Consider the following 221,072-nt stretch of genomic DNA (forward strand, 5'->3'; position numbering starts at 1 on the left):
ACTACCCACTATTTTAGGAGGTTTTCTTAGGATTCTTAGAGGTTCTACAGAGGCACTCAGAACCGAAGGCTTAGTATAGAGACCCCGTCTCCACCCCTCTATTAAACAAAAAGGGGGAATTGTGAGGGACTGTCTGATGTTGGCAACTACCAGGTGGGTGCTGTGGCAAGTTTAGGGCAAGATCTGGGTATATTTGGAAGTCGAGGCAGGGGCTGTGGTAGGCGGAGTCATGGTGAACTGGGATGGGCTGGGTACGGAGAAGCCCTGAGGCAGTGGGCAGTGCTATGTTAGATAAGCTGGGTGCAAGGAAGTAGCTGGAGCTTGTGCTCCTGAGGCAAGGGGCGGTGCCACATGGGAGTGGGATGGCAGAGGACTGAGTTCCCTTTGCTTAGTCCCCTCCCTATATGCAACGTCAACCCCAGAAGCCTCCTTCCTGCGACCTTCCTGACTTCCTGGGTCCCTTTGTGTAGCACTGACCCCAGACGCCTCCTTCCTGACTTCCTAGGTCATGTACTCTGTCTATGCACTAATCCCAGTCGCCTCCTTCCTGTATCCGGTCCTAGCCTCCTACGTCATTCCCTCCCCCTTGGTGTGCTAAACTCATACAGCCCCTTCCGGTATCTGACCCTACAATCATTGGCTAGTAAGCAGGCTGGGGAGGAGGGGCTAAGTAGGTACTTAAGGACAAGCGTGGTCAGATCACGCTCTCTCTCTTGGCTCCTGCTCTGTTGCTCTGGCCTTGCTGCTTGGGCTTGCTGTGATGGCTTGCTGTGATGGCCTCTGAATAAAGCTCTGGTGTTGGCGCCTCCCGATGGCTCATCTCTGTGTGTTTATCCGGCTGAGGACCGAAGACTCGAGAGTGAGTATGACCCTGGCAGCCTGCTCCTTATAGGAGGAGAGGGTACGGCGCTGCCGGCATAAGGTCGGCACGGAGGGTACAGTGATGGTTTGAGGTTGTTGGTGGTGGTGATGGTGGTGGTGGTGATGGTAGCTGCTGCTGTTACTTCTGCAGGTTGCTTGCTTGTTGCTGCCACCACAGTGGATAGAGTACTGGATGAACTCTAGTCCTGCCTCAGATATTTATTCACTGTGTAATCCTGGGTAAATCACTAAACCTCTCTCAATCTGTTTTATCATTTGTAAAATGGAGATACTAATAGTATCTATTTCACAGGGTTGTTTTGAGGTTCAAACCAAATTAGATAATATTTGTAAAGCACTTTGGAAACCTTCAGGTGTGCTATCAATATTAGCAATTATTCTCACTTTATAGATGGATAAAAACTTGGCTACACTGCTGAATTTTTTACTAAAATTTTATTTTTTTAATTAACAGAAATCTATTTTCTCTCCATCCCACCTTTTACCCCATTGGAAAAAAAAAGACAAATTTCTTGTAACAAATATGCATATTTAAGCAAACAAATTCCCTAACTGGTTATATTCAAAAATAGATGTCTCAGTGTGCACTCTGAATCCATCAACTCTCAGCCAAGAAGTAGATAACATGCTTCGTAATAAATCCTCTGGAATCATAGATGGGTTACTTTGTTGATCATAGGTTTTTTTGGGGGGGGCCAAGGCAATTGGGGTTAAGTGACTTGCCCAGAGTCAAACAGCTAGTAAATGTTATGTGTCTGAGGCCAGATTTGAACTCAGGTCCTCTTGACTCCAGGGCCAGGGCTCTATCCACCACACCACCTAGCTACCCTGATCATAGTTCTTTCAACCTTCAAAGTTGTTTGCTTTTATACTTATTATATAAATTGTTTATTAATGTCTTCAAATTTGCTCATATTTATAATATTAATGTTGCTGCTTCCTTTAACCTAGCAATACCACTACTAGAACTGTAGCCCAAAGGGATTTTTTTTACCAAGGAAAAGGACCTATATATACAAAAATATTTATAGCAATTCTTTGTGGTGGCAAATAATTGGAGATTGAGGGAATGCCCATCAATAGGTGAATGGCTGAACAAGTTATAGTATATGATTGTGATGAAATATTATTGTGTTATAAGAAATGATGAGCAGGATGCTTTCAGAGAAACCTGGAAAGACTTACATGAACTGATGTAAAGTGGAGTGAACAGAACCAGGAGAACATTGTACACAGTAACAGCAATATTATATGATTATCAGCTATGAATGATTTAGATATTCTCAGCAACACAATGATCCAAGACAATTCTGAAAGACATGATGAAAAATCCACCTCAAGCAAAATAATTGATGGAGTCTGAATACAGATCAAAGCATGCTTTTAAAAAAATTTTTGTTTTCTTTTTTGGTCTGCATTTTCTTTCACAACATTACTAATATGAAAATATGTTTTGTATGACTACACATGTATAACCTATATCAAATTGTTTGCCTTCTCAATGAGGGGCCAGGGAGGGAAAGAATTTGGAAATCAAATTTTTTTAAAAAACAAATGTTAAAAATTGTTTTCACACGTAATTGAAAAAAAATATTTTTTAAAAATGTTACTGCTATTAAGTGTAAGAGATGGGATTCAAAGTTAACTCTGCTGATTCCAAGCCCTAGGTGCTTTCCAATCCACTCTGTAACTTCTCTTCTAATGCATGCAAATTGCAGAGAGATTTTTGGGCTTGAAATTGAGAAAGAATTCCTAACAATTAGAGTGGTATAAAAGTACAGTGAGCTGCCTCTGGAAGTATAGAGTTTCTATCACCTGAGGTCTTCAGGCATAAACTAGATGGTTTCTTTTAGTGATGTCATAAGAGGAGAGCCAGAGGAGACAATTAGTATCTGACTATAAGTCAGGGTCAAAGTCTTTTCCTGTATGGGTTAAATTGAATGACTTCTGAGATATCTTCCAGCTCTCAGACTCTAGTAATCTATGAATCTGGTTGTCGTGGCATATTTATAGATTGGATGAGAAAGAGAGTCTTCCCTGAGTATTCTCATTTCCAGAGAGTTCATGAGAAAGCCCAGAACCCAAAACATACACAAACATATACACCCATCACTATCAGCACTACCACCATCAGACATACATAAAAAGACTGTCTTAGTAGGTAATCATTTTGAGAAAAACTCACCCCCCTGGTACTGAAGAGCCAGCCAGTCAGTACATGTTTATTAAGTGTCCATTATGTACCAGGTACTATGCCAAGCACTGGGAATACAATAAGAAGGAAGACAGTCCCTGCCCTTGAGGAGTTCACAATCTCATGGGGAGACTACAAGCAAACAAATATGTACAAACAAACTATATACAGCATACATTTTTGTTGTTCAGTCATGTCTGATTTTTGTAAACTTATTGGGGGTTTTCTTGGCAGAAATACTGGAGCAGTTTGCCATTTCCTTCTCTAGTTCATTTTACAGATGAGGAAACTGAGGCAAATAGGATTAAGTGACTTGCCCAAGATCCCACAGCTAGTCAGTGTATGAGGCCAGATTTGGACTCAAGAAGATGAGTTTTCCTGACTACAGGCCTGGCACTCTATCCACTATGCCACCTAGCTGCCCCATAGCATAAATATTGAAAAATTAACAGAGGGACTGCACTAGAATTAAGAGGAATTGGGAAAAGCTTCCTGTAGAAGATGAAATTTAAGTTGGGACTTGAAGGAACGCAGGGAAGCCAGGAGGCAGAGATGAGGAAGGAGAGCATTCCAGGCATGGGAGACAGCCAGAAAAAATGCCCAGAGACAAGAGATGCCTTGTTCATGGTATGGCAAAGAGGCTAGTGTTGCTGAATCATATGTGAATCCTTGTACGTGGCATAGAGTAAAGTGTAAGAAGAATGGAAAGGTAGGTGAGAAGGGCTGGATTACGAATGACTTTGAACACCAAAGAAAGTATTTTATATCCGATCCTGGAGGTGATAAGGAGCCACCGGAGTTTATTGATAAGGTAGATGACATGGTCTGACGTTTGCTTTGGGAAAATCATTTTGGCAGCTAAATGGAGGGTGGGATGGGGGAGGGAGAGACTTGAGGCAGGCAGACCCACCAGAAGGAGATGATAAGGGCCTGCACCAGGATGGTGGCAGTATAAGAGGAGAAAAAGAAGAGTATTCAAGAGATGTGAAATTGATAAATCTTGGTAACCAATTGAATGGCAATAGCGGGGTGGGTGGGAGGAGTGGGAAGAGCAGTGAGAGACAATGAGGAGTAGAGGACAACACCTGAGTTTCAAGCCAGGGGCACTGGGAAGATAGTGGTGCCCTTGAGAGTAGTAGAAAAGTCTGGAGGGGGCGGAGGGAGGTTTGGAATTTTAATGTCCTTTCTGTTCTTATGCTGTCCTCAGTGCATCCCCCGGGGTGCAATGTCTCTCCTGGGTAGGTTGCTCAGCTGTGCTCTTTGCACCTGTTCCTCTCCACAACTTGGCTCTTAACTACCAGTGCAAGTTCTCTTTTGAATCCATAATTGGTTTTTCTATGTGACACCAGAGATGGTACTCCTCAAATAGGCTTCTGCCTCTTACTCTCTATCTCCACTCTATCTCTGTTTCTGTTTTTCTGTCTTCTATCTATCTTTTCCTATCCCTTTCACTGTCTCTTTCTGTTTCTCTCTTTTATCCATCTTTCTATCTCTGTCTGTCTCTATCTCTTTCTATCTCTGTCTCCCTCCCTACCTGTCTCACATATACGTGTGTATACATATACACATATATGCATGTATATATGTGTGTATATATATGCATATATACACACATAGATACATATACACATATACATACACACACACATATATGTAAGTTCATTCCTGGGTCCTAGATTTCTGCTTTACATATGAATCCCACTGATTCGACTCCATCTCTCCAAAACCAAGATCGCTCAGTGGGGAATTCCACAAAATGATGTGCATATTTTTACATTTCACAGTTCTAATATATCTTTGCTTCTTTATGGGATTTTTAAACTCTCTGTCTGTTAAACACAGTAAGAACCACTCTCTGAAGGCTTAGTCAGATCAGTTAAAGAGGTATGAATGATTATTTGCTAAAAGTAAAAAGTACAACTGCTCAACCCTTCTTCAATTACTCTTATCAAGTGTTTGGAGTCTCTGTCAGAGGAGAAATCACACTTCAGGTTGTAGCTAAGAGCCTCTGATATTCAGCCTTTTAACTAAGGCAACTGGAAATAATTTCCATAATTCTCTCTACACCCATCCTTTCTAACTATAAATATTTGTTTTAAAAAAGATGAGAGGAAGGTATTACATAAGTAGAGTAATATGTCAAGCAGGCAAAATACTAAAATATTCAAGTGAATTTGTGTTCTCATCATAGAATATGGATATTGCCTCCAGAGATTCAGATTGCAACCCATCCATGCCTATGCTTTCTTTGTGACTCTTATCCAGATCCTCCATAAATTTGTAGCTGATATAATGTGAGCCTTCCTCAAACTCTTCTTACACTATGAGAATAACATGGGCTACTCATTCAGTTTCCCTCATTCTTACCACATGATGAACCCATCCTTTTTCAACCATACATTTCTTTCAGGATATCTATTACTTCAGTCCTTCTGAGTATTTCCTTATTTGTTTTGTTTCACAATCTGTTCATATATACCATGAACATCTCCATTAGCTTGGAGGAGAATAACTTTTAATTCTTCGGAGAAGGCAGCATTCCATGACTCAAAGCCATGAGTACAATGATTGGGTTTCAATACAGGTTTTAAAAAGATAGTCTTTGTTTAAGGAAAAATTTTGAGGTCATTAAAGGAGTTTGCAATTTCCCGGAGGCAATCCAGTCTTCTCTTCTCCTGTTTAATTCTGTGTTCCACTTACTGTCCTTTTAAACTATCTGCCAAGAATTGTGTACTGGTGGATGCATTCTATAGGTTGTTCATCTAATTGAATGTTATAATCTGGACAGTGAGTACTCTTCATCCACTTGTTTTTTCCCATGTGGATGGTTAGGCCAATCTCTTTTAAGTAGCTATGTTAGCTTGTCCAGGAAGCTCCACAATATTTAGAGACTTGATGCAATTAGTGTGATGTCATTCATAAACATAAGGATCTAGAGGATACCATTCATAAGGAATCCCTCTTCAACTTGGTTCCAAACTGAATCTTCTCAATTGCAGTGAACGCACTTGGCAAACATAGATCTTCCTGCTTTATAACTTGACTAATATTAATTATCAGAGGGTCATCAAGCAAGGTTATTCTATTGTTATATCTTTCAAGGATAGATATGAGAGACATCTTATTGGCAGAGGTCATTCAAGGTGGCATTTTGCTCTGTTGAATCAAAAACTTTTTATAGTCAACAGATAACAAGCACAGTGGGATCTTGTATTTCCTACATGTTTCAGTCGATTGTATAATGGCAAAGATGTAGTCTCCTGTGGGATATTGCTTGCAAAAGTCTTCCTATTACCGACTAATAGTTTCCTCAAAGTATATATTATTCTCATAAAAAAGTATATATAGTATATATTAGAAAATAAGTATATAAGCCAATGGTTTTTGATGTTTACTTGGGGTCCTTATTTTGGCATTAATAGGATTGGAGAATTGTCTTGGTGTCTTTAGTATCTTTTCTCTCTTCATATTCCTTATGGAAGGATCCCTCAATGCCCTCATAACTATGTTGCCTCCAGCCTAGCCCTCCTCTGTGTACACTTGGTCTAACATAGTTGCTTTTCCCAATCTTGTTTTCTTAATGTTATTTCTTTCTCTGCTCTAAAAGCCAAAAGGGACATCACAAAATGCATGCTCTATAATTCATGTGCTTTATTTGGAAGAACACTCCAGGCATTCAGTAAGCACTCACTATCGATTCTAGCAAATCTAACCAGATTAATGATCTGGTAACCAAGTCTATAGCAGATATCCCTATGCCACTGTTTCAATTAAGGGTACGGCAAGATGAGCTGGACACTCAGTTATTCAATAAGTTCATATGAAGCAATTGCTGTGTGTATGTCCCAACTGGGCACTCAAGGTGACATAAAAGAAATGTTAGGCATAGTCCTCCCTTCTGGGGGCTCCCAGTTGAACTGAGGAGCCAAAACTGAGGACACACATGAAACAAAGAAAATTAATGTAAAGTAGGATAGCATTGTTTCCAAAGGCAGATAGATGGCTCAGTGGACTGAGCACTAGTCTAGGAATCAGGAAGACCTGAGTTCAAATTTAGCCTCAGACATTTACTAGCTTTATGATCCTAGGTAAGTCACTTAACCTCTGTTTGCTTCAGTCATAAAGTGGGTATAAGCACCTGCTTTGCAGGGTTGTTGGGAGGATCAAATGAGATGTTATTCATGAAATGCTTAGCATAGTGCCTGGCACATAGTAGGCATTATATAAATGCTTATTCCCTCCTCCTTCCCTTCCCATTCAAAGGAATGATTCAGACAATAAACAGAATGGAGAATGAAGAAGATCAGAGTGAGGTTTGGTCACCTGATGAAGCTTTTTGGAAGACATGAGATTTGAACTGAACCTTAAAGGGTAGACAGGACTTTAGTAGGTTGAGGGGAAGGAAGGCCTTTCTAGGTAGGGAGATCAGTATTAGGAATGAGTATTTTGGAGACAGTAAAAAGAATGCTAGACTTCAAATGAGGAAGACCTGGGTCTGAGCCCTATTTCCAATATATATAGATCATGTGACCCTGAGAAAATCATCTGGTTTCTCAGTGGCCTGAGAAGCTAAGACTATAAATTGTCAAATAAGTACTCATCTACATTGGTAGAGAGCTTCCCATTCCAATAAAATTAAAGATCTGGTCCATAGAAACCTTATCCCCAAAACCAAGCAGAGTAGAAGAGAAGGTTTGAGTTAACTCAGCAAACATTTATTAAGCCCTTTCTGTGTGCTCAACATCTACCCTGTACTTAGACACTATGGAAACAGGTATATACAAGGTATACATGGAGCTCATGTTCAAGAGTACAATAGAAAGTTTCACTCTGTGACATTATCCCCACTGTCTTCTCTTTCCCCAAGCTAATCTCCTTGGGGATACAGGTGATAATGCAAGTGCTTAGCTTTCTCCTCAGATTTCTTATCCATATGGCTCTGAGACTATTTTACATGCGTTAATGCCATTTTCTTCCATTTCCAAACTGATCTAACTGTTGATCTCTAGCAAAGAGGCAATGGTCTTGGGTCCAAACTGCATGGGTAAGGTTATGAGTCTGGACCGAAATTGCAGGCAGAAGAAACAGAAAAATACTAAGGAAGGTTAAGTTCATCAGACTGCATGTGAATTTGGGCACATTACTTTTTCTCACTCAATGTTTCACTCTGTATAAAAAATTCTAATTTTATACACTTTCCTGACATACTGTCTTCTTTCCTCTGATTCATTTGTATCATATTCTTTTTCTTATATTATCTGCTCTACAGTATCTTATATGTACAACATGCATGTACAGTCATAGTGCTATAAATATGTGTAGACATGTCTTTCCAGGAGTTTAAATAGCTTGAAAACCATTCCTGATAGCACCTGATACTCTGGTTACCAACCCCCAGGTTCTCTCAGTATTAAGTAGGAAAATATCTTGTTTCACTCAAGTCTAATGAAGACTGAGAAACCGTTGGCCTCCAGAAATGGAGAAATGAGTTTCATTTGGATCAGGGTTAGAGGGTTGGGGTTTTTTGTAGGTGGGAGGAAGAACCATCATCCTGCATCCTACTTGCCTGATTGCCTGTTCATTTCATTTGTTCAGGGAATGGTTTTTTATTCTATATTTCCCCCCAGTTCAAGTTCATTTAACAAGCTGATTTTACACAGTTGGCTAAGTTCTGATTTCCTACTTAAAAAAAAAAGTAAAAATAAACACCACCCAAACAACAAAAAAAAGAAAGCACTCTCATTTACCTACTAGGTTAGAAATAAGAGAAATACCTCTATCCCTCTCCTTTACCTGGTCAGCAGTTTAGACACAAGGATGGGCAGGGGTAATGATAGATAATGGTTTTAACCTACTTAGGTATATGATGGTCCAAGGATAGTATCAATGCATTCAAAACAGAATTAGCACATTTCCAAATTGGAGGACCAGATGGTTGATGCTGTCACGGTAGTTTGGGGGCCCTGAATATCCCAAACCAAGTCATTTGGCCCTGCTTAGCACCCATATTGGTATTCTCAGAAGAGGCAGCAATTGAGGAAAAGAATCATGTCTTCTTCCTTTGTAAATCCCTTACAGGTCACAGCCCAGTGCTCTTGGCACAGTGAACTGTTAGTTCAACATTGGTGACTTGCTGCCTAGACCTAAGTTCTTGCCTCACAGAATCCTTATATGAGAGAAGAGAGAGATGGAAGTGTGTCTCATGGTTCAAGAAGCCCTGACTCCTCACCTTCTGCCAGGGAATTAGGAAAACCTGGATGCTTAGAGACAGAAGGGCCAGGGGAAAGGACACAGATTGGGAAGGAAAGGAAGTGGGAGATAACAAAGTCATAGGTTGCCAAGTGCTTTAAAGCACCCCTTTCTTGGGACAGAGATAGGGAAGCAAACTCAACTGATCCAGCTGACATAGTTTAGGCTGTTTTTGACTCTAATTTTCATAACTGCTTGATTCTCCAGGACTGGTGTATACTCTCTATGGGCGCTGAAGCAATATAAACTATGAATCTGGTCTTGACACAAGAACCCACTAACCATAATAGAACATAAACTCCTTGAGGACAAGAACTATTTTGGGTTGGCCTTTGCATTCCCAGTACCTGACACACCACAGGAACTTAATAGGTGCTTGCTGATTAATTGGCCCCACAAACACATCACAATAATCACACATACACACCCCAACCCCTCTTAATTCTGGTGCCTTCCCTCTGTTAATTATTTCCTATTTATCCTATTTATAGCTTGCTTTATATGTATTTGTTGCATATTGTCTCCCCTATTATTGTGAGCTCCTTGAGAGCAGGGACCACCTTTTGCCTCTTTTTGTGAGCCCAGAGCTTAGCACAGTGCCGGGCACAAAGCAGGCACTTAGTAAATGTTGATTGATGATGCTGAGAGAATAGAGCTGAGACTGAAAGTTGAAACCCCCAAGCCTCGACCTTTCTCAAGCAATCTTTTTCCTGCCTTACCAAGTCCTCTAAATTGGTACACACTCTCACCACAAAGTCCAGCCTCTGCCAGCACTAAATAGCCTATGTATGAGAATTCTTCTTATTTTCTGGCACTTGAAAATGTCTTTGCATAATGCTATTGCAATTATGGTACAGTGGAAGGCATAAGGTCTCTGTATTCAGATAACCTCAAACCCCACTTCTGATACTTCCTACCTGTGCGACCATGGGAAAAATCAAACTTCTTGGATCTTAGCTTCCTTATCTGTAAAATGAGGGCTATAGACCAGATGACCTCTAAGATCATTTCCAGTTCTAGATCTATGATTCTATAGGTCTATAAGCCACTCTTCAAGCCAGCTAATCTCATAAAACCATAGAACATTAGAGAAGGGGAAGGGAATAAGCATGTATATAGTACCTACTGTGCGCCAGACACTGTCCTGAGTGCTTTACCCATATTATCTTATTTGATCCTCATAACAACCCTGGGAGGCAGGTGGTGATTGTTTCCATTTTACAGTGGAGAAAACAGAGGCAAATAGATTTTTAAGTGACTTACCCAGGGTCACACATGTAGGAAGTATCTGAGGCCAAATCGGAACTCAGATCTTCCTGACTCCAGGCTCAGTGTTCTGTCCACTGTGCCACCTAGTCATGGAAGACACTTGAAAAACCATCTAGCCCATTCCCCCTCAATTTACAATAAAACTGAGGCACAGAGCTTTGAAATGATTTACTCCAAGGCACAGGTAAGGAAGATACGAGACTTCTGATTCCAAGTTGAATGCTTTTTCCGTTATCCCACACTGCCTCTCCTTTCCATTCCCATGGTTACTCCACCTAGTTCAGTCCCTCATTAGCCTCCAGGACCTACCCCATCTAATCCACCCTGCTAACTTCTGCCAAAGGCATCTTCTTTTTATGGTTAAAAAAAAAGTTTAACTTTATTTTACTTTGAATCAGCCATCCATGGTGTCATTATCATAGGTACTTCCTCTATTGATGCAGATTGCAACCCATTCCTTTTTTAAAATTTTTTTTATTTTTAGGCAATTGGGGTGAAGTGACTTGCCCAGGGTCACACAGCTAGTGTGAAGTGTTTGGTCTGAGGCGGGATTTGAACTCAGGTCCTCCTGACTTCAGGGTCAGGGCTCTACCCACTGCGCCACCTAGCTGCCCCAACCCCTCCTCCTATGTAATTCCTGTACATATTTTTTTGGTTTGATTTCCAAATAAATTTTCTTCAGGCACAGTTCTAATATGTTCCATTGCAAGAACGTCAGCTAAGGAACCTCCCTCTTCCCCTCAGTTATGCCACACAGTTACCTATACTATATACCTGTAACCTCTATCTCCCAGTCATGTAGCACTCTAATCCCCTTAAAGCAGACAAATTCTTGTGCCTCTTCGCACCCACCTCTATGTCATCCCTATACTGACTCCCCAGCTCTATAGCCCCATACTCCCTTATAAAAGGCAAATTTAGCATCTTTACACTTGAGGCCACTTCGGTCATGGTCCACTCTCAGAAAGAAAAATGGTTCTCTCCCACGGATTCCCTCAGCCCTAGCCACTTCCACTCCTACCCAGGAGCCGAGCCCATCTGTCATCATGACTTAGGAGAGATCACTGCTATTTTGTCTCTGGAGTTTAAATCCGTCAGAATGTCTTAGGACCACAGATCTAGAGACATTGGTTAGTATTGGATTTCAGGAAAAGAAACAAAAAAATCCCCACAATCTTTGGCCCCCTTTTCCTTTTACTGTTAAAAATCAATCTCAAAGACCCCAAGTGATTTGAAATTTCTCTAGATACAGATCTGAAAGTCAAGGAGTCTGCACTATCACCACATTCCAATGAGAAAATGTTCAAAATATTCAGTAAAAGTACATAAAATGACTAGAGTCTCATGTGTCAATGAGGGAGTTATTCTAAAATTAGCCAGAAATTTTATTCCACTATTAAATTTCCATTCCATAGTATTGGAAGGGCACAGGAAACATTAAGTTAATTGCAAATGAGCAAAAGGAAGAATGAGGACAGATATAGAAACTAAATTCTTTATCACACAATAATGGCTTGTATTTATATAGTACTTTACTTATATTGTCTCATCTAAGCTTCATAACAACTTTGTGAGGTAGATAATACAGGGCATTATTAATCCTCATTTTTTGGATAAGTAAACTCAGGTTCAGAAAGATTAGGTGGTATACCAATGATCACACAGCTAATAAGCATTGGAGGTGAGACTTGAATGAAGGTCTTTCTAATTCCAAAGCCAAGGTTCTACCCAAAAGACCGTACAATGTACTTCATGAGAGTATGTATTCAGAGAAATGTTTTAAGGCAAGCATTTGTTGAATATTGAATCATAAAGGATATTATTTTTATTCATCAAACGAAAAAATAAAGACTAAATTTAATTTTTAAAAACGAACAACCACATTTAACAACTTAAAAATGAAACACAAAATAACATTTTTGAGACATTATAGTGTGCCTGGACATACATGGCACATCCTGTATGCACATCTATCATTCTACCCTTTATGCTACAAGCTGTTTCTTTGGCATTTTAGAATTGAGTATTTGAAAATACATTATCATAGATGGCAGAGTAGCAGGAAGACATATAGTCAATGTTCCCCCACCACTGCACCAAACTAATCTGGAAAATGCACCAGGCTGAGTCCTGATTGGGAAATAAATAATAATAATAATAATAATAACAACAGTCATTTTCTCCTGTCTAGGTTGCCTTAGGGAAACAGAGATGTCTGCAGACACTGGGATCTAGCCAGGAGTGAGCATGCTGTGTAAGCATTATAGCACAGAGAAAAATATGTGCATAAGGGCAAGAAGGGATTCCAAATCCAACACAGAAGGGCCTAAACTTGTGCAGGGCATGGGAATAGCTGCCACATGGCAGGACTGTTGCTCACTACCCAGTTCTAGGTCACAGATCCAGGGCAGACTGAGGAGGAGACCTGAACCTAGAAGTAGAATTCTAGGGTAAAGAGTGGTCATGGGTCATAGGCTGTGTACCAAGTAAAGAACAAGTTCTGAAGCAAGCAGTTAACAATGTCGTTCTGATTGTAGGAGTCTGATTCTGACTTCTAACACAGTCTGAAACCTATAAGGAAATAACCAGTTCAGTAAGACCAGACTAAAAGGGAGTCTGCATTTCTGTCACCCTGAACCAGTAGAGCTTTTCGGTTAACTGATAATAACGCAGCTCAGTAGCAGCCTACTGGAACTCCATCCAGGTGCAATCCTATAGACATGTTGCTCAGACTCAAACCCAAGCCAGGAAGGAATTTGCAGAGCTCATAATAGGAGAGCAACAATCAGACAATTTCCTGGATCAAACCACTTTGAGGGTACTGAAATCTTGTAGGTACCCAGCCTGAGTTGTCCCTGAGACCCTGAAATAATATAACATTCACTATTCCAAGAAAGCAGCAGCAAGAACAGGGCAGACATTTCCCCCAGAAATGTACAGAGTTCAACCTTAAACATAAAGTACAAAGTCAGAAAGTAGGCTAGAAGAATGAGCAAACCAACAAAAAAAGAATCCCAACATGAAAAGCCAACATAATGACAGGGAAATTCAAGACAAAAGACAGAAAAAGAAAATGACTAAAATATCCACAAGCAAAGCTTCAACATAAAACCCAGCTTGGACACAAATCCAAAAAGAATTCCTGGAAGAGATGAAGCAAGAGTTGTTGGGTTTTTAAGTGCTAAAAATTCTTTTAAAAACCAAGTGAGAGTGTTGGAGAGGGAAAAAATGGGAAAAGAAATGAGAACTATGAAAGAAAGATTTGGAAAGATAATTCACAGCTTGGAACAAAACCCTACCCCAGCATAAAATTCCCAGAAATGGACAAAATAGAAGCTACTGATTCCATGAGACAACAAGAAATATTAAAAATAATGTCAAATGACTGAAAAAAGAAGAAAATGTAAGATATCTCATAGTAAACACAACCGAACTGGGAAAACAGATTCTAGGAGAGATAATTTAAGAATTATTGGACTACTTGAAAGTCACATCAGAAAAAGAACCTAGATATCATATTTCAAAAATTCTTAAAAAAAATACATAGACCACTTATAGCCAGAGGGAAAAGCAGAAAAAAATTTTAAAAGTCCAATAGCCTCATCCTGAAAAAAAATAAAACCCAAAATGAAAACTCCCAGGAATATTATAGCCAAAATTCAGAGTTTCCAAGTCAAAGAAAAAATACTGAAAGTAGCCAGAGAGAAAAAAAATTTAAATATCTAGGACCCACAGTCAAGATCACACATGATTTAACAGCCACCACCATAAAGAAATGGAGAGAATAAGAAATTCCAGAAGGCAAAGGATATAGACTTATAGCCAAGAACAACTCACCCAACAAAACTAAGTATAATCCTATAGGAGGAAAAAATGAATCTTTAATGAAACAGGGGACTTCCAAGCATTCCTGATGAAAAAACATGAATTGCAGAGAAACTTTGAAGTTTAAACACAAGATTTAAGAGAAATAGAAAAAGGTAAATGCAAATAAACAATCACAAGGGACTAAATAAGGATAAATTATTTACATACAAATATAGAGAGATGATAAATGTGTCCCCTCTGAACCCTATTATCCAGCACTTAGATGAGACATTAGGGGTCTAATTAGACAAGGCCTGGGAGTGGTTTTGTTATACCTTGAAAATCTTAAGAGAAGAAGGGAAAGAGAAGGTATGTGTATATGATGGAATTGTGCTATAAGAAATGATGAAGGGGATGGTTTCAGAGAAACATGGGAAGACTTATATGAACTAATGAAGAATGAAATGAGCAGAACCAGGCGAACAATTTCTATAATAACAGCAATATTATAAAAAACAAACAACTTTGAAAGATTTAGAAACTCTGATAAACACAATGACTTACCATAATTCAAGACGACTCAAAATGAAATCTACTACCCACCTCCAAATAGAGAGGCGATGGACTGAGAGTACAGATTGAGGCATTATTTTTTTTTAGACATGACCAATGTAGGTATTTGTTTTTTTTTTTACTATACATGTTCATAATAGGAATTTTATTTTGTTGCTTTCTTATGAGGGAAGGCGACAGGGAGGTAGTGAGTGCAGATCTGAAAATAAAATTTTAAAAAATTTTAAATGGTTGAAAAAAAGCAAATATCCATTTTTAAAGGGAAGAAAAGAGTCAGCAAACCATAGGCTAGTGAGCATCACTTTTATTCCTAGGGAAATTCTAGAACAAATCACTAAAGACATGGTTAGTAAAATCTAGAAAAGGAAGCAGTGACTACAAGGAGCCAGTGTATCCTTGTCAAGGATAGATTTTATCAGCCTAACCTTATTCTGTTTTTGTTTTTGGTTTTTGGTCAGGGTCCCTAAAATAATAGATCAGAGGAATATGGTAGAAATCAGTTTCCTATATTTTAGCCAGGTATTTGATGAAGTATATAATATTATTCTGTAGAGATGATGGAGAGATACAGACCTAATGCAGTTCCTTGGATTTAGAATTGGTTAAATGGGTAGATTCAAAGAATAGTCATTAATGCTCCACTGTCAACCTGGCAGGCAGTCTCCAGTGTAGTGCCCCAAAGATCTATAGTTGGCCCTGAGCTTGCATTTTTATTAATGACTTGGATGAAAAGATGTTGAACCTATCACATTTGCAAACGACACAAAGTTGGAAATGATAACTAAAACTTCAGGTTGACAGTCAGAATTCAAAAAGAACTTGATGTGCAAAAGCATTGAACTGGACCTAATAAGATGAGACTCCACAGGGATAAACATAAAGTCTTATACTTGAGTAAAAAAAAAAATCAACATTTCAAGTATGGGATGGGGGAGGCATAGTTAAAGAACAGCTTGTCTGGAAAAGACATGAAGTTTTTACTGAACCATAAGTTCAATATGAGTAAGCAATGTGACATGACTGCCAAAAAAAAGGGGGGGAATTAGAAGAATATGTCTGGAAGTCCCCTCTGAGGATTTGGACTGGCTGTACCTTTGTTTGCTAGAATCAGTAATTCATCTAGTCACTAATCTTTTTTTCTAGGCTTAGTTTGTTTCAGAGTCTTTCCCTAATGACTCATCTGCACAGAAAATGAAGAGGTCTGGAGCACTCTTTGGTCATTATTGGGCAAATAACTATCCCTTGGTTAATAGTTTAGTCTTCAGAGGTGAGAATCTGGGCAGTATAAGGCATGCTTACTGTGAGCTAGGGTGAGATCTCTGACAAAAAGACCCAAGCCACTAGACCACATAAGGGAATCCGAAGAAAAGGCTAGGGCTGAAGGCTGGGATAATTGGGAGAACCCTGCTCTTTGTTCTAGAAAGGTTGGCCCTTGGATTTCAAAAGACTCTTCTGCTGAGGAAATAAAGTAGGAGAAACTTGAGAGGCTTTTCGTTGGTTCAGGCAAGGGTTTCTGCCTTTTATGAAAGAGTTAGAAAAAGCCTAGGGACTTAAATCTATTTTTTTCTTGAAGAAAAATAGTTAAATATTTAAACAGATTCAGAAAAAGGAGATTAAGTGTGCAAGAAATTATTCAAGCAACATCCAGAAAAGACTACAAAACCAATGAAGTATCGTGTTTAGTTCGGGGTACAACAGTTTAAATGAATGGATAAGTTGGATGTCGTCCAGAGGTGAGTGACTCGTACAGTGAAGAGTCTTGTGTTCATGTCATATGAAGATAGTTAAAGAAAATGGGCATATTTATCCTACAGAATAAAAAACCCATAGAAAAACATGGTTGCTATCTTTGAGTATCTGAAGGATTGTCCTGTAGAAGAGAAATTAAGCTTGTTCTGTTTAGCTCCAGAGGGGAGGATCAAAACCAATGGGGAGAGTGTGCAAAGAGGCCGATTTGAGTTAATGTCTGGAAAAAACATTATTAATCCAGGGGGACTATCTAAAAATTGAAGCCTTCCTTGAGAGGTGGGGAGCTGCTTTTTGTGGAGGGGCTTTAAATGGATGTTGGACAACTTATAAGGTATGCTATAGTGAGAATTCCTGTAAGATATAACTGAAATCAGAAGGCCACTGGAGTCCCTTTTAAGTCTTTGATATTTAATATATTTAATTATGTTATATATTATACATATATTGTATATGATATTCTGTGATGTATGTTATTATACATTACATTGTGTTACATTATGTTATTATATATTAATATATTTAATTCTGTGATATTGCAAGTTATTTCACATTATATTACATTGTATGTTTTTATATATTAATAATTAGTATATTTAATTCTGTGAAATTGTGTGTGTGACTAGATGATCCCTAAAGTCCCTTCAAACTCTAATATTCTTTGATTTAACATATTTTGATCAAGGGTCTTTCTAGCTCCAACATTGTACATTCTGGGGTTGCATCCAACTCTTAACATCCTAGCTGCTTAATATTTGTTAAATGGACTTGACATCTAAAGGTTTAAGTAGCCTTCAAAGGCAAGATGGTCACAACCAGTCAACTGTCTTCAGACATAATTACCACTGAATTTTTAAAAATATGCATTTATATTGTGATAAAATTAGAACTCAAAGTTCCATATCTCATTGGTCTTTGGTGATCTGCATGCTTACTCTTCAAGGCCTTATGTGTTATGTAAAATTAATTTTCATTCACTTGAGCCCAAAAGAGTTTTCCCATATGTCCTTCAATTATTGACATTTGTAATCATTAGCATGAGGCTTAACACAATCCATATTCAAAGATCATGAGGTCAATCTCATTCATTCAATGCCAAGTGTACCCAGCAACATGTGCAGCATTCTATACCCACAGTCTTTCACTTCTTCAATAAGTATGATGGCATTGCTTGGGCAGGGGATGGCACTGAGGATAAACTTCACTTTTATTTTTCTTTCAACTGATGTATGTATGTATGTATACATACACATATACACACAAACATCCATCTATATGTGTATACATGTATAGATACACTCACCTATGTATACTTATATATCATATAATACAATATAATATAATACCTATGTATGATATACATAATACACATATGTACATATATATGTATATATTACCTGGTAGTCAACCTTCAGATAACAAGGCTCTCTAAACTTAGATAGGCTGGTCCATGGATGGTAAACATATACATATACATATATATATATACACAAACATATATGTGTATATATATGTGTGTGTGTATGTGTGTATATATATATATATATATGTATGGTTTATTCCTAGGTCTTTATTTTAAGTTCCATCTCAGTGCCTTTGCACTGTCTCCCATGACTAGAATGCACTCCCTTCTTACCTTTCTCTCTCAGAAATCCTAGTTTACTTCAAGGCTTGGCTCAAGCATTACCTTCTACATGAGGCCTTTGCATTCTTCCAGTTCTTAGTACCTTCGCTTCAAAAGTCATTCTGTACCTATTTTATGTGTGTACATACATACATACATACACACATGTTTATGTACATGTTATCTCCCTTGTGTAGATTGTGAGCTTCTTTAGGGCAGAGACCATTTTTGATTTTGTCATTTTATCCCTAGTACCTATCATAGTGCCTGGTACATAGTAGGTGCTTAATAAATACTTCATGATTGATTTCAGCTTTATATCATCTGTCAGAACTTGGACTTCACTGACACAGTCTTTACGAAATAAAGATCTATCACCACTATTATTCAATATTGTACTAGAAATGTTAGCTTTAGCAACAAGAGAAGAAAAAGAAATTGAAGAAATTTGACTAGACAATGAGGAAACAAAACTATCACTCTTTGCAGATAATGTGATGGTATACTTAGAGAACCCTAGAGAATCAACTAAAAAACTACTTGAAATAATTAACAACTTTAGCAAAGTTGCAGGATATAAAATAAACCCACATGAATCATCAGCATTTCTATATATTACCAATAAAGCTCAGCAAGAAGAGAAGAAAGAGAAATTCGATTTAAAATAACTGTAGATAATATAAAATATTTGAGTCTACTTGCCAGGACAAACCCAGGAACTATGTGAACACAATTACAAAGCACTTTTCACACAAATAAAGTCAGATCTAAACAATTGAGAAAATATCAATTGTTCTTGGATAGGCCAAGCTAATATAATAAAAATGACAATGCTACCTGAATCAATTTACTTATTTAGTACCATACCAATCAAACTACCAAAAAATTATTTTATAGAGCTAGAAAAAAATAAGAAAATTCATCTGGAAGGAAAAAAGGTAAAGAATATTAAGGGAATTAATGAAAAAAAACCACAAAGGAAGGTGGCAGATCTAAAACTATATTATAAAGTGGCAAACACCAAAACTATTTGGTACTGGCTAAGAAATAGAGTGGTAGATCGGTGGAATAGATTAGGTACACAAGACACAGTAGTAAATTATTATAATAATCTACTGTTTGATAAACCCAAAGACTCGAGTTTCTGAAAAAAGAACTCACTAATTGACAAAAACTGCTGGGAAAGCTGGAAAAAAGCATAGCAGAAACTAGGCATAGACCAACATCTCACACCCTATATGACTTAGACATAAAGGTTGATAATATAAGCAAATTAGGAGAGCAAGGAATAGTTTACCTGTCACATGTATGGAGAAGGGAAAAATTTATGAACAAAGAAGAGACAGAGAACATTATGAAATGCAAAACAGAGAATTTTGATAATGTTAAATTAAAAAGGTTTTACACAAACAAAACCAACACAACCAAGATTAGAAGGAAAGCAGCAAGATGGGAAACAATTTTTATAGCAAGTATCTCTGATAAAAGCCTCATTTCCCAAGTATAAAAAAAAATTGAGTCAAATTTATAAGAATACAAGTCATTCCCCAGCTGGTTATTGGTCAAAGGATATGAACAGGCAATTTTCAGATGAAGAAATTAAAGCTATCTATAGTCACATAAAAAAAATGCTCTAAATCACCATTGATTAAAGAAATGCAAATTAAAACAACTCTGAGGTACCACCTCACACCTATCAGATTAGCTAATATGACAAAAAGGGAAATGATAATTGTTGGAAAAGATGTAGGAAAATTGGAACATTAATGCATTGTTGGTGGAGCTGCAAACTGATCCAACCATTCTGGAGAACTATGCCCAAAGGGCTATAAAATTGTGTGTACCCTTTGATCCAGCAATACCACTACTAGGTTTGTATCCCAAAGAGATCATTAAAAAGGCAAAAGGACCTATGCACACAAAAATATTTACAGCAGCTCTTTTGGTGGTGCAAAGAATTGGAAATTGAAGGAAATGCTTATCAATTGGAGAATGGCTGAACAAGTTGTGGTATATGAATGCAATGGAATACCATTGTGCTATAAGAAATGATTAGCAGGCAGATTTCATAAAAACCTGAAAAGACTTACATGAATTGATACTGAGCGAAGTGGGCAGAACCAGGAGAACATTATACATAGTAACAATGATCAGCTATGATTGACTTAGCTCATCTCAGAAATACAATGATTCAAGACAATTTCAAAAGACTCATGATAGAAAATGCTATCCACATCCAGAGAAAGAACTATGGAGTCTGAATGCAGATTGAAGCATACTATTTTCACTTTTTTTTGTTTTTGTGGCTTTTCCCTTTCGTTCTGTTTCTTCTTTCACAACATGACTAATGTGGAAATATATTTACATGATTGCACATGTATGACCTATATCAGATTGCTTGCCATCTTGGCGGGGCTGGGAGGGAAAGACAGAAAAAATTTGAAACTCAAAATCTTATTAAAAAATGAATGTTGGAAACTATTTTTACATATATTTGGAAAAAATAAAGTACTGTTTACCAATAAAAATAAAAATAGACAAATAAACAAAAAAGAATTCAAGATCACCTCCAAGGGACAATGAAGCATTAGAAGAGGACTTTAGTGAAGGAAACTTTGCCATCTTCATAACCTTGCAAGGGACTGGGGAGCCTTGCTTGTGTCCTACACATGGAGAAAAAATATGTACCACATCTATTAACTGGAGACTAGTTTAATTTAAGCTGTGGGCTTTTCAGTTAGAGTAATATCTTTAAAGAATTTTGACAAAAACAAATGGGGAGGGCCTTACAGAGGAAGAGAGTTTTGAGAAGGGATTTGAGAAAGCAGTTAACTCAAGTGGAAGAAGACAGGTAAAAAGAGAAGCAGAATAAAAAAATTAATAAAAATAAGGAATCAGCCATGAAGAATGTCAGATGCATAGTAAGAAGAGAAGAAAAGAGCTTCTAGCAAAATAGGAGTCGTAAGGAGAGAAGCAACACAGGTATTAAAAACATACATTTCTGGGGACACCTAATATGTACATTTCTGGAGTTTCTTACATGTAAATCATTGAAACACTTCTTGGACAAAGTTACTTGATATTCAGGAAGTCTTTGTAAATGTTTTAATAGGCTTTGTTAGACTCCATTCTCAAAATCAGAAAGCTTAGTCCTGCAAAAGGAAAATAACCTTCTACAAGCAAGAGGTTCATATTCTGTTCTAAATCCCACAGAGGTGGGATTGAATAGGAGCCAACTCAGGGCTTCCATCTCTCAGATCAACTCTGCAAAAGTCTCTTGTTCCACTGTTGGATCACAAATAATCAATCAGTTAAAAGTTATTTATTTGGGGCCTTTTATGTGCCAAAGCCTGGGCATTATGTTAAGCACAACTCAAAATGACCTTATTCTAGAATGTGGGATACTGAATGCCTGATCGATTTTGGTCATTATTAGCTGCACTTTTCTATAAAACCTGCTTAGATGATTCACATAATACACTGGAGGCCTCCCTCTAATTCCTTTAATGTTTCATGGATACTAGTGCAACACTCAGGCTGTCCATCTGTTGTTATTCCTTATTTTTGCCATATACCTTGCCTACCTCTTTCTTAAATGATAATTAATTTCTTTTACACCACATTTCTCAAATAAGTCATTTTTTATAACATAATGTGCAGCCTATTCGTGCCCACCATGTGTCTCTCCTCAATGCCATATGGGTCACCAGAAAACTGAAAATCTATATACTTTGAACTGTCCTGGGATGTAGGGATGTCTAAATTTGTCCTACACATAATTATGATTTCAGTCTGTCTTTGCTAAAGGACACTTTGTGCAAAGTTTCCATTTTTCCTGCTCCTCATCTTTGGATGCTGCCAATTGTGTTTTTTTTTTTTTGATGACATATATGAAATTGGGTGATCAAACTTCAATCAATTATTAATTCATCAAGATGTCTTTGTACTTATTACTTGGTAATACTATGAGAATACTTTACAATTTTCAAAGCACTTTCATGTGCATTATCTAATTTCATCCTTGATATATCCCTCTGAGGTGGGAAGGGCAGGAATTATCACATCCTCTCCTCTTTCTCTCTTCTTAATTCTCTGCAGCCTGTCTTCAACCTCATCATTCAACTGAAACTGCTTTTTCCAAAGTTACTAGTGATCTCTCAATTCCTAAATCTAACGGCCTTTTCTCATTCTCATTCTTCTTGACCTCTCTGCACCTTTGACACTATCATTTACCTTCTTCTCCTTAACATTCTCTTCTCTCTAGGTTTTCAAGACACTTCTTTCTCCTGGTCCCTTTACCTGTCTGAATGATCCATCTCCTTTGCTAGATCTTCCTCAAGGTTATTTCTGCTAACTGTTGATGTCTCCAAGGGCTCTCTCATGGGTCCTCTTCTCTTCTCCCTCTACACTATTTCATTTCATGATCTCTGAGCTGGTGATCCAGTTGCCATGGATTCGATTATCATCTCCATTCAGGTGATTCCCAGATCTATTTAACAATCCATAACCTCTTTCCTTACCTCCAGTCTTGAATAGCCAGCAGTCTATTGCACATCTTGAGTTGAATGTGCTGTAGACATCTGAATTCATCTTTCCCCCCAACCCTCCCTTCTTCCTAACTTCTCTGCTACTCTCAAGGGCACCATTAGCCTCCCAGTGACCCAGGCTCACAGCCCAGATGTTGTCCTCATCTTCTGCACTTTTACCCTTCCATATTCAATCTACCGTGAAGTCCTTTTGATTCCACATTCAACCACTTTACGTATGTACCCCCTTCCCTCCTCTGATCCTGCCACCATCCTGATAGATGTCCTTAATACCTCATGCCTGAGACATTAAAATAGCCTGCTGACTAATCTCCCTGTTTCAAGTCTATCCCCATTCCAGTCTATCTTCCTAAAGCACAGTTGTGACCAGGTCACCCCCTTATTCAATCAATTCCATTGGCTCCCTTCACCTCTAGGATCAAATATAAAATCTTCTGTTTGGCTTTTAAAGCCTTTCATAATCTGGCCTCTTCCTACCTTCCCACTCTTCTTAAACTTTCCTCCCTTGCATAGACTTTATGAACCAATGACACAAGCTTTCTTGCTGTTCCTCATCCAGGACACTGTCTCTCCTATCTGTGCATTTTCACTAACCATCCTCCATCTCTAGAACTCTCTCCACCTTCATCTGTGTCTCCTGGTTTCCCTAGTTTCCATAAAGTCTCACTTAAAATCTCATCTTATGCAAAACTCCTTTCCTAATATTACCTCCAATTTATCCTGTATAAATCTCAGTTGCACATAGTTGTTTGTAAGTTGTTTCCTCTATTAACCTGTAAGCTTCTTCAGGGCAGGAACTGCTGTTGCCTTTCTTTGTATCCCCAGTTCTCGTTTTTGGAGAGGATCAGTGGCATCACATGGTGATGTCTTGATTTGCTTGGGAATTGGATTTAAGTGAGGCAGAGTTGTACAAAGTTGTCAGCCTCACTCTCTCTTCCAGAGTCATCAAAGTCCAGTGGTAGGACAAAAGACAGAACAACTGGTGAAGGCCTGGGATACATTGGATAACCTTGGCATCTTCTATGTCTGACTAAGCTAGGCTCTCCACAACACCTGCTTCAGCCACCCCCATAGCTGTTGGAACAAATTGTTCTTGTCTACCCAGTTTAACAGGGGGCATCTTTGCATGCTTGGGATAGACGTCTTCCTAACTTACTGATGGATTTGAGGCCTGCCAGACATCATTAACCTCATGTAGCCTGTCTGCCAAGATGGTTTTACAAAGATGTGACCACTGTGCATGCTACAGCTTCTTTTTTTTAAGATTCATTAATTTATTTGTAGTTTTCAACATTCACTTCCACATGATTTTGAGTTCCAAAATTTCTCTCCATCTTGTCCTTCCCCCAACTGCAAAACAGCGTGCATTCTGAATACCCTTTCTCCTAATCTGCCCTCCCTTCTATCTCCCCCCCTCTTATCCCCTTCCTCTTCTATTTTCCTGTAGGGCAGGATAGATTTCTATACCCCATTGCCTGTGTATCTTATTTCCCAGTTCATGCTACAGCTTCTTGAAGCCACAGGTGAGAGCTGGGTGACAGGTGGACACCAAAAGTGGATGAGCAGCCCTGAAAAGGGCTCAATAAGACCTCACACCAGAGGGGCTAATTTTCCCTGAAATAAGGAGGCTCCCATGGACTAAAATATTTGAGGGGAAGTCAGACCAGGAGGGATGAGAAATGCTCAAGAATTCCATTTTGAAGACATAGAAAGGGAAATAATGCCAATGAGGAGGAAAAATGATTCTCAGTATCATTTTACTAGGTATGTCTATCAAATAATGACATAAATCATAATAACAAATGAACCAGAGAAAATAATGGCATAGGGAAAAGAACACTGGATTGTGGGTCAGTTGATAATGGTTAAAATCCAAGCTCTTCTCCCTATTATCTATGTGACCCTGGGCCATTTCACCTTTCTGGGCCTGTTTCCTCACCTGTAAAATGAATTTCCTTCCAGATTTGAAGTCTGGTATCCTACGTAATGAAATAATGAGAAGCAGTGGAATAAAGTGAACAGAGACATAGGTTTGGTGTCAGAAGAGCTGAGTTTGAGGCCTAATTGCATGCTCACAGCCAGTCACCACCCCTGGGAACCTTATCTTTAAAATAGAGATGATAGTATTACCAACACTATCAGCCTCACAAGGTTGTTGTAAGGAAGGCTCTTTGTAAACCTTAAGTATAGGAATATGAACGATCATTCATTGTTACATATGAGAACATGCCTTAAAAACTGTGTAGCTCCATACAAGTGCAAAATTGCATTGTTAACCAAATGAACTGCACAGAATATGTCTGAAATCTACTCTGGGAATTGCCTCTAGCAGTCAGTTTACCAACCACAAAATAACTCACTAGGCTAGTCGGTCAATAAACATTTTTGAAGCACTTACTATGGGCCAGGCACTGTGCTGAGTGCTGGGGATACAAAGACAAAAAAGAAAGATAGCTTCTGTCCTCAGGTTGCTTACAATCTAATGAGGGAAAACACCATACAAAAGGAAGCTGAAAAGAGGAGGAGAGGGTGCCCAACTCACAGGCACAGTAGAAAAGTCAGAGAAATCCCAAAGCTGTGTAGCCAGGTGAGAAATGAGAAGATATTCTGTATTGATCTTTTTCCTTAAATGGAAGTTTTGGAGTTCATGGTTCCACCCTCCAAGCCAAGGGACTGAGGATAGTGATGAAGTGGAGTACCAAGGCTGATGGGAGCTTGAAGTATTATACAGTGTGATCATTTACTTTATTTATGGATCTTGGTGTCCAAGACAGAAACAATATATTCACTCCATTTAGGTTGCTAGTTAATGAGATGGACCCTGCCATGTTCCATTAGACTCCTTTGTGTCTTTCTTCTCCTGTGGTAAAACAGAATATTAAGGAAAGACCATTGTTACACTGTCTGCTTTCTCTCAGTCAATCAACAAGCATTTATTAATTTCCTACTGCATACCAGATTTTGTGTTGAGTGCCGGGGATATTAAAAAAAAAGGCAAAAGACATTCCCTGCATTCCAAGAATTCAGTCTAATGGGGGAGATAACATGAAAACAACTACGTACAAACAAGATATATACAGGACAAATTGGGGAGAACCTCAAAGGGAAGGCACTAGCATTAAGGGATATTAGGAAAGGCTTCCTGTAGAAAGTGGGATTGTAGCTGAGACTTGAAGAAATCCAGGAAAACTAGAAGGGAAGACAGAGGTAGGAAGAGAGAGCATTTCAGGCACAGGAAACAGTGAAAATGTATAGTATAGAGAGAGAATGTCTCCTACAAGTTACAGTAAGGAAGCCAGTAAGTAAGGAAGCCCTTACATTTGTAAAGGAACTGGAAAGGTGAGAAGCACCCAGGGTATGAAAGCTTTGAATTTCAAACTGAGGATTTCGTATTTTATACTGGAGGTGATAGGGAGCCACTGGAGATGACTGAATAGGAGGTGTGACATGGTCAATTCCATACTTTCAGAGGATTAATTTGATAGCTGAGTGGAAGATGGACTGAAGTGGGGAAAAACTGGTGTTTAAAGAAAATGCTTGTTGACATAACTTTTTACAAGTGTGGAACTGGAAGCTCAAAGAGATTATATGACTTACCCAAGGTCATCTGACTAGTAAACTTATGAAGCAAGACTCAAACTCAGATGTGTTGACATCAGATCCATAACCCTTTCTATCACACAAGACTATTATATCTGGGGACCTCAAACCACCCTCAAGGTTGAAGGTAAGGACAAATGCCATATCACATATATTAGCCCTAGGCTATTTCAGAAATGTGTTATCATCATTAAAGAAAAATCTGACAATATAGCCAGGGGTAGAGTTCTAAGTACAACCACAACACACAAGATGTCCAGGACAGGAGAAAAAAAAAATCCACTGGGTTTAGTGATAAAGAGGTCATTTGTGACTTCAGAGAGAAAGTGGTGGGGAAAGAAGCCAAATTGTAAGGAATAAGTGGGCCATACGGAAGTTCAGACAGTAATGTAAATTACTCTTTCTGGAAGTTTGGCAGTAAAGAGGAGAGAAACAAAATGGTAGCATGAGGGGTTGGCAGAATCAAAGGAAGGTGGATTTTGTTTTGTTTTGAGTAGAAGAGACATGAGTGTGTTTGTAAGAAGAGAGGGAGGATCCTTCAGAGGGGGAGATATTGAAGATGACCAAGCAAGAGAGAATGGTTATTAGGTCACAGGAGATGGGAGTAGATGGTATCAGAGTCCCAGGCAGAGCAGGTAGTCTTGGCAAAGTTCTGAGACTAGAGGGAAGAGAGAAAAGATGGCTGAATACATAGCAAGGTTCTGAGTTGGGGAGAAGAGACAATGATAGACTTCACAAGAGGTATCATAGAAGATATCCCTGAATTAATAGGCTGATTATATTATATATTAACATAATGTATCATATATTAACATAACATATATGACATTATAATAGCATATATGGTATTCTATTATATATGTGTATATATATCATATTTTACATAAAGACACTTCACAACAGATATTATGGAAGATATTCTTGAATTACTAGACCCTTTCTACTACATCATGCTATTATGTCAAGGGGTCTCAAACCACCCTTAAGGTTGAAGGGATGGACAAATGTCAATATGACTTCTGAGTTTCCTTTTAACTTTGACATTCTGTGAATGATCTCAATAGGACATAGTTTCAAAACATTCCCATGCTTACTACCTGTATGACATTTTACAAATCACACAATGCCCCTAGCTTCTTATGGAAATCTGAATTTTTTTTTCTATTCAGCTACATTATATAATCAATCCTGCCTTTCAGCTTCCTCTAAACTATCCAGCTACCCTTAATAAATTAGCTAAATTAATTTGCTACCAGGGCCTAATCCCCTTCCCCACTACTATTCAAGGAAACTATAATCTCCAAGGTATCTACATACCCCTCCCCCGAAAAAAGGAAAAATAATACCATATGTTCTGACATGCTTGATTGTATTAATCAATCAAACAATGCACATCTATGAAGTTCCTATAATGTGCCAGGCACTGACTATGCTAGACACCATATTATATTTATGGATCTGACCTGGAGGAGAGTGCTTGGGTTTATACTGAAGAAAGCTGAACAGAGTGTCTATTTGTTTGACATTTGTAGAAAAATCTTTTAAGTGCTCAAGATAAAAATTAGTTTGGAGTTTCAGTTATTTGCTGAATTCCTTCACTCCCATCTTCCTCTTTATGAGTACACATACACGCAAACACAAACACACACACACACACACACACACACACACACTGCACGCAGACAAAAACTCTGGCGCCTCAAAAACTATTGGCTTGCTAAGTCCAACAAAATGTCACCTTCTGGTTTTCTGATCTTTGGACATTTTAATTTCAGATGCTTGCCCTGAGACTGTGAAAAATGGCTCTCACTCTGAATACCAAGAACTTGACTCCAAATGGTCTTGATGGATAGTTAGGACTGCTGCAGCTGCGGATGGATGATTTTAAACTCAATGATGTATCTCGGTTGGACATTCGTTACGTCTCCAGCTGCGATAGATTTCTAAGTACAGATGGTTTGTATGCATGGGTGTTTTTTGTACAATCGAGGAATGCTGCTTAGCATGTCCAAATCCCAAGGAAAGGTCAAAGGCATTCATGTGAAATTAGGGATTAGGCTTAATTCTATTTCACTCCAGAGGAAAGAACCAGGACTGATGAATGGAAGTTACGAAGAAAGAGCTTTCTGTTCAGTACTAAAAAAAACTTTCTAACAGGCCAAAAACAAAGCTGCTTTATGAAGTAGTGAATTCTCCATCACCGGGGAGGTCTTAAAACTGAATGACCGCTTGTCAGAGACAGTCTAGACAATATTCCTGTACTGAGCACGGAGTTGAACTAGAAGACTTAGAAAATTTCTCCTAATTATGGAATTCTACGATTCTATGAAATAGGTGGGGATAGAATAGAACATTTAAACATAAAAGGGTCAGAATATTGTAATGCAATGAACACTGAACTTATTATAGTCCAAAAAATCTGTGTTAAAAATCTTATCTCTAACACTTGCTGACTGTGTGACCCTGAGCAAATCACTTACCCTCTTGGAGCCTCAGTTTTCTCATCTATAAAACAGGTATAATATTTCTACTGTCTGCCTCAAAGGGTTATTGTTAGACAATATATGATAAAATACTTTGTATTAGATGTTTTAAGTAATTTGTGATAAAATACTTTGTAAGTATAAAAAGATGTATGTGTGTGTGTACATACATATGTACAAATATGCACACACATATAAAAGGACATATGTGTGTATACATACATATATACAAATATTTTCTTTTCCTAGTATGTGGCACTGCATTACAAGGATTAAATTATGTATGTATCAGACACTGTGCTGAGAACTTGAGATATAAAGAAAGGCAGAAACAAATTGTGGGAGACTGAGAAACAATTTGGGAAGAGATTGACATTTTTTCCCCATGAAAAGTAGTGAAGGGAAGTACCAAGGTGGACTGACTACAGACATCCAGCTAGAAATATAAAAAGAATCACTAGAACCTTGTATTGAATAACCACCTAGAGACAAAACCTGCTCAGGAGAGCTCTAAGTGACCAAGATGACAGACCTTTAAGAATGATTACTTAATGGCAGAAGCTGTTATTTTTTTTAATGTGCCCTGATATGGACCCTATTCAAGAGGATGATAAATTTAAAGCTAGAAAGAACCACCTTAATAAGTCATCTAGACCAGGGCTTCTTACACTTTTTCTACTCACGACCCCTTTTCGCCAGAGAAATTTTTACGCAACCCCAGGTATATAGGTATATAAAATAGGTGTACAAATCAAACATTTACTAATAATAAATCATAAAGAAATTTATTTTAAAATGATTCTTTGGTATATATATATATACATTATATATAATTTTACCATTTATTAAAAATTAAAAGCAAATTTACATACTAATAAGATGGATATGCTTGTGTATTTACAAGTAAGTTCTTTTCATTGACAATAACAAATTTCTCAAAATATTGTTTTTCTTTATTTGAAGATTTTAAAAATCATTTGAAATATTTTTTGGTTTATTGCAGTAAGCTGCATGCTTGGTATTAAGATGTCATTTTAGTTTGGCTGGTTTCATGCTCCTCACAGCCAAAACTTCATTACCAATTAAGCAAAGAGGTTTTTCCACACCATCATCATTATTAGAAGTAAATCTATATTGCAAAAAGGATTTGACATATTTTCTTTTTCTTGTCAATTTAGGAGTACTACAACCCGGTAGTGAAAACTCTGCCGCGTTGTCATCAGTATTTTTACCTCTTCTGTCTAAATGTAGCTACTTATCCATAATTTTTCCTAAAATATAAATAAATACTGCTAATAATTTCTCAAATAAAGCCTAGATTTAATATATGAAATTACATTTGTTTGTGCTTAATTTAAAAAATTGGTGTTCACACTGACATACACATACAGCGGTTATGTGGAGAAATATTAAAGGGCTTTTGTCTTTACTTGCAATTAAACACTTATGTTTCTATAGAAGAAGGAGATGGCAATTTTAAAACTCAAACATTCTAACACAATATAATCTAAAGATACACTAATTTGATACTTACATGCTGAGGAATGACAGTTGAAAAATGTTGAAAGTCTTTATTTTCTGTAATTAAACTATTATGTTTCTGTAAGAGCAGAAAACTTTGTATGTACAGTAAAAACACTGCCATCCATAACATACAATAGTCTCGAATCTGAGCTGAGGTGTTTCTGTCAGCGTTTGTTGGCCTTGTGTGATGTAACAGCATGTGCAATGCGAAGTGCGCATGTTGTGTGTTCAGAACTAAGGTTGCAGTGAAGTCTCACGATGCAACATGGGCAAGTGCTGTCAGAAACGCCTCGGATTCATTACGTGTCTGATTTAGAATTAATTTTTGATCTTTGCATGTTCAGAAACTTCTTATTGTTGCCAAATTTTTCACAACCCCCACCTTCAGTTACATGACCTTCATATAGGGTTGTGACCCACAGTTTAAGAAGCACTGATCTTGGGGCAGCTAGATGGTACAGTGGATAAAGCTCTAGCCTTGGAGTCAGGGGGACCTGAGTTCAAATCCAGCCTCAGACACTTGACATTTACCAGCTGTGTGACCCTGGGCAAGTCACTTAACCCAATTGCCTCACCAAAAAAGAAAAAAATATGCACTGATCTGACCAATCTCTTCATTTTTTTTTTGAACCTTATGAATTGGATGTTTGAAAAGGGAATTGGTGGTTAACACGCTAAGTGGTGTCATTCATTCAGTCAGTCAGAAAACACTTATTAATCTATGTTTTGGTGCTGCTAAGCAGCTCAGTGGATAAACTGCTAAGCCTGGAGTCAGGAAGACCTAAGTTCAAATCCAACTTCAGGCAGTTACTAGCTGTGTGATCCTGACTTGCCCGGGGTCAAATAAAAGCCTCTGACACACGTCATATATTTGTGAGCTTCATCATCAGCATAACCATCATCAACATCAGTTATCATCATCCTAGCTCCTTAGGTTAATAAGGAGGAAATGTCCAGAAGCTATTCTCTGCACTTGTAAGTAATCAAATTATATAGCCCAATTATTGCTGCATTATTGGTAGAAAATAAATTGTATCACTATCTGGTCTTTGCCCAATAAAAAGATAGAGACAGCTCATGCTGGTGATTAAGCACCCTGAAGTGGGGAGATCATTTTTTGAAGGAAAAGGACACGATCTTAGCCACAATCTAAGAGACTCATTAGAATGCTATACCAGAGACAAACCAAAAAGATCACTGGGGAAAGAAAAATCCAGAGATCTGGGTAAGAGTCATGAAACAGAGATTGGGATCATGGTTCAAAGTCAGTCAGTTAACAAGTATTTATCACAGGCTTGCTATGCACCAGAAGTTCTGCTAAGTCTTAGAGATACAAAGAAAGGCAAAAACCCACTCTCCAGGGGAAACTAGGTGGCACGGTGGATAGAGCACTGGCCCTGGAGTCAGGAGGACCAGAGTTTAAATCCAACCTCAGACACATAACACTCACTAGCTGTGAAACTCTGGGCAAGTTACTTAACCCCAATTGCCTCACCAAAACAAAACAAAAAAACCCGCACTCTCTGCCCTCAAGGAGCTCACATTCTAATTCAGGCAGCAACATATAAATTATCCATGGACGCACAAAATGTTAACAGTAGAATCATCCTAGAGAAGGTCAGGTAACACCACCGTAGGGAAATACTATGAAAGGGGCAACTGTTTGAAGGGGGCATCACAAATAACTGTTTTATGTAAATTTTACAGTCGAGATAGCAACTTTTTATGGCAGTACTCCTTTTTAGGTGTCTGTACCGATGTGGGCTGAAACAATTACCTTGCTGTATAATAATAATGTAGTAAAAACCAAGTTTTATGATTTGGGTCTCCCCAGTATCACCTTACTTTCTCTTTCCAATTAATGACGGTTTTTCAAAGCATCAGGGCTACTGATGTCTCTAATGGGGCTCAACCCTGCACAAAATAGGCTATTTCTAACAGATAGCTGTAAGTCTATCTATTATATAACCTTGTCAGTAAACATAGATGTACCTGGATTTTTTTTTTTTGGCAATAGGAGCATTCATTTCAAAATTAACCTGTAAATAAAATGTTTGTAAATCAAATATGATTTTAATAAAACTTTATATTTGTACAATGATCTTATGCTTTTTGAAGTACTTTTGCTTCTTTTATAGCATTCTGCCTCACAGTAATTCTGTGAGGCAGGAATGGTAACTATTTTTGTAACCATTTTACAAACCAAGATGTTAAGTATTTCATCTAAGGACATATAGCTAGAGAGTAGCAGAGCAGGGACTAGAGTCTGGGCTTTCCTAATTCCTATCTCAATGCTCTTTTAAAAATTGACATTCTTTGTTTTTATATTACATTAATTTCTAAAAATGTCCCTCCTCCATTATGATCTATCAAGCCTTTCCTTGTAACAAGGATTAAAAAGAAAATAACAGCTCAGATAAACTAAACAAACACATCAATTGTACACCACAATGCATACAACACTCTACAATCACAGTCTCCCACCTCTTCAAGAAAGAAAGAAAAATGCATTTTCTTATTTCTTCCCTGGTGCCAAGTTGGGACATTATAACTATAAATTGTTCAATTTCATTTTATTGTTCATTTATTGTCATTTTGTATATCTTTTTCTGTTTTCTCTTTATTTCATTCTACATCGCTTCATAAAAGTCCTCCATTGCTTCTCTGAATCAATCAATAAGCAGTCATTAAGTACCTAGAGGTGTTAAGCATTGTGCTAAGCAATGAAGTTATAAATAGAAAAGTGAAGCAGCCCTGTCTTTAAGAGCTTATAATATATCAGGGAGAGATGTATAAATATAGAGAAATATACAAAGTAATTTGGGAAGGAGGGCACTAACAACTGAGAGCATCAGGAAAAGCTTCACGTAAGAGGTAGCGTTTGAGCTCAGCCTTGAAGATAACAGGGGATTTTGGAGATGGCGATGAGAAGGGAGTGAATTCTAGACTGCAAAGATACAAAGATGGGAGATGGCAATGTTTGATGTGAAAAATGGAGGCAGCTAGGTGGTACAGTTGTTAGAGCACTGGGCCTGCAGCCAGGAAGACTCATCTTCCTAAGTTCAAATCTGGCCTCAGACATTTATTAGCTGTGTGACACTAGGCAAGTCATTTAATCCTATTTGCTTCAGTTTCCCCACTTATAAAATAAGCTGGAGAAGGAAATGGCAAATTACTCCAGTATCTTTGCCAAGAAAACCCCCAAATGAGGTCACAAAGAGTCAGACATGACTGAAAAAATAAGAAAGTCACTTTTGCTGTGTGGGGACAAGAATCACCTCAAACAACTAAAAGAGAAACTGAGGCAGAACTCCGATCCAAAGCACTTTATTAAAGGGACCTGACCCCCTCTAATGAAGTGGATACCAGACTTTCCTCATGGCCTGAGATGCCCCCTCCTTCCAGTGCCTTATTTTTATAAGGCTTAATAACGGATTTATTACCGGAACATTTCTGAAGAGGCTATACAAAGTACAGAATCCCATTGGTTGACATATGATGCATATTGTATGTCAACAGGGTCACTGGTTGGGTGAAGCAGGAATGTTTCTGATGACTAGATGTTCACAAGGTGGATAGGCTTCTCCTTAGGTTGGGCAAGAGAAGATGGTATGAGCTATACCTATGCTCCAAGAATATATGGGGGGGGGGGCTACTTTCCTTACCATGCCACCCATGCGTGGTTTGGTCATGGAATTTGAGCAAAACAAGACAGAGATATCCATATCAACATTCTTGTGGTTACACAAGTAAGGTCCATAGCTGGTAAACAAGTAATGAACATTGCATTAAAGTTTGAGGCCTATTACAGGTTTCTCCTACTAGATCCTATATGCCTATGTGATTATACAAAATATGGATTAATACATTGCTTATTCTTAGACCCATTATTAGGTGACTAGCTAGACATGTATTACTAGATGAGTATAGTAAAATAATTGCAAACAATCATTACCTCTTATGGAATCATAATGAATTGACTAATACTGACTGATCAGAGTTTGAATAGGGGTCCTCAATGAATCATCTCCCACAGCTGCACTGTAGTATAGGAGAGTGATGTGCAATAAGACTGGAAAGTTAGGCTGGGGACAGGATATGAAGAGCTTTAAATGTCAACACTGGGATTTATATCTGATCCTTGAAGCAATAGGAAGCAACTAAGTTTATTGAGTAGGGGAGTGGCATAATCAGGCCTGTGCTAGGAAAACCTCTTTGGCAACTGTGTGAAAAATGGATTAGAAAGGGGAGAAGCCTGAGGCAGGAAAGCCAATTAGGAGACTATTGGAATAGTTCAGGCAATAAATGATGAGGGCTTATGCAGGAGTAGTGATCCTATGAGTAGATAGAAAGGGATTGATGCAAGAACTGTTGTCCAGGTAAAAACAGTTAGATTTGACAACAGAGTAGATTATGTGGGGTGAATAAAAGTCAGGGCTAAAGAATGATACTGAACTGTGAACGTTGAAAGAGTTCTGATGCACCCAACAGAAGCAGGGACATTCAGAAGAGAGGAAACATAATGACTTCTACTTTGGACATGTTGAGTTTGGGTTGCCTATGTGTTATGCAATTCAAAATTTCTAATAGGTAATTGGTAATATGGGACAAGGAGGGATAGATATGCAGATCTAGGAGTCATTTCCATAATTAAACCCCTGGAAACAGATGAGGTCACTTAGAGAGAAGAAAACCTCAAACATCTTTGGGGTACACCCACAGTGAGTGAACATGACATGGTTAATGATCCAGTAAAGGAGACTGAAAAGGGGAAGTCAGACAGGAAGGAGAACCAAAGAGTGAGCTGTGTCATGAAAACCCGGAGAAGAGAGGGTGACCAACAGTGTCAAATGTAGCAAATAGGTCAAGAAGGAAGTTGTGTGACCCTCGGCAAATCACTTCACCTCTGTTTTCCTCAGTTTCCTCATATGTAAAATGGAGGTAATAATCGCAGAGCTAGTGTGATGATCAAATGAGATAATTGTAAAGTGCTGATCACAGTGCCTGGCATATTGGAAGTGCTATATAAATATTAGCTATGATGATGATGATGATGAAGAAGAAGAAGATGATGATGATGATGATGATGACGATGATGATGATGAAAGACCATCAGATTTGACACTTAACAGAACACTGATGACTTTGGAGACAGAGCAGTATAAATTGAATGATGCGCCAGGAAGCTGGATTGCAAAGAATTGAGGAAAAGACAAGAAGATAGATGTAATGATTGCTTTTTCTAGGAATCTGCTTGAGAAATAGAGTAACACAGGACAATAGTTTAAGGGAATGGCAGGGTCTAGGAAAAACTTTTTTAAGGATGGAGATGAGCATGGTTTTAGGCAGGAAGAAGCCAGTAGATAAGGATATTAAAGGAGAATGAATGATTGAGGGAGACAATCTGCTGGAGGTGATCAAAGGAGATAGTATTGAGGATGCTAGGAGCTGGGGCTGATTCGTATTTGCTCTTTCTTTCAGTGTAATTTGAAATGTGTCGGGGGTAGCTAGGTGGCACAGTAGATAGAGCACCAGCCCTGGATTCAGGAGGACCTGAGTTCAAATTGGCCTCAGACATATAACACTTACTAGCTGTGTGACCCTGGGCAAGTCACTTAACCCTATTGCCTAGCCAAAAAACAAAACAAACAAACAAAAAAAGAAATGTGTCATACATCTGTTGTATTCATAGACCATGATTTGTTTGATAACAGAATTTATCACAGATTTGGAGAATTAGAAGCAATCTCAGCAGCCATTCCCAAAAGGCCAGTATGAAGTAACAGTACCTTCCAGTGGGGGTTAGTTGGCCGGTGCAAATGTACCAAATCAGGAGTCAGCGTGTTGAGTCTGAGGAACAGTTAGTAGTCCAGTTAGTCAACAATGTAGAGTTTATGTCTGTGTGGATGGCTCGAAAAAGAAAACCTCCAAAAACATGTATGTGAAGAAGGCCAGGCAGCTAAGTGGTGCAGTGGCAAAGATATTGGATTGCTTTGCCATTTCCTTTTCAAGCTCATTTTACAGACAAAGAAATGGAGGCAAATAGGGTTAAGTGACCTGCCCAGGGTCACACAGCTAGTAAGTATCTGAAGCTGGATTTGAACTTAGGAAGATGAGTCTTCCTAACTCTAGACCAGACATGTTATCCACTGGGCCTCCTAGCTGTCTCTCTTATTTCTGTTTATCTTTCATGTGGTTTGCTTTGTATACATTTGTTTGCATTTTGTCTCCTCTATTAGATTGCAAACTCCTTGAGGGGAAGGACTGTCTTTTGTCTCTTTTTATATCCCCAGCACTTAGCATAGTACCTGGAAGGTGGTAAGTGCTTAATGAATGTTTATTGATTGGTTGAATTAGTTCTGTTGTTAAAGTAAGAAAAGAAGCAGACAAGCTGAATTACAATGAATGTTCTGATACCTCTAAATCCTTAATTCCTAGGCAAAGATTACCTGGAGATAATGTTGCAGCCAGTTAAAGTATATGCAATTAAATGAGTAATGAACAACAAAAACAGGCTTTGTCTCTTGGTTCAAGTTGTGATGTTTAAAAAGGTTCGAGAGACATAGTTTCTGGGTGATTTTATAATTTTGTTAATAAGACCAGAAGGTTATTAATAAAAGGATGGTCATTTGGCCATTTCTCTTAGACCAAAGACCCTAATGGCGGTGGGGTCACAGTTTATATGCCCTTCGAAGAGGAGGTATTCCCAAGGGGTGCCTACTCAACTCTGATTGGTTAACACAATCAGAGGGGGGCTTTCTTGAGGTAAGTGACTTAGGTCACCTAAATCTTGGTCAAAGATATTTCAATTTCTATATCACTTGTCTTGATGATAGGAAGAATCAACATTTTCCCAGACCTGTCAGAGCAAACACATTGATATACCCATTACAGTTTCTTTTATTGTCTGATTAAATTTTCGCCTTCCCACAGTGGTTGATTTCTGGATGAGGAAGTAGAAAAGGAGAAAAACCTTGATCCTAATACAATAATTAGTTATTACATATAAGAGAAAAATATTCTTTTCTCACAAGGTCAGTGTAGTTCCTATTCCAAGCCATCAAACATTCCATCTGATGACCCAGGAAGTAATATTAAAAAAAATTAAAATTACAATTTCAATTACCTAGCAGTACTTTTCAATCTAGTTTAAGTATGTTTCCTAAAAATAAACTAGAGAATCAACAAAGAAGTTTTTAATCCAGTTGGTATAAAAAGTAGAGACAGTTAGAATAATAGCCCATCAAAGGATACAGCATTTTGTTTTTATTATTGCATCTAATGATGCAGCAAGCACAGGTCACAATGATCTGGGATTTATTGAAAAGGAAGACCAAAATTGGCATGGGGTTCTAATTAAGCTTTTAAAAACCACCAACTGCCAAAGCTTCATGTGTTGAGCTGTTCCTTATAATCAAGTTTTCATGAAGAGAAACCAACTGACGTATTATTGGATAAGGGCAAGCCGTTTTACCTGTCTAAGTAAGGAGAAAGAGCATTGCTTTGTAATGGAGCACAACTGATTGACGTTGTTCTATGTTTGGAAGAAAGTGGGAGGCTCTTCACAGATCACAATGAAAAAACTGACAATTTTGAGGAAAGGTCACATCTAAATTTTGTCAATACGCTCCAAAAATATGATCCCAATAATGGCCAAGTATGTGCAACAAACCTCAAACATTTCAAATATCTCATCCAAAGAGACTTAATTGTGGCCTTGCACAATGTAACCGTGATAGGAGCAATATCTACTAAGACTTGGCTATAGAGGCTGGCAAGTTTCTCATAAGGTCCTGCCACAGAGGCTGGGCTAAATGAAAGGGAGCTAACCCAAAGACTTTGTTGGTGCATGAAGCTAAAGCCTGAGACATTGACAGGGCTTCCCAGTCACCTACAGAGTAAAGAGGCCAGCCCAGAGGGAATCTGTGCCCAGACCTGATAATGTTGAATGCCCAGTGTCAGACTTGATAGATATTCCATAATGATGTGAGTTCATACACATATTTCTGTATGAAGAAAAGGGGCACTACATATACTTCACTGTATGCTTGCTGGAATATCCTTTCCACATTATAGTTAATTAAACCTCCTTTCGTAAGTGCTTCATTTCATCTCATTCCCAAGTCTGAACCACTAGAGTGGCCTGAATTAGGCAAGCCTGGTTCACAACTGCTGTATGGCAAAAGATTATGTCTTCATTAGAGGGGGAAATGGCATTAATAGATGCCTAAAATGCTACGGGGGCAGCTAGGTGGTACAGTGGATAGATCACTGGCTTGGAATTGGGAAGACTCATCTTCATGAGTTCAAATTTGGCCTCAGACACTTACTAGCTGTGTGACCCTGGACAAATCACTTAACCCTGTTTGCCTCAGTTTCCTCATCTATAAAATGAACTGAAAAAAGAAGGAAATGGCAAACTATTTCAGTATCTTGACCAAGAAAACCCAAAATGGGGTCACAGAGAGGCAGACATGACTGAAATGACTAAACAACAATATAGTGCTACTGACTATGGACACCAAGAATAGATATATGACCACTATAGTATGACATTTTGACAATGAAAAGCATAGTCCAGCTGAACATTTTGAATCTATCCAGGGACTATTAATAATTGATGCCTAGTCATTTTTGACCAGTTAAATAACATCCTTGGCATTTTAAAAATTAGCTTGTCACTAGTGATACCTTAATGACATGACTATTATATCTAGATTACTTTAGTAGTTAAAATGAAATGTAAAGAAACAGGTAGTTAATATTCATTGCTATGAGCATCATTTGAACTACACACTAATAATGCATGTGGTTCAAGAAAAAAAAAACTGTCTGATTTGGGGGGATGGGGGAAGGAGAATCATTCAGACTCTCTTCTTTCACAGAGTTCTGTGCAACATACAGCAATGGAGAGAATCTCACCAGAACTAGGATCCCAGTTAAAGACTTTGAAGCCGGGGACAGAGCCAAGATGGCATAGTAAAAGCAATGACTTGCCATAGCTCTCCCCCAAATTCCTTCAAATATCTGTAAAAAATTATTTTAAACAAATTCTAGAGCAGCAGAACCCACAAAAAGACACAGTGAAACAAATTTCCAGCCCAAGACAACCTGGATGGTTGACAGGAAAGGTCCACTGTGCTGGGCTGGGAGAGGAGTGCAGTTCAGCATGGGCTCCAGAAAACCTGGAATAGGGCTCGGGAGACTGAATCACTGGCAGCTGAGGCTATTTCCAAACTTCCTAACCAACAAACACTAAAGACAATTTAGAAGGTCAGTGGGAAAGGTCTGTCTGACCACAGTGAGAGAGGAGCACAGTCCAGCCCTGGCTCTAGCACAGCCTGGGATGGTGGCCACAGCTGCTTTCAGAGCACTCAGCCCACAGATGGTGGGAGAATGAGTGACTGATCAGAGGGGATCACAGGGATCTATTTGTTGGCACTGAGGCAGGATTCTCTAGCTTTACCTGTGCTTGAATCTGGGTCCAGTCCTGGGAGGTGGTCCTGGGGTGAGGAGGAGCACTGACGTGGTAGAGTGTGTGGCAGTGGTGGAGAGGGAGTCCTTCTCACAGTTCCAAGGCAGAAAAGAGTGCTTGTGGTCACTCACAGACCACAGCACAGACCAGGAAAGGAGTAAACACCTCTCCTTTGATCATACCACCTTGGAAGAACTGAAAATTTACAGGTCCCTAGAAATATCTCTGAAAAGAGCTGCACAAAACCCCAGAAGCTTGGGACAGTACATTCTCCACATTGGAAGCAGACCCCTGCCTTAACAAAGAGTTTATAACTCAAATAATTGGCTGGGAACATGAGCAAACAGCAGAAAAACACTCAGACTATAGAATCTTACTTTGGTGACAAAGAAGATCAAAACATACAACCAGAAGAAGATAACAAAGTCAAACCTCCTACATCCAAAGCCTCCAAAAATAATATGAATTGGTCTCAGGCCATGGAAGAGCTCAAAAAGGATTTTGAAAAGCAAGTAAGAGAAGTAGAGGAAAAAATGGGAATAGAAATGAGAGTGATACAAGAAAATCATGAAAAACAAGTTAACAACTTGCTAAAGGGGACCCAAAAAAATACTAAAGAAAATAACATCTTAAAAAATAGCCTAACCCAAATAGCAAAAGAGGTTCAAAAAGCCAAAGAGGAGAAGAATGCCTTAAAAAGCATAAATGACCAAATGGAAAAGGAGGTCCAAAAGCTCACTGAAGAAAATAATCCCTTAAAAATTAGAAGGGAGCAAATGGAAGCTAAAGACTCTATGAGAAATCAAGAAATTATAAAACAAAACCAAAAGAATGAAAAAATAGAAGACAAGGTGAAATATCTCATTGGAAAAATAACTGACCTGAAAAATAGATCCAGGAGAGATAATTTTAAAATTATTGGACTACCTGAAAGCCATGATCAAAAAAAGAGCCTAGACATCATCTTCCAAGAAATTATCAAGGAAAATTGCCCTGATATTCTAGAACCAGAGGGCAAAATAGAAATGGGAAGAATCCACCCATCTTCTCCTGAAAGAGATTTCAAAAGGAAAACTCCTAGGAATATTATAGCCAAATTTCTAGAGTTCCCAGGTTAAGGAGAAAATATTGCAAGCATCCAGAAAGAAACAATTCAAGTATAGTGGAAACATAATCAAGCTAACACAAGATTTAGCAGCTTTTACATTAAGGGATCAGAGGGCTTGGAATATGATATTCCAAAAGTTAAAGGAACTAGGATTAAAACCAAGAATCATCTAACCAGGGAAAATTGATATTCAATGAAATAGAGGACTTTCAAGCATTCTTGATAGAAAGACCAGAACTGAATAGAAAATTTGACTTTAAAATACAAGACTCAAGAGAAGTATGAAAAGGTAAACAGGAAAGAGAAATCATAAGGGGCTTGTTAAAGTTGAACGGTTTATATTCCTACATGGAAAGATAATATTTGTAACTCATGAAACCTTTGTCAGTATTAGGGTAGTTGGAGGGAATATACATATATATAGACAGAGGGCACAGGGTGAGTTGAATATGAAGGGATGATATCTAAAAAATAAAATTAAGGGATGAGAGGATTATTCTGGCAGAAGGGGAAAGGGAGAGGTAGAATGGGGTAAATTATCTCACATAAAAGAGGCAAGAAAAAGCTTTTACAATGGAGGGAAGTGGGGGGAGGTAAGAGGGAATGAGTGAATCTTACTCTCATCAGATTTGGCTTAAGGAGGAAATAACATACACATTCAATTGGATATGGAAATCTATCTTATCTTATAGGAAAATTGGGGGGAAGGAATAAGAGGGGGGAATGATAGAAGGGAGGGCAGATTGGGGGAGGAGTAATCAGAAGCAAACAATTTTGAAGAGGGACAGGGTCAAAGGAGAGAGTAGGAAAAACAGGGGGCGGGATAGGATGGAGGGAAATATATTTAGTCTTTCACAACATGACTATTATGGAAGTGTTTTGCATGACTACATATGTATAACCTATATTGAATTGCTTGCCTTCTCAAGAAGGCAGCTGGGGAGGGAGGAAGGGAGAGAATTTGAAACTCAAAATTTTAAAAACAAATGTTAGAAATTGTTTTTACATGCAACTGGGAAATAAGATAAACAGGCAAAGGGGTATAGAAATCTATCATGCCCTACAGGAAAATAGAAGGGGAAGGGGATAAGAGAAGTGGGGGAGGGGTGATAGAAGGGAGGGCAGATTGGGGGAAGGGGTATTCAGAATGCAGGCCATCTCGAGGGGGAAGGGAGAGATGAGGAGAAAATTTGGAACTCAAAATCTTATGGAAGTGAATGTTGAAAACTAAAATTAATTAATTAATTGATTGATTTTTAAAAAATACTTTGAAGACACTACCAAACACAAAATGGACATGCAGAGCAGGAAAAATGTCTAATACTAGACAATTTCTCCATCATTTCTCAAGCTATATAAGAGATTACCAACACAACTATCTTATTGATGCTTAAAAAGAGCCAGGGGCTTCATCCATGGACTTTGAACTTATTAAGGTTTATCATCACCTTTCACATGACATACACTATTTTCCAGAAGATGGCTCCTAAAGACCCAGGTATTAACTACAGATATATCCCAACAAGAAGAACAAAAATATTGAAAAAACTTTTTGGCTATAATGAGAAGGAGCCTGGAAATACTTTCAATGAGGGTGCGGAAATGTGTGTAGAGAATGATATACATGAATTCCTCCACTATAAAAAGAAATATGTCCACTCACATTGATGACATCTTTGTATGACTTAGATACAAAAGGAAGAGCAGGAGGGAAGAACTTCATTTTACCCATTCATAGGCTCAATGGTAACTGGCCTTGCTCAGTGATTTGAACAGGAGACTTGCAAAATTATGCCTGAAATAGGAAAACTGCTGAGCTTAGAAACTGGCAGGGAAATAGACCCTGCCAACAAACGTAAAGTTGGATGCATCGGGAGCTGAAGTCAGATGGTTTCAGGGTTTTGATGAGTCTCTTCCTGCAAGAATGGCTTGATTAAAGGAATTCTGCTGCTCTAGACTCTCTACCATCTATTCAATGCTTTTCAGTCTTGCCTGTTACAAGCAGATCATAAGAAAAAGCCTATTAAAAACAAGCACATGCAAAAAAAAAAAAAAACACAGAAATACAATGTCCCAACAATACCTTGATTGAATAAAGAGTTAATTACAATGAGGTGAATGAGGAATTTACATCCACAACACTGGGCAAGTGACATCTCATTCTGTAGTATGAGAAGATGAAGGAAATTTATTTTTGCTAATTTGGGTTAGTATTATCAGGCTAAAGATAAAAACAATGAAAATTCAGTGTATTTTTAATGTACCTAGTTATTAAGTAGGAATTTGGTATTTTGTTTTTTAATTTTTTTAATTTTTATTTTTAAAACTAAAACATAGTTGCCAACTTTTTTAAAAAAATTAAGTTTTCATTTATTCAGAGAATAAAAATGTTTCTTAAAATTGCATTTTCAATGAATGTTCACCTTTTTAAAAAAGTAATTAAATTTCCTATGTGCATACCTTAATGAAATGTCCAGCACACATCTATGAGTGAAAGATCTTACTCTGAAGTTTCCAGCACTTGGTCTATCTCATTGGGATGATCTTACTAGAAATATCTCAGGATCCAGATGGCTCTGCACCCATCTGTCTTAGGGGAAAACAGCTTGATGGCAAGATAAAGAAACCTGTTCTGGGGGTGCTCACACCAGGTAAGCTGTCAAAGAATCTCTGATGGGTGAAAGCCACACAGATTCTTGAGATGGCACTTCAGTGCATTAATATTACTGTTACTTGTCTAGACCCTAGGAAGAGACTGTCATAAGCAAGTTAGTGCCCAGAAGAGAAACAATATCATCTACAAGGGAATAATATTATTTTTGGTGCCACATTTAGTGCTTAGTATCATTTTACTAGGTTTGATTGTAAAATGATGACATAAATCATAATAACAAATGAGCCAAAGAAAATAATGGCATAGCAAAAAGAACATAGGATTGTGGGTCAGATGATAACAGTTAAAATCCAAGCTCTTTTATCTATTAGCTATATGACCCTGGGCCATTTCACCTTTCTGGGCCTCAGTTTCCTCACCTGTAAAATGAGGAAATTGGACTAGATGCTTCCTGAGTTTCCTTCCAGATTTGAAATCTGGTATCCTATATAAGAAAATAATGAGGGGCAGCTAGGTGGCACAGTGGATGGAGCACTAACCCTGGAGTCAGGAGGACATGAATTCAGATCCGGCCTCAGACACATAACATTTACTAGCTGTGTGACCCTGGGCAAGTCACTTAACCCCATTGCCTAGCCAAAACAGAAATAATAATAATGAAAGGCAGTGGAGTCAAATGAACAAAGTCCTAGGCTGGGAGTCAGAAGAGCTGAGTTTGAGTCCTGACTCTTGCTAATTGCATGCCCACAGCCAGTCACCATCCCTGGGAACCTCGTCTTTAAAATAGAGATGTTAGTATTATGGGCATTATCTACCTCAGAGGGTTGTTGTGATGAAAGCTCTTTGTATAACTTAAGTATAGAAATATTAACAATAATTCATTATTATGTACGAGAATATGCCTTAAAAACCGTGTAGCTCAATATAGATGTATATTGATCTTTTTCCTTAAATGGAGGTTTTGGAGTTCATGGTTCCACCCTCCAAGCCAAGGGACTAAGGATAGTGATGAGATGGAGTACCAAAGCTGATGGAATCTTGAAGTATATTATACAGCGTGATCATTCACTTTATTTATGGATCTTGGTGTCCAAGCCAGAAACAATATATTCACTCTATTTAGGTTGCTAGTTAATGAGATGGACCTTGCCATGTTCCATTGGATTCCCTTGTGTCTTTCTTCTCCTGTGGTAAAACAGAATATTAAGGGAAGACCATCGTTACACTGCGTGGTGGTCAGAGTGTTGAAGGTGGCTGGTTATAACTCATCTGGAGCATTGTGCTCATTTCCAACTGCCACATTTTAGGAAGGACAACTGGAAGACAAAGAGGAGGTCCAACCTTATGAAGGGCCTAGAAACCATGGCATACAAGGATTAACTGAAGTAACCTGGAAAAAAGAAGATTTAGGGAGAACACAATGAGTACCACTAAGAATTTGAAAGGCTGACGTGTGGCAAAGATTAGGCCCCCGAGATCAGAACCAGGAGCGATGCGTGACATTTGTAAGAGGCAGATTTCAGTTCCATATAAGAAAATAATTCTGTGTCATTTGGGTGGTCCACAAGTCCAATTCACTGCCTCAAAAGGCAGGGTGTTAATAACAAATGGACCATCACTGGTCTCTATACCCACTGGCAAATACTGTTGTAGAGAATTTCTCTGTTCAGAAATGCTTTATACCTAACAATCTCTAACATTCATTTCAACTCTGAGATTCTACAATTAGGCTCTTTCTTCTGTAGGTCTTCTAGCTGCTGACTGCCCCCAGGGACTTCGGATGCCCCCCTGTCTTGTCCCTTTGATGTGTGCTTTCTATTGATTTCTACAGCTCATCTGGCCTCTAACTCTTGCTGTCTAAACTTTTGCATATGTGTTGCTTCATTCCACTGAGTCTTCTTGACCTGCTTGTTCATGAAGGTGAAGTGGAGAGAAATAGTCAAGTAGAGGCAGGATTATAGGTCTTTTCTTGACTCTTACTCCGCCTCTCCTCATCCATGAATTGTTGCAGCTAATTTCCAAGGTTTTCAAAGCTAAAGTCTATATTATTGTTCATTCAAACACATCCTCCATTTCCCCTCCCTTTAGTAATGACCCTTCCTGTCCTCAGCTCTTATAAACCTGCTTCTGATTCAATCTCCTTTTAGTTACAAACAAGCTTAGCAGAACTGCCCTTTAAAATGCAATTAAACAGAATATGATGAGATTTTGAAATAGAGATTAAAAAAGTATTTTCTCCATATCATGGAGATTCCCTGAGAATCACTTTCTAGCTGACCCCTGGAAGTCTAACCAGAACAGGAAAAACCAATGAAAAGTTAGAACTCACATGTGCAAAGCTTCCCGGTTTCAGAAGGTCTGGTATGGTGGAAGCTTTATTCAAGAATACCTGAATTCTAACAAAGATTCTGATTATAACTTTTGTGTGTTTGTGTGGAAAAGACTAGATTTAATTTTTACAAATTAAATTTGTCCTCTTTACATAGGACAAAGACCATAAGCTAAATTATTAACATCTGCTTAGATTTTAACAACTTAATAAAACTATTTAAAATGTAATCATGTGAAAAATACTTTAGTGACAACCACTAAAAATGTTTCTGGTACTGTACATAAACTCAGATTTTTTTCTGAAAATACAACTTCACAAGTAAGGTTTTTCTTTGAAAAGCATACATTCATAGTATGCATGTTTTTTCCTTAAAAAAATACTTCAATATGCTCCTGGAATCTGTTTTTATTAAAATGTATCTTCTTTTTGCAGACATAGTTAGTTACTTGTACATACATATTTTCATTTCTTTGTAATTATTTTCTATTATGCTGCTTTACAATTTTGAGCTGAGAAAACTTAAACATAATTTTCCTTATGGGGTTTATACCCTATTATAATATCTTTTTTAAAAATTATTGTAGCATAATAAATAGGTTTGTTGTTGTTTTAAAAATATGGAATAAATGTATATATTTTGGAGGGGGAAAGAATTTGAGTCTAAAAGGTAGAAGATATTTTCCACATTTACTTATCAAACTAATTTTTTAACTTGAAATATGAAATCAACAATTCAGGAATCACCTTTCAGGTACTACTTTACTGTAAGAAATTCCCAAAATTTATAATATGTCTGACTATAACTTACTATATAACCTTGGGCAGATCACTTCTCATTTTTGGATCTTGTCTGCTGTTTGTTTGCTATTCAGTCACTCCAGTCATGTCTGACTCTTTGTGACCCCATGTGGGGTTTTCTTGACAAAGTTACTAATGTGGTTTGCCATTTCCTTCTCCAGCTCATTTTACAGTTGAGGAAACTAAGGCAAACAGGGTTAAGTGACTTGCCTTGCCCAGGGTCACACAGCTAGTAAGTGTCTGAGGCCACAGTTGAACTCACAAAGATGAGTCTTCCTGACTCTAGGCCAGGAACTCTAGCTACTGCACCACCTAGGTGCCCTGGATCTTAGTTTCCTCCTAAGTGTGTAAGAGGTTCAGACAAGGGCAAATTTACACTTCGCATTGTGCTGTGTGGCGGGATCAGGACTCCATTTCAAAGGAAAATGTATGCCCACAATGCTAGGAGATTGTGTAACAAGGAGAAGCCACAGCACATGGCATAAAGGGGTGATTGCATCAAGAGTTTAATAGAGACTAAAGGGCTAGAGGAAGAAAAGGAGCTACATGGAAGGACACTATAATGGTACCCAGGAGTTTAGGCACATTTCTTAGATCCCATGGAGCAAACAGACTAGACATCTAGGTTGTGAGAGGAAAGTGAGACAAGGGTATGCTCCAACTAGAGATTCAGGTGCTGCATAGGTAGAGTGGGCAAACCTTCATCTGGCCACACTAAGACCATTTTTCCAGACCATTTTCCCCATACCTGAGTAATCTTTTGTCAGAAGATTGTTTCCCAGGTTTCTCTATCAGAGCTGCAGAGACTGGGGCAATCTTAAAAATCAAGGCTGCTAAGACTTTTTTTGTTGCATTTTGCAAATGGAAACCTTCCTGGGGGAAATTTCCTTCCTGGATTATGATAGGAAAGAATAGAGTAGAAATGTTTTCAACTGAGGAATGTGTGGTGAGAATGTTCCTAATGTTTTTCATTTTCTTTTCTGTTCCAATTCAATGCTTTTACAAGCATACCTTGTTTTACTGCACTGTGCTTTTTTGTGCTTTGCAGATATTGCATTTTTTTCTTTACAAATTGAAAGTTTGGGGCAGCTGCCTTGAGCAAGTCTATTGGTTCCATTTTTATCATGTCTGAGTCACATTTTGGTAATTCTCCCAATATTTCAAACTTTTTCATTATTATTATTATATCTGTTATGATGATCAGTGATCTTTAATCTTACTATTGTAATTGTTTTGGGGTGCCACAAATCACACCCATATAAGACAGGGAATTTAATCGATAATTGTTGTATGTGTTCTGACTGCTCTACCAACTGGCAGTTCCTGTCTCTCTCCCTCTCCGTGGGCCTTCCTATTCCCTGAGACACAACAATATTGAAATTAGGTCAATTAATAACTCTACCATTGCCTCTAAGTGTTCAAGTGAAAGAATGAGTCAATCCATATGGCAAACTTTATTGTTCTAGTATTTTAAGAAATTGACAAAGCTACTTCAACCTTCAATAACCACCCTGATCAGTCAGCAGCCACAACATGGAGACAAGATCCTCTATCAGCAAAAAAATTACAATTTGCTGAAGGCTCAGATGACGATTAGCATTTTTTAACAACTAAGTATTTTTTGTTTTTTTTTTTTTTAAGGCAATTGGGGTTAAGTGACTTGTCCAGAGTCACATAGCTAGTAAATGTCAAGTGTGTGGTCTGAGGCTGGATTTTAACTCAGGTCCTCCTGACTTCAGGGCTGGTGCTCTATCTACTGCACCACCTAGCTACCCCCAACTAAGTATTTTTTAATTAAGGTATACACATTGGGGTTTTTTTTGACATATTATTGCACACTTAATAGACTACAATTATATAGTATACTGAAAAACTCAGTCAATAAACTATACTGGAATTGGACTATTATTGCAGATTCAACTATTGCATACAATCAACCAAACATAATATTAATTCATAAACATTTAAGAACAGCTTTATGGAAATAGATGTCACCATCTCAAATACTCTAAGTTTCCAAGCCACATGGAATGAAAAGTTCTCAAAGTACAGAGGATAGAGGAAGCTGAGGAGATCAATATCACTTGGTAACAAGATGAAGTACCTATCATTTCTGTTGTCCTGTCTGCTACTTCAATTATACCAAGCCTGTTTTCAATGAGCCTACAGAATATAAGCTTACATCCTAATACATTTCTTCAACTACAAAGAGAAGTTATTTTATCCATCTGTGTAATAGTCCATAGAATATTGAACACAAAGAAATAATAATAAGGATAGTAACTTGTCCAAAAATCATTTCAATTTGAACATCATTGAAAAAGATGGGAAGAAGATAGTAGCAACTCACATTTTAAGGTTCACTAACTGACTTCCTCACAACTATGAGGTTGGTAATGCAAATATCACTACCACCATTTCACAAAAACTGAGTCTCAGAGAGGGCTAAATGAGTTGCCCAAAATCCCAGAGTTATTGAGTGGCATAGTCAAGATTCATTTGCATCTAAATCTCATGAATTCAAGTCCAAAGCTCTTTTCACTACAGTACACTGACCCTAGAATTCAAAGTCATTAACTAATTCATTTAACAAATATTTAATAAGTTCTAATTGTGTGCAAAATATTTATGGAAGAAAATATAAGTTTAAATAAGTCTAAATTGTTCTTTACCAACCACAAGGTTTCTAGTTTGGTATAGAATTTAGAGTTTAGTAGGATCTTACAGTTTAGTAGTTTAGTAAGTGAATGATCTAAAATAGGATGCTTAAATAATATATTACATAATAAATATGTATTATAAATATAAATATATAATAAATATATTGTATATTATGATGTTTATTATAGTTATTTATGAATAGAGGTGGTGCCTGCAAAGATACAGAACTTTAGGAGTATTTAAGAAAGTTAGTGGGGGCAGCTGGGTGGCACAGTGGATAGAGCTCTGGTCTTGGAGTCAGGAGGCCCTGAGTTCAAATCCAACCTCAGACATATAACACTTACTAGCTGTGTGACTCTGGCAAGTTACTTAACCCCAATTGCCTCACTAAAAAAAAAAAGAAGGAAAGAAAGTTAGTGGATGGGAAGGCGGATGAAAAGACAGTTATTGGATATTGATATCCAATAGCTGTTGAAAGGTGGAAGTAGAGGTTGAAGCCCTAAACAATCTGGGCTAGAAATTAGAGGTGGACACCCCATGAAGGAGAGGTGAAAAGCACATCACTCTTCTCTTGGTTGTACACAGGGTAAGTGGATGGAGGTGAAGAAGGAATCTGCAGATATGGTTTTAAAATCTGTTCCCTTTCTTTTCTGCCCAGTTCCACCAAACCTAACCTTGATCTTCCCGTCTTCCTAGATGCCAATTACTCTGAAAGTTCTGAACCTACTGGTACAGGACTGTCTCTCTCATTCCTCTTAATGTTCCCTATGAGATCTGCCTGCTCAGAGGACAGGAGGAAGTTTTGTCTGCTGATTCTTCAGGAGACAGAAGGGCACAGATGGGATCACAGATATTTTTCCAAAATGTGAACACCAGACAGACCTTAGACAAGATGGCAAGGAATAAAAGATGAACAGCAAGAAATATGAAAGTCTCTTCACACATGCTGGAGATTGTGTGTATGTATCTGCTATTTTTAATTCATTCCAAATGGAGAGAGATGTTGGAAAAGACTCTCCCCTCACAATTATATTATGTATGTCCCTCTTCCCCTCGCCTTGGAAGGAGCTGAAAGAGCACTGGATTTGGAATCTATAGACCTGGGTTCAAATCTCAACTGTGATATTCACTAGCCACATTTACTTAACTGCTCAGAGCCTCTGTACCTTCATCTGTGGGCACTTGATAAATTTCTGGTGATTGAATGAATCTGTAAAATAGGGATAATAATATGGAGGAAACTTCCTCACAGAGTTGTTGTAAGGAAAGTATTTTGTATATCTAAAACAGTGTTTGAATGTGAGCTATTATTGTTATAGAGAAGGCATGGTGTTGATGTTATTTCTCGTCCATCATCACAGTTGTGTGCTGAAATAATTGCTAGAGTAATTGCTAATAATTGCTAACTGTTAACCTGCGAGATCATCAACATGGTTCAGTTGGAAAGAGAAAAAAGATTAGGCTGAACTTCAGATGCCCTATGACCATGATGGCACGTCATGATTTGGCATATTTATATAATAAAAATATCCCTGGGGTAGGTAGTAAAAGCATTCTCATCCCACATTAGCAAGCAAGGAAACTGAAGCTCAGAGAACATAAGTCCAAAGTCACATGGTAAGTGTCAAAGCCAGGATGGAAACTCACTTCTCTTATCTCAAAGTCCAGTGTTCTTTATACTACACTGAGCTTCCTCCCTAAGAAGAGGAAGTTATAATTAAAAAAATCTTTAGGGGCAGCGAGGTGGCGCAGTGGATAGAGCACCGGCCCTGGATTCAGGAGGACCTGAGTTCCAATCCAGCCTCAGACAGATAACACTTACTAGCTGTGTGACCCTGGGCAAGTCACTTAACCCCATTGCCTAGTCAAAATTAAAAAAAAAATGCATAGTGCCAAACAAGTGTTAAATAAAAACTGTTAAAAAAAATCTTTAAGGCTCACAAACCAGTTTTCTTACAATAATTTTTCCATTTCACAAAAGAGGAAAATGAGACTTGGAGAGTTAAAATAACCTAGGATTAAGCCATACAGCTAAGAAGAGAGGCAGCTGGGTGGTGCATTGGATAGAGCACCAGGCCTAGAGTCAAGAAGACTCAATTCCCAGAGTTCAAATCTGGCCTCAGATACTTACTAGCTGTGTGACTCTGGGCAAGTCACTTAACCCTGCTTGCCTCAGTTGCCTCATCTGTAAAATGAGCTAGAGAAGGAAATGGCAAACCACTCCAGTATCTTCATCAAGAAAACCCCAAATGGAGTCACAAAGAGTCAGACAAAACTGAAACAACTGAACAACACCAAAGGCATTACAGCCAGGTCCCAATTAGTGAGAATAATAAATATGCAAAATAGTCACGTGTATCTGAATTCATACTATTGGAAATTATAATTGTGTAGCTGGTTCTAGCTCAATGGAAATATATAGTCCCAATTTGAATAACATGACCACTTCACAGGATGTAAGAGTCAGACGTGCTTGGAATAATTGAACGACACAGCTAACAAGTGTGGAAATTGGGGTTTGAGCCAAGGCTTCCTGATTCCAATTCCAGTGTCTTTCCCACTATACCATCTTGCCTATATCAGGGAAACATAGGGGCAGAATGCATATCATTGCCAGAGAAAAACTGAATCTTTAGGAAAAATGATTATATCACAGTCATTTGCAGACATTCTGCTGGTGAGCTCAGACTTCCCTAAGCTTGAAATTTCTGCTCCTATTTCTGAGTTTTCTGTGACTTGATGTCACAACATCTCAAGATCTGGAAGGGGCCTCAGAACATTTTCAGTCCAATACATACCTGATCAAAAATCCCTTTTGCAATATATTTGACAGGTAGTCATCCAGCCATTGTCTGAAGACCTCCACTGACCAGAGACTCACTACTTCTAGAGATAGTCCATTTTATCTTTGTGTAATTCTGATTGTTAGGAAGTTTTTCCTGATATAAAGCCTTAGTTTGCCTTTCTACCCATTACTCCTAACTCTGCCTGCAGGGACCAAAAAAAAAAGTATAATACCTCTTTCAGGAGCTAGCCTTTCAAACATTTGAAGACAACTATCATGTCTCTCCTATTCCTTGTCTTCTTTTCTCCAGGCTAAATACGTCCAGTTCCTTCACCAGATCCATGACACAACCTGGCCTCTGGTTCAGACATCTTTGGTTTATGATTTGGACATCACTGCCTTTGTCCAGATTTTCTTTCAAGCCTTAATAACTGAAATTTTTTGGCACCTTCAAGGGATAAAACACAGGTTGGGATTTGCTCGTGATTCATTTTGCAGCAATGACAAATTTACATAGGAAGACCTCCTTCAATCCTTTGCCTAGTTGACTGATACTAAGAAAATGCACCAAAATGGCATGATTTTAAGGGCTTGCCATGATTCTAAGTAATTCTGCCCTCCCCCACCAACTTGCTATGGTGCCTGAAGAAATAGAATACAGCTAACATATGTTTGGATGAGGGAAAACAAGGTGGGTGACATTGTGGTATTAAGAAAGAGCCAATGGGAGGGAAATCGCTGAAGGGACTAGGGAGAGACCTGATATGCAATGGGGGTCAAGGGTAGAGTACGAAGGCATAATTACTTGTAGGAGGGGTAGGGTGTACTAATAAGGAGGAAGCCTTTATAGAAAAAAAAGCTACAAATCCGTAAAATTAAGAGCCATGCCCTCAACAAATAAATTGTTAAAGTCTGAGTATTTTTCAAAAGAAGAAATTCAGACTTAATGTCCATTTGAAAAATCACCCAACAGAACCAGGAGAACATTGTACACAGTAACAGCCACATTGTACAATGACTAACTTTGATAGACTTAGCTCTTCTCAGCAAAAGACTAAGATATCTACAAAAGACTCATGATGGAAATTGGTATCCACATCCAGAGAATGAACTATGGAGTCTGAATGCAGATCAAAACATATTATTTGCTCTTTTTTTTTCTCGTTTTGTTTTGTTCCATCTTTCTCATGGTTCCTCTTATTGATTCTAATTCTTCTTTACGATATGACTAATGTGAAAATGTTTGGAATGTAAATGTAGAGCCTGTAGCAAATTGCATGCCATCTTGGGGAGGAAGAAGTAGAGGAAGGGAGAGAAAATTTAAAACTCAAAAGTTTATGAAAGTGAATGTTGAAAACTAAAAATAAATAAATTAAAAATTAAATTAAATTTTAAAAAAGAAAGAATAAAAGAAAGAAGAAAAATCACTCAAAATCACTAATAATCAGAGAAATATTAATTAAAACAACTGAGCTATTAGCTTGCATCCATTAAATTAGCAAAGAAAAAATGGAGAACTCAATGTTGGTGTGCTATGTAAAACATGCAAATCCATGGCTGATAAGGTGATCATCTGATCCAATTGTTCTGGAAAGCAATTTGGAACGATATAAAAAAAAATGCTAAATTGTTTATACCCTTTGACCCAGAGATCATAGCTTGGATTTATATCCTAAGGAGGTTAATAACAGTAAGGAAAGCCTCAGAGGTACTAAAATAATCATAGCATCATTGTGATAATACAAAAGCTAGAAATAAAATGTGCCCAACACTAGGAGAATAATTGGGGGGTGGGGAATGTGGTATATGACTCAAAAGGAAGTATGGCACAGTGGATTGAAAGCTGGCCTCAGAATCAGGCTCTCCTTTTGACTGTGTGACCTTGAGTAAGTCACTTCTCATTGTCCCTAGGCAAGTAGTTAAGACTGCAAGAGAAGACAAAATCTGCTTTGTTTGAGAAAGTTCCTCAGCAGTGCTCCCTAAAATGACAAAATCACAGATTCTGCTCCCCCCTAAAAAGTATGTATTGTAAGGAACAATGAATATGAGGAATTCAGAGGAATGATGAAGAGGGAAGAAAAGCCAAAATAAAAATAACCACAACAAGGTACATAAAGTCCACACTAAAACACAGCAAAATCTTGGGCACATTTAGCAGCATTAACACCATACAGTCAGAGTTAAAACACACACCCTTCCTTTTCTATTACCAATAAGTAAACTATAGCAGTGGAAAGTGACATCTGTTATGAGTGATTATCTATTAGGGTTTTTTGCTGAATTGTTTTTGGAGAATATAATCTGTCAGGGGGTGAATGTTAGGAAGTGTTGGCTAGGTCAAAATAAGATGCATCAATAAATAAATTTCTGAAAAGGAAAGGAAAGCTGGAGGTGGTAGTGAGTAAATTATGCCTACTTGAACATTGTCCCCTAAAGCCTACAGGGGTGGGGAACCTATGGCCTTGAGGCCACATGTGGCTTTAGGTCCTCAAATACGGCCCTTTGCGTGAATCCAAAATCCCCTTAATAGAAGGATTTGTTCTGTAAAACTTGGACTCAGTCAAAAGGCTGCACCCGAGGACCTAGAAGGCCACTTGTGGTCTCAAGGCCTCAGGTTCCGCAGTCCTGGCCCTAATTCCTTACATTTCTATGGGGTTTATAGTTTCCAAAGTTCTTTCTAATCCATTATGTCTGCAGCATCTGGGGATACCCCACTTCCCAACTCCCAGGATTCTCCCCGATCAACCCCCATTACATGTCATTTGATTCTCACAAAGACCAGGTAAAATAACTGTGTCAGTAATTATTAATTCCATTTTACGGATGAAAAGACTAAGGCTCAAGAAAGTGAAGCGAGGATGGCAAAGGGCAGGGGCAGGACTTCAACCCAGATATCCTGATTTTTCATCCGGTGTGTTTTCCAGCACATTTCTTCTAATGCCTGCTAGATCCCAAAGTCCTTCAAGCTACCCTCACACCCTTCCCAAACATTTCTCTCTTTCACAGTCACTGGGCCAGGATCCAGTGACATCTCACCACCCCTCACTCAACAGAGTATTTGTGAATTGAATCACCTCTTCTGGTACTCTGGATCTGTGCTATGCCCGTGCAACCCTAGTGGGAGCCTGAGACAGATGGAAGGGGCCACCACCAGCTGTGATTGGACGGCGCGTGCTGGAATAAGGAAGCCCGACGCCAATTCAGCATTTCTTTTAAACAAAGAAGCAGTTGGTAGCGCTGAGGAAGGATGAGCTGCCTGTCTCCACTCCTGCTTGTCTTTTGCAGAAAAATAAACAAGTAGTCATCAGTGGGGATCTGTTCTCATTAGCACACTCACACGAAGTAGGCCAGGGCTCCCAGTTTACCAAGGTGCATGCTCAGTGTGGCTCATTAATAATGAACAAACTGAAAGTTACCAACCTTGGGTTTATCTTTTTTTGTTGTTGTTTTGTTGTTTTCTTGGCAGCAAGTTTTCTTCAGTTCTGAAATAAAAACCAAGTCTGAGACTCCAGAGTGCATGGCTTAAATCTATTTGGAAAAAGGTTTTTTCAATTAAAAAAAAAAAAAAGTTGCACCCTCCTCACTCCAGCTAGTAGCAAAATAAGGGTGAAAGTATTCACCGTCTCTGATAGGTAAATAGAATGACGCCAGCCTCTGACCATTAAATGCTCAGGTTTAGAGGGCGGGAGGGTGGGATTAATTAAGGCTTCCTAAGTATCTGCAAAGAGCTGGCGCCACCTTTAGTCAACAATGAGTATTTTGGCAGGTGTTCAGTTTATTTAGTGGGGGGCCCTCCTGGCTGTGGGTCTAGAAATAAATATGTGGAACCATACGAAGAGATGACAGGTATGGTTTCCTATTCGATTCAACAATACCTACTGTGCACAAGGCACTCAGAAGGGAACTGTTGCTCAGTCATTTAAGTTGTGCCCAACTCTTCATGACCCCATTTGGAGTTTTCTAGGCAAAGATATTGGAGTGGTTTGCCATTTTCTTCTCCAGCCTATTTTATAGATGAGGAAACTGAGGAAACAGGGTTAAGTGATTTGCCCAGGGTCATACAACTAGTAAGTATCTGGGGGCAGAATTGAACTCAGATCTTCCTGACTCCAGGCCTGATACTCTATCCACTGCGCCTCGGGGGCACAGGGATGAAGCAACTCAGGAGTGGTTTGAATTACCCTGCTCAGCTGCCATAGGAGAAGATAGGGGACGGAGGTAGAATCTGTATTGTGCAGATGGAGCCAGTGTTGCTGATGTGAACAGGAGATGCGCTACCTGGCAGCAAGGGCAGAAATGAGGTCAACAGCACTGACTCATTATGAGTTTAAAATAATAACAATACCGGACATTTATATAGCTCCTTAAGGATATGTTTGATCTCATTTGAGCCTCATGACGATCCTGGGAATTAGGTACTACAGGTATTATTATCCTCATTTTTACAGATGAAGAAACTGAGGCCTAAAGAGATGAAGTGTTTTAACCATGGTCACACAGCTAGTGAATGTCAGGGGCAGAATTTGAACCCAGATTTCTGATAATGCCTCTTCAACTACTCTTTCCACTTTTCTTTGGCCTCTCTACATGGAAGATAAGACGTGGATTCATTTAAGTGGTACAAGAAAGGAATATTACACTAGCTGTCACTACTGTCACCACTCCTAACCCCATAAAACTTGCTATTTGATAGGGGTATGAGGACTATATACAAAAGAAGACTAAAGAGTATTGGACATTGTATGATGACCAACTTTGATAGACTTAGCTATTCTCAGCAATGCAATGATCTAAGACAATTCCAAAAGACTCATAATGGAAAATGCTATCCACATCCAGGCAAAGAACTATGGATTGAAGCATACTATTTTCCTCTTTTTTTTTTCCTTCTTGTGTTTTTTCCTTTTGTTCTGATTCTTCTTTCACAATATGACTAACTTGGAAATATGTTTAATATGATTGTACATGTATAGCCTATATCAGATTGCTTGCCATCTTGGGGAGGAGGGAGGGGAAAGAGAGAGAGAGAAAAAAATTGGAACTCAAAATCTTATAAAAGTGAATGTTGAAAACTGTCTTTATAAGTAATTGGAAAAAATATTAATATAACATATATAATATAAATATTAATATAAAATATAAAAATGAAATGGGGGGAAGAGTGTGGGAGATGTGCATTTTCTGAGCAGTTAAAAAAAATACTTGGAAACTTATCACATATAAACCAGATTAATGAGCTGGTCCTCTAGAAAAGGTCATAAATGCCATCTTCAGGAGAAGAGCTGAACTGCAGAGAGAAGAGCTACAGAGAGCCATAAACTGGAAGGATAGCAAAGGGTGGGTGAACCAGTGAGTAACAACAAACCAGTGCACTAGCTGGAACCAGAGGAGAGCAGCTGGAAGCATTTTAATTCAATTCAGCAGACATTTATTAAACTCCTACTATGTTCAAGGTACTGCAGGTACAAAGGAAAAAAACCCACACACACATGGAAATAGTCCCTGCCATCAAGGAATTTATGTTCTATTATTTTTTTGGAGGGGGAGGGAGATATACATGATATACAATATAAGTAAATACAGAGTAATTTCAAAAGGAGATAATTCTAACAATTGGGGGTGGGGTGGGAATCCCATCGAGAAAGACGTCTTGTAAGAGGTGGAGCCTGAATTGAATTTTGAAAGAAGACAGAGATTCATAGAGCAGAGGTGAGGAAGGAAGTACATTCCAGACTTGAAGGAAGGCCTACACAAAGACACAACAACAAGAGCCTTGTATGGCGAACAGCTAGGAGGTCCTGGGATTCTTAACCTGGGATTCACACATCCCCAGTGGGTCCATGGATAGCTTTTGGGAGTCCATGAAGTGATGAGGGGAAAGTTAATTCTGCATTTTCACTAACCTCTAACTGAAATTTAGTATTTCCTTCAATTATCTTAAAAATTATTTTTAATTATTCTAAAAATGTTTTTTCTTTAAAAAGTTGTTCTAAGAAGTGACCCCTTGGCTTTAGCAGACTGCCAAAGGAGTCCATGATATCCAAAAAAAGGTTAAAACCCCCCTCTCTAAAATATCAATTTGACTGAAACAGAGAATGTGTAAGAGGGGAGTATGTGAAGTAAGTCTGGAAAAATAGGTCAGAGTAAGATTGTGGAGAGCTTTAAATGCCAGGGTGAGGAATTTGTATTTTATCCCAGAAGCCACAGGGTGCCAATCAAGACTGTTGAGTGGCATTTTCAGACATGTGTTTTATGAATATTAGTCTGGCAGCTTTGCAAAAGATATATAAAAGAAGGGAGAAACTAGAAGCATGGAGACCAGCTAGGAAGTTATTGCAATTGTCCAAATAAAAGTCTGAACTAGGGTGGCGACTGTATGAGCAGAGAGAAGAGGACAGATGTGGGAGATGTCAGGGAGGAAGAATCAACAAGATGTGGTAATTGGCAACTGATTGGGTGTGTATTGATCAAGAGGAAAGAATCAAGAAAGAAAGCAACACAGCAAAATGGAAGAGCTATGGATCACGGCAAAGGAACAAATCCCAATTCCATGTAGTTGAAGTGCCATTTTGGTCAGTATATCAAGGCATGAAGACTGTACATGGAGAATTTTGAGGGAAGGTTGCTCATTTGAGGTGAGGAGATAGTTATCATTACTTTCTGTAGGCTCAGCTGGGTTTTCATTAATTTTTTAATTAAAATGTTCTTATTTTGAGCCTTGATATCTTTGTAAAGGGAGCTCTTGGTTCCTCTTGGAAAGTATCCTATTCTGAAATTCCCAGATCATCTTGGTAGGAGCAATAAGCCAGAGAAATGGGAAGTCTCCAAATGTCTCCAGGCTCTTTGTGTCAGGAGAGAGCATCTGACACAAGAGTTACAAATACTTAAATATATTCTTTTTATTAATATAGCAACTCCCTCCAATGGTGTAGATTTCTACCCTTCTCATCCTGTGCTATTTTTCTCCATATCCTCTCATAAATCCTCTAGATAGGATTTCTAGGGGCATGCTAGAACCAGTTCATACCAGAGGGTGAAACAGAAATTGAAAGAAACCATTGATTACCTCCTGAAAGAGATCTCTAGATGAAAACTACTTGGAATATTATAGCAAAATTCCAGAGCTCCCATTTCAAAGAGAAAATATTGTAAACAGCCATAAAGAAATAATTCAAGTATGGAGCCACAGTTAGGATCACACAAGATTTAGCAATTTCCATGTTAAAGAGGAAAGGGCTTAGATATGATATTACAGAAGGCAAAGGAGCTAGGATCACAACCAAGAATAACCTACCCAGCAAAATTGAGTATAATTCTTCAGGGCAAAAAAATGGATATTTAGTGAAGTAGAGGACTTTTAAGCATTCCTGATGAAAAGACCAGAACTGAATAGAAAATTTGATATTCAAACACAAGAGTCAAGAGAAGCATAAAAAGGGAAACATGAAAGAGTAATCATAATGGACTCAATAAAGTTCAACTGTTCACATTCCTATATGGGAAAATGATTCATGTAACTACCAAGAACTTTATCATTAGGGTAGTTAGAAGGAGTCTCGATAGATAGAGGGCATACGTGTGAGTCTATTATGTTGGGATGATCTTGAAAAAAAATTAAGAAGTGAGAAAGAAGGATGCCCTAGGAGAAGGGAGAAGGGAGAAATGGGGAGAATGGGGAAATTTTTCTCACGTAAAAGAGATGCACACAGAAGAGCTTTTATAATGGAGAAGAGACAGAGGGAACATGTGTGTGTGTGTGTGTGTGTGTGTGTGTGTGTGTGTGTACACACTCAGTTGGGTATGGAAATCTACTTTACCCAGTAGGGAAATAGAAAGGGAAGAGGAAGAGAGATGACCAGGGTGGGGTAGGGGGTGGCAGGAATGATAAAAGGGAAGGGAGGATTAGGGGAGATAGTGGTCAGAAGTAAAACCAACTTTTCCAGAGGGACAGGATAAAAAGAGAGGAGGGTAAGCAGAAGAAAATAGGATAGAGGGAAATACAAAGTTAGTACTCATAACTGCGAATGTAAATGGGATGAGCTTACTCATAAAATAGAAGGGGATAGCAGAATGGATTAAAAATCAGAATCCATTCCCCAATTGATAAATGGTCAAAGGATATGAACAGGCAGTTTTCAGATGAAGAAATCAAAGCTATCTATAGTCATATGAAAAAATGCTCTAAATCACTATTGATTAGAGAAATGAAAATCAAAACAACTCTGAGGTACCACATCATATCTATCAGATTGGCTAACATGACAAAACAGGAAAATGATAAATGCTGGAGAAGATGTGGGAAAATTGGAACACTAATGCATTGTTGGTGGAGTTGTGAACTGAACTAGTCATTCTGGAGAGTAATTTGGAACCATACCCAAGGGGCTATAAAAATGTGCATACCGTTTGACCCAGCAATACCACTTCTAGGTCTGTATCCCAAAGAGATCATACAAATGGGAAAAGAATCCACATGTACAAAAATATTTATAGAAGCTCTTTTTTGTGGTGGCAAAGAATTGGAAATTGAGGGGATGCCCATCAGTTGGGGAATGGCTAAAGAAGTTGTGGTATATGAATGTAATGGAATACTATTGTGCTATATGAAATGATGAACAGGTGGACTTCAGAAAAATCTGGAAAGACGTATATGAACTGATGCTAAGTGAAGTAAGCAGAACCAGGAGAACATTGTACACAGTAACAGACACAATGTGCAATAACTAACTTTGATAGACTCATCTCTTCTTAGCAATACAAGGATCCAAGACAACTTCAAAGGTCTCATGATGGAAAATACTGTCCACATCGAGAAAAAGAACTATGGAATCTAAATGCAGATCAAAGCATATTATTTGCTCTCTCTCTCTTTTTTCTTTTTTTTTTTTTGCTTGTTTCTTCTTTCTTGTGGTTTCTCCTATTGGTTCTAATTCTTCTTTACAACATGACTAATGTTAAGATAGGTTCAATATGAATGTATATGTAGAGCCTATATAAAATTGAATGCCATCTTGGGGTGAGGGGAGGTGAGAGATAGAGAGAAAATTTGGAACTCATATGTAAGTGAATGTTGAAAACTAAAAATTAATTAATTAATTAATTTAAAAAAAGGAAACCTCCATAGGAAGCTATCTGCAGCCATTGTCAGCAGTACATTTCAATATGAAATGGTCTTTGTAGACAGGAAATTATCCTCTATGTCTTAACTATATCCATTTCTTCCCTCTCTTTCCCCACTGAAAAAAGAACAGCCAAGAAAAAGTGAAATGAATGAAGGGGGTAGAGAAGATGCTGTAGTAACCACAGTGGTAGCATGGTCAAAAGGGGATGAAAATAAGCTTGCTGCTATGATTCTAAGTTGCATTGTGAGGCAACTTGAATTTTAAAGGGAAAGCAAACATTTAAGATAGAAAATATAATTTATAATCAAGCAAAATGATAGCTCAAGGAGGAGAGCCTTGGCAACAATGGTCTTTTCATCAACAACAATAGATGCAGTCATTCTAGCACCAGCAGTATCCAAGTCAGATTGACTGGGCTGTATTAGCTCAAGCATGAATTTACCCAGAGAAGCCTTAGGCCCACAAAGTGAGATGGTGCAGCCCCTAGGAATAATGCCAAGTGGACGAGATATGTCTGGGATAGAATCTGATCCAAACAACAATGGGAGTTTTCAAGGAGATACAACCCTTAACAGAATATGACAACCAGAATAGGTTATGCATTACCAGCCCCTCTACCTCCCTCCAGATTCATGGATGCTACCAATACCAGTTCCTATGGATAGTGTTCCTTCTTCTGAAGATAGCAACAGTCAGGACAATGGAGAATTTGCATGCTCACAATAGGCATATATTTAGCCAGAGCAACCGCAATTTTGGTAGGTCATCCAATAATTTTGTAATGAGGCTGGTGAACCAACACGGCTATTATGGAAGTGTCTTGTGTGACTACATATGTATAACCTGTATCAAGTTGCTTGCCTTCTCAGTGAGGGTGGGTGGGCAGGGAGGAAGGGAGAGAATTTGGAATCCAACGTTCTAAAAACAAATGTTAAAAACTGTTTTTACATACAAGTGGGAAAAAGATATACAGGCAATGGGTTATAGAAATCTATATAGTCCTACAGGAAAGTAGAAGGGAGATGGAATAAGAGAAAAGGGAGAGTTATAGAAGGGAGGGCAGATCAGGGGCAGGGTATTCAGAATTCATGCCATCTTGGGATGGGAGGAGGGGAGAGATGGGGAGAAAATTTGGAACTCAAGATCTTGTGGAAGTGAATGTTGAAAACTAAAAATTAATTAATTATTTTTTTTAAATGAGGCTGGTGAACCAATTTAACTATCAAGTAAAAATTATTTTTGATACTTTAATATAATAGATGTGAATATAATTAGTTCTTTGGAAGTGCCTCACCAAGAATATCTAAGATGTGTATTTCACTTTACAGACCTGTACAGATAAGCATGGTGTTTTTTTTTTAAAGAATAGTGTTCTATATTTTTTTATTATGAAAAGCATTAGAGACTTCTTTTTGGAAGGCATTTGATTTCCTAAGTTAGCAGGAAAAAAAAGAATTGAATAAACCATAAAGGAATTTTCAAAGAAAAAAAAACCCTAAGATACAAGTGGATTTTTAAGTGAATTTTATTAAATATACAAAGAATAATCAATGCCAATATTACATAAATTGTTTGCAAAAATGGAGAAAGAAGACAATTCCTTCTATAATACAAATACAGTCCCAATACCTAAGCCAGAAGAGAGAAAGAAAGCAGAGAAAGAAATTTACAGATCAATATCTCTAATTAATATTGATGAAAAAATTTAATGAAATATTAGCAAAAAGCAACATATTTAAAAGATTCTACATAACAAAAGTTTGGATTCATACTAGAAATTCAGGGTTGGCTGAATATTAGGAATTTATAAACATAATTATGTATATAAATTTTGGAAAGACAAAAAATCATGTGATTTACATCAAGAGAAGCAGAAAAGGTTTTTGACAAAATATAACACTAAGTATATTTAAAATAATTCAAATTATAGGAATAAATGGGGCTTTCCATAATATGGTAAATGCTATCTATCTAAAACCAACACCTAATATTATCTGTAATGGAGAAACCCTAGAAGCCTTTCCAATCAGATCAGAGGTAAAGCTAAGATTTCCATTTTCTCTACCATTATTTGATATGTTTCTAGAAATGCTTGCTTTAGCAATGACAAGAAAAAAATCAGGGGATAAGAATAGGCAAAGGAGAAACAAAATTATCACTTTTTGAGAATATGATCACTTATTTAGAGAATCCTAGAAATTCATTTAAAAATTAATAAAAACAACAACTTCAGTAAAGTAGCAAGATATAAAATAAACCCATGAATGTCACCAGCCTTTATATATATTACCAACAGAATCCATCAGGAAGATAGTGGAAAATAAATTACATTCAGATTTTATAAGATACAGATTTTATAAGATATCTGGACATCCATTTACTAAGACAGACATAAGAATTATATAATACAACTATAAACACTCTACAGAAATAGAGGAAGATCTTATTGTAAAGATATTAATTTCTTGTGATTGGGCCATGTCAGCATAATAAAAGTGACAATATTACCTAAACTAATTTATAGATTCAGTGTCATACCAATCAAATTACCAAATAGTTACTTTATAGAACTAGACAAAATCATAACAATTCACATGGAGGAACAAAGGTCAGTAATCTCAAGATAAATCATGGGAAAAGAGGTAAAAAAACAGGGTCTAGCAGTATCAGTCCTCAAACTATACTACAAAACAGTAATAACCAAAACTACTTGGAACTGGTTAAAACATAAAAACATTGAATCAGTGGGACAGATCAGGCTAATAAGACCCAGAAACTATCAGATATAATAGCATAGTGTTCAATAAACCCAATGACATCAACTACATGCAATGGAATTTTGTCATTTTGTCTTGTTTTACTGGTATAAATTCTTTTATTTCCTTTAGTGTGCTTAGTTTCCACATTGATATGTCTTGTGATGACTTCAGCTTTGTTTGGGGGACCATTGTTTACAGTAGTTCTGTTTTTAAAAAAATCTTCTCTTTGGTTTATTTTAACTCATAACATTTATTCATTCTATTGGAGCCATTTTTCCTGCTTTCTTATTTCTTTGTTCATCACTTTCCTTTTTCTGTAAATCTCTTTGAGATGTTTTTATTTTCTCCATTCTATAAGGTTTCCCCTTTTGTTTGGCATTTCTACTGCTGCTCTTACTGGGGACTATAATAGGTAGCTAGACTCATTTACAGCTTCTCCCTACACCATCTTGCCAGTCTCCTAACATTAATATTACAGGATCTTGCTATACTTTTGTCTTCATCCTCAGTTGCTCTTAGATTTTAATCTTTTATCATAGAATTAGAACTAACCTTAGAAGTCATATAGCTCCACATTTTCATTTTAAAGATGAGGAAATGAAGAAGATTAGAAAAAATAGGATAGAGAGAAATTCACAATAATTACAACTTAGAATGTGAATGGGATGAATTTACCCATAAAGCAGAAACAGACAGCAGAACTATCTGGTACTGGCTAAGAAATGAAGTGGTGGATTCGTAGAACAGAATAGACATATAGTACGCAGTAGTAAAGGACTATAGTAACTTTGTGTTTGACAAATGTAAAGATTTAAGCTTTTAGGATAAGAATTCATTATTTGGTTAAAAAAAAATTGCTGGGAAAGCTGGAAAGCAGCCTGACAGGAATAGAGCATAGACCAATATATTAAACCATGTACCAAAATAAGGTCAAAATGGATACAGGACCTGGATATAAAAGGAGATATCACAAGAGAATTAGATGAACATTGAACATATTACCTATCAGACTCATGGATAGGAGAATACTTTGTGAAGAAACTAGAGATAAGAGCATTATTGAGGTGTAAAATGGTTAATTTCAATTATTTTAAATTAAAAAGTTCTTGTATAAATAAAACCAATGTAGTCAAAATTAGAAGGAATGCAGAAAATTGGGGGGGAAACTTTCAGAGACAATCTCTCAGATAGGGGTCTCATTTTTCAAATATATGGAGAACTTTGTCAAATTTATAAGAATACAAGTCATACCCCAAATGACAAATGGTCGAAAGATATGAACAGGCAGTTTTTCGTCAAAGAAATCAAGACTATATATAATTACATGACAAAATGCTCTAAATCATTATTTATTAGAGAAATGTAAATTAAAATGACTTTGAGATACCATCTTACACTGTCAGATTGGCTAAAATAATAGATGTTTTTTAATTGGGGAATGGCTAAATAAGCTATGGTATATGATTGTGATGAAATACTTCTGTGATATAAGAAATTATGAGCTGGTTGATTTAGAAAAACAAGGAAAGACTTGGACCTTTGAAGGAACATACTAATCACCTCCAGAGAAAGAAGTGACAAATAGAAATATGCGTAATATGGTCTTACATGTATGTATATGTGTGTATTTGTATATGTATATAATTATGTGCATATGTTTATGGATATGTATGTGTATATATATGTGTGTGTGTGTGTGTATACATATATATATATATATATATGCATTTTTGTGTTTAATTGTAGCCTCCTCTAGGATGAGGGAGGAGGGAAAGGAGAAAAAACAAATAAAAAGTGCACAGCAGAGAACCAAAGAAAACCCAAACAAGGTACAGAAAGGCTGAGTTGCTTTGAAAACAAAGTGTAGGATTTATTACACAGGTTTTTGTGAAATGGAAATCTATTGTTTTATATTGAATCCTCTCTTATGTTCTGCTGTGTACATGGAAATGTTTTTTTTTTCTTTTTTCTTTGGCAGTCAAATTTTAAATGAATATTTTTTTTAAATTAAAAAAAATAAAGAAAAGGAAATAGAGGCTCAGAAAGGTTAGTCAACTTGCCAAGTTCTCATAATAAGTGGCAGAGGCAGGACTTGGACCTATTTTTTTCTGGCTTCAAATCTAACATTCTTTCCATTGTATCATGTGTTCTTTTAAAATCATAGTTCATGAAGTCTCTAAATGTTTCCCCTTTTTCTTCCTCATCGGGATCCATCACACCAGAATTTTGCTTTTGAAAACCTCTCATCTCTCTGGAGATAACTTCCCATATAGAGTCTAAAGAATGGGATCCTACTTCAGCACACTTTGAAATCTGCTCCCATAAAGACCAAGATAAATGTTAGATGAGGCCTGGTATTTCCTTCTTTACCACTTGCTAACTCTAAGATGGCATGGCTACTGCCTCTGAAGATAGCTGTCATTCACAACTCAGTTCATCCTTATTTACCACAGTTAGGCACAGAATTAACTACACCACATGTCACTTATCCCGCTTCTGAGAGGCAGCAGAAGAGATAAGATAAAAAAGAAGTGAGGGATGTTAATTTTTTTTCTGATTTTTCTGATTTCTGATTCTAATTTTTTCTGATTTTTTTTCTGATCTTTTAAGATAACTTCTAATTGAAGTTTTTGCAGATACTAGGGGTAATTAGGGGATTGGCAGAAAAATCTTCCAGTCAGTGATTATTCACACCTGGAAAACAAGAGTAGGAGAGGAAATTCAAGAGAACTTTGGCAGCCTATAAAAGCTGGGGCTCCTAAGCCCACTCTGACACAGCTGTAAGAGAAAAAAACAAGTACAACAAACAGAAAAGTTATTTTGTCAGGTAGTAGCAAGGATGGCTAAAGGAGCCCCAAATGACAAAAAGATCTCATTTCTAGTAGGTATGAGAAGAAAGGAGAAATATTCCAGTGACCTACAGAAATGGCACTGTGTTTATCTATGCCATAGGCAATCAATAAATATAAGTGTACTAAGTGTGAAATGGGTTCTGTCCTAGAGGGGAAGATAAAAGGATAATGGAATGTCTCTCTGCTTTCTAGCTTATTAGGAAAGATAAATGGTTCTCTCAGCAATATATACATAAAAGACTCCAAAAGAAGAAAAAAGAATAACAAAAAAAGAAGGGAATCCAAAACAGGGGTGTGAGGATCAACAGGTTAAAAGGTAGATGAAATTGATGCAAAGAAAGAATGTAAGATGTGTATCTGAGAAACTGGAGTTCCAAAATCAGTAAGAGGCTTTTCACATTACCACAGAGGTTTGAGAACTGACTGACATTCTGGGATTTGTGGTTCAATGGGACAAGTATTCCCTCACAACCCTTAGGACAATTTAGACTCTCACCCTCTTTGAACCACAAGGAAGGTTGGAGTCATGCCTGGGAGTTTTACAAAGAAACAGAGGCTTCAAGAGAGCAGATGCAAAGGAGTGGGGAGTCTCAAGCATGACTTAATTAGATATGCTGAAAGAATCAGTGGAACAGGGGCAACAGGTGAAGGAGAGCTGAGCTACAACAGGAGAAATCCCAAGGCGTCTTAGAATAGAGGACTTGGACTGACGTTACCAGTAGTACTAACCTCTTCAAAGTCTGAGGGAAATTGCCCAAAAAAAGTCTATTCTTTTCCCAACTTTCCATGCCTGTCAAATAATAGACACTGTACTGTATTCTGCTGATTTCTCTTACTTAAATGTTCCTTGTATCATGAAATTGCCTCAAATATAGGGAAGGCAGTCAATAAACAAGAAGCATAAGGAGATATATAAAAAATTTAATTAGGCCCAAGAACAAACTTCTGTCTGAATTTTCCCAACTGGGGGCTCTAAACTATTGTAATTATTTAATGAATTTCTATCTGATGTAAACTCCATAAAACAACAAGAAAGGGACCATAGAGATCTGAAGGCCATTACATCGTCTTAGGTTGATGTCGCAATAGGATATGGCTGATTAAATTTCCAATCCCTGTGTGAGAAAAAAAAAAGTCAAGATGAAGACAGGTGAGGCCTAGGTAAAATCGAAATTCAGCTCTATTCTCTTCTAGAAGAGAAGTTGGAGCTAATAGATCAAATACATTCTACAATGCCGCCCATTGGTGTTATACCAGAAAGGATGGGTCAGGGCCTTCTGAGGAGAAAGCAGTTTCTCACGCTCCACAGAAGGTGATTCATAAATCCTATCAGGAACAAAGGGGTCTGTTACTGAATTCAGAAAAAAAAAAGACACGTCATGATAGTAGGATTCCTGTGCTAATGAGCATGGAGATGGTGGTATATCAACTGACGTGAACAGTCAAGACATTCACAAAGGATGTGACCAAAAAATGAATAAATTAAATAAATAAAGGATGTGACAGAGAACATCCAGAGATGCATCAATCATTAAGACTATTACTTACTACTGGTTATCTATACGGGAACAAATACTAAATCAGATTCTTTAGCGTTCAATAGGTACAAAATCATATTTTGACACATGATCTTAATTATTTCATCAATGTAGTTATTCTGCCTATCAATTCAGCTTACTCCCCCCAACAAGCACTCACAGACACACATACTTTCTCATTCTGTGGGATTCTTGTCCACATCTTTCCATAAATCCTCCAAAGAAGATCCATCTAATAACATGGAGACTTTCTTTTGTTTGTTTGTTTATTGTTGTTGTTGTTGAATATCTTGAGGGTGCCAAAGCAGCCCTCCCAGGATAGCTATTTATTCATTTCATTCTCACTATTCAACCAGCTTATCTGCTTCTGGTCATATACAAACTCAGAGTTGTTCTGGTTTGAAAGGCTAATTTTCAGGGACTAAAGAGGTGTTCAGTCATTCCTTTTCCTTCCCCACTATTTTGTAGCAAAAACTCTCTAAACAAGTGGTTTTGTGGTAAGTCTGCCTGCACAGCAAAGGAAAAGATGCAATGACATGTAAACTCAAATATGCTAGTGAAATTTAATAAAAGAGATGACTGGGTTTCAGATAAAGAGTGAATGCTAAGAGCATAGCTGCTGGAATTTACTCACAAGATTTCTTGTATGTTCTTGTCCAGACTTGTCAAGTGACTATATTGTCAGTGGCTATACATCCACAGATTCAGCTCCCGAGATGGCAGCAGCATGAGAGGAGGTATTCTACCCTCTCTTTATATGGAGAGAGAAAGTCTCATTTCTGATGGATGTTAGTAATACCTCAGTAATTTCCCCACTTCTCAGGGTGTTAGGGCAACAAAGAGTCAAGATACAAGCAGTTGAAAGTGGAGTTGGAATGTTTGACCCGTATCTTTCAAGGTCTTGAACAATCAGGACATTCATGTTCAGTCCATGTTTGTGCAAAACATGTACATTTATGTTCCCAGAGCTGAAGGGCCAGAAAATTACTTTTCCTGCTCAGATGGTGACTGTCTATAGCAGAGGTTCGTAACCTTTTTTTATGTTATGGACTTTCAGAATGATGCTTTTATTTGCATAAAATAAAATACCTAAGATTACAAAGGAAACCAGTTATATTGAAATAAAGATGTAGCCAACCAAATTCACAGGTACTCTGAAATCTATCAACAGAAGCCAAAGGTGTCCATGGACCCAAGGTTAAGATCCCTTGATTTATAGAATTATAGCACTTGGGCACTTCCTAACACTTGAACTCCATAATAGCCACCCCAGGTCACAGGCACTTATGTTGGTAAACAGCCTTCAAAAATAATAGCTCATAATTTGGAACTATGCTCAAAGGGCTGTAAAGCTGTGCATACCTTTTGATCCAGCAATACCACTGCTAGGTCTGTATCCCAAAGATATCAAACAAGGGAAAAGAACCTATTCGTACAAAAATATTTAAAGCAGCTCTTTTTGCAGTGGCTAAGAATTGGAAGTCGAGGGGATGCTCATCAATTGGGGAATGGCTAAACAAGGTGTGATTTATGATTGTGATGGAATATTATTGTGCTATAAGAAATGACAAGCAGGATGATTTCAGAAAAACTGGAAAGACTTACATGAACTGATGCAGAGTAAAGTAAGCAGAACCAGAAGAATACATACATATGCTATACATACTAACATAATAATAACATAATAATACTGTGCATGGTAACAACAATATTGGTCAATGAAGAACTGTGAATGACTTGCCTATTTTCATCAATACAATGATCGAAGACAATCCCAAAGGACTAATGATGAAACATGCTATCCGCCTCCAGAGAAAGAATTGGTATTGTCTGATTACAGAGGACAGGCTTGGATGTGTCGCAAGAGAGTACCAACTTACCAAGAGAGGAATATGGAGCTTCTACACAACTCTTACACAACACAGCTGGGCAGTTCATCCTAGCACAGTCACCAATCATCTTTGACACAGCACCCAGTCCTGGGAACCTACAAGAACCAACCAGAAACCAATCACAGTGCATGTGCCTTTAGCAAAGGGCCAAAGCATGTTTCCATTCCCATGAACCCCACAGCACATGTTCTATGGGTTTGTCCCTATAACATTTAGTTTAATAATTTCCCCATCAATGGGCATCAACTTTGTTTCCAGTTTTTTGTTACTGCTGTTACGAATATTTTGGTGTTATTTGGGACCTGTTTTTTAAAATCTGTGACATTCTGAGGGTAAATACATTCTTGAATTTAGCCCTGGTTAGATGAACCCTATAGCTGGCCAGAGACAGAGATATTCCTATATTTCCAGCTGTGGGTCCAGGAATTCAAATCTCATTCTCAAAAACCATCATTAATTTCCCATATCTGCTTTTCTTTTTTGCATCAATAGGCAGCATTCATTTAAAAATTACCTGTCCCAGGGCAGTCTTCAGTTCCTCGTTTAAGATTTTATAATCTTTGACACTGCTGTCTTTTCATTAATGCTCAAGTGAATGTACCACAAATGAGTAGTAGTTATCTTTCCTGACAAGTCTTTGGAATTCTCTCTCTCATGACTTGGATATGAAAAAAAAATCAGTTCTTTTTGATTGCTTTGATTCATTTTTAGTTGATTATAGAGTTAGGCTGCCTTCTTTAGGAAGAGCTAGTCCTAAACCAAGCCAGACTAACATAGATGGTCTCTTAAGTCTAGGTTACCTATAGATTTAGTGAATAAATAGATTGAAAAGACTTTATCATTTAGTAGCAGATAATTTAGAAGAATAATATAATCATAAGATTATAAGGTTTTTCAAAAGACTAAGTCCCTCTTTCCAGCAGAAAGTGAGGTTGACCAGAGGCCAAGTTCCCCTTTCTGACAGCTGGAGGAAGGTTAGCCAGAGGTTAAGTTAAGCCCCCTTTTCTTTTTCTTTAGCTAGAGTCCAAGTTGAGTAATGGACTCTGCTGAGGAAAATGGGGGGTAACTGCTAACCACTGACCACAAGTTCCTCTTTCCCAGTTCACTTCCTGGTTACAAAAGGTACCACCTGGAGAAAAGAATATCTGGCACAGGATTAAGAAAGTCCGGAAGAAGCTAACTGGTCAAGTGACCTGCCTTGTCCAATTAAATTATGTTCAAAACAAGTGTCTGTCATTTTTTAAAAATTCCTCTTTTTTGTTATTGAAATCATTTCTGTAAATCACTCCTTGTCTCTGACCTGTGAGGAGTCAGTTGATCTGGTTTAATCTGCAAATTAAATCATAGATGGCTCCTAACTTTGTCCTCAGTTTCCTTTTTATTTCAGGTAATCAATTTTAACAGATACATTCTCCAGGAAGATAATAGCCCTTTCCAACATCATTGTTATCAGGTCAACCAATAGTTGCCTCAGTGTCCTTCTGCAGGGAATCGTCAGCTACCTCCATTCCTCTCTTCTTCCTCTGTAACTTGATCTATGATTTCTCACCTGACAACAGATCTTCTTTAAGGACCAGCCATTGCTTCCTCCTCAAAGAATCTACCTCTCTCCTCTTTAGGAAACTCCTCAAATTTGTTTCATAGCCCTAAATGTTCAGCTGTCTTTCATCCTTTCCTTCTCCACGTGACATTTTTTTTTTCACTCTCCAACCTCCTGAAAGGTCAGGATTCCTGTCTGCCTCTTCAGATCCTTTTTTATTTTTTCTTTTCACACTGAAGTCCTTCTGGCTTTTAAAAAAGACCATCTCATTGTCCCTGATAACCTGGAGAGGTACCCCTCAAGCTTTTTCATTTTTTCTTCTAGGAGGGATAAGAGTCCTCCCTTTGGGCATAAGGTAATACTCACTTGGCTATAAAATAAATACAAATATCACATACTCAATTTAAGAAGGACAGAAATTTAAGAATAGCTCAAAGGACCAAAGGGCATCAATTGATGCAGTACATTTGCACAAAATAGAAAAGTAGAATGAATATTTTAATCTTAAAGTAAAACTATAATACCTGCTTATAATTATTTTTGTTTGAAGTATATTTCCATAGGTAAAATTATAGTAAAATTAATTTTTAATATTAAAAAAAAACATTGCATCAATTGATGCAATTGACTATCCTGACCCTTCTAGTTACACTGCAAAATTCTACCCTTCTCCAAAATTACTGAAAGTGAGAGCTGCCTCTCCCCTTACAGGCCAACTAAGACCTCTTGAAAGTGTCCCAGTTCTAACTATAAAGTCAATCAAAAAGGCTTCTCTTAGGCACATAGTTAGTAGACTGGAATCGGTTATAAAATGTCTATCTATACTCCAATAATCTCTCCAAAGAACTTTATCAAACATCATCACAACTTGCCCAGAAGCAGGGCCCAGCCTCACCACCTGAGAGCCTCACTGTCAGAGGCACCTTGTGTGTGTGCCAGTCCCCGTAACACTTGTAATAAACCTTACTTCAAACTACGTCTGTAAGTGGGTGTCTCCCTGTACTGCATGGCACAGTGGGTTAAGCAACGGACCTTCATTCAAATCCCACCTCAGACACTTAGTAGCTGGGTGGCCCTGAACAAGTCACTTAACTTCTGCCTGCCTTGGTTTCCTCATCTGTAAAATGGAGATGATAATAATAGTACCTACCTCTGAGGGTTGTTATGAGGATCAAATGAGATAATATTTGTAAAGCACCTTGCAAACCTTAAAGTGCTATATAAAGGATAGCTATTATTCATCCATCTCTAGACTCGATATAATCCTATCATTGGATGAGCCAGCATAGTCCTCAAGTGGCAGAACAATGTCTTTTATGTCTTTAATTCTGCCACAAAACTAGCTCAATTCTCAAAAAGAGCTGAGTGACTAAAAATGTGCATCAGTCAAACTTTCAGGGTGATTTCAGGGTTCATGTTTGAGGCAGTGCAGTAACGGAAAGAGCATGGGGCGTGGAATCACAAGAACTGGGTTTCAGGTTCCTTCTGTACTACTTCATAGCAGTGTGACCTTGGACAAGTCACTAAACTTTTCTGTGCCTCAATTTCCTCATCAGTAAAAAGAGCCAAATGACGCCAACCTAAAGGGATTGTAAGGATCAAATTAGATAGTGGATGAGAAAGTCCTTTTATGACCTTATAAATAAATATGTGCTAATATTATGATATTAACACATTCACGATTCTTCATGTGCTCCTGGTGGGCAAGGCATGATACATGCATTCATTTTAACATTTCCATTTCTGTATTTTCTGATTACAAAACAGATTGTTCCAGCCTGAATGGGTGTGATTCCATAAGCTTTGTATGTGAATTTGGCTTAGGGCTATTTGACTGAACAAGAATCTTTCAGTTCCTTGTTAGGTGGGTGGTTTTTTTTTTTTTTCTCCTTGGTTGTTGTTGTTTTTTTAAAAATCTTCCCAAATGGTGTCATCTCTCAGTCTAGTTCCTTGCCAATACAAAACCTCTCCTGACTTTTAATTTGTACATTCTTTAGTTATATGTATATGTTTCAGTCTCCTAAAATTTATATTTCTACTCCTTTTGCTTATAACTTCTTCCCTGGGTTGAAAATAGTGAGGCATTAAAGATTTATCACTTCAAGTCCTTTTTTAGGACTACCTATTTCTAAATAATATCTCATTTGCTGAGGTTATTATGCAGCAAAAAAAAAAAAAATTAAAGGAATTAATGTTTCCTGGAGCTCTGCATGAGTTTTCAAAAATCTGTAGGATGGTGAGTTTTTAATAAATCCAACTAATTACCTTTTTAAATATTAGATGTCAGGAATGAATCCTTTAAATTTGCTGCTATTTAAAACTAGTAATAAGCCCAATTTGTTAAGAACTAAATGTAGTTTAATATGAAAATACCATCAGGGGATAGCAGTTTCTACAAGAGAGATTTTCTCCCAGTTAAGGTGTAAGGGAGGATATATCAGTCCAACAAAGGTATATCAGTAGGGAGCAGTGAATGAACATAAGCAATTTTTCCTCTTTGTTGAGAACAATAAGATAAATTCATTTAATATATAATCTAATTGCAGTGCTACTATGGTAACAGAGGAAAACAAGGAATAGAACTCTTACCTTTTGCTGGCAGTTAGGGAATATATTTACTTGTCAGGTGTTTTTTTCCAAAACCCATTTCTCCAAATATTTGAGATCTGAAAAAATTATCATCAAAGTCGTGTAATTATGTCTTGCTTTTCTATGAGTAGAGCAAAACATTTGACACTAAAATCTACTCATAGCATAAGATTTAGCTCAAAAAACTGCCTTTTCCATGGAGTCTTCCATCATTATCCCTTCTCTTTCTATTATATAATGCCTCCCAGCTCCATCACTTACTGTGATAACTGCCAAACCACTTAATCTCTGGGCCACTTCTAGTACCATCGTACTTATCTATTGATCTATCTTATAGATTCCAAAAGGTTCAATATATGAAGTATTGAACTAAAATCCTGAGCAAATGTTATATGTACTATAGAATAATGATATTAATATTTAATAATATGGCATAGTAATATTATACTATTTCTACATTATATGATATATATACATACATATTCTATACTTGCAACTCTATGGAGAGTATGTTTTTGGCTCAGGAGAGTTAAAAATGAAGTCATAAATTCAGTCTATGAACAAAATTTAATGGCATGTTTGTTCTTTTTTGCTATTTCCTAACCTTGCATTTTTATGAAGTACCTTATCCTAACTCCCAATAAGCTATCACTGTATATACAATGGACATCTATGTAGAGCAGTAAGCCCCAGGTCTCAGGGAAAATGTTTGGTAGATTCCAGCCAATGCTGTGAGAGTAGGTCCCATCACAATTCAATGAATCTGCAAATTCAATCATACAATAGGTCAGAGGTGGGGAACCTGTGGCCTTGAGGCCACTTGTAGCCTTCTAGGTCCTCAAGTGTGGCCCTTTGACTGAATCCAGACTTCACAGAGCAAACCCCCTTAATAAAAGGATTTGTTCTGTAAAACTTGAACTCGGTCAAAAGGCCATACCCGAGACCTAGAAAGCCACATGTGGCCTCAAGGCCTCAGGTTCCCTACCCCTAGGATAGGTCATATCCAACTCTCTCTTTTCCTTCCCCCCACTCCTTTATTCCTGTGATTCCATGCTCAAAGATCCCAAAGCATCAAGCTAGAAGCAGAGGTAATATATAATGCAATATCTCCCCAGAAGATGCCATCCTAGAACCCTGGGGAAGTGAGAAAAACTTATGAAGCATCATTTATAAACAGAAGAGATAAGACTTTTCCCAAATGTTGGAGGAAAACTGAAAGACAATTTTTGTGCTTCTGCCTCCCACAAACTGACCTGGTCAATAACTCCTGAAATAAAATGCTGGCTTCTCAGAAGCACCTGCAGTTCTCCATTTCTCCTGTCCTTGTAATTTCAGCTAGCTATTTAAAAAAAAATCTTTCAATTAATCTTGATTAATTTGTTCATGAGCTGCTCTTTATTTCTTTCATATAATGACTTGCTTAGCACAAAAATCACACATTTAGAGAGCTCTTACTGCTAAATGGTGGGGAAAGTAGATCACTGCGAGGAAAGCATTTTATAAACTTTAAAGGACAATACAAATATGCTTGTTTCGAGAGAAATTGGTGGTTTAATATTAGAAGTCTTAGAGTTAGATCCCTGGTTTTGAGTCTATTCTGTGACATTTTTGGGTATGGAACCCTGCAGGGGCTAGTCTCTGAGCTATAATTTCCACATCTATAAAGTGAAGATAATAATACACTACATGGGGTTGTCATGAGGGAAGCTTTTCAACATAAAACAACAAAAATTTTAAAATATGAATGCTAAAAATAAATAAACAATATGTTTGTTTTAAAAATTAAACTTAAAGTACTACAGAAATGTAAATTATTATTTTACCTTATTCCTAACTCTAATATTCCCTTATCATACTTTATTTAAATAATAAGTATTTGCATGCATGTCTTTTATCTTCTACTAGATATCACCTAAAATCTAATGCTTTGAGATCAGGGACGATATGTTTTTAATTTCCCCATTATCTTGTATAAGGTAGGCACTTAATAAATGGTTGCTGAATAAATGTCAGACTATGAAGGAATTTTAAAGATTACCTAATCCAGCCCCTTCATTTTACACATTTTATGTGAAAGAAAACTGAAATAGAGGAATTAGGTGATTTGTTCAAGGTCATATCTCACATTTTGTGTGGTAGTATTTTATACTGAGAAATCACAGAATCTTAAAATTAGAAGACATTTCAGAGATCATGTAACCAGTGAGGTACTGGTAACTGGTTTAACAACCAGCTCTCTGGTAGGAAAAAAAATATATGCAGGACACACCTTTAAAATTAATCTGCATTAGAGTACTGGCCCTGGAGGGACCTGAGTTCAAATTCAGCCTCAGACACTTACAAGCTGTGTGACCCTGGGCAAGTCACTTAACCCCAATTGCCTCAAAAAAAAAAAAGATTAATCTGCATTATTGAATCTTCTCCATCACTTTATTAAATCTAGACAATCAACAAAACAATTAATCAAGCATTGATTTATACCTTTTGACAATTTCTGAGATGTAAATACTTACATCGACAATCAAACAATGATTCCCAAGAACCAGTTTGAACTAGCTTCAGGATACCCATACCTAATAAAAAAATTATCTCTACAACATTACTCAAGAAGTCATCAGCCAGCCTTCACTTTGAAGATTTCAGGCCAGTTGAGGTCCAGAAACAGGCATCAGTGTTGAGAAGCCAGAACTAAGACGGAGGGAGAAGCTGCATGGCACAGTGGGAAAGTGCTGAATTTGGGATCAGAGAGAACCTGAGTTGAAATCCTCCCTGTTCCATTCACTGACCATGTGACCTTTGGGAAAGTCATTTATCCTCTCTAGCCTCAGTTTCCTTATGTGTAAAATAAAGGGTTTGCACTGATAACTTCTAAGACCTCTTCTTTCTCTAAAACTATGATCCTAAATACTTCATAATAACCTCTCCTATCCAGAGAATGCTATTTGGAAAATCCTCTCTAAAACTCTTATGATATCAGACTTTAAACCCTCTAGTTCTGAACTCATTACCCAAATATTCAAATTAGTCTGAGATTTCATTGATCTGGATGTCCCCTCCAATGATACAGCTAGCCCTCCATCCATCCTGTCCATCTTTGTATCTCCTTTTTGTAAATATCGATTTGCCTAGATTCAACTTCTATGTGAAATTATTCTAATTGGTGTTGATATAGTTTCCAGTGTCCAATACCCACTTTTCATTACCAGCAACTTGTTTAAAAGAGCGATAGGCAGCACGGTAGATGGAACACCAGGCTTGGAGTCAGGAAGGCTCATCTTCCTGAGTTCAAATCTGGCCTCAGACATTTAACTAACTGTGTGACAAGTGGGCAAGTCATTTAACCTGTTGGCCTCAGTTTCCACATCTGTAAAATGAGCTAGAGAAGGAAATGGCAAACCATTCCAGCATCTTTGCCAAGAAGACTCTAAGTGGGGTCATGAAGAGTCATGACAGCTGAAAATGACTAAACAAACTTGTTTAAAGAGATCAGAGCCAAGCTGCTACAGTTGAATGCTAAATATTTTTCACTATTATTCTTTCTTCCAGATTTATACTATAGTCTATGTTTGACTAAAGATGTAGGGAACACAACATCCCACTGTCCTTTCTTTGATCTTTCCCCTAACAACTCAGTAATTTCATAATACCCAGACAGCTAATTCAGGTATGAGGTCCCATAAGAATGGCAGAGTAACATTTTAGTCCAAATTTTAAGAGTCATCCAATTAGGAAAAAGCCCAATACCTAGTGCCAAATGGCTTTTGTTTTAATTGCTCTTAGGCTTTCCCAGTAGGAAGAGAATGACCAAAGAAACTAGGTCATGTATCTCCAATGACCTTTCAATCATTATGTCAAGTACTTCTTTTCTCCTACTTGGTAGGTGGACAGATATCACTTACTTGTTGAATTTATATTTAACACTGGTACCTTCCCTGCCTTATTTTAAAGGCTGGGTCTCACTGAGTTGAGCTCAGTTTAGAGTGGCTATGTTAGCAGCATGAAAACAATATACAAGATTGCAGGTAAAGTAGCATGAGTGTTTCTCCACTGCCAAGAAATCTGGAAAGGGGAAATGTCGTGCAACCTGTGCTTAAACCCCAGTTAGAGTAAATTGACTATTGTATACAGTTTGAAGAGTTTGTGGGAATCTGTATTCAGTGACAGGACTAATCCAAGTCAGGTGCTCAGGGCCTATTTCTCCATTCTGCTCCAACAGGAATCAGCAGCCTTGTGGCATCTCCTCTGAGCACAAAAACATGTGTCCAGGCATTGCAGTACAATGTAAAGAATGCCAGATTTTGGAGTCAGAGGATCTGGGTTTGAATCCTGACTCTACTTACTACCAATGTGACTTTGGGCAAACCACCTAATGAACTCCCTACATGACCTCTTCCATCCAGTGACACTGGCTTCCTGGCTATTCCATGAACAGCACACTCCATCTCTGGCACCAGGCATTCTGGTGAATGTCAACACCTGGAGAACATTCCTTCAGTTTAGAAGAGAGCATGGAGCAATATGCTATTGACAAGGTGTTCATATTAAAAATGTGCAGCTCTTTGTACAGTGTACAAATGTAACCCAGAGCTCAAGTCCATGAGCATAAGATGCTCCTTATTAGTGGAGAATGATTACTCATTCTCCAGCCTGTGTGAGGGGCAAACGTGACAAGAGCTTGGGAAGAGAGAGGGTCTATTCTGGCTTCCAGCTCCAAGAGAGGAAATATTCAGTTCCAGAGGTCCCTGAAGGGAGAAAGAATCCAGGAAGAAGACAGTATATAGAGGAGTTGGTGCCTTAATCATGTTCCCATCCCCCTTTTACCATCCTATGGTCCTCAGATAATTTCTTGTTGGTTGAGATTTGGGACTCTCTCTTTCTCTCTCTGTCTCTGTATCTCTCTCTCCATTGAGCAGAGATATCTTGCTTCCAAGTAAAAGAGCTCAGTCACTTTGCCTGGCATATTCTCATCTGTATTTCTGTTTGTTATCAGCTTGAATAAATGAGTTCATTTGCTATTCTCTATGTGTATGTGTCTTTGTGTAACTAGCATTTGGTGGGAGGGAGTCAAGCTTTTGAATACGTGGCTTAGGTTAGGTAGCTTATGTGGCTTATGTTAACATCTCTGTTAAAGTATAGCAATCAGGATAGAGACTTGAACCTAAAAATTATTTCCCCTAGATTAACAATATCTAGGAGGAGAGAGAGATATAATTCTAGCCTGATATTCCCTCTCGGAGAAGAGCAGAGCAGCCAGACTCTTGGCCCCAAACTCCTGCTCCCTCCTTCCTTCCCCCCACCCACCCCGGCAGGAATCAAAGTCTCCCTTGGAGAAAAGTGATTGGAGGAGATTGCAGAGCTGGCTGGGATCCCTGCAAGCCATAACTAGTTAGACCCACATGGATATATAAAACTGAAATGAGAAGACACACACAGACCCTACACTAATAAGATGTGGTTTCCATATGCCTCCCTATCCTCATTACCCTCTGGTTGCAGACCACTGGATTTAAAATTAAATACCTGGGTTCAAGTCCAGACTTTATTTATTAGCTGCATGATCTTGGGCGAACAGCTTTATTTCTTTGATCTTCAAGTTCCCTATCTGTAAAATGAGAGTGATGTGATTGATTAGCCAGAGGAGTCTGCGGTCCCACTGGCTCCTATTAAATAACACTGGCATGCTTAAGGCAAAACAGAAGTTTAGTTCCGGTTAGAACTGAATGATAAAACATTCCTGCAAACTTGCTGATTTTGCATAATTATAACTTTTCCTTTCTCAGCCTGAGTGGCCATTAGGAAGACCTGCTTAAGTAGTTAATCTTTAAGTATTTAAATAAATTAAGTAGTTAACTTACCTTAGCAAATTAACTAGTTTTTGGAGAACCTCACTTTTGCTGTTGGTCCATGGTCCCTCACTCCATTGCTCCACCAGTGACATGGCAGTTGCCATGGTAAGCCCTTTGTCTGAAAATCTTATGCAAACCCAGGGCTCCACAGCCCTGTGTACCAAAGTACATAACCCACCGCTTATCCAGTCTATCACCCTGCATGCAGTCCTATGGGAAAGGGGACAAGGGATACCTGACACAACTCTATCCCTGACTGAATGGCTGTCCATAGCCTCTCAGTCTATTCTTGGCTGTGAGCATCAGTAAGACATTTTGACCCATCCAACTGTTGCTTGTGCCATTCATCAGAACTGGTACTCTATTCTAAATATGCAGGAAAATAACCCAAGTTCCACTTATTGTTGGATTTCAGTGAATTGCAGTTTCATAAGAAATAGAGTCTTGGTAACTTTTGTTCCCCCTTTAAACTATTGTGCTCTGAGTTCAGACATTTTGAGAAATGTAGTCCTTAATTAAATGCACTTGCTTTAACAATATCCTTGTACTACCTACTTCACAGGGTTGTTATGAAGTATGGAGTTGGTAAACTTCAAAGAGCTATAGAAGTGTGAACCATTATCATCACTATTAGTCGGTCAAGAAATATTTGTTAGGGGCAGCTAGGTGGTGCAGTAAATAGAGTTCTGGCCTTGGAGTCAGGAGGACCTGAGTTCAAATCCAGCCTCAGACATTTAACACTTACTAGCTGTGTGACCCTGGGCAAGTCGCTTAACCCGATCACCAAAAAGGAAAACAAAAAGAAAGAAAGAAAGAAAAGAAACATTTGTTAAATGCTTAATATGTGCCAGGAATACAAAGAAAAAGAAAAAAAATTTAATCCTCTTGTTAGGCTCTCAGGTGCTCACCGTTTAATGGGGTAACATGAAAACAATTATGGATAAACAGGACACATACAGAGTAAATTGGAGGTAATCTCAGAAGAAGGCATTAGGTAAGAGTTCTTACAGAAGGCGGGGCTCTGACTTAGAATTGAAGGAAGCCAAGGAATCTAGGAGGCAAGGAAGAGGAGGAAAAAAATTCCTAAGGGGCAGATTAGATTGTGAGCTCCTTGAGGCCAGGGACTGTCCTTGCCTCTCTTTGAATATCCGACTGACTGACTGGCATAGGGGATAAGTCAGTGAAAATACCTCATCAGGAGATGAAGAATCCTGTGCAGGGCATAGGAAGGAGGCTGGTATCACTTGGTTGCACAGTATAGGAGTGGATCAAACAACAACAACAATAGAGGTGTGTGGGTGGGTGGGAGGTAAGGTGTAAGAAGACTGGAAAGGTAGGGAGTGCCAGGTTATGGAAGGCTTTAAAACCCAAATGGGGGAGTTTATATTTGGTCCTGGAGGCAATAGGGAGCTACTGAAACTGATTAAAGGGGGAGGGCATTGAATGGTCAGATCTTTGTTTAGGAAGATCACTTTGACAGTGGAATGGGGAGGATGACCTGGAGCGTGCAGAGTCTCGCGACAAGAAGACCAACTAGCAGTCTATTGCAATAGTCCAGGTGTGAGGTGATGAGGACTTGCAATAGAGTGGTGGTCGTGTCAGAAGAGAGAAGGGGCTATGAATGAGAGAGGTACTGTAACAAAGGTGGAAATGACAGGACATGGGGGGCAGGGAAGGAATGATGATTTGAGAATGACAGGGTGTAAGCCTGGGTGAACGGGAGGATTTGTGATCTGCACTAGTAGAAGGAATACCCATACTGAAGAAATCACAGATCCTTAAAAATATTGAAGCAAAATGCAGTTTATTCAATTGTTTGTTTTTTTTTAAAAAGATAGGTTTCTTCCATTAGTGTTAAACTATCATAAAAGTAAATTCAGAAACAAATTAAACAATTCTTTCTTCAATTATAGCCTCAGTGCAAAATTCAGCATTGCATTTTAGAAATTCCAGTGAAACGCTTTGCAGGCTTGACAATGTTCTACTGAATCTTTGGAGAGCTGTCACAAAATATTAAGGTAGGGCAACCAGAAATAACTGTTGTCTCCTGTCAATGAATTCAGGTTGCCCTACCTGAATTTTTTCTGACAGCTCTCCAAAGATTCAGTAGAACATTGTCAAGTCTGCAAAGTGTTTCACTGGTGGAATGATGTACAAATATCACCTATTCATGTTTTCTCACAATTTCTCCCTAAGTTTTTTAGCATTATCTCAAGGATCTGTGACTTCAACCTACCTAAGCACTCCTTTAGCCAACATTTTACAGAATTGTGGGGGCCATCGCTAGTTGTCCTGATCTGTACCTTGCCACTGGGCCCAGATGACTCCAGAGGAGAGAGTGAGGCTGGTGACTCTGCACAGCCCTGCTTCACTTAAATCGATTTACTTACAAGTCATGGCATCACCTTTCTGATGTCATGAGAACGAAGGACAAATAGCAACAACCTACAGAATTGTACCTTGCATACTTGCCACTCCCAGAACCCATCCAGATCTTCCCACAGTCTTTCTGTATAAAAATATCAGTCCTGTCCTCATCAAATGTGCAGACTCCTTAAGAATCTGGCCCACTTGTATTGGTATCACAAATGGCACAGACTGATGTCTGACTAGATGTCTGGCCCACTTCTATAGCTGTTACAATAAATTCACTAATTGGACTGAAAGAAGGCATGAGTAGTCGAATTCTTTCGAGGCAGATTCCTACCCTGTACCCTTGGATTTTGGGGTTCCTAGCACCCCTAGACTGCAACAAAAAGAGCTATATTTCTGTACATCCTTAGGGTCTGTTTTGCTTAGAACTGCTCTCTCCCTTAATCTCTCCTCTGTCTGACTCCCCTTCCCCCTTTCCCCCCTTTTCCTTCTATTTTTTCCTGTTGAGTAAAATATTTTTCTGTACCCAGCTTGGTGCGTGTGTATGTATGTATTCTTCCTTCCTTTGACCAGTTCACATGAGAGTGAGGTTCAAGTATTAGCTGCTTCTCTCCACTCCTCCTCTTTGTTTGTATAGTTGCCTACTTGTGCACTGATTATGTAAGAAAAATTTCCCTAATTTTTCTTTCCCTCTTCTCTCTCCCCCAGTATATTCCTCTTCCCTTTTCTTTCCATTCTTTTCTTAACATCATCAAGACATAACAGAATCATCCCCAGGCTTTGTCTAACTGGACTCCCTCTATGAACAACGATGATGTTAAGGTACAGAGGGGTCACTGGTAGCATCTCCCCATGTTGAATGTAAGCATTTTTTCTTTGTTTAGTTAGTTCTTTGCTAGTTAGTTCTTTATCATTGTTCATTCATACTTACCTTTTTGTGTTTCTCTTCTTCTGTTTTTTAATTTTAACATTTCTCTGCAGCTCTGATCTTTCATCAAGGATGTTTGGAAGTCCTTTATTTTATTAAAAATTATTATTAATTATAAATTATTATTAAGTCCTCTATTTTACATTTTAAAATGTAACATATTCACTTTTTCTGGGTAAATTATTTTGATCCTTTGCCTTCTGGAATATTGTATTTCAAATTCTCTACTCCTATATAGTGGTGGCTACTAAATCAAGTCTGAACCCATAGGTGTCTCCCCCAGAGTTCTATCCTTCTCTTCTTTTTCAACACTACTTCTCTTGGTGATCTCATAAGCTTCCATAGATTTAATTACCATATCTATGCTGATGATTCTCAAATCTTCTTATCCTGCTACAACCTCTCAAGTGACTTCCAATATTGCATCTCCTTTCAGATATCTTGAATTGGATGTCCTTTCAGATATCTTGAATTGGATGTCCTAGAGAATCTTAAATTCTGGCATGTCCAAAATGGAATTAACTATCTTTTCCCCTAAACCTTCCTTTCAAGCACCTCCCTATTACTTTAGAAGGCAACACCATCCTCCCAGTTCCTCAAGCTCACAAACTAGGTGTCCATCCTCAACTCTTCACTATCTCTCAACATCCATATCCAAAATGTTGTCAAGGATTATTGATTTTTACCTTTGCAACATATCTCAAATATGCCCTCTTCTCTCCTCTGACACTACCACTGTTCTGGTATAGGTCCTCATTGCCTCATGCCTGGTCTATTGTAAGAGCCTACTGGTGAGTCTGCTTGCTTCAAATCTCCACTTTGTCCTCTATTCAGCCAACCAAGTGATTTTCCTAAAGCATAGGCCCAATGACATCACCCACCCCTCCTCTCTACTCAATAAATACCAGCAGCTCCGTATCACCTCCAGAATTACATCAAAATATTCAAAGCCCTTCATAACTGAGCCCCTCCTACCTTCTTAGTCTTTTTACATCCTACATTGCTGTTGTTCAGTTATTCAGCCATGTCCAATTCTCTGTGACCCCATGGACACTAGGCCTTCTGTCCTCCACTATCTCTCAAGGTCTATCCAAGTTCATGTTTGTTGTTTCCATGACACTATCTATCCATATCATCCTCTGCCATCCCCTTTTCCATTTGCCTTCAATCTTTCCCAACATCAGTCTTTTCCAATGAGTCCTGTCTTCTCATTATGTGGCTGAAGTAATTAAGCTTTAGCTTCAGTATTTGGCCTTCCAGTGAATAGTCTGAATTAATTTCTTTAAGTATTGACTGATTTGATCTCCTTCCTGTCCAAGGGACTCTCAAAAGTCTTTTCCAGCACCACAATTTGAAAGTGTCAATTTTGTAGTGCTCAGCTTTCCTTAGAGTCTAACTCTCACAACCATACATTGTTACTGGAAAAGCCATAGTTGTAACTATGTGGACCTTTGTTGGCAAGGTAATGTCTCTGCTTTTTAGTAATGGTGTCCATATTTGCCATAGCTTTCCTTGCAAGGAGCAAGCATCTTTTAATTTCATGGCTGCAGTCACTGTCTGCAGTGATCTTTGAGTCCAAGAATATAAAATCTAACACAGTTTCCATTTCTTCTCTCTCTATTTGCCAGGAAGTGATAGGACCAGTTGCCAAGAGCTTAGGTTTTTTTTTTTTTTTTTTTGATGTTAAGCTTCATTCCAGCTTTTGTATTCTCTTTCAGCCTCATCAAACAGCTTCTTAATTCCTCTTCACTTTCTCCCATCATAGTGGTTATCATTCGATTGTTGATATTTCTCCCAGAAACCTTAATTCCAACTTTAGATTCATTCAGCCTAGCATTTTGCATGATATACTCTGCATATAAGTTACATAAATAAGATAACTATATACAATCTTGTTGTACTCCTTTTCCAATCTCAAACCAATCAGTTGTTCCATTTTCCATCCTAATTGTTGCTTTTTGGCCCACATACAGACTTTTCAGGAGATAAGTAAGGTAATCTGATACTCCAATCTCTTTGAGGACTTGACACATTTTGTTGTGATCCACATAGTAAAAGGCTTCAGTATAGTCAATGAAGCAAAAGTAAATATTTTTCTGGAACTCCCTTGTTTTTTCCATAATTCAGGGAATGTTGGCAATTTGGTTTCTAGTTCCTCTACCTCTTAGAAAACCAGCTTTTCTGGTAATTCTTGGTCCTCGTATTGTTAAAGCCTAGCTTGCAGAATTTTAAACATAATGATGAAATAAATAATGTGAAATGAGTGCGATTGTTCAATAATTTGAAATTCCCTAGCATTTCCCTTCTTTAGAATTAGGATGTAAACTGATCTCTTCCAATCCAGTGGCCAATGTTGAGTTTTCCAAATTTGCTGGCATATTGAATGCAGCACTTTAACAGCATCATCTTTTAGGATTTTAAATAGTTCAGCTGGAATTCCACCACCTCCACTAGTCTTATTGTTAGCAATGTTCTCCACATGTCTGGCTCTAGATAGTAACCATACCTTACCACCCACCTGGTATTGTTTGATCCAATGACTCTGACCTCCTTGGTGTTCCATGAACAATATCCTCCATCTTTCAAATGTGGGCATGTTCTCTGACTGTTCCCATACCTAGGATGCCCTCCTTCCTCATATCCGCCTACTGATTTCCCTGACTTCTTTTAGCAGCACTCCCCAATCTCAGCATCTACGTTAGTCTTTTCCAAATCCTCTTAATTCTAGTGCCTTTCTGCTTTTAATTATTTCCTATTCATCCTCTATTTAGCTTATTTATACATATTTGTTCGCTTGTTGTCTCCCTAACCAGGCTATGAGCTCTTTGAGGGCAGAGACTATCTTTTACCTTTTTTTGAATCCCCAGCACTTAGCACAGTGCCTGGCACATAGTAATTATAATTATTGATTGATTAATAATTATTGATTGATTGGCTGACTGACTGATCCTAACTGTGACTCCTTGGTACTTGAATTCTTTCTTTGTATGCCCAGCACTTTGCACAGTGCCTTGCACACGGTAGGTGCTTAACAAAGGTTTATTGATTGAATGATTGATTGATTGCTTGCAATGTTTTTTCTTTGACCTGAAAGCTTTGGGTTTTGGTTCTGATGTTCCTGGGAGTTTTAATTTTAGGGTTTCTTTCAGGAGATGATTGGTGGATTCTTTGCATTTCCACTTTGTCCTCTGGTTTTAAGAGATCTGGATAGTTTTCTTTTAAGATTTCTCGAACTATGATATCTAGACTTTTTTTTTGTCATGATATTCATATAGTCCAATGATTCTTAATCTTTTCCTTCTTAAATTTTGTTGCAGGTCAATTGTTTTTGTGTTAAGACACCTTACATTTTCTTCTATTTTTCCAGCTTTTTGACTTTGTCTTAATATTTCTCATTGCCTTATGGAGTCACTGGCTTCTATTTGGCCAGGTCTAATTTTCAGCAAGTTTGTTGCTTTGGCAAGGTTTTGTACCTGTGGTGTCAAGTTTTTAATTCCTTTTCTAATTCTTTCTTCCATAACTCTCTTTTCCTATTTTTTTCTTGAAAAGGCTTATTTCATTTATTAAAAAAAAAACAATTTAAAACTCTTTTTAAAACTTCACTTCTTCTGGGAATTCTACTTGAGTTTGTGTCCAAGCCGTGTTTTTCTCTGGGGTTCTGAGTGTAAATTTTTTGAGTCAATTTCTTCTTTGGCTTGTGTATTAAGCATCCCTGACACCATAACAGCTCATTAAGGAGGGTGTTTTTTGTTTGTTTGTTTAACTCATTCTTCTAGCCTATTTACTGACTCTGGACTTGATATTAAGGCTGGGCTCTGAGTACTTCTGGAGGAAAGGTCTGGGCTGGTCCTGCTGATGCTTTCTTGGCTCTTGAGTGTTATTCCAGGATCCCAGGGATAGGCTGAGGACTTCCAAGCCTGCAGTATTCCAAAAGGGGTCTAGTTGAGGACAAAGTTGGATTGCTATCCCCTAGGCTGAGCTCTGCAAGTTCTTGGCCTGGGTTTGATTCTAAGCAAGAGTAAACTGCTGCTGGATTCAGCTCCTATGAGCCAAATGGAAAGCTCATTGGTTCAGAATAGCGGAATTGTAGCTCCCCTTTGACCTGGGATTCCTGCCTTAGTTGTTCTTCTGTAGGGTGGGCTAGATGCTTTAAGAGTGACCTTACTCCAAGTCTGGGGTCTAAGTAACACTGCTGCCACAATTGGTTTCTGAACTTTCTCCTTTCTCAATGCATCGTCCAGGGTCTCCCTGCTAAAGAGTACCACTCCCCCTTGCTGGTCCTCTTCACAGGTTGTCCTAGATTTGTGACCTTGAACTGGGTGGTAGGCAACAAAGCTGGCATTTGGCATTTGTGCCCCTCATATTGCCCTGGTATAGGTCTGGAGGTGGCTTGGTCTGTGCCTGAAAGCTCCTCTTGGCCTGGTGCATAGCTTGTCCCCGGGTGCTCCTGTCCCCTATGCCAAGCTGGGCTGTACAAATGACTCACTGTAACTTTATCTGGATTTCTCTATCAGGATTTAGTTTGGTGCATTTTTTAGATCTGTTTGGAAAAGTCTGTGAAACAGCTCACTGAACTGCTTACTACTATTTGTCTGTCTTAGCTCTACCCTCATGATATGTTATTTTAACCATGCTGGTAAGCCTCCTGGATTTTAATTGGTTCTTGTTCAATTAAAAATGCCTCAATTATATTGGCTTCTAGTATTTTAAAGACATTATAGATATAGAGCTGGAAGAGACCTTAAAGGCCATCTAGTTCAACAGTCCTCATTTTACTTCTGAAGAAACTGAGGCACAGAGAGATTAAGTAATTTGTCAAATGTTGCAGAGTTGAGTGGTAGAGATGGGATTTGAATCCAGGTCTTTAGAGCCCAAGGACTAAATCAGTCTCTCATTTTATGGTTTTCTTAGTTGGGACCAAAAATGATATTATGGCTAGCTTATTCACTGTACTTGACTCTGAATGTCTTTTGAAATTTTCTAAACAAAATCTAGCTTGAAAAGATAAAAGTTTGAAATCCATTTTTTTAAAACTTGGTACCATATTCCCTAACACAAAGCCTAATTTTTAATTACTAGACAGAAAGAGGCTAATTGAATATTAGAACGTTTCATACAAATGATTTTGAGCAACAATATGTCCAACATATGAACAAAAGTCCCTGACATGTAAATTATCAGGGCTATGTTAGGCTATCTTCTCACTAGAAGGGATCCACTCTAATAATTATTGTACCAAAATAATCCAAATTTGTTACATAATGGGGCACTAGTCTCTGATTACCAAGGAATCAGTTATCCACAGGTACAGTATTTGTCCTCCCACCTGAGACTATTCATAAGGAATTGAGGAAAAACTGGTTGCTTAGTGAAACAAAGTCCCCGTGTTCATTATAATGAGCTTGGGTCTGATGCTCCAAAAACTTGAAGAGGTTACTCATACAAGTGATCTTTTAGAGGGGGCGGAAGATCCAACTGATACAAAATGACAGCCAAAGTTAAGTCTTTGTTTGCAATGACAGCTATAAAATAGCATTAACATGGAACTGAAGATATCAAACCACTAATATGTTTTCATTTCAAAATGAGAAGCCGCTGTTTTGCAAAGTCAGAGACTAGAACTAAAATCAGAAGAACATCAAACTTATTCCCTATCAGATTTAGGGATAGGAGAAGAATTTACGAATAAACAAGAGAGGGAGGGCTTTGTGGAATGTGAAATGGATACTTTTGATTACATTAAATTAAAAAGGTTTTGTGCAAATAAAATCAATGTAGCCAAGATTAGAAGGAAAGCAGAAAATTTGGGGTGGGGGGAATTTATAGACAGTTTCTCAGATAAAGGTATCATATCTCAAATATATGGACAGCTTTATCAACTTTTTAAGAGTATACGTTATTCCCTGATTGATAAATGGTCAAAAGATATGAACAGGCAGCTTTTGGAAGAAGAAATCAAAGCTATATATAATCATATGAAAATGATTCTCTAAATCATTATTGATTAGAGAAATGCAACTTTGAGGTACCATCTCACACCTATCAAATTGCTAAAATGATAGAAGGCAAAAATGACAAAGTTGGAGGGGATGTGGAAAAATTAGGACATTAATTCACTATTGGTGGAACTGTGAACTGATCCAACCATTTTGGACAGCAATCTGTAATCATGCCCAGAGTTATAAAACTATATTCCCTTTGACCCAGTAATACCATTATTAAGTCTGTTTCCCAATGTGATCAGGGAAAAAGGGAAAGAACCTATATGTTCTAAAATATTTATAGCAGCTCTCTTTGTGGTAGCAAAGAACTAGAAATTGAGGTGATGTCCATCAATTGGGGAATGGATTAATAAGTTATGGTACATGATTGTGATGGAATATTACTATGCTGTATGATGAGCAGGTTGATTTTAGAAAGACATGGAAAGACTTGCATGAAATAATGAAGAATGAAATGAGCAGAACCAAAACACGCTGTATATGGTAACAGCAATATTGTTCAAAGAGTTACTGTGAATGACTAAGCTATTCTGAGCAATGTGAATATTCAAATAAACTACAAAAGACCTATGAAGAAAAATGCTACCCACCTTCAGAGAAAGAACGGATATATGGAACTATGTATTGTATAGTTTCACATATTTATATCTGTGTCAAATGTTGACCTTTTCTGGTACAAGGTTGGGAAGGAGGAAGACAGCTTAGAACTCAAAATGTAACATATAGATAGACAGACAGATAGACAGATAGATAGATATTTAAAGCCAGAAAGCTAAAGTAGCAAACTGTAAAAGTGAAAAAAAAAAAGAAAAAATTTCCTAACCATTTTATCAAAATCTTTGTTGTACTCATTTTAGTTTTTCTGTCTGTAACATGGCTCCTCCTTATTCTTTTTTAAAGACCATGCTTATTTAAAACTCACTTTCTTCAAGTCATCCCTGAATAGACCTTCTCTACATTATTCATTCTCTTGATGTGAAGGGTGAGGCATAGTAATATGCCTTTAAACACACACACACACACACACACACACACACACACACACCCCTCATAAACTAACGCTATTTCTCAAAGCAGTCACCCAAGGAGGCTACACGCTTCTTCCACTTATGTTGCTACTATTGATAATATTCTTACAAATCCTTTTTCTGGAATTGTCTTCAGGGCTTATGGCCCATTGTTTCAAAGGTTTTCCCTGGTGGCAAACTTTTATCTTTTGAAATGGTCAAAAGTCATTCAGAGTCAAGTGAAATGAATAAACCAGTCAAAATAATAATTTTGAGCCCTAAGATGACCATAATCAAAGACCATTGATTTAGCCAGTCAATAAGCATTTATTAATCACTTACTGTGTGCCAGGCATTGTACTAAGCACTAGAAATTTTTAAAAAGACGCAAAAACAAGGTTCTGTCTTAAAGGAGTTCACATTCTAATGGGAGAGACAATATGCAAACAACTATGCAGGCATACCACAGACAAGTAGAAAGACAGATATTGTTGCTCCTCCTTTATACTTGAAGAGGACTAAAATGACATCACAATGTTGGGGTCAAGATATAGTATGTTCAACTGCGGCTGATTGGACCAATACTAGTTCAGAAAACTCTTCCACACGTTGAACACAAATAGTTCACTTTGACATTTGGAATGGAGATGTCTCTAAATTTGTGCATTTCACATTTCTTTTGAGCCACTGCAATTCTGAGTAAAAGCTCATTGAGCACACCACCTTCTTTGATATGGGCCCGCAATGCTGGGCAGTCCTGTGCCAGTGACCCCATGTCTCACAATCCATACTAAAGTTCTTCAGAGAGACCTTGAAAGTGTCCTTCTATCACTTCTTCTGACCTCCATGTGAGTGCTTGCTTTGCATGAGTTCTCTGTAAAATAATCTTTTAGGTAAACATTGGTTTGACAATCAAATAATGTGGCCAGCCCATTGGAATTGCACTCTCCACAGTAGTACGAATGCTTGGCAGTTCAGCTCGAAAGAGGACCTCAATGTCCAGTACCTTATCTTGCCAGGTAATCTCCTGAATCTTCCTAAGACAACTCAGATTGGAAGTGGTTCAATTTTCTGACATGGCAGTGGTAGACTGTCCAGGTTTCATAGACATAACAACAGTAAAGTCAGTACAATGGCTCTGTAGACCATTCAGTTTGGTAGGCAGCCTAATACTTCTTCTCTCCCCCACATTTTTTCAGAACCTCCCAAACCATGAGTTAACTCTGTCAATGCATGTGTCAACCTCATCATCTATGTGGACATCCTTGGAAAGTATATTGCTAAGGTAAATGAACTCATACACCACATTCAAAATTTCTCCATTTGCTGTAACTAATGGTTCCACATATGGAGGGTGCGGTGCTGGCTGGTGGAGAATCTTTGTTTTCTTGGTGTTAATTGTCAGGCCAAAATTAGCACAAGAGGCAGAGAATTGATCCATACTCTGCTGCATTTCAGCCTCAGAGGCTACATTGAGTGCACAAACTCTCCTTCCACTTCAGTATTGGCTTGTAGCCTTTTCAGGTTAAATAATTTACTGTCAGTGCAATAGTTGATCCTGATTCCATTTTTGTCCATGTTGAAGGCATCTGACACCAAAGAAAACATTATGCTTAGAAGCATGGGAGCAAGCACACAGCCCTGTGTCATTCCATTGATGAATGGAAAACATGAGAGCATTGTCCTTTACCTAGAGCCCATGCAAGCATGCCAACATGAAACCAGAATATAATACTGATAAACTTCTCTGAGCAACCACATTTCACCATGATCTTCCGCTGGCCCTCACAACTGATAGTATCAAAGACTTTGGTCAGGTCAATGAATATTGTGTGTAGACCTCTGTTCTGCTCTTAGTATTTCTCCTGACAGCAAACCAGTGTTGACCACTCCTTGGGCCTTTCTGAAGCCACTGTAGGTCTTGGGTAGATGATCAGCTGCCAGGTGAAAGACCAGCCTATTAAGGAGAACTCTAGCAAGAATCTTGCCAGCAATGACTAAGAGAGAGACTCCCTCATGACTGTCACAGGACAACCTGTTTCTTTTTCCTTTACAGAGATGGACAATGGAGGCATCCTTGATCTCCTGAGGGATATCCTTCTCTTGTCATATAACCTGGAAGATTTCAGTCAGCTTCTGTATGAGCAGTGGATCCCCTGCCTTATAGACCTCAGCTGGGATAGAATCAACACCAGGCACTTTGCCACAGGAAAGGAGCCTAATGGCATTCAGTACCTCTTCTTCAGTTGGAAATTCAGCTGAAGAGGTATTGACTTCAACCTGAGGTATATGGTCAATGGCTTCAGCATTAGTTAAGAACAGTCTATTGAGAACACTATGAAAGTGTTCAGTACTCTCTCCAAAATCATGTCCTTATTACTGATCAGTATGGCTCCCTCAGCACTGAGTAGTTGAGATGCACCAGAGATCTTTGGCCTTTAGGGAATCATAGAAGTGCTTTCAATTGTTACTATCTGCATAAAACTAAATCTCATCTGCCTTCTTACTGAGCCAAGAATCTTATGTCTCTCTAAGCTTCATGTACACTTTATTTTTGATGGAGTTAAACACTACGTTCTTAGAGACAGACATATTGTCTTGTTGGTAAACCCTGTAGAGTTCTCACTTTTCATTTAGTAGCTTCTGAATTTTCCCACCATTTTCAACAAACCAGTCTTAATGTTTGCAGGTGTTCTGGCCCAGATGAGTAACTGTAGTGCTGTTCACCAAAACTCTGAAAGCTGCCCTCTCCTTTTCTGCTCCACTGTTGCTAACTGTGTGTTGACTCAGCTTTCCCTCCAGGTCAACAATAAACTGCTTACATGTGGAGAAGTACTCTAATCTGTTGAGTCTCCTGAAAGTCATCTTGGCTTAGGGCTGCCACTTTTGTTGAATGCAAATGTTTGGCTTGGAAAGGACAATCCTATGATGGGTCCAGCACTCTGTGCCACACATCACCTTTGACATTCTCATATCCTGTCTGTCTCTTCTCCTGACAATGATGCAATCTATTAAATGCCAGTGTTTGCTGCAAGGGGGCATCCATGATGTTTTGTGGCATTAGGTAAACAGAAGACATTGTTGATGATGAAAAGGTCACAAGATGCACAAGTCTTCAGTAGTAAGTGACTGTTGCTGTTGCTGTTTCCAACTCCATTCTTTCCAAGGACTCCCTGCTTTGTCTGATAGTCTGAGCCTACTCTGGTGTTTGTTAGTCATCCAGAATTACAAGCTTGTCCTTTTTCAGCACATTGATGATGAAGGTCTCCAGATCTTCATAAAATTTTTCTTTGTCCACATCAAGGTTCATCATGGTGGGAGAATATGCATTGATGATGTAAGGTGCTTTCCCAACTGGCAGTCATATTGTCATGACCCTGTTGTTTACTCCTTTTGGGGGGCATACAAGCTTGCTGACTAGATAATTTGATTGTGAAACCCACATCAGCTTCACTGCACTATTCATCACAGTGGCCACTCCAGAAAAACGTATATCCAGCTATGACTCAGGTAAGCTGTCTTCATTTACCAGCCTTATTTCACTCCGGGCTGCTATTTGGATGTGGTACTGAGTGCTCTGACAGCAAGAACTGTTCATCTTTCAGGTATACTGGATTTCATGTCATCCATGAGTGTGCATATATAACATGTACAATGGTGAGTGGAATCATTTTCACAAAAATTTTTGTACATTTTTTTTGTGTTTCATCCACAGGGTGAGATCCTTACCTGCTATAGTAAACAGGCCAGGGTTGGGTGAAGTAGACAGTTTTTAGGGCATCTTTTCTAGCTCCTCCCTTATGCCAGGAGGTGAGCAACATGGTCTTTTAAAAAAGCTGCTCAGATACCCAGGGGGCTGCCAAATCCTACTACTGCTTCAGTCCAGTGAGAAGACAACCCGATGGCCTGAGCCACCTTTGTGCAGGGTTGCGACTCCCAGTGGATCTGCAACTGCTGCTTGATATCCTAATTCACATGTAAACTGGATTTAGATGAGGCAGGACTGTGTGAAGTAGTCAGCCTCAGTATTACTTCCAGAGTCATAAAAGTCCAGTGGCAAGACAAAAGTCAAGACAACTGGTGATGGCCCGGGATGTAGTAGATGACCTTGGAATCTTCAATGTCTGACCAAGCTCTAAGCGCCCCACAGTGCCTGCTTCTGCTGCCTTTATGGCCTGTTGAAATAAATTGCTCTTATCTATCCATTCTGCTGGGAGAACTCTTCACATGCTTGGGATAGACATCCTCCTAACAAGGACTTTGAGGCCTGTCAGTTTCCCTCGACCTGATTTAGCCCATCTGCAGAGACAGTCTTACTGGGGTGTGGCCACTGGGCATGCTATAGCTTCTTGGAGCCACTGGTGAGAGTTAGGTGCCCTAAAAAGAGCTTGGCAAGCCCTCACACCAGAGGTGCTAGTCCTCCCTAAACAGTCCACAAATCCCACTGTGTGAAAAACCATTCAGAGTCAAGTGAAATGAATAAACCAGTCATAATAACCATTTGGGGTCCTAAAATGTCATAAAACTGATTCATTCAGCCAACAAGCATTTATTAATCACTTACTGCCAGCCAGGAACTGTCCTAAGCATTAGAGATTTTTTTGTTTGTTTGTTTTTGGCTAGGCAATGGGGTTAAGTGACTTGCCCAGGGTCACACAGCTAGTGTCAAGTGTTTGGTCTGAGGTTGGATTTGAACTCAGGTCTTCCTGAATCCAGGGCAAGTGCTCTATTCACTGTGCCACCTAGCTGCCCCAAGATTTTTTAAAAAGACAAAAATAAGGTCCCTGTCTTCAAGGAGCTCACACTTTGATGGGAGAGACAACATGCAAACAACTACACACATATACCATATACACTGATATATATAGCTAAAGATGTATATATAGACAAGGATTTGTTCATAAATAAAGCTAGCTTTAATTTATGTAGATACTAGTAAAGGACCTAACTAGAGTGCTTTCTAGGAGAGTGTTTTATGTTCATTTTTGAAGAAAGGAATTCTTTGTGATGTTGCTTGTCTTTCTTGGAAGGTATAAATATGTACATCTAGTCATTGTAAACAAATCCTCAAGAGAATAACCAGTAAAGTTCAGAAGCAAAAAAGAAAAAAAAAAAAAAGATCTCATTCAAAGTCCTTTGTGCTCCTGGACAACTTGTTCCATCTTTGGGGCTGGGTACCAACCCAGAAAACAGCAAAAATAGTTTTGCCACATCACTAGGTTGCTCCGTCTTTAAAAGCCACAGTATTTATACCCCACAGCTCCACTCCATATTTAACAGTTGCACTTAGCATGATAATAGTGAACACTGTACACTGCTGATATTCTCTTCTTTTCATCTTGATCTCCAATTTCATATAAAGGAGTGATATACTATATATTAAAAACCTCCCCTTTATACTATATCTATCTATAAAAAAATAGCCTCCCATTTATATTATATATATTACCTCCCATTTAATATATATATCTATATATATATATAATATAAATCTATTTACACCATATACATATATACATACCCATCTGTCTATATCTATTTGGTAATCTCAGAGAAAGGTACTGGGTGAGGGAGAGTAGGGGGAAGAGACCAGGAAATGCCTCTTGCAGAAAGTGGTATTTGAACTAATTCAGCAAGAACTCATGTTGCTGAGCTAGACTGTAGAATACATAAGAGGGTATAGAATGTGAGAAGACTGGAAGGGTAGGAAAGGGTTTTTGATTATTTGTGGCTTAGTAAACTAAATCTGAACCCATCTAAAAGATTTATTGCAGGTGTACCCAGGAGAAACCAGGTTAACAATGTTAAAACATGCTTGTGTTCTGGCATAGACATGCTTATTGGCAACACATTTGACACTTTTTTCTGTCATTAATTGTTGCCTTGACAGGTTATGAACCCTCATTGCCTTGAGTATTTGTTCCACTGACATCACATTAAGGATGATTAATGGATTCAGTTTCAGTGCACCTAGGCTATATCCCTTTAAAAATGGAAATTACCATAAAACTGAAAAGGGTTTGTACAAACAAAATCAATGCAGTCAGAATTAGAAAGGAAACAGTTAAATGGGGGGAAATTGTTGCAGTGAATTTCTCTGAGAAAGATCTGATACTTAGGATATAGAGACAGCATAGTGGATAGAACACTGAACCTGTAGCCAGGAAGACCAGGGTCCATAATCCTATCTTAGATACCTATTAGCCATGTGACCCTGGGCAAGTCAAAAACCTCTCTTTCAGCCTTGGTTTCCTCATCTATAAAATGGGGATAATAGCACTTGTTTCACAGGATCATTGTAAGGATCAAACAAGAGTATATTTATATATAGATAGATGTCTATATATGGATATGGATACATGTATGCACTGTGTGTGAGTGTATGTGTGTGTGTGACACGGAGAGACAGCGAGAGAGCGAGAGAGCGAGAGAGAGCGACAGAGAGAGAGAGAGAGAGAGAGAGAGAGAGAGAGAGAGAGAGAGAATGTATCTTTGGAAACCTTAAAGTGGTATAAATAGGATGGTGACACAAATATATGAACCATTTTGAAATAGACAAATGGTCAAAGAATATGAATAGACAGTTGCCAAAAGAAGGCAAAACTATCAACTGCCATATAAAAAACAAAACAAAACAAAACACCTTCAGATCACTAAGAGAATTAGGAGGCAGGGCAGATAGAGCACCAGCCCTGGAGTCAGCAAAACCAATGTGACCACAGATTACTCATTTCTTCTGGTTTTGTTGTGATTTTACTTTGCTCATTTGCTATTTCATTGGTTTGATTTTCTTCCTTTTTAAACTACATTAGCTAACTTTATCAATTTTATTAATTTTTTCAAAGAACAAGCTTCCAGTTTTCTCATATTTTTGTTTGCATTTACTTCTTATCTAGTTATCATCTGTCCTCTTTTGTGCATAATTTAGGTTTATTTTTTGATTTTCTAATTTTTTAAAATGTGTATTCAGTTCAGTTCATTAATCCTTTTTTTCTATTTGTTAATGGATGTTTGTAAAGATATGATTTTTCCTGACAACTGCTTTAGCTGCATCCCAAAAATTTTATGTTGCTTCGTCATAATTTTCTTTCACATATTGTTCCCAGGATTTGTTCCTCCTATCCAGCTATTAAATGGAACTTTAAAGCACAAGTCTCACCACATCACCACGGCCATTCAATAAGCTCCAGAGGTTACCCATTACCTCTAGGAACAAATATAAAACTCTGTTCGGCTTTTAAAGCTCTTCATACCTTCCTACTTTCCAGTTTTCTTACATCTTTTCTCTACCACATACTTACTATCCAGTATCACTTGTTTCCATGCTGTTCTTCACACATGTCATCTCTTAACTGTGTATTTTCAATTTCTGTCCCCCATGCCTGGAATTGTCTCTCAGCATGCTGTTTCCCCATTAGATTGTGGACTCTTTGAGAGCACAGACTATCTTTTGACTTTTTTTTTGTATCTCTAGTGCTCAGCACAGTACCAGTACTGTGCTTATTAATAAATAGCAGCTGTAGGTGCTTAATAAACTTGTTGACTTGACACTGCTGCCGAAGTGCTTTTCAAGGACAGATCTGATCACATGACTCCACTACTCAATCAACTCCAGGGGCTTCCTATTCCTTCAAGGATAAAAGATTCTTTTTTTCCCATTAAAGAGGTCATTCCTTGACTCACTTCTCAACCAACCTTAATCACTGAATGGGTGTTGCTTCAAAGTGAGAACTCTGAGCTTAGAAAGGTCAAGGTTTCCCACTGCATTTGGGGTTATCTCCTGTAGTCCTGATCTATATCTGGCCACTGGACCCAGATGGCTCTGGAGAAGTGAGTGAGGCAGGTAACTTTGCACAGCCCTCCTTCACTTAAATCCAATTCACTTGCAAATCATAGTAATGGGGTGACAGGCCTTGGACCCCTAAAAGGAAAAGATCATGTCTTTGAAAGCAACTCAGTTCCTGGAATCTTCTCAGATTTCAGCAGCCCAGATCACTGGTGTCTAGCCAAGGAACAAGGCCCACCCCAGCACTCTTAGAACACCTGATTAGCTTACTTGACATTCCTTTAGCAGTTGTTCTTAGCCCATCCCAGACTACTTGCAAATACCACCACTCCTTAATCCCATATGAATCACCTAATTAGCCTACTTGATATTCCTTTCACTAGTTCACCTGGCCCACCCCAGACTACTTACCATTCCTTAATCCTATCCAGATCTTTTCACTGTTCCTTTTTTGTATACAAGTATCAATCTCAACCCCTTCAAGGTGCAGATTCCTATCGGCCTTACAACAAACTGCCCCTAGACTGGAAAGTTAGAGTGCCTGAATTCATTTCAGGTGGACGCTGCTCTGTACTCTGACATTTTGGGGTTCCCAACAACCCCAAACAGCATCAATGGTATCATCTTCCTGATGTCATGGTCCTCTTCCAGAACAAAGGACAAAACAACAAAAGAAACACTCTTTTACTTTTAAAGACATATCCAACCAGGCCCTAACCCATCCTTCTGTTCTCCCTGGGCATTATTTCCTCTCCTGCACTCTGTGATCCTGCCCAATTTATCTCCTGTTTCATCCCAACACCCATTTCTAAGCCAGACTGTCCCACAGGCCAGTACTCCCTCCTAACATCCATCTTATAGTCTTCTGAATAAAGCCTAGTAATCTCACTCCCAAACACACACACACACACACACACACACACACACACACACACACATTTCCCCACTAGAATACAAGCTCTCTAACAGTAGGGATTGTTTCCTCCTTTGTATTTCTATTTCCAGTGCCTACCACAAAACAGGCATTTCATAAATTCTTGACTGATTGGCAAGTCAACTAAATTTTCTGAGCCTCAGTCTTTAAAATGAAAGAATTAGGCTAGATTATTTTTAAAATCCCTTCTCATTGTAAAGTTCTATAACTTTAAGTTGCTTTTTGTATATAACCTACTCATTGTTTTCCCTATGAAGTAGCTGCAAGGAAAAAGAAAGGTTGGTTTTAGAATCAGAGGATCTGGGTTCAAATCCTAACTGCCAGTTATTGCCTGTATAACATTGAGCAAATCACTTGCCTTTTCTGAGTTTCTGGTCCCTCATTTCTAAAATGAGAGGGTTGGATTAGTATATCTATAAAATGAGGGAGTTGAATTAGATGATCCCTAAGGTCACCTCATCACTCTAAATCCTATAGAGTTGGTTTCAAAAGGAACCTGGTTATTACAGGCCATCCACTAGGACATGGAAATAACTTTATTATACAGAAGCTTTCTTTATAATGTGTTCAATCCAATAAAAGTTAAAACCCTTTACAACAATTGCCACCTCTGTGCAACAATAACAACCCAAAAAACCCAAAACAAAAAAAAACCAAAACACAGTATTGGCCCATTTCTTTCAAAAGTACAATGAATACAACAAAGGAATTGTGTACATAGCACAATAATTTTGACAGTTCCTCTGAATTTACTAAATACAATTTGAGCTATCTCAAAATTATTTATATTTTTTATTTTAGGGACAACATACCATAGTGGATAGAGTTAGCTGTAGAATTAGGAAAATGAGTTTAATTTCTGCCTCTGATACATACTAACTGTGTGACTTCAGGTTAGTAACCTTTAAGTGTCCCAGGCAACAGCAAAGACCACAAGTGGTAGATAACAGTTTGGTAGAGAAAGTTTTCACACAGAGAGTTCTCTATATCAAATGAAATCTCAGGTCTAGACCAAATACGTAAGTCTAGATGTGTGTGTATGTTTTACAGCCACAATTTATTTGGGTAACAACTGAGAATAAAGTTTCATGGACATGGAAATGAAACCTTTTTAGAAATTTTATTAACCTTGCCAGCCAAACAGGTTAAAAAAATACTAATCTTGCAATGGTATTTGTTTGCACAACAGCTTCTAGCAGCATTTTAAATGAAATTTATACTTATGGAATGTGTCAGGTAAAAAAAAAATTAGGCAAGAAACAAGTTTTCAGTATTACAATGAAAGATGCAATTATCAGCCACTCTAACCAAGACATATAGTCCCAGTATTATTCTGTACTGGAATAAAATCTCGGGGAAGATTTTTGTTTAAAGTACTAATAGTGTTCATCTATGTGCTTATCCACATTAACACTAGTAATACAATTTATCTGGTTCATAAATACCACAGTTGCTTTTACGTTAGCAGTAAGAATCTTCAGAGTGGCTCTATAAATACCTGAAAATGAAATTGATCAGCTTTATTTTAAGAGAAACCCATCAATCTAAAGTGCTAAGTGTAAGAAACAGGATGTGGATTTTGAATTTATGAAATAAATGCCAAAGTCTGTCACAATTATGTCACTTCCTACAAAAACTCACCAGATTACATGGTTTTTCTTTAATGAGATGATCTGAATTCAATGTAAACTAAGTACACTGCATTTCCTTTTGGTTATCTTGTGACAAACACAAGGAAGTTATAAAACACAAAAAAGTTAAGGTTTTGGAGGGAGTTAGCCTCCTATGTAGTAATTTAGTGCTGACACACATCATCTACATGCTGCTTAGGGGTCTTAGAAGCATGCAGACCTAAGAGATAAAAACACATTTATTTTTAACCATAGTATTACTTTGTTTAAAAAAAAAAATGACGTTCAATGTTTGTTTCTTTCACAAAACATTAAAACCAGAATTTCTAACACACCACACTACAAATAACCCTTTTGTGCTATTTGTATTCAAATGACAAAATTGTATTTATACCTAAAAAAAAAAGCATTAAAAACTGATTTTTTGTCTCAATAAAAATAATTATCACTTGAAACAGGTACTGAGCAAGTATGATGTGAAAGTGAGTTTAGAGGAAGAGTTCTAGTATATGTACAAGTATATTTGTTGCTGTTGTTTATTTAAACAATCTATAAAAGTCCATTTTATCAAAACAGTTGCTTTTGTACTCTGAGTAGCAGTTCTTTCCTAATTTCAAAATCCCCCATTTTTTCCTATTCTGAGAAATTAAAAAAAACAAAAAAACAAAAAAACAAAACACAAAACACTGATTTACACAAACTCTGTAAAAATTATTTTTTATGAACATACATATACCCTCTGAGTCCAAGAACTTGTTTGCCTAGTTTTACCGTTAAAATCAAATAATGCCAGCTTAGAAAAGTGGGCTTGTCTATAAAGAAAACCAACAATGTCAATTTCTGGGCATGTACAGCCATAGTCATGGTATTTATCAATCTGAAAATCAAAAAGGTGGAATGTTCAAGATTTACTAAGCAAAATGGTCTGCATTTTTCACTTATTTAGTATAATTTCTTGGGCTTAAAATATTATCTTCCTAACTAGTCCTCTCTGTATAAATTATAGAACAACAAAGGAAAACAACAAAATAAGGTGAAGAGCCCTTCCTTTTTTTTCCTCAGAAAGGGAAAACAGATTCTTCTGGACAACAGGTCCCCTACACAATAGCATACTGTTCATATAAAAGATCTCTTATCCTATAAAAATCCTGACAAAGGCAGCCTTCAAGTCCAATACGTCCAGTTTCAGTCTAAGAAAGAAGGAAAAAAAGGAGTTTGTTAGTTTTATAAAACATTAAAAAAAACCTCAACTGAATTTATGTCAAGGTTACTTTTGAACCTCCCGTTTCCGGATAATGCTCCTGAAACCTAGGATAAGGCCAAGCACACAGTGGGCACTTATTTAACATTTACTGAATTTCAATATTTTTAGATCATTTCTAGAAACAACTACTATCAATTAACTTAACAACTTTGGGAGATAATTTGCGAAGATTGGGTAAGAGCATATAAGACATGATAATTCAGTGATCTAGAGCTTTTGTTCGATTTACCCCCTCCTAAATTTTCAAATCTTACAGAAACACTCACTCTACGGACAGCTACTAGATTGTTGCAAACAAGTACTCCTCCCACAAACTCAGCCTGGATTCCCTCTCGCAACAGAACTTGTTTAAAATCAGACAGTCTTGGTTCATTCATAAACACTGACTGGTGTCCAGGAACCTTTAAAAAGATGAGACAAGGAGGGGGAAAAGCAAATCAAAATCAAAATACCAGGTATACAATCCCAGATATTTTCTATTAATCCCTCAAGCCATTTGAGAGACGATTTCAAGAAAGTAATTCATGTTTCCTACTTTTATTCTGAATTTTACATTATTTCTTAACATTACAAAGAACTCCACATTTTAATGTGACTTTACAATAAATTGTATTAGTCATGTTTCATTACTAATACACCTGCCAGGGTTCTATTAAGCTCCTCAACTTCACTCACTTAGCTAAGGCCAATCAGAGTATCACTATTCGAGCTGGAGTCAGAACTGAAAGACCCTCAAGTTCCCAGAATTTTCTCTGGTTCAAAGATTATTTGCCACTCCCCTTCTCCAAATTCCTGTCCCATCTCCACAATGAAGCTAACAGTACATTGGCACTTTTCAAAGGACTGATAAACAGTATATGGATGCCCTGGTTATCAGAATCAGGACGATATAACCTGTAGCTACTTCTCTAAGTGCTGCTGGCAGGGTAGGTGGGACGGGACAGGGAGAAGGTATTACCCTCAGAGGGGTAAAAGGGGAAAAAGGATCTTCCAATTTCTCCTCCCAATTCCAAAGGAAGAATACTTGAGGTACATACAAGAATAAAGGCTATGATGCTACATTGGATTAAAAATGTGCCATGGTTAAATCATCCAGAGTGCTCACAAAATCTTACAAGGCAGTAAGTGGAAGATAAAAACAGTACAGCCAACTCATTTTTTAATACCCAACTCAAACGCCTAGGAAGCCTTCTCTGATCCCTATATTCTAGGGGTACTTAATCTTTTTTGTGTGCATGTCATGGACCCCTTCACAGAATATTTTTAAATGCATAAAATAAGTTGAATTACCAAAGAAACAAAGTTTATTGAAATAGTTTTCAAAATATGTTTTTAAAGTTGACAGATCCTAAGACTCCCTGCTCTAGTCAATAACAAATTTCCCTTTTAGACTTTCCACAGCATTGTTTCACAATAAACTAAAGCACTTTTAATATCATATATTATTTTTTATCTTCGTATCTTATCTCCATTCTCGATTGCCTCACAAAGACAAGGATAATATCCTATCTGAACTTTGTGTCTGTTTCAATGCCTGGGACCATGCTTAGGATGTAGGAGGTACTTGATAAAGTTTTGCTGAATGATTAAAGAACTGTCATTTAACTGGAGCTTTGAAGTTTGCAGAGCATTTTAAATACATTCTCACTTTATCCCCATAACACGTGGCAAAATATTACAGATATTATTCTGATTTTACAATGGCGGTAACAATTGAAAAGGCTCAGAGAGGTCAATCAATAATCTGTCCACGGATTCCCAAATAAAATGTGTTAAAGGAAGGATTAGAATCAGGTGTCTCAACTCTAAGTCTTTCCATATTATTATGAAGGTGCCTCTTTACTCAGGGAACAAACAAACAGGTGCTAATCTTTCTTAGTGATGCATTTCAGGCCATGTAAAATTCAAGGGCAACATATCATAGGGCGGGAGTTAGCAAGTTCAGATGGTAAATTCAAGTTTGCAAATGACCAAAATTTCCCTATTAACATATATTTTGGTGATCCTCCATTTTAAACAAATCTTAAGCAAATCAGTACTGTAAAACTCCAACTTAAAAGCAGACAAATTAGATGATAAGTCACAGTACAAAAAAGTATTTACCACAGAGTTTCTTTAAATATTGACAATTTAGATTCAAAAGCAATGATTTCATCAGCATGGATTCTCCCTCTAGGTCTTCACAGTGTTATAAGTTTCCTCACCAAAAACATTCATCACCTGATATCTAAACTGAGAAATGAACTTCTCTGAACTTAGTTGGGATGAACTTCATATGACTCTCCATTGTGTACTGAAAGGCTTTCTAGAACCCTGGGTATCTGCACTGTGGTGTGACTGCACAGAAGAACATAAATGAAGGACAGGGCTGTCCCAGGACATTTAAAATGATCAGATTTTTTTAAATGATTCAACTTACAAACAAAACTTAACAGGAACATGCCTTGAGCAATATACTTAATAGCTTATACACATGACACAAAATTTCATAAATATTATCATTAGAATCATCTCTACAATGGAAATAAAGTTGAAAAAACCAGAAGGATTTATTAAGAGAGACAGTATAAACTTTTTTTTACCTCATGAGGTGGCAAAGGTTCCAAAGTGGGAATAATTTCACTCTCTTCACCTGTTTCTTTGTCATCATCTCCAAATAGACTCTTCATAGCTTTTTGCTGTGCTATGACACTAGCATCTGAAGGAGTATCCACTTGCATCTCTGAGTCTTCTCCATCATCCTTCAGTTCTCCTTCTTCTAAAATAACACCTGTGTCTACTTTGGAAACTCGCATGTCTAGGACACCATCTATCCAAGCTAGTTCAGCATCTTTTGCTTTACAGAACTGAAGAGAGCTGACAAGTGAATCCTTTAATCTCACCTAAATATGTATCATACATAGGACATTTTGAAAAAAATGAATGTCGGAAAAGAAAAAAAGAACCAATGAACATGTTAATATTAGCAAATCAAACACACCATTTTGTAGGATATTCAATATTTGTAAATATTATACTTATGAAAAAAAGTATATTAAAAACTTATGTGAAACTTTTATTAACGAAGACATATGTAAATATACCCCTAGACCTCAAGATGGTAAGGTTAAATAAAGGACCTTGCCGAGTAGCAGTCTCAATGATGACTATAAATGACTACAGTAGACTGATAACCTTGCTACCTTTAGAGGTGGACCTACTAACTGCACTACATATGAAGTATTAGTATTACATAACAGCGATGGTTTAGTACAATTATATCATTTCCTTTTATCAAGAGAAAGGATATGAAGATAGAACGAGCTATTATTTGTGAACGTCCATGAACCCAGACCCTGACCCAGAGGAAGTCTATAAACCCCGCTGTTTAGCTAAGCAGGGCTTTGCTTCCCTTGGACAGGAGGATCTAGCTTCAATCTAGAACCTCACAGCCCCTAGTAACTTCAGCCTGTAGTCAGGCTATTTGCCTGGATAGCTATGACTTTCAAGGCGCAGTTACTTGTACTGCTTTGCTTCCTCTGGCCAAAGATGACAGTGAAGAAAATGAGAATATTTTCTTAGATCCTTTTGTAGGAGTGTGTGGTTTGTATATTATTTAATAAACCTTGTGGTTAGATCAACTGAGTATTAATTTTCTTCGAAATCTTGAACCTAATAAGTAGTATGTCTGTTTGTGTCCTTGTTAATATATGCGAAACACTAGCACTTTCTTCTCATTTGGGGTGATAGGAGGGAGAAGAAAATATATACATGTATACCCTAAAATATGAAAGAAAAACGTTAAAGGATTTTGTTAAAAGTAAAAGACAGGTAAGAGAAGAGAATTAAGAGAAGAAATTTTAAATACACTGTTATACACTGAGCTACATAATTACTGTAAATATGCTCCCAAATCTACACCTAAAAAAAAACCCTACACATGCACATTATACAAATACAAAAATTCAAACGCTAAACTTTTAAAAGATCTGGCTTGAGGAGAAGAACTGTAGGTGTGGAACACTAAATACAATGACACTCAGGAGGTATGGTGGTTAGTTTTTCTGAAGTACTTCTCCCATTCATTCTTTGTTATAAAGAATGGCTCCCTAGGTAGGGGAGGAGACAGAGGGATCCATATCCAGAAATAAAACTGATGCAAAAATAAGATATCAATAATTTTTAAAAATCTGGCTTGATATACAGATTACTGCCAAACTCTCCTGTGATGAGGATCTACACTATTTCATTCAGATCAAGATAGTGGTCCTTTTTCTCTCTATCAAAAAAGCATTACTTCTACATAGCTCAAACTCTAGAATATTATTACCTGATAGATATGAGTTTCACTGGTGGCATCTACTGTTTCATGTAGCTTTGGCATATACACTTTAATATCTTTTCCACCAAAAGCTCGGCAACATTCTGCTAGATCTTGACTGGCCTCTGGTGGTCCATGCACGATAATCAACTGCCGTGGTTTCATCTGATTAATTATTTTTTTAATGGAGTCACCATCTGAACGTCCTTCATAGTCTATATAAGTAACTCTGGCTCTGTAACAAAGTACAAAGTAATAAAAGCTTATTTTCCTCAAGTTAATTTTTACTTAACCTAGGCCAGTGATATTTCTCAAAAATATCGATTTAGAAACAGAACAAAGCATTCATTCCAATTTAAAAAACAAATGCATCTATTGTTGCACTACAGCAAAAAAGAGAAAATGCAAGATAAATGAGTTAGGTAATATATATTTATTAATAGTAGAACACAAGTCTTTAAAGTTAATGTATGTTTTGCACTTAATTTCTTAAACTTGCTTGCCTTCTCTTTCATATCCACCATTTTTCCCACCCCAACTTCCTTAACACAACTGAGGCACTTACTTGATTTCAATTGATTCTGTTGCAGATATGCACTTGGTAGGAACATCTGATAAATCCTGATCCATAGGTTCATCTCCATTTGTCAAGCCAGATTCTAATTTGCTTTTTTCTTCTTCAGTGGCTTGAAGTTCGGGCACTAAGAAATCTTCTGGTCTAAATAATAAAGTCTCACTATTACTAGTTCAGTAATATGTAATATAATATTACATAACAATCTAGTGGCACCATTAGTAACATCAGTTTAAGTATCTTAATCTACAAAGATGAAGTGTAGTTCAAAAACAATGCAAAATGTGACTGAAAAAAGTTCCATCTTCTACATTTTTAAGTTCTAAGATACTTATAATGACAAATGACAAGGCACTCATGCATATTTTCCTTAAACCTATCTAAAATCACCATGTCCAACTTCACTTTTGCCTTCAATGCAAGTTCAGCTATCACAGGTAGATTGAGGAATGGAAAGGGAACTGGATTTAGAGACAGAAAACAAGTTCAAATTATGTAAAAGATGCTGGCTTAATTAGGAGACCTGGGTTCAAGTTGCAGCTCTGCCAATAACTACCTGAATGACCTTGGGCAAGTCATTTGCCCTCCACAATACTGTTTCTTCACTTGCAAAATGAGGAAGTTGGTCTAGAGACCTGTAAAGTTCTTTTAAGCCCCCATTTAGCACCTATTCCTCCTCCCCAATTCTCATCACACGATTTTATTTTATCCTTTACGGAGAAGTCCAAGTCCAGGTGGCCTGAGCATTCCAATTTTCATCTTCTTTCATGTCACCTGTTATTGTCTCTATACCTGTCTCACCTTCCCCTTCCAGCTCAGAAAATTTTCTTTTTTCTTGTCTAAAGTTAACCCCTTCCGCCTATGTTCTAGCCTACCATCTCCTCCCATCTTTTCCAGGAACTCTGTTCCCACAAAACAAAATGAAAACATAAAACATATTAAATAACTTTTTGTTTTATATCTTTGCTGTAAGCCCTTTATTTTAGCTGCCATATAACTTCTCTCCTTACTTTTGTTACTAAACCTTGAAAACATTTTCTACCTCACTGATTACTTACATTAACTTCTATTAAAGTGTCCTCTCCAAGATATTTGTAAGACCTAAATCTTGTCAAACAGTGACTTTTTCAGGCCTTGTTCTCCTCTACTTCTCTATAGAATGGATCTTAACCCTTCTGAAACTCCTTCCCTGGTGTCCTATATGTTCTGGTTTCTCCCTATAACATGACCCTTCTTTTTCCTTGTTCTGCCCTTTTAGTCCTAAAACTAGGTATGCCTCCACAGGATGTTTCTTCTGTCCTCAGTTTTTCTCAATACTCCTATCGTTGGAAAACATCTACTTTTTCTGGCTTCCTTCCCTACTTCTCTACTCACCAATGATGACTCACCAACCTAAAAAGCAGTTGCCAGTCCTGACCTCTCACTTCTCCTCTTATATATTCCAATCTTATTTGAGGCACACTTCCAGTAATCTGGGAGAAAAATTTTAGGATCATCTTGACACTTACCTTTCCCTCATCCTCCACATCAAATCTGCCACCAAATTCTATAGTTCCTTCCTTCCAAATGTCTTAGAATCATCTCCATTCCAACTGTTATTCTTTAGTCCAGGTCTTAATCATCACAAATCTGGATTATTTAAAACAGACTTCTAGCTTGTCTCATTGACTAGCTGTTTCACTCAACCCATATTACTTACTACCATTTTCATTATGTAACTCCTTTCATAATGATCAAAAGTTCTCTACCACATTATAGTCTAAGTACTTCTGCCTGGCTTTAAAAGCCCTTTAAAATTTGATCCTATCCTATTATTCAACTCAATTTCCATTTACTCCTCAAAAACTTATTTCCAGTCAGACTAACATTTTCTCACACACGTAGTCCCACTTCTGTGACTTTCTGGAGGTGTTCTCCCCATTACCCAGAAAGCATTCTGCCTATCTAAATCCTATCTGGTCTTCAAATCCCATTTCAATTTCACCTTCTCACAAGTATACTCTGAAGACGAGAAATGAGAAATAGAAAAAGCACACCAGTCTAGGAGTTGAAGCCTTGGGTTCCAGTCCTCGTTTTGTCCTAGCAAGCAGTGTGACATGGAGCAAATCACTGATCTCTCTGGATCCCACCCATACATCTCTAACTACTCTATAAAGGAGTCTTTTGGAATCTCCAATACTGAGCCCTTAAAAGATTTAATAATGCATTATGCTCTACTAATAAAATGGGTGGGAAGACTGTCCCAGCCACACCAGCCCATATCAATTTCTTCCTTCTTTGAACTACTATTCAAAGTTAATACTATGGACTTAGCACCATGGACAAGTCACCTAACCTCCCTAGGCCTCTGTTTCTTCATCTGTAAAATAGAATTGGCTTGGGCAGCCTTTTTCAGTTATGTGATGGTCTTATTCTCCTAACCAGATAGTCTTTGTCCTCAAAGATTTTACAACATCTTACATTTATTTTAAAGACTAACTATCAAGTTTAAATATAAACCATAAGAAAAAAGAAAAATTAGCATTGTATAGTATGAGAGTCCTGGATGCGCAGTCATAAAATTTGGGTCTGAATCCTGGTTTTGCCACTTGCTACCTATGTATGTTTCAGCAAGTCACTTAAACTTTTGTTCCTCACTCTACTCATCTATAAAAGGGAGTGTGTGTGTGTGTAATCATTTTCATGTCCTATCTTTAGTGTTCATGGAAACTGAACATCATCTTCTATATGAAACTTAACACACTTGAAGCCTACTCTATCATCTATCACTTTTTTCTAAGTTTTTTTTATATGTTCTATTTTCAGAGCTTTAATTATTTTCTTTGAACTCTTTCCAAAACTTCTATTTCAGAGGCAACCTGGTGTGACTGGAATCTGTGTAATGCTGGACAGATCAATTAATGTCTTCTGGATTTAGTTCTCTCATCTGTATGTCGAGGGGGGTTAGGGTCTAGGGCACCTTCTAGATCTAAATTCTATGATCTCAAAAATTAATACAGTAAACAGAAAATAAGAAATTAAGTTCATTAAGTTCAGATAATTCTTTCAGATTTACAGTCTAGTATATTTGATACTTTCATTGCTAAGTAAAAGGAAAGTTTGTTTCAATCACATACTTGATAATCTCTCCATACTCATCCCATTTAATTCTTTCTTCTGGGGCAGGAAACATAGGATAAGACTTTTTAGCCTGTTTGAAGAAACTTCCTTTTCGGCTACCTTCACCTTTCATCATCAAATCATGCTTGGTTTTGTGTGCTGATGGTTGGTCAATATCTTCTTCAACATCACTCTCATCACTAGAATCTATATCTGCCCTAAGATGATATTGAAAAATAGACCATAAGGTTTTAAAAATACAATTGCTTTCAAATTCCAATTTTTAGTCAAAAATACAATATTTAACAAAACATGGCATTGGTTGTCAGGTAATGAAATCATAGAAATACCACTGCTGGCTCAACTGTATAAGCTTCAACTGTGTGAAAGATAAATCTTCCTCCTAAGACAGCAATAACAAAGTCAAAAGAAAAATTTAAACCTTAAATTAGAACTTCTCTGAAGTAAGTCTTCATCCAATGTGATCTCTGCCACGATTTTTTTTTTAAGAACTGGTATTGAAAGTGACTTTTTAATCCTGGCAAAAATACTACATTCATATATTGAAAAAATTATTCACAGTAATCAAGTTGGATTTATACCAAAAATGTAAAGATGCTTCAACATTAGAAAATAACATAATTAATCATATTAAAAACAAAAACACCCAAAACCACATACCAAAAGATGCAGAAAAATCATTTGATAAAATATAACACTTATTTATACTAAAAACTCTGCAAGACATAGGTATAAAGAGAGCTTTTACAATATGATAAAAAAACCTTTTAAAATAAAACTAAAAGTTAGAAATAAATGGAAAGGGGGGAAAACCAGGAGCTTTCCCAATTAATATGGGAGTAAATCAAGGATACCCCTTTCCTTTCTGTTATTTGAAATAGTCCCATCTGTATCTATCTTTCTATCTATAGATATTGGTTGTGTAACTGAGCAAAACAACCTCTCAGGGCCTCTGGCCACTCTCTAAAACCCTAAAGGCTGCAGAGATGGTGCCAACTTGCACTGATAGAGAGAGTTTTCTCCTCTGGGAGTTTCTTAGGCCAATGATATCACAGGTCCAATCCCAGCTGAGATAGCTCTAGAAATACCAGTAATAGCCATAAGAGAAAAAGTAATTAATGGTAAAGAGAAGACAAAACCATCCCATTTTGTTTATGGCATGACAGTTTACTTAAACAACTACAGGGGAAGAAGAAGAAGGAGAAGAAGGAGAAGAAGGGGAAGAAGGGGAAGAAGGAGAAGAAGGAGAAGAAGGAGGAGAAGAAGAAGAAGAAGAAGAAGAAGAAGAAGAAGAAAAGAAGAAGGAGAAGAAGAAGAGGAAGAGGAAGAGGAAGAAGAGGAAGAGGAAGAGGAAGAAGAAGAGGAAGAAGAAGAAAATTAATAGCTTCAGTAAAGCTGAAGGTTGTAAAAGAAACACATAAAAATAAACAGCATTTTCAATAGAGCAACACTAAAATCCAGGAGGGAATGATAGAAAAGGAAGCCAGTGCCACATAAAATATCTGGGAGTCAATTTACGAAAGCCCAATTCAATACCTACAGGGCCACAATTCTAACAAACTCCTTAAAGAAATAAAAAAAAATTGAAGAATTTGAGGAATATTCATTGCTCATGTCTGCACTGTGCCAATACAACAAAATGTCCACCCTTCACTCTCAATCTCTTCACTTGTCACTATTGGTTGCTAAGTCTGGTTGTTTCTGCTTCCACAAACACCATCTCTCACACCTGTTCTTTTCTTTCCACTCATAGAACCACTACCTTATTTCAGGCCCTTATCAAAACTCATCTAGACTAATGAAACAGCCTCCTGCCTCACATCTCTCCCCTCACTAATCTACCCTTTACACAGTTGCCAAAGTGATTTTCCCCAACCACAAGACTGATCATGTCACTATCCTAACTCAAACTGCAGTAATACCCTACTAATTGAAGAATCCGCTAATATTCCATCTTTATCTTATCCTTTTATGATTTATATTTTTGTGTGAGGTTTATAGATTACATGTTTATTAATAGAGTAGTATGTGTATGTAATTTATTTTTAAAAGGTAAATATACCCGTATTAGGGTGTATGATCAAAAAAAGTTTGGAGTACACTATTATAGGGGATCATTTTCTGAGTGGGGAATATGGAGGGGGTGTGTGTGTGTGTGTGAAAAGGAAGGTGATTTATAAACAAAAGATATTAATAACAATTGAAAAGTTTTAAAAATGTTAAGTAACTTACTCCTTTGATTGTTCTAGCTTTTTAGCAGCTTCCTTCTTCAGTTTCTCTTTCTCTAGATACTCTTCAAGTTCTTTTCCTTCAAGTTTCACACGTTTTCTCAACTAAAGCAGAATGGTTGAAGAAAGTGTCAAAGAAATTATTATTAATTTTAAGGTGGAAGAGAGTGGAAAAGGAATGATCTTTAAATTTAAATTTTTTTCTCCTGAAATTATTCAGTGGTTCATTACATTAAGTATCTGGTGGTGTTTACATTAACAGTAAAACTGAATTATCATGGCACCAGGGTGGATTTAACTAAACCATATAAAACCAAGAGTTAAGGTTATCAATTTTCTTCTATAGTAAGCACATTATTTGTTGTTTAATATAACAGCAGCTGAAATTTACATAATATTTTAACTTATGTACATCACTTGACAAACCTCACTTGATCTTCACAATACATCGGAGGTATTATGATCCCCATCATACAAATACAAATACAAATGAGCAAAATAAGACCAGAGAAGTTAAATGACTTGCCCATGATTACATAGCTACTAAGTGTTCTAAGAGATACTTGAACTCAGGTGCCCCTGATTCTAAATCCAGCATTGTATCATGCTGCCTAACTTTTATAATCTTAAAACTCACTTAAAATTTCTAATGTCTTACTTTAATAACCACTCACAGATAAGACATTTAATCATATTTTCTTAAAATAATTTTACAATTCAGATAATTTAGTACTTAAATATGCTCATATATTCATAGATGAGATTCAGAAGGTTGTAATGGGCCATTAAAAATCATGAAGTCCACTAGCAGTTAGACAAATTAGGTAAATGACCCCAGAAAAATTAAGTGATTTGCCCAAGATCAGAAGACTAGCTAATAACATGGCCAAAACCCCAAAGCTCCCAAATTTTAAAAGCAGTAATTTTTTTATTACATTTTACTGTCTCTCCCTGAAAAAGCATTATTTTCATAATATTTTATTTAAGCCACAAGTCCCTACATTTCTTTATTTTACTGTTAGCAAAGGATCTCTTTTGCAGTTTCTAAATATTTCTAAAAATGTTTTTTGAATCTTATTTCAATACAATGCCTTGCACACAGCAAAGCTCTATGATGAAATAGTTAATATATTAAACTCCCTTATCTGACAAAATCAAGGAATGAAGTAGTCTAACTGATGAAATATCTTGGTCACTATATACAAACAAACCGTGACTAACATCATGTTTCTAGGAAACTGATGAGATTGCAAGTAGCTCCGAGGGAATTATCTTACAACCTGGAGATAGATTCCTGGGGGTCCAAAATTTGACTATCAAAGACCAAAATGAGCCTTTTCAAAAATCCAAGAAGACAATATGGAATTGAAGCCTTTCATCTGAACTGAGCACTAAGCGTACTCAACAACTAGGGGCTAGGTTAAGCACTTTCTGTAGTAGCAAAGAACTGGAAATATGTATGGATTAGGGAACAGCTAAACAAATTGTGATATGTAAATATAATGGAATATTACTATGCTTTAAGAAGCAAACATGATGAATACAGAGAAACACGGGAAGACTTACATGAAAAAAGTATAGCAGAGACAGAAAACAATATTCATAATGATTACAACAATGTATATGGAAAAAACACAACAAAACAACTGAAAAATGACTATTTTGACACTGTAAAAAAAAAAAAAACACAAAACACAAAACAAACAAGAATGGTCCCAAAGAAGATACCTCCTGCCAGACCTTTGAATGGAGGAGGACTGGGGGTGGGGGGGTGGAACCTGTGCATGTGGGGGTCTGTGGGGGGAAGGAAGGGGATTCAGAAGTATTAAACACTGCATTTAATTTTAGGTTTGTTAGTATACTGATCGGTTTTGCTGATTTTTTTTTCTCCTGCCTTTAAAAAAAAATTTCTTATATAAGGGTAGCTTTCTAGGGGACAGGAGAGGGATGAATAGGCAATATAAAAACCAAAGATATCAATACACATATGTTTTTAAAAAAAAAACTTTCCTTTTGGAAAGTAACCATCTAATATGAATTTCACGTGATCAACTCAACAATATCGTAACAGCATTTTATAATATTATAGCAAGATTTGGCTAAAAATCAGTGACATTACTATGAAACAGTGTTGGCTGAGGTACCATTTGTGCAGTTTGTGATTATATGCCATAAATGCATTAACAATTTTGAAAGAATTGGAATACAAATACAATATCCTAAACACTAAAACTATACTAAACATAATTTAATGTGTTGATTTGAAATGTCCTTTGGATTCCAGAAGTACCTCAGAGTCATTGTTATAAATATAAACATTGTTTTGTACATGACAAGATGTTCAAAAAATTAAAGAAATTTTATTAATAGGATCCAGCTTGTGAGAATGTACTAGAATTAGAAGCTATAAGCTCTATTCCACAATGACATAGTTAAGCTTTAACACTTCATACATGGATATTAGTTTACATGCTGTTTTTTTTTTTTACCAAAAGTATTTATCAACAAAGGTTAAAATTGTACTGAAATGTCAATAATTATTTTTAAAATAACATTTGTTTGTAATCCACCTGTATGACATACTTCAAAAATTTTTAGGTAAAACTTAAAAACATGTTTCTTACCTCTATTTCTGTGATTTTCTCAGAAGGATTATCTATTAGGAAACGGGCTAATGTTCCAGGTGTAGTTCTATAAGTGAGGATGATTGAATTTTTAGAGTCCTGGCACCACTGAATAAAGAGATCTCTTGAAAACCCACATTCCAAATCAGGCTGGCTGGCAAGTACAACTTTGGGGCTAGGCACACGAGCCAGATCAGAAAGACCATGACATAAAGAAAGATGACGAAACTGAAATGGATTATTTCTTTTGTCTTCAAAACATCTCATCAATTTATCACTCATCCATTCTACCTAATTGGGGGAGAAAAGATAAGTCATTGAGAAATGGTTAATTACTATGCCATCTAGTTTTGGCACAAACTAAGTGTTCATAAACTATTTCAAATTAAAAAATATATACTCTACTCCAAACTCCTCAAAGAACATTACAACCCTCAATGTAAAATCACTACAAATATATCACTAAGTTTAAATTTTAATATTTTACTATGAAAACTCCATAATAAAATATTTCTTTTTAACTTGTGACCAAGAAATTTAAAGCCAAATTCAATTAATTAAAGAGTTGAAAGGTACCTTAGAGGGCATCTAGTCCAACTCCCCTCCTTTTACATATGAGGAAATTAGAGGCCAGAGAACCTGTGTTAGCCAAAGTCACACAGTACACATGAGAACCATTTCCAGAGCACAGGTTTAAGTGCAAGTTTAGTGCTCTTTCCACTACACCACACTTACCGCAGCAGTAATCAGCTTTTTCAGATGCCTAATAGCATGTCTTCCATATAATTCCTTTGGATATTCTTTGTTCTGTTTTTATCCCTCACTGTACAATTTTATATTCTGTTTAATTTATAAGACCTCTCAGAAATATATGGAGGAAGGCAAAGTATAAACCCTAACTATGTAAAATGTCTTCTTATTGCCTAAAACATCACAAGTGATATCCCTTCCCCAAAGGAAAATGACCCCAAATATTCTTAGCATTCAAACAATGAGGAAATTTGGCTAACAAGTGATCATACAAATAAAAATGAACAAATATAACTACCAGCAGAATTTGAAACTAAGAAGTGGATCAAGAACACTTTCTATACACACTAGCACAAAACTGATTGTTTAAAAAAAAACCAAACAAACTCAAAAGATCCTCACAACCTTGAATTGCTATCTTAAATCTTCAACCCCATGTATTACATATTACACATAATCACATAAAACAAACCTGGGATTTAGAAAACTCCACTACATTGTAGCTGACATTATTCAGGAGTGCTAATGAGTATACGCCCAGTCCTGCATCTTTAGTTCTCCAAATCTGATCAAGAAGTTGGGCAAGTTCCAAAACTCTGCCTGCTGTGTCCACAGCTATTAACACATTCCCATCACCTCGAAGTGTTTCCAGGACATTTGCTAGAAAAATATGAACGTAAAATTTGGATAAAAACACTCTGATCCAGTATTAAAGAAAGGTAATTTTATCTTTCTCTTCATCCTCATGTTTACAGAATGAAAATATGAAAGTTTTGAATAAACATTTTGTTTCTGATTTGGCATAATAATTGAGGGCCAAACTGATACCAAGATAAGGACATCATGAAATATTGGGTTTTGCTTTCTTAAATGCAACATGGAAAAAGTCAATGACTGAACTGTCTGCACTAATAGAGGGGAACAGTATAAAATACAATAAAAATACGTTGGCCTTTGAAATGTGGTATACAAAAAATTGCAACAGAAAAAAATCTATACACTGAGGAGACTTGCAATGTCACCTGACAACCCACTTCAAAGAATATTTGATATAATAAAATTCTAGTACAATAAAAGAATTTAAACATACATTTGACGTGTGTATGTGTGACTGTATGTATGTTTAGCAGATGGTTCTAGAAAAATGTGATTTAGAAAAACATCAAAATTCTCTGGGCATTATAACAACTGATGATAGAATTAGACATGTATAAGGTAATAGGTGAAAAGTCAACCTGGAATGAAAAATTTTCTGATGATAATGCAAAGACTACAGAATTAGCATCAACTGCAATGGATTCTTGTGTTAAATGTTATCATGATTACAGAAATTTAAAATAGAACACTGGAAGAGAAGAACACACATAAACCTTATTTCCTTTAAGGTGGTCAATTCAACTATCACCATGAAGAATGGCAGGTACATGGAATAGTATATAACAGTAATTTATTCTACAATCTACTGCTGAATTAAATATAACAAAATACATACTGAGTAGTTGTTCATCCCTTTGTTTTCGTCTCGGCTGTACATAAGTAGCATTAAAGGAATCTGTGATAAGCAATGAAGGTCTGCTTAACATTTCCAGGGAACATCCATTTAAGTGACTGTAAACAAGAGTTTAATTCTCAATATAAGACACAGAATATCTTAATGCAAAAACTGTAACCCAATATAAAAGTTATAACTTTTATGCTCACAAAGAAAAAACTAATTTTAACACCAAATTAACACCAAAATATTTTTATAATGATGACATAAATGCAGCGTTATGTATGTGCTCTACTTAAGAAAATCTGTTTTTGAAAATCAAAATTTACAAAACAGCTAAAATGGAGAGTAATTTTTTGTGTTATAAAAAGGAACCACAAGGGTCTTTTAAGTAGCAAGCATTGAAAATTCAACATACATGCCATATTTCTAGGAGTATCGGTTATATGGAGCAGAAGTGTCAAACACAGGCCCTTAATCCCAGAGTGTAGCCCAAACCACATTAAAATGTAATTGGAAAGTATTTAACAAAATAAATAAAAATATAATAGAACAGAGACAGTGTTAATATATTGTTTTCTAAGTCAATAAGTTTAGTCTGACACCATATAGAGTATGTAAGTGACACACACATACTGAAAATAACTTGCCATGCCAATTTTCACAGCCACCTCTCTCTCTCCCCCCCCACAAAAATCTAATTATGTTTATTTGCAGAAAATTAAGGGAGGAGGGGATCAACTAATGTAAGAGTCACTTTGAAAATAAGGAAAGCCCTTCCGTAGTTAAGGTTCTTGACATTTGATGTTTTTGAGTTAATCCAAATCAAGAGATTTGGACAAAACAACTGAATCTAATTTAAATAAGCACTTTAACTTTCCAATTCTAACTTCATGAAAATGAAATTATAATGCATATCCAGTTGCATTTCCCATAATAACTTCATTGATATACATACATCTCCCTCTTGTGATTGAAGTCAACAGCATAAACAATTTCTTCTTCCCCATCTTTAACTATTTTCCATATTGTTCCTCCTATCATGTGACCAGCTGGCAGAGGTGTGATGGACAAACCATGCCCTTTGCCTGTATCAACAAAAAAATAGTAACACTAAGACTTTGTTGACAATACATTTGTGAATATGGGATTATGATTCACGTGTCTGCTGGCACAGATCACAGCCTTTCTCTAAATTCCCCACATAGTGACTGCTCAAGATTGGAAGTGGGCACCAAAATGAGGGAAAATTTCCCTCAGGTAACAAATGGGCCACTAGTAACAACACCCTGTCATAAGAGACTAGTTTTCTTCTAAGTGTAGCAGAATGTATTCTCTGATGCTCACAATCATTTGCCGAAGGAAAAAAGGGAGTAGCAGTGAACCAGAGAACAGAAAAAACCAGAAAGAATGCCTCACAAAGTAAGTAATGTGCATTTTTATGTAACACTAATGAAACCAGGAACTCTATTTAAAATAACTACAAAATGCATGAACATCCAGAAGTTAACCTAACAAGACATACACGAGATTTATCTGGTTACAACCACAAAATATTCTTCAAAGAAATTAAGAAAGATCTATGGCTAGGCAATGTGAATATTTTTTTAAAAGACAATATTATTTAAATTAACTTGCAGATTGAGAGCTACACCAAATTAGAGGGGATACTTTTGGAACTAGATAAAATAGCAACATAATTAATTTAGAGTAACAAAAGATCTAGCATATCAAGAGAAAAAGAAGAAAAAGTATGGATGAAAGGGCATAGCATTACCAGACCTCAAACCCTACTATAAAGCAGTATCCATAAAAACAATTTGGTATTTATTTTTAAAAAGTAGATCAATGAAACAGACTTAAACAAGAGACAAAAGCAACTAAGAACAGTAGCCCCAGTGTTTGATAAATTCCAGAACATAACTCACTAAAGGAAGGACTACCCGTTTGACATGAATTGCTGGGCGAAATATAAAGCAGTTTAGCAGAAATTAGGGTTAGAACAACATCTTATATCATATTCTTAAGTCCAAAAGATACATGCAAACTGAATATAAAAGGTCATATCATAAAAAATTTAAATGAGACCTCATGCACTTTTCACAACTATGGCCACAGGAATAGTTCTTAACCAAACAAGGGATGGTAGAGATCATAAAAGATAACACCATTTTTTAATACTTCAAATTTAAAAAGCTTTGCACAAATAAGATCAATGAAAATAAAATTAAGAAATTGTGGAGTACAAAAATATTTGTATTAAATATAACCAATAGAAGTCTGATATCCTACACACACACACACACACACACACACACACACACACACACACACACCATATATGTATGTAATGGATACATATACATAATATCAAGAGCCATTTCCAAATACATACGAACTGTTTTTAAAAAGAATAAATTCCACGTATAGATTACTAACTTGAAAACATGTTCCAAATCCAGCTTCTGGCTGAAATAAAATCAAAGCCAGGCTCTTTCTGCTTAGCAATAAAAGAAATGCAAACCAAAACAACCTTGACATTTCACCTCTGATCCACTAAATTAACAAAAAAGAAAAGCGGCAGGGACAATCAATGTTAAGGGATTATGAGATGAAAGATGCTGATACTGCAGATTCAGGAGCACTTAATTCTGGATTCTACACCACCAATCTGGATTTCTATTTGCATTATGCAAAAAAAAGGAAACTCAATGTCTGTCTCAGTAATCCTGCTACTGGACATATACCTGAAGGAAGTCAAAGACAGAAAGAAAGGTTTAAAATACAACAAAAGTCATAGCAAGATTCTTTATACTAGTGAAGAATTGGAAAAAAAAAAGTGAGTGCCCATTAACTGGGGAATGGCTAAAAAAAACCCAAAAAAACCCATGGTAGGTGAAATGCAGTACGAAAGGATGAATATGGAAATTCAGAGAAACATGGGAAAATTTATATAATCTGATATAGCAAAATAAGGAGAACCAAAAGGACAACTATACCATAACAACGGCAATGTAAATTAAAAGATCACTACAAGAAAGCTGGGCTCAGCAACTGAAAAACTAACAAAGGTCCTAGAGGGCAGATGATGAAACATAAGTTCTCCCTCACAGCTGAGAGGAAGAAGGCTACTAGGAAACACAGACTATTGTATAGATTGTCAGATATGGTCTCTGCGGCAGATGTTTTGGCTTAAGTGTTTTCCTTTGTCATAAGGGAGGGTTAAACCTGGAGGAACAGTAGGAAATGACTGTGAAATGAAAACAAAAAGCATTAAAAAGTCTTATTATCTCCTCTCAGACTCTCGGCTGCTCCCCACCCCACCCCTCTCCCTCACGCCATTGTTGGATACACAGTAAAGACTCAGTTTACAACTACGTGGCTTCATTGATCAAACTCAACTTTTTAAAGACTACATGCATCATAAAGTCTGATGTGATCATCATTCTGTTCATAATTTAGTTTGGGATTATTTTGACCTTTAAACTGTTTGGAAGAAGCTTTCTCTAACTCCCACAGGCAACATGAAATTTAGTGTTTTCAGAAGGTCTGAAAGTTTTACTGGCAAAAGCTTAGTTTTTTCTCTTAATTCCAACAGTTATTACCTTTCAAATTCACAATTTGAGAGAATTTGAGTTGTTGTATTTTATCAAAAGCTGCATCCACATCATCCAGTGTAAAAAGTGTAAAATCCTCTGTATTATGACGAGACTAAAAGAACAATACACAAGGAAAGAAAAGGTTAGTTAAAAAAAAAATTGTCAAGGCTAAAAATCTGAAGATATAAAAAAAAAATATACCTGATAAAGATCATACATGAACATTTGTCCCATTTTATAAACAGGAATGGTTGCATAGATAGCACAATTCAAACCCAATTTTCCAACAGCATATGGGAGGGCACCAAGATGGAGAGGATCAGGATGAGAGAGCAGTACTGCATCTACCTGGTGAACATGTCTAGAAGAACACAATCAAAATGATCAGTTTCTGGCATCTACTGGGGTAGTACAGTATAATGGAAAGAATGAACTTGTAGTAAGGAAATTTAGATTCAAATCCAAGTTCTGACACCAGCTAAGCGGTATTGTAGAGAAGTCACTTAGCCTCATCTTTCTAATCTATAAAATAGGGATAACACTTGCCCTAGCTATCTTATAGGATTGTTGTGAAGAAAGCTCTCAGTAAACTTTAAAGTGCTTTAGAAATATGAGTGATAATTATCTTATTCCCAAGGTAGAAATAAGATGACAAATTCAAATTAGTCAATTCTAATGCTTGTTAGCAATCCCAAATCAATATTTTGTGATAGGGTGAAATTAAGAGCAAAAATGGGATTATGGATGTCAATCATAATGCTACCCTGTTCTCCTTAACAACAGTAACAGGGTAGTCTGTAACTATAAACATAACCTAAAATACAATGTTCAGAAACAATGCTTTTAAAAAATGAAAATCTGGGGCAGCTAGGTGGCGCAGTGGATAGAACTACAGCCTTGGAGTCAGGAGGACCTGAGCTCAAATCTGGCCTCAGACACTTGACACTTACTAGCTGTGTGACCCTGGGCAAGTCACTTAACCCCATTGCCTATCCAAAAAAAAAAAAAAAAAAGCTAAATAAATAAATAAAATGAAAATCTGGAGAGTGAATTTAATTGTGGTTGAGCTATGTATTCCTGCTTAAGATTCATGCATTCAAGTTAGAATTTTAGCAGGTACTCAGGGAATGATGTTACTTCTACCTACCTCTTTGCTATGGATTTTAATTCAGTTTTCTGGATGATGACTGACATACCCAGTTATGGTAAAACCTCAAATTAACCAGGATGCTTGGGAGAAGGGGGTATTTTGGCTGATTGAGCATCAAACCAGAAAATACATTTTTTTTCAACCTCTGTTTGTCAAACATCTTTTTTTACATGTATTGCTGCACTAATGAGTAGTGAAAAGAATTTGGTCTTTCTTTGATGGGTTAGAATCCCATAACATCTTAAAGTTATCAATCTAAACACCAATTTTCATCATAGAATATTGCAGTTGCTGGAGAAGAAAATGGCACACCATTCCAGTATCTTTGCCAAGAAAACCCCAAACAGGGTCACAAAGAGTCAAATACAACCAAACAACATAATAAAATATAGTATAGGATATTATGCTAGATGTATCTTGACTCTAGAACACTCCCTTGAAGTTTCAGATTCCTCTCTAAATCTCTGCCATGAACTTCATTCTGGCAATTTGTCTCTCTCCTAAAAGCAGGATACAGAAAAACATTGGCAAATTAAAAATTAAAAATTAAAAATTTGTAGCATTTCTACAGGCACATCCTATAAAGGCAACCAGATATAAAATGAAGCTACTTAACTCTTTAACCACTATCTTAAATAAAATTTTAAATATCTAATTTACCTTTTACTATGAGCACATTCAAAAAGAATATTAAACATTTTTTGATTACACCACAAAGGCACTAAAGTATAGCCAAAAAAAAAAGTATTAAAATTGGCAATTACTTACTTCCTAAGGGAATCTATGATATCCATTGAAAAGTGCTCATCCCAGCCACAGTCCAATAAAAATCGAAACTCATCAACCTGAAGCAGATAGCAAAGGGCAGACTCTTCTTGCACCCCCGAAAGGGTAGTTAGTTTGATGATAGATGTCATTTTTTCATCCCAAGGTCAGCAAATAGAAAGGTTCCTTCAAAAGAAAGAAAAATATCATTACAAATGTATTTGACAATGAAATTGAAGTCTTTACCAAACTGATAAATACATGTAAATTAATGGTAACTGAATGAGATAATACATTAAAATTGCTGAGCAAAAGCACAAATACCATCACTTTAATTATTAGTGACATCATCATCACATCTTAATAGTCTTTCTAATTTTATCATTGCTCCTAATCTCTCTAATCACCAATCAAAGTTCCATTCATTTGGCAAAATAATCTTCAAGTCTAACCACGTCACTATCCTTCTGAGAAATCTTCAGCTTCCTATTGTCTCTAGAATAAAATACAAACTTTTTAGGCTGTCAGTGAAATCCATCCAAGGCTTCTGACTCACATGATGGCACAAGATGGCAGATTAGTTATCTTTTTCAATTCTCATGAATTCTCAAAACTCCCCAACATAAAAATTATATGCAAAAAGTAAAATGATTACAGCTGTCTCCACAGACCAAAACACTAAGAAGTCTAAAGAAGTAACAATCCCATGAATTAATGGTAAAGAAGGCTAATTCCTTAACACATTCACTAAGCACTACCCCCTCCATCAGTTCCCACACTCTGGCAGGGTTATACAACCTGAATCTATTTGTGCCCGGGGATGCCACTCTGCCTGATGCAGAAATGGGTTGTAAGAGTAGCACTCAGCCAGAGAACTAAAAAGCGGAGGGAACTGGGGACACTATGCCAGTGTCAGTTCTGTCCCCTCAGAAGTTACTTGGGGATGGGACTGAGAATAGTGAAATGTGAATTCCCCAATGCAAGAGAAGACTGTGTAAGCTTTGATGCCCAATCTCCCCAGGTGAATCTGCTATCAAAGGGGAAGGAGTTAGAAAGTATGCAATAGGGGAATACAAGTGGGAATACTGAAGATCTCAAGAGGAAGAAAATTCAGTTTAAAACCTTAAGTACAAGAAGCTATATCAATAGGGAATATACCAAAACAGAAGAAAAACAGACCCTAGGACATCCAAATGAGTTAAAACATCTCTAAATATTTCAAGACAAAGGAAATTGAATCAACACCTGATAAGGCAGAGGACTCTGTGAATTCTCAAGAGAGCATGGTCTCATAGTAGGACCAATTGGTTCAAGAGAGAAATAAGAAGGATAAAAGCAGCATTTATGGCCTGTACAGCAGAAACAGTAGGAAGAACAAAAAAAAAAACCAAAACAAAACTGAAATCCATAGAAACGAAAGAGAGAACAGTTGATTGAGAATGCTGAACATAGAAGTAAGGGACAATCTAGAAGAAAAGCAAAAAGCAATAATATTAAAACATAATCTTAAAAATGTAATCTCCATACAAGCAAAACATATTAATCTCAAAGACAAGATGCACAAAGACAACTTGAGGATTATAAGTCTCCCAGAAGAAAAAGAAACAAATAAAAAAACCTAAACATCATAATGGAAAAATTAATACAAGAAAACGAATTGTTAAATTAAAAAAAAAACTACATGTAACTTGTGAACACAGAAAACAAAGTGCCAATAAAAAGCATGGGATGGAAAAAGGCAGAAAGTAGAAACAGACCACAAAATCAGGGACATGGGGAAATTTTTACCATGGGGCAATACTTCAATTTTCTTTCTAACTCCTGCAGGAACTGATGCTTCTAAGACTCAAACACAATAGAAAAAAGAGAGAGGGGAGGGGTTTATAACTTTTACAAAGTAATAGCACAGAAATTGTTAAGAGAAAGAACTCAAAAATTACTTTAGAAGCTTTAAGAATACAAAATAAAGAAGGAATAAAAAAAGTAAGGATCATGAATCAGTCTTGAAGAGATAGAAGAGAAAGAGAATGAATGAAGAGAATGTGGGAAAGAAATCCTTTCTGGAAAAAAGAAAACAAATCAAAGATTGAAAGTGAGAGGAAGGAGAATTTTACTTGAGAGGGGAAAAAAGGGAAAGAACTGGATACCCAGATTAACGGGAAAAAAAAAAGAAAGAAAGAAAAGGGAATTAAGTTTAGCAAAACTAAGGTTAAAATGGTGGGGGGCAGGGGTGGAGTGGGGCAAGGAATGGAGTGAAGGAGTGACTGCAGGGTAAGAGAAAGAGAAGCTGTGGGAACTGCCTTAAAGAAGAGAAAAACTACTCTTTTTTTTCTTTTCCTTTCCTTTTTTTTTTTTTTTGGCTAGGCAATGGGGTTAAGTGACTTGCCCAGGGTCACACAGCTAGTAAGTGTTATGTATCTGCGGCCAGATTTGAACTCAGGTCCTCCTCAATCCAGGGCCAGTGCTTTATCCACCGTACCACCTAGCTGATCTGAAAAAGTACTCTCTTTAAAGGGAAAGCGGTCACCTACCCAGCAAAACTGAGCATAATCCTTCAGGAGAAAAAATAGACATTCAGTGAAATAGAGGACTTTCAAGCATTCTTGATGAAAGGACCAGAGCTAAATAGAAAATTTGACTTTCAGATATAAGACTCAAGTGAAACATGAAGAGGTAAACAGGAAAGACAAATCATAAGAGACTTATTAAGGTTAGTTGAACTGTTTACATTCTGCATGGAAACATCAGTATTAGAGCAGTTGGAGGGAAAAAAATTATATGTATATATGTATATAGATAGATAGATAAATAGAGGGCACAGGATGAGTTGAAGATGAAGGGGTGATATCTAGAGAGTAAAATTAAGAGGTTAGAGAGGATTATATGGAGAGAAGGAGAAAGGGAGAGGTAGAATGGGGTAAATTATCTCACATAAAACAGAAAAGGCTTTTACAGTAGAGGGGAAACTGGGGAAGGTAAGAGGGAATGAGTGAATCTTACTCTCATCGGATTTGGCATAAGGAGAGAATAACATATACACTCAATTGGGTATGGAAATCTATCTTACCCTACAGGAAAATAGGGGGGGAAGGGGACAAGAGAGCAGGAGGATGATAGAGGGGAGGGCAGATTGAGGGGGGGGGTAATCAAAAGCAAACACTTCTAAAGAGGGACAGGGTCAAAAGAGAGAATATGGGGGTGGGATAGGATTAAGGGAAATATACTTAGTTTTTAACAACATGACTACTATGGAAGTGTTTTGCATGACTACACATGTATAACCTGTATTGAGTTGCTTGCCTTCTCAATGAGGGTGGGTGGGGAGGGAGGAAGGGGGAAAATTTGGAACCCAAAGTTTTAAAAACAAAAGTTAAAAAAAAATTGTTTTCACATGCAACTGGGAAATAAGATATACAGGAAATGGGGTATAGAAATCTATCCTGCCCTACAGGAAAATTGAAGGGGAAGGGGATAAGAGAAGGGGGGGATAGAAGGGAGGGCAGATTAGGAGAAGGGGTATTCAGAATGCATGACATCTTTGGTTGGGGTGGGACAAGGTGGGGAGAAAATTTGGAACTCAAAATCCTGTGGAAGTGAATGTTGAAAACTAAAAATAAATAAATAAATTTTAAAAAAATAAAGAGAGGGAAGGAATTTTTAAAATCCCATTAAGAAAAACACTACTAGAGACAAATGGAGGAAAATATAAACCTAACTCTTATAACTTTAAAACTCAATGCATAAAACAACCCAATAAAATTGAAAGAGTAACTGATTAGATAAGAAAACAAAATCCCACAATCAACTGTTTACAACAAATACACCTAAAAACCAAAGGCATATACACAATAAAAAAGGAGCTGGAATAAAATTTACTGTGCCTTAGGTGAATTTTTTTAAAATTAGAAATTTCAATCATGCAAATAAAGATGAAAGAAAAATAGAAATTCACAAAATAGATGAACAAGGAAATTATTATGCTAAATCATAAACTATTATCAATATTAAACTCATATGCTCAAAATGCCTTAGTATCTAAATTCACTTTTATAGTTTATATATTTAACTTTTCCCTTTTAAAAAATATTATTTTTAGCATTCTTTTTTTTAAATTGAGTTCCAAATTCTCTCTCTGCCACTGAGAAGGCAAGCAAAATGACATCAATTATATATGTGAAATCATGCAAAACATACTATATAAAGTAATAAAGGAAAAATTAAGTGAATTACAGGAGTAAAGCAAAATGCCTGAGCTCCCCACTATTATTTGATATGGGGCCATAGATACTTGACAAAGTTCTACTTCTATGCTAGAAATAACAATACTATCAGAAAAGAATTAAAATGAAAAAGATAGGCAAAGGGGGAAAAAACTATTTCCATGTAATGATATGATGGTAAAGTTTGCTTTGGTATTCATGGTATGAGACTAAATGCTATCCCCCAATATATGTGATTAAAGGATAAGAACAAATAGTTCCCAAAAGGAGAATTGCAAACTTCTAACAAACACATAAAAGAACGAGCCAAATCATTAATAAGAGAAATGCAATTCAAAACAATCTTCTGGTTCACCCTGCAATTGGCAAAGATAATAAGAAATAAGAACAGTCAATGTTGGAGGGATCATAGGAAGATAAGCACACTTGTATACTGTTGGTGGAGAGGTGAATCAGTACGACTATTCAGGAAAACAATTTGGAATTATGCAAATGAAGTGACCAAAATGTTCATGACTTTTAATCCAGAGATTCCACCACTGGGGTTATACTCTGAGTAGGCGCAGATAGAAAGCAATATTCCTATATATATATATATATATATATATATACACATAAATTTATAGCAATATTTTTGTGATAGCAAAGAACTGGAAACAAAGGAGATGCCTGTTATTTGAGGAATGGATAAACAAATTACAGTATATGAATGTAATGGAAAGAAATGACAAATATGCAGAGAAGCATGGAAAGATTCACATGAACTGATGCTGAGTTAAGTAAGCAAAGTCAAAATAACAATATACACAGTGGCTACAAGAGTGTAAATGGAAAGAGTCACCTCCACAAAATAACTGAAACTGAGCACTGTAAAATTATAAAGAACATATCTCCTAAAAAGGATATGAGAAATTATCTCCCCCTTCTCCCTAACTCCACTGCAGAGAAAGGAGATCCACAGATGTGAAACACTGCATATATTTCCAGCCTTTCTTGGTATCTTGACTGGTTTTGCTGATTTTGTTCCTCTTCCTCTTTTTCTTTAAAAGAAAAAATCTGTTATAGGACAGAGCTTTCTGAGAGGGAAGGAGAGGAGCAACACTGAGAGAAATTTTGGCTTTGTTAAAACAATAGATATCAATAAAAATTTATTTAAAAAATAAAATAAACCCATCTTCTGGTTCCAGCCTATCTTTCCAGACTTAATTCCTATTACTCCTCTGGACACATGACCACATTTCAGCTAAAATCAACTACTAGATGTTTCTTAAATTTGCATTTCATCTCCACATCCATGCCTTTATTTGCATAGGTTGTCTGTACCACCTACTTGGAAGGCATCCCTTGCCTTATCCACTCTCTAAGAATCTTCACCTTCATTTTACTATTAGTTCAGGAGCCATCTCTTATGAAAAGCCTTTTCCCAGGTGTTAATGTTCTCTCCTTCCTCAATTTACTTTAAATTTGCTTATCTGGTTCCATATTATGTCCCCTCAACAGTAGGTAAGCTCCTTCTCCTCGCAGACTATTGTGTCTGTCTTTGGAGCTCTACTACCTTGAATTTTTGTTGTTCAGTTCTTTTAATGACTAAATCTTTACGACCCCATTCCAGGTTGGGTTTTCTTTGTTATTTTTTTTTTTTGGCAAAGATAGTGGAGTGGTTTGCCACCTCCTTCTCCAGCTCATTTTACAAAAGAGGAACTGAAGCAAACAGGGTTAAGTGACTTACTCAGGGTCACACCGCTAGTTAGTGCCTGCCCTGCCTTGAATTTACTAGGCACTTAAACTTTAGCTGAACAGGATTGCATCTTTCATGAAAATCACTGTGATCTATTAAGAAAAAAAGCTACACTGGACACAGAATCAGAAGAACTGGATAACAGACAGTCCCAGCTCTGCTACTAGCTGTGCAGCCACTGACTAGTCACTTAATTTCTCTGAGCATTAATTTCCTTATCTGTAAAAAGAGCACAATACTTGCTCTACCCACTCACACACTCTTATAGGGAAGACCATGTAATCCTTGAAAGAGACTTAAGGATGAGAGCTATTATTATTTCACCCTTAAAACCTAACATAAATCGAACATGTGGGAACTCAATAAATGCCTGTTGTGGGTGACAATGACAAGAGCAGAAACAAGACATGAGGGGGCAGAAATACAAATTCTAAGATCTAACAGGTATTGGAAAGGAGGTGGTTATCTGTGTTTATTCATGACCGGGGTTCTTAACCTCGTTCGTGCCATAGACCCTTTGGCATAAGCCTAGGTACCTTCTCTGAATAATGTCTTAAAATAATTGAAGAAAATGCTACATTTCAATTAGAGATTAGTGAAAATAAAGACAACTGGTAGCAGTTCTGTAATGTTTTTCTTTTTTCGTTGAGTTAGCCCCATGCAAGAACGGCAACAAAAAAAGAAAAAGCTTCGATTTAAATTTATTAAATGCTTATTCTGAGCTAGGTTCGGGGCCAAAACGTGACAAGGCGCGCCCCGGGGCTATGGGGCACGCCAGGCTCCACTTTCTCCCGCTCCCCGCTTTCTGACTCGCTGCTTTCTATAGGACGGGGGATGCTGAGCCTCCGAAGGGCAGTCAAGACGAGGGTGACGCCGTCCAAGGTGGTCAGCAGGCTGGTAAATGGTAATGGACAGAAACAGCGGAACAACTGGGCGCCGGAGGGGAGAGGGGGAAGAGTCAGCCCGCTGACCCTTGGGAGGAAAGCCGCAGGGACACCGGCTAAGCGGCGACGGGTGGAGGTCAAGCGGAAACAGGCGTCAAGGAGGGGACTTTATTTACTCCGGGGGGGGGGAGGGGGGGAGTGCCAAAGGAGGAAGAGAAGCGTCGGAGCAAGGAGGCGACTAGTCTAGGAAGGCTCCCACCGCCCGGCTGTTCCGGATCGCTTTGTAACTTCCGGGCCTGCAAGCATGAGGCTGGCCGCCGCGGGGCATCGTCTGAGGCGCCTGCCTGCGGGCGCCTAAGCGAGATTCTCGCCCGTCCTCTCGGAGGCCCAGGAGCCCCACTCTCCCGGCCGATTTCCCTCCTCTGCTCTTGCACTATCACTTACCTCCTCGGCCCTCCCTCAGCACTCTCGTCTTTCCTTCCTACCTCCCTCACTTTACAATTCTTCTCTAGGTCGGAGCCCGAATGAAAGAAGCAGCAGCTTCTTCAGCAACAGCAGCCGCCACCACTACCCGCCAACAGCAAGCGCTGGCTGGCAGCCGCCATGTTGGGGGAGGGGCGAAAGAGAGGCGGGGCGAACTGGGAACTACCACTTCTCCCCGGGGGGCAGAGGCACAGCGTGGGGCACGAACAGTGACTCGACCCAGCCTGGGAGGTTCCACGCAAGCCACACTGGTGAAGAAGTCTCAGAATTTTTAAATCTATCCGGAGGTCAAGGACAAACAAGAAAAGGACGGAGGGTGTGACTTTCCAGCACCCCTCGCCTTCCCCCCAGCGCAGGGAATGGTGGAGTCTCGCAGGACGTGACGGCGCCGGAGGTCGGGGCTAGAGTCCTCGAAGAGAGCTGCTGCCCTTGGCGGAGCTCTCGGCGCTCGGCATCCCGGCCTGCAGGTGAGTGCATGATTCGAGAGGGGGGCAGAAGCCGGGAGGCTCTAGGTGTGGGCTTCAGTTTCTTTCGTGCAGCCTCACACTCGCTTCTCGGAGGACAGGCGAGGGAGTGGGGGTCTCCAGGAGGGCGGAGGACGTTCGTGGTCCCTTGGCCCGGCCCGCGGGGCCGCCCTTTGTGATGGCCACTCCTCGGACAACCTTGGGGAGTAGAGACGGGAGCTTCTTCTCAGGGGAGAAATCTAGTGGCATTTAGGAACGAGTGACCTCCGTGAGGCCAGGAGCCGCGTCCTCCCAGAGCTGTCTTCTCCCAGTGCCTAGTGCTGCGCTTTTGTTCATAGGTGCTTCGTACGATGACAGCAGAGACTACCAATCTTAGTAAACATATATTAAGCGCCTACTGCATGCCAGACACTGTGCCAAATTCTTGGAAAATTGGTATATTGGGAATGAGTCCCTGTGCTACACCCCTTGTAGATTACAGGCTAGAGCAGTATTTAGGACAAGTGATGGTTTCCCTTTAAATTGTCTCTAAATCCCAGATTTTGGTACAACCACAAAATTGAATTCAGTTTCATCAATTTTATTGATCATTTGCTATGGGAAAAATACTGGCTGGAATTTTTATCCCCAGCGCCTAGGCACAATACTTTTCTGCCCAATGGGAAACGCATTCTTAAATACACTGATACCAATAGGATTCACGTGTTTAAAAAAAAAGAATAGAATACAAATTTAAAATCAGTACAGCCTGGTGCAGTGGAAAAGTGAACTGGATTGGAAATAGAAAACTACTCAGTTTGAGGCTGTGCTATAAACTAAACTTCTGGACTTGCAGTCAGGAAGACTTGAATTAAAGTCTCTATTCAGACACTTAAAATTTGTGTGAGCATGAGAAAGTCATTTAACCCCTGCCTCAGTTTCCTCATCTGTTAGCCAATCAGTAAGCATTTATTAATTGCCTATTATGTGCCAGGCACTGTACTAAGTACTTCAGGCCCTCCCCCCACCTAAAAAAAAGGCAAAAGATTGACTGCTATATACAAAAAAGATACATATGTATGTATGTATATGTGTATGTGTGTGTATATATATATATACACACATATATGTGTATGGTAAATTGGAAATAATCAATAGAGGGTAGGCACTAGCATTAAGGCTTATTAAAGTAAAGGCTCCTTTGTAGAAGGTGGGATTTTAACTGGGACTTAAGGGAAGCTAGGAAGCAGAGAAGAGGGAAAGCATTCCAGACACAGGGGGACAGCAAGTGTCAAGTCTAGAGATGATATATCTTTTTTGAGGAATAGCAAGGAAGCCAGTGATACTGATGCCAGAGTAAATGGAGGGGTGGAAGTTATGTATAAGAAAACAGGAAAGGTAGGTTCACAAAGGGCTTTTTTGAATGCCACACAAGAGAATTTTATACTTGATCCCAGAGGTGTGATACGGAACCAATGGAGTTTATTGAATACAGGGTTGAGGTCAGATGTGTGCTTTTGGAATTTGACAGCTGAGTGGAGGACAGACTGAAATGGAAAGAGATTCGAGGCTGGGAGTCCAAGCAGAAGGTTATTAGGGATAATAATAGCACCTACCTCACAGGGTTATTACAAGGATAAGATGAAAAAACTTATCTACAGGGCTTGCAAAACCCTATATAGCTGCTATTATTTATATAAAATCTAATGTTTTCCACAGCACTTTGCATAGGTTTTCTTTTTTGATCTTCATAACATTCCTGTGAAATAGGTACTACAGATACTGTTAATAAAGAGGTTAGGTTAAGTGACCTTTATGGTACCTTTCTACTCTGATTTTCTACAAAATTATGAAGACTAAGAACTGTATGTGTAGCTGTTTCACTGTAAGCTCATATTAATAGCTAACATTTATATAGCACTTTAAATAGAGACTGGACTTTTGATGTCATTACTGGAGACAACTCTCAAATGATTAAACTCCTTCTACCAATGCTGCTTAGCACCTTCTCTGAAATTTAGAGTGTTCAGGAGTTGCCTAGTTGCTTCGAGATAAAGTGACTTGCCTTTGTTCACAAATTTGGATCCAGGTCTTCCTGACTTCCAGGTTGGCTCTAGATCTACTAGGCCCATGGTGCCTCTGGAACATCACATAATTATGATTGTGTCCTCACAACAACCCTGGAGGTTGATACAAAATTATAGCCATTTTGCAGATAAGTAATTTGAGGCCAAGAAAGCTAAAATGACTTGATCATAGACATAGCTAGTGTCAGGAATGGGCTTTGAACCTGGATATTTCCTGACTCCCAAGTCCAGTGTTCTTACACCAAGCTGCTTCTCATAGAATAATCATATTTAGAACACAACCTAGTGGTCAGTACATGACAACTTGTGGTTTTTCAAAACTTCTAACTCTGATGTAAACATTATGTTCCACAAGGCATATTGTAGTCATGCGGCCTTTTTTTGGTAAATGATGATCACAAGTTATAACTCCAGAATTGTAACTTGATTTTTTGTTTTGTTTTAGGCAATTGGGGTTAAGTGACTTGCCCAGGGTCACACAGCTAGTAAGTGTCAAGTGCTGGTCTGAGACCAAATTTGAATTCAGGTCCTTCTGACTCCAGGGCCAGTGCTCTATCCACAGCACCACCTAGCTGCCCCAAGAATTGTAACTTGAGTTGTGACATTCCAGCAGGTAAGGGCTATAAAGTTACTCAGTTTATATAAAAGTAATATAGATAAGTTAGGAGTACTTTAGATAGTGATAGCCTATTGATTGTATTTGAGAATGTTGCCATATACATGAGTTTTAAAAGTTAGAAGTAGGAACTGTTTAGAAGTAAAAGTTTTGTGGATCAGTCAGAATTTGCAGAGAGGCAGGAGAAAGTCTCCACGTTGGGAGTTTCTTATATGAAGGAAATCATATTTCTGGACCACCCTCCTAACACCCCTCCCACCCCCCAAAAAAAGAAAAAGAAAATGCCTTGGTCCAGTGGTTGGGAAACAAGGATCAGAAAGGATCCAGCCATAGGCTTCTTGAATACTTGAAATTTTCACCCTTAAATCCTTCTGTTCCTTTGACCTTCTGCCATTACTGCACTGCACAATTTTAACCATAGTTAACTCATAGCATATAGGAATTACCTCTTCTCTTTCTACTTCTGACCTGCCAGACATGGAGGAAATTATGAAATCCTCTCAACCTGGGTCCATTGCAGTTTATACTTTCTAATCTCAACTGAAATCCCACTGCTCCATAGGAATCCTTTTATTGATGTCTTATTGACCATTACATTTCCCATAAAGGTAATTTCAGATGTTCCTTAAGTGCCCAATTCATCCCATCCCACCTTATTCTCATCAATTGATTTTGCCTTCCACTGTCTGGAGAAGACTGAGGTCATCCAATATGAAATCCCTTATCTTGGTGTAATGAAAGGATCACTGTGTTTGGAGTCAGAAGGCCTGGGTTTGAATCCTGATGGCTACTTAATTCTTGGAAATTTCACTTAAAATCTTAGCCTTAGTTCCTCTTCTGTAAAAGGAAGTGGTTTGACTACCTGATATTTACAATCCATTCCAGCTTTAAATGTTACGATTCTATGAGTGTCCCCCTATTTCAGAGGCGTCAAACATACCAGGCAATCCTGAGTGCTGCCTGAATCAGATTGAAATGTAATTGGGAAATATCTTAACAAAATAAATAAAAATACAATAGAACATAGATGATATTAACATGTGGTTTTCTAAGTCAGTATGCTGCCCCACAGGGATTATGGTCCCATTTTTGAGTTTGACATCTCTGCTGTAAATCTCCTGTCTTCAGCCATTTCCCCCTTTCCTTATCTATAATATAAGAGGAAAACATGGCCCTCCTTTTTGAAGCTAACCCCGCTACTTGTACCCTTAATCTCAAAAGGAGTCTTTGATATGACCATGCTCATCAATCAGACCTTCCTTCATGTATCACCATTCTCTCCTTTCAATGGCCTCTTTCCCTTAGCCTACATTCTTAGATCTCTAGATCTTTAAAAAAAAAAAAAAAAAATTCTTTATAAGCAGCTAAGAGATGCCATAGATAAATTGCTGAGACTGGCCTCGGGAAGACCCAAATTCAAATTTGGCCTCACACACATGTGGGCAGGCCATTTTATCTGTTTTCCTCAACTGTAAAATAGAGATAACAGCACATACTTCAAAGGGTTATTGTGAGGATCAGGTGAGATATTTGTAAAGCACTTAGCACAGTGCCTGACACATAGTACTTATTCCTTACTCTTCCTCTTGACCCTGCTTACCTCTTCAAGCTATCTTCTCTCTCTTCTCCTTTACTGCCAAACCTGTAGAAAGAATAATCAGGATTTATTGCTTCACCACACACTTGCTTAAACTCTGCCTCTATCCCTATACTGAAGCACCACTCTCTAGGACCACTAATGATTTTATTGCTAAATGCAATGGCTTTTTCCCATCTTCATCCTCCTTGACTTCTCCATGGCATTTGGAAAAAGAAGCACTCCTTGATAACTTCTTCATTGACATTTAAGGTGGCCTCTTCTTGCTTGAGAGTTATCTTCTCTTTTTGCCTGGTTTCTTTTCTTCCTCCTGACCCTTTAGTATATATTTCCCTCAAATTTTCCCCTTGGCCCTTATCTTTTCTCTCTACCTTCTGTCTGTTGGTGATCTCGTGTACTCCCATGATTTTATTAGTAACTTTATGCAAATGAATCCCAAATCTCTATCTTCTTCATTCCCAACCTTCCCCTACAGTCTTAGTCCCATATGTCTGCTGTATATTTCATTGCGAATTACCCTGCCAGCACCTCAAATTGAACATGTCCAAAATAATACTCCTTGATTTTCTCTCTTCTCCTTACCTTATTTGTTTCTATTAGTGCCAGTTTCCTGGTCACCCAGCTATCTATCTTTATATGCTCAGTACCTAGCACAAGTGCCTTGCATGTGTTAGGTATTTAATAAATGGTTAGTTTAACTTAACTGGACTTTAGGCTTCCCTGGGTATGAGTTCTTCCTCATAGCCATTTCATTTAAATATTACCATACTTTATCCTTATCATCTTCCCCCCCCCTTCTTCTCTCATTGTTACTAATGCTGAATTTTTCACATTGAATCCCTTTCTTCCTTTTACCCTGTCTCATACCATTCCAGACACTAAAAGTACATTTTCTACGGTTTGTTTACAGAGGAAAAAAGAAGATATAGATACCAAAGAAAATAAAATTATACCAAAGTAAGCTAACTAGAACTATAAATAAAAGAAAACTACTTGGTCCCTAAATAGTTGATACTTAAATTTCTTGAGCTATTCTGTCTAGTCACAATTCCTTGACCCTAGCTTGGATCTTTATTATGATTCCCTTCAGAATGAATCATTTATTCCTCCTCATATCCCCAAGATGATCATATCTTCTATACTAGAACATTCCAAAGATTATTTTGGGATTCATCCACTGAGTAATAACAACAAGCAACACTTACATAGTGCTTTGTGTTTATAAAGCACTTTGCATGCATTATCTCATTTGAGCCTCACAAAACAATCTTTAAATTATTTTTATCCTCATTTTACATTTGAGGAAAGCCAGAAAGCATTGAAAGGAGAATTGAGCCTGAGTCTTAATAAGTCTGATACTATTTCCACCATTTCACACTATGGATTAAACTTTTTAGTCTGTGTTATAAATGCCTGGTTCACTCTCAGTCAATCAAAAAGATTCCTGAATGTGGATTTTTGGTATTTTCCCCCTTTTAAAAAAGAGAGCTCCTAATAAGAAAATCCCTCTACCAATGCAGATCTTATGAGTCTTAGAGTGTTTCCTGGGTAAGGTTAAATGATTTGCCTAAGATCATACTACAAGGATGTGTTAAAAGTTAGGGCTTAAGCCTATGCCTTCCTTACTCCCAGATGGTGTAGAAGCTCAGTTAAAAGAATTAAAGGAAGAAATAAGGATAGACATTACAATTCTCAGAATTTAAAAAAGAAAAATACAACCAGTTATTTAGAACATAGAAAGCCATAGAAAATCTCACTAAAGCAGTGGACAGTGAAAAAGGTTGGTCTTCCAGAAAAATAGGATGAAACAAATGCCCAGCTGTGATTGTATCACTCATTCCAACCTCATCATTCAACCAAAACTACTCTCTCCAGTGATAGCTAATAGCCTTTTCCAATTTTCATCCATCTTGACCTCTCTGCACCCTTTGACACTTGTCAGTCCCTCTCCTCTTTGATTATCTCTCTAAATTGTATGAATTTGTGCATATTTTACATCCCCAACTAGATCATAAGCTCCTTGAAGGCAAGGACTATGTTCTTAATCATCTTTGTATTCCATTCAAAACACAACAGGGTGTTCTTCACACAGCAGTTACTCAGTAAATGTTTGCTGAATTCATTCATCCCAGAGAGTTTTTAATGATTTATCCAAAGGAGTATAGGATTTAGAGATAGAAAGGGTCTTCCTTACAGATGATCTTCTTCCACCAGCCTCTTTTTGCAGCAATGGAAAATGGCCTCACAGTGTAAGTCACTTACGCAGGTCACGCGACTAGCTTAGTTGAATCACAGAATTTAGAGCTGGAAGGAACTTCAGAAATCCTTTAGTCTAACTAACCCCTTCATTTTATAGATGTGGAAACTGAGACCCTGATAGATGAAATGATTGACTTAAGGTACTAGAGATGGTATGCACCAGTTAGGATTCTCACCCAGGTTTTCTGACTCCAAATCCATTTCTCTTTTTTTCATTTTTCATTATTACACACTGACTTCTGCATATTCCTTCTTAATCACAGTATATAACTAAGCATAATTTGGTTTCTTCCTTTAAAAAAAAGATAAGAAAACTCCAATAATTAGTTTTGTAGTCCATTTAGAAGAAATTGATGTTTTATTAATAGCTCGCTGGTCAAGGTAGAATGGAAAGATTACTGGCTATGGGAGCTGAGTATCTGATACAATTCATATCCTACCTCTCACTGTCTGTGTAACTTTGAGCAAGTCACTTGACCTTCCTAGTTCTCAGTTTCCTCCTTTGTAAAATGAGAGTTGCACAAGAGGGCCTTTGAAGCCCCTTCCAGCTCTAAAACTACTCTTCCTCCCTGAAATTCTTTACAATGAAATCTGAATTTAGGACCTGGTTTCAGTCTTTGTAAAGAGGTTTTTGTATTAATTTGTAAAATCTATTGAAAAACCCTATTTTGCAGATTTCTCTAGCATTAGCATTGGTATGGATATTGGAAATGAGTATTTCTCTATCTTCTTTAGTATTGCAGTTAGCATCTTTTTTTAAGATACTGAGGTCAGCTATTCTGACCTCCTTGCTAATAAGTTTTTTTTATTATGTTTACACTTTTTTTAGTAGTCAGTTAATAATATTTGATAGATTTACCAAGAAGTTTGTTTCAATAGATGTAATAGTAGTGCTTTTGACCTTGGATTAAAAAATAAGTTACAAAATCTAAAATAATTCTAAATGAATTTTATAAGGTGGATTAATTTGCCAGGAATAGCTTCCATTTTGAAGATAGGGAAAGGGAGAAACAGTGTTATAAAGCCTTTTTATCTTAACTCGTGGGTGAATGAGGAGACTGGAAACAAAACTCAAGAAACCAACTCCTAGACAGGTCCATAGTTGCATTTGGGGCTGAAAATGGGTACAGATATGCTGGAAAACATTGTAGAGTTATGCAAATGCCCATATTCTTTGACTCAGAGATTCTACTGCTAGACATATACCCTCAAAGACACAGCAGATAAAAAAGAAAGGTTCCTTATACACCAAAATAGTTATCAAAGTATTTTTTGTAGTTGCAGGGAACTGGGAAACAAAGTGATTGGGGAATGGCTAAACAAATTGTGATTCATAAATATCAAGAAATACTACTGTGCCTAAAAAAAGGAAAAAGTATGATTAATACAAAGAAGCATGGAAAGATTTGCACGAACAGTGAATTAAACAGAGCCAGGAGAATAATATACACAATGACTAGAACAATGTATAAGGAAACAACCACCACCACAAAACAATTAAAACAGATTGCTGGGGGAAAATAAATCAACTGTAAGATCCTTGTGATTAGGAATTTTTTATTTATTATATTCCTATCACCAGTGCCTAGGACAGTGCCTGGAACATAATATATACTTAAATGTTTTTTTGATTGACTTTTTTTTTCCCTAAAAAGAAATCAACTTGCACACTAGTCCATACTACTACTACCCTTTATCTTCATCATGAATTTTAGACACTATATATCATGTAATGTTGAGGAACTTGTATTCTCCTCAGTGCCTAATACAATTCCATACCCATACATAAATTCAACACTAACTATTGAATGAATCAATTAATGAAGCCCAAAGAATGAAAACAAGTTGGAAGTTTAAAGTGAACTTCAGTATTCATATTTAACCCTTCTCTTCCACTAAACACTTTCTTCCTATTTTAGGTGAGGTTTTAAAGAGTTCTCACAATCAAATATCTCTATCTTGTTAAGCCTTTTTCTCTCCCCCTACTCCTGTTTTTTGTTTTGTTTTTTTTTAAAGCAATCATGGTGAATTTGATTCAGGCCGTGCGTGACCACTGGGTTCATATTCTGGTACCAATGGGATTTTTCATTGGTTATTATCTAGACAAGAAGAGTGATGAAAAACTAACTACTTTCCGGAATAAGAGCATGTTATTTAAAAGGTTGGTTTATATACTTGTTTTCTAAACCTTCTGTTAACTGACTGTTTTATTATTTTTTATAGTACTGAGTTAACCAATAGTGTTCTGCAGTCAGCATAAAATAAACATAAGTTATTACATCCCATTTGGAATCTCATTAAAATGCTATCACCTAAAAAAATGCTCTTACAATAAATTTGGTAAGGCATATCAACAAAATAAAGACAGCAGTTCTTGTATTTCAAAAGTTCAGTTATTATTAAGTTACTTGGAACTTGGAACACATTTTCCCATAAGAACATTGTTGTTTGGGTTTTTGCACCACCTCAGGAAAATTGATTTCGCCCATACTTCAGAGATCTATGACTTTGCCAGTGTCGGTACTTCTTCCAGTAATGCATCTCAAAACCCCTTTATGAATTAGGAGACAATGTGAGAGTTGCTATGGCTTAAAAATTCATCACCATATTCTCAACCAAGAGATGAGTCTTAGATGAAAATCTTCATACTGGAAGCCCTTAGGACCCCAAGGTCATTTCCATGTCATGATGAAGTACCAGTAGAACACTCCACCTATAGTAATGATGATGCTTTTGTGTATTTTGTATTTTTCAAACCAGTTTCTCATTTGATCTGTAATATAGCTAAAATAATACTAATAGTAGTCCTAAAAGTTTAGTCTAAGTCCCTCCTAGCCCTGAAAAGAAAGGTTTGCACATCAGGTGCAAAGGTTGGGAGGGGTGGCTTAGGCAGATGTATAGACTAACATTTGCAGATGTAACTAGTTTCTCTGGTAGGTTATTAGCAGGGAAAGGTTCCAGCAGCAGGATGCTCATATGTGGTTACAGGTCAAGTATTCCTAAGTCAAGAAGCTGTCTATACTTTGTGTTGAGCTGGTTGCTGTACCTCAAGAAATACATAGTGGAGCTGGAGAAGGTCCAGAGAAGCACACCCAAAAAGATCAAGGTGATAGAGCCTTCCATATGAAGTCAGATTAAAAAAGAAATTGGGATTTTCTTAGCCTAGGAAAAATGCTGAGAATTTGAGAGAAATGAATAAAATCATGAAAGATAAGGATGAAATGTATACATTTCAGAATACTGGACAAAACATCTTGAATGAGAACTTACATTTATATAGCATTTTACTATTAGCAAGGAGGTTAGAATAGTTGATCTCAGTATCTTAAAAAATGAAAAATAAAGACAAAAATCTAATTTGACTAGGTTTTTCCCCTTTTTCCTGCTACTTTCATGTAGATTGTACATCATTTACATTGATATGCCTTTAGTTTTAACTGAGAAGGTATCATAAAAACAAGGATTACCATATTTTGAATATGTTATAAAGTCATAAGATCACAGTTTGGAGTTAAAGGAACCTTAGAGATCATCTAGTCCAATCCTCTCATTTTACACACAAAGAAATTGAGGCCCACAGAGGTTAAGGGACTTGACAGAGCTCACATAAAGTCTAGCAAGTAACAGTCAGAATTTGAACTGGGTCCTCTAACTACAAATCTACTTCTCTTTCCATTACACTAATGTCTCATAAAATACAGTCAAATTAACAAAATAAAAAATAGTAAGTTAGCCTTCTTTTAACTTTCTTTTTTCCTCTCACAAAAATTGTTTCTTAAATGTTTGTCTTTTACCCCTCTTTTTTTCCTTCTACACAGGGAACTGAAACCTGATGAAGAAGTTACCTGGAAATGAAGGCTTTGGCTGACTTGAGAAATTTTCAGGTTAAATAAAATTTTATGAAAGAAATGAAAAATGCTTTTATTGTTTTTACTTAGGAAATTATGTTGTCCTAATTGTGATGAGTTCCTATTTCAAATGAAGAGAGTTAACAAGCCACTAAAAAAAAATTCATTCATTTGTTCAGATAGATTTTTTTGTGGAGGACCTCCAAAGGACACAGGACTTGATTTGCAGTTCCTATTTAACTCTCTATTGTTTTTACATTTTGAAAACAATCAAATTCTGTTCACAAATTTTTATGAAACTTTTCATTTTAAAACAAGATATTTAATTTCAAAAGAAACAGTAAAACCACACAGTTAATCCTTAAAAAAAAGAAATGATGCTGTGCTTTGGCAGATAAATTTTAAATCTTCATTATATGGTTTTAACTTAAAATAGAAGACGAGGCTTTTAAGAATTTTCCTTTGCTCTAATTATATGAAGGTGGACTGATGATTAATACTTTAAAAAATATTAATTTTAAAGTATGTAACCAAATAGTGCAAAACTAATATCAGAAACAAATAGGAAAAGAGAGCTACTGTTTCAGTGACATTGAAATTAGGGCAAAAACTCCCTATCATGGTATATTTTCTAGAAATAAACTATTAAATGCCAGGGCATATAAAATTGGTTTCTCTTCTGACTCAGTCATCCATCTTCTTATCATACAATGTACAGCTCAGTTCCTTGCTCGAACCAAAGAATATAATTTAGTAAAGTCAACTGAATTAAATTAAAACAATGCTTGAAGTGATATTCCCTAATTACTTCTGTAATATATTGTCAGTTCTCTAATCAGGTCATTATAGGGATATCAAAATTGCTAGAGTGAAAAATAGGGCAACTCAGTGGTGCAGTGGAATCTTGCCTTAGACACTAGCTATGTAACCCTGGACTAGTCACTTAACCCTGTTTGCTTCAGTTTCCTCATCTGTAAAATGAGTTGGAGAAGGAAATGTCAAACCACTTCAGTATCTCTGCCAAGAAAACCCTAAAAGGGGTCATGAAGAGTTAACATGATTGAAACAACTGAACAGAGTAAAAAATACATTTCTCAAAAAAGGTATGGAAAGTTTATTTTAAATTCCATTAAATTATACCTTGGCTCTGAATCTAAGGAAATGAATACTAACTTATATTTACATGGAAAATTTCCAATAAGTTGAAAACATTTTTTCTTATTCATCCTCATAACAATTCTGTGGGAAAAATCAGGAGATAAATATTTTACAAAGAGAATAACTGAGGCATTAATGTGCCCCTGGTCACATTGGAAATATGACACAGGTATATCTACTAGAAATCAGTTTAATAAGCTCTCTCTCAAGAGCAATTTGGAACTATGCCCAAAGGGCTATAAAACTGCATAACCTTTGATCCAGCAATACCACTACTAAGTCTGTATCTCAAAGAGATCATAAAAAAGGGAAAAGGATCCACACGTACAAAAATATAGCAGCTCTTTTTGTGGTGGCAAAGAATTGGAAATTGAGGGGATGCCCATCAGTTGGGGAATGGCTGAACAAGTTGTGGTATATAAATGTACTGGAATACTATTGTGCTATAAGAAATGATGAGCAGGTGGATTTCAGAAAAATCTGGAAAGACATGAACCTATGCTGAGTGAAGTGAGCAGAACCAAGAGAACACTAGGCACGGTAACAGCAATACTGTGCAATGACCAACTTTGATAGACTTAGCTCTTCTCAGCAATGCAATGATCTAAGACAATTCCAGAAGACTCATGATGGAAAATGCTATCCACATCCACAGTAAGAGCTATATAGAGTCTGAATGCAGATCAAAGCATGCTGTTTTCTCTCTTTTCTTTCTTGTTTTTCCCTTTTGTTCTGATTCTTCCTTCAATCATGACTAATGAGGAAATATGTGTAATGGATTGTACGTGTATAACCTATATCAGATTGCATGCCTTCTTGGAGAAAGAGGGGAGGGAGAAAAAAATTTAGAGCTCAAAATCTTATAAAGGTGAATGTTGAAAACTATCTTTACATGTAATTGGAAAAGATAAAATATTATTAAGTGGGGGGAAAAAAGCTCTTTAAGATGAGTGTTTCAAGACTTAGAACAAGTTTAACCTTAAGTATCCAGTCCCATACTGTTTCTCCCTCCTGTAAACTTCTGGAATACTGTTCTATCAATCAAACAACAAATGTTGATATAGATTACACTTAATGTGTTAGAGTTTACAAAGTTATATATACATTTGATCCTCACAAGCAACCTTAAAGTAGAGGGAATTAAAAGGATATTGCTAGTTCTCCAAATTTAAAGCAGATAATCTAAGAAGAATCCTCAATTTCCTGTCTTTATTCCTCATGTCACCTCTCCGTTCAAAGAAATATACTCAGTCCTCTAATCTCTCGACTTGCATCCTACTGCATCCTTGACCCTATTTACTCCTACCTTGTCTTGAACTTTGCTCCAGCAATCAACCTCTTTTCATTTGGCTTCTCATCATTTGCTTGCAAACAAATCTCTCAAGTGCTTACAAACAACAACAAAAACCTTCCTTTTGACCCTTCTGACCCACCCTTCCCTGCTAAATTTAATGAAAAATTTAGCTGTGCCCAATGCCTCTACTTCCTCACTGGGCACTGTCTTTAATCCCTTGAAATATTTCCCCACCACTACCACTGTCTCACTACCAAAACTGCTTTCTCAAAAGTTGCCAATGATTTCTTTCTTGATCACCAAATCCTATGGTTTCACCCTCTACATCTTTTGACATTGCTGAATACCCCTTCCAAATGAATATGCTTTCTTACCTAAGCTTCAGAGACAGTACACTCTGGAAGTAGTTATTAAACCTCTAGAAGTGTGTGTGTGTGTGATGGATCTCACCCCAATTTTATTGAAAGTCATCAAAATATTTTTAAAACAAGTTCAAGGACCCCAAGTTATGTACCCCTGCAGCTATAACCTCCAGAGCTCTGCCTCCTTTGTGTCCACATACACACACCCCTTTCTATTCTCCTCTGCTACTCATTAGCAATCTCATTCACACCATTTCTCTGCATTCTCTCCCAAATCCTATAGCTCAAGGCCTTCCATCTCCCACTGCCCATCAGTCTTCACCAAAGTGTCTCACCAGCACCCCAATCCTAGTATGTCCCAAACCCGGTTTTATCTTATTTCTAATAAGGCTCCTCCATCTGACTTCACTATTTTTTATTAGTGGTGGCACCATTTATTTTTAATGCTTCCCTATTCTTTACACCTCAGTTACCAAGTCCTGTCCATTCCTTCTCAGGCTACCTCCCGTCTCCCTCTTTTCCTACTGCCTTCACTTTAGTAGAGACAGCCCTTGTTACCACCTACATGGGTTATTAAAATAATTTTCATGCCTTTGTTCTCTCTCCTCTTCAATACATCATACTGCTTCTAGAAAAATCTATTATGCCTATATTGTTTATGTCATTGCAGAAATCTTCAGTGGCTGCTAAGTAGAATTCAAACCCCTTAGCTAAGGAATTCAAAGTCCTCCATGATCCAGGACTACTCATCTTTCCAGTCTTATCTCAGTACTCTCACATGGTATTTCAGCCAAACCATCTATTTTCTATTTCCCAAATATGCCCTGCATGTTCATATTTGGGGGGAGGGGTGGTTATTCATGCGCTTCTCTATGCCTGGATACTATCTATGTCCAAAATTCCCCTGTTGAAAAACTACCAATTTTTTTAAGCCCAATTCAAATGCCACTTGTCTCACAAAGCCTTGTCACTAACAGCTTTCCCTCCCATGGCTTTCACAAAGTTCTTTGTTTTGCAATTCCCTAATGTACCACTTCAATGTTGTAAATGACCCATGATCTCGTTAATGTGGATAGTACCTCCAACACTGCAGATCAAAACCTATCTGTGCCTGTCCATCCTGTGTGACTGCTGTCCCATGTTCTCCCATAAGTCTGCCACAGGAGGATTATTTAAAGTTCTAGGGTTCTTTCCTGGGTTCCCTTAATATGGCAAAGATACCAGTGATGACTTCAGGCTATCCATTGGTTATCTCTTGCTCCCACCATGTGACTAACTCATTTTCTTTGAACATACACTTCTTTGATACCTCTACACAATTATAAACCCCATCTAGGCAGGGACCATGTCATATCTAAATTTGGTATCACTCCTCAACAAAGTGCTCTACAAACAGCTGGTGTTTAATACATGTTGGTTAACTGCTTGAATATTTCCACTCTAAAGATAAGGAAACTGAGGCTCAGAGGCTGCCGTAGCTACAAGGCTAGTTAAATGGTGGAGCTGGGACTCCAAAGTCATTGTTCCTTCCCTGTATTACCAATAAGAAGAAGAATATAAAATGTCTTAAAGTTGTTCCTATTGGAGGGGACTTTACAGCAATTATGTAGTTGTTTTAAGAAAGATGAAGAGACTGGACAAAAAAATGACTTGCATATGTTCCCACAGTGAATTAATGGCACAGCTGACACCACAACCCAGGTTTCCTGAGGTCAGTCGCTCTCTCCAACTTAAAACTGCCTGTTTAGTTGTCAGATTCTATAGTCAATAAGTGCATTGGGCTCAGACAAGAGCAAAACCACTGTTAAGCTAAACCAGGACAGCTGGTGGCAAGTGGAAAGAGTGTTTCACCTGGAGTCAGAAAGACCTGAGTTCAAATCCTCTCTCAGATGCTTACTAGCTGTGTGACCCTGGGAAAATCACTTAACCTGTCTGCCTCAGTTTCCTAATCTGTAAAATGCGGATAATAATAGCACCTACCTCTCAAGGTTGCTGTTGTGAGGATCAAATAAAATAATATTTGTAAAGCCTTTTCAAACCTATAAAGCACCATAGAAATGCTAGTTGTTAATAGCAGTAGTAATATAAACGTTTCATGGAAGAAGTTAGGTCTTTTCTGGCACTGCCTAGCTGTGCTTTTTAACTTTTGACGTATCTCTGTTTTGCCTCCTCCTCTAAATTATCAAGCAGAAATAGTTTTTAACTGAATAAACATTGTCTGTATGTATTTACTACAGCTCTCACAACAGTGCTATGCATAGAACAAGCACAATATTTGAGTAAATGCCTAGCTGGTTTCATTTGGGGGTGTTTTATTACTGACTGACACCTCTAAAGGGGAATCAGTTCACAGGGTCATAGACCTGGAGCTGGAAGTGGACCTCATCATCTAATTCGATCCCTTCAGGAAACTGAGGAGCAGAGAAGTTAAATGACTTATCCAAGGTCACAAGGGACAGTGACAGAGTCTGGATTTGAACTTGGGCCCCAAGACTCCTTGAGAAAAATAAGATTTCTTATTCCAGAACCCTGCAAAGACTTCTTACAGTGTAAAGCTAACTACTCCCCTACTCACAAACTTCCAGCAGCACATTGTAGTCTCTGGGGTGAAATACAAACTTCTCAACCTGGTATTTAGGGCATTCCACAATCTAATCCCAACTTCAATCAACAAACCTGTATTAAGTGCCTGCTCTATGCTAATGAGCTAGGGATGCAAAGACAAAGGTGAAACAGTCTCTGCCCCAAAGAGCTTATATTCTAACAGGAGATAACTAGAACATGTACTGGTATATATCAAGACACGAACAAAACAAACACAAGGTAACCTTGGAAGAAAAGGTACCAGCAGCTGGGGAGGACCAGGAAAGGCCTCCTGCAGAAGGTGGTGCTCGAGCTGAGTCTTGAAAGAAACCAAGGACTCCCAAAAGGTAGACATGAGGAGGGATGGAATTCCAGGCACGGGAAAACAGCCAGTACAAAAGCATGGAAACAGGAAACCATAGAAAGAAGGTGGAAAGGGGCCAGGTTCTAGTGACATTTATATGCTAAACAGAGGAGTTTCTATTTGATCAGAAAGGTAATTTAGTGTTTATCAGGTAGGGGCACGGTCAGATCTATGCTTTACAAAAATAATTTTAGCTGCTTTGTGAAGAATGGGTTGGGGGGAGAGAAATTTGGGACAGAGATCCAAGCTACTGCCATTTTTTAGGCAACAGGTCTAGTAGGGTAGTTGCTGTGTGAATGAAAAGAAAGAAGATGTATTTGTGGCAACAAAAACAACAAGATTTGGCAACTTTTCAGCCTTGTTTTATATTACTTCCCCATCACTTTGGCCCAGTTGGACTACTTGATGTTCTCTAACCAAACATTGCACCTAATACCACAAACATTCAAAAGGAGGACACTCAATGAACTCCCTCCTACCTTATTTTCTTTGAATCCGTATCTTCTTTCAAGGCTTACCACAAGTTCCTCCTCTTTGAAGCAGTCCTTAAACCTTTATGAAGTGAATGAATGTTCTCTTCCTCCTCAAATTACCACCTGCTTACATATTCTGCATGAAAAATATGTAACTACTGAGGCAGTTAGGTGAAGTGGATGGAGTACTGGATTTGGAATCACAAAGACCTGATTTCAAATCCTGCCTCAAACACTTACTAGCTGGGTGAACTTAGGCAAGTTAGGCTGCAAATGGAAATAATAGCACTTACCTCCCACAGTCGGGTGAGGATCAAATGATATAATATATACAAAGTACTTTAAAACCTTAAAACTCTAGGTAGCTCAATGGATAGAACTGAAATCTGGAAAACCTGAGTTCAAATTTAGCCTCATGTACTTAATAGTCCTGTGACCCTGGGAAAGTAGTTAAACTACAACTGTAAAATGGAGATGATAATAGCACCTACCTCCTAGGGTTGTTGTGGGGATCAAATGAAATACTATTTGGAAACCACCTGGCACAGTGCTTGACCCATAGTGTGTTCTTAATAAATGCTAGTTTCCCTTTCTTTCTACATGATATATCTTCAGTAGAAAGTAAACTCCTTGAAGACAGGAATATAGTAGGTGCTTAATAAATGGTTACTGCAATAAATTTAGTTTAAAATACATATACATTTCATTTAGCTAGGGCAAAACGATGAAATTGCTTATTTCTAGGTTTGGCTTATGCTAACTTATTTCTTCTGGTTTATATTGTGCGATGCCACTCAAAATGAGACGTCTTAAAATTTACAGGAAGTAGTGTACTTGTGTGTAATGTATGTATACATATATCTGTATGTGTAATAGTGTCCCAAAAGTTCAAAGTCCTTTGGGACAACCAGTCTAGTATATATTATTACTTTAACACAAAAAATTGTGTTCTGTATATATGTATGTATTTATACACACACATATATGCACACAAAAATCGATGTATCATCTACCTATGCAATAAAATAGTTACCTATGTTATATTTAGCTCCTTGCTAACACAAGCATGAATTTCTCAACACATCTTCTGAGTTTCTGAGTCAGGGCTGAAGTTTAAGTCTTCTGACTGCACACTCAGTCCTCCCCTCCCTACGCCACGTTTCCTACCCCTCGTAAAAGAGCTAGCACAGGCTCGCACTGTGGAGGTGGCAGGGGAAGAAGCCTTCAGAACCCCGGGATTCGGGCTTCAGTTTTCTCCTCTGTAAAACGAAGGCTATAGGACCAAAGGATTTCTACGGCCCCTCCCCTGCAGGCTCTAAATCCTAAGATCCTGAAAGGTTAAGGACCCACCTGGCCCGTCTGGACCCAGCTCAGTCAAACGATAGAGAAGAGCCTGCGGCGCCAGAACCGGTCCAGAAGGGATGCTACAGGCGGCAGGAACGCGATCTGCCGGGCCGGAAACCCCGTCTGGGCGGGGCGGGGCAGCTCCGCGACGGTCACGTGGGAGATTACGCCAAGGGAAGGGCTCTTCGCGGACCCGCTCCCTCCTTCCCAGCCACCCCGCGCCCCCTCTCCTGCTTCTCACATGACTCGGATCTCCTGCGTTTGATTGGTCAGCGTCAGGGGCACGTGGGCGGGGTGCGGTGGAGCAGGTTGGGCTTGGGCGTGGGGGTGGGGATGGGGACAGAGCTGGGGCGGGGGGCGGGGGGAGGGGCTGGAGGGGGGTGGTTCGACGCGGGTCCGTTGGCTCCAGACAAATAAACATGGAGTCCATCTTCCACGAGAAAGTAAGTGTCCGAGGATCTGTAGGGCGCCCTTCCCACCTTGGGCGGTGCGGGAGGAGAAGGGTGTCCTAGGTTCTCCAGGGAAGCCGAGGCGGCCTCTCTTGCCACCTCCACCCTTCCGCCGGGGCCTACCTAGCCCGGGGAGGTGGGCACCTAGCTTGGGCAGCTGCTTCCTTCCGAGGGCGCCCATCCATTTGCCAGCCCAAGGACCCTTCTCACCGACCGCCGGCTGCCGGCCTCGAGGAGTCCGGGAAGGACCAGTGGGGCGGGGGTCGGAAGCCTAGGGGAGGGGCGGAAGAAGTGACTTGGAAGGGGATGGGGTCGTGTTCGTGGATGCATTGGGCCCTGAACGTGAGAGGGTGCGTTGGGTCCAGCTCTTCCCTTGTCAGCTATTGTTTATTGTTATTATTATTATTGAAATTCCACTTTTCCTCCCCTCCCCAAGCTCCCGTGTCCGCTGCTGTCAGGGTGGGAGACCCCCACCCCACCCCCATCTCCTCACCTCCCCATCTTGTAGGTAGGTAGGTTGAGAAGCCTAGTCCAGAAGCCCTCCCCCTCTTGCTCTGAAGTGATTCTTTAATTAGTCCAATACTTGAAGTCCTTCCCATCTTTGAAGTGGTAGAGCAATGTAGCAGAAAGACTGGTGGACTTCGAATCAGGAGCTTTGCATTGAAGTCCGGGGTCTGGAAGGTATTAGCTGTGTCACAGCTTCCAAAGCTAGTCACACCCCACTTCAACCCTAGTTTCTTTGGGGATTTGCCCTCCGTACCTTACAGGCTTGCTTTTGAGGAAAGCATTTTTGAAAACCTAGTAGGCGCCATAAGACCCAATTCAAATACCATCTTCTCTGGTTTATCTCTTTCCCCTGACCTTCCCCTCAGCCATCAGATAGTACTTTATATTTTACTTCTCTGAGGTATTTATCGTGTGATATTCTGTGTTATCCCTATTTGTATTGGTGTCTCTTCTCTCTCTACTGTATTGCAAGCCTCTTAAGAGGAAAAAAAAAACTGATCTCATTTTAAAAACTGTTACCCCTCCAGTGTCCTGTGCAGAGTAGGTGTTTAGTCAATATTTGTATTATTGTATGTCATTGAAAGTCCCCAAGCCAGGAATCTTTTGTCCTTCCTCCATTGAAATTAGCCTAAACAAGGTTTTGGTTCCAGGTGTCTGGACCACACACATATTCATCTTTATAGAAGTTAAGCTCAGCTTCAGTTTCTTATTAGATAAATGCTACTCTTTAGCTGACCTGGGATTTGACTGGGGCATCTCCAGCCCTTAATTCGTTGCACAGGACTTTTGTCCGTGTGTTTGTTCCTGATTGTTTCTTCCTTTTGATTCTTAAATGACCACTTGAAAATAAGGGCAATTAAATGGTTGTGGTATGTGGAGAAACTTGTCTTCTCTCTTTATAATTATCAGGCCCATTGGGTGTGGGTGAAACCTTCCACTAACAGCTTTGGGCAAGTGTTGTTTTCTTGTTTTATAATAAATGCTAGTATGTAGAAGGGAAAACTGGCAAGATTAGTTTGGAAGAGTGGAGTCTTTTATGTTATCCATTATATAATTTTAAGACATTATTTTGATGCTCAAGTGAAGGAGTTTTTTTTTATACTTTAAATGAAGATCAGTACATCATTTAAACAGTTTATTCACAGCAACCAAATAAAAATCCACTATAACAGTATTATAATGGATTTGTTATAATAAATCTGAAGTAGCTCATTTTGGGAGGAGATGTATTTTTTTGTTTTGTTTTGGTTGTTTTGGCTAGGTAATGGGGTTAAGTGACTTGCCCATGGTCACACAGCTAGTAAGTGTTAAGTGTTTGGTCTGAGGCTGCATTTGAACTCAGGTCCTGCTGACTCCAGGACTGGTGCTTTATCCACTGCACCACCTAGCTGCCCCTTAAAGTTTGGGGAGATTTTTTTTGTTGTTGTTGTTTTTAAGTAGCTCATTTTTTAAAAAATAGAAAATTTTAGTTTCTGGAAAAATTTTCAGAAATTTTTAAAGAACATAATAGATTTTTTCGTTTTGATGATGTCAGTGGTATAGATAGCCCTTGATTGGCATTATTGATTATTTATTTTACTTGAGAAGGAAATTTAGTTGCGTGGCAGACAGACATATAGTAAGGCTTTACTTATGTATATTTCAATACTTCAAAAGATATATAATTCTATAATTGTCCATTCTCCTTCCATGGTGCAGTCTGTAACCCTTCTACACATTGGTAGCCTGTTTGCTGAGTTTCCAAGACTCCAAAATTCACCAACATTTAGGTGATGGATGAGCCTCCCCAAACAGCTAAGCATTTCCTCGTTCAATAGACACTCTTATTTCTTCTACTCAAAATCTTTCTGATTTTGTTGGTACAATGGGAAAGACTGAATTTGGTGCCAGAGGACTTGTGTTCGAATCTTGCTTCCGCCACTTAATACTTGAGAAAGTACTGACCTTGAGAAAGCCGTATGACCTCTTTCAGCCTCAGTTTCCTTATCTATAAAATTAACGGGTTGGAAAAGTTTACCTTCAAAGGTCCTTCCAAAATAAATTTATCATCCTCTGATCAGCCAGTGCTTCCATTCAACTGATATAGTTTTCATGAATATAGGGATACCTTCATATCATGAGATATTCATTGGTAATAGGACTTTAGTGGCAGCTGTTTCTTTGTAATACATCAGATGTGTCAAACTCACTCAGGAGTGCTGCAGAAACAGATTAAAATATAATTGAGAAATTTTAACAAAATAAATAAAAATACAATACAACAGTGATAATGTTAATTTAATATGCAGCCCTCAGGGATTGTTTCTATTTGAAACATCACTGTAATACATGTCTTTAAAGTCTTATATGTATTTCTGGGTATTTCATTTTAGAATCTTTTAAATAATCTTTTACATGCTACTTCATGAAATTACCCAATTATGTTTTGGGAGGATAGAACCTGTAATTTCAGTGGTGTAGAAAACTTCCTCTACCAATGAAGATGGTCATCTGGTCTGCAATTTATGGTTTTAGAACATTGCCTGGGGCACTGAGAGATTAAGTGACTTTCTCAGGGTCACTAGTATTGTCAGAATCAGAACTTGAATCCTGGTATGAGGTGACAGGGGCCTGTACCAATGTGTTAGCTGTGTCAGAGGAGAGAAGGGAACATTTGTGAGAGACATGAAGGTAAAATTGAAAGGAGTGGCAACAGATTGGACTTGAGGGGTGAGAAAGAGTGAGGATTTGAGGATGACACCCAGATTTTGTCTAAAAGACTTCCAGTTTGAGACCATTCAATAGGAGATGAAAGACTCAAAGTCAGAAGAAAGGTTAGGGTTGGATAAGTAGATTTGAGAGAAGAGAGTATCAAGAAGAAGAGAATGATCAGTGGTGTCAGAGGCTACAGAGAGGTCAGAAAGGGTAAGGGATAAGAAAAAGTCATTAGTTAGATTTGGCAGTTTAGGAATCATAACTGAGGAGAAAATTTTTTTTTTTTGTTTTTTGTTTTTTATATGAGGCAGTTGGGGTTAAGTGACTTACCCAGAGTCATACACCTAGTGAGTGTTATGTGTCTGAGGCCGCATTTGAACTCAGGTCCTCCTGACTCCAGGACTGGTGCTTTATCCACTGTGCCACCTGGCTACCCCAAGAGGAAAGTTTTGATTGAGTAATGAAGTTGGAAGCCAGATTGTAGAGAGTTAAGAGAGTAAGAGCAAAGAAGTGGAGGTGGCAATTGTGAAGGCCTTCTCAAGGAGTTTAGCCACAAAAGGGAGGGTAGATATGGGATCATAACTAGCAGAGATGGAGGGATCAAATAAAAGTTTTTTGAAAATGGGAGAGACATGAGCTTATTTGTTGATAGAGAAAGGTTGAAAATAAATGAGAAGGTGAGAATAATAGAGGATGTATAAAATGTCACTAAAAAGTTTACATGTGTGTGAATGATGTCATAAAAATGTTTAATCTCAGATTATTTTGTCCTTGTTACCCAGCACCCTTTACCTATCATAAACTGATATATGTTGTGGGAACAAAAACTCCACATGACATATTTTAGAAGTATGTAAGCACCTATATGTTTTGTCCATCATTTTGCTTTTCTTTGTCCTTCTTTATTGATGTTTGAACCTCTTGTTTCTAGCATTAACTTCTTCTGAAGTTCATACTGAACACGAATGTTTTCTCCAGATTTCCAAAGCTGACTTTACAGACTAGCCTTTCACTTACTCAGCCTTACTAATCACTGCCTCCATACAAAAGATAATCCTTGGGTTTGAATTCTCATTCTGTTGCATACTGGCTATTAGATTTAAGTCATTTTGCCTCTCTGTGCCTCAGTTTCTTCATCTGTGATATGAGGATTAAACTAGATGATTGCTAAGGTTCCTTCTAACTCCTACATTATTTGGCTTTTAGTGCTTTCTGTTCAGAGGCACAAATGAGTCTTGGGTGAATAAGGAGGCAGGCAAGAGAGAGGAAGCATGGAGCTGTGGAATTTAGCCATAATAAAACATGAGTGGAAGAATATTTGGGAGAAAATTGTTAACTCCAAAGCCTAATAGGAATAAGAGTTTTGAACGATCTTGCCTTCATTGTCAAATAATTAAATGTGGATTTTACTCAGGACTTCATATTTCATCATATTTCTTTTTGGTTTAAGTCACAGGACAATCTTTACAACCTCATTTATTTGAAAACTTTAGGGACTAAGTATTTCTGAATAACTGAGTTTTCACATTAGCTGATTGGTTATCTATTTGTATAGTTTTGCATGTAACTTTAAATGGAGTTCACATTTCCCTGCCTTCTCAAACAGTAAATAAATGTCAGTTATACTAAGCTATAATACAATGATGCCCTCAGAATTTATTGAGATTTGTAGATCTGTGCTGTCTTATACTGAACTTGAATTCTTATCTGGTTTGTTTTTGGGGGGGGGTGGAGGGGTGGGGGGGGTCTAGGCAATGAGGTTAAATGACTTGCCCAGGGTCACACAGCTAGTAAGTGTTATGTGACTGAGGCCACATTTGAATTCAGGTCTTCCTGAATCCAGGGCTGGTGCTCTATCCACTGCACCACCTAGCTGCCACTGTTTTTACCTAGTGCTTTTTTCTCTACCTTTTTCCATAAGCTGTTACCACTTCCCAGTAATGTCAGCATGCCTTTGAGAAGCAGCCCTTGCCACAAAGTTGAGCCTGCCTTCCTTAAAGGACCTCTCTACAATCACTAATACTCTGCCTAGACTCATTCCCCAATGGTTAGCATCATGATTTTTTTGGTCACTTTATCTTTTCCTATTCCTTATACTCCTAACCAAATTCTTAGTTCTTGCTGTGACTTCTGGTCCTTTTACCCATCAGTTCTTTTCCATGCCATCGCTGACTACATTCTCCTCCCTTCTGTATCTCTACTCTTTAGTTAATTAGTTGAAATCTGTACTCTATTTTGCTCTCACATCTCTTGTTTCCTTGACTTATAAGCCTATACCAAAATTCCTACCCAGGATTACTCTTACCATCTGCTTTCTATGTGCCTGTTCATATGCTGCTGAATGGAGCTGGAGAAAATCAAGAAACCAGTGTTGATTGAGTCACCTCAAATTTGTATTATGTAATCTCAACAGGGTCTCCACTCCAGCAAGGTAATCCTTTCGTGCCTTCCTAATCAATTTCCTATCTCTCTCACCAAAGAGGTTATTCGAAACCTATTTGTCTCCTCTCATCCCTTCCGATAAGGAGCTTGTATAATATCACCAAAAAAATTGAGGCCATTAAGCAAAAGCTCCCTCCTCCTCTCCTCTTCAGCTTATATTTCTGACATGTCTTCCACTATCTCCTGCTTCACTATAGGATGAAGAGGTGGCCTTTCTCCTTGCCAAGAAAACCTCTCTACATGCATGCATTCTTGATTCTAAACAGCAGATTGCACCCTCTGTCATTTCCACTTTCTCTCTAATCTTCAATCTCCTTAGATATTCATTCCCTGCAACTACAAATACACCTTTGTTTCTCCCATCCTTAAAAAATCCTTCACTTGCAAAACCCAGAGAACGTTGTACACAATAACAGCCACGTTGTGTGATAACTAATATTGATAAACTTAACCCTTCCTGGCAATACAAGGATCTAAGACATCTCCAGAGGCCTTGTGATGGAAAATGCTATCCACACCCAAAGAAAGAACTATGGAAGCTAAATTGTTATTTTTTTTCTCTTCTGTTAAGTTTTGTTTCCTCTTTCTGATGGTTCCTCCTATTGGTTTTAATTTCTACTTACAACATCACTAATGTGAAAATATGTTTAATATGAATGTAAATGTATAGCCTATATCAGATTATGTGCCATCTTGGGGAGGGTGGTGGGGAGGAAGGGGGAGAAAAATTTTAAACTCAAAAGCATATGGAAGTGATTATTGATAAATCAAAATAAATTAATAAAAAAAAAAGAAAAAAAAATCCATCACTTGATCCTACCTGCCAGAGACCATCTTATATCTCTTTTTACCCTTCTTGGCTAAACTCCTTGAGAAAGCCATCTACACTAGATGCCTCCACTTCATCTACTTTCACTGTCTTCTAAACCCTAAGCCTGGCTTCTGTTCATTATTCAACTGAAACTACTTTCCAAAGTCAGCAATAATCTCTTAACTGTCAAAGTTAGTGACCTTTTCTCAGTCCCCATCATTCATCGCTCATCCTTCTGTGTGTACTTTAATACTGTTGATCATCAGCTTCTCTTGGCATCTGTTACTTTCCTCTCCTTTTTTCTTCCTGCCTGTCTGATTACTTCTCAAATTCTTTGTTGTTTCTTTATTCACATCATACCCAAGACTCTGTCCTGAACCCTCTTGTCTTCTCACTATATTAATGTTTGTTGATCTCATTGGCTCCTATCTTCTCAGTTATCTCTGTGCAAATGATTCCCAGATCTATATATCCAGCTTTGTCTGTCTCCTGAGCTTTATTCCTGCATCATCAATTGTCTTTTAGACATCTTGAATTGGATGTCCTAGAAGTATCTCAAACCCAGCATGTCCAAAAATAACTCTTTTCCCCAAAACTTACTCCTTTTTCAAATCTTTCTAAAGACATCACTGTTTTTCCAGTCACCCAGATTCATGGCTTCAACTCTTGACTCTTACTCAGCCTCACGAAATGGGTGAATTTTATTGTTTCTGTCTCCACAACATCTCTTTTATATGTCCGCTTCTCTCTACTTACATAGCAGTCACCTTAGTTCAAGGTCTCCTTAACATTATCCAGAACCATTGCAGTAGTCAATCAACATGTATTAAATACCTACTATGTGCCAATTGGTTTTCCTAAAGCCTCTCTCCTTCTACTTCAAACCATTCTCCACCTAGCAACCAAAGTAATTTTCTTAAAGCACAAGACTGACCTCCCCCCTCGAATAAATTCCAGTGGCTCTGTTATCTTCAAGATCAAATACCCTGTCATTTAAGGACCTTCACAGCCTGGCCCTTTGCCACCTGTCCAGTCTTATACTTTACACTCCTCCATACATTCTACACTCCAGCTTCATGGGGCGACTTACTGTTCCTTGAACACAATACAGCATTTCCTTATTCCATGTCTTTGCTCTGGATTTTCCTCTTGTCTGGAATACTCTCCCTCCTTACTTCCATTTGGGGAGAATGAAGAGTAAAGGAGGTGAACCTAGGTGACTGGAAGGATAGTGGTACCCTTGACAGTGATTGGAAAGTTCAGATTAGGAGTCGATTTTTAGGAAAAGATAATGAGTTCTAGTTTGTATTCAGTTTGAGATACCTGTGGGTCATGCAGTTTAAGATAACCAAAAGGGAGTTGGTGATGACAGACTGGAGTTCAGGAAAAAGAGGGTTAGCTATGTAGATATGGGAATCAGATGACCTTTAAGACCCCTTCCATATCTAGATCTGTGATCTTATTTTCAGTCAAATACCTACATTGGAGTCCAAACTCTAGGAAGCATGGTTTCAGTGAATAGTAGCCCTGGGAAAGAAGACCAAGTGTTATGATGGCAAGAATTCTGGACAGAGAGTGAGGAAACTTGAATTTTTAGTCTGTTTTTATAACTGTTTGGCCTTCAGTTTCTTCATCTGTAAAACTAATCTGTTGGACTAAGTAATTTCCAGTCTGTTCTAGCACTTCATTCTCTTCTATATTTGTCTGATCTTAATATCAGAGCCTGGGAACCATACTGAGATGGCATTAAACCACTGGGGGCCCAAACCCTAGGGTTATCTTCTACTCAAACCTCTGGATTTTTTCTGGCTTTTTTTTTTCTACTCAAACACCTGCCCATATCCCCACAATGTACCCTGATTCACAGCAGAAGTGTGATCTTATGAATCTAATAAAGCAGGGAACTTAGAATCATAACTTTAGATCTCCCCATAAGAACTCTTTGAGGCATCTTAGAGGATAGTGAACCAAACCTCTCATTTTACAGATGAGGAAACAGAGACTTAAAGAGATTAAAGGACTTATCCAGGGTCACACAGCTTGTAAGTGTCAGAGACAGGATTCAAATTCAGGTCTTCCTCACTCTTTATAAGTAAGTTGAGAAACTCCTCTTAAAGGAATTTCGAAGTTATGTAGCTAAAAGACCGTACTTGACATACCAAATTTTTCTCTCCATCACTTCTTTAACAGTTAAAAATTGGTGTATAAAATGGCATGTTTGGGAGATGGAGTAAGAAAGGACATTGTACTTGACAAAACAAAATAATTGTAAATCAGGACGCCTGAAATTCACATTGATGTGAATGGTATGTAATCTTTCCAATGAGGTTATTGCTTGTTTATTAATTCTTCTGGGCCCTGAAAGTAAGAGAAACTAAATACTATTACAGTCATAAAGTAGTTGTAAAGTCATTAATGGAATACTCATAGAAAAATATAAGATGTGCTGTATTAGATGATACTGTGATATTTATTTCATGGCATTTTAAAATGTCAAAAAAAAAAAAACAAAACAACTTGTAGCTAAGTGGTTGATTAGACAGTGATTGCTTTGTTAACTGGTAAATTGTACCCTAAGTATAAACAAGTAAGTTTAAGTGTAGCATCTGAGCCATTCTTGTTTCAAAGCTAAAGAGGTGGTGGGTTCAATGTATCAAAGATAAAACTGCTAAATTCCTCTTCAAAGAAAACTGCTATACAAAGATATTTAGCAAATGATAATCAAATCTTTTCTTTTGAATTATTAGCAAGAAGGCTCACTTTGTGCTCAACATTGCCTGAATAATCTATTGCAAGGGGAATATTTTAGCCCTGTGGAATTATCCTCTATTGCTCATCAGCTAGATGAAGAAGAGAGGATGAGGATGGCAGAGGGAGGAGTCACTAGTGAAGACTATCGAACATTTTTACAGGTAATAATGTTTAGGTCTCTGGACCATTTATACTCTTTCCCCATGAAGTGCAGTTTGAATACATTTTTTTCAATTACCTATTTTCTAGGGAATATTACATTTACTGATTGATTTGTTGAGTAACTAATGTTTTGAAAGGATGAACTAATTATTTCAGTAATTTGACCTATTAATTATAACTATTAGCTGAACTTGTAAACTGGTGATTTTTAATTATGTGTCCTAATGTTTGTTTCTCCTTTTATGCTATCACCTGTCAAAATTGAACAGCAACCTTCAGGAAATATGGATGACAGTGGTTTCTTCTCTATTCAAGTAAGTTTGACTAATACTGTAGATTGCTTTTCAGAACATTTCTTTTTTATTCATTACAGTAATATGAATGTTCTTAAAGTTCTTCCATCAGGTTGACCATAGGATTAGTCAGCAGTATTTAAAGGAAGCTACATAATTCTCACATAATTTTCAGAATTTGAGTACTTTTAACTGCTTTTAAAAAGTAGAGTTATTTCATTTTCAATTAACTTTTAATAATGGTTCTACTAACAAACCAAAATGTTTCAAACTTATTACTTCTTGGGTTAATTTTTGCCAGTCACTGCAAAAATCAGCATTATAGCTACTATTTGTCTTTAAATCTATAAAAATTTGATCCCTTGGTGATGCTCTGTGGCTTTTGCTTTTCTTTACTTATGGCTCTCTCCAGGGTCCTTGGGATGGGTAGGTGTGTATGGGCGTGTGGGTGTGTGTGTACATGTGTTTGTGGGATGCTGTCTATTTTGTATGAGTTTTTTCTTTTGTTTCTCACAGGATCATTTATGTGGTGCGTACAAAGTTACCTCTTGGTTCCTTTGAGGGGCCAATTTCTGCCTATATCTTTCTTCATATTCTCCCTTTGTGCACCTCCCTGGCCTCATCATTCAATTGCATTTCCTACCACTGCTTAATTGTGCTACTGTTGTAGGTAATGGCTACTGCTGGAGGCAGGATACGGGACTAGATGGATCAATGGTCTGATCCGGTATGGCAATTCCTATGTTCCTAATTGTGCTACACTGCTCTTGATGCTAATTCAAGTTTGCCTGCTACATTGTGTCCCCCCCCCCCTTTTTTTTCCTATGCCACTGCTTGGCTCACTTGCTACTTTGTTAACTAGCTTGGTGGGGTGAAAGGTGAATATTCAGATTTAACTCCCTCTTCTTCCAAACAGCTTTAAATAATCAACGTCAAGAAATTTGATTCTTTCTGTAAACCATGAACCCATGATTACATAAGTTTGAAATGCATAAGACCTGCATTTTATATCCCTAGAGTAGAACCTTCTTTGAAAGACATTTAGTTATATCCTCACTAACTCTGGTAGTGAGCTTCATGTTAATTTTCTAAAGTAGCCCCAACAGCAGCCATATTCCAAACTTATACATTAGATTTATGTTGTAGACTAGTTCCAAGAATAAGAGTAAGATTGTGATAGCATATGCATCTGAATATTTGAGGCTGTGTTTTATCTAGGGGTTGTGTGGTACTATGGGAACTTTTCAGCAAGAAAGCTAGTTTTGATATTCAGTTCTTTTTTAATGCTCTGTTTGTTGTGTGCTATATGTAGACTTGTGAAGGTTGGATTTTGACTGTTGCCATCCTAAAGGTTTCCAGTTAACAGCAATTTAAACAAAAATAATAGCTTTGTGGGGAAAATCTGTGTAATTGTTCATAGAGGCTAAAGTGGCAGCATTGCTTAAATTTGGAGTTGAATGGCTTATCTCATGAAAAGTTGCTATTTTTTAACAGGTTATAAGCAATGCCTTGAAAGTTTGGGGTTTAGAGCTAATCCTCTTCAACAGCCCAGAGTATCAGAGGCTCGGGATCGATCCTATGTAAGACTTTCTTTTTAGCTCCCTGCTTTCATTTTTTATACACACAAAAGATGCAAAAAAAAAATAATAATAACAATAACTTCTCAAAGTGTGTCTTAATTTTTAAGAGAAATATGCATTAAACTCTTATTATGATATTACCTTGTTTTGTTCCCTCAGCCTTTCCTTTTTCATCTTTTTGGGATTTATGTGAACATATGTCCTCTGAGCCTTCATGACATCTCTGTATCTGTGGCAGCACAGTGCTTATTCTTGAATGGTATGTGATGCCATACATTAGCATGACATCACTCACTTTTCCGCATATATACCACTACAGTTTGTAAAACTTTTAAAATATTATTATTAACCACAAAAACCTGGACAGGGTAATAGATTGCCACAGTTGTACAAAAATATGGTAATTTTGAAATAGTAGACGAGCTAAAATTAATATAAACTCAATCACTTGAACTTATATATTGTGTTTTATTTTTCTAGAAATGAAAGATCATTTATATGCAATTATAAGGAACATTGGTTTACAGTTCGAAAATTAGGAAAACAGGTAATTCCTTTTCTTTCTTTGTACCATGCCCATTTCCTCATTTTAGCATCCTATTTAGAATTTAGAGAATAGTTCCAAGGAGCAGCTAGATGGCATAGTGGATAGAGCACCATCCCTGGAGACAAGAGGACCTGAGTTCAAATCCAGTCTCAGACACATGATACTCACTAGCTGTGTGACCCTGGTAAAGTCACTTAACCCTGATTACCTCACCAAAAAAAAAGAGAGAGAGAGAATAGTTCCATTAGTGACATTGTGTTTATTTTTGTATTCCATGGCAACAGTTCAAAGTAGATATGGACATATGGTTGCATGAAGAACATAAGTATTTTGTGATCACTTATTTTTTTAGGTGGCGTGTAGAATCAGATAGCTTGAGTGATGGAGATAAAGCTTAGAGTACATTGGTAGGCCAGTACTTGCTTAATGCTATCTTAGTCTTGGTTGAACCAATACTGTAGTTATGCTCTCATTTTATAGATGGGAAAAGCAAGGATCAGACGTGGTAAGTGACTTGCCCAATGTGTCCATGTAGCAAGTAGAAGGGCTGGGCTTCAAACCCCGCCCAGGTTCTCTTGTCACTAAATTCAGCATCTTTTCCACTGTACCATGCTGCATCCCAATTTTGACACCCTTTCTCTGCTTACTTAGCAGGCCCAACTATACCACATGAAATTAGGTTAATATCCTAAGGATCTCACATGATTATGTAGCCTAGGAAAGATCACCTACTCTGCCAGCTTTGGAATGTGTTGGGACTTCTTAGGAAGAGAGTTTTTTGGTAATAATATAAGTAATCTTGGGACTTCTTAGGAAGAGAGTTTTTTTAGTAACAATATAAATAATCTTGCCACTAAGTAGAAGTTAATATATGTGGAATACCAATTAACCAAGAAACTGCATTACCCCTAACAGAGCTCTTTTGAATTAGTCTTAAAAATGTGATCTCTTGGTAGTCTTTCTTTCTGAAAATCATTTTATTACCTTTTACACTTTATTCTTTTGTATAATGTTTCAGCCAGAAGCTATATTTTTTTTTCTTTTTGGTGAGCCAATTGGGGTTAAGTGACTTGCCCAAGGTCACACAGTACGTGTCAAGTGTTTGGTCTGAGGCTGGATTTGAACTCAGGTCCTCCTGACTTCAGGGCCGGTGCTGTATCCACTGCGCCACCTAGCTGCCCCAGAGGCTATATGTTTTTAAAGTGCATAAGTTATAAAAGTGGAAATAAAGCATAGGTACCAGTTATTGAAACTTTACTGGAAATAAGCTACTTTAGTATCTCAAACTAAATCATGGAAACACAAATCATTTTGATGCATGAAAACAATCTAACTACTTTTCGGTCGTAAGAGTTAATAAGTTATTCTATGACATAAACATTAATTGGAAGATAAATCTCTGATTTACTTCTAAGTTCATTACAGTTGTGGCTATATTTGACTACAAAAACATTTTTTTAAGCCTGCTTCATAGTTCAGCAAAACCCCAATAGTATTTTAGAGAGGACTTTTGCAAAATACGTAAATGTCTTCATTTCTAAAAGTCTCTGAGTTCTTAAAAAATAACACTTTAAAGCCACATAAAAGTTTTATTTTAATGTTCTTTAAGGCCATGCTGATAGATATGGTTCTCCCAGTAAGCTAATCAGCCTACTCATTTTATTGCTACATTTATTGCTCAATGAATGTATCACTATATACACTGATGTATCCTTTACGATACATCACTATCACTCATATTTATTGATACATTTTTGCACCATGTTTGTTCTGAGATGCTTTGTAAATTTTAAACAAAATTGAGTTTTTTTCATACTTTCAGTTATTCTGATCTTTGTCACATGAAAAATATAAGAAATATTGGTTTGTTGTTTTTGTATGATAACTTAAATTCATGGCAAGATTCTAGAGTATATTAGTTTGTAAGCACTTTTAGAAAATAAAGCAATGATAGACGTAGTCGAGGTGAATTCATGTCAGTTTCTTTTTTTTGACAAAGTACAGAATATGAGTTAGAAGGAATCCCTTCTAAAACATCCTTGGCAGAAACTCATATCTGACCCATGCTTGAAAACCTGTGGGAGCCCACCACCTTCTGAGACAGCCAATTCTACTTTTTCATAGCTCAAATTATTAAGAAGTTTTTCTTTACATTGAGCCTAAAGCTGCCTCTCTTCAGTATCCATCCATTGCTTCCAGTTGTATTTTCAGTGGCTAGATGTAACAAGTCTAATCCCTCTAACATATGACAACCCCTCAGATACTTGAAGAGAGTTATCATGATTCCCTTCTTCCCCCCCTTCTCTTTTCCAAGTGGGACATCACCAGTTCCTTCAACCAAGTCTTATAATGGAATAATCAGAAACCTTCCCTATCTTCTTCCCTGTCCTTTGGACCCTCTCCTATTTATTAATGACCTTTCTGAAGTATCAAGAAGCATTTATTAAGTACTTTCTATGTGCCAGGCACATATAATACATAAAACTAAAGACCATGTGCCAGATTTGGTCCTGCCAGGATAGAGTATGCCAGGACTACCACCGCTTTCTTTCTAGACACTATACTTCTCGACGTAGCCTCAGATCACATTAGCTTTTATAGCTTCCTTCTCACACTATTGATTCATACTCAACTCACGGTTCTTCAGAATTCCTCTGGTCTTACAGATAGACTATGATCTAGCTATAATTCTCCCATCTTATACTTGTGAAATCAGTCTTGATCTCACCTAGAGGTCTTTACCCTTATCGGTGCTGAATTTCATTTTGTTAGCTTTGACCCAACTTTAAAGCTTGTTAAGGTTTTTTTTGGATTCTGATTCTGTCTTCTAAAATGTTAACTCATCCTTAGCTGGCATCTGCACATTTGATAAACATGCTATCTCTGCTTTTCTCCCAGTCATTGATGCTAAGCAGCACAGGACTGAGGCACTTCATTGGAGACCTTCTTTCAAGTTGACAAACCATTAATGACTAATTTTTGGTATCTGATCATAAAATCAGTTCTGGATCCACATTACCATACATTTGTCTTTAACACATTTCTTCATATTTTCCACAATGATCAGACTAGTCTGATCTGGGGAAAGTTATTTCCCACATCTGGCTTGTGGTTTTTTCACTTTTAAAGGGGGTTCATAGACTTAGAGGTAGAAAAGACCTTAGAAATACTCTAGTCTCACCCTCTCATTTGGCAGGTGAGAAGATTAAGGCCCCTAGAAGAGGTAACTTGCTTAAGGTCACAACGGTAGTAAATAATGGAACCAGAATTTCAACTGATTTCTCTGACTTCAAGCCTTGTTTCTTCACTATACCAGAGTTAAACTGGATGATTGCTAATGTCCCAAATATGACATTCAGGGTACTATGGAAGAGTGCTGAATTTGGAATCAGACACTTGGGTTCAAATCCCAGCTCTTCCACTTACTGCCTGTGTGAACCACATGGACAAATCTAACCTCTATGGAGCGTCATTTTTTTCATCAGTAGAATAAGGGTGTTAGACTCAATGACTTCTGAGATCTCTTCAAGCTTTAAATTTCTGATTCTATGATACTGTAATTTGGGGCAAAGAAGCCTTCTGTACCAGCATAAATACTTAAGCGTCTAAGTTTGTGAAAGGTCAGGAGAGCCACTAGACAGAAAGGGGAAAGCAAAATATGGAAGGGAAGAGAGAAAAATAAGGAAACAATGAAAATTTGAGTTCCTGTAAGAAATACTTATAAGGCTGTATCCCCCATCCACAAAAACAAATCTGGATAGATTATATAGCATCTCCCTGATTTACTAGTCTGTCCTGTTATATAAGGTTAATAAGCTAATCAGACCTGACCTGTACTTGCTGAAGCCTTACCGACTCTTGTGATAACTGCTTCTTCTTCTCAATCTTCACTAACTATCTCTTTAATTCTAGAATTTTTCCAAGAATCAGTCAAACTCATAAGTCTATAATAAGGTATTTTACTCTTTTACTTTTTGAAAATCAGAACCACATTTGTCCTTTTCCAGTATGGGCACTCTCCCGTTCTCTATTATCTTTCAGAGATCACTGAGAATGGTTCAGCAGTCACACAGCTGCCAGTTCTTAGTTCTTTCAGTGCCTTGGGAGGCAGTTCTTCTGGATCAGGTGACTCAAGCTAATCAAAAATGGCTAGGGTGCTCTCTTCCTACTCTTCCCTGGCTTTCAATTCATTATTGTCGGTTTTTCTTCTGTCTTTTCCTATCCAAAGATTATTTTCCTTAGCAAAACAAAGGGAAAACTCTGAGTTGAGTATTTCTTCTGCCTTCTTGCTATCATTTAATATTATCCCATATATTCTTTTTTTTTTTTGGCTAGGCAGTTGGGTTAAGTGACTTGCCCAGGGTCACACAGCTAGTAAGTGTCAAGTGTCTGAGGCTGGATTTGAACTCAGGTCCTCCTGAATCCAGGGCCGGTGCTCTATCTACTGCACCACCTAGCTGCCCCCATATCCCATGCATTCTAATAGGCCTGTCTCTTCTTTGATTTTGATTTTTCTCAGTGTAGCCAAACCAAACAAAAACCTTTCTTCGAAGAAGTCCTTGCCATCCTTATCTTATTCTGAGCTTTAGCAGTCCTGACATTATTCTTATGGGACCATGCCATGCAGGTTAAAATTGATACATCAATGGCCTTGGTGTCAGGAGGACCTGAGTTCAAATCTGACTTCAGACACTTGACACTTACTAGCTATATTTACCCTGGGCAAGTCACTTAACCCCAATAGCCTCACCAAAAAGCCAAAAAAAAATTGATATATCAAGAGAATACAATAGATCAGGCCTGCATTCCTATGGCCTGCCAAAGGTTTTTGGGCGGCCTGAAATCATTTGGCGTGCCTGTGGACCACTTACATCCCTAGGGCCGCAGGTTGTGCAGACCTGCAATAAATGTAGTATATCAGGATTTCCTGGGTGTTTAGCAAAGTCTCATAATATCCTACGGACAAGTGTAATGAATACAGTACAGTTAGGAATACAGAGTACAGTTAGGAAGCAATAAGTTTGTATCCTGCCTCCAGACACTAACTCTGTGACCCTGGGAAGTCAATTAACCTTTCTCGGTCTGTTTCTTCATCTGGAAATGAGAATCAAACAAGATTTGTGTAAAGTACTTTAGGAACTTTAAAGCCTAAAAGGGAACATAGAATTATAGATTTAAAATTTGAAGGAATCTTAGGGGTTATAACTTCCACCACCAGCACCACCCCCTTGTTTTAAAGATAAGGAAACTGAGGCTAGCTTCCACTACATGACTCATTGAGAGTTCATGTGAAAAAAAAAAGTAGGTTTAGGAAGATTGCAAACACAATATTAAGTCAGCAGTGCAACATTGCAAACAAAAAAGCTAATACAGTCTCAGGATACATTAATTGGAACATAGTGTTCAGAACAAGGGAGGCTAGGAAAGCCTCTTTAGGGGCCTTCCAGCTCTGAGAATCTATGATTCTGTGGCCTAGCTAGCTCCCATATTTATTTAAAATTGATACTCCTTGGGGGCAGCTAGGTGGCGCAGTGGATAGAGCACTGGTCCTAGCGTCAAGAAGACCTAGGTTCAAATCCAGTCTCAGACCAGACACTTGACACTAGCTATGTGACCCTGGGCAAGTCACTTAACCCCAATTGCCTTGCCAAAAAAATTGATACTTCTTTTCTACTCAACTCTTCTTTCCACCGTAGGATTCCTCAGTTGAAGATAATAGTGCTTTTAGAGACTCAGATATAATCTGGTAGAAATAGTAGTTCATGAGCATGTGGAAATTTTCATCTCTTAATGATTCATTTGCCTCACATTGATGGTGACTAAAAGTCATACCTATGTGATCATTGTTAAATTTCAGCTGGACTTATTATTTCTGTCATCTTTGTCAAGGTGCCTAGGTTTTGTGATTTTTTTTCTGTTTACACCTTTGAATAATAGAAGTGTCAGTCTAGATTCTTAAGAACTAAGTACAGATTAGACTATTTTCTATCAAATTGTAATGGAGTAAATTTTATTAGGACCTACCCCCACCCCTTTTAAAAAATGGTAATAGTAACATGGGGGTATGACATTTTTTTTCAGTCTCCTTTAATCACAGTTTTCTTGAATTTTTTGAAGTCTCCATTTGAAATGATTTTAGTAATTTAGAAATGCCTAATTATTTCTAGATCAAATATGTTCTTTACAAATACAATATTGTTAAAAATCTGTATTGCATGCTAATATAGATATCTCACAATTTTTTTTTCTCCAGTGGTTTAACCTAAACTCTCTCTTGACGGGTCCAGAATTAATATCAGATACTTACCTTGCACTTTTCTTGGCTCAGTTACAACAAGAAGGTAAGAAAAACTAAGAATTTCTCAATGTAGTGCTTACCAAATTTTATACATGACTTTCAGATGTTTGGGTTTGTGGGTAAAATTGTTGGTGCCACAGCTAATCAGTACCAGAACCAAAACCCCAAAACCGTAACTCAAACCCAATACCATAAATTCAGATACCAACAAGGGTGTGTTGAGTTCACCAGCAAGGGAGCCCCATCCATGCAGAGATTCCCTGAAGGAACAAAATGATAAAACTTATATAGGTTTCAATTTAGGCAGTAGATGAATTGAGTATGGGATACCTCAGGATTTGACTGGGCTGTTGCTAGGGCGGGTTCCCAGGGTAGGACTAGGGAAAGTAGTATCTTTTGATTGCATCAGGCCTGTTCCTGGGGGTTAGTAACAGAAACAACTCTTCTTCAGGTTAGCTGTCTCTTGTAACTATGCCCTAATAGATAGGACTGTTCTTGCTGTTTCAACAGTAAGGAAGGTCACAGACAGGTTGGGAGTTGCAGTATAGACGGAGTCAGAGCAAGATAGAGGAACTGCAGATAAAATGGATTTGCTTTAGCTTTCTCTGCTACCTACAGGTTTCAACTATTCATGTTACTCTTCATAAGAAAGGTAGTAAAATGATATTTTGTATTCTGATCTTTAGGTTAAAATATATGACTTTCTTACTCAAGTTATAGCTCTTATTCTGAAATACTTTGGACATGTAGCTATCTACAGTAGTTCTTGTTTTTTTTTTTCTTCAGGTTATTCCATATTTGTTGTTAAGGGTGATCTACCAGACTGTGAAGCTGACCAGCTCCTGCAGATGATTCGGGTACAACAAATGCATAGACCAAAACTCATTGGAGAAGAATTAGCTCAACTAAAAGATCAAAGGTAAAGAAGCATGTTACTTGAATAAGAATTTTCCCATATAAATGGATTGGTTTGTAGTCTCTAGACAACTTATGATCTATTATGACAATTATAACAATCATGACCCATGCCTAGATAAACCTAGGGTAGCATTTGTGCTAGTACGATGTCCTTATAGAAATTATGTTGAGTGACTTATAGAAATGCACTAATTCTTTGCTAATAGTGACATATTTATATTTTGGTAAAATGTATTTGTTAAAAATAGAGTGGTTTTTAGAGTTGCCAAATATTTTATGCTTCCTGCTTTGTAGTATAGTTTGAGTTCTGATACTGGTTGGCCCCCTTGTCACTTTTATTTTATATTATTTCTTTTGAGACTTTTGGCTTTTTTGTTTCTCCAGATAAATTTCATTATTTTTCTGGCTCTGTAAGGTAATCTTTTGATAATTTGATTTGTTCTGCATTAAATAAGTGAAATGACAGTATCGTCATTTTTATTATGTTCGTAATCATGAGCCATTACTATTTCTCCAGTTACTTATTGGAGATAATTACTTTGTCTTTATTTCTGTAAAAAGTGCTTTGTAGTTTTATTCATATAGTTCCTATGTATATCTTGATAGATAGACTCCCAAATGTTTCAAATATTCTGTAGTCATTTTGAATGGAATTTCTCTATTGCTTTGTTCCAAGTTTTGTCAGAAATATGGAAAAATCCAGATATGTGTATTTGATATCCTACAAGTTGGCTGAAATTAGTTTGAATTTTTTAGTCAGTTCTTTTGGGTTCTCTAGATAGATCATCATGTTGTGTGCCAAAAAAATAAATTAGTTTTGTTTCTCCTTTTCTTATGCTTAGTACCTTAATTTCTCCTGTTATATTGCTATAGCTAGCATTTCTAGAACTATAGCAAATAGTAGTGGTAAATACTGGACATTCTTGCTTTAGCTCTGATCTGATTGGAAAGGACTATAATATTTCTCCATTACATGTAATGTTGTCTTGGTTTTAGATAAATACTGCTATCTACATAAAGGAAAAATCCATTTACTCCTGTGCTCTCGAGCATTTTTAGCAGAAATGAGTGTTAGATTTTGTCTCATTATAGTCATGTTTTTAATTATTATTTTTGTTAATATGCACCATTATGTTTATATTTTTCTTTATATTAAGCCAATCCTTTATTCCTTGTAGCAATCCAACCTGGTTATAGTGTATAATCTTAATATTTTGTTGTAACCTCTTTACAGTATTTTAACATTTTTGCATCAGTGTTCATTAGGGATATTTTGGTGCTTGTCAAATTTTTTTTAGTTGATATTTTTGCACATATTTCTTATTGCTTAATAAGAACTTTCTAGTTCTGAATTTCTTACATTTTTAATTAAATAAAAGCTTTTTATAACATTTCTTCATAGTAGAACCTGAATGGAGTAGTTTTTCAGAATTCGGTGACTGAATTTTTGTGTTTTCCAGAGTACAGAAAACAGACCTAGAGCAATCTTTAGAAGTAAGTCATTCATACGATGGAACAGGAATGTTAGATGAAGATGAAGAGAATCTACAAAGAGCGCTAGCACTAAGTCGACAGGAAATTGATATGGAAGATGAAGAAGCAGATCTACGTAGAGCAATTCGACTTAGTATGCAAGGTACCAATTTGCATACACATTGTTTCTCTTTCAGAAATCTTTCTGCTTAAGAAGTGTAGCATGGGTTTAAGTTGTTTAATTTTGATGCCAGTGTGCATTATTTCCTGCCATTTCTGACTTCTCAAAATATACTCTTAATATATGTGTGTAGAATGTTCTCCACAGCTAATTTAATTATTCATGGGTGTTCAGATTAGTTTTATATTTGTCTGACAGGATTTCCAGGCCGCATACTCAAAGCTTTTCCAGCTTGGTGGAAAGAGCTTGTATTCTGCCAGCATAATCTTCAAGAATCCAAGCTTGCCTACACTTTGTTGAGGCATCAAAGTAAGACTTTTAGTAGTGTACTAGTGATGGACTATCTATGGTCCAAGTACCAGCCAAACTAAGTCAGGAGAAATATGTTATAAGAAAGTAGATCATCAGGTAATGAATTATTTTGGCCATAGCAGTTCATGAAGCTAGTCTAAGTTGGTAGAAGAAGAACCCACACTGATAGATCATTTGAAATATGTAAGTAATGATTATACTCTGCTGTAGCACTTTGTTTAATGGAATTGTTCTAATAGATGCAGTGTCTAATGAGGGCCAGTCAGTTTTGATCATTTCAGTGGCTATAATTACAATGAATTGTTTTCCAAATGTTTGTGTCCACAAGAGAGATTTTGGTCTTATTGGACAATAATTCAACATATATGCTCTACTGGCTTAATGGTATCTGGTAATGGTAATATTTCCATTATTTGACGCTATATCATGAAAAGTATACTTCCTTTTTATATTTGACTGTTTCCGTAGATATCCAAATTGACAGAAACAACCAAAAATAATTTGAACAATCAAGAGTTTACCCTATGGGCTTCTACTTCCTTGCTAGGAAGGCATTGAATCTGAAAGTGGGGGCTGCCTATAAATACACACACATACACACAAATATGTACACACACATATACAGATATATGCATTCACATATATATATATATATATATAATGAATATATGTGTACATACACATATACTGCTTTGTTACAGACCCTTCTATTCTCATGCTAGTTGTTAGATTAAGAGTTCTATACCAGGTATACAATTAGCTGTATAATGGGGGTAAAAAAGTTTGGTTTTTATTAACTTTAGTTGGATTTAAATCATTAATGGAGCTCATTTAAAGTCAAATTATTTGTAAAAAAAAAATAAACAGTTTAAAAACTTAATGTAATTATTTTACTTTAAATATAACTTTTTATTATTGAATAGAAAAGTAAATTTTAAAAAAATTTTAGGTAGTTCCAGAAATATTTCAGAAGATATTCCACAGACATCAGGTACAATTTCACCACCATCTCTTACTTCAGAAGAACTACGAAAGAGAAGAGAAGCCTACTTTGAAAAGTAAAGTAGTTGATACTGAATTAAAACTGCATGTTTAAAATTTGTTTTGTGATTTTTGTAATTTGCCTATTTCTAAATGTTCAACTTTGACAAACAAAAAGTAAAAATATTTTCACTTAAGAATTCCTCCAGTTTGCATGATAAAGACTGACATCTAGCCATTCATATATACATATATACATGCAACTAGGCTTGTATATAGGTATATTTCCTTATTTCTATATATTGGATTCTGCTTTCCCATTGGCTTCTCATAAAGTCAAATGTGTTCCTTTGGGGAAAGTTTTTTTTTCCCCTCAAGATAAAATAAAATTATAGAGATGAATGAAGAAAATATTTTAGATCACATTACTTAAAGGGAAAATGACATAGTAAGATCAAGCATATTGCCTGTCTCTCTTTCTTAGAGCATACCTCTTATTGACTGCCTGAAAAAAAAAAGACTTTAAAATTTTTTAGCTCTGAAAATTGAAAGATAAGCAACAAAGGTGGCAATTCCAACAGGGGAATATGCATCATCCTGGTAGTGGTGAATTATAACACTTTTGTGCGTAAGAGACAAAAAAAGAAAGAAAATATTTTAGAGGAGATAATTACTAGTTCAATTCTGGACCCGATTTATTTACTGTTCTCCTTCTTCCTAGTCTGATACACAGAATTATTGCACATTGATGATTGCTTCAGCTGTTCATCTTCTTGAACTTTCTTGCTGATAGCTTCATTACTATACTAAGTAGACCTGCCTATTTCACATATCTTAATTCCAAATAAGAAATCTCCATTATCTTTGATTATTCTCTGACTTTCAAAAAAAAAAATAGTCCTTTCTCAATGATCACAGAGGACTATCCTTAATTCATGTTGGAGGTTATTGCCCTACTTTGGAAAAGGCTAGCTATCAGCAATAGATGCAGTGATGATGTTGATCCTCTGTCATTCTCCTTAAATTTAAGTTGTAATCTGTCTTACATCAGATTTGTTTTTAAATATATAACTTTGTTAAGTTTTAAATATATCAGACATGGTTACAGTATATTGGCCAATATTTGTATTACCCTCTGAAATTGTCCCCCTCTTTTCCAACAGCCAATTGTTGTGTAAATTTGTTAAATATTCTATCCTCATATCTTAAAAGTTATGAAGTTTTTAATAGATATCATCCAGAATTCTCTGACTCAGAATTCAGTGGCACAATCTGACCCATTTAATTTTTTCTAGCACTTGGTAAATAATTCTGAAAACAAACATACATGATGCTAACAATTTTAACTTTTTAAAAATAGTATTTTACTCACATATCATCTATCATCATTATAAAGAAAGTGAATAGTATATTATTATTTTCATTGGCATGGCAGCAGACAACTAATTCACTTCTTATGTTTGACTCTTGTGTGTTTTTTATGGGAGAACTATCTGTGATAGAAAAGTTGTTACCTGGTACTGCTCTGAATATTAGATTTTTTACTTGTGTACAGTGGTGAATGTTCCTTATACATAGTCTCTAACTTTCTATAACATTTCTCGTTTCACATTACCTTTTTGGTCAAAGTGAAACTAAGTGACCAATAAGATGTATTTGTATTGGGGGTACAGGGTGGGGGAAGAAAGATCGTCAGTGTATTCTAAGAAAAACATTCTTGAAGTGCAGAAAGTCATTCTTTTAGTAAATGAGCTTTTAAAAACTTTTATTCAGCATTGCTGGAAAGTGAGTAATACAAGGAGATATCAATTATTTGAGTCCATCCACTAGAACTTTCTCTGATTCTTCAGCCCCGTTGAAAAACTTATTGAGGGCAAGTTGACTATCTTTGTGACCCATGTAGTGCTAATATAACTGAGGGCAGAATATGCTAAGTATCATTTTAATAAAACTACTAACTAGCCTTTTACTAAAGAAGACTATAAAAATGACATTTCTGATATCTTCCTGTACAAATCTTTATTTTCATTAGAATTATTGTGGAAATAGCTGAGTGTAAAGGATTTACTGTGGTGAATTTATTTTTGCTTTGTGAACCTAAAAATTTAGTAACATTTGTACATTTAATCACTATATTTTCATATTTGAGTATTTCCTTTTATAAGTGAAGAGAAGTTTGTTCTCTTTGAAAAATTTCTGCACTTTTTGCTATCAACAACCAAATGTCCACTTTCAGAGCTACTTATTTGAAAATCTTAGCTTAAAAAAAGAATACAGCACTCTCAAGAAATTTATAGCTTTATTATTGGAACTTAACGTTTAGCCAAATCCTATTAATGACAGTCTGAATCAGGCACTTTCAAGAGAATTTATTAGCTCTTTGGGTACTCTTAAATGAGATGTTTTATAATGTAGTTAAAATTGAATGAATGCTACCAGTGAGTGACCCAAAAGTTAATACATCTGGTAACAGGTAAGCCAAATCTGGATGCATATATCTATTTTCTGAGTGTAAATATAGGATAGTCAAGTATAATCGCAACATTATGAAAATAACACACAAAGTGTTGAAGATAGTTACTTAATACTCTTTGCCATTTGATTTACTTTGTGTGTAACTAGTCAATAAAAAAGGCTTTAAGTTTATATCTTGTTTCAGCTATCTTTTACCGAAATGATTACAAATGTCCTTAGATCACTATAACTTATTGAATACTCAATACTTAAACCACAACCCTTTGCCTCTTTACCCTGACACTAAAGATAAGCCTTTGAAAAGGATAGATGTTTTTTAAGATTCTCCTTAAAACTTTTATAACTATTTACAGGAGCAGTTAGGTGGCACAGTGGATAGAGCTCTGGCCTTGGAGTCAGGAGGACCTGAGTTCAAATCCAACCTCAGACACTTGACACTTACTAGCTGTGTGACCCTGGGCAAGTCACTTAACCCCAATTGCCTCAACAAAAAGCAAAAAACAAAAAACAAAAACCCAACTTTTATGACTATTTTTAAGTTGAATTTAAAAAATCACGCATTTAAAGGATATGTAATACTTTAAATTTAATCATACTATAAATGAACTGATAGATCCAAAAGCCATTAAGAGAGAGCTCATTGTTTGAAGGTAGGTAATTTGATTGTGGGAGGAAGACATATGTATAGAAGTATGACTGTTTGTATACTTAACGAGGCCTCTTTTTCTGGGACCTGAGAAACCCAATGATCATTTTTACTAGAGAATATATTTGTCCCAAGAGCAGATATTTTTAGTGCTTCTCTATGGCCATTTAAAATCATATAATGGGTTGACCAATTGTTCCACTTACATGAATTTTTTAGATAACTAAAGTATATCATCTTTATCAATGGAAATTTTTTAAAAACTTAGACATTTAGAAAAATTTATAAAATGTACTACCAACATTCTCATCTTTTAAAATAGAATATAATTTAGTCTTTTCTTTAAGAATTACTGCAGTCATTGCTAAATTGATACTCTTTAAGATGTTAGATTCTTCTTATTCTTATTATTTTGCTCCTACACCAATAGCTTTAGTATATGGACTTTGCAACATCTATTTTGGCCACTCATTAGTGTATTAAGGTTTCCTCATTTGGGGAAGGGGAAGTTCCATATAATTAAGGTTCCTCAATGAGTTATCTCCTGATAACTCAAGTGTTAGTGTCACTGGACTAATTGTATCTGTATAAAATATTACTTCTCCTACATACTGCTACATGTAATTTCCTTTCTATTTGAAGATTTCTTAGCAATAATTAAATAACTAGGATTATATGTTATAGAAACAAAAATTATTTTTGCTCTGTCATCAGTTGAATTGAGAATCTACTTTTCCAAATTTTGCATGTTGCTAATGTAAGCAACATAGCAATGTATGCTCAGTTAGCATATGTTAACCTTTACGTTGTTCTTGTAAAAAAACAATGTTTCTTGGGTTTTTTTTTAAACCATGGCTTCTAAGATTTTATATTCTAAAAGTACAGTTTTACTAGTATAATGCATGTTGATGGTCAGAAGTTTTTCTTAACAGTTTTTATTTTGCATGTACTTTAATTTACATTTTGTAAAATAGACAGATATGCCTTACTTTATGCATTAGATGGTGTGACGTTACCTTCTTTGATCATAATCTCTTGTCTTTCCATCTCTCTCTTACTCTTATCAATCCATTATCTGTCTTCATTGTAACATTCCTCCCAGTTCTCCTAATCCATTCTCACTTGTCTACTTCAGTTTCCTTTAACTATATCCTTTGCATTATAGTTAACCAGCTTATATATACTAAGTACCTCTGGAAATACTCATATAACAGTACTGATTAGGTCCTTACTGTTGCAATGAAATATTTTAAATTCTTTTATTCTTCCCTAATTGACTATCATATACCCCAGATAACTGTTCCCAACCTCCTCTTGAAGACCCCCCAAGACATTCCCATCCCAACAGGTGATATCATCTCCTATTTTCCTAAGAAAACTCAGGCCATGCATCTTGACCTTCTTCATCCGCAGCTTAAAACCTCTACATTTTCACCTGTTCTCTCCTCTGCTCTGGTCTCTAAGGAAGAAGTGACCTTTCTTATCAAGGCTGGCCCTTCTATATTATCCTTGATCCTAGCCCCTCCTGTCTCTTCTGGTAGCTTACTTAGTCAAATCATTCCCTCCATCTCTCTCATTATCAGTTTTTTCTATTGGCTTCCCCTCTGCCTGTAAATATAACCAGATTTGTCTAAATCCTTAAAACATTTTTATCTTGCCATTTCTTCAAGCTGTCCCAGATGTATCTTCCCTTATGAAAGGAATCATAGAGAATCATTGTCTCTGTTTCCTCACAACTCATTAACTTCTGGCTTTTAACCCTAACTATTCTAATGAAACTTTCTCCTTGAAGATTTCAAATGATTTTGTTTAATTACTAAGGCCAGTGAACTTTTCTCAGTCATTAACCTCTCTGCATCTTTTGACAGTGTTGATCACTGTGGATCACTTGGGTATTCTTCCCTTGATTCTGAGACATTGCTTTCTACTAGTACTCTTATCTGCCTGACTCTTCAGCTTTCTTTCCTGGTTGATCTGTCTCCTGAACCCTAAGTTTGGGTGTCTCAACAAAATTCTGTCCTAAGTTCTCTTTTCTTCCCCTGTATACTCTGTCCCTTCATGATCTCTTCAGTTTCCAAGGCTGCAGTTATTTCTACATCTGAATGTCCTACACCTATCTGGATGTCCAACATTAATTTCTCTCCTAAACTCTAGTTCCCAGCATAGCCACTTGCCTACAGAATATCTACTCTTAAATATCCCATTGGCATCTTAAACACACTTGTCTGAAATGGAATTGCTTGGGGGCAGCTAGGTGGTGCAGTGGATAGAGCTCTGGCTTTGGATCAGTAGGACTTGAGTTCAAATCTGACCTCAGACACTTGACATTTACTGGCTGTGTGACCCTGGGCAAGTTACTTAACCCCCATTGCCTCACCAATCAATCAATCAATCAATAATAAATGAATGAATAAATAAATAAAATGAAACTGCTTATCCCCGATTCCTTCCCAGAACTACTCCCCTAAACTTCCTTATTTCTGTCAAGATTACTATCATCCTCCAAGGTTCATGAATCTCAGGGTAACCTTTGACTCTTTCTTTTCCCTGACTCATTTTCTGTCTTCATGTCCACAAAATTGCCAAATCTTATCAATTCATCTATAACATTTTATTATCTGTCCTTGTTTGTCCACTCATAACGCCACCACTCTAATTCAGGTCGTTCCTAATTGTCCCTGCTTCTAGTCTTTTTCCATTGCAAACTATCTTCCAAATAGAACTGACAAAATGAATCTTTCCTAAGGCATGAATCTGACCTGTCATGCATGGTTGGGAAAAAAAAAACCCACCATATTCATTTGTCTTTACCTTGTTGTCTCTAGAATAAAATACAAACCCCTCAGCTTACTATTTAGGACCCTCTACAATCTGGCTCCATTGTACCTTTCCAGATTATTTTATATTACGTCATTTAACGCACTCTAGGTTCAGACAAAGGTGAAATGCTGATTCTACAGTCTCACAAAAGGGTCCTACAGAAGAGTATAATATAGTTATAAAAATTGCTTCTTCATGTTTAAGTCTTTGTCAGTGCATACTTGTGAGTATTATATGTTTTATGCATTTCTTTTGCTCCTAACTGTAGGGAAAAAGTTCCAGGAAAACTGGACTGCCATGCTAGTCCTTGTATATGACATCACAATTTTCCACTCTGTCTGGAACACATTACTTCTTCGTAGGATCATAGAGTTAAAGCTAGAAGGGACCTGAGAAGCCACCTCCCTCCCATTTTATAGATGAACAAACCAAGGCACAGAGAAGTTGAGTGGTTTGCCCATGGTCATAGTCAGTAAGTGTCTGAGATAGGATTTGAATCCAGATCTTCCTGACTCCATTTTGTACCCTAACCATTATACTACTGCCAGTTTTCATCTCCGCCTATCAAAGTCCTTATTTTCCTACAAGAATAGCCCCTGTCATATTCTTTGCTAAGCTGTCCCTAATATTTCCACCACCACACCAGTTATTAATGCTCTGTCGTTCTTCAAATTACCGTATCTTATCCCTGTGTGCATGTTGTATACCTCAGTAGAAGGTAATATCCTTAAAGACAAGGACTTTTTTACTATATGCTTTCATAGATGCTTCATAAATGTTTGTTGGGGTCAGTTGAATTGAGGTGGTCCTGAAAAGTTACTTATTCATTAAGACAACAAACATTTATTGAACTTAATATCTTCAAGGTTCTGTTTTTGGTGATGGGCATATAAAGACGAAGTGAGACAAAGTCCTTGCCCTTGAGGAGCCTACAGTCTAGTGGGGGAAATTAAACAAGAACATAAATCATCTTAACAAAAGTTAGGATATGTAAGTATGTGGGTTGGATGCAATGAAAACATTATTTGAGATTCAGGGAGGAAGTGATTGTTTCTAGCTGGAATGATCAGAGGTTTCATGGAGAGAGAGGCAACTGAGTTGGGCCTTGAAGGGCAGAATTTCAACAAGCAGAGATGGGAGTGGGTGTCCAGCCCAGGCATGAGCCAAAGAACAAGAGGTAAGAGAGAGCAAAATAAGACTGAGAGAAAGCATGTAGTACAAATTTACTGACTGTGGCATTCATGAAAAGAGAGTAGTAGCTGGAAAGGTAGGTTGGAACTAGATTGTGGAGAACCTTGAATGCCAAGCTAAGGAGGTCTTTAAATGCAAAAGGAATATTATTTTGGCAATGATAGAAAGAAAAGATTGAAAGGAGAGAATAGATATGAGTAATAATGAGGGTTCATACTAAAGTAATCATAGTGAATATAGTGAGGAAAGACAGATTCAAAAGATACTGGGGAAATGGAATGGAAAGAACTCAGCAACTGTTTGAAATTTGAGGAAGAGAAGTGTCAAAGATAAATCCATGACTATAAACATCAAGATCAGATGGTACCACAAATGAAATAGTGAAGTCAAAAAGAGGAGCAGGTTTAGAAGGAATAAGCTTGGTTTTGGACATGTTGAATTTTAGGTACTGGTGGAACATCCGGGGGAAATGTCTTATGGTAGGACAGATGTGGATCTGAAACTTGAAAGAGAAATTGGGAATAGAGCTAGAAATATGGGAGTCATTTGTGTGAAATTGCCAAAGGAAAAAGAGATTTTGTAGTAAGAGGAAAAGGGCCAAAGACAGAACTTTGGAGACCATTCAAATTAAGAGGTCAAGAGGATGAGGAGATAGAAAACTATTTAGGAGATAGGAGTACAACCAGAAGAATTTTGCTTGTGGATGGCAAAGTGTCCTGGGGGGAAGGCTGTTCAAAAGTGGCAAAAGCTTCTCAAAGTTTGGGGAGAATAAAGATTGAAAAAATGGATTGGTCCCTGGTGTTGTTTGAGGGAACGTTTTCAGTAGAGGAATGGGGCCAGATGGCTTATTAAAGAAAGGGCTAAGGGAAAAATTGGTAGTGAAGAATTTGAGGTAATTTTCCCCAAAAACTTAGAAGAGAAAGAAAGGATGGTAGTTAGAGGGGCTAGAAGAGTCAAGAGAAAACTTTTTTTTTTTTAGGTTTAGAGACCTGAACCATGTATGTAGGCAAATGGAAGGAATCAGTGGCAATGAAGAAATGGAAGATGCATGAGAGAAGTTATGACTGCCAAAGCAAAGACCTGGAAAAAATGGGAGAGAATGAGATCAAGGACAAAGGTAGAAAAATTAGCCTTTGTGAGGAGTAGGAGTTCTATGAGTAGAGGAAAGGGAAAAAGAGAGGGCAGCTATAAAGAGAAATTTTGAAGAGCTGAGGGAATTCATGTCACATGGCCTCAATCTCAGTGAAATTTTTGAAAAAGGCTTAACCTACTGCTTTTAAGTATTAAGACACTATGGGTTGGGGGAAAAGAAGAGAGATGAAAAAGTTGGGAATAGTTGCTGTGGGAAATGAGAGAGGAGTATAGAAATGTCAGAAAACAGTGAGACCCCAGCTAAAGTTGTCTGCTGCAATATTCAGCATCCCTTACCAAGTATGGGTAAGGACTTGTGGGAAGGGGTGGTCAAGAGAATGTAAAGTGGTAGCTAGTGAGACTTTAAAGGGACAGACCATAGGCTGTGGATGGAATTTAGGAAAGGCAGTGTTGGGGAGAGAGAATTGAGAGGAGAAGGATGGGTCACGGGACCAGAGTTCATAATAAAGGTCAAGAGTTATTTTGGTGTGAACGAGGGGGTATGGGAGGTGGCATAACCACTTTCTAATTTACCTGTTTTATGCAACCAGCTTTTTGCATGTCCAGTTTTCTTAAAGATGGGGAGGGCACATCCACATTTTAAGAGTTAATAAGTGATCAACTAATAATGCTCTTTGCTTTCTGTTCCAGTGTTTGTACCAGTGAAGATTATAACTCCTGAAACAATTCTTTGTGGAATAGTTTCTTTCATGGAGTACTCATTATTGGGGTGTATTTTCTTTAATTCACATTTGGTCTTTAAATGTTTCAGACAACAGCAGCCAGAACAGATACCACATGTACATGAAAAGTCAACTACAAGTGCAGATGCACTTGAAATTGATCCAGGTATTACTTTTGTTTTTATTACCTTCTGATCAACTGTGTTAGCTTGGGGGGTGGGGGTGTGTGTGTGTGGGGGGGTGTGTGTGTGTGTGGGTGTGTGTGTGTGTGTGTGTGTGTGTGTGTGTGTGTGTGTGTGTGTATCAGTGGTATCAAAAGAAATGATCACTGCATGTTGACTCAGAAAACCACAGATTAACATTATGTTGTACTGCATTTTTAGTTATTTTGTTAAACATTTCCCAATTATATTTTAATCTGGTTATCATGTTTGACACTCTAATGTAGAGCTCTTTGTCATTTCTTTTATTTGGGATTGAAGGAAGAAACACATATATATTGCTTTGTTTGTTTTACCTCTTGTATGGGTCACAATGGCCAACAAATATATTGTCTGATGGACAGTGATTAAACTCTCCCAACTTAACTAGTTTGATATTTTAACAGCAGTATTTGTTGCCAGACCCATACTTAAAGCTTTTCCACCTTGGTGTAGAACTTGTCAGAGCTTAGGCTTCATGGGCATAGCCTTTAAGAATTCAGATTCACTTTTGTGCCACGGTGAAGCATCTGAGTAGGATTCTTGTTTGTTTGTTTTTTTTAAAATTGCTTCATCATCCCCCAGAAAATGTGCTCATTATTTTTTTATTTTTTGTCTCTGGCATAAATTTGGATAAATTTTTATAATTCTCTGATTTTAGGTGGCAAGGAATCTAAAGCATTCCTAATGCTAGCAGTAGAAATGAAACTTTTTAAAAAGAAACTAGCTATCTAGATGGTATCCTCAATTTATGTGCAAATGTTTGAAGATGCACCTGTAACTTTAAAAATGTTATTTTCTCTAGTATTTTTACTTGCAAATTTTATTCTATTTCATTGCAAGTTTTGTTACAGTAATGAATTCATGTTTATAACCTTCCACAGAGATAGTTGAAAGGAGATTAATTCCATTTTACTATTGGGAAAATTGAGTCTCAAATAGGTGAGTTAAAGCAATACTCAATTTCAAAATTCAGATTAGATTATGCATTAACATTCCTTACTTTATTAGATGAATAAGCTTTGATTTAATTGGATACAATACTGAGCTAGTTTTTGGCAATGAGATGTTAGGAAGTGAATAAACAGAAAATTCACATAACTGAATATGGATTAGATCTCTAAAAGCATATCTTTTAAAGAGTTTGTTGTTTAATTGATGATTGTCAAGAAGTAACCAAGTATTATATTTGACTTCTTAATAGGTGACGATATGACTGAAGAAGACATGCTTCAAGCTGCTATGAATATGTCTTTGGAAACTGTTAGTAATAATTTGAAGACTGAAGGAAAAAAATAGCAAAGCGACTTTTAAAAAAATATCAAAATATTCATATTCCCCAACATTGACTCCTTGTGCAGATATTTCCTATACAGAGCTCATTTCAGAAATATGTCAGAGTAGCACAGTTCAGAAAAAAGTAGGGGGAGGTGGCTTGCAAATAAAAATGATAGAAAATGCGTCAAGTTTAGAACTAAAGACTATATCTTCCAAATACTAGCCAAAGAGGCATTCAGCAATTAAAGAAATAGACAATAGTTTTCTAAATAATAACATTTACTCTCTTTTTGGGGGTGGGCAATAACCTCTTAAAATAAGAATTTTTTAAAAATCTATTTGCAGACCAACTGATAGGATCTAGTCACAGGTTTTTTCCAACATTGTTGAATAATCTGATTTACTCCTCTCTCACCTTCTCATAGTTGCTTGTTTCTTAGTGCCCGAAGTGGCCTTACTGCAGAGAGTGTCACTTGTCTATAGTTACAACAGGTATGATGTTTAATGGGGTAAATCATTCTAGCCACAACTGTGTTTTGTGTGCTCTAGTTTTTTTTTCTTTATTTTTCATTGTCTCTGACCTCAGTTTTTCTCCTATAGAGTTTTCATTCCACCTTATTTGAAGTTAGCCTATAATAGGAATGATTTCCTATCATTTCAATATGCCATAAAGGGATCAGTATCCTATGATTGGTGCATTCCTAGATTTGAAGGGAACCCTGCAAAAGTGAGGTGTTGAGACAATATTCAGTTTGGGGAGAACATAACTATTTTTCCAGGTGCTTCATGAATATCTTCTCTGTTACATCAAAATGTTACAGCTTAAATGACCATCCCTACATTATGCACCTCGACATCAAGTTGTTTCCTCTGTTGCTAAGGAAAATGAGGGAAATGAAGTATACAAGTTAGCTTGTGTTAAAAGACTTAAGGTCCAAGATACATGTATAATGGACTAAACTGGGCTACCTGGTTTATATCATCCTGCAGCCTATTTTTGTGAATGGTGCTTTCTGTTTTACATACATTTGAAATGTATGAAAATGTATATAAATGCTGCTTGACATATTCCATTTAACAGAAATATTTTCATCCATACAATAATCTTGGAACACATGGAAATAATTTACTTACTAAATTATATTTAAAATTATGTTGTGACTTGAAACATACTATTTAGCTACAAATACAATAATAATTGGATTATTCAATAGCAAGTGAGGTTGTAAATAAAAAAGGGTTTTGTCAAACATCTTTTTATGAGGGTTCCCAAATGATTTTCTGTTAAATAGTGCTATACTTTGGGTTGAGGTTAATAGTGCCTTTTTTAAATAGGCATTTTGCTCCTGCCATCAGCCATTACTTGTTTTCATTTGCAAAATTTTTCAGAGTTAATATACTAAATAGGAATTGCTTCTCTGGAAATTAAAAATATAGTAGTTATGTCATTAAAAAATTCTAGATGGCTCTACTGATCAGGGAAAATTTTTTGCTGTAAGATTTGTTGCTAGATATAACTGAAAACCTAAGAAATGACGTTTATTGATGAAGTAACTTTTACTTAAGTGTGAACTTTTTAAAAAAAAAAATCTATCTTGTGCCATATAAAATTTTCCAAAGTGAACCATAAAGTAATGAGAAAAAATTTTGGCTATTAAATCTTTTTAAGCATTTTTAATTTATAAAATAAAATTCTTGATTTTAGAATACAATAATCAATAAATCTGGAAATATGCACAATTGTCCTTACAATTTTGTGTAATATTTCCGTGTCTGTTTTCCATCACCTTTTCTCTTTGAAAACCTACATTCAGCAATTCATATATTTGAGTTAATGCTTTCTCTAACATAAAAACATGGCTAACTGTTAAGATTGAAACTATGTTCTGTTATAGTTTCTTACATAGTAAGTGGTCTAAAAGGAAAGTAAAACAGAAGGCTTAAACTCTTGTAGTGCCCAGGTAAAACGATTTTTAAAATAACACGTCAGCCTTAATTCTTGATGCTTTTTGTTGACGCAAGTTGAACCCTTAGGCCAGAAAGTTCAGACTGAGTTATGTCTATATTGAACATACCATATAAATTTTATATTTTAAAAAATGACTAGTGTATTGCCATCTTATCATGGAATATAGATGTGGAATATAGATTTTTGATAGCTTAATTCTGGTCATTCAGATTATATTCCTTAGTTGATGTAATTTCAAAGATGGCTACTCCATAATAATACATTGTATAAAATAAATTAGCTGGAAATCCCCTCCCGCCCCTTGGCCTACTTTCTTAATCTGGCATTTATTCAATGCATTGTAAAACTTGTGAATTTGTTTAAAATTTAAAACCATATAAAAGTACATCAAATCCTACCACTTCTGTAAGCATCCTGTGTAGAAGTCAAGTTCTACAACTTGACAATAGCCATCCTACTGAGATAAAGTTTCATTTGTGGCACTAATGTAGGGAACTACTATAAATGTTCAAAAAGGATTTCTATTGTGGGTCAACAATTAGAAGAACATTAATGTTTAATATTTAAACAATATTCTTATGCAAAATGAGTATTAAATAGGATTAACAAGGTACAGAAAAGTTTTGGTTAGATCTCCACAATATTAGTAATAAGTAATGACAAGATTGGAAAAACCAATGTATTTTCAGATACGTGCATGACTTTTACATGGAAGGAGTACTGATCAGAGTTTTTGAATTTGCAGGGTAGTGATATTAAGCTTTATGTATAAATATAAAAATATTTGGAGGCAAACTGTATCTTAATATCAAAAATTCAAAAAGGTAAAACTTACATTTTTGTTTAAAAATATTAGGCAAATAGTTTTTTTTTATTGTTCTCAAAACATTTTCTTTTATTAATGGAGATGCTTTTTTTAAGTGAACTGCCACATGAAGATTTTCCTAAATTAAGACTATATATTGCTAAAAATCTAGTAAATCAATGAAAATATAATTAAATATATGCTTTAATATTGTAAAAGAAAGCTTCTCATAGCTAAATTTTATGCCAAAACAAGAAATTGAAAATACAGCCTAACCTCTCAGTTAGTACATTCAATACTGTTTTAAAAATCATGCTCGTGCCAATTTCTGTAATATGAATATGTATTTATAGCTTTTGTATTGGCAGACAGGGTCTGCCAGAGTGTGGAGAAAAGCTTGATTCAGTGCTTTAAAAAATCGTAGTTATTTTTTTAATGCTTTCATTAGATTGAAAAACAACATTAAAATAAGTTGTCACTTTAAACAGAATGTTTTTAATCTGAATAAAACCTCTCTTTGCATTTGAAAGATCCAGTTTACTAATTTGCTGCAAATGGATTGATTTCTATATTTGGGCCTTAATATATGTACTTACTTCTATATATGTTCATATACACTTTTTTTTGCCTTTATTTGAAACAGCATTTCCAAACACTTGCTTTACATTTCCTAGAATAAATAACATGATTTTGAGGTGATAAACATTTCAATTCAAGAGGATAAGAAAATCTAAATAAATGGGAAGGAGAAAGTAAATGAGAATTGGTTTGACCCGTTTTTAGTTTTATTCTTAGATGAGTTTTTTAGAAAATTCATGCTTTGAAATATTGGCCACTGAATTTGTTCAGTCATGATTGCAAATGAAATTTTAAAAGCAATTTTCATTTAATAGTGATGTAAATTCTTTGGGATTTAGAAACATTCCTATAACTATTTTGGTAGGGAAAGGTGGACCTGAGAAAGTGTAATTTAGTGTTGTGGAATTGTTTTTGTTAACTTCTTTAAATATTCTCACCTTAAAAACTGTAAGAAGACTATATTACTGGTATGATAAATTTTAAGTTCATTGTAATTACTGTTTCTATACTTTTAAAATGAAAGGTTTCTTTCATTCTTACTTTCTTTTTCCTTTAAGCATATTATGTAAAAAGATGCAGACTTTGGTTTCTGCACACAAAAGAAAAGCACTTGCTTCATTCCATTTTCAACGTCTAAGTGGATTTTATCATCATTAATCCAAAATTTGATCTGTCTTTTAAAATTTTCCTGTATAAAAAATTCCTTCTAATTTCTTAATCTGGTTCTTCCAAAATGTCTCATATCTTTTGAATGTTAATAGGTTCCCTTCTCACATGGAAATAGGCATGTTTAATTGATGAAATAAAGGAAATATATCATGGTTTTTAAACTACCTGAGTCTTTTAGACAAAAGCTATGGCAGGTATTAGCAAAATGTATATGAAAAAAATACCTTTTAGGCTTAATTGGTTAACAGTTACATATGTTATTTTGAGAAACTTACCAAATATGTTTCTGTCATCTTACACAGATCAAAAATGTGTGTTTTGGGGAGGGGGGAGTTGTGTGTGTGGGGGGGTATGTGAGCGCATGTGCACATGTGTAAGATAGCCTAATGTTTTATTTTTTGAAAGAGGAAAATATCAAAACTTGAAATATAATTCATTTCTGTACCACTGGATTACTAGGTAATACCTTTTTGTAACTAACACTCTGTATAAATGGAAATTTTAAATACAAAGAATTTATGGAAAACATCATAAAAGCAAAACATTTTGTTTTGACCATGATAGAAGTGCACTGTGACAGTGCTGTTTTCTCAGGGCCCAATTCTGCAGCCCTTTAGTGTGTAGAACTCTATCTGATTTTATTTGGAAGTATTAGCACACAAAGGTTTTCATGTCTGGTCCTTAGAAAAGTCAGACTTCCAAAGCACTGTTTGAATATTAAGGATTCTGTCTTTTTTTTGGTGGATGAACAACTAAGTTGTATTTTAAATATCAAAAATTACTAAATAAAGATTACTCTTCTTTTTTATTTCTGTCTGCAATCTGTTTAGTTTCAAAATCTGCTTACATACATCAATTTTTAAAAACTTTGTTATTATGAACATCATACCTTTAATAATAATTCTTTTGTTTTTCTTAATAACTTGTACAAACTATTTTAATAGAAAAGATTTCAGAAAAGTGTATCCAAAATTTAAATTCTGCATGGCACCTTGACTGGTGTCAAGTTGATACAAAATGTTAAAAGCTTGAGTGATAAGAAGTACAAAGAACATTAAGGTCATTAGAAAATGGGTAGAAATGAGAGGTGTGTTTCTCCATTAGTAAGTCCTGCCATTTCTAGGTTAGACCAAGAAAGATGGCTTAGGGTGAGTTAATGGTCAGTCTCTAGTAAAATAATTTAAAAGGTAGAAGCGAGAGGGCAGGTAAAGGAGCTAGCTTCTAGATGTGCTTTTGGTAGGTTAATCATATTTCTACACTTGATCGTTTGCTATAGAGCAGATGTTCTTAGCCTTTTTTGTGTTATGGACCACTGTGGGAGTCTGGTGAAGCCTGTGAACCCCTCAGAATGATATTTTTCATGCTTAAAATACATAAAATTGCAAAAGAAAGAAATTACATTGAAAGAAATTATCAAAATATTTTTAAGTATAGATTCATGGACCTCAGGATAAGAACTCCTGCTGTAGATCAGCTGACAAAATAGACTGCTTCATCATGGAAAAACAGTAATGGGTATCCCTACACAGGTCCTTTATATATCCTGGTTCTTTTATTCCGCTTTCTACTGAAATCCTGAAATTCTTATTTGCATTTCAGTGTATGATTTGCGTAAGGGGTAGAGACAGCTTCTGGCACACCACTAAGATTTACCTCCTCTTTTTCAAAGTTGTGATAAGGCAATCCAACATAGCCCTCAGTGTTGTGATTAGATCACTTCTAGGTAATGACGAAGATACAACATTTAGATAAGACACTTCACCTTGAGGAGTTTAATAGGAGATAAGACACCAACACTGATAGGTTGATATCATAATGATCACGTCATTGTGTGTAATTCTCCAGGGTTCTGGGGGCCTCCCTCTAGGTCTAACATTCCACCAAAGGCCAGTCATCTTGACTTTTGTCTTGCCACTGGACTCTGATGACTGTTTGCACAGCTCTGCCTCACTAAAATCCAAATCACACACAAGCCAAGACATCACCCTTAAGATGTCATTGGTCTTTAAGAACAAAACAAACATTGACAAACAAAAACAACATTCCTCATACTTTTGCTTCATGTCCAGTCCCTTTCCTTTTCCAATTCCTTATATCTGTCACTTTCACATGCTGTAATTAGGAAGATGTTGCAGTCTACTTAACACCCACTATGAATCTCTCCATTAGGTCACTCTCCGTTATGATTCTTTTAGAGACTGTAGGGTTCAATGCTTTACAACTATATAGCATCTCCAAAAGAATAAGTGTTTTAAAATGAAGATTTTTTTTTCTTTTGGAGGGGGGAGGATATCTGGAAGGGTAGGGAGAAGTTTAGCATCATTGAGAGCCCTTTTTGCATATGTAATCCAGTCCTCTTTCCTCCTCCTAATTCTCAGCCCAGCTATAATCCCCACTTGTGGCATAGCTGCTGCTTGACTAACTCAAAAGATTGCTTTTTTTGGGTTGTGAGAGTCTAGTTCACAGCACCTGAGCGATAGAGAAACTATGTCAAACTCACCCGAGGTGAGCCTAATAATTCATTCCACCTGAGACCTGAGTCATAATGAGTTACTACCTTAACACAGATATATCTTTGAGTCTAAATTTATTCAGTGATATATGACAAAGTAGACATTCTGTAGCCTGCCTTTCCTAGTAAGGATGGAATAGGGTTTCATTTGGCCTCTTGTCTATACCATTTGGTTTTCCAGAGGACACCAAACATAGCAAGGCTTGCTTTTTTTTTGTTTGTTTAATATTTTATTTCCCAATTACATGTAAAAACAATTTTAACATGATTTTTAAAATTTTGAGTTTCAAATTCTCCCTCTCTCGCTTTCCTTCTCCCTCCTTGAAAAGACAAGCAATTTGATATAGGTCAGACCTGTACAACTTGGCAGTAGGTAGGGGTCAGAATTTAAAATAGGCTAAACTTCTTTGGCTGCAGATAGATTAGATTAGAGACAGACTGACAATGGTTGGTTGCCACCGTCACATGACAGAGAGTATGCACTGGCAACTCTACATTTTTCGCGGACCACTTATGGCTCATGAGCTGTTATGTTGTGCAGCCCTGATATAGGTTATACATGCGCAATTATGCAAATCTTATTTCCGTACTAGTGCATGTAATAAAAAAAAAAATCCAACACCGAAGAAAAATAAAGTAAAAAAAAGTATGCTTCAGTCTGCATTCAGATTCTATCAGTTCATTCTCTGGAGGTGGATAGCATTTTTCATAAGTCCTTCAGAATTTTCTTGGATTATTGTATTGCTAAGAATAGCTAAGTCATTCACACTTTATCATCATTTAATATTTCTGTTTCTGAGTACAGTGTTCTAGTTTTTCTCATTTCACGTTGCATCAGTTCCTTTAAGTCCAGGTTTTTCTAAGAGCATTCTGCTCATCATTTCTTATAGTATAATAGTATTGCATAATCATGCCACAACTTGTTTTAGCCATTTCCCAATTGATAAAGTAGCCCCTCAATTTCCAATTCTTTACCATCAGAAAAAAAAAGCTGCTATAAATACTTTTGTACATATAAGTCCTTTTCCTTTTTTTTTTAATCTCTTTGAGATACAGACCTAGTAGTGGTATTGCTGGATCAGAGGGTGTGCAGAATTTTATAGCCCTTTGGGAATAGTTCCAGATTGTTCTCCAGAATGGCTGAATTAGTTCACAACTCCACCAACAGTGCATTAGTTTCTCAATTTTCCCACATCCCCTCCAACATTTGTCATTGTCCTTTTCTGTAACGTTAGCCAGTCTTATAGGTGTGGGATGGTACCTCGGAATTGTTTTAATTTGCATTTCTCTAATCAATAGTAATTTAGAGCATTTTTTCAAATGACTGTAGATAGCTTTGATTTCTTTGTCTGAAAACTGCCTGTTCATATCCTTTGACCATTTATCAAGTGGGAATGACTTTTATTTTTATGAACTTGACTCCATTTCCTATATACTTGAGAAATAGGACTTAAACAAAAAGTTTTTTTAAGAATTTTTTTCAGTTATGATTACTGTATATTTCTTTCCATCCTATCCCCCCCCCCATTTATCCTACTCTCCTTTCATCCTGTCCATCCTCAAAAGTGTTTTGCTTTTCACTATTGCCTCCCTCAATCTGCCCTCCCTTCTGTCAGCCCACCCCTCATCCCCTTCTCTTCCTACTTTCCTGTAGGTTCAGATAGATTGCTGTATTCAAATCAGTGTGTATGTTAATAGAACATACAACCCTCCTTGAGCCAATTTCAGTGAGAATAAGGTTCAAGCACTCCCCTACCCTCCCACATCCCACATCTTCCCCTTCAATATAAAAGCTCTTTCATGCCTCTTTTATGTGAGATAATTCACCCCCATTCTACCTCTCCTTTTCTTTTTCTCCCAGTACATTCCTCTTTCTGACCCTTTAACTTTTTTTAGATATCATCCCATCATATTCAGCTCCTTTGACTTCTGTCTATGTATACTCTTAACTGCCCTAATAATGAGAAAGTTCTTAGGAGTTAGAAATATCATCTTCCCATGTAGGAATGTAAACAGTTTAACCTTATTAAATCCCTTGTGACTTCTTTTTCCTGTTTACCTTTTTATGCTTCTCTTGAGTCTTGTATTTGAAAGTCAAATTTTCTATTCAACTCTGGTCTTTTCATCAAGAATGCTTGAAAGGGGGTGAAGCCAAGATGCTTGAGCTCTCCCCCAAACCCCTCCAAATACCTGTAAAAAATGACTCTAAACAAATTCTAAAGCAGCAGAACCCACAAAAAAACAAAGTGAAACAAATTTCCAGCCCAAGACAGCCTGGGTGGTTTATCAGAAAGGTATATTGTGCTTGGCTGGAAGAGGAACGCAGTTTGACATGGGTGTGCAGGACTCAGTGAACCAGGAGCAGGCCTCAGAGGACTGAATCACAGGCAGCTGTGGCGGTTTCCAGACTTCTCAAGCCACAAATGCCAAAGACAACTTAGAAGGTCAGTAGGAAAAGTCTGTGTCTGCAGTGAGAGAGAAGCGTGGGGTACCAGCCCCTGTGACCCCGGGGCGGCGGCTACCTCTGGAGCTTCAGGCTCACAGACTGAGGGGGAATAGAGTGGCTGATCAGAGGGGGATTTCAGGGACCTCTCTGCTGGTGCATGATTCTCTTGCTTTGCCAGTGCTTAGATCTGGGTTACAGTTCTGGGTGGTCGTCCTGGGGTGAGGAGGAGCACTGGCGTGGTGGAGCTTGTAGTGGCTATGGAGAGAGAATCTTCCTCACAGTTCCAAGACAGAAAAGAGTGCTTGTGGTCACTCATAGACCAGAGCACAGGCCAGGAAAGGAGAAAACACCTCACCCTTGATCATAGCACCTTGGAAGAACTGAAAATTTGCAGGTCCCTAGAAGTATCTCTGAAAACAGTTGCACAAAACCCCCAAAGTTTGGGACAGCACATTCTTCACACTGGAAGCAGACCCCTACCTCATGAAAGAGTTTATAACTGAAGTAATTGGCTGGGATCATAAGCAAGCAGTGCAAAAAGAGTCAGACCATAGAATCTTACTTTGGTGACAAGATCAAAACATACAACCAGAAGAAGACAACAAAGTCAAAGCTCCTACATCCAAAGCTTCCAAGAAAAATATGAATTGGTCCTAGCCATGAAAGAGCTCAAAAAGGATTTTGAGAAGCAAGTAAGAGAAGTAGAGGAAAAACTGAGAAGATGCAAGAAAATCATGAAAAACTAGTCAATAGCTTGCTAAAGGAGACCCAAAAAAGTGAAGAAAATAACACCTTAAAAAATAGCCTAACCAGGGCAGCTAGGTGGCACAGCAGATAGAGCACTGGCCCTGAAGTCAGGAGGACCTAAGTTCAAATGCGGCCTCAGACCAAACACTTGAGACATACTAGCTGTGTGACCTTGGGCAAGTCACTTAACCCCGGTTGCCTCACACACAAAAAACAAACAAAAAAAAATAGCCTAACCCAAATCGCAAAAGAGGTCCAAAAAGCCAATGAGGAGAAGAATGCCTTAAAAAGCAAAATTGGCCAAATGGAAAAGGAAGTCCAAAAGCTTACTGAAGAAAATACTTCCTTAAAAATGAGAATGGAGCAATTGGAAGATAATGACTTTATGAGAAATCAAGATACTGTAAAATAAATCCAAAAGAATGAAAAAACAGAAAACAATGTGAAATATCTCATTGGAAAAACAACTGACCTGAAAAATAGATCCAGGAGAGATAATTTAAAAATTACTGGACTATCTTAAAGCCATGATAAAAAAAAACAACCTAGACATCATCTTTCAAGGAATTATCAAGGAAAACTGCCCTGATATTTTAGAACCAGAGGGCAAAATAGAAATGGAAAGAATCCACCAATCACCTCCTGAAAGAGATCCCAAAAGGAAAACTCCTAGGAATATTGTAGCTAAATTTCAGAGTGCCCAGGTCAAGGAGAAAATATTGCAAGCAGCCAGAAACAATTCAAGTGTTGTGGAAACACAATCAGGATAACACAAGATTTAGCACCTTCTACATTAAGGGACAGCAGGGCTTGGAATATGTTATTCCAGAGGGCAAAGGAGATAGGGTTACAACCAAGAATCACCTACCCAGCAAAACTGAGCATAATCCTTCGGGAGAAAAAAATGGACATTGAGTGAAATAGAGGACTTTCAAGCATTCTTGATGAAAAGACCAGAGCTGAATAGAAAATTTGACTTTCAGATACAAGACTCAAGAGAAACATGAAGAGATAAATAGGAAAGAGAAATCATAAGAGACTTATTAAGGTTGAACTGTTTACATTCTGCATGGAAAGATGATATTTGTAACTCATGAGTCCTTTGTCAGTATAAGAGTAGTTGGAGCGAAAAAAAATATATGTATGTATGTAGATAGATAGATAGAGAGAGAGAGAGAGAGAGAGAGAGAGAGAGAGGGCACAGGGTGAGTTGAAGATGAAGGGGTGATATCTGGATAATAAAATTAAGGGGTGAGAGAGGATTATACTGGGAGAAGGAGAAAGGGAGAGGTCAAATAGGGTAAATTATTTCACATAAAACAGACAAGAAAAGGTTTTTACAGTGGAGGGGAAATGGGGAAGGGTGAGAGGGAATGAGTAAATCTTATTCTCATTGGATTTGGCTTAAGGAGAGAATAACAAATACACTCAATTGGGTATGGAAATCTGTCTTACCCTACAGGAAAATAGGGGATGAAGGGGATAAGAGAGCAGGAGGATGATAGAGGGGAGGGCAGGTTGGGGGAGGAGGTAATCAGAAGCAAACACTCCTAAAGAGAGACAGGGTCAAAGGAGAGAATAGAATAAATGGGGAGCAGGATAGGATTAAGGGAAGTATACTTAGTTTTTCACAACATGATTACTATGGAAGTGTCTTGTGTGACTTCACATGTATAACGTGTATTGAGTTGCTTGCCTTCTCAATGAAAGTGGGTGGGGAGGGAGGAAAGGAGAAAATTTGGAACCCAAAATTTTAAAAACAAAAGTAAAAAAAAAAATTGTATTCACATGCAATTGGAAAATAAGATATACAGGAAATGGGGTATAGAAATCTATCCTGCCCTACAGGAAAATTGAAGGGAAAGGGGATAAGAGAAGGCAGGGAGAGATAGAAGGGAGGGCAGATTAGGAGAAGGAGTATTCAGAATGCATGGGGTGGGTAGAGGAATGAGATGGGGAGAAAATTTGGAACTCAAAATCTTGAGGAAGTAAATGTTGAAAACTAAAAATAAATTAATTTATAATAATAAAAAAATGCTTGAAAATCCTCTGTTTCATTAAATATCCACATTTTCCCCCTAAAGGATTATTCTTTTGCTGTGTAGATGATTCTTAGTTGTAATCTTAGCTTTTTTGGCTTCTGGAATATTATATTCCAAGCCCTCTGATCCTTTAATGGAGAAACTGCTAAAACTTGTGTTACCCTGACTCCATGATATTTGAATTGTTTCTTTCTGGCTACTTGCAATATTTTCTCCTTGATCTGGGAGCTCTGGAATTTGACTATAATATTCCTGGGATTTTTACTTTTGGGATCTCTTTCAGGAGGTGATGTTCATATTCTTTCAATTTGTGTTTTACTCTCATTTCTAGAATATCAGAGCAGTTTTCCTTGATAATGTCTTAATAGATGAAGTCTAGACTTTTTTCTTGATCATGACTTTTAGGTAGTCCAATAATTTTTAAATCTCCTGGATCTATTTTCCAGGCCAGATCTTACTTTCCAATAAGATTTTTCTTCTATTGTTCATTCTTTGGATTTTGTTTTATTGTTTTTTTGATGTCTCATGGAGCCATCAGCTTTCTCTTGCCCAATTCTGATTTTTAAGGAATTATTTTCTTCAGTGAGCTTTTGTACCTCCTTTTCCATTTGGCTGATTCTGCTTTTTAAAGAATTCTTTTCTTCAATGAATTTTTGTATATCTTTTTCCATTTGGCCAATTCTGCTTTTTAAGGAGTTCTCTCAAGTGGATTTTTGTGCCTTTTTTTACCATTTGTTCTATTCTGGTTTTTAAGATAGTATTTTCTTCAGTGTTTTTGTGTCTCTTTTACCAAGTTGTTGACTCTTTTTTCATGATTTTATTGCATCATTGTCATTTCCCAATTTTTCTTCTACCTCTCTTATTTGATTTTAATTTTTTAAAGTTTATTTTTTATTTTTTTTAAATTTTCTCCCCACTTAATAGTATTTTATTGTTTCCAATTACATGTAAAGATAGTATTCAACATTCACTTGTATAAGATTTGGAGCTCCAAATTTTTTTTTCTCTCTCTCCCCAAGATGGCATGCAATGTGATATAGGCTATACATGTACAATCATATTAAACATATTTCCACATTAGTCATGTTGTGAAAGAAGAATCAGAACAGAAGGGGAAAACCACAACAAAGAAAAAAAAAGAAAATAGTATTCCTCGACCTGCATTCTGACTCCATAGTTCTTTCTCTGGATGTGGATAGCATTTTCCATCATGAGTCTTTCAGAATTGTCTCAGATCATTGCATTGCTGAGAAGAGCTAAGTCTATCAAAGTTGGTCATCACACAATGTTGCTGTTGCTCTGTACAATGTTCTCCTGGTTCTGCTCATTTCACTCAGCGTCAGTTCATGTAAGTCTTTCTAGGTTTTTCTGAAACCTGCCTGCTCATCATTTCTTATAGTACAATAATATTCCATTGCCTTCAAATATCATAACTTTTTCATTTGATAGGCATCCCCTCAATTTCCAATTCTTGGCCACCACAAAAAGAGCTGCCATAAATATTTTTGTACATGTGAGTTTTTTTCCCTTTTTTATGATCTCTTTGAGATACAGACCTAGTAGTGGTATTGCTGGATCAAAGAATATGCACATTTTTTATAGCCCTTTGCGCATAGTTCCAAATTGCTCTCCAGAATGGTTGGATCAGTTCATTCTTATTTGATTTTAAAAATATTTTTTTTCAGCCAAAGACAAGGTTTATTAGAACATCTGTCATATTGGGCAGACTCTTAAGGGGTCTGAACATTAGTAAGCTATTGGCTAGATTATAAGAATCTGACCAGTGGCTAGATTTTAAGAATCTCAGCAGTGGCTTGATTTTAAGAATCAGAGCATCTTAATGGAGACAAGATGGACCTTATATACAGAAAGACTGTGGGAGGGATCTAGGAGTGGCCAAGTCATCTATGAGGTAATAGAATTCCAGGGACCTAGACCACATGGCCAAGGGAGAATGGAGAAGTGGCCTGGGGTCATAGGGATGTCCACAATGAAAGGCCAGTTGATGGGATTATAGACTCAGGGGAATGCCAGAGTTTTGGCCATGTGGGAAAGTCCAGGGTTTTTCCTTTCTGGGGCCCAGATTCCATCCTCATCATTCCCCCCTCAAACAAATGGGACCCAAATTCTTTTGGAGTAAGGGGCGAAGGTCTCAGCTTCTGAAACTGCTTCCTGCTGGCAAGGGACGTAGAGCTGTCCCTCCCTCCACGGGTTCCCAAAGACGAGGTTGACTGGAACCAAGCACAGGCTGCATCCAGGGAACAATGGGGGACATCAGCTGCTACTTGCTGTTTGCTACCAACTGTAGGTGAATTGACCTGTAGTCTGGAAGACACAAATCTGACAGAAAAAACCACAGGGCCCAGATGTAAAACAGGGACTAAATTTAGGGCCCAAATGAGAGAATAAAACATCCTTAGCTCTATTTGGATTCAGATAATTCAGTTTTCCAACCATGTAGTATCAAATCCACCTCATAGCCAGACTCAGGAATAGCCAGGTGGGTAACATTCCCTTTCAAAGGAACATAATGGGGAAACTGAGCCAGGAGGATCCCATCTTAGACTGAGGCTAAAATTGTCCTCTCAGCTTTTCCCTGATGCTGACTTCCCACCAGTATCACTTTCTGAGTAGCTTGTGGCATTTCTCTCAGATGGTGGATTATTGATTATCGGTGGATTATGACCCATCAGACAACTCAAAATCCTATGAGTTTTTACCTCAAACAGCAAGTTTTACTAATCACAGCTTAGGAAAAACTTTTCCAAGATTTACATCTCAAACTTAAATTTGTCCTGGTATAAAAAGCCAATCATTAGAGATTTCTATACACTTGCAAATTCTCAACAAGCCATACATAACCCAAACAAACTTTTTGGCTAGTTTACACATTAAAACAATAACCAACAATAACTAAATTATTTTAGTGGTAACCAAATTGTGAAAAGTTGCTTGACATAACTGATACAGAAAGTTCACCAATTTGAAACTTGAAGCAAACCCATTACCAATTAGATAACTTCAGTTTTGTTAAATGCACTTCCAAATTACTTTACACAGAGAATCAACATTTCATCATTAACAGTTAAAACTACAAATTTAAAAGAGCATGCTTACCCAAGTTCAGAGGCCAGCTTCTTTACCTTGAGCAAGATGTGCTGAACCTGGGTAATGCTTCCAGGCAAAGGTTGCCCCAGAGCCCACAAACCATGCTGTAGCTGCTGCCCCTCCCCCCTCCTTCCTTTCCCAGGTGGGGGAGGGCAAAATCAAAGGTGTTTCAAAACTCCCTAATGATCAATCACAGAACCTCCAGAATATGCCAAGATATTTTTAGCTCTTCTAACTTTCCCTGTAACCTCCATGAAGGAGAATTCAGAGGTGCAGAGGGAAGGGAGTAAGTAAACCTCAGGGAACCAAAAAGCAACGCAGTTTAACCCAATTCCCTAGCACTGAGGGAATTAACAGATACACTTCCAGATAGGGTGTCCATCCTTGTCCTCTATGCTGCAGAAGGTGTACCCAGATCCATGGCCTTGAACTGACCCAGTGGACCAAGAGCCTGAGAGTGTCAAGCCTAGTGTTAGACAGCCTCGTAACTGTCTGCCAGAAAAGCACCTCCAAGCCTTGGTGCTTGGAGAGTGACCCCAACTGTAGAGCAAGAAAGGAGGGGAGGGAGGAGGCTTATATACCTTCCAGTCTTGGCTGGAGAAGAACTTGGGGTTAGGCAGTTTACCTGTATGGGCCACCAAAATGATGTGGTTTAGGGGTTCAGGGGTGCTGGGACCCCAAAATCACAACACATGGGTCCTGCCCAAAAGAATTCGACCCAAGCCTTCTTTCAGCCAAAGACAAGGTTTATTAGAACATCCATCATATTGGGCAGATTCTTAAGGGGTCTGAACATTAGTAAGCTATTGGCTAGATTATAAGAATCTGACCAGCAGCTAGATTATAAGAATCTCAGCAGTGGCTTGATTTTAAGAATCAGAGCTTAAAAATATTTTTTGAGCTTTTCCAGGAATTCTTTTTGGGTCTGAAACCAATTCACATTTTTCTTTGAGGCTTTGGATGTAGCGGTTTTGACATTGTTGTCTTTTGAGTTTGTGTTTTGTTCTTCCCAGTTACCATAGTAACTTTCTATGGTCAGGTTATTTTGTTGTTGTTTGCTCATTTTTCCAGCCTATTTCTTGACTTTTAACTTTATTTTAAAGTAGGGCTCTACTCCTGGGGTGGAGGAGGCAGTGTCCCAACCTTCAGCTTTTTTGTGCAGCTGATTTCATAGGTAGTTCTGGGGCCTGTAAGTTTTCAGTTCTTCCAAAATGATATGATCCAAGGAGAGGTGTTTTTACTACTCTCCTGGCCTGTGCTGAGGTCTGTGAGTAACCACAAGCACTCTTTTCTGCCATAGAACTGTGACCAGGGTCCCTGTTCCCCTGCACCTGAATGCTGTGGTGTGCTAGTGCTCCTTCTTACCCTGGGACTGCAACTCAGCGCTGAGACCAGGATTTACATATGGATAATGTAATAGAGTCCTACACCCAGTGCCAACAAAGGGACCCCTATAAATCCCCCTCTGACCAGTTGTCAGACCCTCTTATCTGTAGGCTGAGAGTTCTAGAAACATGATTCAGTTGCCTCCAAGGCCTTGCTGCTGGCTTGCTGGGGCATTGCCTGCTCTGCACTGTGCCCTACTCTTACCATGGTGTGATAGACCTTTCCTGCCAACATTCTATGTTGTCCTGGGCTCAAAAATTATTTCACTCTGTACTTCTATGAATTCTGCTGCTCCAGGATTCTTTTTTGAGGCATTATTTAAAGTTTGGAGAAGAATTTGGGAAATTTCAGAGGAGTTCCTACCTTTTCTCCACTATCTTGGCTCTGCCCCCAGTTAATTTGCAATGTTTTCTTAAGGCATAGGGTAGAATAGAATGTTTATACTTGTAAGTATTTACAGGAGTCCAAGTGGAATGCCTTTTTTCAAAAATTTCTTTTTAAAAAATTTTTTAATCTATTTTGAGCTTCAAAAAGACAAAAAAAAATTTTCCATGTACAGAGTACAATATAAAAAGAGGATTCAATATAAAACTATTAATTTCCATTTCACAGTTTACTTTTTTGAAAAATTATGTAACAAATACTACACATCCATTATGAAGAGGTTATCCTTGAGGGACATGGGGATCATTTTCAAAACTACCTTCCTTTTCCAGATAAAAAAGATTTTCTTTTGGACACTTTATTTCCCTCCCTCCTTCCTCACCACACCCCAAAGAAGGCTACCATTAGACATAAACATGTATATATATGTAAAACCATACTACACACTTTATCAGTTCTTTCTCTGAATGGGGATGGCATCTTCCTTAATAGATTTTTTATAGATGATTTGAGTATGATACTCAAAATGACTCAGTTGTTCAAAGTTGTCCTTAAAATAATATTGCTGTTACTGTGTACAATGTTCTCTTGGTTCTGATCATTTCTCTCTTCATTATTTCATACAAGTCTTTCCATGTTTTTTTTTAAATCAATCAGGTCTTTATTTCTTATAGCATAATAGTATTCCATCACAATCATATACTGCAACTTGTTTAGCTATTCCCCAATTGGCGGACATCCCCTCAGATTCTAGTTCTTTACCACCACAAAGATATCTGCCATAAATATTTTAGAACAAGTTATTTTCCTTTTTCTCCAATTCCATTGGCAAACAGAACTAAAAATTGGACATAATTCCAGATTACTCTCCGAAATGGTTGGATCAGTTCACAGTTCCACCAATAGTGTATTAGTGTCTCAATTTTTCCACATCCCCTCCAATATTTGTTGCTTTCCCCTTCTATCATTTTAGCCAATCTGATAGGTGTAAGATGATATCTCAAAAATGTTTTAATTTGTATTTCTCTAATCAACAGTGATTTAGAGCATTTTTTCATTTGACTATATATAGTTTTGATTTCTTCATTAAAAAATTGCCTATTCATATCCTTTGACCATTTATCAATTGGGGAATGTCTTGTATTCTTATAAATTTGGCAAAGTTCTTTATATGTTTGTGATATGAAACCTTTATCTGAGAAACTGTCTATAAAATTTTTCTCCCAATTTTGCTTTCCTTCTAATCTTTGCTACGTTGTTTTTTTTTTTTGGAATTTCTTGAAGAGGGGTACCCACTTTTAATTGAAGGTAAGCTATTCAAAACATTCATGAGATTTCAGTACATGTTCAGGGGACCTGGGACATCCGGTTTAATTGGAACATAGTATGAAATGAAATGTTGAAAAAGTAGTGATGCCACATTGTGGACAACCTTGAATGCTAAACACAAGAGTACATAGAAAGCAATAAAGCATCCCTGAAAATTTTTGAACAGAGGAATGATATGACCTGACTTATTTGTAAGAAAGGTTATTTTGGCAGTGCTATAAATAGTGGATTCTTCTCTGTTATACTATATGCTCCTTCAGGTCAGGTTTTTGTTTTTTGCCTTTCTTTTCATCCTCAGCACTTTGCATAATGCCTTGAGCACAGCTTGTTCATAACATAATAGTTATGGTATTCAAGGTGAAAGGAGTGGAGGACATTATGTGAGGAGGTTCCTGCAATGGTCTGGGTAAGTGGTAATGAAGACTTACACTAGCTGGATTGCTTTGGAAATAGACAGGATATAGAAAGGGACTAGATTGTAGATAGGAAATAGACAGAAATAGACAGGGACTCTGAATCACTGGTAACTAAAGGTCATGGGATACAAGAAGGGCTAGTTTTAGGGGAGAAGCATCTATATGCATTTTATCTGCAAGGCTATTCTCAGGATAGGTTACAGTTCCTAGATGTCTCATTCTCCACTCTAAATGTCAGTCATATAGTCCACTGCCTCCCTAAATTAATAGCTGATAGCCGAGAGAAGAAGAGAACATGAGGTCATAGAGTTATCTGGAGTCAGGGTAAAAGCATACTTTATTTACTTTAGTTTACTAAACTAGTACACTGCCATTTTCTCATTGGCATGTCATGTATTGTCCTGTATCGTTTCCTTAATCCCCTTGGTCCCTGACGTGGAGCTATAGAGGACAATTGGAAGCAAGGAGGAGAGGGTAAGACATGGAACAGAAGGAAAGTTTAGAAAATAATGTTACATATATATATATATATATATATATGTGTATTCATATATATATAAACTATCATTCCTTCCAACCACCCACCCACCCCCAGGTTCATGCAATGCAGCAGCCTTGGGATCAGCCATATCTGACTCTGTGAACCTGGGAAAACCTCTCAATGCTGAAGGCAACTCTTTTAATCCTATAAATTGCAGAGTTAGCTGTTACTGATCTGCGCTGGTAAAAGTTTTCCTCTCCAGGAGTTCCCTACACCAGTGAAATCACAGATCTAATTTTTTTAAAAAGTCACTTTTTTATTTACTAAGGTCTTGCCAGGTAAACAATTCAACATACTGCCCTGCCTAAGAATGCCTGCTTTATTCCGCACAAAAGTTCACCATTCTGCTGAGTAGCAGTAACATGCTTCCCTATTAGTTGTCTGAAGTCTTGATTGTTCACTGTATTGATCAGAGTTCTGAAGACTTTCAAGATTGTTTCATTGATATTATTGTGTTTATAGTATAAACTATTCTGGTTCTTACCCTTCATTTTTGATGAGTTCATATAAATCTTTTCAAATTTCTCTAAATTCTTCATATTTGTCATTTCTTATGGTGCAATAACATTTTATTAACTATAATGTGTTCAGCTATTTCCCTAATAAAAATGTTTTTCTACATAAGAACATAGAAAGGTAACAATAATATTGTACAATGATCATCTGTGAATCTCTAAGTCTTAGCTATTTTGAGCAATAAAATGATCCAAGACAATGCCAAAGGACTCACGATGAAAAATGCTATCTACCTCTAGAGAAAGAAGTGATGAAGTCTGAATGCAGGTCGAAGCACACTTTCTTTCCATTTTTTTTGGTGGGGTTTTTTTTGGTCTTTTTTTTCATAACATGACTAATATGGAAATAGGTTTTGCATGATTGCACATGTATAACCTATATCAAATTGTTTACTTTCACAGGGAAGGCACAGGAAAGGGAGGGAAGGAAAAAATTTAGAACTCAAAAATTATTTTTTTTCTTTTTCTTTTTTTTTGGCTAGGCAATGGGGTTAAGTGACTTGCCCAGGGTCACACAGCTAGTAAGTGTTATGTGTCTGAGGCCAGATTTGAACTCAGATCCTCCTGAATTCAGGGCCAGTGCTCTATCCACTGTGCCACCTAGCTGCCCCCAAAATTATTTTTAAATGTTAAAAATTGTTTTTACATGTAATTGGGGAAAATAAAATATTATTCAAAAAAGAAAAAAACCCTCCTGATTCAGGAGATCAGTGGTTCTGATGAGTATGGCAGAAAGAAGAAAGGTGGATTTGAATTCCAGAAGATATTAATGGCTATGGAAAATATTGCCTTTCTCATGCAAGATGTTAATTTTGACCAGTACCACATACTCATAAATAAACAACATTTATGACTGTTAAAAGTAGAAAGGCCATCTAAGTCAGCTCACAATTTATGTAACATTGTAGAATCTAAACTGACTAGAGAGATACAAGTATAATCAATATGAGAAGACCTCCAACACACATGGTTTATAAAACATAAAATAATTCATACTTCAGAAAAACCATATAAAGAAGCTTTCCTGGAGAAAATATCTAATTTCCAACAGAAAATCCAAACAGGAGTGAAACATTTGAACAAAACAACATATAAATTGATTTCCATCACAACTCACACTTTACTGAAAATTTAAAAACTCAAAGAAAACTCCTTATAAATAAAGCAAATCTTTAATTTCCCACAGTGGTTGTTCCAAAAATGGCAAGTTTAGTCACACAAAAAAGAAACTTTTGCTCAATTTCAAGCTGTCCTATCCTTTTCCTTCACAACCAAACTAGAAAAAAAGAAAACACATTCATTGCCTCTACTTTATCATCTCAACATATTTCAGTGCTTTACAATTGTGTTTCCATCTGTACAACTCATCTGAAATATTCTCTCCAGGGTCACAAATGATTTCTTTGTTGCTGAATCTAATGGACTTTTCTCAGTCCTTAACCTTCACTGCTTTGCAGTGTTTGGATCTTTTGATCACCCCTCCTTCTAAATACTCTCCCCTAAGTTTTTGTCATATGGCTCTGTTATATTCCCTTCCTATTTGTCTACTCAGTCTCCTTTGCAGGATCTTCATTCATATCCTACTCTACAAAGGTCTGTCCTTGACCTTCTTCTCTATCCATATTCTTTCTGGTGATTAGCTTTGATGAGTTCAATTTTCACTTCTATGCAGATGATATTTATCTAGTCTTCAACTTTCTTCTGAGCTCCAGGTCCATATCTCAAACTATTAACATTTTAGAGGACCAGAAACTGACTACCCCAATATCTGATAATCAGAACTGATACTTTCTGCAAGTCTGCCTCACTTAAATCCAATTCACTCATGAGTCAAAACATTACCTTATGATGTCTTTGGTCCTAATCAGAACAGACCATGGTCTGTATAGAATATAGGAAAAAAAAGAATACACAGTAATTAGAATTTGTCATGTTCTACATCTAGATAGCTCCATGATAATAAATAGATGGTATGTAGAAATATCACTTATAGATATCAAACTCAACATGTTTAAAGTAGGTTTGACTATGTCACACCTCTGCTCAAGAAACTTAAGTAGCTTCCTTTTGTCCCTCAGATAAACTACAAACACACCTGTTGAGCATTTAAAAATCTTGATAATACTAATAGTTGAGCTCATGGAAACTGAGTTCAGTAAGAAAGACAATATGTAGAAAGAACCCAGGACAAAACTGTGGAGAGCAGGATATGGATGATGGTTCTACAAAGAAGATTGAGGAGTAATTAGGCAGATAATAGGTGTTGTGTCAGTTTGACTGGTATAGTCCTGGTGCCCTAAAGTGCAAGTATGCCAAGCCTAATAAACTCAGAGACTAGACATTAACCCCTTTCAGCCTCTTGCTTGATTGTCACAAATAGAATTAAATTCCCTACTTTGCTGCCTCTCTTCCTTATTAGGCAATTTAGAAAATACCCTTACTTTACATAAGTCACAAAAAATTGTTATCATGCTGTCCCTTTGTCTAAAATTTTTTGACTTTGAGCCCTGAGGGGGTCTGGGCCTTTAATGAAGCATGAATGATCCTCCATGTTGTGTTGCCCACTGTAGGCAAGCAAGCCACACATCACAACTGTCCCTGCTAGGAGTTGTCTTCCTTCCCTTACAAGCAGCAATAAGGTTGATTAAAGCTATCTTTGTGTGGGCTGCTGCTATCCATTTGAAATCCCCTGCACTACAAGTAAATATAGGAAGAATAGACATTAAATCTGAGCTTTATTGCAGATTAATGGGGAGTGAGTACCTTTTAAAGACCCTAGGGACTACATCCTATTAATATTTTAGAGGACCACAAACTGACTATCCCAATATTTGATAATCAGAATAGGTACTTTGTGCAACTCTACCTCACGTAAGTCTAATTCACACCCATGTCAAAACATCACGATGTCATTGGTCCTTTTTGAAAATGCAGGACAAACAACAACAATCAGAATAGAACATTGCCTGCATGAAGTCTAGAAAAAAAATACAAGAATTAGAATTTGTCATGTTCTATATCTAAAGAGCTAGATGATAGAAAGATGATAGATGATAGGTAGATGATGGATGGATGGATAGATAGTAGATGATGGATAGATGTATAAGGTAGGTAGGTGGATGGATAGATAAGTGACAGATCCCTAACATGATACAATGGAAAAGAACTGGGTTTGGAACTAAAGGACTTGGGTTCAAGCAGGCTCTGCCATTTACTATGTCTACGACCTTATGTAAGTCATGTTGCCTCTAGTCACAATTTCTTCATCTGTAGAGTGGTGTAGTGGGAACAACTCTGTCTGAAGTTCAGATCCTGTCCCTTATGCTTCTTTCTTGCACAACCTTGGCCAAGTCACTTAACCTTCCTGGGCCTTAGTTTCCTCATCTTTGTGTTGTGCCTTCCCTAGCATCCTTTAAGTCTCAGCTAAAATCCCACCTTCTACAGGAAGCTTTTCCCTGATCCCTCTTAATTCTAGTGTCTTCCCTCTGGTGATTATTTCTGATTTAGCCTGTCTATAGTTTATTTGTACATAGTTGTTTGTGTGTTATCTCCCCCATGAGATTGTGAATCCCTTGAGAATAGGGACTGTCTTTTGCCTTTCTTTGTATCCCTAGTACTTAGCACCGTACCTGACACATAGGCAGTAATTAATAAATGCTTATTGACTGATTGATTAAAATGAGAGAAGTTGGATTACATGCCCTCTACGATACCTTCCCACTTTAAATCTATGAAACTATGAAACGGGTGTCATCTTATAATAGATTAATGACAGTATTTGAGTCATGGAACTGACTTTGTTTAGATTCAATACTTACCAAGCAACTGTCTGATTTGGTTTCCCAAGTAAACTTTCTTACTGTGAAGAGAATGTACTGACTGGCAGATCAAATATTTTGGTCCATTTGGCAGTTCCTTTTCATAGTATATATTAGCACATTGACACTGTTTATAAATCAGATCTCCTGTGAATGATTCCCTTTTTTAACCACAGGCTAACTAGAAAGGGAGATATGAAGGGTCATATCTAAAATACCAAGCAATATGAAGCTATTGTATCCCAACTGGAAGCTTACCTATGAAGTTATTGGGAAAAGAAAAAGATTTTAGAGGTGAATGTAAAAAAAGAGGAACAATTAATATAAGATACTTGCAATTGATATAGGTATGAATCTTCCTGGGGATTTCAGAAAGAGCTAGGAAAATGGCCTTGGTGCATTCTTTCAGAGTGAGAAATCAAATGGCTTCATGAAGATATTTATAAGTATTTTTCCCATTTTAAAAAATTAAATATGAGTACATATTTTAAATATAAATGCTAACTCAGATTCCACAGGAGAGTAAAGATATACTCCTGGATGCTCTCTTTTCTCTATATTTTCATGACATTACTCTTTCTTGATTTTCCTCTCATTTGTCTGACCATTCTTTAGTCTCCTTTGCTGGTTCATCATCCATATCACACACCCTATCTTTGGTGTTCCCTAGTCTCTGGATCCTCTTCTCTCTCTGACCTGTCTCTCTTGTTGACCTTATCAGTTCCTATGGATTTAGTTATCTTTCTTTACAGATGACTCCCAGATCTATATATCTAGACAGTCTCACTTCCTGTGCTCTAGTTCCATGTCTCCAACTATCTATCCGGGTATTTCAAACAGAGTGTCTCATAAGTATCTCTAATGTAAGATGTCCAAAACTAAACTCGTCATCATTTTCCTTCCCATACTCTATAGTCCAAACAAATTGGCATTCTTGCTATTGCTCTCACATGACAATCCATTTCCTATTCCTGAGCCTTTGTCCTAATTGTCCCCTATGCCTAGAATGGTCTTCTACCTCCCCCTGCCTCTTAGAATCCCCTGATTTCTTCAAAACAGTCCTCAAGCAATACCTTCTATGTGAAAATTTCCCTGATCTTTCCAGCTCTCAGTGCCCTCTCTGCCAAAAAAAATTTTTTTGTATACATTCATCTTTTGTGTCTGTTTTGTGTATATCTTGGACATATTTATGTTCATGTTGCACATTTTACATATACAATATCTTGTCCTTATTTTTGTACATGTTGTCTCCCTCAATAGAATAAAAGCTCCTTGAGGGCAATAAGTATTTCACTTTTGTCTTTGTATCCCCTGAGCCTAACATAGTGCCTGACACATAGTCAGTGCTTAATAAATCCTTGTTGATCTGTTGATCAGTTACCTGGGTATAAAAGTCTCCCTGGACATCTACTCTCCCTCAACCATCATATCCAATCAGATGACAGGTCATTTTCATGCTATCGAAACAAAACCTATGTTGCTATCCAGATGAGACTTGAAAAGATTTGGGGAAGTTTTGTGGGAGAAAGATGGTGGGAAGAGAATAGTAGAGAGTTCCAATGTGGGGGAGAATTCATCCTCTACCTTGGGACCATGTCAACAGGAGTGAGGGTGTCCTGGTGTTTAGCTCCCTAGCTTTTCGCTCTGAAGAAAGATCAAAATCAGTGGCTACCATTGCTGCTGCTGATATTATTGCAGCCAAGGAATGCATGTGTTTCTATGCTGGCATGGGCCGTGACTGGTGAGTTCAGCCATGCACCTCTTTGGGTTGATTTCCTATTCCTGGGTCTCAGAATTAGGGAAGGAGATAACTCTCATTAATTGAGCCTTTCTCCTCTTGAGAAGAAGAAATCTAAAGTGAGAAAAGATGATTGTTGCTTCAGCTAGCTATGTGGCCTGGAGCTAGCTCCTATTCTATCCAACAATTTGTATCACTTTTGTTCTCTATTTTCTCATTGCTACTGTCATGATTTCTTTTTCTATAAATGTAAATATGGTGGCCACTAATCCTTGTCATAAGGTTAATATTAGCAATGTTGAGAGAGGTTTGGGGGGAGACTTGAATTGGGATAGAAAATGAGGAATAGATATGTTCTACTTCAGTGTGAAGTACAGGAAGGTGACAGAAGTCATGTTTTGGGGAATCACAAACTCTTTGAAGGCATTTTGTGATAGTATTCCCAGCCCAGCTCAAACTTATATAAGCAGAGAACATAACCTAAAGCGAATCAAGAGCTTCTAGACATAATAGAGAGAATTTTTTGAGTCATGACCTCCTTTGTCTGCTCATAGGATAAGTGCCCATGGAGAACTAAACACACCATTTCCTAGATATTCTTGTTTTGGAGTTGCCAATGTACACCATCTCAGAAGTCAGCCCATCAACAAACACTTATCAAAGCACTTATTATGTGCCAGGCACTATGCCAGGAGTGGCTTTCAATTCTCAAGCTATGTGGAGAGGATAGCAAGAATATAGAAGGATCTAACGGAGCTTTTATAATTCAAGATGGACAAGAGATGGTTAATCTTGCCTTGTTCTGGGGAAGATCAAAGGCATGCAATTGGGAGTTTTATCATGCATCATTTTATCACATAGTGTTCAGTGCTTTTATGGTTATTACGCCAAGATCAAAACAGAACATCTTCTGCCTTTTCTTGTAGGGAGTTATGACATGTAATTAGAAGTCAGTGAAATATAGCAAGTTGAAGGGAAGAGGCAGGGTTAAGCTGATAGGTGGGTGCTCAAAGATGATCTAAGTGGGTAAAGCCATATTAACCTCACATCCTAGGCTAATAAGTAAGGATAGCCATCCATGGAGAGACAGAGCTAGAGAAGAGAAGGTCTTCCTGAGAATCAAATAAAGCTTGTCATTTCCTTAGCACTTCCTTTCAGTGGGAATGGAGCACCATAATTACCAGAATGAACTTGGGGTTCACTCGGCACCTGAACCTTCCTATTGAATAGGATCAGGTTAGAAGTTGGAAGTGTCACCTGGTGATAGAAGAATGTGAACAACCTGAAGGCATGGACTCTTTAATTTTTGTCTTTGTATTCCCAAAGCCTAGCATAGAGCCTGGAACATAGTAGGAGCTTACTAAATATTTGCTGAATAAATGAATAGCACTTTAAAAAAATCTCTGCAATGCATTTATTATGTAATGTTGTTCCATATGGCTACTTGTATTAGTGTCCCACCCCTATAATGTACCAAGTTTCATGAGGGCAGAGGCTTAGTCTCATCTACATAATGTATTGTCCCCTTTGCCTAGTACTCAGTACACAGTAAACAATCTTAGATGTTTGTTGGATGAATCAATCCCTTGATTAAAGTTTAAGGACATATTCACAGAACCACACCTACATATTTCTTGAGCTCACGTAAAGACTCTAGTAATAATGATGATAATTAATATCTTACATTCATATAAAGTGCTTTATAGTTTTAATACTAAGCTACCTCCTCTCTCCTACTGTTTAGTTTCCCATCAATGCTCTAAAGAGATCCCTTCTAGGAGTTGGAAGCTGTGATATTTGGAAGTTATTTAGAGTTCAGAAGAAATCCTGTAGGCTCCCTGCTGCAGTTAGTGTCCACTTCATGGATCTGTCTTTATCCTGTAGCCCTAAAACAGCTATCCAATAAAGTCACAGAATTCTTCAGAAGCTATCTAGTTTAACCTGAACCTGCCCAAGAATCACTTGTACAGTATTGCCCAAAACTTTCAGAGGTAGCCCATTCCAAGTTTGAAAAGCCCTAATTATTAGGAAATGTTTACTTATATAGAGTAGAAATGTGTCTCTTTTCAATGTCTACCCATTATTACTTGTTCTGCTCACCTCCAATGACTCCCCCATCCTGGCCTAAGCAGAATGAATATATTCCTCCTCCCACAAGAGAGCTCTGCAAATACAAAGATTGTCAAATCTAATGCCTCTTTCACGTGATAGGCTCTCGAATACTTGAAAATAACTGTTATGTGTCCCTTAAGTCTTTTACTTTCCAAGATCAACAGCCCAAATTCCTTCTGTAATGAGATATACTTATTCCACTTTCTTTTTTAAAATTTCTTTATTTTGATTTATCAACAATCACTTCCATAAGCTTTTGAGTTTTAAATTTTTCTCCCCTTCCCTCCTCACCTCCCTCCCCAAGGCGGCTCAAAATCTGGTATAGGCTATACAGATACATTCCTATTAAACATATTTTCACATTAGTGATGTTGTAAGGAGGAATTAGAACCAATAGGAGGAACCATCAGAAAGAGAAAAAAAAACAGAAGAAAAAAATAGCAAATAGTATGCTTCGGATCTACATTCAAACTCCATAGTTCTTTCTTTGGATGTGAATAGCATTTTCCATCAGGAGACCTTTGGAGATATCTTAGATCCTTGAATTGCTGAGAAGGGTTAAGTCTATCAATGTTAGTCATCACACAACGTGGCTGTTGCTCTGTACAATGTTCTCCTGGGTCTGCTCACTTCACTCAGATCAGTCCGTAAAAGTCTTTCCAGGTTTTTCTGAAGTCTGCCTGCTCGTCATTTCTTACAATACAGTAGTATTACATTACGTTCATATACCACAGCTTGTTCAGCCATTCCCCAATTGATGAACATCCTCTCAATTTCCAATTCTTTGCCATCACAAAAAGAGCTGCTATAAATATTTTTGTACATGTGGGTCCTTTTCCCATTTGTATGATCTCTTTGGGATATAGCCCTAGAAGTGCTATTGCTGCGTCAAAGGGTGTGCACATTTTTATAGCCCTTTGGGTATAGTTGCAAATTGCTCTCCAAAATGGTGGGATCATTTCACAACTCCACCAACAATGCATTAGTGTTCCAATTTTCCCACATCTTCTCCAACATTTATCATTTTCCTGTTTTGTTATTATGTTGGCCAATCTAATAGGTGTGATGTGGTACCTCAGAGTTGTTTTGATTCGCATTTCTCTAATCAATAGTTACTTAGAGCATTTTTTCATGTGACTATAGATGACTTTAATTTCTTCATCTGAGAACTGCCTGTTCATATCCTTTGACCATTTATCAATTGGGGAATGACTTGTATTCTTATAAATTTGACTTAATTTTCTACATATTTTAGAAATGAGGCCCTTATCAGAGACACTGGCCATCTCACCTCAGAGTTCCAGAGTGCCTTGAAGGGTTGGGGATGACTTTTTCTCTACTGCAGTTGGCTCTAGCCCCCACTCACTGTGTTCTCCCCACCCATTTTAGGGGACCAGTCACTATCACTCAAGCAATATTTAACCACATGGCATCAATTATCTTTTGTAAAAGGATATTTACTTCAAAGATATAGCAAGAACAAGTGTACAAATATTATCCCTAGCACCTCAGGGTGCTTTTACACTGCCTTTGTCTCTGGGAGTTGGGGAAAATTAGTGTCATAAACTGCTCAGTTCTTATATAACATTAGTCCCACCAAGTCATTGTCCAAATGTGTCATCTCTGTTGGACGAGTCCTTACCTCAGCCTCCATCAAGCTGGAATCCCAAAGGTCCTCCTCAAGGTTGCTTCCTCTTCCCCAGGGTATTAATGCTGGATTGATTGCCACATTCTGCCTGGGGTCCAACTTTCAGATTTATGCAGCTCAATCCCATAACTTATGAAAACTCTCCAAGATAGAGATCCTAGCCTTTATGCTTGGAATGAAAAAGAATGAGCAAGAAGTCTAAGGACCAGAAACTTAGAGGCCTATTTGAAGATGCTGACAATTCTGATTAAAAAACCAATAGAAAAAGGCTCCTTTCAAACACATGAATAGCCAACTTGTAACAGCCAACCTGTTACAGAATGTCCATTCATGTGCCAGTATCCCCAAGGCATTTCTCTTACACACCGTCACAATTCTTCTGGAAGTAGCTTCTGACTGTATTCCATGTGGAAAGATTCCATCTGATGTAGTCTAGGCATGCACCAGACCTCTGTTACATTTTGATTGATCTATGCTTCATAAAGCATGGCTTCCAATCCCCATAGGATCCTAGTTGCCCTGTTCTTCATACAATTCAGCTTGTCAATATCATTTCTAAAATGTGGTGGCCAGAACTGAACAAAGTACTCCCAATATGATTTGATCTGCAGCTCTTCCAGTCTATCAGTCAACAAGCATTTATTAAGTGCTTAACACTGGGCAAATAAAGAAAGGCTAAACCAATTTTGGCCCTTAAGGAGCTTGCAACATGAAAAAACAATGTACATGCAAGGTAATGTATATATACAGGGTGAATGGGAGATAATCTTAGACTGAAGGTATCAGTACAGGAGAGATTTGGAAAACCTTCTTACAGAAGTTCAGATTTGAGCTGACTCTTGAACAAAGTCAGGGAAGCCAGTGGCCAGAGGTCAGCACAAAGAACATTTCAGGCATAGGGCATAGCCAAGAAAAAGTAGTGGTGTTTAGTGCAAGGTATAGCAAGAATGCCAGTGCTTCTGGATTGTAAAGTACATGGAAGTAAAAGAAGACTGGAGAGGTAGAAGGGAAACACATGGTGAAAGACTTTAGAAGGCAAATAGAAGATTTTATATTTGATCCTAGAGATGATGGGGAGCCAGTGGGATTTATTGAGCAAGAGAGTAACATAATCAGGTTTGTACTTTAATGAGGTCACTTTGGCAGCTGTGTGGAGAATGGACTAAAACAGGAAGAGACTTGAGGCAGGGACAATGTTTTTTTTCAATGCAACTTAGTGTTAGCTATTTTGGCTGCCATGTCAGACCAAGCTCATTTTGAGCCTGTAGTTCACTAAAATTCTCGTATCTTCTTCTTGCACACTGTAGTGCAATCATGTCTTCCCTAAACTATATTTGTGAGGTTGATAATTTCAGCCCAAATGTAGAATTTTAAATTTGTCTCTCTGAAATTTCATATAATTATATTTTGCATTTTGTTCTAGCCTGTCAGTATCTTTTCGGCTTTGAGCTCTGTCTTCCATGATAGCTATCCCTCCCAATTTCATTTCACTTAAAAATTTCATGATCGTGGCAGAATATCATTCCCCTGTTCTACCACTCTAATTATCTTATCCTAAAAGTAAATAAAGTTATTTAAGCACAATCTTTTCTTTCTTTTTTATTTTTTTACAACTCTTTTCTTGATGAAGCTATGTTGTCTCTTCCCTATTTAAATGATCAGAAACTATCCTTTCAATACTGAGTTCTGAATTTTGTCAGGAATTGAAGTCATTTGAATTGAAGTCATTTGTAGAATCTATCTTCTTGATTTTCTTGATAATTAAAATAAAATTTGCCCTTCTCTCTTACTGTAGCACCTCTCCCATTCTCTATGATCTTAAAAAATTAAATATTGTTTATATATTTTGTTTTACATCACCTAAATTTCTTCTTGTGTTCTTTCCCTTTTCCCCTCCCAGAGATCCATTTTATGTAGTAAATAATTTTTTAAGAAAAAAAGGAAAAGAGGAAGAAGAGAAAAAGAAATCAACAAAAAGAATCAATATACTGAAAAAAACCCCCTGAAAATATATGCAATATTCCAGAATTGTGGATCCCCCACTTCTGAGGGAGAGATGTCTTCTTATATTTCTTCTTTGTGGTCATTCTTGTTCTTTGTAATTTTTCAACTTGCACTTTCAATTGTTTTGTGATTATTCCTTTCATTTACATTGTTGTAGTCACTATGTGTGTATACATATGTGTACATATGTATATACACATTCTTATATGGACTCTACTTTTCAACAGTTTATGTAATAATAATAGCTAGCATTTATATATGCCTTTAAGGTTTTCAAAACACTTTAATATATTATCTCATTTGATCCTCTGAGATAGGTGCTATATTTTACGAATGAGGAAACTGAGGTTGAGAGAGGTCACATGATGTTCACAATGTCACATAACTACTGAGTATCTGAGATAGGATTTGAACTCAATCTTTTTTACTTCAGGACCAGCTCTCTATGCACTGTGACACTTAGCTGACATGTTTTTCTATGCTTTTCTGTATTCATCATATTCATTAGTTCTTAAAGCATAAAAATATTCCATTACATTCATGATTTGTTGAGCCATTGCCTAATCATTGGGCCTCTACTTTGTTTCCAGTTCTTTGCTACAAAAAGTGCAGCTCTACATATTTTGTTGTATATGGGGATTTAATTCTTATTAATTACCTTCTTGAGGTATAAACCTAGTAGTGACTGGAATCTCTGCATCAAAGAATATGGACATTTTATTCTCTTTGTGTAAGTACAAATTGCTTTCCAAAATGGTTATATCCATTCACAGCTTCACCAACAATGCCCTAGTGTGCCCATCTTCCTACTATAGCTCCAACATTTTGCCATCTTTGCCAGTTTGCTGAGTGTGAGATAAAATGTTGGGATTTTTTAAAATTTGCATTTCTTTGATTAGTGATTTGGAACATTTAAAAATATGATTGTTAATAATTTGCAGTGCTTCTGAGAACTGTTTGTTCATATCCTTTGACCACTTATCTATTGGCTTTTGGTCTTATGTATTTTTATTAGTTGTCCATATATCTTGAATTTTTGCTCTTGTTCAGTCATGTCAGTCATGTCTGACTCTTCATGACCCCATTTGCAGTTTTCTTGGCAAAGGTACTGGAGTAGTTTGCCATTTCCTTCTCCAGCTCATTTAACAGATGAGGAAACTGAGGCAAACAGGGGTAAGTGACTTGCCCAGGGTCACAGAGCTAGTAAGTATCTCAGTCTAGATTTGAACTCAGGCCTTCCTGACTCCAAGCCAGGTGCTCTATCCACTTTGCCACCTAGCTGCCTTATACTGAGATCTATGTGAATATATAAATATATGTATTTATAGACAGATATATAAATATATAACACTATTACAGAACATATAATGTATTATCAATTATATACAACATAGTAAATATATTTATTATATATTCATATATTATCTATAATGTGATAAATATTATAGTAAATATAATAGTGTACTGTATATTAACAGTTATTGTAACATTGTAAATATAATCATCACACAATATAATATATTATAATTTATTAAAATATTATAAATGTTATGCAGCATACATTTATAATATGTTTATGTCTCTTCTGCATATATACAGGATAAATTGGAGAGAATGTCAGAGGGAAGGCACTATGATTAAAGAAGACTGGGAGAGAGGCTTCTTACACAAAGTGGTAGTTTAGCCATGTTGATTCAATCCCAACCCTTTCAGAGCCAACTGTTCAACATTCGTACCTACTCAGCATTTTCAAACTGCAGGTCCAGTGCTGCTATCTAGCTAGCAAAGTGCTTTGTCTCAGGTGACTTTTTCCATATGGTATTATTAGTTACATGAGTATTCTTCAAAACCCCTCTGCTGTCTCTATTTCAAATTTGAGCTCAGGGATGTAACAGTAACAACCTTAGTGCTCAGCACAGTACCTTGCATGCACACTGTTTGGTGGTTAATGAATGTTTGCTGGATGGAGGCAGTGACTGGTGTAAAGCGCCGTGCATCTGGAATGGAAGACGTTGCTGGAGAAGACTCCAAGGCTAACCCTTCCAAGCTTCCTAAGCCTGTTTCCTCCCTTGTAGAACGAAGGTACTGTATTAGATGAACGGTATATAGTTAAAACTTTATCAACCTTACAAACGTTTCATAAATGCTATATTAATTTTAATATTACACTAAATATATTAATGTAATAAATAATATTTAAAAATCCTATGAATGGCCTCACTGGTCACCCCTTAGGCATGGCTCATTTTATCTAATGTATGGGGGAGATAATATATAGTTAATCAAATGTCAGGGAAAATCTGGGTGCCTAAATTGCAGCACACGTTAAGTGACACGTCGCCCTAGGTACAATGGAAGCCTTTCTCTATGTGGCCAAACTCTAGTTTGTTTTTTTTTTCTCCCCAGGGGGGATTAGCGGGGAGGGAGGAAGCGCTCTCAGGGCTGAATACTGAGGGCCGCCCTCACTGACATGGTCCTCCGGCATCCCATCGTCCCCCGCGACATGGACACGTCCTCTCCTTGGCGGCCGCTCTGCCCCGCCGGCCCGGCGCACTCTCGGTGATCCGCAGCAGCCCAGGGGGCGGGTGTCATGGCTGCCAGCGTCGAGTTGGCAGGACTTGTCTGCGGGGCTGGCGGAAAGTGGCCGAAGTAGCCGGACAGACGTATGGCCCGGCGTATCAGGAGCTCCCGGGCATGAGCCAGGCTTCCCTCGCAGGGAAGGATTTCTCGGTGTTGGCGGCTGTCCGTCGTTCGCGGCTCGGGAGCAGTCTGGGCGGTGGTGGGCTGTGGAGGGGCCGGCCTGTCGCTCCCCTCGGAGGCCGGCGTCGCCTTGGAAACGGGCGGAGCGCTTCGGGCGCCTGACCGGGGGGCTGCCGTCGCCCGCGGGAGCCGGGCCAGCGGCTGCGGGGACACGGCTCAGGCCCGGACGGGGAGGGAGCTGCTTCGCAGTCAGCCGCAGCGATGTCTTCGTGGCTCGGCAGCCTGGGCTCCGGCCTGGGCCAGTCCCTGGGACAGGTGGGCGGCAGCTTGTCTTCTCTCACGGGCCAGATCTCCAACTTCACCAAGGACATGCTGCTGGAGGGCACGGAGGAGGTGGAAGGTAACACTGGGGCTCCGGGGAATCCCAGGAAGGATTTGGGACCTGGACTGTTAGCTAAGGGTCATCCAGCCCAGCCTTCATATTTAACAGTGGGGACATTGAGGCACAGAGATCACGCCGGTAGTGATATTGACCCGGGTCCTCTGACTTCTCGTTCCAGTTACCTTTCCACTGCCGAACTGGCTGGCCTCCAGTTTTTACCTATCCCCTGTACAGGTCTGGAAAGAAATGTCACTTTTTTTTCTTTTCCTTTAGCTCCCTTGTCTGACCTCATTCTGTGAAGTTCCTGCCCTGCTCTCCTTTCCTTGAGGTCCTCTCTCTTTTAGCCAAGATCTTCAGTTTCCTTATCCTCCTTCCCTCCTCCTCAGTTATCGATTTCGTCTTCAACTTAGAAATGTTTACTTTGGCATCTTGGGCCGGGAAAAAATCGACTGTTCAACAGTACTTTCTTATCCAGGAATGCCTCTTTCTAGAATTGAAGGGGGACCTAAGCTCTGGGTCTCAAAATTAAAAAAAAAAAATCTCATTACTCTCAGAAAATACATTTGTTTATCACAATTTTTGCAAATTTAATTTTTCTCTTTACTGTCACATCTTTGTGAGACCAGTAAAACCAAAACACTATTAACTGACCTCTATGCTGTTGACTAGCCCCAATAGACATAAAGCAGCTTTTTCTGTGTTCTCTCTGATTTAGGGTATCTTCTATTAGTAAAACATGGTTGTGTTTTAAAAATTGATTCTTATTCTTATCACTTTTTTTGCTTTTTCTGTAGTCAACTTTGACTTGTGCTTATTTTTAATCTGTATTCTTTTTTCATTTTCTGCATTTTTCCACTGTCAAATGGTGCTTTGTATTTAAATAGTACTAAACAGTTTTCAAAGCATGTTTTCACTAATACTATCTTGTTGAGTTCTGACAACAGCATTGTGAGATAGGCACAATAGGCATTTTTTCCTCCATTTTTAGTTAAGAAAACTGAAGCTTAGAAAAGCAAAATTAGAGAGTCCCTGGTCCATTGGAACCCAAGTAATCAAATGTTTTAGATTCTCATTCCTTTTTCTTTCAATTACTGTTGTTGTAGACATCAGCTAAGAACAGTGACTCACCCAGAGTTTCACAATAGCAAATAATAACTATTTGCAATTATATGGTACTTTATGATTACAAATCGATTTGTATCTTGTATCTTATGTAATATTCCTAACAGCCCTGGGAGACAGTGACATTACCTAACACAAATATGGGGTGCTTCTGAAACCCAGGTCTTTAAACCCAAAGTCCAGTATTCTTTCCATTATATCAAATTACCTCTCATATAGCTAATTGAAAACTAATATTTACTGACATTTCTGTCTGTTTGGCAATTTGTGACTGCTTTAAGTGATTTTGGAGAGTCACAGAGTTTCTGAGTTGGAACATCAGTGACCTACAGCTAGGTGGTGCAGTGTATCAGGTCCTTAACCAGGAGGCAGGAAGATTCATTCATTTTCTGTCTTATACTTAATAGCTGTGTGATTTTGGGCAAGTCACTTTACCTCTGTCAGTCTTAGTTTCCCCTTGATGGGGCATGGAACTTTCCAGCTCTAAATCTGTGATCCTATGATGCTAAGTGGTCCTACCCATTCCTCTGAAAACAATCTCTACTCTAACAAGTGATCTTCCTGGCCCTCCTAGAAGATCTCCATTGAAATGTAGCCCACCATTTTCAGCCCTTTGCACTTTGGACAGCTTTGCTTCTCAGGAAATTTTTCCTGAAATCAAGCTTAGGTTTGTTTCTTTGCAGCTTCCACTCATTGTTTTGCTCTCTGGGTACAACAGAGCAAATCTAATCATACCATAAGACAGCTCTTCAGACACTTGAAAACTTAAATTTGTTCCTAAGTGCTTTCTTCAGGATAAACATACTTAGGTAAATATTCCTTCAGCTAGTCTTCATATGATGTGGACTCAAGGTCCTTTATCATCCTGGTTGCCCTCCTCTAGAAACCCTCTAGCTTATGAATGCCCTTAAACTGTGGTCCTCAGAACTTAATGCAGTACTACAGATATGGTCTGACCAAAGCAGAGTGTGGAGGAGCTGTTACTTCTCCATTCCTGGAAGCATTGTCTCTCTTTAAAAAAAATTATGCACTAGAAAATAATCAACAAAAGAACATTTCCATATGCAAAGTAGAACAGAAAAAGATTATATACAAAACCATGAATCTACTATATACAACTTAGTCTTTAAAAAAAATCTGTGTATCATGATAATTTAACATGGTAGTACCAGTATTGCTCTCCGCTTGCTTGTGTGTCTTCCAAACTTCTTTCTGTTCTCTTCTGTGATTTTAAAAAACAACAGTGTCTTTTAATGTAGTCCAATATTGTGTTAACCTTTTGGCTGCCTTATCACACTGCTGATTCATAGTAGCCTTTCAGTCTACTAAAACTGGCATTTTTTTTTTTAGACAGTCTGCTCTTTAAACATTCCTTTCCCATTCTGTACTTGTGAGCTTGACTTTCTTTAACCCTAGTGTAAGACTTTACATTTATTCCTGTTTAATTTCTTCTCATAAGTCAGTGCTCATAAGTTAATGCTCCAGACTATCAACTTTTTCACTCTTGACTCTGTCATCCAGTGTTAATTGTCTTTTTCAGCTTTTTGTCATCTGCATGTTTAATGAGCACGTATTTTATGCCCTTATTCAAGTCATTGATAAAATTATTAAACCACTTGGGGCCAAGCATAGATCCTTACCTAATCTAGTGGTTTCCAAATCCATGGGGATTGGGAGAGGATAGGAAGGGAGTAATTTGAGTAATGGGAATTTACATAAAGCAGGAACTGTCTGTATACATATTGGGAGTGCATGCTCAAAAATTTCTTACTGATAGGGTGAAGTAATAAAAAACTTGGAAAATACTAGTTCATATCTTTCCATCTTTTCCACAAGAATAACATGAGAAACTGTGTCAAATGTTTTTATAAAATCTAGATAAATTGTATCTTCAGCATTCCCATTCTACCAGCCTTACTAATCCTGTAAAAACTGGAAATGAACTTCATCTGTCATAACTTGTAATCATTCAGTCCACTAGGCTTTTAAAAAGTGTCCACTGTGTTTTAGACATTTTACTAGGTACTAGAATAAATCCAAAGGTAAGATAGTTATTGCCCTTAAGCTTATATTCTACTTATGTTCACACATAAGTAAATACCAGAGATACACAAAATAAATGCAGAAAGATATGAAGGGCAAATCACTTAACAACTGGGGGAATAAGGAAAGAACTGTTGAAAAAAGTGGCATTAGAACTGAACCTTTTAAGAGTTAGAAGTATAAAAATCAGAGGTAAGAGGGAGAGCATTCCAGGAATGAGGTAAAGGCTGTGCAAAGGTATTTTGGTGGGAGATGGCATGTCCTGTATAGGGAACAGTAAACAGCCAAACTCTACTTTGGGTGGAATCTGAGGGGGAGTAATATGTAATCAGTTTGTAAAGATAGATTAGAACCAGATTGTGAAGGACTTTAAATGCCGGATGAGATTGTATTTTATCTAAGAAGCATTGGGGAAATACTGATGCTTCTTAAACAGTTAACTCATATGGTCAGACCTTTACTGTGTACAGGATGGATTGGAATAGGGGAGAGACACAGGGAGCTAAATTAGGAGACTAGGTGAGAAATGACAAGGTCCTGGACCAGGGTGATAGAGAGAAGGGGATGGGTGTTAGAAATATTGAAACAGAATCAATAAGATTTCGCAACTGATTGGATTTGGGGGGATGAGAGTGAATGGAGTGTTGAGGATAATTCCAGAGTTGTGAAGCTGAGTGCCTAGAAGAATGGTGGTACCCTCGATAGAAATAGGAAAGTTAGGAAGGGTTGGTTTGGGGGAACAATAATGAGTTCTGTTTTAGAGATGATGAGTTTGAGATGCCTTTGGAGCATCCAGTTGCAAATGTGAAATTGGAGATCAGGAGTGAGATTAGGGCTGGGTATATAGATTTGGAAATTATCTGCATAGATATGATCATTGAATCTATGGGAACTGATAAAATCATTAAGAGAGTCTTGAGAGAGAAAAGAGTGCCTAAAACAGAGCCCTGTATTACACTCACACATAGGACATGGATGATTATACTGCAGAGGAGACTGAGAGGTAACTGTCATACAGGTAGGAGGAGAACCATAACAAAAGAATATCTAGAAAATTTAGAGAGGAGAAAGTGTCCAGAAGGAAGGAATGGTCAGTAGTATCAAATGCATAGGTCAAGAAGGATAAAGACTGAGAGAAAGCCATTGGATTGAGTAATAGATTATTGGTGACCTTAGAGAAAGCAATTTAAGTTGAGTGATGTGAATGAAAGTGAGATTGTAAGGAGTTGAGAAGTAAAATTGGAAAGTTATGGAGTGTTGGGAGTTTTTTCTAGGAATTTGGTTCTAATGGGGTATGAGTTAGAGGCCGGTAGATTGAAGAATTGGTAAGGTCAAGTGTTTTTTTTTTTTTAAATGATGGTGGAGATTTTGGTTATTTTGAAGGCATGAAGGAAGGAGCTAGAAGAGGAGAAACTAAAAATTAGGGTAAAAAGGAATAATTGAATGGGAAAACTGCAGGAGGAGGTGGAAAGTGATGATGCGCTCTTGGGTTAGTGTGGTTAGTGTGGACAAGGAGAAAGGCAGCTTGTCCTAAGATGAACAAAGGAAAGGATAGGGATGGTTCAGAGATGATTTGAAATTTTAAATGGGATAAGAGAGGGAGCTTTGATGGATAGTGAAATATGAAATGAGGTGCTCTTCTGTGAGGTTGTGATGGTATATAGGTGGCTCAAAAAGAGAATAAAATGTTGTGACTGTCATTAGGGGTCTTGTGATTAAAAAGTTAATCAAGAAAGTGTAAAAGAGTTGGTGTGTAGCAGAGCCATCCTATTGAGATTGCATTAAATAAGGGAACCAATCAAACATGATTATGTGACTTTCTCCTTTGGCATTCAACAATAAGTGAGCAGGGGCAGAGAAGGCAAAAGGTAGGAATAATTTAGTGTTGGGGTTTGGAAAAAAGGATGAATATGAAGAGGATAGTGGGACAAATGATCCAAGGGTCAAGGACAGAATAAAGGACAGAATAAAGTTCAACTGATTAATCAGAGGGTCAAGATTTTTTAAGGGAGGGAAGTGAGGCCAAAGTAAGAGTTGTAGCTTGGGAAAGCTGTTTGTTATTCTCGAAGAGGACCATGATATCAGGAAGGTGATGTCATGACTTGCATGACAAGATATTGTCAGTGGCAGGCTATTGATCAGGATGACTGGAGATGGTCCCAGATGCAGAGGGAGACCTCAGCCATCTTCAGTCATCCTGATCACTATCTTGCCATTGGACTCAGATGGCTCCAGAGGAGAGAGTGAGGCTGGTGACTTTGCACAGACCTTCCATGCTTAAATCCAATTCACTTGCAAGTTATGGCATCACCTTCCTGATGTCATGGTCTTCTTCGAGAAAGAAGGACAAGCAACAACCTGCGAGTAGTAGTAGCTACCCCACTGGGGGCCCAACTGATTAGTTGCAGTTTGGCAACTCAGCTTCTTCCTTCCCTCCTTCCCTCCTTCCCTCATTCCTTCCTTCCTTCCTTTCTTCCCTCCTTCCTTCTTTCCCTCCTTCCTTCCTTTCCTCCTTCCTTCCTTCCTTCCTTCTCTCCCTCCTTCC

The 221,072-nt window shown here is 37.4% G+C and overlaps 4 protein-coding genes and 1 pseudogene across 10 annotated transcripts in view; 4 read left to right on the forward strand and 1 right to left on the reverse strand.

Annotated features, from left to right (window-relative positions):
- Nucleotides 1-61,706: 61,706 nt before the first annotated feature.
- Nucleotides 61,707-88,201, forward strand: LOC114048986 (annotated as a pseudogene).
- Nucleotides 88,202-101,590: 13,389 nt separating this feature from the next.
- Nucleotides 101,591-148,774, reverse strand: CPSF2 (cleavage and polyadenylation specific factor 2). Of its 3 annotated transcripts, none has more exons than XM_027869972.1 (15): nt 148,696-148,774; nt 122,940-123,122; nt 121,223-121,382; nt 121,028-121,133; nt 118,381-118,510; nt 117,423-117,538; nt 116,403-116,590; nt 115,181-115,471; nt 112,561-112,661; nt 110,325-110,525; nt 107,200-107,352; nt 106,644-106,869; nt 104,917-105,216; nt 102,601-102,735; nt 101,591-102,260 (listed from the first exon to the last, which is right to left on the reverse strand). In XM_027869972.1, the coding sequence occupies exons 2-15, from the start codon at nt 123,086-123,088 to the stop codon at nt 102,168-102,170; spliced, it is 2,349 nt and encodes a 782-aa protein (XP_027725773.1). In that variant the 5' UTR covers nt 123,089-123,122; nt 148,696-148,774; the 3' UTR covers nt 101,591-102,167. The 3 variants fall into 3 exon arrangements, with proteins under 3 accessions (XP_027725773.1, XP_027725772.1, XP_027725771.1); XM_027869971.1 differs by lacking the exon at nt 148,696-148,774 and adding an exon at nt 135,008-135,028; XM_027869970.1 differs by lacking the exon at nt 148,696-148,774 and adding an exon at nt 130,223-130,686.
- NDUFB1 (NADH:ubiquinone oxidoreductase subunit B1) lies at nt 133,300-141,179 on the forward strand. 2 transcript variants are annotated; one of them, XM_027869973.1, is made up of 4 exons: nt 133,300-133,404; nt 139,280-139,424; nt 140,252-140,369; nt 141,082-141,169. In XM_027869973.1, exons 2-4 carry the CDS (start codon nt 139,285-139,287, stop codon nt 141,094-141,096), a joined length of 273 nt encoding a protein of 90 aa, XP_027725774.1. In that variant the 5' UTR covers nt 133,300-133,404; nt 139,280-139,284; the 3' UTR covers nt 141,097-141,169. The 2 variants fall into 2 exon arrangements, with proteins under 2 accessions (XP_027725774.1, XP_027725775.1); XM_027869974.1 differs by lacking the exon at nt 140,252-140,369 and having other exon boundaries at nt 141,082-141,179.
- Nucleotides 148,775-149,057: 283 nt separating the features above from the next.
- Nucleotides 149,058-184,815, forward strand: ATXN3 (ataxin 3). Of its 4 annotated transcripts, XM_027869951.1 has the most exons (12): nt 149,091-149,132; nt 157,783-157,898; nt 158,340-158,504; nt 158,775-158,819; nt 160,293-160,378; nt 160,859-160,925; nt 167,179-167,266; nt 168,010-168,142; nt 169,602-169,777; nt 171,057-171,165; nt 180,124-180,200; nt 181,439-184,815. In XM_027869951.1, exons 2-12 carry the CDS (start codon nt 157,896-157,898, stop codon nt 181,531-181,533), a joined length of 1,044 nt encoding a protein of 347 aa, XP_027725752.1. In that variant the 5' UTR covers nt 149,091-149,132; nt 157,783-157,895; the 3' UTR covers nt 181,534-184,815. The 4 variants fall into 4 exon arrangements, 3 of the variants coding, with proteins under 3 accessions (XP_027725751.1, XP_027725753.1, XP_027725752.1); XR_003569810.1 differs by lacking the exons at nt 157,783-157,898; nt 181,439-184,815 and adding an exon at nt 179,200-179,337 and having other exon boundaries at nt 149,058-149,132; nt 180,124-180,202; XM_027869950.1 differs by lacking the exon at nt 157,783-157,898 and having other exon boundaries at nt 149,058-149,132.
- A 30,399-nt stretch (nt 184,816-215,214) lies between these two features.
- The window catches only part of TRIP11 (thyroid hormone receptor interactor 11), an 88,595-nt gene continuing 82,737 nt past the window's right edge, over nt 215,215-221,072 (forward strand). The window contains exon 1 of the mRNA XM_027869931.1: nt 215,215-215,380. Coding sequence (XP_027725732.1) covers nt 215,242-215,380 — 139 coding nt within the window. The 5' untranslated portion in view covers nt 215,215-215,241. The remainder of the gene's footprint in view (nt 215,381-221,072) is intronic.

Source organism: Vombatus ursinus, unplaced genomic scaffold (assembly GCF_900497805.2).
Source record: "Vombatus ursinus unplaced genomic scaffold, bare-nosed wombat genome assembly UNPS02014794.1, whole genome shotgun sequence".
Taxonomy (NCBI): Eukaryota; Metazoa; Chordata; class Mammalia; order Diprotodontia; family Vombatidae; genus Vombatus; species Vombatus ursinus.

Coding starts and splice junctions, on each gene's coding strand:
- NDUFB1 (XM_027869973.1), top strand. CDS start 139,285: ATGGTGAATTTGATTCAGGCCGTGCGTGACCACTGGGTTCATATTCTG. Junction 139,425..140,251: donor AAGAGCATGTTATTTAAAAG/GTTGGTTTATAT, acceptor ATGTGGTTACAG/GTCAAGTATTCCTAAGTCAA.
- CPSF2 (XM_027869972.1), bottom strand. CDS start 123,088: ATGACATCTATCATCAAACTAACTACCCTTTCGGGGGTGCAAGAAGAG. Junction 116,591..117,422: donor AAGGGATGAACAACTACTCA/GTATGTATTTTG, acceptor ATATTTTTCTAG/CAAATGTCCTGGAAACACTT. Junction 115,472..116,402: donor TGGAGTTTTCTAAATCCCAG/GTTTGTTTTATG, acceptor TCCCCCAATTAG/GTAGAATGGATGAGTGATAA.
- ATXN3 (XM_027869950.1), top strand. CDS start 149,109: ATGGAGTCCATCTTCCACGAGAAA. Junction 158,820..160,292: donor GTGGTTTCTTCTCTATTCAA/GTAAGTTTGACT, acceptor ATTTTTTAACAG/GTTATAAGCAATGCCTTGAA. Junction 171,166..180,123: donor AGAGAAGCCTACTTTGAAAA/GTAAAGTAGTTG, acceptor TAAATGTTTCAG/ACAACAGCAGCCAGAACAGA.